This window comes from Oryctolagus cuniculus, chromosome 7 (genome assembly GCF_964237555.1).
Source record: "Oryctolagus cuniculus chromosome 7, mOryCun1.1, whole genome shotgun sequence".
NCBI lineage: Eukaryota > Metazoa > Chordata > Mammalia > Lagomorpha > Leporidae > Oryctolagus > Oryctolagus cuniculus.
The window spans coordinates 96,771,111-97,034,147 of NC_091438.1; the positions used below are offsets into that span (position 1 = coordinate 96,771,111).

At 39.0% G+C, this 263,037-nt stretch overlaps 1 protein-coding gene, 2 long non-coding RNA genes, 1 other non-coding gene and 1 pseudogene across 9 annotated transcripts; 4 read left to right on the forward strand and 1 right to left on the reverse strand.

Annotated features, from left to right (window-relative positions):
- Positions 1-23,003: 23,003 nt before the first annotated feature.
- Positions 23,004-49,964, reverse strand: LHX8 (LIM homeobox 8). Of its 4 annotated transcripts, none has more exons than XM_051857586.2 (9): positions 49,068-49,964; positions 47,295-47,381; positions 46,758-46,919; positions 43,056-43,177; positions 40,874-41,094; positions 40,267-40,370; positions 34,754-34,849; positions 28,094-28,277; positions 23,004-23,702 (listed from the first exon to the last, which is right to left on the reverse strand). In XM_051857586.2, exons 2-9 carry the CDS (start codon positions 47,367-47,369, stop codon positions 23,626-23,628), a joined length of 1,041 nt encoding a protein of 346 aa, XP_051713546.1. In that variant the 5' UTR covers positions 47,370-47,381; positions 49,068-49,964; the 3' UTR covers positions 23,004-23,625. The 4 variants fall into 4 exon arrangements, with proteins under 4 accessions (XP_051713546.1, XP_051713548.1, XP_008263278.2 ...); XM_051857588.2 differs by having other exon boundaries at positions 48,286-49,964; XM_008265056.4 differs by having other exon boundaries at positions 49,311-49,963.
- On the forward strand, positions 38,529-38,671 carry LOC127493900 (U2 spliceosomal RNA; annotated as a pseudogene).
- A 1,268-nt stretch (positions 49,965-51,232) lies between the features above and the next one.
- On the forward strand, positions 51,233-56,656 carry LOC138850629 (uncharacterized). Its single transcript, XR_011390659.1, has 2 exons — positions 51,233-51,606; positions 55,652-56,656. It is a non-coding gene; the product is annotated as an uncharacterized lncRNA (long non-coding RNA).
- A 1,016-nt stretch (positions 56,657-57,672) lies between these two features.
- Positions 57,673-241,188, forward strand: LOC127493600 (uncharacterized). 3 transcript variants are annotated; one of them, XR_011390656.1, is made up of 6 exons: positions 62,373-65,590; positions 66,336-66,425; positions 74,779-74,864; positions 168,289-168,467; positions 225,601-225,976; positions 231,926-241,188. It is a non-coding gene; the product is annotated as an uncharacterized lncRNA (long non-coding RNA). The 3 variants fall into 3 exon arrangements; XR_011390657.1 differs by lacking the exon at positions 225,601-225,976; XR_011390658.1 differs by lacking the exons at positions 62,373-65,590; positions 66,336-66,425; positions 74,779-74,864 and adding an exon at positions 57,673-58,651.
- LOC127493875 (small nucleolar RNA U13) lies at positions 168,074-168,180 on the forward strand. Its single transcript, XR_007924412.2, has one exon. It is a non-coding gene; the product is annotated as a small nucleolar RNA U13 (small nucleolar RNA).
- Positions 241,189-263,037: the final 21,849 nt, after the last annotated feature.

Here is a 263,037-nt window from a genome sequence, read left to right on the forward strand (position 1 = left end):
TGCCAAAAAAAAAAAAAAAAAAAAAGCTGCTTACCCTCTAAGCCATTTTGACTTATGATTTATTCACCGTCCTGGCTACTCCAAGCAAAACACAATTGATCCTGAGTTCAGAACTAATAATGCAATTAAGCCGAAGAGTTGCCCATTTCAATCAAAAATGGCTCTGTTTTTGGGGCCTGTGTGGTGGCATAGCGGATAAAGCCACCGCCTGCAGTGTCGGCATCCCATATGGGTGCCGTTTCAAGACCCGGCTGCTCCACTTCCAATCCAGCTCTCTGCTGTGGCCTGGGAAAGCAGTAGAAGATGGCCACCCACGTGGGAGACCCAGAAGAAGCTCCTGGCTCCTAGCTTCGGATCAGTGCAGCTCCAGCCGCTGCAGCTAACTGGTGAGTGAATCAGTGGATGGAAAACCTCTCTCTCTCTCTCTCCCCCCACCCCCGATCTCTCCTTCTCTCTGTGTAACTCTGACTTTCAAGTAAATAATTAAATCTTTTTTAAAATGTCTGTTTCCTCACTGAGGGAGGCTAGGAGAGTTAGCGAAATTCTCTATTAGTGTTTTCTCCTCTTTTAAATACCTTCCTGGTAGTATTGTTTTGAATTATGTAGGTCAAGTGTCTACCATGGTATTGTAATCATTGAGGCACTCAGGAAATCACAGTATGTGGCCTCCCCAAGCTGCCTCAGAAGATAATGAGTGAAGTTACCAGAAACCATCCTCTACCGTGTCCCATTAGTCAATGGATGTTGTCCTGGTGACACCAGTGAGAAGGCAACATCACATCCTCTCAAACACGGAATCAGAAGAAAGCTAGATAAAGACAAAAGCAGTGAACTCGTACAGAGTCTGCTTAGAAATTGCAGTCATATTAATTCTCCAACTTCCAATATCTCTTAGTGCCTGCAGAGAGTAATTTCCAATGTTCTAATTACCAGGTAAAGGATATAGTCAATGATGGTTAGTTTTATGTGTTAACAAGGCTAGGCTGCAGTACCCAGTTGTTTGGTCAAATACTGGTTTAGATGCTTACCTGTAATTAACATTTAATCTGAACCCTTCATAATGTGAGTGGGTCTGTTGCAGAGCTGAAGGCTAATAAAGCAAAAAACTGGGGTTTCATAGAGAAGAAGGACTTGGACCTCAGGATTGTGGGGTACAAACCGTGTCTGGGTTTCCAGCCTTTCTGGTCTGGTCTGCTCTGCAGATTTAGGACTGAAGACTGTAACATCAACCCTTACTTGATCTGTTAGCCCTACAGACTTACAGATTTCAAACTTGTCAGTCTCCATAACTATGTGAGCCAATTCCTTAAAATAAGGCTCTCTGTCTATTTTGATCTATATCTATTGGTCAATCAATCAATTGATAATGAGATATCCAGATGGATAGATGCCCTGTTAGTTCTATTTCTCTGGGGAATACAAACTGATAAAGATCTCATCTTGGAGGGTGAACATTGTGGCACAGCAGGTTAAGCTGTTGCTTGGGACACTTGCATCCTATATTGAAGTTATCTAAGATTGAGTTCTACCTCCATGTTTCTGACCCACCTTCCCACTAATGCACCTGGGAGGCAGAAGGAAATAGTCTAAGTACTTGGGTCCCTCTTCTGCATCTGGGAGATCCGGATACTGTTCCTGGTTCCTAGTTTCAGCCTAGTCCAGGCTAGGCTGTTGTAGACATTTGGGGAGTGAACCAGCAGAAGGAAGATTTCTCTCACTCTTTTTCTCTCTCTCTCCCTCTCTCTCTCTATCTCCATCTCTCCTTCTGTCTCTCTCCTTCTGTGTGTGTATGTGTGTGTGTGTGTGTGTGTGTCCCTCTTTCTGTGTCACTTTGCTTTTCAAATAAATAAATGAAATTTTAAAACACTTGTTTCTTGCTCATTAGAAAAAGTACTCTTTAAAAAAATCCCATCTTGGTACTCCACAGAGTACACAGTACACAGCACAGGGATAAACCACATTTGCTTGGGTAAGGTGGATTATTCGTTGGATATGAAATACAGCTTAAGTGGTGAAAAATTTGGTTCTATCTGTCCTGGTTCTGCTCTGCCACTTGCTCCTCTTTTGTGATACCCCAGATCTGTCCAGTTCTGTCTGATCTCTCAGCCATTTGCCCACTTCTTGGCCTGAGCATTTCCGCAGCATAATGTCCAGGTCAGACCCTCTGACACCACCTGTGATCTCTGCCCCTATTGAGTTTTCTGTGGCAGAAATCACAATGACTCCAGCACCAAGGCTTGAATCAAATGATAGGATCCATGGAGACACCATCTTCAGAAAATGGATAGGTGACATAAACTAAAAGTGTAGAAATTTGAACACCACCACATGCACAGACATTGATAAAACAGGAAGACAGGAGGCGGGGCCAGTTCAAATCCCAGCTGCTTCACTTTCCTTCTAGCTTCTAGCTAATGCACCAGTGCCCTGCTAATGTGCACCCTGTGGGGCAGCAGGTGATGGCTCAAATACTTGGGCCCCTGGTATCCATGAAGGAGACCTGGATGGAGTTCTTGGCTCCTGACTTCGACCTGGCACAGAACTGTATGTTGTAGCCATTTGGGGAGTAAGCCAGCAGATGGAAGACTTTTCCTCTGTGTCTCTCCCTCTGTCTAAAGCTCTACTTTCAAATAAATCAGTAAAAGCATTCTTTTTCTTTAAAAATATAAAGGTGAAAGGAAGGAGCTGGCAGACCTGTTGCTTGGTATCCCTTCCTGGGAAGGGCTGTGCTGATGCAGTGGTTCTACGTGGATGCCCAGACTCTTCAGAGACAGCCAATGTGATCAAGGAGATGGCTGTGTCTTCTGCAGAACCGCTCACCAGCTCAGTAATGCCCAACTTTAAGTTTGCTTTCTTTCCCTTGCCTCATTTCTCCTTTTCTTTCGTTTTTGTTCCCATGAGATTATACTCACCAATAAAGTGTTGGCATGTAGTTTTGTCTAAGTTTTATTTTTTTTATTTTTAAAAAATTTTTTTTAACTTTTATTTAATGAATATAAATTTCCAAAGTACGGCTTATGGATTACAATGGCTTCCCCCCCATAATGTCCCTCCCACCCGCAACCCTCCCCTTTCCCACTCCCTCTCCCCTTCCATTCACATCAAGATTCATTTTCGATTCTCTTTATATACAGAAGATCAGTTTAGCATACATTAAGTAAAGATTTCAACAGTTTGCTCCCACACAGAAACATAAAGTGAAAAATAATAGATGATTTTTTAAATGATGATGAAATCAGATCAGACCTATTGTCATGTTTAATCCCAGCGAGAGTCAAGTTGGGAATTGCTAATTTCTTCTTTTTTTTTTTTCAACAGAAGATCAGTTTAGTATACATTAAGTAAAGATTTCAACTGTTTGCACCCCCATAGAAACACAAAGTGAAATACACTGTTTGAGTACTCGTTATAGCATTAAGCCTCAATGTACAGCACATGTATTTTTTTTTTCTTTTTTAAAAAATTATTTATTTATTTATTTATTTGAAAGGCAGAGAGACTGGGATCGACAGAGATCTTCTCATTGGCTGGTTCACTCCCTAAATGCCCACAATAGCCAGGGCTGGGTTAGGCTGAAGCCCAGATCCTGGAACTCAGTCCAGCTCTCCCACAAGGTTTGCAGGAATCCAAGTATTTGAGCCATCACCTGCTGCTTCTCAGGATGCACAGTAGCAGGACACTGGATCCAGGAGCAGAGCTGGGACTCAAAGCCAGATACTCTGATGTAGGATGCAGGCATCATAAGAAGTGCCTTAACCACTGCACCAAAGTCCATTCCCCAAGTTTTATTTTCTAAAGACCTGAGCTTCAACACAAGCTGTGCAAGCGTGGTAATTTAATCAGTCTCAGTTCCAGTCTCCTCACTGGTGACATGGAAAATGTAACTGCACCTTGTTCAGAGGGACATTTTGAAGACTGAATGAGAGAATGCACAGAAAATCTTAGGGTAGCTTTTGATCAATGGCAGCCAGCACCGCTGCTCTTCTATGAAGTAAGTGTGACAGGCAGCCTCCACTTTATGGAGAGACTCCAGCTTTCCAGTACCGTCGGTGACTAAGTGGCTCGGTCTGTCTTGTTCTAGGGCTGGGTCTTAGGAGGACTGTTGCTGCTGAATTTGAAAGCCAAGTTCTCTAATAGCAGCAAGGCAGGTCTGTTCCTCAAAGGCAGCTGGATCCCAAGAGAAAGAGGAATGAGCAGCTAACCATTCCAGTTCTCTTCCTAACCTACTTCATCCAACATTTCTGTTTCTGTAGGGAGGAGTAAAAAGTGAGATAATCAGGCAGGCACGGTTAGTGAAAATTTCGGCTCGTGAAAACAAAGAGTGGCAAAGACTGGGTCCATCTACACCATGCACTGTAGGATTATATCATGTTCTTCCTACAATAGTACATTGCTGGGGTGGGTGTGGGGGTTTTACACTGGAGTCATTTATCCTGAAATAGGAAATATGATAGCTTCTGAGTCATATTGCAGGGCCAGATGGCAGTGGTAGGGGAAGAATGCTCTAGGCTCCAGTGCCCTTGCACATGTCTTGGGGAAAATGACTGGTGTGAGTGTGTATGAGAGAGAGAGAGAAAGAGAGATGAGAGATGAGAGAGAGACTATAGAACCAAGCATGTAATCAGGGAAATGCAAATTAAAACCACAATGAGGTTTCACCTCACCCCAGGTAGAATGGCTCACATTCAGAAATCTACCAACAATAGATGCTGGAGAGGATGTGGGGAAAAAGGGACACTAACCCACTGTTGGTGGGAATGCAAACTGGTCAAGCCACTATGGAAGTCAGTCTGGAGATGCCTTAGAAACCTGAATATAACCCTACCATACAACCCAGCCATCCCACTCCTTGGAATTTATCCAAAGGAAATGAAATTGGCAAACAAACAAGCTGTCTGCACATTAATGTTTATTGCAGCTCAATTCACAATAGCTAAGACCTGGAACCAACCCAAATGCCCATCAACAGTAGACTGGAGAAAGAAATTATGGGACATGTACTCTATAGAATACTATACAGCAGTCAAAAACACTGAAACCCGGTCATTTGCAACAAGATGGAGGAATCTGGAAAACATTATGCTGAGTGAATTAGGCCAGTTCCAAAGGGACAAATATCATATGTTCTCCCTGATCGGTGACAACTAACTGAGCACCAAAGGGGAAACCTGTTGAAGTGAAATGGACACTGTGAGAAACAATGACTTGATCAGCCCTTGTCCTGACTGCTGATGAACAATGTAATACTTTATCCCTTTTAGTATTTTTTTTGTTCTAGTACTATTGGTTGAACTCTGTAATTAACACACAATTATTCTTAGGTGCTTAAATTTAACTGAAAAGTGATCCCCGTTAATGTAAGAGTGGGAATAAGAGAGGGAGGAGATGTACAATTTGGGACATGCTCAATCAGACTTGCCCCAAACGATAGAGTTAAAAACGTGCCAGGGGATTCCAATTCAATCCCATCAAGGAGGCATGTACCAATGCCATCTCACTAGTCAAAGTGATCAGTTTCAGTTCACAACTGATCATAATGATAGGATTAAGAGTCAAAGGGGGCCAGCGCCGCTGCTCAATAGGCTAATCCTCTGCCTGCGGCGCTGCACCCTGGGTTCTAGTCCCAGTTGGGGCGCTGGATTCTGTCCTGGTCGCTCCTCTTCCTGTCCAGCTCTCTGCTGTGGCCCTGGAGTGCAGTGGAGGATGGCCCAAGTGCTTGGGCCCTGCACCCGCATGGGAGACCAGGAGAAGCACCTGGCTCCTGGCTTCGGATCAGCACATTGCGCCGGCCACAGCGCCCCGGCCGCAGCGGCCAATAAGGGGTGAACCAATGGAAAAGGAAGACGTTCCTCTCTGACTCTCTCTCTCACTGTCCACTCTGCCTGTCAAAAAAAAAAAAAAAAAAAAAAAGTCAAAGGGATCACATGAAAAAGACTGGTGTCTGCTAATACTAACTGATAGAATTAAAAAGGAGAGAAGGATCCAACATGGGAAGCAGGATACACAGCAGACTCATAGAATGGCAGATGTCCTAAACAGTACTCTGGCTTCAGAATCAGCCCTTAAGGCACACGGATCCGGCTAAAAAGCCCATGAGAGCATTTCAGGCATGGAAAGTCAAGACACTCTGGCAAAAGGAAAAAAAGACCTAAATGAAAGATCTCTGTGAGATCCCAGTGGAAAGAATAGGTCATCAAAGAAGGAGGTACCTTTCTCTGAAGGGAGGAGAGAACCTCCACTTTGACTATGACCTTTTCTAAATAAGATAAGAGTTGGCGAAATCAAAAGGCTTCCATAGCCTGGGCAACTCATGACAAGAGCCTAGGGTGATTACTGACGTCATAAACAAGAGTGTCAATTGTTAAATCAACAACAGGAGTCACTGTGCACTTACTCCCCATGTAGGATCTCTGTCTTTAATGTGTTGTACAATGTGGATTAATGCTATAACTAGTACTCAAGCAGTACTTTACACTTTGTGTTTCTATGTGGGTGCAAACTGTACAAACTGATGAAATCTTTACTTAATATATACTAAATTGATCTTCTGTATATAAAGATAATTGAAAATGAATCTTGATGTGAATGGAATGGAAGAGGGAGTGGAAGATGAGATGGTTGTGGGTGGGAGGGAAGTTATGGGGGTGGGGGAAGCCACTGTAATCCCAAAGCTGTACTTTGAAAATCTATATTTATTAAATAAAAGTTTAAAAAAAGAACCAAGCATGTGAAATTATTGAGAAACTGGGTTTACAGGGCCAGGGAGGGACTATAGCCAAGTATACTCAAGATAGGGGGGATCAAAAGAGAGATGTCCTCTTTTCCTTTATGCCCAGAAAGTCTCCAGTTGGCACAGCGGCAGGAACAGGGTCCTAACATTACTGGGACCCTTCTTCAGTAGAAAGGCATTGTAGCTGCATCCAGGACTGCCAGGTAGGGGGTGAGGGTGCACAATCAAGTTGTAGGCTGCCAACACGTCAATAAAATCACAGGGCACGGAAGCCAAAAAAAAAAAAAAAAAAAAACTGATGAGAGTCTTCAGCAACACAGAAAATACTCTCTCTTTGGGGTCTGAGTGATAAAGACCAACTCCTTAGATTAAGAAAGTACAGAAAACTGGGCTCCCAGAAGTGACTATGATATGAAGAAAGAAAGATTTAATCTAGTTAGGATGAGACCTCAGAGTTATTTTATTGGAATATTTTAAAAATCATGTCTTTTTTTTTATTCCAAGTTGGCAAATTAAGGTGGTTTCTTGCTTACATCTTAGATATTTAGAGATAGGATAGCATAATGACTAAGAATTCATATTCTGCTCATATAAGTGCTGGATTTAAATCCTGGCTCCCCTACTTAAAAGCTTTGTAATCTATGCTTTATCTCCTAAAATGTGAAATGGAGTTGACAGTAACTGACTCATGGGAGGCAGGGAGGATTAAAGGGCGTGAACCTGTGACAGCACTTGGCACAGAGCTGGCCATACTGGATGTCCACTAGAAGCGAGGTACTGTACTGATACTGCCAGGGATCTCTTTCCTAGAGATCGTGCCTCCCCCAGGGGAAATGGAGGTTCCCAAAAAGCTTCCAGAACAGGCTGAGCAGGTTCACAATCAGCGCTTCATGACAGAGCCATTACTTCAAAAGGAAAAGTCTGAGCTGAAAAGGATCCAGAGCTGAGCTTCAGGGTTTCCAGCTGAGTTATTTTAGGGCACAAGCAGGTAGTGTCCTGAAGATTTGGGAGCGGCTCAGGAATCCCCCAGAGACACCACTGGCAAGAACTTCCTGTAGCAGAGCCCAGAGTGTTCCTCAGAGATTCAGGCAGGGGGCCCAGACTCAGTCACTTTGGTTTCCATTTCTAAGGAGAAGCTGGAAGGGAGGAGATTGGATGAGATGATCTCTTAGCGACTGCTTCAGCATTCTGCAAGGCACTAAGTCTGTGAGCATGACTGAAAGAAGGGAGATTAAAAAATTCAAGGCAGGAGATTACAGGCAGATGCTCGGGAAAATATGTCCCATCCAAATTCCTGCTGAACCTCAGAATAAGGAAATGATGTGAATTTCATACTTGATTTTGTGGAAAATAAAATAAAAGCACATAAAGTTGGGGGGAAAATCTTATACTGGCCGAGGTATTAAACTTCTTTATGCAGTCAATCACTCCTCACTGCACCACGGTTAAAGGTTATGTGTTATAAAAAGAAGCTTTAAAAGATTTGGATGGGCTAGTTCAACAGTGGCTACCATCTATTATCCCTATTCTGTTTTGAAATCCTTTAAATGAGCAATTTTGACAAGTCTCAGACCTATAAGGGCAAAATAATTCATAAATTATACTTAAGAGTGATTTTCTGAAGATCTCATGACTAGTATAATGGACCCCCATGACTCTAAGCATCAGTCCAAACAAGTTGTGATATGCAGTAGTGTTCGTTTGTTATAAGCTCGTGAAACTAGACTATAGAGATTCATTCGATGAATAAGAATCTTAAGATGGACTTTAAGCATTGTAAGAGAGGCATTCTTGTGCTTCAAGGAATGAAAGATGGAGGAAATTCTGGCAAGAGCTGGGGGTGAGACAAGCAGCTGCTGTATCACTCTTCCAGAACATCTCAGGAGTTTCCAAATCAGAATCTCTTGCCCTACACAAACACCAATCATTCTGCCAAGAAGTTGGCTCAGAATTCAGTGTAGGAGTAGAAGCCACTCTACTCTGTCCATTAGCAAAACCTGAGACTCACTGTGTTCCTTCTCTCTCTGCTGCTTAGTCTCTAGGATGGTGTTTGTCATCCTGCTTATCATATCTCCTTTGGTAGAAAGAAAAAGGGAAGAGAAGAGAAACCTTAGAAGGCATTATTTGAAATCAAAGACAGCACTCTTTGCCAGGTACCCCCCTCCTGCTCACAATAGTCTTCACCATCTTAACAGCATAGGACAATGCAATCAATGCATGTTATGGCTAAAGCTTGGGCAATCTTCTCTTGGGGCAGAAGGACATATCTGTCAGCACTGATTCCCTGCATCTCCACCTGTCAGCTTCTTCAGGGAAGGGATTCTCCTATGAGAAGGACCTTAAACCACCAATTAAATTGGATTCTTTCTATTTTGAAAAAAGTGGATACAATGGTGCAGGTTAGTACAACTAATAGAGAAAATATATCAGGAAAAAAAAAAAATGTTGGTTCCTTCTCTTGGTCACGCAGTGACTCAGATTTCCTACCTGAAAATTAGAAAGCTAGGGTCAGGCTAGTGTCTCTATGACTAGCCAGAATGTCTGAATATTTGAAAATGTGTGGATATTGGGTACTAAGTGTGCTCATCCAAATGACTGACTCACATTTTGGCAACTGTGTAAGACCAAATAGCATTTCGGTCAAATATTTCATGAAATAATAAAAAAAATCCAGCCAAAGGAATTTTGGTGTAAACAAAATAGATCCAATTGTTTGTTTCAATGTTTTTGAAACTCTGGGGCTGGTCAAGTTCTGAATGTGCCTTAGTTCATTTGTTCCCAGGTCACCTGCCCTCATTCTCATTCCTCACTGTAACATATGCAATGAAAAAGAAAAATTAAGAACTTGGATTCAAATTTCAAATTCCAGTCTACAGTGAGGCTCAGTTGTAGTATCTATAAGATGCAGAATATAATTTACTCTGTGGCATTGGTGTGTGGAGTAAATGTAGTGTACAGACTGTCCCCAACTTACCATGGTTTGGCTTATGTTTATCTACTTTATGAAGGCAGGAAAGGAACAGGCATTTTGTAGAAACCATTCTTTGAATTCTGAAGTTTTCCTGTGCTAGTTGCAGTAGGATATCACTGAGCTGCAACTCCAAGTCAGCCATGAGTGGACACCACCAGCACCCTACAGCTTGCTGCGTACACAAGTATGATGTTCTTTAGAGTAGGTGGATTCAATGAATTTGTGATTTAGGATGTTTTCAATACAAAATGGGCTAATTGAGACATTACTCCATCAAAAATTAAGTAGCATCTGCACTTTGAGCTCCCAACTCACAGCAGAACCTTGATAAATAAACAGATTAATAAGGTGAACCTAGTGTGAATTAGCACCTGAAGAGGCGGAAGAGCTCAGAATATTCATCACCAAGTTGCTGTTTAAACTGCCTCCTCCTATCCCAGGGTTTCTCAAAGTGTCATCTCGGTCATCTGCCTCAGAATCCTTCTAGGAGGCCTATCGGAGTTAAAGTTCCAGTCATGGACCCAGAGATAGCAAATCAGAATCTCTGGAAATCACTATTTCCAATACTTCCCCAGGCTCCAGATGGATGTCTCTTGAGTATCTTAAAATTTGAGAATCACTGAAATAGAGCTCTATTTGAAACACACTACCCTTTCTTAGGCATTCATTTGTAAATAAGTGAATGACTCATTTGTTTAAATACATTTTAAGCACACTGTGAAGTTCCCAAGGTCCACAGATTCTCTGAATGATTTGATAATGCACTCAGTTGAGAAAATTTTGTACAGTTAGTCAAGGTAGTTTAAAAGGAGTCTGTGTTTCGTTGTTTACTCAGTTTTTTGCTTGACTTGGTGGCCAACTGAGTAATTTTGTGCTATTACTTAAGCCCAAAGGGCAGTACTTACCCAATTCCCTGAGCTATTAATTTTATATTATTTACTCATTTAGCTTTAATAAAACATCAATTACCATAGAAGGTGTCTGGTCCAAAATCCATCCATTCTTGTGCTTGATAGTCCAAAAGAAATTCAACCCAGGAACACTGAGGTCTTGAGGTTTCTGTCGAGCAGAGAAAAATTATTCAGCAGGCCTGACACTGCACTGGTGTAGATGTATGTGAACATAGAGGTGAGAATCCAAACAGGAAACACTGGCCAGTTCTTTGACAATGAAGCCCTGGGGTACCTACTGAAAGGCAAAAAGGCCTTTCAGCCATCAAGCTGAAAGAGTGTTCATCTAGCAATGAGATCAGGGAAGCACCATGAATTCTGAAAAGTAAGTGAGCCAATTTCCCTGGCAAAGCCTGGGAGCTCCCCCTCAGTGATATGGAGAACTTGGAGAGGGGCCACAGAGGGCAATCAAGATCAATCAGGCATCAGAGGGCTAAATCCTGCCAGCAATTTGCCTCCATGAGCCTAGAGCAATAGAGTTGTGGGCTGGGAGGGTGGGAGTGCAGGAGAAATTAACAGTGCATTTGGTAAGCGATAGTTAGGAGTTTAAAAATTTCTGCTAAGAACACCAAAATAAAAGGCTTGGGCTGAACTTCAGTAGAAATTAGGCTTGAGATTGAAGACTTCATTGTGAAGGAGAGGGTTGTTCTGTTTTAGGGAAATCTACAATGTTGCTTTCCCACTTTAGAGCACCCAAAATCCCCTTCTACCCCTTACCCTCTACCCCTACTTCCAGCCTTCACCCTGGAAGCCATATTCCTTGGAGTTGGCCTGACTGCTGTGTATTTAACATCTCATGTAATTTTCAGGAAAGCCTTTGCAAGGTGGGTAGTGGTATGCTCATCTACAGAAAAGAAAACAGGCTCTGTAAGATTCAGCAAGGTCACCCAGCAAGAAAAGGCCTGATCTGTTTGGTTTCAAATTTCCTAAGCACTTTTTCTTGATCATTCCCCTGTAGCCTAGACGGCCAGTGTGCCTGGAAGCAAGTTAGCAAGGAAGTGAGTGAGTAGGGAAAAGGCTCTGAGATGAGATCAGAGAGCAATGGGTAGAGGTGAAGTGGCCACCCAATGATAAGCACCTTTCAAAGCCATGTAGGATATTGTGTTTTTATCTGAATATGAAGGGAAGCTATGGGGGAATTTATTCTGTTTTAATTTAAAATATTTTTAAGTTATTTGAAAGGTAGAGAGACAGAGAGAGAGAGAGATCTTCCACCTACTGGTTCATTCCCCAAATGCCCACAATGGCCAAGGCTGGGCCTGGCCAAAGCCAGGAGTCAGGAATTCAATCTGGGTCTCCCATTTGGGTGGCAGAGACTCAACAAATTGAGCCATCGCCTACTGCCTCCCAGGGTGCACATTAGCAGGAAGCTGGGACCAGGAGCAGAGCAGGGTGTCAAACCCAGGCACCCTGACAGAGGATCTGGGCATCCAAGCAACATCTTACCCACTGGACCAAGTACCCACCTCCACTGAGGGCGCTGGGCAGAGAAGCTCTAATGCAGGTGTTCAACAGATCTGTGTGAGTGTATTTCAGAGAAAAGGGAATGGAAGCCGGGAAAATGGCTGCGTAACCATTTTAGTAGTCCATGGCGTGTGGCTTGCACTAGGTAAGATGTAGTGGAGTGGGTAGAGTTCAGAGCTGGTTCAAGGTTAAAGCAAAGAGAATGTGATGAATAGGTCAACGATATGTCTAACACCTCACAGGTAGCAAGAGGCAAACTGGAATTGGAACAAAATCCTAACTACCTAAAACCAAACTCTGGCCTTTCCACTAACAGCTGGGAGCCATGGTCACACATGACTGAGAAGGGATTTCCAACATTCTGTACCCAAGTCCCAAATATAAAACAGTTCCCATCAGGTGAAAGTATGACTGAGGGGTGTGTGTGTGTTTGTGTGTGTGTGTGTGTGTCTATGTGTTCTGTATGACCACGACCCCTTCTTTCACACCCCAAAGAAAAGTTGGCAGAGAAGTATCCAGAACACAGATTGAAAACAATTAGCTACTCTCTGACCTCACATTTCAGCCCACTTTGCAGACCAGTGGAGCAAGGTGAGCTGATGGCCTAGAATAACTACTAAGGGAATGCTGAAAGGTAGGTTTTATGTTTTAAGCTGCATTCAACAGAGGAAGGGAGGAGCTACTCAACAGAAATGAAGACTCTGTGGCCACATTTACACAGCAAAAGCCAAGTGGAAGATTGAGCAATTACCCAGTAACTGCAGGCTGGGGAGTCAGCCAATTTGGGTAACTCCGATAAAAACATGTGCTTTGGCTGCTTCTCTTGCTTGAATTACTCGATAATAGCCCAACTGTCTGTATTGCTTAGTCGAAGAGAATAAGAAACAGGTCCACTCGGGGCAGAGACCTTCCATAGGCCATACTACAGCCCAGGCTGAGAAACCTACCTTTACGTTGGCATTGAGTAGTTAGCCATGGTAGACTGCTCCATCGGTGCCCCATGCCAGGTTCTAGAGACCCTAAGATGAATAGTTTCTATTCTATTTCTCAAAATCATGTCTGGAAACAAATTTTAGAGAAGAGAATTATAATAAAATGCATCCAGTGTAAAGATATCATTAAGGAAATTAGGGGAACACTAAGGCTGTAACTAACCCACACCAGGATTGGAACAATCAGGGAAGGCTTCCTGGAAGAGATGATATCTAAGACGGGCCCGGGATGATGAGTAATTGTTAGCCAGGAAAAGAGAAACCGGGAGAAAGAGACTAGGGAGGAATGGTGGCACACAGTTCACCCCAACCGCACTCCTGGTGGTAAGAATTAGTTTGCTAAAGAATTATAGATAATATCCGGGGTTACTTAAGCACCAGACACATTTCTAAGCACTTTATATGTACTATTTATCGCATAGTCACAACAATCATCTGGGAAAGATGCTCTTATTATTCCCTTTTGTGTATGAGGAAACTGAGGCAGAGAAGAGTTCAGTCGCTGCTCAGAGTCACATCAGGAGATGCGGCAAAACCAGGGCTCTCAACTGTGCGACTTCACGGTCTCTGGGATACTTCTTCCTGTCTTGGGTTTTGTCCGTAATGCAGCTTCAGCCCTGGGTGCTGCCATGTGGTTTCTGTAGACGTTCATGACACATCAGAATAAACTCACGCTTCACACAGACCGGAAGTCTGCTCTCAGAGGAGAACCCTCGAAGGCAAAAGAAGCCACAGCTTTGATGAGCGGCTCCTGTGCCAGCTCGACACCATCTTGCCCCTGAACTACCTGATCTCCATGTGCTCCTCAGAGCCCTCGAGTCCCAGGCGGATTCCATTGCCCTCTGCTTAGTTTCACCAGGCCCTCTCTTCTTCATCCTAAAAGGAGTGGAAACCCGCCACACGTTTGGATCCATGTCCTTGTTAGAACTTTCCTGAAATCTATCCTACCTTTGCTACCGTCACTGGCCTGCTAGTGCCAGACTATGCTGGGAGCCAGAGAAGCTGGATTTGCCACCAAATCTCCTGAGAAACGGTTTTTCACCATTGTCATAAATGCACTAGGCTGTGTTCTGGAAGATAAATGATGAACTAGGAAAACTGCACATGGTCTCGCTTGGAGGAGTTTCAACCAAAGATGAAATTTGTGGTTCAGAACCATGCTGGCAAAGTAGCAGGCTCATTCCAGTACATCTGAAAGAAATGAGCTAATACCTAGTAGTGGTGCTCTGGAGACTTCACCCTGGTTCCGGGAAGTAAATATTTTGAAATTCAATTTGTAACAATGGTTTCCATCTTCAAATATGGCATCATAATTCCTTTGGGTTTAAAAAAATTTCTGCAAACATTCACATCATGTCTGCAAGTTAAATTATATACTTTCTACATCCAAATCACAAAACGTGACTCCTCCATTTGACTGGGTAGCTCTTTAGGATCCAGAAGAGAGTACATGTACAGGGTGAATAGATGTTTGCCATTTGTATTGAGGCTAGAATAAGAGAATTTCAATTGAGAACATGGAACTCATTATTGGCATGGATGCCCCACCTCTGACTTCATTTAACGAAACGGATAAAGAGCTGTGCTCCTTGAGTTTGCTGGGGTGCGGCAGTGCCTGCCAGACTTCGGGTGCTGCAACAGTTCTGCCTTGGTTTGCCTGACCGCCTGACTCCAGCCCCACCCTTCAAAATTAATATATCATGTTTTTACCATGTCTTTTCCATTCATCATGTCATGATAGCCTCATAAAAATTTTTTTTTTCTACTATTGAGGAAACTGCCATGGAGGGAGGCTGTGTCATTATTATGCAATTAATTGGTGTCAGAGAAATGTACTAAAATAAACTAAAATCAAGGCATCTCACATCTCATGTTAAACAGTATAAAAAGAACACAAATTGGAAAGCAAGAGAGACATTCTTTCTACCCTCCCAGGACTGCTTTCTTATTTCTTTCTTAACAGCTTGCTTTCTTCTTCCAATAGCCCCACCCCTCACACACTCCCTAACCTCTTATCTCCCCACTGAATGCAGATCCTTGGTAAACACTGTTCTTGACACAATTGAGAATGGGAGAAAGGGGTCCCCTGCAGTGGATTTCATAAGCTGAGGCCATGGAAGTCTCTCTTCTTTGGAATATCTTACAACTCAAGCAAGATGGAAGCATTCATTCTCCTAATATTTTTATACATTTATAAAAATAACCCGGTACACTAGAGAACTCTTGCCTATTAAAGCTAAAAGCATAATTCTGTTAATCAAAGTTCCCTAAATTTCAATTCTCCCATATGTTGAATGGGGATGTGATAACATAAAGTAAAGCATTTGAAAGTGTGAAGTAGGGGTCAGGCATTTGGTGCAACAGTTAAGATGCTGCTTGGGACTAACATATTACATAGTGGAGTGCTTGGGTTTGAGTCCCGGCTCTGCTTCATGCCCTTGGAGGCAGCCAGTGACAGCTGAAGTGGGTGGCTTTCTGCCACCCACAGGGGAGACCCGGATTGAGTTCTAGGTCCCTGGTTTCACCCTGGTCCAGCTCTTGCTTTTGCAGGTGTTTAGGGAGTGAACCAGCAGATGGAAGATCTATCCCTGTCTCTCAGAAAAAAATAAATAAAGTGTGAAGGGCCATAAGACAAAACTACAGCTATAATCATCAGCAAAGCCAATATGATAGCATAAAGCGTTCTGGGGCTAGGCCTTGTGTTGTGGCGCAGCAGGTTAAGCCTCTGCATGCAATGCCAGCATCCCACATGGGTTCTGGTTCAAGTCCTGGGCCTTGACTGCTCCACTTCTGATCCAGTTCCCTGACAATTTGCCTGGGAAAGCAGCAGAAGACAGCCCAAGTGTTTCGGCCCTTGCCACATATGTGAGGACCCTGCTGCAGTTCCAGGCTCCTGGCTTCTGCCTGGCCCAGCCTGGGCTGTCGCAGCCATTTGGGGAATGAACCCGCAAATGGAAGATTCTCTCTCTCTCTCTCCCTACCCCTTCTCTCCCTATAACTCTTTCAAATACATAAATAAATCTTAAAAAAAATCCTGGTTAACAAACAAAAGTGCCAGATACTATAGTTAAATATTTGGCATCCAGCACTGTAGAGTAGTGGGTAAAGCTGCTGCCTGAAGTGCCAGCATCCCATATGGGTGCCAGTTCAATTCCTGGCTGCTCCACTCCAATCCAACTCCCTGCTAATGCATCTGGAAAAGCAGAGGGGAAGAGGCTCCAGGTCCTTGGGCCCCTGTACCCATGTAAGAGACTGGGGAGAAGCCCCTGGATCCTGGCCTTGGATCAGCCCAGCTCTGGCCATTGTGGGCATTTGGGGCGTAAAACAGCAGATGGAAGATATTCTCTCTCTCTCTCTCTCTCTCTCTCTCTGTAACTCTTGCTTTTCAAATAAATAAATCTTTTAAAAAATATTTGGCAAGAATTGAATGAGTATTTTAGGCATGGAAAGCCAAGACACTCTGGCAAAAAAAAAAAAAAAACAAAACACCTAAATGAAAGATCTCTGCGAGTGAGATCCCAGTAAAAAGAACGGGCCATCAAAGAAGGAGGTACCTTTCTCTGAAGGGAGGAGAGAACTTCCACTTTGACTATGACCTTGTCTAAATAAGATTGAAGTTGGCGAACTCAAAAGGCTTCCATAGCCTGGGCAACTCATGACTAGAGCCTAGGGAGATTACTGACGCCATAAACAAGAGTGCCAAATTGTTAAGTCAACAACAGGGGTCACTGTGTACTTACTCCTCATGTGGGATCTCTGCCTTTAATGTGTTGCCCAATGTGAATTGATGCTATAACTAGTACTGAAACAGTATTTTACACTTTGTGTTTCTGTGTGGGTGCAAACTGTTGAAATCTTTACTTAATGTATACTAAATCGATCTTCTGTATATAAAGAAAATTGAAAATGAATCTTGATGTGAATGGAATGGGAGACGGAGTGGGAGATGGGAGGGGTTGCGGGTGGAAGGGAAGTTATTGGGGGCGGGAGGGAGGAAGCCATTGTAATCCATAAACTGTACTTTGGAAATTTATATTTTCTAAATAAAAGTTTTTTTAAAAAAAGAATTGAATGAAACCTCAGTTAAACAAATCCTGAAGAATGTCCACTAGCCATATAGGCAGAATAACTGAAAGGAAGGAAGCAACACAAGTGGCAAGTTGTGTTTAGCTTTATCCTTTGCAAACAAAAAAGCTAGTTATCTGAAACTAAAATTAAAATTTCAGAATAAAATTTTTTAAAATTATTCTGGCTCTATAATTAGAAAAAATAAGCCATAATTCCATTGGCAAGCAGGATAGGCAAGAGTCTTGGAAACATCTCAAACATTGCTGGTTGATGGAATTCAGTACAGCATTCTGATGGCAATTAGTGCACCTCAAGAATCTTAAAGCTGGAGCCAGAGTTGTGGTAGAGGGGGACAATCTGTGGCCTTTGATGTCAGTATTCCATCAAGTTCTGACTGTTCCACTTCAATCCAGCTCCCTGCTAATGCCCCTGAGAAGGCAGTGGAAGACGGGCCAATTGTCTGGGCCCCTGGTATCTATGTGGAAGAGCCGGATGGAATTCCACGCTCTTGGCTTAAGGCTGTCCCAGCCCTGCCCATTGCATCCATTTGGGGCAGTGAACCAGAGATGGAAGATCTCTCTTTGTCTCACCCTTGCTTTCTGTAAACTCTAGGAAAATCATGTTAAAACTATTCACATACATCAATTCCACTTCTAAGAATTCACACTAGAAAAATAAGGATGTGAATGAAAAGGTAGCTATGAAGCTACTCCTCAGAGGGTTATTTAAAATAGAAAGTAAAACACGCTCTCTATTTAAGAATGTTGTATCTGGAGTCACTGAGCCACTAGATTCAAATCTTGGCTGTTACTCGTCAATGAGACATTGGGCATATTAACTCTTTAACATCCATAATTATAATAAGGGTAATAATACTAGAATGTTTCATGAAGTTGTGAATATCTAGCAAAACATATCAGAGCTACTCAGGCAAGGCACAGATAAAGCACACATGATATCCATCATAATGGAAAATCAGAAACAACCTACACAGCCGAAGAAGTTTTGCCAAAGTAGTATAACACTATATGCCTTAGTTAATTTGGGTTGCTATAATAAAATACCTTAGATTGGGTAGGTTACAGGCCACAGAAATTTATTGTTTACAGTCTTAGAGGCTATGAAGTTCAAAATCAAAGCACAGGCAGATTCAGTGTTTGGTGAGGGCCCACCCCTCACAGATGATAGCTGCTCTGTGTTCTCACTGGCAGAAGGGCTAGGGACAAACAAGCATTTTTTATAAAGGGGCACAAATCTCACTCCTAAGGGCTCTGCCCTCTGACTTAATCACTTCCCCAAAGCTCTACCTCTTAACACTATGGCATTTCAGATTATGTTTGACATGAGCTTTACGGGAACATAGATCATAGCACTACATTTTAATTAAAATTTTATTACAGATGAATATTTGACTTGAAAATGTTTATTGTATTAAAATGGGAAAGTAGGTTATAAAATAGTATTTGCATGATTGAATCCAAATAGTTTATTAGATGCTGTCCAGTGTACCTGAACTTATTCTAGTTTCAGGTCCATTTCTCTAAAAATTTAGTTGCATTTGGCCGGCGCCGTGGCTCAATAGGCTAATCCTCCACCTTGCGGCGCCGGCACACCGGGTTCTAGTCCCGGTTGGGGCGCCGGATTCTGTCCCGGTTGCCCCTCTTCCAGGCCAGCTCTCTGCTATGGCCAGGGAGTGCAGTGGAGGATGGCCCAGGTGCTTGGGCCCTGCACCCCATGGGAGACCAGGAAAAGCACCTGGATCCTGGCTCCTGCCATCGGATCAGCACGGTGCGCCGGCTGCAGCGGCGGCCATTGGAGGGTGAACCAACGGCAAAGGAAGACCTTTCTCTCTCTGTCTCTCTCTCTCACTGTCCACTCTGCCTGTCAAAAAAAAAAAATAAATAAAAATAAAAAAAATAAAAAAAAAAAATTTAGTTGCATTTCAAAACAGTAAAAATCAAATAGTGCTGATTTCATTTCCTTTACCTCCTGGAGCAGGCACCATTGAGAATTTTTCTGTGGGAAAATAGAATTAAAAAGTGTTCATTAGGATGCAAAAAACTTTGAAACTCAGTTGTTTTTTTCATATTAAATATTTTCCATGAATTTTCTGAGGCCCTTTCAGATTGTTAAACACTCAGTATATGGTAACCTAAACATTGTTATAAATAAGTAAAACAGGAGCATTTCTTTCATGAACTGGTAAATTCTTCCAGGCCATAACAAAAGTCCCCAAATCCCACCTAGTCTCAAAAACGCTACTGCAGTAAGTATACACATAATATGCCAGTCCAGAATAACTACAGCTATCAGCTTTCAAATGCCGGCAACAATTTTTAAAACAAATTTTAGAACTATGAGTCTAAGAATATTCACTATGGGATATTGAAAACAGATGTACTTAAAATTTACAGTATGAATTTTTTAAAGATTTTATTTATTTGAGAGGTAGAGTTACAGACAGTGAGAGGGAGAGATGGAGAGAAAGGTCTTCTGTCCGTTGGTTCACTCCCCAAATGGCCGCGACGGCCGGAGCAGTGCCGATAAGCCACCAGGAGCCAGGAGCTTCTTCAGGGTCTCCCATGCGGCTGCAGTGGCCCAAGGACTTGGCCCATGTTCTACTGCTTTCCCAGGCCATAGCAGAGAACTGGATTGTAAGAGGAGCAGCGAGAACTAGAACTGGTACCCATATGGGATGCCGGCACTGCAGGTGGAGGATTAACATACTGCGCCACAGCGCTGGCCCATATAGTATGAAATTTTAAGAATGACATTTTTTTTTTAACTTTTATTTAATGTATATAAATTTCAAAAGTACAGCTTATGGATTACAATGGCTTCCCCCCTATAACTTCCCTCCCACCCACAACCCTCCCCTTTCCTGCTCCCTCTCCCCTTCCATTCACATCAAGATTCAATTTCAATTATCTTTATATACAGAAGATCTATTTAGTATATATTAAGTAAAGATTTCAACAGTTTGCACCCACATAGAAACATAAAGTGGAAAATACTGTGAGTACTAGTTATAGCATTAAATCACAATGTACAGCACATTAAGGACAGAGATCCTACATGAGGAGTAAGTACACAGTGACTCCTGTTGTTGACTTAACAAATTGACACTCTTGTTTATGGCATCAGTAATCACCCTAGGCTCTTGTCATGAATTGCCAAGGCTCTGGAAGCCTCTGGAGTTCGCCAACTCTGATCATATTTAGACAAGGTCATAGTCAAAGTGGAAGTTCTCTCCTCCCTTCAGAGAAAGGTACCTCCTTCTTTGATGACCTGTTCTTTCCACTGGGATCTCACTCATGGAGATCTTTCATTTAGGTCATTTTTTTTCTTTTTTGCCAGAGTGTCTTGGCTTTCCATGCCTGAAATACTCTCATGGGCTTTTCAGCCGGATCCAAATGCCTTAAGGGCTGATTCTGAAGCCAGAGTGCTGTTTAGGACATCTGCCAAAGAATGACATTTATAAATGAAAGTTATTGCTAAATGTTAATGCTACCTTGTCCTACTAAGAGTCACCTAAAGAGTATTGACTTCGATTAGTTTCAATGTTTGAATGGGATTTTAAAAAATTGTTAATTATTTGAGGTGCATAGATCACGACTGAGTGAGACACAATGTGCTGGTTTACTCCCCAGATGGCAGCAACAACCAGGACTGGGCCAGGCCTAAGTTGGGAGCTCAGTTCAGGGCTTTTACATGGCTAACAGGAACTCAATTACTCGGACCATCACTACTGCCTCCCAGGGTCTGCATAAACCAGAAGCTAGAGGTCAGGAGCAAGAGCTGGGTGTCACACGCAGGTATGCTGACACTTTAACTCAGGCTAAATTCCCACCTTGAACAGTATTTGTGATTTGCATTGCAAAAAAGTTATCCTATGCTTTCATAGCTCATGAACTTCTTAAAGTCTAGGAGCTAATTACTTGTTGCTCAGGTCTCTTCACTCCAATGATAAAAAAAGTTTTCTTCCAATTCTCCCAAAAGCTGTTTGATCCCCTGAGAGTCAAGCAAGTAAGTACTGTGCCTGCATATTCATCCTGAACATGGTTAGCATGGACATACTTTCCAAATTTTAACTTTTAAAATTAGGATCTGATTTCCAAAAGAAATGAGAACATAGCCATATGCTTAAATCACATATCACTTTTAGTACTTCCATATTTATACCTTTATATCTTCCCATTTTTAATATTAACAATTTTATGTGCAGGATATATAAATCTCACCCATTTTGATAGCTTTGAACGTCTCTGTTATGAAAGATTCCCTTCAACTTTCAGGTTCATTTTTGGAATTAGAATGGGCAAGATGTGGTTTGTAAAAACTTTCTGTGCAGAGTCGGAGAGTGTTCAGCATAGGAAAAACACAGCAGAGAGAAAGAATACTCACAATCAGGCACCTCCCAAGTTAAAGGATGCCAATTATATCCAGCTGGGAAAAGCTGGAAGCTGCTAACAGCACAGAGCTTGGCTAGACTACAACAGCTTTCCTTGACATCTGGTAAAGGCAAAGCTGACCTCATCACTTCAAGCCTGGGACAGGTAGACAAAAACCCAAGATTAGCATCAACTTCATAAGATCAGATACAGTGCCTTTGGACTACATCCTTTGTTTTTGGTTGAGAGTATTCTAACTGGAGTAGCAGGTTAAAAAAAAAAAAAACATTTTCTTCTTTTCTCTTGTAGTGAAACTTATGTTTGTTGCTTCTGGTTTGAGTCATATAGTCAGCTGCTTATGTCCATGTGATCTGTTTTCTGGTTGCTTTCAGAATAGAATTAAAAACACTTTACTCTTACATCCAGTCCCCAGCCAGATGTAAATCTGCGAAATTAAAGACTTAAACTGGTTCAAGATTCTTAAAAATTTCTTATTACCTTTCTTTCCGTTGACCAGTATAGGAAAGGTAAGAAGTAAATTCAGATTAACTCCCTTAAATTCAAAATTTAGTGATGATGTTACAACCTGCTTTTGTAATTGAGAAAAATGTCCACTGCCATGGAGGATAAACTCTGAGGCTTAGATTTCAGCACTCAGAATCACAATCAGACATTGGTGTGAAAGAAAAGGCAGAACATTTTTCAAAAACGACCTTTGGGGTGTCCCAAACCAGCAATGAAATAAGGGCCTTAAGAATATATTTTCCAGGTATAAAGAAGAGCTCCAAGTACTTGGGGTTTGAGAGAGATTTCTTTTCTTCTTTTTTTTTTTTTTTTTTAAATTTATTTATTTATTTGAAAGGCAGAGAAAGAGAGAAAGTCTTTCTGCTGGTTCACTCCCCAAATGGTTGCAATGGCAGGAGCTTTGCCAATCTGAAGCCAGAGCCAAGAGCTTCTACCAGGTCTCCCAGGTGAGTGCAGGGGCCCAAGTACTTGGTCCATCTTCCATTGCTTTCCCAAGTCATAAGCAGGGAGCTGGATCAGAAGTGGAGCAGCTGGGACTCAAACCAGTGCCCATCTGGGATTTCAGCACCACAGGCAGAGGCTGAACCTATATGCCACAGCGCCAGCCCTGCTGCCTCCACTTCTGATCCAGCTTTCTGCTAATGTACCTCCTGGGAGGTGGCAGACTATGGCTGAAAGTGCTTAGACCCCTGCAACCCATGTGGAAGACCAGGATGGAGTTTATGGCTCTTGGCTTCAGCATGGCCCAAACACGATTGTTGCAGGTATTTGGGAAGGCTGTCACTCTACCCTTCAAATAAATTAAACTTTAAGAGTTATCAGAACTTAAAGAGACTAAAGTCAAATTACTGCTAAAACACACACACACACACACACACACACACACACAGGACAAAATAGATGGAACCTTCATGAGAATGGAAATGTTTAATAAACTTAGAATGGTGGGTTTATTAAACTATAGTGTTATTTACAGCCATAATTCATCAACTACAAACACAATAATGTGTTTGCATGGCATGCTACAACAGAAGCTTTATTCAGTTCATTCAGAAAACACTGGCAAAATAAATTTCAGTTGCAAATTCACAGATACAAGCTTCAAAGTATAAAGTTGTATATAACAAAAAATACAGGTAATATTTATAACAATAACTTACAGATACAAACTAATGATAAACTACAATTTCACAAAAGATTGTAAACATTTTGCACACTTGTCAGTCCTTTCTCTTAGGCAAAGTGCTCTTTTGATGACAAATAAATTAACAGATACATACTAGAGTGAACTATTTCCAGACAATACAAAAAAAAAAGGTTTTGATTTTCTTGTAAACATGTTTTACAAAAAAATGAAGAATTGATAAAAGTGTCTTGCAGGCCAACTATAGATACATACCTGGGCAGCAAAGTGATGTTGGAAATGCTTTGGGTGTTAAATAAAAAATTAACATTAATATCTTTTTAATGATATTTTATACATAATAAATGACAAGTTTATATCCTTAATCATTTCTATCCCTGAAAAAAGGAATTAGGTATGACTTATTGGCAGTTGTGTCATTGAATGGGGTAACAAAGGCTGGAGTCCAAGAGTTGTTGGTGAATGAGCTACAAAATAGAAAAACATTTGTGGATCAGTTGTTTTTAGGGTGAATAAAACTGATTTAAAAACAAACAAACAATTCAAGGAAATATGCCTTCATCATTCATTAGTGCTAAGGGCACTAAGCTACACTCATTCCACTGACCTCAGCAGGAGCCTTCATTTATTCAGCATAGTAAGCATGGTATTAAATAATATTCTAGGAACAGTTTTACTCCCAAATCCTTATTTGAGGACACATGCTTTTACCACTTCAATGTCCTCCATCCATACCCCATTCACTGCACTTTATCCTGCGGCTAGAAAGACAAGTCTTTGTCTGCAGAGAAACTGTTAGCGTTATCCTGAAAGTGTCTGCAGAGGATGACCCCTCGAGTTTTCTTTTTTAATGTTAACTACCTGCTCCTTAAACACACATCAAAACACATTTGATTCAAGCAACAACCACAGTCTTTCAAGAGAACACACACAAATTTTAATACTACTGTAAGCAAATGGCAATAATGGTATAGGCTCTGACTTTTTATTTAACCAAAACCTAAAATGAAGTTCTTGCTTTCACCAAAGGCTATGTTGCTTCAAACTAAACACCCCTCTCAGAGCAACTAGGAAAGCTGGATAAAATTTTTAGAAATCTGAGGCCGGCACTGTGGCGTAGCAAGCTAAGCCTGTACCTACAGTGCCAGCATCCCATATGGGCACAGGTTTGTGTCCCAGTTGCTCCTCTTCTGATCTAGCTCTCCACTTAAGGCCTGGGAAAGCAGAATAAGATGGCCCAAGTGCTCGGACTCCTGTATCCACGTAGGAGACCCAGAAGAAGTTCCTGGCTCCCAGCTTCGTATAAGCCCATCTCTGGCCATTGCAGCCATTTGGGAAGTGGACCAGTGGATGAAAGACCTTTCTCTCTGGTCTCTCCCTCTGTCTGTAATTGCCTCTCAAATAAATAAAATCTTTAAAAAGAGAAAAAAAAAAAAAAGAAAAAAATCTTCTGGAAGGCATCTGAAAGACACCACATTAATGGGTACTTGCAAAACCCAGCAAGGATGGAAAGCAAATGATGCTGCACTCCCCCCACCCCCTGCTCCCAAGAATAATGACAATTTTATTTTTATTTTTATTTTTATTTTTTATTTTATTTTATTTTTTATTTTTTTGACAGGCAGAGTGGACAGTGAGAGAGAGAGACAGAGAGAAAGGTCTTCCTTTTGCTGTTGGTTCACCCTCCAATGGCCGCTGCGGCCGGCGCACCACGCTGATCCGATGGCAGGAGCCAGGTACTTATCCTGGTCTCCCATGAGGTGCAGGGCCCAAAGCACTTGGGCCATCCTCCACTGCACTCCCTGGCCACAGCAGAGAGCTGGCCCGGAAGAGGGGCAACCGGGACAGAATCCGGCGCCCCAACCGGGACTGGAACCTGGTGTGCCGGCACCGCAAGGCGGAGGATTAGCCTAGTGAGCCGCGGCGCCGGCCAACAATGACAATTTTAAAACAAAAGGAATGTCTGATAGGCTGGGAAGTGTAGTGGAGCATTCAGAAGTTAGATTTTAGCTGGGTGGTGGGGAACAAAAAATTAAAAGATCAAATCCTAGTGAGGAGAAAATTCAGCTAACAGAAAACAAAAAACCTCAGGCTTTCGCTTGGGATAACCAAAGGATGAAATCTAAGGAGTAGTGAAAAAAATGTAATAACAGCCCCTCCAGGACTGGTGCCCGATTGGATTAAGCTGATCTCCCTCTGGTCCAGCTCTCCACCAGAGTAGGACTAACCCTTTGTGGTGAAAGGAATCATTTAGAGCCTCAAATTATTTTCAAGTTTCCTATAACCAACATCAGAAATGCAATAGAAAATAACAAGGAAATAAGAAGACAACTGAAAACAAAGAGGAAATAACAGAAAAGACCCAAGTAAGATCCAGATACAGTGTTATCAGAAATGAACTTCAGTGTAACTTTTATCAATCAAACCATAGTTTAAGGGAAAAAGCAAAAAATAGATGTTTTCAGCACAGAAATAAAAATTTTAAATCCAAAAAACATAGTAACTGACATTAAGAACTCAATGAATGAGTGTTACAGTTGATGAGATGATTAGTGAGCCAAGAGATAGGTCAGAAGAAAATATGTAGATGAAGTATGGAAAGTCACAAGTCTGGAAAATGTGGAATTTCTTCATAAGGGCAGAAAAAATATTTGAAGGGATGAAAACTGTGAATTTTCCATAATGAAAGATATTAAACTACATATTCAAGAAGCATAACTAGGCATGTATAATAAAACTTTCAAAAATCAAACACAAAGAAAATCTGATGGGCAAAAATATAATTCACGTTCAAAGAAGCAAGAAAATCAAGTTTATATGAACAATATATGGCAGCAAGTCAGTTAGCTAACTATATCCAAACAACAGAAATAATGGAAGTCAGAAGACAATGTAATCATATCTTCAAAATGCTATGACAAAAATAAATAACTGCCAAATTTCTACAAAAGAAATGCCATCTATAACTGCACCAAAATAAATAATAAACTTAACAAAAGATGTATAAATTCACTAAATAGAAAATTCTAAAATATAAGAAGTAGCTCAAGGATGACCTAAATCAATGTAAAGGCATACTAAAGTCTATGGTATAAAAATAGCATTATTAAAATTGCAATGATCTATATATTTACCATGATAGAAGGCATGAAAATCTTAAATTGTTCTCCCTTTCTTGAGTGGAAAGATGAGCTGGCAAAATTTGTGGAAAATACAAAGGGTCAAGAATGGGCAATATAATTAGAATAAAAAATAAGAAGACTTGTAGGATAGGACATCAGCTAGCATAATTAAAATGGCTAATATAGAGAAAACAAGACAGAACACAAGGTATAAAAATTGGCATATATGATATTTAGATACTTGATATATGACAAATGTGGCGCTGCAAAGGAGCTGGGAAATTTGTATTTTCATCAACATAACAAAAAAGCATCACTTCCAAATGTCACAGCACACACAAAATTTAGTTCCAAATGGATTGCTAGTCTTCAAGCAAGAACACTTTCTTGAATAAGTCAACAGAAAAAGCACTGCCATGAGGGAAAAAGCTGATGAACTACATAAATAGAAACTAATGCTCAACAAAACATCCCATTAAGAGTGGGAAAAGGCAAGCGCTGAATAAGAGATATTTCAACACATATAATTATCAAAGAGCTATATATGCAGATTATACCAAGAATTAAAGTCAATAAAAAAATCAACAGATAAAAAAACATGTACAGGCTCTTCATAAAAGAGAATGTAAAAATGCCCAGTTTAAAAAAAATGCTCCATCTCATCACTCATGAAGGAAAATCAAATTATAATAATGAGACAGCACCCAACAATCATCAAATTTACTAAAATAAAGAAATTCACTATATGAAGTGCTAATGAGGATATGAGCTCCTTGAACTCTCATATACTGCATTCAAAATATAAACTTGTTCAATCACTAAGGAAAACAGTTTAGCAGAATTGACTAAAGTTGAGCACATGTGTAGACTATGATCCTATATTCCACTCCTATGTACATACTAAATACAAGTGTGAACCAATATGTATCAAAAAACTTGTACAATACAATCTATAGCAGCATGTTCATAAAAAGCCCAAACTGGAAGAAATGCAAATGTCAATAAACAATAAAATATGGTATACTCCTACAGAATTCTACAAAATAAAAAACAAATCACTGATTCTTACAACAATACGGATGAATCCCACAAATAGTGCAATGGAAAGAAGTGAGACACACAAGAATACATTCTGTATGGTACAATTCATACATAGCTCTAGGAAAAGGCAAAACTAAACCAGAGTTTTAGAAATCCTGGTATGTTAATTTGGGAGAAAAAGATAATGACTGGGAGGAGGCAGAAGAGAGGCTGCTGGGGTACTGATGATGTTCTACTTCTGGGTGAAGTTAATATGGGTATGTTTGTTAATTCATCAAACTGTATAATTATTTGGACTTTTCTATATGTATATGGTTCAATAAAAAAAACTTTCACAAAACTTAATAAAATTCAAGCTAAAGTTCTGAGTGTGAATACTTTGATCATGAGAAAATGAATCATTTAAATATGTAAGGAATTTTTAAAAAAATCTTTAAGTAAAAAGCACTAAGGATAATCACTATTAATATTTATTTTCTGGTTGTGCAGTGGGTGCTAAACTTGTTTCTTGAAATATAATCATGGGAATAAAGAAGTTTGGATAATTTTGCTCCCTCCTGCACCTGCAATGGTATTTTTCAGCTACTACTGAGGTAATATTTCAAAATGTGAATTGTGTCAGTAACCTAATATCAGAAGCTAGTAAGTACTGATTGCTTGCTTGGGAGATGACTATTAAATGTTGGCATACCTACCATCCATATAACTATGCAGTGCAGTCAGCATCGTTCCATCTTGGGGAACATAGGCAGAATAAGCCATTTCTTCTAGCATGGGTGGAGACAGCCTTGAGGGTGGGACTGCTGTAACTGGGGCAGAGGAGGAGTGATTGGGACTGACATGTTTCTTATGGCGTGCTCTACAATTCTGGAACCACACCTGCAGGGAAGAAAAGATAGGAAACTGGGTCATAAATCAGTTTCTAGTACATCACCAGCTCAATTTTTTTTTTTTTTTTTTTTTTTTTGACAGGCAGAGTGGACAGTGAGAGAGAGAGACAGGGAGAAAGGTCTTCCTTTGCCGTTGGTTCACCCCCCAATGGCCGCCGCGGCCGACGCGCTGCGGCCTGCACACCGCGCTGATCCGATGGCAGGAGCCAGGAGCCAGGTGCTTTTCCTGGTCTCCCATGGGGTGCAGGGCCCAAGCACCTGGGCCATCCTCCACTGCACTCCCTGGCCACAGCAGAGGGCTGGCCTGGAAGAGGGGCAACCGGGACAGAATCCGGCGCCCCCACAGGGACTAGAACCCGGTGTGCCGGCGCCGCTAGGCAGAGGATTAGCCTAGTGAGCCGCGGCGCCGGCCCTCACCAGCTCAATTTAAAAATAAATACAACCTCAATAATTATTGCATAAGCAAAGTATACATGTAAAAATGCTTTAAAAAGTTCTATAGTGAGAAGAGAAATACTTTAGCCCAAAGAACAAAGGTCATTTTCCTCCAAGGTGATAGTTCTTTGGAGATTTACTTTAAAGCCAATTCTAGGGGCCAATGTTGTTGCACAGCAGGTTAATGCGACATTAATGACACTGGCATCCCATATCAGAGTGCTGGTTTGAATTGTTCCACTTCCAATCTAGTTCTCCACTAATGTGCCTGGAAAGGCAGTAAATGATGATGGACCAACTACTTGGGCCCTTTCCACCAATGTAGGAGACCTGGATGGAACTCCTGGCTTCTGGCTTTAGCCTGGCCTAGATCTGGCTGTTAGGGCTTTTTGGGGAGTGAACAAGCAAATGGAAGATCCCTCTGTCTCTGTCACTTTGCCTTTCAAATAAATATTTTTAAAGATAATAAAGCCAATTCTATACTAAACCAACATCTTAATGCCTCCAGCATTCCAGAGAGGACTCCTTAGTTCTTTTACTACTAACATTAGGCTTTCTTTTTTAAATCCAGAAAAAGCTCTTTTAATCAGAATTAAAAAAAAAAAAACTACTAAAAAATGTATTCTTAGACACCTGCTGGACTTATTTTAAATCTTTGTTGAAATGACTAAAATCCCTACCGAGAATTTAAAGCTTTCTACAAACCTCTTGATTCAGTTATTCTAGATACATTTAACCTGCTGAGTTCAATTTCTCTTAGTGAATACATAGGGTATGCCTTAAGGTCAGAGGTATAATAAGGAGAAAAAAAACTGGCAATATTTAAGTAGAATTAAATACAAACACATCTACTTGTGAAAGAGTTCACAATCTGCAAAGCATTAACCACCCTGCTGCCTGTGCCACTGCAGAAATAAAGACAGCAATTTCAGGGCAAGTAAAGTTTTACATCCAGGTCAGGGTAAGTAGTGGTGACTGCCCAGAATGCTTCCAGTATTCAGTCTGCCTGTGTTTGAATTCCCTGCTAGAAGACAAAACTGGGCCATAGTGTTAGTCCATTTAAACATTCTAGCATTTCCTTCCATCCCTCCAAACAATTCATCCTGAGAAGATAGAGAAGCAAAGGGAGGGGCTGATGCAGTATAAGCAGTTAAGCCATTGTCTGCAGTGCCAATATCCCATAATAGGCACTGGTTCGAGTCCCAGCTATTCCACTTCCAATCTAGCTATCTGCTGATGAGCCTGGGAGAGCAGCAGAGGATGGCTCAAGCCCTTGGGCCCCTGACCCATGTGGGAGACCTGGATGAAGCTCCTGCCTCCTGGCTTCAGCCTGGCCCAGCCCTGACCATTGCAGCCATCTTTGGGAGTGAACCAGTAGATGGAAGACTTTTCTCTCTCTGCCTCTGCGTAACTATAATTTTCAAATAAATTAATAAATCTTAAAAAAAATTAAGGGAGTTAGGACATAAACATGTGAGATCAGAATAGAAGGCCAGAGAAAGGTTAGGGGTTCATAAGTCTTTGTTCAGAGCCTGCGAGTAGTATCTTAATGGCATAAGGAAGCCATAACAGATTAATGTGGAACACAGGTTAAGATGCAAGAATGTATAGGAAAATATTGGCCCAATTTCAAATATACATCCACCCCCTGAGCCTCAAAAATAGAGGGCTAGCAAAGTAGAAACTCAAGGGATTAAAATAGGAAGAATGGGCCAGTGTCATGGTACAGCAGGTTCAGCTGCAACCTGCTACACAAGCATCCCAGTTGAGCAGTGGCTAGAGTTCTGGCTGCTCCACTTATACTCCAGCTCTCTGCTAATGCATCTGGGAAAGCAGCAGAAGCTGGCCCAAGTACTTGGGCTTCTGCCACCCACGTCGGAGACCAGGATGCAGTTCCAGGCTCTGGGTTTCAATCTGGTCCAGCTCCGGTCACTGAGGTCATTTGGGGAATGAACCTGCAGATGGAGGATCTGTTTCTCCCCCTCTCTAATGCTGTCTTTCACATAATTACATATTTTTTTAAAAAATCAATAGAATAAAAATTAACACTTTACTACATTATAGCCTTGAGCAGGAAGATGAAAGGTAGCACCTGAAGAGTGTTTTCAGGACAAGACTTAGGCATTTATCAAGGAAAAGGAGAGTAAAGTCACAACCTCTCCACCCTCCTCAATTCTTTGGAGTGTTAGACTAAGATAGATGCCCGTACTGAAACAACACACAAAGTCTCTGATCATAGTTCTGTCCACAAGGTCTGTAAAAATAGGCACCACTCCTATGAAGGAAGGCAATTAAAAAAACTAATCTTTTAATTCCATTACCAATGAATTTTTTAAAAATATATATTTATTTTAAAGGCAGAGTGATGGAAAGAAAGGGAGAGATACAGTGAGCTTCCATACTGTTTCACTTCTCATGTGGCTGCAATAGCCAGATCCAGGCCAGGCCAAAGCCAGGAGCCAGGAGCTCTATCCTAGTCTACGACATAAGTGGCAGGGGCCCAAGCACTTGGGCCATCTACTGCTGCCTTCCCAGGCACATTAGCAAGAAGCAAGATGGGAAGCAGAGTAGCCAGGACTTGTACTGGCATTGCAATATGGGAAGCCAGCCATCACAAATGTCGGCTTAACTTGCTGTACCACAACACCAGCCCCTGGAACACAACTTTTAAATAAAGGCATGAAAAATGTTCTATTTTTAACAATCTCACTTCCAGAAGTGTACCTTGAGGAAACTATGGAATAAGCATGCAAGCTATACACAATATTGTTCTGGATCTCCCGCGTGGGAGCTTCTGGCTCCTAGCTTTAGCCTGGCTGTCACAGCCATTACAGCAGATGGGAGACCTCTCTGTCTCTCCCTCTCTCTGTCTTTCAAATAAATAAAATAAATCTTAAAAAAATATATATATCGGAGATTTATATATTTAAATTATATATAGATATGCACCAGGGTACTTCAAACATTTGTAAAAAATGGAATTAAAAGTTCATTTTAATGGACAAAACATTTTAAATCATAGATACAAGGGTCTTTAAAAATATCATGGAAAATGGTTTTATGAAAGAACTATGCATGGGTTTAAAGTGATTTTTTTGCATCAAACTAAACTTAATTCAATTGTTTCTGTTAGCTTTAAAAAAAAAAATAGATTCACTTATTTGAAAGGCAGAGAGAGTTACAGAGAGAAAATGAGAGGCAGAGAGAATAAGATCTTCCATCTGCTGATCCCCAAATGGCCACAATAGCCAGGGCTGGGCCAGGCTGAGGCCAGCAGCTTCATCCAGGTCTCCCACATGGGTACAGGGGCCCAAGTACTTGGGCCATCCTCTGCTGTTTTCCCAGACACATTAACAGGTGCTACATCAGAAGTGGAGCATCTGGGATTTAAACCAGCACCCCCATATGGGATGCTGGCATTGCAGGAGATAGCTTAACCCACTGTGCCACAACAACAGCTCCTTTATGAGCTTTTTGAAGTACTTTTTGTCAGTACAATTTTGTATGTTAATATTTTATGATTTGACATCTTATTGAAAATATTGAATATTCAGTCTTTATATATTAAATGGAAACATCCAAAATTATATTTTTCAAGTTTTAGCACTTGGCATGAAGTTAACTTACTCCTAATTCTGGTGACTTAAACACCTAAAAACTACATGACTGATGTCTACTTCCGACTTTGAGACAATCATGAATCTGACCTAAGGTAGCTGTCTTTGATATAAAAGCACAGAATCTTAAATTAGAAGGATTCCTTAGCTCATTGAGTTTGAACTAACTTACAAAGGAAACTTAGCTTCCAGGCACAGGAACTCACTACTGCCAATGGCAGTTATCCCATTTTTACAGCCTTTCATACTGAGAAAGTTCACTACGAGTGAACACCAGCGCCCTTCCCTATATTCCCTTGCCAGAGAGTCTTTCGCACATATTTAAAGATGCTGCTCTGTATATACTATTCCTTCCCTTTCCATCTCCTGAACTCCTTATCCCCAGATAAACATCATCCCTGTGGCCTTTAATAAAAGGGTATGATTCCTACATCTGTCATAGCCTGGGTAGGCTTGTTTTAAAGGCAGCACTATTTTATGTTGCTTTCCTGTTGGTCTATTTTTAAAATCTGGCACTCCAGAATAAAAACAATACTCTGTGCATCTGAAAATACAGAAGTGGTGAAATTTGTCTAAGGGGCCCTCATCAGATGGCAGCCAACCCAAACAACCAGGAATCTAAGTATTCAGAGAAGTTACAATGCCATCAGGTCTTTCTTGTCTACTTCTTTGTATAGGTGATGATTTATTAATTATGAAACACTTCAGGTTTACTGAAGAACAAACACCCATATATCAACCATGCAACATAAAATATATATAAAGCGAGGCTGGCGCCGTGGCTCAGTAGGCTAATCCTCCACTTTGCGGCGCCGGCACACGGGGTTCTAGTCCCAGTTGGGGCACTGGATTCTGTCCCAGTTGCCCCTCTTCCAGGCCAGCTCTCTGCTGTGGCCAGGGAGTGCAGTGGAGGATGGCCCAGGTGCTTGGGCCCTGCACCCCATGGGAGACCAGGAGAAGTACCTGGCTCCTGCCATTGGATCAGCGTGGTGCACCGGCCACAGCGCGCCAGCCGCGGCGGCCACTGGAGGGTGAACCAACGGCAAAGGAAGACCTTTCTCTCTGTCTCTCTCACTGTCCACTCTGTCCAAAAAAAAAAAAAAATATATATATATATATATATATATATATATAAAGCAAAGGAATTTGCCTCCCCATTACCACCAAATTTCATCTTGCCAACTATAGTTATTTGTCTTAATTCCTCAAACTTTTTGAAACTTCAGTATCATTTAAAACTCGTGTTCATTTCCCTGGTCACTCTAACAACCCAACACAGCTGGACAACTCCTTCCAGAGTCCACTCCATTTCTTCATAGTGCACGTGGCTTCTTTACCAGGTCCTCTCCTTGGTTCTGCCTGTTTTCAAGTCCCATTCAAACAGCACTTCTCACCCTGCTCGCTCGCTCGCTCTCTCTCTCTCTCTCGCTGTATTCCATTCTTCACTTTTTAAACACTCTATTTCTAAAGCATCTCATCCAGTTTCATGACACTAGATCTCCTTGTTTGAATCCCATTCATCCTTGAGAATTCCTGCTTACTTACCCAACTGCCATCATTACAGCATGACTGGCACAATTAAAATGAGCTTTATTTCCCTCTCACGGACTAATCCAGCTTTCTTTTGACATTAATATCCCTGCCAGCACCATTCCTGTACATACTCTGACTTCAATTTTAAGAGCCATCTTTGACTCCTCTCTGCTTCTCCATTATAGCCTGTAATTCCTTTTCTTGTCTCTCTAGCATCCAGCATCTGCTGTCAGTGTGTAGCCTATAAAATGTTTCTTGAATTCTAGGGCTGCTACCCTAGTTAAGTCACTTAAAAACAAAACAAAACAAAACAAAACATGACTTTGCTGGGCATCTCAACTAAATGATCCACCTCTACTCACTCCAACTCCAACTCTTTCCAGATACTTTCATGAGCCTTTTTTCCTAAAATTATGTATCATGGTTTTCTTCTACTCAGCAGAGAACTTTGCACGATAGACCTCTCCACGTTCAACTTCAACAATTTCATTTTCCATAATTTCCAAATATGAATCCCACATTACAATAAACTTGCTCTAACTTATGCCTTTTAGTTTTATACTCCCACAAACTCATGCTAAACTCATGTTTAGCAAAGGCCATCAACATCCCCTACACACAAAGACATAATCATAGAAAAAGTAGAAAATAACATGGACCTCAGAACCAGAGTTAGCTTGGAATTTCAGTTGTCTATTTTAGTTTAAGGATCTTAGTGTTGCTGTGAGCATTGAACAAAGTAAAATGCTCAGAGTCATTTGACAAATGGAAGCCTAAAATGGGAGCCAATGTTTTGACATTTCTTCACACACACAAAAAAAGGCACACTCAAAGACCTAGAGTTAGAATGTTTAGTGTTTTTTGACTTTTGAATAATCACCTGTATCACACGTCTGCTCAAGCCTGTCCTCTCTGCCAGTTTCTGGAGGGTCTGTGCATCTGGGTTGTTGTCCTGAGCAAACTGTGCTTGCATAACCTGTTTTTTAAAAAAAATGCAGATAGTAAATATTAAAAAAAATAAGCAATTTAGTCTTTTGCATTTTGATGATGGGAGAGATAAAACATGCATAAAAATGAAAATGTATTTTATTACTTGAAAATCAATATGGGGAAGTATGTAAATTTGAAAAAGAACATGTATTTTGTAAGTTTACACATAAATTGTTATAATGAGGTTTTTTTAAATAAATTTTCTCCTTGCTAATCAGTCGGGTCCTTTACAAGTTCATTGTCCACAAAGTACAGGTTCCCATCTGCTGGTTTACCCACAAATGCCTCCAATTGTCATGGCTCAGTCAGGGCAACCCAGGAGTCAGGAACTCAGACTAGGTCTCCCCAGAACACAGGCCCAACTACTTGAGCCATTAATTGCAGTCTCCCAAGGTCACCATTAAAAGTAAGCTGGAATCTGGAGCAGAGCCAGGAATTGAACCCAAACACTCTTACATGGTATACGGGTATCCCAACTGGTAGCCTAACAGCTAGGCCAAACGCCCTCCCAGATGTTCAGATCTTAAAAAAAATCCATTTCAACATAAAATACTGTCTTTCAACTCTGCTGCTAGAAATAAATGCATCTTTTCTTTTTTACATTGTTTGAATGCATATAAATAGTTTAAGTCTATTTTTCTCACTTGTAAAACTTCCAGCATTATAAAACTTAACAAAATGGAAAAAATATTATCACATTTTCTACCAACCTCTATTGAGCAAAACAAGTTTAGTGCCCCTAATAAAATTTTCACTGGTTTGTAAGCAGTACACTGCTCAACACATACATTCCAGCTAATTATAGAAAAGCTCATCATTGGTTTGGGCACATGCTGTATGCAAACAGTACCTGGGATATTGAAGAGAGAAATCAGTCTATTGAATAAGAATTTACCAGAGTCTAAACATCTATTGAAAACACTCAGATAATTCTGACATGAAACTTTGGAACGAAACCACTCTGCCAAGTTGCTATGAGATAGCAATACATGAAAAAACAAAAAACAATACAACAAAAACTGTTCCTTGTCTTAATTTCCTGGAAGAAGAACACAGACATGTCAATGACTAACACAATGAAGTTTAAAGGGAGAGCAGTAGAGATAAAGAGGGAGTAGCAGAATAAAAATTCAAGCCAAGGGCTTTGGATTCTTTCAGAAAAGAGAATTATTGTGAGAATCAAGTGAGATACCTGCCTTTTATAACTAAAAGCCAATCAACTGTAGGAAGATTATAAAACAAAAGAATGTGTTCTGACAAATGTGGTAGGAGACTCTGGCCTCTAACAGGATTGTGTTTGTCTGCAAACATGAGAGGGAGATGACCAACCTATCTAAAGACCTAAAGCATCACTGGTCCCTGCATCCTTTCCAACAGACAAAATTAACTGCATTCTCCACCATACTCCTCATAGACTGCACTTGTCAGAGGATAGTGAAATTATTTGTTTGCACGTCTCCTCCTTATAACAGAACATGAGTTCCTTCAGTATAAGAGGAATGTCTTATTCCACATAACCCCAGGAGTTAAACTCCCTTCCTGTTGCATAATATACACATAGGAATTTATGACAGAATGTAACATGACAATGTGCAGAAAATCTAAAGACAATATGGAGGAAGTAGGGGGAAGGCCAATGTTGTTCCAGGAAAATGTAAGAGGTTTACTAATTATATTTTCAGTTAAGATCTCTCTTAACTGAAATGCGACTCTTCAAGAATGTAGCTCTCCTGGCTTCCCCATCAACTATATCATATCTACAAATGCTATAAATAATACAGGGATTTTTGCTTTTTTAGAAAGGCATAATTGGCCTATAAGTTTATAATCTGCCTTAGTTCGCTTTATTCTTCCTTTCCTACTCTAAATGCATTACTCCAGTCTTCATATGCGAAGATAGTTGTGTTCATACATAGTTCAGCATATAACATCTCAAAGAGAAAAAAGAATTATTATTGATGTAGTAGGTAAAGTTGCTGCCTGCAGTGCCAGCAGCATCCCATATGGGCGCCGGTTCAAGATCCAGCTGCTCCACTTCTGATCCAGCACTCTGCTATGGCCTGGGAAAACAGAAGATGGCCAAGACGTTGGGCCCTTGCACCTGCATGGGAGGCCGGAAGAACCTCTTGGCTCCTGGCTTCAGATCCACACAGCTTTGGCCATTGCAGCCAACTGGGGAGTGAACCAGCGGATGGAAGGCCTCTTTCTCTCTCTGCTTCTCCTTCTCTCTGTGTAATTCTGACTTTCAAATAAATAAATAAATCTTTAAAAAATAATTATATCTTTCTTATAGCAAGCAGAAAAATCTGAACAGATATTTAGAATTTGCTTGTAAGGTTATTACTGATCATTTTCATAAAACAAAAACAATGCTTTTAAAAATATATTTCAAACTCAGAAGTTTAATAATGGAACCACATTACATTTAATAATGCAATTTCTCGTCAAGCAGTAAAGTACAACTAAAGTCAGCATTGCTTAGAATTGAAATACTGTAAAGAATATGTAGGAAAAGTACTCACTGTTCTTCCATCTTCCTTTTAATAGTATCAGCGATTATTCTCACATGCACACAAAAAAGACCCTTTTAATTTGTAGTTTCACCATTCTCCACTCATAAATGCTGCAGAAACTCATGCTACTATTATTCCTTGCTCTTCTACAGAGGTCAAGGAGTGAGCTTCTGTAGATACTCATCATTTCAATGTCAGTAGTTAGTAGAGCAGCAGCTGATCAACTTTATTTGAAAACAGTTTAAAGTAGGAGCTAACTTTGGCATTTTTTATGTTACTCATCACTGAAGAGGGTTTGCTTTTATAATAAGCAAACCAGAATATTGGCAGGAATTCTTTATTATTTCTATAAATGAGACAGTTTTTGAAATACATAGGCGGCCACATTCTTTGAAACAACTATTTTTTTCTTCCCATATTGTCTAAGAAAAATTTGGGGAAATTATTTATTCCTCCCACCTTAACTCTCCTCTGTCCAAAGGTAATACTGTGTGGATAGTTTTGACTTACTCACTGGTCATCCACAGTATGAGCATTTAATTATTTTGCTACAAAAACTACTTGAATATACTCAGCTTTCTGAAAAATAGGGCAATTTCACTATGAGGTTACATAGCCTGATTGATCAGAGGATCTGTCAAATGATTCAAGTTTAGAAGGAAAAATCGACAGTTATCCCATCTCATTTGTTTTACCCACCCCTGGCATAAGATAAACACTAATAAATATTAAATATATTAAATAAATGAACATATTCCTTGAAAGCATATCACCTATGCTTTCGTTTTTTAAAAAATACGTGGTTCTGAAAGACATCTTTTAAAATATGACTCAAATCGCATTTTCCTTCAATAATGCATGATTTAAGTACTCTCTGCACATTTGTTATGTAAAACTTTCAGGCTGTCTACAAGATTCAGAATCTCACTTTTTTGCTTTAGCAATTATATTGCCGTCACTGAGTAGAGTTTCATTAAGCAAAATTCCATGATGGACTCCTGAGAGGCCAAGAAAATGAAAAGACCAGTGGTTTGGGGAGCAGGGTCCAAACAACTTCTCTTGCATTCCGTTAGTGGTCTGCCTTTAGGGGAGTTCCTGAACCTTTCAGATGAGGCTATGCAAGTCAGGGAATTACTATAAAATCTGAAGGAGATCACTTCTTGGTCTTTTGGTTAAGATCAAGTGTAGTATCTGTTCTTATCAGTTTAATAAAAGCTGAAGGAGATAATGTAGATAAAATGCCAAGGACCTGGCATATAAAAACCTCTACAAATATTATTCTTTTCCTATCTATAATTATCTTCCTATAGAAAATGGTATATCTACCTACAACAGTTTTAAATTTGCACAATCAAGATTTTAATGTAAATTTTTACATCAAATTAAAGTTTACATTATTACTACTAAAATTATAGCCAGCCCTTCATGGGCACAGACCATTTTAAACACAGAATATTTTTATGAACATGTGACATTTTTATATTACAGATTCCATTTTAACCAAGATGCCTTTCAGGAACTCAGTGTTTTTCCAGAGCTCTCACAAATACTTCTAGCTTCTAACTTGGGATGTTATGGAATCTTCATTCCAACCCAGCAAAGCATTCAGATAAGTTCAAACAAAATATTTCTTCAATTACCTTATCTTTAATTTCCTGCTTATTGATCAGACACTTTATACCTAAGTTAAGAAATTCAAAACAATGAACTATTTGCAAGTCTTTCCCAAATAGATCTAGATTTTAATGCTGGGGTATTTTCCAATATCAGTTTATTGTGGAATATTTTTGTCATATCAAGGTTTCTTTCCTAATAAATCTAAGAAAAAAACATTCTCTCTGGAAACAGTTTTATTGTATCCATCTTAAATACACACAGGCCTTAGAATACTATAAGTGAATTTTCAAAATATTACTTTCACTCATTTGTTAACATTACCTAACAGTCTTTAAAGTCTTAGCTAAAATGGATACTGTATGTAACACATCCAGCAGTATATGGTAGGTACTCAATGAATATTACTTTACCTTAATAGAAAACAAATACCTCAGCCACATTAATCTTTTAGAAAATAAGATTTCCTCATCTGAAAAAGTGCCAGAAAGAATGATACTCCTATGTGTAGATTTAAACATAAAGCAAGGAGTAATTATTAAATTATTTTCTTGACAATTTGTATAAATCAAACTTACAACAATGATATTCAGGGAAACTTAGCAGAAAATAACCACCCCTTTTCAGGGGACAAAACTAATTCTTTGATCAAATTACAGAATTACTCCCTCTGTTCCTCTTAAAAACAAAGGGGGCCTATACTTCAGTCAGCCAGCAGATTCCTATTTATGGTAAGGCATATTCAATTATTTCCTATTCAAAAAAACATACAATCTTATCCATTAAAAAGGCTTATTACAGTTTATTAAAAAGATCCCATAGGTCCACATACTGTATATCTCTTTCTTGCTGAGTCTCAAAATATTTTGTCTTTTACTGCAATTATGTATCACAATACAAATGACTAGGTTAGGCCAATGTTATCAGGAAGTCAGGACAGATTAACATTCTGTATCCACTTTGATATTGCTATCAGTATACCCAAAGGAACAAAGCTGGAATGACTAGATCATATGATATCACAGTACCAGAAATATGATAAACATTTTAGAGTAATATTATGCTTTCATTTATTCATACATGTTTTCATATGTGCCTGCATATATATATACACACACACACACACACACACACACACACAGAGTTGGTTTTTACAAAGTATCAAATAACCTTTTTAAAAACATAAAAATGTCTTTAGGTGCCAAGGAGGTTATTTTTTGTTTTATTTTTTGGTGGGGAGGGACTTCAAAAATCGTAATTTTATTGCCAGGTCTACCTGGAGCTGATCTGCCGTAAAGCTGGTCCGAGCTCTTTTTGCTGGTTTTGGATGATTAACATCTTGCTCTGTGAGGAGGGCGCCTTCCACACTAATCCCATTACCTGCATTTTAAAAAACACACCATACATGTTGATAATTCAAATGGGTATACACATCATGAAATAACAAATTTCTTGTATCCTTTGGTTTGTTGTAAAAGTGTACGTTTCATCTAGATTTCAAAACTAACTTTCAAAACATGCTTCAAAAAACTGTAGAAACAATATTCCATTTATAGGCTTGTATATTTAGTCAAAAGTGCAATAAGTTAGAAGACCATATTCAAGGCCCATCCTAAAGGCAAACAACTGTTTACAAAAAGAAAAGTTAAAGTTTAACTCAAGCTGCTGCATGAGAATATGGCACAAAGCTAATACATACACCATGGCTTTCCCTGTAAATAAACAGATGGAGACCATCACTAACCGTACAGCGCTTAATGAGTTTTACCACAATTATACTTTGCAAAAATAATGCATTAAGATGACCTTAGAAACAAAATCATATTTTTATCCCTGTATTCACTGTCCCCAAAGACTCGAAAGTATTTTAAGTACATATTTACCATTTTCCACTTCTCTCTTTAAATTATCCAGCATGCAGTCATAATGCACTCTGCAGAGGACTTTCTCTTCTACCAAAGCAAACTCCTCTCCCGTGGAAAGTTGCCTTTTGCAGGAAAAACAGGCAAAGCACGCCAAGTGATAGACATTCCCCTTGGCCCTCCGGACCCAGTCAGTAGAATGGATGTGCCTCCCACATCGAGAGCAGCGAGTTCCATACCTTCTACAGGAAAGAGCGAGGTAGAGGTGAAGACTTTAATGCTTGGTGGGATATTTATCAGTCTAACACTAAGCTAATACATTTTGTTACTCTGCTCCATTGGAATAACTTAAGTACTGAAATACGCTGAAAATGAAACAAGAATTATTTTTCTAAAAATTGATATGGTAAGCAATGAAGATTTGAGATAAGTTCACGATTTGAACATATTTACAAAAATAAAAATCTTCTCATTGCTTTAAAGGCAAGACTTTTAAACAAACTAAACACGAGTTTCAATATTCCTTTTACTTTGTTAAATACCAGGGCATTCATAAATTTACCTATACGCTTAAGAAACAAAGATACACTCTCTAGATTGAAAACATAAGAAGTACAAAAATATACCAGCTGAACAAATAGTGACTCCTTAACACCCAGCTAAGATAATTAGAAAATGCTTTAAATATCTTCTAAAATGTTAACACATTTAAAGTAGAAATTATCACAGAATGCAAAGAGAAATTCTTCTTTCTGGAGTGTGAAAAAGGAAAATTCCAAAATATTTCCTTTAGTGAAAAAGCTATTGAATTGCTATTCACAGGAGGAAAGAAATATTATCTAAAACTCTGAGAGACATATGGGGACACTGCAGGTCATTCTTAACAAAATGTCAAAGCTAGGGGCAAGTACTTATTTTTATCTTCAAATATGAGTGAGTGAACAGTTTGTCATCTCTCCTGTCACAGCTGTAATCACGGCAGGGCATGCCAAGTCAGACTAGACTAGAGTATGTGTTTTTGTCTATTGACTAATACATCTTTATAGCTAGTGTCAGTTTGTTTTTTAAAATTTACTTGGAAACACTGAATTCTAGAAATACATTTCAGAATATAACATGAAATATTAAAAGCACTAAATAGACTTTCAATAAGACATTAAAACCAAATCTTCCACAGGGTTTTAAATTAGTAAAAATTAAGATTAGTATATCGTAAGTAAAGGAAGAAATAAGTTGTTATAATTGTTGAAAAAATGGAGAGGAAACCTGAAAAATATGTTCTGGTAATTATAAGATTTATGACTATATAAAATAAGATTCTAGATTTCAATTACTTGTGTTTTAAATTCCCTAGCAATTTTTAAACTCTCTGAAATCACTTTTTGAAATGGAGTATAAACAAGAAAATTAATATTACAAACTTCATTATGTGGCGTTAGTCTCTCAATAAACATTGTTCCTTCATTTGAAAATGTAGATAAAGAAATTGGCACAGTAATTTTGAAAGCAGTGATTAAAAACGATTTCGGTTTCTAGACAGCTGTCCAAAAGAACTGAAGTAGAACATGGGGAAAACTTTATGTTAGATGATTACAAAGAGTCACACAGAATGTTACAAACAAATATAAACTCACAAACTAAAAATCAAAGGACAAACAAAACAGGATTTTTAAGCAGAATTAGATTTGTATATTAGGATACTGGAATAATCTGTTCTGAATAATGTAGTTTACCATAGTCTTCAAAGTCCTAGCACATTATAGGTGTAAAACCAGAGGTCATTCCACAGCAAACTGGTAAAAGTTTAAATGAACCTTAATTTTTTTCTCCCATAATGATTTCATTTCATCTTATTATTCTCCCCAACAAGGAGCTTTGTTACAGTAAGTCATCCCATATTTCATACTTTTATAGCTATGTACAGCAAAGACGATTCTGCTTTCAATACCTAAAACTTTCATTCCCCCAAATGGAAGCATTATTTAAAATTAACTTTTGTATACTGAAGTTCTAAGGGAGGTTAACAGACTCGTTTAACACAAAATGCACCTCAAAAGTATAAAAGCATTCTCATTTTGAAATCTATTGTGTAAGAAAAAGGAGACTTCAAGAAATGAAATTGGACAAGAAAAAGCCTATTACAAAATTATTTTCGCATAATAATTTCTGGAAGTGTCTATTAAGAAAAAGCTTCACAGCCTACCTGAAATAATCAAGTTTGCAGAAAATGTCTTTGTCTTTAATATAACAGCTGGTGTGTCTTCCTAAGGAGGTTCTGCAGACACTGCAGGAAAGACAGCGGACATGCCAGCACAGGTCATTCACCTGTGAACGGAAGAGGGTAGGGTGTGAAGCCCTTCTAATTCCACACTTTAGGCATTCACTGGTTTTGTGTATGAGGCAACTGAAAAACTGGCCCCTTAATATTTTAATACATTCCCTGAATGTTTTCACCTAAGCAATGTCCTATATATAAACATGTATCTTTCATACCCCAACCAGAAAATCACATCCGTAAATGCCACATTTTTGTAGTCACATATTTTTTTTTTTCTTTGAAGAATTCTGGTGGTGTGCGTTTTTTTCTTTCTTAAATCAAACCTGTATGAGTACAGGGAAAATGTTGGTCACTTTTAAAATCTTAACATAGATTTTTGTTTTTTTCCTTAACCAAATTCTTCCCACCACAAAACCTGATAGTTAAGGAAGTAAGACACATCTTCCCAACCTACTTTTTTGGCCAATTATAAACTGTACACCCATTAAAGAGGGCAAAAAATACAGTGAAAAAACAGCTGTGTAAGATCCTTACCCTTATAAAGAAGGTAGGCAATCCATATGCCTTACAAAACAGAAATTGCTAAGGTAGATTAAAATGTTGATATGGTAGAAGCCCTGGCTCCCTCCTAACGTTAAACAGCTGTACAGAAACAATACAATGGAAGAGTAAAGTATTGGTAAACATACTTAATGATTTGGCTACAGTTGAAAAAACAATCTGAATATAAACGGTTCTCAACAGGCACACATGTATTGCTTCCCATTTATGCTTTATAAGACAATGTAGCACAAGACTATACTCTCTGAATAGGAACATGAAAAAATGTCAATTCAAGGAAGAAGCCATAACTGCTCTCACTTTAAACTGTTGCCATCTTGCAATAAGCACAACTTTAGCCTTCATGAATGAAGATGCATATTGGATTAAACTGGCCTGCGATGCAGGCTCCTAAAGTTTGCTCTTGTGAAATGAGCACAGGAACTACGTTTACACTTAGCTAAATTTCAAGTAAAAGAAGAGCTATCATGCAAAGGCACCAGTTGCACCTTACAAATGATCTAATGACTAAAATAGGAAATAAATGTTTGAGAGAGATGGCTTTTGCTGTACTATTTCCTATCAAAGACTATCAGCCCACAATACTACCAAATTAGAACTTCTGTTAACGTGTTTTTCTGTGATAGAAAACCTGAAACGTGCTTTACAGCCGAAAGGAAAAAGTTTTACTGACTTCTAATTACAGTTATGAGCCTTTCCCCAAAGCATTATAATCTCATTTTGATAAAGCTTTAAAAGTTTTAAGTTTGGATATAAAAGACCTACATACTCACTACGGGAAACATTGAAAATAACAAATAAATAAAAAGAAATAATGAAGATTACCCTGGAAATGAAAATATATATTTTTTATGTCATTCAGTAAAGTGGTCCCTATTGGCATGAAGTTTAGAAGTACAGACTTCCTTGAAGATTTCACTGTTTAGAGCCTTCCGTATTTCAGCCTTACCCACGTTTTTGTTTTTAAAGCAAGGGTTTTAGAGGAGAGAGCCATGGCCTAACTTTCTACTGAAGCCAAACCTGACGCCTTCTTTTCCACATTTCCTCCAAATTTACCTTCCAAAAGAAAAAAAAGAATGCTTAATCTTCCATTTCTTTGCCAGGGAGTAAAGTAAGGTGAAGACAAAAGATTTTGCCGGCTATAAACCTTCCCTGACTACCGGTAGAGATCCAATGAGTGCACACCTTAACATAAGACAAGGACCAAGCCAGAAAAACTACCTAGATGGCAGGATACTGAAGAAGATAAGGCAACAGACACATCTAATGCCTCTTGTACTTTTCTGTTCAAACTCCATTATATTTGCCTCATACGATGGTGTTTTCTTTATTACACTCTCAAATACTGTATCTGTATGAAGTCTGTTTTTCTTTTTTTTTTTTTTTTAATCTGTGACAAGTGGAACTCAAAGTTACCTGGAAGAATGCATATTCAAACTATGGGAGAACAAGTTAAGAGCTCAGAATTTTTAAATAATCAGATAATATCCAACTTTTCTTAGAATATGTTAATATATACATGAAGCAGAATAAGACTGTATACACAAGATTTCATTGGGAAAACTCTTGTTCTAATACAAAAGAAGCTTTATATAAGTCACTTAGGTAACAGATTTTTAGACAATAGAGATACACTACACATACACACACGATAAACCACAGAAACTATTTCTAATTATTGTCTGCTAAATGTAACTTCAGACTTTTTCTGTATCTTTTTTGCAATGAAGTGTTCAAGCTTTCATTGACTAATTTCCCAAACATTCCTACGGATTAGGCTAGTTACTTTTGCTTCAAAAGATGATGTTGAGATATCCAAAAGGCTCAGTTTAGCAACACTGAAAATGGAATCTTAAGAATGCCGATTTAAAGAGAAAGCTATGTTAATTTGCCAACTTTAGGAATAAACCACCATGTAGTATTTGCTTAGTCATTTTTTTTTTTTATATTTTCACCAAATCACCTTTTGGTGTTTCATCTAGGTTGTATCCATAGCACATCATTTCCATTTTACAGATGAAGCAGTTTTGTGTGTGAAGGTAAAAAATTTAAAAAGAAAAAACACTTATTTCGTTCCTGAACTCATACTATCCAGAATTAAGCCTTCTGGAAACCTAGCCAAGGTGAGGAGGAGGAGTAGAAAGTGAACCAGTTTGCTACAAATTCGGTGGAAGAGAGATCATTATTTCACAAAGAGGTTTAAAAAGCTATGGGAACTAAAAAGCCATGGTATTAGAATTAAGTCGCAGGGGACCAAGATCCTGCCTGCCATGTCACGGATAACTGTGGCCTGCCAGAATTTCTACTCCAAAGTTCCTGCACAACATTTCAAGAGAAAAGTAAAACAAATTAAGGCAGACAGTCAACTCTCTAACCACCACTTGAAGCACTTGATCTCAGGCTTGGGTGTGTGTGTTTAATTTTACATCAATTTCCATCTTTTTTCCCAAGCACAGTAGAGGACATCAGGAGCAGCATCGAGTAGCCATGAAGTACTCAACTTTTCTAAGAGCTGGAAGCTGTGGAAATGTTTTTATTTAAATGCTCCCGTGAACTTACGTTGGTAAAGCCTCAGGTGACTGTAATCACAAACTTATTTTTTTAAAAGATAGTCCAGCAAAGATCTTTAGAGTCATTTACAGTGGCTCTCCCCAACGGACTCAGTTCACAAAATACCGACCTGGAAACTTCTGAGCAGGCAGGAGCGTGGTCTCACTGGAGTGGAAGGACTACAGTGAGTGTGAAGGGAACAAGGCTTTTAAAGACAAAATCCGGGGCAGGTTCCCGTTCGAGAATAGGTAAGGGTTTTCCCCACTTCCCTTTCTCCACAAGTCAGCAGGGAGCTCCAGTCCTTGGAGCGACTTTTCTAGACCACGATGTGATGTGTCAAATACAAACTTTTGCAACAACACGGGAGAGTCTAAGATTTCTTCCCATCCTTTCCCCCCCACAGCCCGAGTTGTGTACACAGAGCTAATCTGAGAAACCTACAGCCTGATGGAGAACTTGGGTGGAAAACTTTCCCCCAGACTCAGAGCCTCCTGGCTCGCTACGGCCCAGTCCTACCTTGAGCAGGTATTTGTCCACGATCTCCAGGCCGCAGCTGTTGCACACACACTTGCCTGGGGGGCAGCCAGAGCCCGAGGCCATGGACCGGGGCGACGATGACGGGGACAGCGGGGCCGAGGAGGAGCACGAGTCCTCGTCCCCAGCTCCCTCGGGGCTCACCTGCAAGAAAAGCCGAGAGCGCACGGGGTTCTAGACCCCTCCTCCTCGTTGTACCCCACCTACCCACGGGGCGCCCCCACCGCCTCCCCTCCCTTCCCCAGGCCAACCATCTCCCTCCCCCCCTCCCCGTTTCCTGAGGTCGCGTTTCTTGCCCTCTCCCGCAGCTCTAAACTCGGGCCACGCACCCGCCGGGGCCACCACCTATGCCCTCGAGGACCCAGGAACCTCGTGGCCCTGCCCGCCGTGTGGGCCCGCAAAGCTGCCCACCCCGTCCAGCCCGCTGCCCGCTCCCAGAGGGCTAGTTGAGCCCCGCCAGGAGCACGGGGCACCTCCCCACGGCCAGCCCCGCCAGCGCTCGGGTCCCTGCCCACTCACCAGTCCTTCTTCCCCGGCGCCTTTCCGAGTCCTTCCGGCCGCCAGGGCTGCTGTCCGCCCGCAGTCCTCCGACATGAGCCCTCGGCACTGCGCGGCGGGAGGGGGGATGTTCGAGAAACAAGAGATCAGAAGTTCGCAGCTGGCACGCGCCGCCCGGAGCCTCGGCACACCGGGCGAGCTAATGAAGGCCCTCGGGGCGCGGCAGCTCGTGCAGCCCTCTCCGCGCCAGGGTCCGCGTGCCACGGGCGGGAGGGCGCGCAGCCTCCCTCGCCCGCCGCCCGCGACCACCACCCGAGCGCCGAGGGCTTGCCCGGCGGCGCGTTGCGGCGCTCGCCGGGCTCCGGGTCCCCGGCGCTCAGCAGAGCGCGTCGGCTCCGTGCCCCCCCGCCGGGGATAACAAGTTAATAACAATCATCTCCGCACAAAGCATTTTCTTTCTAGACGTCAATCACCGCGGAGCGGGGAACACCGGGCGAAAGGGGGTGCGGGGCGAGGGGGGAGGTGGAGTGGGAGAGAAGAAAAGAGGATGGAGGAGGGGGTGGGGGCCAGAAACTTGATTTCTTTAATAACCTCAATTAAAAGTGAGACACATATATATTTTTAAAGGGGGGGAGGCTTTCTGAATAGGACAGCCCGAAAGGTGAAGAGGTTTAATAGGATACTTGAAAGCTAATTACAGCGGGATTTAAGAAGCCTGGTGTTTGTTCCGATGACAATTTGAATGAAAATGCTTCAGATTAAACCGAGCCAGCAGCTCTTTCGTAAACTTGCAGCAATTAGAGCCGTGAGTGATTTACACTCGTTTCTTTAAGGTGTAAATTGCCACTTATTTCTCAGTAAGTCAACATTTGAGCTACTAAAGGATTATTTTTAACCAGCGCAAAAAGCGGGTCGAATAATGGAAAATATCCAGCTGAATTTAATTTGTGCCATTATAGAAAACCCTCACCCAACCTCGGTCAAAATGTTTTAAAGCAACAATGCGCGTTACCCAAGTGTTTCCAAGCCCTTGCTGGAGTTTTGTTCTTGAAAACGCAGCCTCTTCGGGGCTTTTTCCTCCTCCGCTTAGGAAACTCCAGCCGGAGAGCGGCTGAGTGCGCCGCGCTGCAGCAGCCCACTCCTCGCTCTGACTCTTCGTCTCCCGTTTCCCGTCCCTCCGGACGCACCAAGCGAGACACCCTCCGTACCTGGAGGTCTCCCGGGCCCTCCGGCGCACCCTCGCGTGCGCTCCCCGAGTGGGAGCAGGAGCGGCTGCCCGACGCCGCGTCCTCGCACGCACGGAGTTTAAGCGGAAAAAGCCCCACGTCCGCCAGTGGTCCGCGGTCGGCGTGGAGCGAAGTCAGCGGTGCCCGGTTCCGCCGAGGCCCTCACACCGGCCGCGGTTGACTTCCAAACTTAACAACGCAAGACCCTGGCGTGGCCGGCCTCCAGAGGGAGGTGAGGGCTTGTCAGGTTCCCCCATCCGCTCAGACAACCGTGTGACTCGCGTTGTGCCCTGGGGTTGGTTTCTTTCGGTATTTTGAGCTAAATGGCTCTTCAGGCCCGCCCTGGAATGCCCAGAGCCTTCCCAGAGTCACGTCGCCCTCGGTCTGGTTCCGGGCCCGCGCGGCAGCGCGCATCACCCTGCGGCCGGGGCGGGCCTGAGTGCGGGCCAGCGTCCGCCCGCAGCAAACAGCCGGATTTCTCGTCCCACCCGACGGCAGCCCGGTTCCCCGCCCTTCTCCCCCGACCCGCCACGGTCACCAAGGCAAACAGAGAAAACGCACGACTCACTTGGACCCAAGAGCGCCTTAGGCTCGAGGCTTCGTCTCCCAAATTACAGTCTCCATGCCTCAGGTTAAGTGAACTTGTGGGGAGGGGGGGCCGTGATTACTGACTAGCGCTACTACGTAACAACAACAAAACGGCCAGGTCTGAAGAAGCGGCCGTTCTGCGTCTCGTTTGGGGGGGCCCCAACACCTCGCGTTTCCAGGGAACAGCGACTCAGCTGGTCTGGACTGGCGTGGGCCCGCTCACCTTCTCGGGGGGAACAGCCAGCTCCGGCACGTCCTTTTCTTCTAGTTTGCACACAAACATCTGATCGCTCTTCCAATACATGGCACCGCTAGAGCTGTTTGTCACATACCAGCTCCTGAGGGCCACGGGCTGTCCGCGTCTGCCGCTCCGCCCGCCCCCGCCCCACTGCACTCCCCAAAGCTGACGCCGGAGGGGGGGAGAGCACGGCTACCGGCGAGTTTTCGTCCAAAGAGGCCGCTGTGGCCGTGGCCACTCTGATGGACTGTTCTTAAGATGCCCTTCCCAACTTCACTGAGGTCTGTCCCTCCAGGAAAAGAAAAAAAAAGTTTTGTTTTCCAGAGGGAGGAACCTTGCATAAAGGGAGGGGGCGTGGGGGAAAGTCTTCCTGGAGGAATAGCCTCACCTCTTTTAGGAAAACCCGCCTTCTCTACAGGGTTAGATCTTTATCTGGACTCGCCAACTTATTCCAGGTTTAGTATTAAAGGGGGGAAAAAAACCCAGCCCACCATTGGGGATGGCCTATTAAGTTGACTTTTTAAAAACTTGCTCTCTGCATTTGCCCTGGCTTTTAAATTCTCGCTCCCCGACCAAAACCTAAACAAAGATTCAGGTTACAGCCCCGTCTGCCGCACGCAGCCGGGGAACTGGAGGTCTGAGTGACTTGAACTTCGCAGCCATTCTCTGGAAAGGCGCATCTTGCCCGTGTGGCTTGCGACCGCGACCCTCTCCCCCGCAGCCTGAGAGCTTACAGAGCGGCTTGCGTTTCCTGGGCGAAAAGTTTCCTCTTTAACATAAAGAAGGGACATCTGAGCCGCACAAAAGCTAAGAGTTGCGACTAGATCTGAAACCAAGGCTTCAAGAGAGACAAAAGTATGTTGTTGTTAATGAGTATTGCTTTCATCTGATCCTGGACAAAATTTAAGCCCTAGAAGCGGCCGTCTGCTGCCTCAAGCTCTACCTGCGGTTTGGGTCTGGGTGGCAGGTACTCAGCGTACTGTAAATTTTATTAGATTGGGGGTGTATTTGTTTAAGTAACTTCTGTATGGTATCCATTTTACTTCGTTGTTTAGTAGAAGATGAACAATTTGGTAAGACATTTTAAGATGATTTTTTTTTTTTGTATTTGCAAGTCTCCCTTTTTAAGGAGCAAAGCAAAACTTCTCAAACTTAAGTAAGGCAAGAATAACTGGGAGGTTTTTTTAAAGGCCGTTAACAAAGTGATGCGTTGATGCTTCAATTATACACACACACACACACACACAATCGTATCTCCTTGCCTTATTTGTCTGGAAAAGGAAGATTGAGATGATGTTGTCCAGACCGATCAGTAGCAGGCTAGTGGAAGGGACAGACTTTCCTGTGACAAAGTGAGCCCGTGTGTGACAAGGGCTGCGTAACGACTGCTGATTTAGTTTTCCCTCCATTGCGTTATCCTTATAAACACGAGAATGTTAAAGCATTTTTCCTATCGCCATCGTTTCTTTTTTTTTTTTTTTCCGTGCAACCGCGTACACATGAATATTAGCCATTCCGCTGCGAATCCTCTCTGGGACCTCTCTCCTCCATGCGTGCAGGGGAAGGTGGGGGACGCTATGATTAATCTGTATCCTTGAAGGGAATGGAGGATTTGGGGTAGACCGACTTCCTGAAAAGCTAATTTGTGCGTGGGGTGCAAAAAGCCTTGTGTTTTTCATCAAGTGCAGAAATCAGTATGGGGGGGTGTCCACATAATGCGTTTTCCATGAATAGCGTCGTCCTCGAGATGACTCTTACGAATGGAAAGACAAGAGTGCAGAATGTTGGCGCTGTCAGGCCACGTATTAGAGAAGGATCCCATTGGAAGTGGAATTTAAAATAGAAGTCCAGTTTGAGATTTAATTACGGTCTCTTTGTGTTAGGGTTTGCAAAGTGAATCTGGACTACTGTTTGGCCACTATCGAGGAGAATTAATCGCGCGGGGTCATTTAGAAAACCCGACAGCACGAGGGCTGTTTTGGGGGAGCAGGGCGGGGGCGCTGGCGTGGATGCGGTCTTCCCACCCACCCTCGCCTAATCAGGCGGCTCTCAATCAGGTTTTCAAAACACTAATCTTGATCTAAGAGCTCCTATCTCTGCATAAGTGGAGGAAATGATTCATTTTTCAAGGCTTCTGGGCTTGGGTAAGAAGAATGGTCGTCAGACCTAAGCTGAAGACCTAAAAGACGGGTCTGGTGGCGGCTCTCCTCCCGGCGCGGCGGGTTGCGGACGTTTCCCGCGGTGTAATTGCGCGCACCCAGCCCCTGTAGGCCTCCGCGCGGTGAGTCCATTTCTGCCTTTGGCTAGGGGTCGCGTGTGGAGGTGGGAGGAGGAGGATGTACAGGTCTTTGGGGGGAGCCCCTCCCGTCTCGGGCCCACTGACCTCTCGACCCCTTGAGAGGCGCAAGGGAGCAGAGGTTAGCTTACTCTTAGTGGTCCCACTGCTAGCAGCTCCCCTAGCTAGCCCCTCCGCTACAGCAAAAAGAGCGTTAGCTGCTTTGCAGTGCCTCTGCCCAGTTTAGGTTCGGGGCTAAAACTCACAAGAGCGTTTTTTCTTTGAAATCTTCCTAATGAGAGTTTTTAGCCCAACTTTCAATTAAGACCAGTTTTGAATGAACGAGGACCGACCTTAAAATATCTTGAGGGTCTGCAGGTGGGAAAGACATCTCCCGCTTCCCTACTCAATTGACATTTCTAGATGGCCACCTTCCATAAGTGAAAATCAGTCCGCAGGCCCACCTGGGGGGAGACTGCGGACAGTCCCCAGTCCACAGGGCTCTGTGCATACCCGGGACTTGACGGGAAATGAGCCAGGGAGATATCCGTGTGTCCTGTCCCAGGGCTGTGCTCCAGGCTCCCCTGCGAGTTGAGACGCGCTGAGAATGTCTCCCTAAAAGCCGCGGGGGGCAGCGAAGGAATCTGGATCCAGTGGAGCCAGGCCTTGATTGGAGGTCCTGGGCTGGAGAACTGGAGCACCAACCCGCCCCGACTCCCACAGCTTCCACTCACCTCCAAGAGCTGCCTAATTGGGCTGCGAGAGCTGTGAAATTTGTAATCGTCTAATAAGACTTCCACCTCGGTAATTCTTATCAAAAGGCATAAAACTGATATTTTCACACTCGGCTCGCACCACGGGCACCGTTTATAAACATCCTTCATCAGTGGGATGAAATTAAGCCTGCATTGACAGAGGTCTCTGGAACTCGATATTTAAAAGCAATAGATCCGAATTAGCAAATTATTACTTTAAGTGAAAGTCCTCACCAACTTGACTATTGAGCCGTTTGCCTCTGAGCTCCTAACAGGGAATAACCACACGTTAGAGGGAACTTGACCTGGAGGTTGCGCGGTGCTCAGGCAGTCTCTGCGCCCTGGATGGCCGCCTACTCCCGCTCCCAGCGCCTTCCCCACCCCGCCCGCCTGCGGTGACTCAAGTGCGTTAGACTTGTGGCGACCTGGGCAAGGCGCAGCAGGGACCCAGGAGAAAACAGGGCCCGGTGAGACGCAGATGGGAGTCCCTGGCCTGCAGTCTCAGGACCAGCGCCAATCCTCGAGGCCATGCGGCCATGCGCTTGCCCCCCGCCCGAGGCCCTCGCTGTCCAGGTCCCGGTTTTCGGTGGCACCCGCACAGCCCTGCTAGGATGCTCGGAGGTCCTACGGTGGAGAGACCTCCGCGCCAGTAAGAATTCAGCCAAGACCAATTTCAAAGTGCGGATGTCACACTGGTTCGGGGCGCGGAGAGGGCGTCTCAGGGATTTTATCCACCCCGTCTAACCCCTTTCCCAGACTTTGGGATAGGAATGAAGGAGAAAGCTTCAGAAAGCTTCCAGAGGCTCTGTGCACAAATGAGCTGTTAGCAATCGCGTCACCCTTCGGAGCTGGCGGAGCTGGAAACGCGCTCACCTTGGGACTTACCGGCCCCAGGCTCCTTAGACCTCGTCACCCACAGTTTCCGAGGGACAGGGAGGGACGTGTTTATTCACAGCAGTGGAGGTCACCGAAAGGTGGAGAGGGCCTCCATCCAAGACCTCCCGCTCTCTGCCCCACTTCGCGCCAAGGCAGAGGCTTGGTGGGCTTTGCCTCCTGGGGAGTGCACTAAGCTGAGGGCACCGAGAACCCCCCTGGGTGCATACCAGGCCGCCGCCTCCTGGCCCCGCGGGGCATCTGGGACGCTAGCTGCAGTGGGATGCGCCAGCTGAGGCCCGTTGTCTGGTGCGTTTCTAGAGACCACACGGAACCTGGGTGCTGTTCCTGGGAGGGTGTGGACGTGTGGACTCCGCGGGAACTCTCCAGGTCCACCGCGGAAGGAGAGAAGGAGAGGAGAGCTTTTGCCGGCTGATGGCAGAGATGAGGGGAGAGATAAAATTAGGAGCCACGTGAAGCCTGAAATTAGGCAGGGGCAGTCTAGGACCTCCCGGGCTAAACGTTACCGCGCGAAACGCAGAAGTTCATTGCACCGTTTACTCAAGGTGACATTTCCAAGCCGACAATCTCGCCTTAAGCACGCCTGCGGTTTGGGGCTGCCGGTTTTATAGGCGTGCTATAGTTCAAAAGGAGCAACAAAGCAGGACCAGCGGAAACTTGACTCTGACCTGTTTCTACAGAACTTTGCTCGCACAACTGCAAAAGTCAGAGTCCCAGGCGGAGACAGAAAACAAAACGCTAACGGTCTCCCGGCCAAGCATTTCCCTGCTTGTCCTGGGCACACAGGGCGGATCTCTCCTGAAGTCCAGTCATCTGGAGAGGATGGAAACCCGGTCCCTTGTAGGTTTTCCTCTCCCGCCCCACGCCTTCTGCCGGAGTCCCCAAGAGACGCCCGAAAGCTCAAATAAACCCAGCCAGAGTGGTGGGAATGACAAACGGTCTAAGTGCAAAAAACGCGACCGCCAGACGGTGTTGCTGGGGCTGGGGTGGGGGCAGGGGACTGCGTGAGCCTCCCAATCGCAGGCTTCGCTGAGGTTTTGATAAGGGAGCCAGTGTGAGTGCGTCCCACACAAGCCTGTGCTGTCCCGCCCACAATTTTGGTGTCTACCATTCTCCATGTCCTGTCCTTGCTGATCCCACAAAACTTGTAAAAAATGATGCTATAACCCCACAAGCCTGCATAAAAAATCCTAAGCCATCATTTTATAAAGTTCAATAACTTTTTGTTTGGATTTCTGCTATAAGGAAACTGATTCATGTAACCGTGACAGTTAACTTCCTTTCTCTCCTTCTTTCTATCCTCCCTCTTTTTCTAGTTCCCTCCCTTCCTTGCTTTTTTCCCTTTTTTCATGGGATTCAGGGTTTATGAGGTAGGCAATGAATTATTTATTATTTTTGCAGTACAGGGTTTGAAGTTAGCAAGCCTGTAGTGATTTCGAGCAATTTAACTTGTTAACACCTTGGTTTTCTCACTTGCTGAATGGAGGTGACACCACTTACAGACTCCCAGAAGTCAAAACGGTGTTGAAATAAATTCCCCCACCCCCAGAAGGTTGTCAGTGACTACAACTATCTTCCACTTCCTACATGGAGGTGTCACCAAATTTGGTAACGCGAAGTGGCTCTTTCCCCAGGTGAAAGGGGCAGGCCAATGCTCTTCATGCATTCCAGTTGACCATATCTAGGGGCTAGCGGGACCCAGTTGCCAAGACCAGACTCACCTTCCTGAGGGGCAGAGGCTCCGGAGTATCATATACAGACTGGAGCGCTGCCACTGTTCACAAAATGAACAACGCTTCCCCCTTCACTTCCTCACTTTACAGGACGCCTTTAAATACTTGGCATCCTGACTTGCATTAGTCCATGTAACCTTCTGAAGGTTGTGAATGGCAATAATCAGAGAGGTTGCTTATTACTTGTCAAATGCCCCATTGATACCATGGCACATAATTCTACATCTTTAACTTAACTTACCCAAGGCCATTTTTAAACACACCAGGTCAGAATTCAAACCCATGTACCAAATTAAGAGGCTCTGCTTTTGATAATTCCACTATGATACCCTCTTTTCAGAAAGTTCAGGAATTGACACTTTGAGTTGACGGATTCACGAGATGGTTCTACATGGAGTTCAGTTGACCTGGGTTGTGGCTCTAGAACAGGTAGTCCAGCTCCAGCCTTTTGCCTCAACCACCTTCTGGCCCAGCTGCAGGCTGCTAGAAGCTGCTGGGTGTCTACAATCTGGTGGCAAAGAGCACCCCTTCCCACCTCTACTCTTACATGGCCAAGGTTAAATAGCATAAAGTAGTTTGGATAAAAACATAAAATAAAACAGCTGCAAAGAAGGAGAAATAAGTCAAATGTTTAAATTGGTAATAAAATATTTCTCTTTTTCTTTGCAGATTATGGAATCCAGTGTCTAATCATCAGCAAGTGGATCAAAATCCAGACTCAAACTAGCAACATCTTGATCTCCGTACCAGCTGAAGTCCAAAGGCCTGAGTTCATAGAACTTTCCTTTTGACCATGCTCCATGGGAAGTTACTGTGTGGAGTCTGCAGAGGCTGTGGTGCCTGACGCAGACTGTGGTACACAAACGTTCTGTCATTGCTCAGGACAAATCTTAAGAAATAGTTTTCTGGACCCAACAGATCTTCTTGCAGCTCCAGGCTGCAAACACGTTAGAGGCAGGAACCAAGAGTTCTTCTGATTCTGAAATCTAATTCAGGCCTGGCACTGGACAATAAAGTTTTTTTTTTTTTTTTTTTGATAGAGAAGGAAAATATGTACTGGCAGGTAGAGAGGGTTTCTAGCCTTTCTCTGCCTGCTTATTTATCATGCTTCCTACTTCTTTGCACAGGCACCTTCTTGCCCAGGACCTGCATTTTTTTTAACCCTTTGAAGAGCCTAAGCAAGGAAAAGTACAGAAATTCTAACATAATAATTTAAAAGAATTTGCAGACTCCACTTTTCATCTAGGATAAGGGTTTTATAACCTTCAGTGGATCTTCCGGTGTCATGGTTCATTTGAATCTCCCCTGCGGGTCCTTCAGACTTCATTGTTTGCAATAAATAGGAAACCTACTCTGGGTGCCCAAGAGACCATCCTGATCTATGTCTCTGTCTGTAAAGGAGTTCATAGAGGTTACCAGTAGGAAGGTGTTGGATTGGGAGATGCCTGAGAAGTCTCTATGGACTCACTGTGACTGTACATAAGGAAATACTGCACATGTTGGCCAGACTTTGAAGTTGGTTTTAGCTTGCTGCAGGGTAGGAAGGGGACCCAAGGTGGACAATCAGAATGAGATGACAGGTCATTCCAAATCAAGCTGTGGCATGCTATGCTCCCTGGCTTGGGAAGGAGATGTACTGTCCTCTACAGTAAACAGAACTGAGCAAGAACACCCAGCAGATGTGGAGACAGGAGATGGAATCTTTACTCTTGAGCTGACAGGTCCCCTGCCCTGCTAGGGCACAACTGAATGTCCTTGGTGCCTTGGAGGTTCTACCCAGTCTCTTCCCAAACCCAGTCCATCCTAAGTGGGAACGGATCCTTGTTCCAGACTCAGCACAAGACTTGATGGCTAGGGTCAAAAATGGCTTGAAGAGATCATGAGACCTGGAAGGGTTGTACCAGACCCTGCACCGTTTAATTTGTTCAACCAACACTAAAGGGAAAGTAATAGGCTTTATCCTAAAGACTTGGGCAACTTACCAAAATTTGCAGATTCATTCACAGCCGCTTGCAGACATGCAAACATGGCCAAGATTGTTTTAGATTATTCCTGCTCATTTATTTCAGATAGTGACCCCTCTTTCAGGAGGGATTAGGTCAGACTTTTTTTTTTTTTTTTTTTTTTTTAAGGCATCTTCACATTATACCACCTTTTGGGGAATAATACCTTGACCCTGCTCTGCACTTTATGTTCATTATTGGTTTTGAGTCTCAAAGTAATGAGAAACAATAGGCAGCAGTTTTTTTTCTCAAGTTTTTAATACATACAATGACTTTCAAAGTTTCTTCCTTCTCCCTGTTTCAAAATATTTCTGCTCTGCTTTAGTAATTTTAGGGGTATTGTGGGGGAAGACAATCTTTCACGTTAAACAAAAAGCTGGATCAATTCACTTAAATCTCTTTTAAAGGTCAGGATAGGAAAAAATTGGCAGTCATAATTCTGGTTTCTTTAAAAAGCCTCTATTCTTAGGCTGAGATAATTTTCTTCCTAAAAAAGACTTTCTGTTTTTAGAGATAAAGGTGCACCCATTCGTAAGAAACTCCATCTCATGTTTAGCGTTACCCCGTTTTCACATTTGCTGTCACGAATACTCCTCACACCATCTATGAGGTAGATATTATTTACAGATGACAGAATCCAAATTCTAAGGATGAATGAACAACAGAGGCAGGACACATACCCATTCTAAGGTCTAAGACTCACCCGTTGTGCTAAGTATACGGAAAATGCTGTGAGCCCTGCGAGGTTTGAAAGCAAGTCTCCCCTCTAGGCTGGCTGGCCTTTTGACTCCTCCTTTTCTCCCGGAATCACAGAAGTGGGAGTTCTCTCAGGAGACCCTGGGGCGGCGGGAGGGGGCGGGCGAGACCGTGAGCTGTCAGCCTCGTGGGAGCCCAGACGTCCGTGCGGAGCCCCGGCCCGGGCGCTGGGAAGGTCGGCTCCGGGGAGGGCGCACTGCCAGGGGAGGAGTAGATCGCGTGCAGGGCGAACACTTTCTCATCTCCCACTGGCCATAAACACTGATGCATTTCCTTGGTAACTCCCACGCCCGAGGCCTGCAGGCCACCCCCCGCCGCGGGACAGGCCTTCCCTCGCCCTGGGCGGCCTAGGCTGCCTAGGCCCTGGCCTGCCTTCGGAGATTCCCTCGCGAGAGCTGCCCTGGGGTCGTTTAGGCCCCAGTTCTGGGACCCTCCCTCCCCCGAAGCCGGGCCTCAGCCCCGAGGCAGGCCGGGAACGTGCCCCCTGCGCGGCGCACCCCGGGCGCTGCCGAGGCGTGAGGGCGCGGGGCTGGGCAACTAGGGCGAGCGCCCCGGAAACGTACTGTGATCCGAAAATTGGCAGCGTGAACCGCTGCCCCCCTCCCTCCCAACCTCATCACTAAGCCAGCCTCGAAGAGGCTTGCGGCGGCTGCGAGCGCTCGGACGCCCACCTCAGGCCAGGCTCTGAGTCAGGCTTGTCGCGGCGCCCCGATGGGCTTGACCGCGCGTCCTCCTCGCGCCCTTTTCCGTGGGCGACCCCAGGATGGAGGCTTGGGTTTCAAATGCAAAACATTCGTCTCCTGCAATCAGATCTGGCTTCCAGAGAATCTTAATACTTTGCGGAGAAAGCGCGTGGAGAAGACCCACGGCCCAAGCCCTTCTTCCCCTCAGCCGTACCTGCCCATAATAGGTAGGTGATTCTTGACCAACAATTCGAAAGACCCAGAGTGCGCATCCTAGCACCCCGCAAAAGGCTGTCCGAGGGCCAGGAAGACCCAAAAACCCAAGCCGACCACAGCAAGGCCAAGGGGCAAGGCCTGACTAGGCCGGAGCAACCTGTGTCCGAGCTGCCCTTAAAGTGAGCAGGCTCAGGGCGCCTGAGGCCGGGTGGAGGCTGGAGCGGGAGAGGGGCCCACTGCGGATTCCCAGTGGCTTTCCTCCGGGGCGGCGGGCACTAGGGGGTGAGGCACCAGGGGCGTCGGCCCCGAGGGGCGCGGCTAGAGCCTCAGGGAGGGCCTCCCCAGGGATTCTAGTTTTTCTCACTCGTCCCTGCTGGTTCTTGGGCCTCTTGGTACAGATAATAACGTGCAAGGCTTGGACTATTGTAACTGATGAAGCACGTGTGGCCAGCTCTTCGTGGGTATGTGTGTGTGTGTGTGTGTGTGTATGTATGTATGTATTCTGGGCTAATGAAAATATTTTCCGTTACAAATGATGGATAAAAAAACCCTTAGATCCCTTGAATTTCTTAGGTTAAATCAAAGACTTATTTTCCTTTTATATTTTTTCACACACATTAGAAAATTATATTTTTAATTTTGGCCACCCTGATGGAAGTATAATACCAACGTACAAGAGGAAGTCAAAAGGAAAATATTTGTATGTCAACTTTAGTCTGGAAAAATATCAGTAGCATTTCTTACTTGACAAGGGCGTGCATTTTTTTCAGAATTTTTTTTTCTTGGTTGGCAATGGCATCGTTTTTAATGTATATCCTATGTTTATTATTTCTGTTTGGTACTTTGGTCATTTGGAGCACATCTGGTTCTGATATTGTTCCTGTGTTAAGCACACACTATTGTGTTAGTAAGATTTTACACCATCTGTTTAAGAAAATTCTTGCCAGTGGTATTTGATGGCCAGTTGAACTTTAGCCAAACTTCTTCATTTTATAATGTTCTCTTAGTGCTGAGCATATATGATACACTATAATGAAATTATACTTTTGTACTTGATGACAGACATCAAAAACACATTTGATCAGGTCTACAGCAGTTGAGCTAAGTGTTGGATGGGAGGAACAGTATTAAAATAGTAAAGATGTTATAAAAGAAAAATATTTGGCAACAAAACTTAAATAATCACACTAATAAACATGTAATACACAGGAAGAATTTGGATGTGATTATTGGGTGTTAATATATAGTTTTGTTGATTTATGTATTTCTTCATAGTATGTATTAAACTTAAGAATTCATATTTTTTACATTATTCCAAGGGTATAATAACTGGTTTAAAAATAATAAAATAGAATTATATTGTAATGGGTTGTATTAAATATGTATTAAATGTAATACATACAGATAATTATTGAGCCTATTTAATGTGGTGTATTTTTTAATCTTGTGGGAATTCATAAAGGTTTTCCTCTGTGTTATAAAAGCTAACACAGTGTTGCCCACTTCTGAGCCCATTAAAAGTAGAGCTAATTTTGACAATTCAAAAAATATTCAGCTATTATTTGATGACTAAGCATCTAATAGAATAACTAGGGAGCTGGATCGACTTGAAAAAGTGAATATTGGCTATTTGTTTTCAAATGCCTTCTCTAGAATGTAACACTCTGGGTGATACGTTGACCTATTTTGTTTACACCCAATGTGTGTTCACCAGTGTACCTATTTAAAAATGCTAATTTCCTATGATATTTTAAGTCCAGAAGTATTAATCCTGACACTTGGATTAATAAGCTTCTGACATTCACTCTTGGAAATTAGTGTTCTTCAATTGACAAAGAAGTTTCCTTTGAAATGTACTAAAAACAGGCTGTCCTATTCTTTCAGTTGTTACCTGCTTTTGCTGCCCTTTAATCAGATGCTATGATTAGAGGTGTATCCAGTGAACTACTTAGCAGTGTTTAGTCATTCTTTGTATTTGTTTAGGAAAACAAATCTTTGTTTTGGTGCATTTAATTTCTAAATAAAATATATACATGGCAATGTGGGTAATTGACATTATTTATGCAAAACATTTGGAATCAACTACCTTGGTACCATGAGATAAGTTTGGTTGTAGAAAGAGTATGAGTCCTAACATTTCTGCCTACAAATACTCAAAAAATTATTTATCAAGATCTACATTTTCCTTAAACTGTTAATTTGGTTGTCTCAAAATGTAAACTATAAATTTTTTAAATAACTGATGTTACTAAAGTACAAACCTCATGATTATTCACATGTCTGGTTCCAATTAATCTGCTTAGACTGTTTAATGGATAAAATAACAAACCTGATTTAGTCAATGTGGAGTTTTAAACCAATTTTCTATGTTCTTCTTTAAGGTCTAATACCTTTTCCTGTACATATTTAGGTCATGGTTATACTCCTAAAATAAAGGATTGGGAAAACAGTTAACTGGATACATTTTTTCTTAAAAAATCTTTTACAATTATATGAAAATGGGTGTCAATGATTGTTTAGAGAAAATGATAATACCGCCTGTGAGTTCAATTTACCAAGCAAGTTTTGAGCACCTGCAATGTATGAGGTGCTGGTGATACAAACAAGAGTAAGATATGGGTGATCCTTGCTCTCAGAAAATTCCCAGTTCATTGGCGAGACTGACAAATATGTACTTCGCTTATTCTTGGAATTCTGTAGTGATTTCTATCTTTTCCTTGGGCTTTGAATTGGTGAAATATCTGTTGAGTTCAACACAGTATTTGTGTTTTTAAAATTTAAAAGTCCTTCTTGTATGGATAGGATCAAACTATCCCTCAAAGGTTTTCAGGTATTAACTTATGACTTTTAAGACAACATACTTTCTGTACATTTTCAAGTGGGATAACATTAATTTGCTGTTCCTGAAACATCTACTCTTTTATTTTGTGTGTCATATCACAACTATTCCTTTGTGGAACCTGTACAAAGGGAAGTGGTTGGGTATGGTACTGGGGCTAGCTATTTTTTTCCTTTGTTAAATTAAAAAATCTGAAACAACTCTTTTCTTCTCACCTTCTCATGCTCACTCTTCTGCAAAAATGATTTTAAACTTCTATTACTGAAAACTTTTATAGACAATTAGGGGAGGAGAGGAGGATTCTACAGAAATTGTCATTCAAGGCCATTGGTGACTGAAATCATATTTGCTATTTTTTTCTACCATATATTTGCTAGCTTTGGAAATTAATTATCCCAGACCTAAAAAGCTGAGCTTATTTTTCATTTAAACAAATTGTGGATGCACTATTTAGCAGACTAATAAAAATGTCAAAATTTTTATTTATAGAAATTCTGGGTATTTTAGAACAAAAATCCAGATGCAAAGCTTTTTATTTATTTATTTATTTTTTTTAACTTTTATTTAATGAATATAAATTTCCAAAGTACGATTTATGGATTACAATGGCTTCCCCCACATACTGTCCCTCCCACCCACTACCCTCCCCTTTCCCACTCCCTCTCCCCTTCCATTCACATCAAGATTCATTTTCGATTATCTTAATATACAGAAGATCAGCTTAGTATACATTAAGTAAGGATTTCAACAGTTTGCTCTCACACAGAAACATAAAGTGAAAGATAATAGATGATTTTTTTAAATGATGATGAAATCAGATCAGACCTATTGTCATGTTGAATCCCAGTGAGAGTCAAGTTGGGAGTTGATAATTTCTTTTTTTTTTTTTTTTTTTTTTTTTTTTTACAGAGGATCAGTTTAGTATACATTAAGTAAAGATTTCAACAGTTTGCACCCCCATAAAAACACAAAGTGAAATATATTGTTTGAGTACTCGTCATAGCATTAAATCTCAATACACAGCACATTAAGGACAGAGATCCTACATGAGGAGTAAGTGCACAGTGACTCCTGTTGTTGACTTTACCAATTGACACTCCTGTCTATGGCATCAGTAATCTCCCTATGCTCCGGTCATGAGTTTCCAAGGCTATGGAAGCCCTCTGAGTTCTCTGATTCTTATCTTGTTTAGACAAGGTCATAGTCAAAGTGGAGGTTCTCTCCTCCCTTCAGAGAAAGTTTTTATTTTGGCACTTAGAAGAATTATATCAAGATTGAAATTACTTACTATGTCTAATCATTTTAGTGATCAAAATATAATTTTTTTTTGACAGGCAGAGTGGACAGTGAGAGAGACAGAGAGAAAGGTCTTCCTTTTTGCCATTGGTTCACCCTCCAATGGCCGCTGCGGCCGGCGCATCGCGCTGATCCGAAGCCAGGAGCCAGGTGCTTCTCCTGCTTTCCCATGCGGGTGCAGGGCCCAAGCACTTGGGCCATCCTCCATTGCACTCCCGGGCCATAGCAGAGAGCTGGCCTGGAAGAAGGGCAACCGGGACAGAATCTGGCGCCCCGACCGGGACTAGAACCCTGTGTGCCGGTGCTGCAAGGTGGAGGATTAGCCTATTGAGCCATGGCGCCGGCCATAATTTTCTTCTTTTAAGCATAGATGGAAAATATCAGAAGAGAAAGGTGCCATCATCTGATTGAATTAATTGAATGCCTTCAGCCCTTGAGGAAACATTGCATTTTAATTTTTTCTGTTTAATCATGGTTTTTGGAGTAAGTCTGAATTATACTTTCTTTCTAGAGGATATTGCATCTCATTTTGCCTCACCATAATCACAGATCTGTGTATATGATCAATTGATTTCTACTAGCTATCGTCACACATTTCATTTCTTTCTTTTTTTTTTTTAAGATTTATTTTATTTATTTGAAAGACAGAGTTACAGAAAGAGGTAGAGACAGAGAGAGAGGTCCTCCATCCGCTGGTTCATTCTCCAGATGGCTGCAATGGCTGGAGCTGTGCCGATCCGAAGGCAAGAGCCAGGAGCTTATTCTGGGTCTTCCACGCAGGTACATGGGCCCAAGGACTTGGGCCATCCTCTACTGCTAACCCAGGCCATAGTAGAGAGCTGGATTGGAAGAGGAGCAGCTGGGATTAGAACCAGTGCCTGTATAGGATGCTGGCGCTTCAGGCTAGGGCATTAACCCGTTGCGCCACAGCGCCGGCCCTGACACATTTCATTTCTGATTCTCTCCATTTTCTTCAAGCCCCTTGTTTCTTAGGACAGAATGCTGAAATGAAAGCTCTTAGGGCTGGAGTCTGCTGATCAGTCCCTTCTGTTTTTACCTGTGTGAAGACCTTGAAAAAATAACTTTTTTCTTTTTGAAAAAGATTTGTTTATTTGAAAGGCAGCATCACACACACACACACACACACACACAGAGTCAGAGAGTCAGAGAGTCAGAGAGTCAGAGAGACAATGATCTTCCATCTGCTGGTTTACTCCCAAAATGACTACAACAGCCAGAGCTTGACCAGGCTGAAGCCAGAAGCCTAGAACTCCATTAGGGTCACCCAAAGTGGTAGGAGCACAAATAACTTGGGCCATTCTCATCTTCTGTCTTCTCAGGCACATTAGCAGGGAGCTGAATCAGAACTGGTTCTCTGATATGAAGTGCTATTATCATAGGTGGTAGTTTAACCTGCTGCACCACAATGGGCCCCCATCACTTAATTTTCTCACCCTCAGCTTTCCTGCTTTCTGGGGAGATAAGAGTCATCAGAGTAAGTCATCATTCTCTTTGAAAGTCTTTTAAACTAGTGGTAAATCACATGTTCACAGATTTTCTAGAGCTTTTCTTAACCCAGTTTTGAAATCAATTTTTTAAAGATTTATTTATTTTATTTGAAAGGTAGAGTTATGAGAGAGGGAGGGAGAGACAGAGAAATCTTCCATCCCCTGGCTCACCCCTCAAATGTGTGCAAGGACTAGAGCTGGGCCAGACCGAAGCAAGGAGCCAGGAGTGTCTTCCTGGTCTCCCATGTGGGTGCAAAGTACCTGAGTACTTTGGCCCCTTCTGCCACTATCCCAAGTGCATTAGCAGGGAACTAGATTGGAAGTGGAGCAGTCAGGACTGAAACAGGTGCCTATATGGGATGGTGGCTTAACCCACTATGCCATAGCACCGGTCTCCAGTTTTGAAATTTTAATTATGGAAGTCCTCCAGAAGATTTTTTTTCTTTATATCCCTGTTGTTAGTGGACCAACTTCCATCCCAGACTAGTAAGAGTTCCTTCTTCAAAGCTAATCAAAATTGTCTTAAGAGAAGAAGTTAACTCTGACTCCAGCTCAGTGTATGAATCCAGGTCTAACAAAATGAGAAATATATTTAAAGTTATTCTTCAAAGTTTTGAAAGCAAAAGCAAAGCATGACATCCCCTGAAGCAAAAACTACTCTACAAAATTATTGAATTCACAAAGATTAAGTGTACAGATTTTTAAATCATGCAATTCTGAGTTTTTCAAACATTTGTTACAGTTGGCTAATTGCTGCTGTTGATAATCTGCTTACTCTAGCCAATCAAAGTATTTGCAAATTCCCAAACAATCCTCTTTCATTGTTTCACTTCTTTTCCTTCAACCTTTAAAGCCTAACTTAAATGTTGCCTTGTGCATGAGCATTTTCACTCAAGCTAGAGGTTATTTCTCTTTTCTTTGAGCACTCATATTTATTGAATTGGACAGTTGCTTGATTATTTAGTTCGTGCCTGCTGCAGACTCAATGAATTTAATTCTCTTAAAAATTATAACTTTGGGATCTTATTTTTGGTTATTCAGCTTTAGTGTTAAATAAACTCCGATAATAATGCTGATGAGACAGAGCAGAAAACTGGTAGTGTGATCCAAATGCCGTTTGTTAATAAGCTTAATATATTTCTATTTCCTGTCCTTTATTTTAAGGAGACTTGTCATCCAGCATGATGAGTATGACATACATTTTGTTTTGTTGTGTTTTCTGGTAGTCATAATGAATTTGGACTGAACATCTTCTATTCAGTTCTTCATGGAATATACTGTGGGGAGCTGAGACACCTGTGAGAAAGGTCAGGAATAGTAGGAAGATATTTTACTTTCCAGAAATGTATAGTTTTTTTTTTAAAGATTTAACAGTATATTTCCTGATACTAATTATTGTGGTATGAACACTGTCATGACTAATGCTTTTGTAAGCTTTAATGTCCATTTGTTTCCTACTCCTGGATCTAGGATTAGGGTCAATTCCAATCAGATCATAGAACTATTACTTGGTTGGAATTTGTGACCATACTGCAGGGGATTACTTCCATACTCCACAAAGTAAAGGTTATCTTCATGTAAAACATTTCTATTTATATATCTTTTCCAATTCATACAGAATTGTATGTAAACTGATCTAATTTGTTTTTACTACCCATCACTAAAATATTGATAGGTGAGATTAACAAATACAGCTGGCTTTACCAGCATTCATTCTATTCCATGCACCATCTTGTAATAGTTATATGATCTGATTGGAATCGACCCTAATCCTAGATCCAGGAGTAGGAAACAAATGGAGGTAAATCATCCTCTATTTCACTATGATTAAGTCAGCCATTGCTTTAAGAACTTAGAGTCCATTAGGATAAGGAACTCTGTTTTGTTTATGGCTGGCTGTATTTCCAATGCCAAAGAATAGTATCTGACATAGTATAGTAGTTGATCAATAAATATTTTTCAAAGAATTAATGAAATAAGATTGTCTGGCCAAAATGATCCTCCAGAGTTTTATATTATCCTTAGGATCATATACATTCCTATTTTCCCTAGATGTAAACTAGAGAGAATGTAGCAAATACAACCCTATTGTGGTCACGAAGGAAATGCCCAAGGATGAAAAAGACATGGAGGAGGACAAAGGTGAGAAAATGGGTAAGAAACAGAGCCTCTGTTTTTTTTTTTTTAAGATTTATTTTATTTATTTGAGAGAATTATAGAGAGAGGTAGATACAGAGAAAGAGGTCTTCCATCCGCTGGTTCACTCCCCAGATGGCCGCAACAGCCAGAGCTGCACCGATCCGAAGCCAGGAGTCAGGAGTTTCCTCTGGGTCTCCCATGTAAGTGCAGGGGCCCAAGGACTTGGGCCATCTTCTACTGCTTTCCCAGGCCATAGCAGAGAGCTAGATAGGAAGTGGAGCAGCCGGGACTAGAACCGGCGCCCATATGGGGTGCAGACGCTTCAGGCAGAGGATTAACCTGCGCCACGGCGCTGGTCCCAAGAACCTCTGTTTTAACCTCCACCTCTGTATTACCCCTATGATTTAAACCTTCAGTTAGGCTTTTTTTGTTTGTTTAGCCAAAGTTAGCACTTTCATTATCTCCTTTTCTATACTTAACTGATTTTTGGGATTCAGTTTAAAAATTTGATAGTTTTGTATTGAATTAGGGTTTTTGCGGAGAACTCTAAGATGTGAAATCCAAACAATTTTCATGTTATGGTTGTGCCAAAACCTCTTTAACAAATCAACAAGTAGTTTAAAAATATAGCTCAGTTTTTCTGTATCCAGAGGCTTAGTGAGTATTAGGTAACACACAGAAAATGTGATATGTTCCTATTAGATATTCTGATAATATGGCTTCTCATCTTCCTTGATATCTTAAGAGCATGTGTTTTTAGAGCACAACTGTACATTTGATGTGGCTTTAATGTATTATTTATTTATTTATTTATTTTTTATTTTATTTTTTGACAGGCAGAGTGGACAGTGAGAGAGACAGAGAGAAAGGTCTTCCTTTGCCATTGGTTCACCCTCCAGTGGCCGCAGCGGCCAGCGTGCTGCGGCCAGCACACCGCGCTGATCCGATGGCAGGAGCCAGGTACTTCTCCTGGTCTCCCATGGGGTGCAGGGCCCAAGTACTTTGGCCATCCTCCACTGCACTCCCTGGCCACAGCAGAGAGCTGGCCTGGAAGAGGGGCAACCGGGACAGAATCTGGCACCCGACCGGGACTAGAACCCGGTGTGCCAGCGCCGCAAGGCAGAGGATTAGCCTAGTGAGCCGCGGCGCTGGCTTTGATATGGCTTTAATATAACGAAGAATATAGCTTTTCTTTGTTGGTCAGAAATAAGGCATTTCTGTTATCTACCTTTTTGAAGATCTGTCTTTAAGATCCTAAAATCTGTTAGAGCCTTAGGCTATCCTCCAAAACATAGTCACTAATTTTTTATTTTATTTTATTTTATTTTATTTTATTTTATTTTATTTTATTTTATTTTTTGACAGGCAGAGTTTAAATGCATAAATCTTTAATTAATTGAGCTTAACCTGAAGCTAAGTTTGTAGTTGTCATTCCATATAACAGAATGTTAATGAGGACCTAGAATTTAAACTTTGAAAGCTGCATTCTGGAATACCATTTGCAAACCATATAGATTTCCTTACACAATCTGATTGGCACAGTTTGACTTAAATACTTGATTTTTGTGCTTGCTTGGCACTTTGTATATTCTTTATCTGCTACCCTGTTGTCCAGATAGGCTTACCTGACTCTCTTACCTGAGACGAGAGCATCCCATTGTGTGTGCCCTGGCTGCTGCAGTTCTGGTCCAGATCTTTGCTAATGGCCTGAGAAAAGCAACAGAAGATGACCTAAGTGTTTGGGCCCCTGCACCCATGTGGGAGACCTGGATGAAGCTCCTGGCTCCTGGCTTCAGCCTGACACAGTCCTGGCTCTTTTGGCCATCTGGGAAGTGAACCAGCAGGTGGAAGATTTCTCTGTCTCTATGTCTCTCTGTCTCTCTCTCTCTAACTCTGAATTTCACATAAATAAATAGGTACAGAAATCTTAAAAAAACTTTAATGACCAGATAGTAATATCAATGTGGAAAGAGATAAAATACAACAGGAAGGAGTGGGTGTTGTGGCACAGCAGGTTAAGCCACTGCTTGGGAGACCTGTATCCCATATTTGAGTGCCCAGGATCCAATGTCGCCTCTGCTTATGATCCAGCCTTCCACTAATTCAGGAAGCAAATGAAGGCACTTGTAGTAGGATTTCCTTCACATGGGAGACTTGGATTCAATTCTGGTTTCCACTTGGCCCAGCCCTGGCTATTGTGGGCATTTGGGCTAGTGAACGAGCATAGGGAAGAGCTCTCTTTATCTTTCTACCTTTAAAATAAATGACAATAAGTAAATAAAAATTTTAAAAATGTAAAGCAATAATAAACAAATATTAGACAAATTATGAGTCTATAGAGCATGAATTGTGAGATGTGCTCTAAATGTAAACAAACAAAACTCACAATGATAAGAGCTCATTAGCGCTTAGGTATCATGATGAGGGTTGTTAATGGTTTATGTCATATTTTGGTAGGTAGTATAGAACTCAAGGATTAGAATGGTTTCAGCCTTTCTGAAGACTTTACAAAATAAGGTCCTAAAAGGACTTCTTACATGGAGAAAACACATCTGGACATCCTGGTAGAATGTCAGGTAGGACAGAAATGCTTGAACCAGAAGGTTGCTTACCTAGCACAGTTTAACTATGTGTCTTCCAACGGATGTGTGCTGATTGTTGAAGCCTTTGGGAAAATGAAGTCAAAACTCTCTGGGGACAGGGAGAGGAAAAAGCTATAGCCTCAAGGTTCTTCTCTAAAGAAGAGGAGTAGTTAGAGCTGCCTTTTTTTTTTTTTTTTAAATATAGAGTATTAGTAACCTGAGTGACAAGCAGAGTAGAAGTAGACCCTTTATTTGGACAGTCATAGAATAGAAAAGATGGCCTGTGGATATTCATTCAACACACGTTTACCAAGTACCTGCTATTTGCCAAGCACTGTGACAGGCACTATGGAATTACTTAAGAATAGAATAGTCTTTCCTCATCCCTTGTTGAGCATAGGCATGTGGCTGAGATAGACGATAAGCAAGTTACTCTATAACTGTTTTTTTCTCATGGGTGGGAATAGCTGATAATACAAAAACATGTATGAACCATGTATTCCACTGTACAATGATACTGTTAAAAATAATTTCTTTCAAAACCAGTTTCTTATATTCTTCTGAATAAAGTTGTGAATCCTTCTTTGTTTCTACTCTTTGTTTACTACGAAGTCTTATTGATGTAATATTTAATTCAACTCTGAAAGTAGACATAGATAAATCCTCTAAAATTTCAAAGCAAATAAAACAAATAATTAAAAAGCAAAACAAATCAGAATAAAACCAATATATGGCACATATTTTATCAATACATCCTCTTCCAGACTTTCTAATTTAAATAGATCTTTGTGATTTTTTATAGGTAAAATCCTATTAAAATATTTCTTTGTATTTATTTCTTATACTTAGTTCATTGTATTGCAGGTGCTCAATAAATATTTGTTGTATAATTGAATAAATTAATGTTAGATTCTGAACAATGTAAAAATACAGTGAAAGAAAAAGAGATTTTTACTTCCTTCTTCTAGGCTATCATCGCTGATGGTAGTGATGGAGCTGATAATTTTTAACTTAAAAGGCAACATCAAAACTTTATAGTCATAAGGGTAGGAAAAATTAAAAACAGGCAAAATTCTCAAAGGTAGATAAACCTTATTTAGAAATTACTAGTTTCAGAATCAGTTGTAAATTTCAGAATGCTTAAACTTAAGTTTTTTTTTTTTTAAACCTATCTTGCTTTCAGCAAACCTACTGTAGTAGTCCCTCCTTATCCATTGAAGATAGAATCCAAAACTGCCAGTTGATGCCTGAAACCAAGAATAGTACAAAACTCCGCATTTACCATGTTTTAAAATTTTTTTTCTATAAACATCAGGATACTTCAAAAAATTCTTAGAAAATGGATTTAAAAGTTTATTGTGGTGCAGAATTTTTGATGTCTGCATAGTGTTTTCCCAATATGCATTTTCATGAACTTTTTGAAGACCCCTCTTATACATGGATTTCAAATTTTTTGTGCACCAAAATAAACTTTCTTGTAATTCAGTCTTCCATGAATTTCTTGAAGCTCCATTGTACACACCTATGATGAAGTTCAATTTATAAGTTAGGCACATTAAGAGATTAACAGTAAGATATAATAAAAAATAATTCTTATAATACTCCAAAATAAATATTCTTATTTATTTATTTTTTAAGATTTATTTTAATTACTTGAAAGTCAGAATTACACAGAGAGAGAAAGAAAGGCAGAGAGAGAGGTCTTCCATCCGCTGGTCCACTCTCCAATTGGCAGCAATGGCTGGAGCTGTGCCGAGCCAAAGCCAGGAGCCAGGAGCTTTGTCTGGGTCTTCCCATGCTGGTGCAGGGGCCCCAGGGCTTGGGCCAGCTTCTACTGCTTTTCCAGGCATTAGCAGAGAGCTGGATCAGAAGTGGAGCTGCCAGGATTCGAACCGGTGCCCATATGGAATGCCAGCACTGCAGGCGACGGCCTTACCTGCTATGCCACAGTGCCAGTCCCAAGATAAATATTCTTTAAAATTATGAATTTTTTTTATTTCTGGAATTTTCTTTCTTTTTTTTTTTTTTGACAGGCAGAGTGGACAGTGAGAGAAAGAGACAGAGAAAAAGGTCTTCCTTTGCCGTTGGTTCACCCTCCAATGGCCGCCGTGGCTGCTGCGCTGCGGCCAGCACATCGCGCTGATCCGATGGCAGGAGCCAGGTACTTCTCCTGGTCTCCCATGGGGTGCAGGGCCCAAGTACTTTGGCCATCCTCCACTGCACTCCCTGGCCACAGCAGAGAGCTGGACTGGAAGAGGAGCAACCGGGACAGAATAAAGCGCCCTGACCTGAACTAGAACCTGGTGTGCCGGCGTCGCAGGTGGAGGACTAGCCTATTGAGCCACGGCGCCGGCCTGGAGGCCTGGAATTTTCTATTTAATGGTTTTAGACCATGGTTTACTTCACCCAATTGAAACCTTTGAAAGCAAAACTTTGGATGGGCAAGATTACTATATAAAACTGCTTTACAAAGAAGTTTTCCATATCCATCAATTATTTATAACCGTTAGCTAATGTGGTAGTTTAGATCAGAGAAAATAATAAAATTGATTTGCTTATCATGTTGTAGCTAAAGCTTCCATTTTTAGGAAATTATTTTGTACTTTCAAGTAATTATCAAATCTTCAATTCCTCCAGCTTTTTGCTTTTCAGAATATTTTTGGTCTGTTGAGTATGTAATTGAATCATTAATTCAATGTCTGATGAGGAATTAGAGTTTTTGGAGGATACAATCCTGTATCCTAAATATTTTTGAAAATTTGCTTTGAGGTATAGCTTTTTCTTTTCTTCTGTATTGACTTGCTGTTCACCTGTTTTGTTTACAGTATTTTTGATTTTGTGGATTTACATGGGACAGATGTTCCTCATAGATTATGTTTCTCCTGGTTTCTTAGAAATGAAATTTTTAAATAAATTTTGATGTGTTAACAAAATTTGATGTTGTGAGGAAAAAAATTAGGGGAATTTGTGTTTTAAAGTGTAACATAGTTATTTATTTTTGTGAATTCTCAAAATATTGTGCACCATAAATAGAATCAAGAGGAAAGTTAAAGACTCAAACTTGAGATCTTTTGAAAAGCATGAAAGCAGAGGGTAACTGTGTATCACTGATATTTGCCAGCCAGAAATTCAGAACTAGTTATGCTTCAACTCTGCTAATTGAGACTTCCATATTTCACTTACCTACACTTTTCTTAACATTTAATTGTCGATGGGGGGAATGCATGTAAAAAAATACTTCAGAGTAAACTTCTGGGATGTTTACTTCTCTTTGGCTTAGACTTTGGTTTTGAAAAGTCTTTATTAGGGAGATTAACTGGAAAGTCTATAATTCTCTTGTAGTATAGGGAATGAGTCCTAGGGCATATGATTAGAGTGAGGAACTTTTCTTGACTTATGTGTCACCTCTCCCTCCTTTTTTTTTTTTTAAGCTTCAATTCTTTTCATAATTTGCTCTAATTAGGCAGTGTAGCTGGCAATCTTTCCTAACTAGACTTCGATGTTCAGCAGTTGGTGCAATAGATAAATGACCAAAGTTATATGTATTAGTAATTCTAAAGTATTTCCAGAATACTAGGGACTTTTAAAATAAGCTATTATTGGCTATTCCATGCTGTTTTAAACAGGTTCTTTAGAAAGGATACAGGTTTAGTGTCTTTTTTTTTTTTTTACTTTTATTTAATGAATATAAATTTCCAAAGTACAGCTCATGGATTACAATGGCTTCTCCCCCTCTCCCCCCATAACTTCCCTCCCACCCACAACCCTACCCTCTCCCACTCCCTCTCCCCTTCCATTCATATCAAGGTTCATTTTCAATTCTCTTTACATACAAAAGATCAGTTTAGCATATATTAAGTAAAGATTTCAACAGTTTGCACCCACACAGAAACACAAAGTGAAAAATACTGTTTGAGTGCTAGTTATAGCATTAAATCACAATGTACAGCACATTAAGGACAGAGATCCTACATGAGGAGTAAGTGCACAGTGACTCCTGTTGTTGACTTAACAAATTGTAGTGTCTTTTTTTTTTTTTAATTCCCCCCTTCTGTAAAATCTTAAGTATAGGAAAATGCTTTATTTCAACCAAAGAATGTGCAAGTATTATATATATTGTATATGATAAAACAGTCACAGGTAACTACTTTGTACCTTTTAAGTTCAGTGAAAATGTATTTGTTCAAGTGTTTTTGTCTTTATTTATTTATTTATTTATTTGTCTTTCAGCCAAATAGTTACATCTACTCTTAGCTCTGTGTAGGATATTACGGTTTAATCAGCATTTAGCTTTTGGAAAGGATTTTTATGTATCTGAGGGAAAGGTGAAATGAAGTTAAAAATATTCTTAATATTCAAGTATATCTTATATTGACTGCCATGCTATTGTATCTGTTGTTAAATTTGTTTTTGAAGTTAACATGAAGTCCAAATCTCAGCAAGATTTAAAATACAAGTAAAATGTTTCTAATTTTAGAGCATTCCTTTCCTAATCTTCTCCTTGGAAAATGAGAAATTGTTTAAAATAGTACTGATGATAACATACTTTATCTTATTATCAAAGAGCAATACTAAGTAGAGATTTATGAATGATGAAAATTATAGTGAGAATAACCAAAATTCCATTTAAATTACACAAATGTAGGGTTGATATTTGTTTTGCTTAGAATTTCTTAAAAGTATGTTCTGAAAAATATTTTATTACATTACTTTTAGAAGATTTGTTAGTAATGTATCTGGTATTTATTATCAATTAATGTATAAAAGTAATGGATCAAAATTAGAGCATAAATAAGGTGTATTTTAATTGACTCTTGGCAAGTGCATTTTTATTCTTTATTTTTGATCAAAGGTTCTTACAGTGGATTCTTATTCAAAGTAAATTAGCAAGGAATTTCAGTGGCTTTTGTTTTGTCAACATCTCAAAATTCTCCATGTTAAGCAGCTATAGAGACTGAAGGAAATACAGTGATAAGACAGTGAAGATTAATTTTTTATTATTAAGATGACAAAATAAAATATTTTCTGGGGAAAATAATAAAACAATCACTTTTTGAAAACTGTGATATATTTCTTTGGATCTTTTCATTGCCAATAGAGTTGTGACTGATAAACAGAGATTGGGGAAATTATGAGTTTATTTCCTGCCTAATAAGCTACATATTAAACTGTCTTTGTATGAAGGAAATTATGCTTTTAAATTTAAGCTTTTAAAAATATAATAAAAATTAAAATACTAGTTTGTTTTTTAAAGAATGTAATAGTTTTAGTCCTTATAGCCAAATGTACTTAAAATCATAATTATGTTTATAATATTGGATAATATTTAACATATTGGGAATTACAATGTTGCTCACATTTGTAATAGTCTATTAATTATGCCCATATATGGCTAACAGAATATTACAATACATATTTATTAATTAAGATTGCCATATCTAGGTAGAAATAATTTAGGTTTAAAATGTAGTCATTAGTTTTATATGCATTATTCTGTGTAAACACAGATAGGAAAATGAATATGTTCTAAAATGTTTAAAGGCAATTTGAAAACAAAAAATAAGATTTGAGAAAGGCACTTTGAAATAATTGATGTGTTCAATCAAACTACAAAGACACATTGTAACGAAGAGTCTAGGTTATTTTGTTTTCTTTTACATTTAAGGTATGCCAGCACTAGATATATTTTTACATTTTAAGATTTGAAATAATGAGTTATGTTTAAACAAAGTAACAGTGCATTCAGAGTTGAAGTTTTACTTTTATTTTCTTAGCTGTGTTCCATCTGCTGCATCAAAGGCATGGTGCCAGCAGTTTCGTGATGTCCATATCATTAGACAAAAAACTCATGTGAATCAAGGTAGATTTGTTTTATGTTTGACTTAGAATGGAGAAAAGAATGGGAAAGATCATACAATACTTAGATGGTTCAGAGAAGCTTGAAAATAATGCCATCCAGGGATCCCTAGGTATGGCAATTGTTTAAAATGATTCAATTTGAGTCAGAAATATTTGTTACATATGAACTGTTTATCTCATAAATTATAATAGCAGATATAATGACTTCATGGCTACATTTTGTAATAGATGTAAATATGCTGCTGTGTTAAGCAAACTTTTTTCATGAAGGTAAATCAGAAAAATATTTTGAGGTCCATTAAAAGTTATTTAATTTTTAACTATAAATATGATATATCATACTCATTACAAATCTGTAAGTATACAAATAAACACCACTCAAAATCTCACAGGCAGAATTAATTTGCATTTTGAATTATAAAATTTATTTCTTCATTTGTTGAATACTATGAAAAAAAAGTATAGGTTCTTAAAATGAACAAAGTTGATTTCATTGTGAATGAGAAAAATGGTCCTGCTTTTAGCCAATAAAATGCTAACACAGGACATATTTGACTGTACAACATGGAAGATTTCTATTTTTGTATGAAAAAATTAGGAAGAGTCTCATCTTGAAGTTAGTAATATGTAGGCTGACATTTTGCTGTTCTGTCACCTCCAATTTATTACTGTTAGAGAGTGTTTGGATCAGTTTTAACTTGCATCACATATTTTTCAGTCAAAAAAGATTTTAATTTGGAATTGTTTTCTTTTGAAAGTAATCTGATTATTTTTTCAGGGTTTTACTTAATGCATTCTATTATATATGCTTACCTAAACTTCTACCAGAGTAAAGCATTTATTGATGGTGGTGCTTCTTATGTAGAAATTTTTATTCATTGGTTGCTAGTAAGTTGATATATTTTACTTATGAAAATGAACAATCCAAATTTCTCCTCCAAGTTGATTTTTTAAAAACATTTTTCATTACAAATTTTCTAACCCCAAAAGCATCAAAATAAAAGGGTATTCATAATACTCTCATTAGCTATTTATAGTTTGAAAAATAAGTTTCAAAATATATAGTTAAATTAAAGTGAATATTCAAAAAGCTTTGTGCATGTAGAAAGACAGTCTGTCATTTGAGTGTTTTTTCATCCTGATTAGTACCTATAAGTATATTGACATGATAGCCATATCTATGATTACAGTAACTTCCTTTTATAATCTTGAGTGAAATAAAATATTGTTTTTGTAAAATATATCCCACATTATTAATGAAATGAAGAATTTGGCCAAATTTATTTAAATTTTTCTACTCAAAAAACAGATTCATTGTGTGAAAATTTGTTCGCTTATTGCATTCTTTCATAACTAAGGATTTAAGGATGTTGTAGAGAACTCTATACAGTAGTGTCTATATCTGGTGATTTCTTTGTATAAGTACATGCTTTCCATTTTGGAAGCAAACATGAAATTACATTATCACTTACAGTGATACCTCTTTATAGTGATAAAAGTACACTTAATCCATTTTCAAAAACAGCATATTAATTTAAACTGCTTATTTAGGGTTGTGATTATATAAATAGAATTATGCTTTCTATAGAGAGAATATTCATGAGTAAATTTATGCATTTACGTAGTAGCATCTAAAATATTTCAGGGAATGTTTTTGACATACCAGTTATATAAACTATGGTATGTTAAATAAAGTTGGTTATGGTATGTTAAATAAAATTCACTTAAATAGTGAATTTTCTAACATAGTAAATTTGTAGTAAAGGAGACAAAGGATTGTTAAGTTTGTTCTATAAAGGGGTCATATGACTCATTAAGTAAAATCTCACAAATGAGCAAAATGTGTGATCATTTTATTAAAAGAGGAATTACAAATGGCTAATAAACAGAAGAAAAAATTGTAACCTCAGTAATATCTGAGAAAATACAAATAGTAGTGCAATAAGATTATCTTTTTTACAACTTAGATTAGTAAGGCTTAAAAGACATGTAAAGCTACCGAGAGTGAAGGTAATTTACATTCTTGACAAGAATAAGAATTAGTACAGCTTTTAACAATATATAGCAGTGAAGCTTTATGATGTTTATAACAAAATATTTTTTATCACCTATACAAAGGAAATAATACAGGATTTTTACTAAAGCCTACACTCCAAGATGTTTGAGATAGCTTTATTTATAATATGGAAATAGAGTAAACCACCTAAATGCCTAGGGATGTGGTTAGGTAAATTATACTTCACTCAAATGATAGAACCTAATGTAGTCATTAATAATTATGCAATTAATAAATAGCATAAATAATTTTGATGCCATATGAAAATGCTTCTGATATACTAATTGATAAAAGCTATTTACAAACTTGTATGCACAATCAATTTTAAATATGTTAAAATAAGGGAGAGTTACTAGAAGGAAATGTGTCATAGTGAGGTTCCACAAGGAGGACCATTATGGGTATTTTTTCCCTGATGGCTTTTTGTTTATCAGTACTAATCAAAGTCTGTTACCCTACTTTAAGGAAGGAAACAGAAGAAGGACCTTAAAAAAGTTTGTCAATTGCCTCAAATTATGTGCAAAAAGAGTACGACTTTTTTTTTTTTTTTTTTTTTTTTTTTTTTTTTTTTTTTTTTTATAGTAAAGTATTTGGAGCAAGCAAGATAGCCAAAATAACTGAATCACTGAGATATAGTATAGGGGCAGGCATTTGAGCCTAATGTTTAAGGTGTTGCTTGAGATGCCCACAACCCATATAGGAGTGCTTGGGTTTAAACTCTGGCTGTGCTCTCTATTCCAGCTGCTGTTAATGTACACCCTGAGAGGCAGTGGTGCTAGCTCAAGTAGTCGGATCCCTACTACCTTTGTGAGAGACTTGGATTGAGTTCCCAGCTCCTGGCTTTGATTTGCCCCAGCTGCAACTGTTGCAGGCATTTGGGGAGTGACCCAGCAGATGGACAGTCTCTCTCTCTCTTTGTTTCTCCCTCTCTTTTCCTTTCAAATAAATAAAATCTTATAAAAGAGTATATTTCTAGGATGGAGTAATGTGCAGTTATTAAAATTATTTTTCTGAAGAGATTTCAAATGAGAATTGTGCAATTAAAATATGTAAAGTATCATATATAAAGTATTATTACAACTATATCCAATGTGATATATGGAGAGAAAACAAGAGTAGAATGAAATTGTCACAAGGTCAAAGGTGATTTTTTTAAAATGTTTTTACATTTCTCATATTTTTTCACAATATATCCCTAATTACTTTTGTAATCAGAAAAACATAAATGTTGAAATTTTAAAAATGTTTTAAATTTATTTAATTTGTTTGAAAGTCCGAGAGACAAGGAGACACAGAGACAGGCAGAGATCTTCCATTTGAAGGGTCACTCCCTAAATGCTCACAATAGCCATGGTGGGGCCAGGCTGAAGCCAGGAGCCTGAAACTCCTTCAGGATCTCCCAGTTGAATAGCAGGGACACAGATATTGGACCATTACCTGCTGCCTCCTGGGTTGTGTGTTTACAAGAAACTGGCAACTGGAACAGAGCTGGGGCTTGAACCCATGCACTCTGATATGGAATGAGGGTGTCTTAATGGCTACAACAATGCCTCCCCAACAGAATTTTTAATAGGTTTTCTTAAAGTTTCTCTTGGGCAAAATTTGTTGTAACTCATCAGGCATACAATCTTGGAGTGTCAAGCAGACTTGTTAATATACATATGTACTTCAAAATAAAGCAGCCCACTGAATCAGTGGTCATTATGAAGAAATAAAACACTCATGCTCTTTTTTTTTTTTTTTAAGTAAACTTATTTGAGAAGGGGAGAGAGAGAGAGAGAGAGAACACGTGAGAGCGAGAGCAAGCTCTGTTTTACTGATTCACTCCCTAAATGCCCACAACAGCCGTTTGTTGGGCTGAAGCCAGGAACTGGCAGTTCAGTACAGGTCTCCCATGTGGATGGCAGGGACCTAGACCTAAGTACTTGAGCCATCATCTGCTGCTTACTACATTAAAGGAAAACTGGAATTGTGAGAGGAGCTGCACTCCAATGTGGGATGCAGGTATCCTAATTGATGTCTTAAACATTAGAACAAATGCCTGCCCAACTTTGACTTTTTAAAAGGCAATTTAGGGGCATTTGCTGTAGCACACTGCTTGGAACGCTGCCTTCCTTTATCAGAGTGCCTTGGTTCAAGTTCTGACTTTATTTCTCATTCTAATTTCCTGATAATGTGCACCCTGAGAAGCAGCAAGCGATGAATCAAGTACTTGGATTTCTGCTACCCACATAGGAGACCTGGACTGATTTTTCCAGCTCCTAGCTTCAGTATAGACCAGTCCTGGGTGTTGTAGGCAGTTGAAGACTGAACAAGGGGATGATTTCTCTGTCTCTGTGTCTGCTTGTGTGTCTCTCTCTGTCTTTCAAGTAAATAAAAATAAATAAAAGGGCATTTAAAAGGGATATTTAAGCAAAAGGAGAAAAAATAGTTTAAAACATGCAGTTTTGGTCTTAATTTTAGAAAGTTCATTTCAAATAAAAAATAAATATAGCACCATAATAAGCCCATCTGCTTTTAACCTGAAATTATTAGAATTAATTCCCTACTTATTGTTCTTTCATTGTGCTGTTTATAGATGAATGTATACTATAAACATGTGTCTTCATATTGAATATATGATCATCTAAAATCGGTTCAGCTAATCACAAGCCATGTCTTCCTATCTCATCTCAGACACATACAATATGATACAAACTACTCAAATTACCAAAGTCAACATTTTTTTCTGTGTGTTTTTTTTTTTTTTAATCAGTGTTCTTTTGAAAAGGCATAAGCTTTCAGATTGTAAGGAACCAAAGATTAAAAGTTCATAAATATCTATTAGGAGAAACTTGTAAAACATATTTGTGTTGTTATATTTCACAAGAACTTTTTTCTCAAATTTAGTTGTTTTCTTTTCCTCTGCAAAAAAAGAGCCAACTCTTTTTTAAAAAGTCCTGTCTACAACCTCATCTTCCTCACAACCCCCCCAAAAGTAAAAAACAAAAAACAATTTTGTTCATACGATATTTCCCTTGAGGGCTTAATCGGTTTAGTCTGTAGGATTTCCTTTTTGGGTGACATTATCAGGAGAAATTACCCTGTATGGTTACCTATGGTCAATGAGATTTGACAGGCTTTCCTTCTCGCTCGTCTGTGTGTGAGTGAAGGTTGCGGGCAGTTCCCTGAGACAGGAAGGTGTTGTCTAGACGTGACTCTTTGAAGTTGCTTTTACTTCTATCTTCAGCTCACTGAAATTTCGTTTTTCGGGGTTATTAAGCACTCAGAGCTTGTGTATACTGCAGCATTAGTTATTATACTATTTACTGTACTACTTTGGGGGAAAAGCAGGCTGGCTATGGAATTTGCCTGGAATTCATTCTTTGTCATCCTTGGGTGGCCCTTACCCAGGCAGTAGCTTCAGGCCAAGGAGAAAGACAAGGAGAAATTGAGAAGAGGATTTTGTAAACTGAGAAGGTCCTCATTAAGATAGTTTATATCAGTCATGTAACAGAAATTTTTTATTTGTTTTGTTTTTCTTAGGACTAGAGGATTCATTATAAAATTTTGGTTTAAAAAGAGTAATAATCGTGACAGAAAAGAATGATGTTCCAGTCATTTTCTTAACCCATTTTTAAAAATGATTTACTTGCATTATTTGAAAGAGTTACAGAGAGAGAAAGAGAGGGACTGATACAGAGAGAGATATCTCCCATCTACTGGTTCACTCTCCAGATGGTTGCAATGGCTAGAGCTGGGGCAGGCAGAAGCCAGGAGGCAAGAGTTTCTTTCTGGTCTCCCATGGAGGTGTCTGGGGCTTAAACACTTGGACCACCTTTGGGCTTTTTCCCAGACCATTAGCAGTGTCACAAGTGGTGGCTTTATCCACTATGCCACAACTCTGGCCCCTTCTTAACACATTTTTAAAACTTGCATTGTTTTTATTTTTTATATTACCCTATAAAGCAATGTATTTGAATTCTCCTGGTAGTATTACATTGGTCCAAGTTTAAAAGACATGTTTTTCTCTTTAGGAAAAATGCTTATCCCCCACACTGTACCCCACTCCCTCCAATGGCTATAGCAGATTATGGATAAGGGGTTATTTCTGTCTTTAGCACAGTCTTTACTTGTTTATCATGAGTACATTAAAGAAATGAAAATGTTAACAAATCTTGACACTCCCTCAGACTTTTATATAGGAAAAATCCAAAAATTTCCATAAGTGAACTAGTACTCTCATTTTTGAGAAGTAGAAGTGGGGTGTGTGTGTGTGTGTGTGTGGGGTTTGTGTAATAACCCTAGATTTTTTTCTTTTACTAATAAAAGTATAAACTTTAATGTTTCAATTTACCTTTTTCCCTGTTCTATTTCTTTTTTTTTTTAGAAAAGTTTATTTAATAAATAAAAATCATAGGTAAAGCTTTTGGAACATAGTAGTTCTTTACCCCGTATCTGTCCTCCTACCCCCAAACCGTCCCACCTCCTATTCCCTCTCACATCCCACCCTTCATTAAGATTCATTTTTAATTATCTTTATATACAGAAGATTAACTCTATACTAAGTAACGATTTTAACAGTTTGTACCCACATAGATACACAAAATATAAGGTACTGTCTGAAGACAAGTTTTACTGTTAATTCTCATAGTACAGCTCATTAAGGACAGAGGTCCTACGTGGGGAGCAAGTGCACAGTGACTCCTTTTTTTTTTTTTTTTTTTTTTTTTTTTTTTTTGACAGAGTGGACAGTGAGAGAGAGAGACAGAGAGAAAGATCTTCCTTTTTGCTGTTGGTTCACCCTCCAATGGCTGCATCGCGCTGATCCGAAGCCAGGAGCCAGGTGCTTTTTCCTGGTCTCCCATGGGGTGAAGGGCCCAAGCACCTGGGCCATCCTCCACTGCACTCCCGGGCCATAGCAGAGAGCTGGCCTGGAAGAGGGGCAACCGGAACAGAATCTGGCGCCCTGACTGGGACTAGAACCTGGTGTGCTGGCGCCGCAAGGCAGAGGATTAGCCTATTGAGCCACGGCGCCGGCCATCCTGTTGTTGATTTAACATCAATTTACTTTTTAATGTCAGTAACTCCTCTGTGCTTTTTCTTTCTGCTATAGGAAAAAGGTTTATTTATTTCAAATTCATATCTACCTTGTCTGGATTGGAGTTTCAGGGGAAATGTAGAAGTGGTCAGTTTACTGAAACTTTTTATAAGCAATCCTTTACCAAGGCCTTAATTCCTATGGGAACACTTACTAAGACGTTAGACAACATGTTATGAATAGAACACTTTGAAAGCCCAAAGAAATACTTTCATATTTCTCAGGTGAGTGGTCTAGGTCTCTTATTAGCACATGAATAAATTGAGCACTAAGTTTAGTAGGCTAGTATTTTGGATTGATTTATATCAAAGAGGAGTAAAAATGGAAGAGAGTATGCAGCATAAATATTGTGAGGCCGAGAGAGAGAGCTGTTTTAGAATCACATATCCTGCCCTTTAGAGTGCCTCACAGTTTAAAAAGGCATTTTACCTATATATAATCTTACTTGGATTTTTATTCAAAAAGCAATTCTTAAATAGTCATCATGAAAGAGCCATGACCAATTTTCATCTTTTAAGGTATGGGAATTGAGGATTATGGTTAGCAACACACTTAAATTTGCATAGTTAGTAAGGTGCAAAGAATTAAAGTCTAGCTTCTCTGATCACAAGATATTGTGACTTTTTTTTTTTTTTTTTTTTTTTTTTTTTTTTTTTTACAAAAAGGAAATAGGAATACATTGACAGGAAGAGAATCATGGAGAAATTTGGCTCTTGAGATTTCTTGAAGGCTAACCCTATATAAGCATCGTTAAGCCTGAGGGTAATTCAAATCTGCAAAGTACAGGCATTGCTTTGAACATCCACAAATTGATTTATAACTTTTTAGCATTTTTTTACAAAGCATTTTACAGATGTTCAGTTTTCATTTGATAAATCTTGTACCTATTCTACTTGTGTACATAACCAGTCAATACATCTTAAGCATTACCCTCAAATTATGCCACATACATTTAAGAGGTGATTTTACAGTTATTTTTTCAGAATAAATTACATAGCATGGGGATTTAAAAATTTGATATTTACAGTTGAGCCCTGAGAAAGACAGATTCTTAGGACTTCTAGGAGATGAAAAATTATGCATAAAAGTATCAGGAAGAGTTATACTGAGATAATTTTCTTTGTAATTCTAATGGACAGGCTTGTTTTTACTGTGGACTTAGTTACAGAACTGAATTTTCCATCAGGAAGAGTTACTGAGATAATTTTCTTTGTGATTCAAATGTACAGGCTTGTTTTTATTGTGGACTTAGTTACAGAACTGAATTTTCTATTACTATGTTATAAATTATAAAATCCTAGAAAAATTATTGTACATGTTCTCTTAGAAAGTTGTCCATAAACCCAGCAATGAAGTTTTAAAAAGTAGAGCTTTGTTATTTGTTAATATTTCATACTTATATGCTAGTACTGAATAGTCATAAATATTTAGAACTAAGACTAACAATATAAAAATTAAAAGCAAACTATTGGGAAAATAATTTAAAAGCAAATAATTTGTCATGACATCTTTTGTTTAATAACTTTTTTTTCAATCACCATATGTAGCTTTTCCTGGCCTTTTGCAACTTGTTTTCTATTTTTTTGATTTTTGAAAATGAGACTCTTGATTACTGTTTTACCATGTAGCAGAACATGAGGATTTTCATAAAAAGTCTCTTTGTGATTTTTGAATACTCCAGGAATATTGTTACATTTCAAAATGTCCTGAGCCTGGAGGAAATACTCTATGTAAAACTTTCAACTTCATCTGGTAGTGATTTGTCATTTACCATGTTTTGGGCTTGCAGCCAGGTCAGCTGTTGCTAAGAGAAGGCAGACAGGGGAATAAAATTATTATCAAGAAAAGACTTGGAAATTTACTGAATGAATCAAACTGAGACAAACTTAAAATCTAAAGAACTTCCAGAAATGACTAAAAGGGGCTAGGAAAAGAAGAAGACTCAATCCCTCTAGGCTATTTTTTCCCCTTGACATATCAAGTGTTAGCCTTTAAATTTATTTAATTAATTGGACAACTAGGAATATATTTCCTCTAACATTTTACTCAAAATGATTGTATGACCTGGAAATTTGCCTAAGTATTTACTGCTTTACCACTGTTTTACTAGATTTGAGTGTAATTTCTAGCATGTTTATCCCTTGAATTCACTACTCCTCAGACTCAATAAAGTATGTACATCTGTAGGTTAATGCATTTTAAGAAAAATACACCATTTATGTTCAAGAGGAAATTATTATGGACTAAACATTTCAGGTGTCTTTGACTGTCAGATATACTGATTCTCAGAATTTTAAGATTATGGATAAAGATAAAATATATATAATATATTATATATAATATGTATATTGCATATATTATATAATATATATTATATGTGCACATATATTGCATATATATATTATATATATATGCAATATGCAACTCAGTAGTATTGAAATTAATGTTCAAAGTCTCTAGATCTGAGAAAGTATGGTTCGAGTGTGTTCTTGTGCTAGAAGTTTGATCACCAATGTGGCAATGTTGAGGTGGTGGAACTTATTTATTTTTTAATTTGTTTCTTAAAATATTTATTTATTTATTTGAAAGGCAGAGTTACAGAGAGAGAGAGAGATTTCTGCCTTAATATATGATGTTGTCATCACAGGCAATGGCTTAGCCTGTTGTGCCACAATGTCAGCCCCTAAACATTTATTTCTATTTATTTATTTATTTTAAAGATTTATTTATTTATTTGAAAGAGTTACACAGAGAGGAGAGGCAGAGAGGTCTTCCATCTGATGGTTCACTCCCCAATTGGAGAGTGAATTAGATAGGTGCAATGGCCAGAACTGCGCCTATCTAAAGCCAGGAGCCAGGAGCTTCCTCCAGGTCTCCCATGTAGGTGCAGTGGCCCAAGGGCTTGGGCCATCTTCTGCTTTCCCAGGCCACAGCAGAGAGCTGGATCAGAAGTGGAGCAGCCGGGTCTTGAACTGGTGCCCATATGGGATCCCAGAGCCTCAGGCCAGGGCATTAACCTGCTGTGCTACAGCCCCCCCCTCTATTTATTTATTTTCTTTGAGAGGCAGAGTGAGAGGGGAAGAGAAAGTGGAGGGAGGAAATGGGGAGTGAGAGGTGGAGAAAGAGAAAGAAGGGAAGGGAGAAAGGGGGAGAAAGAGGAAAAGAGGGAGAAAAGGGGAGGGAGAAAGAGAGAGGAGGGAGAAAAAGAGGGAAAGGGAGAGATCTTTCATCTGCTGGCTCATTCCTCAAATGGTGATGATAGTGGTCTGGGCCACGCTGAAGCCAGGAGCCAATAACTCCATCCTGTCCTCTCACAATGGTGGCAAGGGCCCAAGTACTTAGGCCATCTTCCTCTGCCTTCCCAAAAGCATTGGCAAGAAGCTGGAGTAGAAATAGCCAGGGCTCTAAACTGCATTTTGATATGGGATGCTGGTGTCACAAGTGGTGGCTTAACTTGCTGTGCCACAACACTGGCCTTAAGATGGTATACCTATTAAGTGGGGCCTCATAGAAGGTTAGTCATCAGAGATGCTGCTCCATTTCCAATCCAGCTTCTGCTAATGTGCCTAGGAAGACAAGCAGATGATGGGCCAATTGCTTGGGCCTCTGCCACCTATGTGGGAGACCAGGATAGGGGTTCCTGGCTCGTGGGTCTGGAGCTACTGTTGCAGCCATTTGAAGATGTACCAATGCCTTCTCCCTAGTCCAAGTGATCAATTTCTGTTCACAATTGATCATAATGATAGGACTAAGAGTCAAAGGGATCACATAAACAAGACTAGTGTCTGCAAATACTAACCAATAGAATGATAAAGGGAGAGAACGATCCAACATGGGAAGCAAGATACACAGCAGACTCATAGAATGGTAGATGTCCTAAACAGCACTCTGGCCTCAGAATCAGCCCTTAAGGCATTTGGATCTGGATGAAGAGCCCATGAGAGTATTTCAGGCATGGAAACCCAAGACACTCTGGAAAAAAAAAAATGACCTAAATGGAAGATCTCTGTGAGTGAGATCCCAGTGGAAAGAACAGGTCATCAAAGAAGGAGGTACCTTTCTCTGAAGGGAAGAGAGAACTTCCACTTTGACGATGACCTTGTCTAAATATGATCAGAGTCGGTGAACTCAAAAGGCTTCCATAGCCTGGGCAACTAATGACTAGAGCCTAGGGAGATTACTGACGCCATAAACAAGAGTGCCAAATTGCTAAGTCAACAACAGGAGTCACTGCGCACTTACTCGTCATGTAGGATCTCTGTCCTTAATGTGCTGTACATTGTGATTTAATGCTATAACTAGTACTCAAACAGTATTTTTCACTTTGTGTTTCTATGTGGGTGCAAACTGTTGAAACCCTTACTTAATATATGCTAAACTGATCTTCTGTATATAAAAAGAGAATTGAAAATGAATCTTGATGTGAATGGAAGGGGAGAGGGAGCGGGAAAGGGTAGGGTTGCGGGTGGGAGGGAAGTTATGGGGATGGGGAAGCCATTGTAATCCATAAGCTGTACTTTGGAAATTTATATTCATTAAATAAAAGTTAAAAAAAAAGATTGAACCAGCAAATGGTGGATCTCTCCTTCTCTTTCTCTCTTTCTTCCTCCCTGCCCTCCATCTCTCCCTTTCTCTTGCTCTGCCTTTCAAATAAATAAATAAACCTTAAAAAATGCTGAAGATAGAATTTGTGCATTCATTCAGTGAACTTATTTTTTAAAAAAACATTTATTTATTTAAAAGGCAGGATTACAGAGAAAGAGGGGGAGAGAGAGAATGTGTTCATCTGCTAGTTGACTCCCTAAATGCCTACAACAACTAAGACTGGGCCAGGCAGAAGCCAGAAGCCTGGAACTCCATCTGGGTCTCCCACATGTGTTATAGGGTTCCAAGTACTTGGTCCATTCCCCTCTACTTTCCCAGGAAAATTAGCAGAGATCTGGGTAGGAGGTGGAATAACAGGGAGTCAAACCAGTGCCCATATAGGTTACCGGCATCACAGGCAACAGCTTAATCCACTGTGCCACAACACTTGCTTCAATTCAGTACATTTCTGGATGCTTTTTTCTTATGAGACCTATCATAAAACAGACAATGTTGATGATGACCAAGAAAGCAGAAAGTACACATTTTAATAACTTGTTTACATTGTAAAATATCTGAAATGTAGAGAACTTCTAAGAATGGTGAGCTAATAGGCCCCGGGAATGAATAAAATTATTTAGAATATTCAATTGATTCATATATCTAAAACAGATGGTAATTTGTATCAAATTGATTACTTTTTGAGGCAGTCATTTATTTAAAATAAGTAAGAGGGTATTGTATAATATAAGCAGAAAGAGCACTTGCTTGAAGTCAGAGAAACCTGGAATGCAATCCCATATCTACAATTTACAGCCAGAATGATCTTGGGAGAGTCATTTAAACAATTCCTTCATATGTAGAGGGGGAAGGGTTTATTATATCTTTCTTATAGAACTCTTATGATAATGAAATTATAGTGTCTGGAAGGATAGATAAAACATATAGGAGTTCAGTAAATGGTAGTCCCTTTGTTTTTATAACATCACCTCTAATGATCATTTTAAGTCTTTTGATTCTCAATATTTTATAAATGAAAATGTGTAAAAATCCATATGCTTAATTTCTTTGAATTTATTTATTTATTTATTTTATTCAGAGACAGAAAGACACAGAGAAACAGAGAGGTAAAGAGAAGCTGGTACTCAATCCAGGTTCCCCATGTGAGGGGCAGGGACACAACTACTTGAGCCATCACCTGTTGCCTCCCAAGGTGTACATTAGCAGGAAGCTGGAGTGGATTCTAGGGCTGGGACTCAGGCCCAGTCTGTCTGTCATGTCATGAAGGCATCCCCAAAACTGTCTTAATTGCTAGACTAAACCTTAGTCACCTTGTGTTACATTTCTGATATACAGATTTTTTTCTTTACTATATTATGTTGACTTCAGTCATCTTGATTTAGGCTGGTACATGGTTTGGGGTAAATGAACAGATGTGAAGCAGCATACTGGTATAATTCAGTGTACTGTGCTTGCTTTCTGGGCTACTATTCTACTGAAGCCAAATTTTTAGATAAGGCAAAAGTGATAATGGCCTACTGGTAGGAAAGAAAACAAACAAAAAAATTAACAGCTCATGCCTGAATCCTTTTGTTATTCCAAGGGTTGTGTACCATCACTGCAACCACGTCAAACTGTGGGGTAAGCATGTTTTGTCTTGCCAAAGCCATCTGTCATAGGGCATTAGTCCCATGCCTTTAAAAAGGGGAAGTAGCTCCTTAATTTGGTTGTTTGGCTTATAATTTTTATATCAGCACAATGTTTTGCAAAGTTATTTTGTGGTACTCTTTTAAGAATCTCAGACCCTTCTGGTTATTGACTTTTTTTGAATTCAGTAAAGTCAATGATTTGTCTTTAATTGCTTTGCATTCCTCATGGTACCTATAATAATAGGATCTTGAATGAAGTACATTTTTAAATAAAAGTTCATTGATTTTTAAAGTCCTAGTTATCCTTGAAAACTTTTCATGGGTTTTCTTTGTGAGAAAAAATATGATAATATGAATCATCCTAAGTTTTCCAACCCTAACTACTGTGTTTGTAACCACCTATAAATATTTGGGACAAAACAAAACCTGCAGAATTGTGATTGGATTTGAGCTTTCTATTTTTAGAAATTGTTAAAGAGGTTCCAGAAACACTCGTTAAACATAAAGTAGTTAGAAGAATGATAATTAAGCAGTGGGCATCAGTCCAAAGAATTCTTTGTTTTCAGATAGAGTCCAGAAACATTTCCTTCAAAACCAAATACAGCAGTAACTGCCTTCCAGGATACTGACTTATGACCATCAATTTTTTTTTTTTTTTTTTGACAGGCAGAGTGGACAGTGAGAGAGAGAGAGACAGAGAGAAAGGTCTTCCTTTGCCGTTGGTTCACCCTCCAACGGCTGCTGCGGCCGGCGCACCGCACTGCCGATGGTAGGAGCCAGGTACTTCTCCTGGTCTCCCATGGGGTGCAGGGCCCAAAGACTTGGGCCATCCTCCACTGCACTCCCTGGCCACAGCAGAGAGCTGGCCTGGAAGAGAGACAACCGGGTCAGAATCCGGCGCCCTGACCGGGACTAGAACCCGGTGTGCCGGCGCCGCAAGGTGGAGGATTGGCCTAGTGAGCCGAGGCGCCGGCTGACCATCAATTTTTTAAAATTACCATATTAAAATAAAAAGTGCATTTTAAATGTAGAATATTTGGAAAATACAGGTGTTATGTATTGTAATTTGTTACAAAATGATTGTCAGTGATCCAGAATTAAAGCCCTAATAAAGACCTTTCTCTTAATGAATCTGGACTAGCCTTATGTTTATCTGACTGAATAAAATATGGTAAAAGTGAGATTGTACAGTTTTACATATAGGTTTTAAGAAATCTGAAGCTTTTTCTTTGCCCCAAACACCATATAAAGAGGCCTGCGGTGGTTTATTTGAAGGTGAGAGATCTTGGGAAAAGATAGACCCTACTCCTGAAAGACTACAAGGAGACAGATTCAGGCTGATCTCAGCCATTCTAACCATACAAGCCTATGAACCTGACCTGAGGGTGGAACATTTAGGATTCCTCAGTTCCAATCAAGCCACAAGCTGGCTTCAAATGCGTGAGTAAGCCCAGTTAATACCACATGGGGTAGAGATAAACTGCCCAACTGAACCCAGTCTTCCTTGCAGAATTATTACCAAATAGTTGTGCTGTTTTATGTACTAAATTTGGGGATAGTTTGTTATGTAACAATAATTAACTGTTGATTTATGTATAAGAACATTGTACAGTGAGCATTTCAGTGCAGTGGTAAAGTTGCTGCTGCAGATGTTCACATCTCATATCAGTGCCTGGTTTAAGTCCCTGCCCCTCCACTTCCAATACAGCTTCCTACTGATGCTTATTTACCCTGGGAGGCAGCAGGTGATGGCTCAAGTACATGAGTCCCTGCCATCCACATGCGAGAACTGGATTGAATTCCAGGATCCTGACTTTGGCCTGGCCCAGTCTTGGCTGTTGTAGGCATTTAGTAATAAATAAGCAGATGGACGATCTCTCTCTCTCTCACTCTGCAGCTTTCAAATAATATGAAAATGAATAAAGAAAAATTTTTCAGAAGGTGAGTTCTGTGTAATCCTACCACTTAGACATAAATTAACATTTTAGAATAATTCATGGTGCATAGAGAGTTGTAATTTTTTTAAATTAAACATTGCATAATGAATATTTTCTCATGTAATCTTTGAAAATTCTTAGATCATTTGAGAAAAAAAGACCAAAAAAATCAACAACGAAAACAAAAATCTCATAAATAGACTTTAAAAAGTAAGCAATATGTGTAGGTAATAATGATATCATAAATAAATATAGGATCTGGGCTAGGCTGTATATTAGTAATGTATTACTGTGAAACACATTATACCCAAGCTTTGCAGCCTATAGCAACAATAAAAGTTTATTATGTCTTAATTTTCTCTTGGGCAAGAATTCATGAATGACATAACTTTGTGATTTTGGCTCAGACTCTTTCACAAGGTTGCTGTTGAGAGGTTGGTTGGGCAGCATCTGAAGGCTTTACTGGGGCTGATGTAATCATTTTTCACGTGACTTACTCAACAGACTGGAAAGTTGATCGTTGCTAGTCACGTTGTTGGTGAGAAGCTTCAAGTCCTCCAGTCCTGGGCCTCTCAACAGCAGTTCTTATGACATAGTGACTCCCTTCCCCCAGAGCAAGTGATCTAAGAACCCTAGGTGGAAGCTGCAATGCCTTTTCTGATCTGGTCTCAGAAGTTACATACTATCACTTCTGCAGTATCATGTTGATCACCCAAATCAGCCCTGTTAAGTGATATAAATCACTTTGCTAAAATTTAGAACAAAAGTAACCATTAGAGATATATTGACTTTAATGTAATCTGACAGGATACCAAACCAAAACTGCCATGGAGTGAAAATAGTTTCATTGAAATACAGCTTTAGGACTTGACATGAGTGGTCTAACTGTGGAAAGCAAAGTTTATACATTCTTTTGGGAAAAAAATTTGTTTGTGACTAAAAGTCATAAATGATGAATAGGTGAATGATAAGTGAAGAAATTAAATTAAGTTGGACTTCAGTACATTAATGAAATATATTATGAAAGTTTTTTATCCTTGAATTTTTAAAAATTGTGTTGAAGATTGATTTAAGAGAAAATAGAGCCTAAACTGTATCTTTAAAAATTTTAATGATGTTAATGCAGATAGTATGAACATATACAAAATAATTATTTTTAAATGGCTGTGATAGGTCTATAACCTAGTTAGTCTGGAACATGAAGGTATTACCAAAAAGTCATTTTTTGCACTATTTTTTCTTTTGATGATTTACCCATAAAATATAATAATCCTATCATATTAAAATTTAGGGATATATTGGCAGTCAGTGAGATAGTCTTCTGTCCAGTGTTATAATTCTTTCTGTAGTCTTCATCATATGTATTATCTGTATTTTTTCTTGGATATCTGTGTTATATGCTTCAAATTTTTAAGTTTCTTTTTTTAAAAGATTTTTTAGTTATTTATTTGAGAGGTAGAGTTAAAGACAGTGAGAGGGAGAGACAGGGAGAAAGGTCTTCTTTCCATTGGTTCACTCCCCAAATGGCCACAATGGCTGGAGCTGCGCTGATCCGAAGCCAGGAGCCAGGTGCCTCCTCCTGGTCTCCCACAAGGGTGCAGGAGCCCGAGTACCTGGGCCACTCTCAACTGCTTTCCCAGGCCACAGCAGAGAGCCAGACCAGAAGAGGAGTAGCCAGGACTGGAACCCGGTGCCCATATGGGATGCCAGTGCTGCAGGCAGAGGATTAACCTACTGTGCCATGGCACTGACCCCTAAGTTTCTTTTTTAATATTGGGTCAAAGTGTAAAATTTTATAACCTAGTTCTGCCTTTAGAACAGCAAGTAATTAATATACTCCTGTTTCTACATAACAATCCTTCAAATATCTATCCTCATTTTGCCTTCTCTATGTTATATTTCCCCAAGTCTAATCTATTCACAGATAGGATTTATTGTTACTGCTTACTTTTAAATGACTTCATTTTGTCACACCATTCTGATATAAAAGCATTCTTGAAATATGACTAGGATATATATATCTCCCTTGATATGAGGAATTTGAATTTAATACTTCTCTAGGCTGTAAATTCTATGAAGGCAGGGGTTATGTGTTTTTTTAATTCAGCATCATATTAGTGAAATACTTAGCACCCAAGATGTACTTGTTGAGTTAAAGAAAGAATGGATATGATTCAACTCAATATTTGTGTTTGTTTCTAGAGTTTGGGTTGATTCCTTTCTTCAGATTTTAACATTATATTTCAAATGGAACATAATACTTTATATTTTTTAAATTTTACCTCAACACTCTAAAATATTTTGGAAAATAATTGATTTAACTCTTTACATATCATTGAATATCTGCCTTTTAATCAGTAACACTTACCTAATGCCCTAAAGAAATTTTTATAACACCATGAAAAGGAGAAGCATATTACATTCAGTGAAAAAGAAGGAGGAACAACTCTGTGAACTGAAAAACACAACATGACGAGGACAGCCTCTTTATTATAAAAATTGACCATAGATTTTATGATCTCTTTTAAAAAAACATAGCAAGCAAACACACACATACACACGCACATACACACACAAATCACCTATTTCTTCCTTTTGGGGAAGATTGGATTGAGATCTGGTTCAGAATGAAATTCTTTATTGTATCATTTACACACTTTCTGAGATTTTCTAAAGCTTCTTGTTTTAAGTATAGGGTTAGCCTTGTTTTATTAAGCCTATAGTAACTGACAGAATCAATGTCAAAGGGAAGAGATTTTCTTTATATTGGAGCTATTTATTGGAATTATCTGGAGTAATACTAGCTATTATGTTGACTTTAAATTAAATCTATATACTTGCTCTAGTCATTTAAAAATTACTATTAAAATAGAAAATCCCCAATTCAATTATTTGATTGAAACGCAATTATTCAAGATATAGTCAATGCATTGGACCCCTTAAAACTGTAAATGGCTGCATTCTAAATATAAAGTAAGAATCATCAAGTAGTAGATTAGGTTAGTCGTCTGTTGAAACTTAATATAGAGGTTGTTTACTACTCATATAAAATACCTTTCCAAGCTCAGTTCACTCAGATTCCTTGCTTACAGAGCTACTCTCTGATTAGTAAGTCGCCCTTCCAGATACTTTGTTCTGGAGATGAAGATTCCCCAAGTAATAGGTAGAAAAATGTCCATGGTCTATATTCTTTCATATTTTTCACTGTAAAAAATAGGTGTTACCTCTGGCCTCAGAATCAGCCCTTAAGGCATTTGGATCTGGCTGAAGAGCCCATGAGAGTATTTTAGGTATGGAAAGCCAAGACACTCTGGCAAAAAACAAAAACAAAAACAAACAAACAAACAAACAAAAAACAAAACCTAAATGAAAGATCTCTGCGAGTGAGATCCCAGTGGAAAGAACGGGGCCATCAAAGAAGGAGGTACCTTTCTCTGAAGGGAGGAGAGAACTTCCACTTTGGCTATGACCCCGTCTGAATAAGATCGAAGTTGGTGAACTCAAAAGGCTTCCATAGCCTTCGCAACTCATGACTAGAGCCTAGGGAGATTACTGATGCCATAAACAAGAGTGTCAAATTGTTAAGTCAACAACAGGAGTCACTGTGTACTTACTCCTCATGTGGGATCTGTCCTTAGTGTGTTGTCCAATGTGAATTAATGCTATAACTAGTACTGAAACAGTATTTTACACTTTGTGTTTCTGTGTGGGTGCAAACTGATGAAACCTTTACTTAATATATACTAAATCGATCTTCTGTATATAAAGATAATTGAAAATGAATCTTGATGTGAATGGAATGGGAGAGAGAGCGGGAGATGGGAGGGGTGTGAGTGGGAGGGAAGTTATGGGGGAGAAAGCCATTGTAATGCATAAACTGTACTTTGGAAATTTATATTTACTAAATTAAAGTTAAAAAAAGTAGGTGTTGCCTCTGATAAGTTTACCTGGTTTAAATCAGCCTTCAGGAGCCTAGTCAGTTCCAACTTATTTATATAGCTGTTATTGTTCCGAATACAACTACTCTCTTATTTTTTTTCTTTCTGCTTTTTTTAAAAGTTTTATTTAATAAATATGAATTTCCAAATTACAACTTTTGAATTATAGCAGCTTTTCCCCCTATGATGTCCCTCCCACCTGAAACCATCTCATCACCCACTCCCTCTCCCATCCCATTCTTCATCACGATTCATTTTCTTTCTTTTTTTTTTTTTTTTAGATTTCTTAAACTTTTTTTTTAACTTTTATTTAATGAATATAAATTTCCAAAGTACAGCTTATGGATTATGGATTACAATGGCTTCCCCACCCCCATAACTTCCCTCCCACCCGCAACCCTACCCTTTCCCGCTCCCTCTCCCCTTCCATTCACATCAAGATTCATTTTCGATTATCTTTATATACAGAAGATCGGTTTAGCATATATTAAGTAAAGGTTTCAACAGTTTGCACCCACATAGAAACACAACGTGTAAAATACTGTTTGAGTACTAGTTATAACATTAAATCACAATGTACAGCACATTAAGGACAGAGATCCTACATGAGGAGTAAGTGCACAGTGACTCCTGTTGTTGACTTAACAAATTGACACTCTTGTTTATGGCATCAGTAATCACTCTAGGCTCTAGGCATGAGTTGCCAAGGCTATGGAAGCCTTTTGAGTTCACCGACTCTGATCATATTTAGACAAGGTCATTGTCAAAGTGGAAGTTCTCTCTTCCCTTCAGAGAAAGGTACCTCCTTCTTTGATGACCTGTTCTTTCCACTGGGATCTCACTCGTGGAGATTTTCATTTAGGTCTTTTTTTTTATTTTTTTCCAGAGTGTCTTGGGTTTCCATGCCTGAAATACTCTCATGGGCTCTTCATCCAGATCCAAATGCCTTAAGGGCTGATTCTGAGGCCAGAGTGCTGTTTAGGACATCTACCATTCTATGAGTCTGCTGTGTATCTCGCTTCCCATGTTGGATCGTTCTCTCCCTTTATCATTCTATTGGTTAGTATTTGCAGACACTAGTCTTGTTTATGTGATCCCTTTGACTCTTAGTCCTATCATTATGATCAATTGTGAACTGAAATTGATCACTTGGAATAGTGAGATGGCATTGGTACATGCCACCTTGATGGGATTGAATTGGAATCCCCTGGTATGTTTCTAATTCTACCGTTTGGGGCATGTCAGCTTGAGCATGTCCCAAATTGTACATCTCTTCCCTCTCTTATTCCCACTCTTATATTTAACAGCGATCACTTTTCAGTTAAGTTTCAGCACTTAAGAATAACTGTGTATTGATTACAGGATTCAACCAAAAGTATTAAGTAGAACAAACAAAAAAAAATACTAAGAGGGATAACGTATTGTTTTTCATCAACAGTCAGGGCAAAGGCTGATCAAGTCATTGTTTCTAATAGTGTTCATTTCACTTTAACAGGTTTGCTTTTTGGTGCTCAGTTAGTTGTCACTGATCAGGGAGAACATATGGTATTTGTCCCTTTGGGACTGGCTTATTTTACTCAACATAATGTTTTCCAGATTCCTAACATGGATCACTTTTCAGTTAAAATTTAAACACCTAAGAATCATTGTGTGTTAATTGCAGAGTTCATCCAATGGTACTAGAAGAAAAAAAATACTAAAATGGATAAAGTATTACATTGTACATCAACAGTCAGGACAAGAGCTGATCAAGGCCGGCGCTGTGGCTGATCAGGCTAATCCTCCACCTAGCGGCACCGGCATACCGGGTTATGGGGAGACCAGGAGAAGCATCTGGCTCCTGCCTTCGGATCAACGTGGTGTGCCGCCTGCAGTGCGTCAGCCGTGGCGGCCATTGGATGGTGAACCAACGGCAAAGGAAGACCTTTCTGTCTCTCTCTCTCTCTCTCACTGTCCACTCTGTCTGTAAAAAAAAAAAAAAAAAAAAAAAAAAAAGCTGATCAAGTCACTGTTTCTCATAGTGTCCATTTCACTTCAACATGTATCTGCCTTGGTGCTCAGGTAGTTGTCGCCGATCAGGGAGAACATATGATATTTGTCCCTTTGGGACTGGCTTAATTCACTCAGCATAATGTTTTCCAGATTCCTCCATCTTATTGCAAATGACTGGGTTTCATTGTTTTTGACTGCTGTATAGTATTGTATAGAGTACATGTCCCATAATTTCTTTATCCAGTCTACTGTTGATGGGCATTTGGTTGGTTCCAGGCTTAGCTATTGTGAATTGAGCTGCAATAAACAGTAATGTGCAGACAGCTTGTTTGTTTGCCAATTTATTTTCCTTTGGATAAATTCCAAGGAGTGGGATGGCTGGGTTGAATGGTAGGGTTATATTCAGGTTTCTGAGGCATCTCCAGACTGACTTCCATAGTGGCTTCACCAGTTTGCATTCCCACCAACAGTGGGTTAGTGTCCCTTTTTCCCCACATCCTTACCAACATCTATTGTTGGTGGATTTCTGAATGTGAGCCATTCTAACCTGGGTGAAGTGAAACCTCATTGTGGTTTTGATTTGCATTTCCCTGATTGCTAGTGATCTTGAACATTTTTTCATGTGCCTGTTGGCCATTTGGATTTCCTCCTTTGAAAAATGCCTATTGAGGTCCTTGGCCCATCTCTCAAGTGGGTTGTTTGTTTTGTTGTTGTGGAGTTTCTTGATTTCTTTGTAGATTCTGGTTATTAACCCTTTATCTGTTTCATAGTTTACAAATATTTTTTCCCATTCTGTCCGTTGCCTCTTCACTTTCCTGACTGTATCTTTTGAAGTACAGAAACTTCTCAATTTGATGCAATCCCAAATGTTAATTTTGGCTTTGACTGCCTGTGCTTCTGAAGTCTTTTCCAAGAAGTCTTTGCCAGTATCTATATCTTGCAGGGTTTCTCCAATGCTCTCTAATAATTTGATGGTGTCATGTTGTTAAGTCTTTAATCCATGTTGAGTGAAAGGTAGGGGCCTTGCTTCATGATTCTGCATGTGGAAATCCAATTTTCCCAGCACCATTTATTGAATAGACTGTACTTACTCCAGGGATTTTTTTTGGATCCTTGATCAAATATAAGTTGGCTGTAGATGTTTGGATTGATTTCTGGTGTTTCAATTCTGTTCCATTGGTCTATCCATCTGTACCAGTACCATGCTGTTTTGATTACAACTGCCCTGTAGTATGTCCTGAAATCTGGTATTGTAATGCCTCTGGCTTTGTTTTTGTTGTACAAGATTGCTTTAGCTATTTGAGGTCTCCTGTGTCTCCATATGAATTTCAGCATCATTTTTTCTATATCTGAGAAGAATGTCTTTGGTGTCTTGATTGGTATTACATTGAATCTGTAAATTGCTTTTGGGAGAATGGACATTTTGATGATATTGATTCTTCCAATCCATGAGCATGGAAGATTTTTCCATATCTTGGTATCTTCTTCTATTTCTTTCTTTAAGATTTTGTAATTCTCATCATAGAGATCTTTAATGTCCTTGGTTAAGTTTATTCCAAGGTATTTGATTGTTTTTGTGGCTATTGTGAATGGGATTGATCTTAGAAGTTCTTCCTCAGCCATGGCATTGTCTGTGTATACAAAGGCTGTTGATTTTTGTGCATTGATTTTATAGCCTGCTACTTTGCCAAACTCTTCTATGAGTTCCAATAATCTCTTAGTAGAGTTCTTTGGAGACCCTATCATCTGCAAAGAGGGATAGTTTGAGTTCTTCCTTCCCAATTTGTATCCCTTTAATTTCTTTTTCTTGCTTATTAGCTCTGGCTAAAACTTCCAGAACTATGTTGAATAGTAGCGGTGAGAGTGGGCATCCCTGTCTGGTACCAGATCTCAGTGGAAATGCTTCCAACTTTTCCCCCATTCAATAGGATGTTGGCCGTGGGTTTTTCATAAATTACTTTAATTATATTGAGGAATGTTCCTTCCATACCCAGTTTGATTAGAGTTTTCATCATGAAAGGGTGTTGTATTTTATCAAATGCTTTCTCTGCGTCTGTTGAGATAATCATACGGTTTTTCTTCTGCAGTCTGTTAATGTGGTGTATCACATTGATTGTTTTGTGAATGTTGAACCATCCCTGCATACCAGGGATAAATCACACTTGGTCTGAGTGGATGATCTTTCTGATGTGTTGTTGCATTCTATTGGCCAGAATTTTATTGAGGATTTTTGCATGAATGTTCATCAGGGATATTGGTCTGTAATTCTCTTTCAATGCTGCATCTTTTTCTGGCTTAGGAATTAAGGTGATGCTGGCTTCATAGAAAGAAGTTGGGAGGACTCCCTCTTTTTCGATTCTTCTGAATAGTTTGAGAAGAATTGGAGTTAGTTCTTCTTTAAATGTCTGGTAGAATTCATCCGTGAATCCTTCTGGTCCTGGGCTTTTCTTTGTGGGGAGGGCCTTTATTACTGTTTCAATTTCTGTCTCAGTTATGGGTCTGTTTAGGTTTTCTATGTCTTTCTGGTTCAATTTAGGTAGGTTGCATGTGTCCAAGAATCTATCCATTTTTTTTTTAACTTTTATTTAATGAATATAAATTTCCAACGTATGACATGGATTACAATGGCTTCCCCCCCATACCTTCCCTCCCACCCACAACGCTCCCCTTTCCCACTCCCTCTCCCCTTCCATTCACATCAAGATTCATTTTCGATTATCTTAATATACAGAAGATCAGCTTAGTATACATTAAGTAAGGATTTCAACAGTTTGCTCCCACACAGAAACATAAAGTGAAAAATAATAGATGATTTTTTTTAAATGATGATGAAATCAGATCAGACCTATTGTCATGTTTAATCCCAGTGAGAGTCAAGTTGGGAATTGATAATTTCTTTCTTTTTTTTTTTATTACAGAAGATCAGTTTAGTATGCATTAAGTAAAGATTTCAACAGTTTGCACCCCCATAGAAACAATAAGTGAAATATATTGTTTGAGTACTCGTTGTAGCATTAAATCTCAATGCACAGCACATTAAGGACAGAGATCCTACATGAGGAGTAAGTGCACAGTGACTCCTGTTGTTGACTTTACCAATTGACACTCCTGTCTATGGCATCAGTAATCTCCCTATGCTCCAGTCATGAGTTTCCAAGGCTATGGAAGCCCTCTGAGTTCACCGACTCTTATCTTGTTTAGACAAGGTCATAGTCAAAGTGGAGGTTCTCTCCTCCCTTCAGAGAAAGGTACCTCCTTCTTTGATGACCTGTTCTTTCCACTGGGATCTCACTCACAGAGATCTTTTGCCAGAGTGTCTTGGCTTTCCATGCCTGAAATACTCTCATGGGCTTTTCAGCCAGATCCGAATGCCTTTAGAGCTGATTCTGAGGCCAGAGTGCTATTTAGGACATCTGCCATTCTATGAGTCTGCTGAGTATCTCACTTCCCATGTTGGATCACTCTCCCCTTTATTTATTCTATCGGTTAGTGTTAGCAGGTACTAGACTTGTTTATGTGCTCCCTTTGACTGTTAGTCCTTTCATTATGATCAATTGTGAACTGAAATTGATCACTTGGAATAGTGAGATGGCATTGGCACATGCCACCTTGATGGGATTGAATTGGAATCCCCTGGTATGTTTCTAACTCTACCAATTGGGGCAAGTCAGCTTGAGCATGTCCCAAATTATACATCTCTTCCCTCTCTTATTCCCACTCTTATGTTTAACAGGGATCACATTTCAGTTAATTGTTAACACTTAAGAATAACTGTGTATTAATTACAGAATTAAACCAGTCATATTAAGTAGAACAGACAAAAAAACTACTAAGAGGGATAATGTATTAAGTTGTTCATTAACAGTCAGGGCTATGCTGATCAAGTCACCGTTTCCCATACTGTCCATTTCACTTCAACAGGTTTCCTTTTTGGTGTTCAGTCAGTTGTCACCGATTAGGGAGAACATATGGTATTTGTCTCTTTGGGACTGGCTTATTTCACTCAGCATGATGTTTTCCAGATTCCTCCATTTTGTTGCAAATGACTGGGTTTCATTGTTTCTTACTGCGGTATAGTATTCTAAAGAGTACATATCCCATAATTTCTTTATCCAGTCTACCGTTGATGGGCATTTAGGTTGGTTCCAGGTCTTAGCTATTGTGAATTGAGCTGCAATAAACATTAGGGTGCAGACCGCTTTTTTGTTTGCCAATTTAAATTCCTTTGGGTAAATTCCAAGGAGTGGGATGGCTGGGTCGAATGGTAGGGTTATCTTCAGGTTTCTGAGGAATCTCCAGACTGACTTCCATAGTGGCTTGACCAGTTTGCATTCCCACCAACAGTGGGTTAGTGTCCCTTTTTCCCCACATCCTCGCCAGCATCTGTTGTTGGTAGATTTCTGCATGTGAGCCATTCTAACCTGGGTGAGGTGAAACCTCATTGTGGTTTTGATTTGCATTTCCCTGATTGCTAATGACCTTGAACATTTTTTCATGTGCCTGTTGGCCATTTGGATTTCCTCTTTTGAAAAATGTCTATTGAGGTCCTTGGCCCATCTCTCAAGTGGGTTGTTTGTTTTGTTGTTGTGGAGTTTCTTGATTTCTTTGTAGATTCTGGTTATTAACCCTTTATCTGTTGCATAGTTTGCAAATATTTTTTCCCATTCTGTCGGTTGTCTCTTCACTCTCCTGACTGTTTCTTTTGCAGTTCATAAACTTCTCAATTGATGCAATCCCAAATGTTTATTTTGGCTTTGACTGCCTGTGCTTCTGGGGTCTTTTCCAGAAATTCTTTGCCTGTGCCAATATTTTGAAGGGTTTCTCCAATGTTCTCTAATAATTTGATGGTGTCAGATCGTAGATTTAGGTCTTTAATCCATGTTGAGTGGATTTTTGTGTAAGGTGTAAGGTAGGGGTCTTGCTTCATGATTCTGCACGTGGAAATCCAATTTTCCCAGCACCATTTATTGAATAGACTGTCCTTGCTCCAGGAATTAGTTTTAGATCCTTGATCAAATATAAGTTGGCTGTAGATGTTTGGGTTGATTTCTGGTGTTTCAATTCTGTTCCATTGGTCTATCCATCTGTTTCTGTACCAGTACCATGCTGTTTTATTACAACTGCCCTGTAGTATGTCCTGAAATCTGGTATTGTGATGCCTCCAGCTTTGTTTTTGTTTTAAAAGATTGCTTTAGCTATTCGAGGTCTCTTGTGCCTCCATATAAATTTCAGCACCATTTTTTTGCAGATCTGAGAAGAAGGCCTTCGGTATCTTGATTGGTATTGCATTGAATCTATAAATTGCTTTTGGGAGAATGGACATTTTGATGATATTGATTCTTCCAATCCATGAGCATGGAAGATTTTTCCATTTCTTGGTATCCTCTTCTATTTTTTTCTTTAAGGTTTTGTAATTTTCATCGTAGAGATCTTTAACGTCCTTGGTTATGTTTATTCCAATGTATTTGATTGTTTTTGTAGCTATTGTGCATGGGATTGATCTTAGAAGTTCTTCCTCAGCCATGGCATTGTCTGTGTATACAAAGGCTGTTGATTTTTGTGCATTGATTTTATAGCCTGCTACTTTGCCAAACTCTTCTATGAGTTCCAATAGTCTCTTAGTAGAGTTCTTTGGGTCCCCTAAATAAAGAATCATGTCATCTGCAAAGAGGGATAGTTTGAGTTCTTCCTTCCCAATTTGTATCCCTTTAATTTCTTTTTCTTGCCTAATATCTCTGGCTAGAACCTCCAGAACTATATTGAATAGCAGTGGTGAGAGTGGACATCCCTGTCTGGTACCAGATCTCAGTGGAAATGCTTCCAACTTTTCCCCATTCAATAGGATGTTGGCTGTGGGTTTTTCATAAATTGCTTTGATTGTATTGAGGAATGTTCCTTCCAAACCCAGTTTGCTTGGTCTGGGTGGATGATCTTTCTGATGTGTTGTTGCATTCTATTGGCCAGAATTTTATTGAGGATTTTTGCATGAATGTTCATCAGGGATATTGGTCTGTAATTCTCTTTCAATGCTGCATCTTTTTCTGGCTTAGGAATTAAGGTGATGCTGGCTTCATAGAAAGAATTTGGGAGGACTCCCTCTTTTTCGATTCTTCTGAATAGTTTGAGAAGAATTGGAGTTAGTTCTTCTTTAAATGTCTGGTAGAATTCATCCGTGAATCCTTCTGGTCCTGGGCTTTTCTTTGTGGGGAGGGCCTTTATTACTGTTTCAATTTCTGTCTCAGTTATGGGTCTGTTTAGGTTTTCTATGTCTTTCTGGTTCAATTTAGGTAGGTTGCATGTGTCCAGGAATCTATCCATTTCTGATAGGTTTCCCTGTTTGCTGGCATACAGGTCCTTGTAGTAATTTCTGATGATTCTTTTTATTTCTGTGGTGTCTGTTGTTAACGTTTCCTTTTTCATCTCTGATTTTATTGATTTGTGTCTTTTCTCTTCTTTTTTTAGTTAGTTGGGCCAATGGGGTGTTAATTTTGTTTATTTTTTCAAAAACCAGCTCCTGGTATGGCTGATTTTTTTTTTGTAATTGTTTTTGGATTCAATCATGTTGATTTCTTCTCTGATTTTAATTATTTCTCTTCTCCTACTTGATTTGGGTCTGGTTTGCTGCAGATTTTCTAGATCCTTGAGATGAATTGAAAGCTCATCTATTTGATGCGTGTCCAATTTCTTGATGTAGGCACCTATTAATATAAACTTTCCTCTTAACAGTGCTTTTGCTGTATCCCATAAGTTTTGGTATGTTGTGCTGTTATCCTCATTTGCTTCCAGAAAATTTTTGATTTCTCTTTTAATTTCTTCTATGACCCATTGTTCATTCAGGAGCATGTTGTTCAATCTCCATTTGTTTGCATATGCTCTAGGGATTCCTGAGTTGCTAATTTCCAACTTCATTCCTTTATGGTCTGAGAAGCTGCATGGTATGATTCTAATTCTTTTGAATTTGCTGAGACTTGCTTTATGGCCTAGTATTTAGTGGTCAATCCTAGAGAATGTTCCATGTACTGCTAAGGAGATTGTAAATGCTTTCTGTGTCGGATTGAAAGTTCTGTAGCTATCTGTTAGATCCATTTGGGCTATAGTGTCATTTAAATATACTGTCTCCTTGTTGAACTTCTGTCCTGTTGATCTGTCTATTTCTGAGAGTGGAGTATTGAAGTCCCCCAGTACTATTGTATTGGGGTCTAAGTCTCCCTTTACATCTCTTTACAAATCTTTTAAATAAACTGGTGCCCTGTAATTAGGTGCATATACATTGATAATTGTTATATCTTCCTGCTGAATTGATTCCTTAGTCATTATATAGTGCCCCTCTTTAGTCTCCTAACAGTTTTTGTGGTAAAGTTTATATTGTCTGATATTAAGATGGCTACGCCCACTCTTTTTTCATTTCTGTTGGCATGGTATATCTTTTTCCAGCCTTTCACTTTCAGTCTGTATGGATCTTTGTTGGAAAGATGTGTTTCTTGGAAGCAGCAAATAGATGGGTTTTGTTCCTTAACCCAATCAACCAATCGGTGTCTTTTAACTGGACAGTTCAGGCCATTAACGTTCAATGTGACTATAGATAAGTAGTAACTTTGCCCTGCCATTTGCCAACGATATTTTCTGATATATGTTTTGAACTTCCTTTGATCTTTTGCTGTGAGGTTTCCTTCCTTTACCTTCTTTCATATTGATGACCGTGTTTCTGTGTTTCTGTGTGTAACACCTCTTTAAGCATTTTTTGTAGGGCTGGATGAGTGGCGACAAATTCTTTTAATTTCTGTTTGCTATGAAAGGTCTTTATTTCACCTTCATTCACAAATGAGAGCTTTGCAGGATATAATATTCTGGGCTGGCAGTTTTTCTCTCTTAGTACCTGGGCTATATCTCGCCATTCCCTCCTAGCCTGTAGGGTTTCTGATGAGAAGTCAGCTGTGAGTCTAATTGGAGATCCTCTGAAAGTAATCTGATGTTTCTCTCTTGCACATTTTAGGATCTTTTCTTTATGTTTCACTGTGGAGAGTTTAATTACAACGTGTCGTGGTGAGGATCTCTTTTGGTCATGTTTATTGGGGGTTCTATGAGCTTGCTGTACTAGGATGTCTCTGTCCTTCTCCAAACCTGGGAAATTTTCTGCTAGTATCTCACTAAAAAGGCCTTCTAATCCTTTCTCCCTCTCCATGCCTTCAGGAACTCCTAGAACCCGAATGTCGGGTTTTTTAATCATATCCTGTAGATTCCCAACAATATTTTTTAGATTTCTAATTTCCTCTTCTTTTCTTTGGTTTGACCGTATCCTTTCCTGTTCTCTGTCTTCTAAGTCCAATATTCTCTTTTCTGCTTCACCCATTCTGTTTTTAAGGCTCTCTAATGTGTTTGTCATTTGATCTATTGACTTCTTCATTTCATTATGATTTCTTGTCACTATCACAGTTGCATCTTCTACTAGTTGTTTAATTTCATTTTGATTCCTCCTTAATATTTCATTTTTGCAAGAGAGATTTTCTATCTTGTACATTGAGGATTTCTGTAGTTCAAGAATTTGTTTTTGAGAACTTCTTAATGTTCTTATCAATTTTTTGAGATCTGCTTCTTGCATTTCTTCTATCTCATCATCTTCATAATCTTGAATTGGGGTGTCTTTTTCATTTGGGGGCATCATAGTGTCTTCCGTGTTCTTTTTACCTCTGTTTCTGCATTTGTTTGGCATTGTGGAGACATTCTTTGATTTCTTCGCTGTTGTGCTTTCTCTCATTATTCTGTGACTCTAGATTAAGTGGACTGTCTGCTTCTGATGGATCCATAGAGGCTGTGATGGGTGTGGCCAGAGAGCTCTGTTTGGTTCTTCAGGGTTAAGGGTGTGCCAAATGTGACTCACCCAGATTGTTCTCTTGCTCTCTCTCTCTCTCTCTCTTTTTGTGACTCAGTTGGGCAGTAATTCCACACAGCTGAATGGAATTGAGGATAGTTGATGTATGAAATCTGTTCCCTGTGTGTATTAGTCTGCTCTACCCCTGGGACTACACAAAGAGTTTATGCAGCCCTTAGTGTGGTCTCAAATTTCTCCGCAGTCTCTCACCGGATTGCCAAGGTTACCAAGTTTGTGTACTGGGTGAATGCTCTCGCCCCCCCCCCCCCCCCCATTTTCACAGTCTCAGTTCGTTAGCTCCACACTTTCACTAGGTCTAACCTCCTGTTATTTCTCCCCACCAGAGTCAGGTTTTTTTGCTTGGCTAATGGTGGGTGCTGCTTTACATACGTAAAATGGCACCTGCTCTTTGTCTTGCTCGGCTTTGTAAGGTGAGTGGAGAGAGAGGCTAGTGTCCATGCCGGTTCCCCTTATTTATTCATTTTTTTCTCTTCTCCAGTCAGCCTGGTGAACTTTCCCCAGTGGGACTTCAGGCCTGGTTCCCTCTAGGCTCTTTCTGCCTTTCCCCGCCAATGTCTCGGGTTACCGAGGTTTTTGTCTCACCTCCCCTTCCAGCGCTGGCGCGCAGACTCTGTGGCTTGGCTCCTGCGGCTTGGCTCTTGTGGCTCGGCTTCCACACGGTGGGCTACCTTGCTTTCCCTGTAGGTCCTCCGTGTCACATCCACTAGATCCAGAAGAGTTTCCTCTGCAATTTTTTCCTTAGCTTTTTCCTGAGGCTACAGCAACTCCACTTTTATTTAACTATCTTTTCCTGGACTATCGGTGTGCGCCCTCACTATTCCGCCATCTTGGCTCCACCCCATGATTCATTTTCAATTATCTCTATATACAGAAGATCAACTTAGTATATACTAAGTAAAGATTTCAGACTACACCCACACAGACACACAAAGTATAGAGTACTGTTTGAGTAGTAGTTTTACCGTTAATTCGCATAGTACAACACATTAAGGACAGAGGTCCTATATGGGGAGCAGGTACACAGTGACTCCTGTTGTTGATTTAACAATTGACACCCTTGTTTATGGTGTCAGTAATCACCTGAGGCTCTTGTCATGAGCTGCTTACGTTTACATACGTAAAATGGCACCTGCTCTTTGTCTTGCTCGGCTTTGTAAGGTGAGTGGAGAGAGAGGCTAGTGTCCATGCCGGTTCCCCTTATTTATTAATTAAGCTGCTCAAGAGCCTCTTGAGTTCACCAACTCGAATCTTCTTTAGACAAGGTCATATTCAAAGTGGAAGTTCTCTCTTCAGAGACACCTCTCTTCAGAGAAAGGTGTCTCCTTCTTTGATGGCCCTTTCTTTCCACTGGGATCTCAGTCACAGAGATCTTTCATTTAGGTATTGTTGTTTTTTTTTTTTGTTTTTTTTTTTTTTGCCAGAGTGTCTTGGCTTTTCATGCCTGTGAATCTCTCCTGTGCTTTTTAGCTGGATCCAAATGCCTTAAGGGCTGATTCTGAGGCTAGCGTGCTGTTTAGGACACCTGCCATTCTATGAGTATGTATCCTGTGTATCCTGGTTCACCCCCAGGATCATTCTCTCCTTTTTAATTCTTTCAGTTAGTATTAGCAGACACTAGGCTTATTTATGTAATCCCTTTGACTCTTAATCCTATCTTTTTGATCAATTTGAACTTAAACTGATCACTTTAACAAGTATGATGGCATTGTTACAAGCCACCTTGATAGGATTCTGTTGGAATACCCTGGCACGTTTCTAGCTCTACCATTAGGGGTAAGTCCAAGTGAGCATGTGCCAAACTATACATCTCTTCTCTCTCTTATTCCCACTCATATTTAATAAGGATCACTTTTTAGTTAAATTTAAATGACTAAGAATAGTTGTGTGTTTATTAAAGAGTTCAACCAATGGTATTAGGTACAACAAAAAATACTAAAAGGAATGAAATAGTAAGTTGTTCCTTGACAGAAAGGACAAGGGCTGATCAAGACATTGTTTCTCATAGTGTCCATTTCACTTCAACAGGTTTCCTTTTTGGTGCTCAATTAGTTGTCACCGATCAGGGAGAACATATGATATTTGTCTCTTTGGGACTGGCTTATTTCACTCAGCATGATGTTTTCCAGATTCCTCCATTTTCTTGCAAATGACTGGATTTAATTTTTTTTTACTGCTGTATAGTATTCTATGGAGTACATGTCCCATAATTTCTTTATCCAGTCTTCTGTTGTTGGCATTTAGGTTGATTCCAGGTCTTAGCTATTGTGAGTTGAGCAGAAATAAACATTGAGGTGCAGATAGCTGTTTTATTTGCCAATTTCATTTCCTTTGGGTAAATTCCAAGGAGTGGGATGGCTGGGTTGTATGGTAGGGTTATATTCATGTTTCTGAGGAATCTCCAGACTGACTTCCATAGTGGCTTAACCAGTTTGCATTCCCACCAACAGTGGATTAGAGTCCCTTTTTTCCTACATCCTCACCAACATCTCTTGTTAGTTGATTTCTCTATGTGAGCCATTCTAACCTGGGTGAGGTGAAACCTCATTGTGGTTTTGATTTGCATTTCCCTGATGGCTAGTGATCTTGAGCATTTTTTCATGTGTCTGTTGGCCATTTGGACTTCCTCTTTTGAAAAATGTCTATTGAGGTCCTTGGCCCATTTCTTAAGTGTGTTGTTTGTTTTGTTGTTGTGGAGTTTCTTGATTTCTTTGTAGATTCTATTTATTTATCCTTTATCAGGCCGGTGCCATGACTCACTTGGCTAATCCTCCGCCTGTGGTGCCGGCACCCTGGGTTCTAGTCTCGGCTGGGGCACCGGTCCTGTCCTGGTTGCTCCTCTTCCAGTCCAGTTCTCTGCTGTGGCCTGGGAAGGCAGTGGAGGATGGCCGAAGTCCTTGGGCCCTGCACCCACATGGGAGACTAGGAGGAAGCACCTGGCTCCAGGCTTCGGATTGGCACAGTTTGCCGGCCACAGCAGCCATTTGGGGGGGGGAACCAATGGAAAGGAAGACCTTTCTCTCTGTCTCTCTCTCTCTCACTGTCTAACTCTGCCTGTCAAAAAAAAATCCTTTATCAGTTGCATAATTTGCAAATATTTTTTTCCATTCTGTTGGATGCCTCTTCACTTTCCTAACTGTTTCTTTTGCAGTACAGAAACTTCTCAATTTGATGTAATCCGAATTGTTAATTTTGGCTTTGACTGCCTATGTGTCTGGGGGGGACACATTTTTGGCCATATACAAAGTACCAGGTGGCTCAGCTCATTAAACTTTTCTGAAATATGAGCTGATTTTGGCAAAAGAGCAAAAGCTGGCTTTTTAAAAAATTTTATTTATTTAAGAGGTAGAGTTACAGACTGGGTGAGACAGAGAGAAAGGTCTTTTAGCTGCTGATTTACTCTCCAAATAACCAGAAGGGCCGCAGCTGGGCCAGTCTGAAGGCAGGAGCTAGGAGCTTCTTCCAGGTCCACACGTGGGTGCAGGGGCCCAAACACTTGGGCCATCTACCACTGCTTTCCGAGACCAATGCAGAGAGCTGGATTGGAAGAGTAGCAGCCAGGACTTGAACTGGTGCCTATGTGGGATGCCAGTGCTATAGCCAGAAGCTTAGCTTATTACACCACAGCACCGGCCTCAGCTGGCTTGTCAAATGTTGTATTTTCTTAGTATCTTGGCATCATCATTTCAACAGTAACTGTGTGATGAATCAGTTTATCATGTTATCTGTACAGAAAATATTTTAGAATTGAACAAAATTGTTTCATTCAAAATGTGTATGGGAGATTCAGTACATATATATAGTTGAAATATATTCTTTAATTGTTGTAATCAAATTTAGACTTATAGTTTGAATGAAATGTTCTGTTATCTTAAGGAATATTTACTTTTCCTTGAGTCCCTAAAATTCTAGTAATCTGTTCACAGAACCATGAAAACAGAATAAAATTGTTTCTTCAGATAATATATTACCAGTAAAATATTGTATGTGAGTTTAATGGTCAGAAAAATGACACCTTCAAAGAAATATTCACTTCCTAATCCTAAGAGCCTGTGAATATGATATTACATGACACAAGTGTGATTAGGTTAATGATCTTCAGAGAAGAAGCTTATTCTGAATGATCTGGTGGTCCCTAAATGCAATCACATGTTCTGGTAAGGGTGTGAAAGAAGGACATTAAACATAAAAAAGAAAAGCAGAAGAAACACTGAATACAAACTGGGAAGTCAGAGCAGATAGAGGTTTGCTCACATACCAAGGAATGTAGTCACCAGAAGTTGGAAGTCATGGAATAGTTTCTCCCAGGAGCCTCTGGCAACTCTGATCCTCTGACACCTTGGAATTGGCCTTCTAGCCTCCAAAACTGTAGGAGAATACATTTAAATTGTTGCAAGCCACCATGTTTGTGGTAATTCGTTACAGTAGTCACAGGAAACTAATACCATTGAGTATAGGTTTTCAGAAATTTTGTTTTCCTTCCCAACTTAAAAATCACGCTACTCCTTTCAGTATTGAGTTACTTGTAGAAAGTCCACAGTTGTACCTTGATGTGGTGTTTTCTTATATCGCATTTTGCTACATCTAAACGTTCATTTTTATTAAGGTCCTCATATATTCTTGGTATCAAGAACATTTGGCTAGACTGGTAAAGTGTCGGGATGGTAAAAATTAGGTGGTAGTTTAATTTATGTTTGCTGTGATTTTAAAAATATGTGAGTAAAACTGCAATGAGAAGATATGCTCATTTTTCTTTTCTCTCTGACTTCTCAGGTTTAACAGTGCACATTCAATAGCCAGCTATATGTGGGTTCATATTTCTATGCTTGGATTTTGCACTTATGGTAGTTCATGTAGAGAATTATTTGTTTTGTTTCTCTCTGTTCATTTTATAAATGTTTATTAAGTGACTGTTATGTACAATGGACTAGTAAAAATACTGGGAATATGGCAGTGTGTGAGGTAGATGTGGTCCTTGTCTTCAGGTCACCATTAGGTTATTAATGTCTTTGCACAAATTAGTAAAAGATACCTCCTTAAAGCAAATATGGCTTGAGGGCATAGGATTTGACTTGGATTTTAGCCCCACGTTCTCCTTTAACTTGGTACTTTTGTGCAGATGACAACTTGTATTACTATAGACAGAAGCCCTGCTTTGTCTCAAGAAAGTCATAGCAGCATTTTTTATTTCAGTTAGTACATCCAGCATTTTGTTCTTTGAAAAAAAGAGAAAATTCTTTTCCTGAGTTACTGAACAGAGCAGGTTCATTTCCAAAAAAAGGTTTTGTCCACTAGAGAATGGAGAAGCTGAGATGGCGAATATTGCTGCTTTCCACTATTTCAAACTTTCCACATAGAAACTTGTGAGTTTTATTTCAACAGGTTTTTATGAACCAATTTTTTACCCTACAATTCAGAGCATGTACTCTGTATTTCAGACGGTGGAATACTGAAGAACAGTCTTGTGTACAGTGGGTAAGAAACCAACTACTGTGATACTTGGTAATATTTTGTGGGCTTTGGGCTGTTAAAATTTGTGGAGAGGTGCTAATAGGCTGTGAGAAATTATTGTGAAGGATGATATATTGGGTGAGACAAATATTACAAGAACACATGTATCCAGAACTACAACACAGGTGTGATTGGGGAAAATACCATTCTTCTGGGACTACTCAGAATTATCACATGACAAGGATAGAGAAAGTTATTGAATTCTCAGTATACTTCTTCTTTCCACCACCAGTAAAAATACTTGTGGATGAATTGTTCATATCTCTTACCAAAGTGAAAATATATTTGTATTATTTCAAAAAACAGATTATTATCTACTGGAAAGTTTAAAAGGTTGTGGGATTTGGGCTGCATGTCTGTGAACATGTAATAAATGGGCATGTTTTATTTTTAAAAGATATTGAAAGATTAAAGTTTCTTCACTTCCCTATTGTAGCATAGGGATTTAGGGACAGAAAAATAACTGATAAGTGATTTTTCTTGAACTCTCAGAAAAATGTCCGATTCAGTAATCTGGTTTGCCAAATGGAGTCTGATGTATAAGAAAGATATGCATTTTAGGGTTGGGGTTGAGTGGGAGTGGAGGAAAGGATGTGAAGGGGGAGACAGTAACCAACAACAGGCTGCAAATAGTTAGGAGGGAGCCAAGAAAGAAAGACAGAGCCAAGATCTGGAAGATTCATTCCATCCTAAAATAAGTATCTTCACTACTTAGTTGAGGGAATGGTTTATGTTAAAACTGCTTGTGTGTGCAATAGCTCACTATACATTTTCTCTTGAGACAATGGAACCACTCATTCAGTCATAATTAGGTTGGTCCAAACAGATAAGTCTCTCTTTTGAGTTCTAACAGACAGATTATATTATTACATTGTGTGGGCAATTGAGTGTGATGTAAAATTGCACTTGAACAGAAGAGGAAAGATCTTAAAAATTAGTCTTATTTTTAATTTCTCCTTTTTTTTTTTTGCTTATACTGAACAGAAAAATCCCTCCTGTAAAGAATTAGTTTCCTTTTCTCCAATTTTCACAACTATGTTGAATATGAAATGTAAATTTTATCTTATTACACAATATCCTCATAATTTAGATTGAAAAAGACCAGATGATTTGGACGGCACTGTGGCGTAGTAGGCTAAGCCTGCACCTGAAGCTCTGGCATCCCATATGGGTGCTGCTTCTCTTCTAATCCAACTCTCTGCTAATGGCCTGAGAAAGCAGTGGAAGGTGGTTCACGTGCTTGGGCCCATGCACCCTATTGGGAGGCTTGGAAGAAGCTCCTCGTTCCTGGCTTTGGATTGGCCCAGCTCCTGCCATTGCAGCCATTTGAGAAGTGAACCAGAAGATGGAAGATTCATTCTCTCAATCTCTTTCTCTCTCTCTCCCTCTCCCTTTTCCTCTTCTTCTCCCTTTCCCTCTCTCCCTCCCTCTCTTTTCCCCACTTCTGGCTCTCTCTTTGTCTCTCCCTTTCTCTGTCTTTAACTTCGACTCTCAAATAAATAAATAAAATCTTTATTAAAAAAAAAGAAATGACCCAGAGGCTAAATATCTCTATAGGTTATACAGCTATACTGGCTCTAGTTGTGGGCATGGGCCATGGCTATAGAACTCACATGAGCTCTAAACCAAGCAAAACTCTGGCTTTTTCTGGCTTCAAGTCCAGGACAATGAGTTTGCAAATAGATCCAGTCTCCTGACTATAACTGGTAACAGATCTGAAAAGACACAGATTGAATGAAATCCATATATAGCTGGTCAGTAGGTCTTTATTTTAGCATTTAGCTGCATATGACAGCAATGGGCACATTATTATAAATTAGAAACTGTGTCTTTATTACCATTAAAAGTTGTTACATTTCTCATTCTCTACTTCCCAGGAAGGCCTGGTTGCTACTGTTTTATGAGTCTGCCAAATTCTTGATTTCTGATTTCTGAGTCAGAGTCGTCTTTTTCCTTTGCTATCCCATTGCCACCTTTATAAATAGAAAGATGTGTTAACCCACAAAAGAGAAAGTAGTACAACTCCGCAAAAGAACTTGCTGATCCAGATTGCTCTTCTCTCTGGAAAATTATTAAATCACGTCAGACTATGGGAAAAGATTTCCAGATCGTAGCCTGGGAGGAGTTTAGTATGTACTGGAAAGCAGCATAATGTAGTCCTGAAGGCCAATTTCTTGTATTTGTGTTGTAGTTCCCATAGGACTGTAAGACTTTGGACAAGTTAGTCACCTTGTTTCAGTGTGTCAGTTTCCTCATATTATTAAAATATTAGCAACAATACTAATATCAATAGGATTATTGCCAGAATCAGATGGGTTAGAATATGTAGGTAAATTTTGGAATAGTTAATTAGCTCACAGTAATCACTAATAATTGTTAGTTATTTGTATCTTAAGACACAAGCAGCAGCTTTTACCACCAATGCCACAATGCCAACCCCCTCATTCTACTCCTAATCCTTGAGTAATTTCTAATGGGAATTAAAAGACAAATTCTAAAAGACAATGATTTGATATATGACTCTTGCACTCTTTACATTGTGTCTGCTGGTAATGCGCATTATATTTTAAAAGAATTAAAACTGAAGCTCTTGGCTTTAGTTACTTGTAGTAACCCATCTGATTCTGACAACAAATCTGTGGCTCAAAGACATAAGTAGATCTCAAAACAAAAAAAGTCCACAAACTTTAAAAACTGCTCAGCATCAGAAAAATAAATGCAAATAAAAATATATTTTTAAAAAGAGTAGAATGAAATTAAGATAGGGTATCTGTCATAGAAAACAGAACCATAAACTGGAAAAAGGCCAGCATTAGGGCTAATTTACTATCATAAATGGTGTGAACTATTCTGGCCAGCAGCTATTTTTTCTCAGAATTTGGCTCAAAACTGAGCTTTCAGATGAGGACTAAGTTGGTGGTGGCCTAATTTTTGGGTGAGGTGTCACTGAACCAGATTGGTTACCACAAGTGAAATAATGATGACAGTCTTAAAAATCTGAAAAGTTGTCACTGCAAGAAAGTTTGGACTTGTTTTGTTTCTAAAAGAGAACTAAGATGAACAAGTGAAGTTTTCCTGAAAGCAGTTTGGCATCCGTAAGAGGAAAAAGTTTTCAACCACAGTTATTTTAAAATAGAAAGGACTACCTTATGGGGTAATGATTTTTTTTTCACTTTAAAAACTTTTATTTAAGTTATACAAGTTTCATGTATTTCACATATACAGATTTAGGAGCATAGTGATACTTCCCACCCCACCCTCCATCCTGCTCATGCCCCAACCCTTATTCCTCCTCCCTCTCCCATTCCCACTCTTAATTTTTACAAATATCTATTTTCAGTTTACTTAATGATCATATAGTTAAGCCTACACTAAGTAAAAGAGTTCAACAAATAGTATGAAGAAAAAACAAATACTGTTCCTCAGCGGAGGAGACAAGAGCTATAAACAATCATTGAATCTCAAAATGTCCATTTCACTGCAATACATTACATTTTAGGTACTCTATTAGTTATCTCAGATCAGGTAGTGAGCTTTTTAATACTAGAAATGTTTCAATAGAAGCCAACTCCTGAGCAATAAGAAATGTACTGGCATATTTATATGTAGAGTAGAGATAATTAACCAACTGTATTGTTGTATGAAATGAAATAATGTATATATATGGTGATTATATGAATACATGTTGCAAACATTTATTTAATGGTAATTTTTGGTACTACCACTACTACTACCTTCACTTCTACCACTATAGTTATCTTTATTATTAATGGAATTTGTAGAATTAACTAAAAGGCCAGACTATGTGAACATTCTAAATTTTGATAAAAAATAGAATGTTACTGTGTTCTTTTAAACCTCTCTTTCCACCTAGGAAATTTAAAATACTTAGAAATGGGAGGCATATTACATTTTGGGATGTGGTGTTGCTCTTTATGTGTTTATTATGATAACTCCCTTAACTATTCTGTTATTTATTATTCTTAACTTTATTTAGAGTAGCTTAACCTGTGTATAGTTTAGCTATATTCTTTATTAGTATAGTAATTATAGATTTTCTTCTGTTTATAGAGATGAAAAGAAGGTGGGATAAAAAGAAAAAAAAAGGCATTTTAAGTTTAAATACCTTGATCTTTATTTCTCAGTACACAGGTTAGGTGAGAATTATTTTAGAAAAAAATGGCACCTTGTTTATTTTTTCCTGAAAGTTTTACTGTGTTCTAAACTTGGTACTTAGAAGTTTTAACACATTTTGGTTGCTAAGTTTTTTCTTACAAAAAGAAATTAAGTTAGAAGTAAAATAAAAATCAGTGTATTTACTTCCAAGGCTAAAGTAAAGAACTTGCAGAAGTAAGATAGGATCAAAAGAGTCAAAGGGATCACATAAACAAGACTAGTGTCTGCTAATACTAACTGATAGAATTAAAAAAGAGAGAATGATCCAACATGGGAAGTGGGATACACAGCAGACTCTTAGAATGGCAGATGCCCTAAACAGCACTCTGGCCTCAGAATTAGCACTTAAGGCATTCGGATCTGGTTGAAGAGCCCATGAGAGTATTTTAGTTATGGAAAGCCAAGACACTCTGGCAAAAAAACAAAAACAAAAACAAAAACAAAAACAAAACAAAACAAAAACAACAACAACAAGACCTAAATGAAAGATCTCTGCGAGTGAGGTCCCAGTGGAAAGAATGGGCCATCAAAGAAGGAGGTACCTTTCTCTGAAGGGAAGAGAGAACTTCCACTTTGACTATGATCTTGTCTGAATAAGATCAGAGTTGGCGAACTCCAGAGGCTTCCATAGCCTTGGCAACTCATGACAAGAGCCTAGGGTGATTACTGACGTCATAAACAAGAGTGTCAGTTGTTTAATCAACAGCAAGAGTCACTGTGCACTTACTCCCCATGTAGGATCTCTGTCCTTAATGTGTTGTACTATATGAATTAACGGTATAACTAGTACTCAAACAGTACTTTACACTTTGTATTTCTGTGCAAGTGCAAACTGTTGAAATCTTTACTTAGTATATACTAAGTTGATCTTCTGTATATAAAGATAATTGGAAATGAATCTTGATGTGAATGGGATAGGAGAGGGACAGGAGATGGGAGGTTTGTGGGTAGGAGGGAGGTTGTGGGGGGAAAAAGCCACTGTATTCCAAAAGCTGTACTTTGGACATTTATATTTATTAAATAAAAGTTAAAAAAAATCTGACTTAGTGGTCTATTTGAAGGAAAAAAGTGAACGGTATTATTTTTTCTATTGCTATAACTATATGCTCTTGGTATAAAGTATTTTACATTAATAGGAGACACCTCTAATTGTTGTCACTATATGTATTCATTGATGGTGAGGTAGAGCTCTTCAGGGGAAAATACATATTCAGATTTATCAATGTCTGTGAGAAAATATGGAACAACAAAGATGGCAGAGATAATAAAGTTTTAAGGATTCAGAATCATAGATGGTTCTTGCTGTTTAATCCCTGCTTGCTTAGCAGATGATAAATGGAAATCCTGTTAGAGTTTGGCTTCATTTTTATTTCTGGTCTGTGCAGTTTAACTTAGTCTCCCTTTTCTTTCAAGGATTTTTTTCCCTTGCATCTAGGCCTGCAGAGACAATCAAGGCTGAACAATAGGTGCCTTCTTATTTGAAGAGGACAATTTGCATTTCCAAGTATCTCCTGGTTGGATTAAATACATTTTACACAGGCGTTTGTAGCTCACAGGAATGTTTCTTCTAGAAATTTACCTCATCTTTAACAGGGACAGTTATTGCCTAGCTTTTACACTCTGAGAAACTGAAGACACCTAAATTTGTATAAAGTAATTGCTTCCATTTCTTCAATAATTTAGTTATTCATAAATTCAGAACTGTTGAGTTCATATTCTTTACTGAGTGTGTTACTTAGAATGGATTAAATGTATTACTTAAATGAATTAAGTGAATAGTAAGAACTGGAATTTCAAAAACCTGCCCTTGTTATCCTCTGTGGTTTTGATTCAACTATCTTACCTTTCTGAGCCTCGGTTTCTTCATTTGTAACATGAGGAGTTACTATGCTTTAGTGCTGTAAGACTTGAAAATTCTTTGCAAAAGTTACCAGTGACTAACCATCCTTTCTTTTCTGAACAAGAAAAGATTGTGTATCAAGTGTCTTCATATAACTGTAGACACAAAGGTGGACAACCCATGGCCTTTCCCCTTAAATTCAGATATGTGTAATATGGTGCAATAGTTGTTAACGAAGCACTTCAGGAGCAAGCTTTACTTTGGAGGTGGTAATGTGGTTGGATCTTAAGGAATGGAAAGGAGTTCACTTATGAGCAGTATGTATCTTTAGAGAGGGGAGGACCTGGAGCTCTGAGGGATATTAACATCCAAGTTATATATAGAGGAAGCAGAGCTAACAATGGAGACTCCAAGAGGTGAGAGCGGAAGAGCAAAAGCAAGAGAGACCATGTCCTGATATGCAAGGGAAAAAAGGTTTCAAAGAAGTATTTATCTCTGTCATATCATATGTCACTGAGAACTCACCAGCTTAAGGTGGGTATCACTAAAGGTCTACTTCAGGCTCATGCCTGTTAGAACATAGGAGTTAATTGAAGACTTTCTTGAAGGGTAGGTTTTCATGGAGTCAGGTGGAGCATTGGAATAGAAGAAATATTGCAATAGGTTTAGAAGTAAATGTTACTTGGAGACTGAATTTAGATGATTATTTTCAGAAGCTTGGCTACTTGGTTGGGAAGAGAAAGAAAGATACAGGTAATGAGACTGTAGGATCAAAGGAATCATTTCTTCTTAAAGGATAAAATGTGTTTATATATTGAGGGAAAAGAGGCAGTAGAGAAGGGATAATCCATGCAGGGCAAGAAGAAGATGCAGGCCATTGTCTTGTTTAAAATGCTTTAGTCTCTGATTTGACATACAACATTCTTTGAGTTTTGACTATTCTATGCTTCACTAGCTTTATCTCTAGAAACTTTTTACATGCACTTGAACTAAGCAATGCAACTGAACTAAGGGGATTCCCTTGAATGCTATTGTAGATGCTGCCCAGAAGGTCTTTCCTTCACTTTTGTTATTTGACCTGGCTGATTTCTACTAATTTTTATAGTCTTATTCAGATGATCTCTTTTCTCTGGGAAACATTCAAATATTCATTACCGTGTTTTGAATGGATTTAAATTTTTTTTGTTAGGATAAAGAGAACAGATTTCATATATTTCATAGATATAATTCTAAGCAGATAACTAATTTCCTTCCCTCCTCCTGCAGTTAATCTCCCTCCTTCCTTTCTTTTTTTCTTTAATTTTTACAAAAACATAATTTCAATCTACTGTATAATCAAAGGCTTAAAACACCACTAATCATAATATTCAATGAGTAAAAGTTATAAAGACCACAATTCCACAGGAGTGTAAACAAGGGCTAAAAATAATTTACTTAAAGGGCAGAATGACAGAGAGAGATGGTGAGAAAGAAAGAGAGAGAAAAAGAAATCTTTAATCCACTGGTTCACTCCCAAAATGGCTGCAACAGCCAGATCTGGGGCAGGTTGAAGCCAGGAGCCAGGAGCCAGGAACTCCATCCTGGTCTCCTCCATGAGTGGCAAGGGCCCAAGTATGTGGATCAATTGTTCTCTGCCTTACTAGACATATTAGCAGGAAGCTGGATCAGAAGCAGAGCAGCCTGGACATGAATTGGCACTCCAATATGGGATGCCAGTGTCACAAGTGCTGGCTTAACCTGCTGTTCCACAATGCTGGTCCCTAGGAAATATTTCCTGATACTCCTTTCACCTTTCTTTCAACCAAGGATAGTCACTTCACATTGAACTCTTTTAACATTCTTTGTAGACTTTAATGTTATTAATAACATAATAGTGAAAATTTCTGTTTATCTTCCTCTTATTAGGTGGCCAGTAATTACTTGAGACTAGAAAGTATTCTTTGGTAGGTAAGTGCTGAATAAAATGGGTATAAAAAAAGTACAGTCATAGGAAGGCAACACATAGGAATAATGATTCCTAAATGAACTTTTGCTTTACTTCCAAGTTCCTTGTTTGCTTCATTGTCTCTTTGTCCTCCAGTTCTTTCAAATAATTACAATCTTATGGGTTGTAAGAGAGCAACTGGGATGCAGATAGATATTGTTATTTCTTCCAAGGCCAACCTGAATGATGTCTCTTTATATTATGGCTATTATTAGCAGAGCAGGGTTGACACTTGGAATAAAATTATTTTCTGGTCTTAGATATTTTATAGTATTTTGCTTTTCTTCTATCTTTCCTGGAGTTACATTTGAAATCTCCCTACTTCTCTGAAATTGTATTCCCTTGGCTTTCCAGGAACTGGAACAACCTGGTCTTTTTCATGCCTGTATATTTACCAAGCAATGAAGCTCAGATGAATTTCCTCTTTCTTTAGTAATTTATAGAAGTTATATTCATATACATGTAGATAATACTAAGCCCATAATTCAGGTGAGAGGGTTGGAGGCTCATCAACTTTTTAGAAGAATTTTATCAGGAGATATAGTGAGGAGAGAAAGCCTAAGTTGTACACACACAAGACTACATAGTGATTTAAGTTTTCCAAGATGGTGGAATGGACAGGAAGAATGCTTACTGCTCTAGTCTGCAGGAAGATAGTTAAAAAAAAAAAAGTAGAGAGACTGCAATCTCAGGGAAGAGTTAGGGAGAAAGCTGCAGTGGAAACTCCACACAAGTTAGTGGTACATTGTGGATCTATTTGGAGGGTGTGGAAGTGTAGCATGAACATGGACACAACACAGGACCCTAGCAGCCAAGAGCCTGAGCACCTGCTTTGGAGAGTGAGGTGAGAGCTGACTGCAGCAGTGCAAGTCACTGGTAATAAAACTGCGGGGAGAGCCTGGTGTGAGTTTGGCTTGGAGTCCTGTCGGGGACAGTACCTGCCAACCCAGGCGAAAAACAAAAAGAGCACATTTCTCTCTTCCTGACCACTGGTCAGTGGTTTCCTCTAACTAGCAGGGAGAGGGCACCATTTGGACATATGTAATAACTGTGCCAGCTTGTGTCCATGCACCTGGCAATCAGCCAAGAGGAAATGCCTGAGTAGGGCTAGGAGAATTGACAGGAAGTTGGGCACCCATAACTGTGGGAAACGTGTAAACATTGTGGCTGTGTGGGAGGGTGCAGGGCGTGTCTGGGTCTCTGGGCAGCTGTCATGAGCAGCTCGATACGCATGGGGTTCCCTGATTACTGGAGAGGGTCATGGTTGTGGGATCTTTGTTCACACTGAGGACTACATGGATCCTTTGTGTGGTCCTTGTGGCAGTGTGGATAAATATTGCACCCACTGGGACCTGCACCCAGGCATTGATCACCTTGGAGGAGAGGAGGTAAGAGTGAAACAATGCCAACAGAGCTGATCAATTCCTCCTATCTGATAAAAAAAGAGATTGGACACACCCAGCACACACCTCTGGGTATTCATTGAAAGAGCAGACACTCCTCTAAGCTGCAGACGCATAGTCCAAAGATAAAAGCCATCACAGGAAGAAAAAAGAAAAAAAAACAACAAATATCTCCGCAAATGCCTAAAAATCAATGCAGAAATTCAAGAAGCAAGAATAAAGAAGACTACATGACACCCCAAAGGAACACAACAACATTTTAGGACTAGAATGTGAAGATAAAAGAGGTTGAAGAAATGCCAGAAACGGAATTCAAAAAATTGATCATAAGATTACTTAGAAGTAATCAGAAGCAAATCTGCAAATTAAAGAAATCCATAAGTGATGTGAATGAAAAATTTTCCCGTTGAATTGAAATTTTGAAGAGAAATCAAAATGAAATATTAGAAATGAAGAATTCAGTAGATCAAATAAAAGTACAGTGGAAAGCCTTAACAACTAACTTGGTGAGGCAGAAGAAAGAAAATCCAAGTTAGAAGACAAATCTCTGGAAATTTGAAACCGAAAAGAAGTGTTAAAAAAAGCTAAAAACAGTGTTGGAGATTTATGGGATACTATCAAACGACACAACACATGAGTCTTAGGCGTTCCTGAAGGCATAGTAAGAGAGAATGGATTAGAAGGCCTTTTTAGTGAAATAATTACAGAAAACTTCCTCAATTTGCAGAAAGAAAGGGATGTCCAGGGGTGGTGCTGTTGGTAGCAGGTAAACAGTGCCGGCTTCCCATATGGGCACCAGTTTGAGTCCAAGATGCCCCACTTGCAATCCAACTCCCTGCTTATTTGCCGAGGAAAACAGCAGAAGATGTCCCAAGTCCTTTGGCCCCTGAATCCACATGGGAGACCTGGAAGAAACTCCAGGGTCCTGGCTTCGGAATGGACCACCAGCTCCAGCTGTTGCCACCATTTGGGGAGTAAACCAGCAGATGGAAGACCTCTATCTCTCTCTGGCTCTGCCTCTCTGTAACTCTGTCTTTCAAATAAATAAATAAATCTTTTTTTTTTTTAAAGAGATGTCCAAGTACAGGAAGCACATAGAACTCCTAATAGACATGACCAGAAATGATCTTCACCGTAACACATTATAGTCAAAATTTCCACAGTAAAACAAACAAACAAAAAAAGGTTTTAAAATGTGTACAGGAAAAATGCCAGATTGGTTCCGGAGGATCACCAATTAGACTCACAGTTGACTTCTCATCACAAACCCTACAGGCTAAAAGAGAATGGCAAAATACCGTCTAAGTCTTAAGGAAAAAAAAAAGCCTATTAACTCAGAATACTGTACCCTGCAAAGTTCTCATTATGCATGAGGGTGAAATAAAGATCTTCTATAGGAAAAAGGAATTTGTCACCACTCATCCAGCCTTTAAAAAGATGCTTAAGTATGTGCTACACATAGAAACACAGATACATGCTTATCACTATGAAAAAGTGAAGGCTGAAAATCTCCCAGTAAAAGAGAAAGGGAATTTAAAGTAAACAACAAGAATATTTATGGAAAAATGGCAGGTCCAAGTCATTACTTATCAATAGTCACCTTAAATATGAATAGCCTCAACTCTCTAGTTAAAAGATCGACACTGGCTGAATGGATTAAAAAACAAGAACCGTCTATTTGCTGCCTATAAGAAACAAACACATCTCACCAGCAAAGATCATGTAGACTGAAAGTGAAAGGATGGAAAAAGATATTCTATGGTAACAGAAACAAAAAAAAAAAAAGCTGGTGTAGCCATTCTAATATCAGACAAAATAGACATTAACGCAAAAACTTTTAAAAGAGACAAAGAAGGGCACCGTGTAATGATTAAGGAATCAATTCAAACATGAAGATGTGACTATAATAAACGCATATGCAGGCCGGCGCCACGGCTCACTAGGCTAATCCTCCGCCTTGCGGCGCTGGCATACCAGGTTCTAGTCCTGGTCAGGGCGCCGGATTCTGTCCCGGTTGCCCCTCTTCCAGGCCAGCTCTCTGCTGTGGCCAGGGAAGTGCAGTGGAGGATGGCCCAAGTGCTTGGGCCCTGCACCCCATGGGAGACCAGGATAAGTACCTGGCTCCTGCCATCGGATCAGCGTGGTGCGCCGGCCTCAGCGCGCCGGCTGTGACGGCCATTGGAGGGTGAACCAACGGCAAAAAGGAAGACCTTTCTCTCTGTCTCTCTCTCTCACTGTCCACTCTGCCTGTCAAAAAATAAAAAAAAAAAAATTAAAAAAAAAGTATATGCACGTGAGTACAGGACACCTGGCTATTTAAAGAAATGTTAATGGGTCTATAGGGAGAAATAGACTCTGATACAATAGTAAAGGGGGGCTTCAATACTCTACTTTCAGCAATGGACAGATCAACCAGACAGAAAATCAGCAAGGAAACTACAGAGTTAACCAACCATAAAGATCAAACAAATAGAGCTAATAGACATCTACAGAGTGTTTCATCCTACAGTTGCAGAGTATATATTCTTCTACCTGTGCATAGAACTTCCTCTAGGATTGACTACATACCAGGACATAAAGCAAGTCTCAGAAAATTAAAAAAATCTAGATCATACCATGCATCTTCTCTGATTACAATGGAATGAAGCTGGAAAGTTGTTGATATATATGCAAATATGTGGAAACTGACCAATATACTCTTTTTTGACAGGCAGAGTTAGACAGTGAGAGAGAGAGACAGAGAGAAAGGTATTCCTTCCATTGGTTCACCCCCCAAATGGCTGCTACTGCCGGCATGCTGCGGCTGGTGCTCTGCGCCAATCCGAAGCCAGGAGCCAGGTGTTTCCTCCTGGTCTCCCATGCAGGTGCAGGGCCCAAGCACTTGGGCCATCCTCCACTGCCTTCCTGGGCCACAGCAGAGAGCTGGACTGGAAGAGGAGCGACTGGGACAGAACTGGTGCCCCAACCAGGACTAGAACCTGGGGTGTCAGCACCGTAGGCAGAGGATTAGTCTAGTGAGCTGTGGCGCTGGCCAACAATATACTCTCGAATTTACCAGTGTGTCATAGAAGAAATAAAATATTTCTGGAAATGAATGAAGATAACAATACTTGCGTATCAAAACTTATGGGAAACATCAAAAGCAATGTTAAGATGGAATTCTATAGCAACTGGTATCTACATCAAGAATTTGGTAAGGCACATAATAAATGAGTTATCAATGCATCTCAGGGATCTAAAAAAAAACATAAACCCAAAACTGGTAGGAAAAAAATAATAATAAAATCAGAGAAGAAGTAAACAAATCTGAAACAAAAAAAATACAAAAGATCAGTGAAACAAAGAACTGGTCTTTTGAAAAAAAATAAACAAAATTGATACACCATTAGCCCAAATAACTAAAAAAAAGCAGGGGAGAATACCCAAATCAATAAAATTAGAGTTGAAAAAGGAAATAAGACAACAAATACCACTGAAATAAAGAGAATCATCAGGAATTACTACAAAGAGCTCTTTGCCAACAAATCAGGAAACTTAGAAGAGATGGATAGATTCCTGAACACATACAGCCTACCAAAATTGAGCCATGGATACATAGAAAACCTTAATAAATCAATAACCAAGACAGAGATTGAATTAGTAATAAAGACCCTCCCAACAAAGAAAAGCCCAGGAACTCACAGCTTCACTGCTGAATCTATCAGATATTTAAAGAAGAACTAACTCCAATTCATCTCGACCTACTCAAAACAATTGAAAGGGAGGGAATCCTCTCAAATTCTTACTATGAAGCCAGCATTACTTTAATTCTTAAAACTGAAAAAGGTACAACAGAGAAAGAGAACTACAGAACAACTTTCCTGATGAACATAGATGCAAAAATCCTCAACAAAATACTAGCCAATCAAATCCAACAACATGTCAGAAAGAGTATTCACCTGGACCAAGTGGGATTTATCTTTGGGATGTAGGAATGGTCAACATTCACAAATCAATGAATGTGATACATCACATTAACAAACTGAAGAATAAAAGCCATGTGATTATCTCAATAGATGTGGAGAGGGCATTTTATAAAATACAATACCCTTTCATGATGAAAACCTTAAGCAATTTGGTTATAGAAGGAACATTCCTCAACACAATCAAGGGAATTTATGACAAACCCATGGCCAGCACCCTGTTGAATGGGGAAAGGTTGGAAGCAATCCCACTAAGATATGGAATCAGACAAGGATGCCTACTCACCACTATTACTCACTATAGTCCTGGAAGTTTTATCCAGAGCCATTAGGCAAGAAAAAGAAATCAAAGTGATACAAATTATGAGGGAAGAAGTTAAACTATCTCTATTTGTGGATGAGATGATTTCATATATATGGGATCCAAAAGGCTCCACTAAGAGACTATTGGAACTCATAAACAGATTTGGTGAAGTGGCAGGATATAAAATTAACACATGAAAATCCATAGCCTTTGTATACACAGACAATGCCACAGCTCAGAAAGAACTACTAACATCAATCCCATTCATAATAGCTACAAAAAAATCAAAATCAAGTACCTTGAAATAAATTTAACCAAGGGTATCAAAGTTCTCAAGTCTATGACTGATATTAATCAAATTATTAGAGAATATTGGGAAAACCCTGCAAGACATTGGTATAGACAAACTTCCTGGAAAAGACATCAGAAGCACAGGCAATCAAAACCTAAGTTGAAAAATGGAATTATATCAACATCATAAACTTGTGAAGTGCAAAAGAAACAGTCAGCAAAGTGAAGAAGCAACTGATAGAATGGGAGAGATTATTTGCAAACTATGCCACTATTAAAGGATTAATATCCAGAATATAAAAAAGCTTAAGAAACTCAACAACAAAACAAACAAGTTATGCTATAGGCAAGGGACTTTAACAGGCAATTTTCAAAAAAGAAAATCCAAATTGCCAACAGACATGTGAAAAAAATGCTTGGGATCACTAAGCATCAGGGAAATACAAATAAAAACCACAATGTTTCACCTTACCCCCTTTAGAATGGCCTTTATTCAGAGATAAACAGCAAATGCTGGTGAGGATATGGGGAAAAAGTTAGCCTACTCCAGTGTTGATGGGAATGTAAACAGGTACAGCCACTGTGGAATATGGAGCTCCCTCAGAAATCTGAATATCGACCTACCATATGATCCAGCCATCCCACTCCTGAGAATTTACCCAAAGGAAATGAAATCAGCATTTGAAAGAGTTATCTGTACCCAGTGTTTATTGCAGCTCAATTCACAATAGCTAAGAAATGGAATCAACCCAGATGTCTGTCAGCTGAAGACTGGGTAAATAAATTATGGGCTATGTACACCAAGGAATACTGCACAGTGGTACAAAAAAAGAATGAAATCCAGTCATTTGCAACAAAATGGATGCAACTGGAAAGCATTATACTTAGTGAAATAAGCCAGTCCCAAAAAGACATATACCACATGTTCTCCCTGATCTGTGGTAACTATTAGAGTACCTAAAAGATAATCTATAGAAGTGAAATTGTCACTTTGAATGTGATGATTTTGAACAGCCCTTGTCTTGACTGTGGATTTTTTTTTTTGTTCATAGTATTTGTTGAATTCTTACTGTGGGGCTAATCTTATGTGTATAAAGATAATTGAAAATAGATCTTACTGAGAAATAAGAATGGGAATAGGAGAGGGAGGAGGAAGAAGGACGGGAGTACGGTTGGAAGGGAGGGTAGGGTGAGAAGAATTATTCTGTTCCAAAATTTGTATTTAAGAAATACATGTTGTTTGTGCATCTTAAATAAAAGTTTAAAAATAAATAAATTACTAAAATAAAATTTTCCATTCTAATGAAAAAAAGACTACCTCATACCAGTACAGAAAAAGATATGGAGACTTGAAGAATTTAAATTAATCAATACCTCTTTCTGATCTCTCATTCTCCCTTCTTTTCTCCACACTATATAATTCAGTTTAATAAGGATTTATTGAATACTTACTTGTGCTAATTACTTTGCTAGGAACTGGAGATTTTAAAATGAGTAGGGGTGGGTGTTTGAACTATTTGTCAACAAACCAGTTAGGATTCCTGTGTTCCACATCAGAGTCCCTGAGTTGAATACCTGACTCTAGATTCTGATTCTGTCTGCCTACTAATGCATACCCTGGGAAGCAGCAATGATGGCCCAAGTAATTTGGTTCCTGCCACCTATGTGGGAGATCTGAGCTGGGTTCTTAGCTCCTAGCTGTGGCTGATTTTTATGAGCATTTGGGGAATAAATCAGTAGATAGGAGTTTTCTTTGTATATCTGTCTGTCTCTATCTTTCTTTATTTCTCTGTCTCTAAATAAATAAAAATTGAAAAAAATAAGAGTAAATAAGATAAGACTGCCTTTAGGGATTTTACAGCCTTTTCAGGAAAGGTGGTTGCTAAATAGAAAATGTGAACAGGTGTTAAGAGTTTAGACAGAGGGTTGCATAGAATGATAGTTGAAACATGAGATCTTTTTGTAAAGATTTATTTTATTTATTTGAAAGGTAAAATGACAGAGATAAAGGGAAATATAGAAAAGTAAAGAGATCTTCCAGACTCTGATTTACTCTCCAAATGGTTGAAACAGGCTGGTCTGGGCCAGGCTGAAACCAGAAATGCAAGTCCTTTGGCTATCTTCTGCTGCTTTCCCAGGCCCATTAGCAGGGAGGTGGATAGTAAGCAGAGCAGCTGGGACTCAAACAACTAGTGCTGTGATATGGGATGCTGGATGATATGATATGATATGGGGGACTGTATAACCTACTGTGCCATAGTGCTGACCCCTATAACTTGGTCTTTTTTTTAAAAAGCTTTATTTAATGAATGAATTTTTCATAGGTACAACTTTAGGAATATAGTGGTTCTTTCCTCCATACCCACCCTCCCACCCCGACTCGCATCCCACCTCCTACTCCCTCTCCCATTCTCTTCCTCATTATGGTTCATTTTTAGTTTAATTTAGAACTTGGTTTTAATTTTTCATTTTATCTATTGTGTCTCTAGAATTCCTGAGGTGATTGCTAGCTTTTTATGTATTTGAGAGGTAGTGAAATACACACACACACACACACACACACACACGGGGTGTGTGTGGAGGGAAGGAGAAAGAAAGAAACACCCTATACATTAGATCACTTCTTAGATATTTGCAATAGTCAGAGCTGGGCAAGGCTGTACTGAAGCCAGTAGCCAAGAATTCAATCCAAGTCTGACATGGGTGAAGGAACCTAATTATTTGGGCCATTATTATTGCCTTCTAAGAAACTGGAGTCAGGAAACTGGAGTCAAGAATCGGAATTGAACTCAGGCACTCCAATGTGGGACGTAGGTGTCTTACCTGGCATCGTGACTGCTAGGCTAAATGATTAAAGTTGTGAATAAATTTTGTTCTTAGTCTCTAATTGAGTTTGTCTATAGGATAATTCTCTAGAATAATGAGATCGTATGTGTCTAAGAACGTGTAGTCTTATAATATGTTCTTATGAATGAAAGCATTTAAAATTATTACAATATTTTATTAACAGAAAATATTCTTATTTTCTGGGTTGGAAAATCAGAAGTTAGAGTTCAGTAAGACAAAACCTAATTGATTTACAAAATATTATTACATCTTTTTAAAGACCATCCAGATTTTGTTGATTCTATAGAATTGGTTCATTTTAAGAGGCAGAAGACAAACTTTACTCAGAAAATTAAACACACACAGACTTATCCCTTACCTGTTTACTCTTGAATCAAATTGTAACACAAGCATTAAAGAAAGCCTTGCTAAATTCATGGTATCTCCAGTGAACATTAAAATTAACACCCATGTGAATATTATAAAAAATAAGGGAATGGAATATTCACAGTATACCTTAGGAAGATTCTGGTGCAGATATAACCAAATGTTTCATTTTCATTTTTTTTAATGTAATGCTGTTACAACTTACTTGCAACATTATTCCCTGCTTGGCGGCCCCCTAATTATTTCATCATGCTGCAGGAAATCCTGGTAGGTCATATATAAACAGCCTGAGGCAGGAACCTCTTCATCTGATAGAGCATGACATCTGACATCTGTGCAGCCTGCTGCTAGCCTGCCACAATTAACCAGGAAGCTGACATTAACTAATGCAAAGGCAACTGGGAGCTTGGGATAATGTGGAATAGCAAAGGTCTTTCCTAATCCAATAAATTCCTATGAAGATGAAAAAGTGACAGCAAGTGAGTGACAATTTTCTTGAGAACTCAACCTTTATGCTCTTTTTCTTGACTGTTTTCCAAGAAGCAGCAAGCCATCTTTCTTATCTTCCCTCCCCTTCTATGTTCTTCTCATGTATGCATAATTTCTCTTGACTTTGAATGAGACTTAAGTGCACTTAAAGGTTGCTGGATTTAGCTCTTGGTATTGTTAATGCTTACTGCTGGGCTGGGGAGGGAGTACCCTTTTTGGGCTTCAAAAACTAAATGAAACCCAGAACATTCATAATGTGCTGAGGGATTGAGGCAGCACCTGCTTTATAAGCTAATGTTTTCTATCAGACTTATTATTTATATGGTTTGGAAGCCAATGCTAAGAACAGTGGAATGATTTTCCTTGCTAGGAATTTCATTGTGTTATCTACTAAGAAAATGTAAGTGTTTTAAAGATATAGTCCTCATATATTAATTGAAAAACATATATTCATTAAAAAGACATAGCTAACTACTGTGTGTCAGATACTATGTCTGACACAGCACTGAAGATCCTTCCTAATCAGGGCTGAAAAAATAGCTGTGTCAATGATTACGGTCTACTGAAGGAGACTGGGTAGTAGCTTATTAGGAGGAAATAACTATCTTAAGGAGAGAGTCAGGAAAGACAGCATGGAGATGATATTTGATCTGGATATTGAGTTATGAGCATTTTCTAAATATATCAAGTGAGGTATAGAGTGTTATGGAGTGTGTAACAAAAGCAAAGGCACTGAGGTATAGAAGAGTCAGGGATGTTGATGGGAACCCAGGGAGGGTGTTTGAGGGAATTCAGGAAAGATTAATGTTATAGGCACTTAGAATGTATGGTAGAGAAGCAGAAGACGATTGGGCAAAAAAGCCAGGCAGAGCTGGATTCCAGAAACTTTGGAAGGTGTGTTAAAAAGTTATTATAAAGGCAATAGACAGCTTTTTTTTTTACCTTTTAACTAAAATAAATTGTTTCTAAGCCATACTTCTGAAAGATTGCTATGGCATAAGTGTATAGGATAGATTGAAAGGGGAAGCATGATTTTCTGGGAATTTAGTTAGAAAGTTGTTTCTGTAGGGACTTGTTTTTTTATTGTTGTTGTTGATTCCTTCAGAAAGTAAACATAGCCCTGAATTTTGATTCCTGGATTCTAAATGATACTGGTGTAGCTTCATGGTTAATTTCTCTATCCCCACTTTTTTTTTTTTTTTTAACTATCTTACCCAATCTTCATTTTCTTTTTTCCATTTCCGAGCCATCTGAAAGCCGAAATCACAGAAATCACACCCCTTTGAGGTTAAAGCTCTTGGCCAACATTCCAATCATTTCAACACTATCCAAGTTGAATCCTTTGAAGTCCATGCCTTACTGGTAATGATATAGCATATATTTATCCAAAATAATCACTAGTGGGTTTGTAGGAGAGAAGATGCCTAACAGGCAAGAGTTGGGAAATACATATGGTCAATTATAAATTAACTTAAAAAAAGTAGACTGGAAAATATGATAAGAAGTCTGTGGGAAACAGAACAAACATACTGTATTAATTATTATTCATTCTGCATTGCCATAAGTGTATACAATACTGTATAAATGGTTGACAGTGCTTGAGAAAGAATAATATCCCAGCCCTGGAGTGCTTATAATGTATGTAAACACATTCTTTTATTTTGTTTTTCTAGGCCATATCTCTGAATTGAGATTCTGCTTATTTTGCTCATATTCATATTTCATCTCTGCTTCTCATATAAACGAAAAAATGAGTTGTTTTAGGAGGCACACATGTTTTTCCAAAATGATAGATCTCTTCCATAGTACTAGAACTGTCTCATTGGGAATTCTGAGTAAAGAGCCACTTCTTGGTTGGAGTCCCTTTGTATATATGAAGTGAGAAAAGGGGAGTATATTTAAGGCCCTCTGAAGATAAATGGAAGCAGGAGAGAATAGTGTTATTAAGAACTTTCTTTTCCCTTTAAAAGTGTTTCTTGAACTCTGAAAACACACAGAGGCAGCCAAATCAAAGAGAGTCAGCATTTATTTTTATCCTAAATTCTTTGTTAGGTGTGCTTTCTGATTATATTATTATTTTATTAGTTCCCTCAAGTATACATTCATGCTGTATTAGTTGCTTTATTTTACTTTGTTCATAAAGATCTTCGAGCTGGGTTACTTTTTTTTAAAGATTTATTTGTTTATTTGAAAGGCAGAGGCAGAATCAGAGAGAGAGAGAGACAGACAGACAGAGAGAGAGACCTTCCATCCACTAGTGTTCACTCCCTAAATGGCTGCAATGGCCAGAGCTGGGCCTATTAGAAGGCAGGAGCCAGGAGCTTCTTCTGGGTCTCTCACATGGGTGCAGGGGACCAAGCACTTGGGCCATTCTCTACTGATTTCCTAGGCCATGGGAGAGAGCTGGATTGGAAGTAGAGCAGCTGGGTCTTGAACCAGCACCCATGTGGGATGCCAGCACTGCAGGCCGTGGCTTTACCAGCTATGCCACAGTGCTGACCCCCAGAGCTGACTTACTTTTGAAGGAGATCCTTTATATGACCTCTCAGTTTTTTTTGTTTTACATAATAATAGGCATCCCGTAGAAAAGCATATTCTGGCCAGCGCCGCGGCTCACTAGGCTAATCCTCCGCCTAGCGGCGCCGGCACACCGGGTTCTAGTCCCGGTCGGGGCGCCGGATTCTGTCCCTGTTGCCCCTCTTCCAGGCCAGCTCTCTGCTGTGGCCAGGGAGTGCAGTGGAGGATGGCCCAGGTGCTTGGGCCCTGCACCCCATGGGAGACCAGGAAAAGCACCTGGCTCCTGGCTCCTGCCATCGGATCAGCGCGGTGCGCCGGCCGCAGTGCGCCGGCCGCGGCGGCCATTGGAGGGTGAACCAACGGCAAAAAGGAAGACCTTTCTGTCTCTCTCTCTCACTGTCCACTCTGCCTGTCAAAAAAAAAAAAAAAAAAAAAAAAAAAGCATATTCTGTTTTAATGTAAATGTGACAATGGAGAAACTTCTGTTATTGCAACAGCACCTGTTGCTTGGTTTATTATGCTTTTTTTTTAAAAACAATTTATTTATTTATTTGAGAGGCAGAGTTACTGTGAGAGGGAGAGACAGAAAGGTCTTCCATCTGCTAGTTCACTCCCCAAATGGCTGCAATGGCTGTGGCTGCGCCGATCCAAAGCAAGAAGCCAGGAGCTTCCTCTGGGTCTCCCACACAGGTGCAGGGGCCCAAGGATTTGGGCCATCTTTTACTGCTTTCCTAGGCCATAGCAGAGAGCTGGATCGGAAGAGGAGCAGCCAGGACTAGAACCGGTGCCCATATGGGATGCCAGCACCACAGGCCATGGCTTTAACCTGCTGTACCACAGCACTGGTCCCTATTATGTTTTATTTTACTATTTCAAAATATTTGAAAGATGTCTTGACAAACATACTGGTCTCAGAAAATCTTTACTTTGAAGTCAGAAGCAACATTTTCTACTAATTTGGAAACTCCAGTTTGAAAGTCCTGTAAAGTATGATTGATATTCTTATCTGTATTTTTTAGAAAATAACCACTATTTATAGAAAGCCAAGAAAATGAGTTTGTTAATTACCCAGTATTGATTTTGCCATTATTCAAATGAGGCATTATACTAGGCAGTATTGAAACTATGATGAATAAAACAGACATACTCCTTGAACCTACAGGGTGAATATTTTAAACTCACAACAAGAATTTGTTGTGCAAGCGGCTTGTTTTTTTTTTTTTTTAAAGTAAGTATTTTATTTACATATTTGATTGGCAGAGGGACAGAAAGATTGAGAGAGAGAGACAGGTAGCACTGTCTATAGATATACCAGGCAAATGGAAACCAAAAGCAAGCAGGCATAACTTCTTGATATCAGATAAAGCTGACTTTAAATCAGAAACAAAAGGGAGATCAAGAAGGACATTATATTTTGATAAAAGGTTAAGTTCAGCAAGAAGATATAACAATCATAAATATATATGCATCTGATAGAAGACTACCCAGATATATACAGAAAATTCTATTAGCTCTAAAGGGAGAAATTGACTGCAACACAATAATAGTAGGTGACTTCAGTACCTCACTCTCCACAAAGGACAGACCATCCAGATAAAAAATCAACAAAGATATATAGGATTTGAAAAATACTGTCAAGCCAGTGGATCTAACAGATGTTTATAGGACATTTCACCCAACAGCGACAGAATACACATTATTCTCATCAGCACATGAAACATTTTCTAGGATAGAACACATATGAGTCCACAAACCAAGTCTCAGCAAATTTAAAAAGATTGAAATTATACCATGTATCTTCTTAAAACATATAGGAATAAAACTAGAAATAAACAAGAAGAACAATAGAACACTCATAAATACTTGGAGATTAAACAACATGCTACTGAATTATCAATGGGTCATTGAAGAAATTGAAAAGGAAATAAAAAACTGTCATGCAATAAATGAAAATGAAAACATAACATAACAAAACCTGTGGAATATAGCAAAAGCAGTATTAAGAGGGATGTTTTAGATTAAGTGCTTACATTAAAAAAAGAGAGAAATGCCTCAAATTAACAAATTAATGATGCATCTTGAAGACTTAGATAAACAAGAACAAACCAAATCCCAAATCAGCAGGAGGTGAGAAATAATAAAGATAAGAACAAAGTAAGTGAAATTGAAACTTAAAAAAATAGAATCAATAAAACAAAAAAAAATGGTTTTTTTGAGAAGATAAAAGAGATAAACATGTAGCCAGACTAACAAAGAAAAAAGAGAACAAATTAAAATAAATAAAATTAGAGATGAAAAAGGAAACATTACAACTGACAATTCTGAAATACAAAGGATCATAAAGTACTATGAAGAACTACATGCTAATAAACTGGAAAACCTTGAAGAAATGGATAAATTTCTAGATTCATATTACTTACCAAGATTAAATCCAGAAGATATAGACAATCTAAACAGACCCACAACGAGCAATGAGATTAAAGTTGTAATCAAAAGTCTTCCATCAAGGAAAAGTCCAGGACCTGATGACTTTACTACTGAATTCTACAAAACACTCAGAGAGGAAGTAACTTTAATACTCTTCAGACTATTCCAAAATATTGAACAGGATAGAATTCTACCAAACTCTTTTTATGAGACCAGTATTACTTTGATATGAAAACCGAACAATGACACAACATAAAAAGAAAACTGCAGGCCTTAGTGAATATAGATGCAAAAATTCTCAATAAAATACTAGCCAGTCGAATCCAAAATCACATCAAAAAGATATATCAAGATCAAATGGGATTTGTTCCAGAAATGCAAGGGTGGTTCAACATTCACAAATCAATAAATGTCAAATCACTTCAATGGAATGAGGAACAGAAAGACAAAATACTGCACGTTCTCCCTTGTGTGTGGCAGATAAAATTTAAAAAACAAAAAAAGAGAAAAAAGAAAAAGATGTTTGTGTGTATCATTTTACTGCAAATGTAGTTTCATAAAATTTGTTTTACACCTTTGTCAAACCAATGGTTAAGAATGTTATACTACTGGGGCCGGTGCTGTGGCGCAGTGGGTTAATGCCCTGGCCTGAAGTGCCCGCATCTCATATGGGCACCTGTTTGAGATCTTGCTGCTCCACTTCTGATCCAGTTCTCTGCTATGCCCTGGGAAAGCAGTGGACAGTGCCCCAAGTCCTTGGGCTCCTGTACCCGTGTGGGAAACCCTGAAGAAGCTCCTGGCTCCTGGCTTTGGGTAGGCACAGCTCCGGCTGTTGCGGCCAATTGGGGAGTGAACCAGCGCATCAAAGACCTCTCTCTCTGCCTCTTCTCTTTCTGTGTAACTCTCAAATAAATAAATAAATCTTTTTTGACAAAGGATGTTATACTACTATCGTTTTAATGATCTGTGATTACTTTAAAATTTGCTGTGTATGGATGAAATGGTCATTTTTCCATTTTCCATTCAATTATTGTTTGTAGCCATTGTCTATATTCCCACTAAGCCAGGTTCTTTTTGTTTTAAATACTTGTTAAACTTCATATTTGGTGAAGTATTAAGCATTTTTACTATAGTTTAAAAATATGTTATCTCAAAAAATTTATGTGTTTATTTGAAAGGCAGAGTTACAGAGAGAGGGAGGGAAGAAGAGACAGAGAAAGAGAGATAAAGAGAAAGAGAAATCTTCCATCTGCTGGTTCACTTCCCAAATGACTACAACAGCTCTGGCTGGACTGTGCTGAAACCAAGAGCCAGGAGCTTCATCCAGCTCTCTCACATGGGTGGCAGAGGCCCAAGCATTTGGGCCACCTTCTTCTGCTTTCCCAAATATATTAACAGGGAGCTGAATCAGAAGTGGAGTAGCCAACACTTGAACCACTGCCCATATGAGATGCCAGTGTTGCAGGTGGTGGCTTAACACTGTGACACAGTGGCAAAATAAACCTCAAACTTATATGCTAATTTCAATTTCCAGGCCCCAATGCAGACATCTTAGCTGCTAGGAGAAAGGCCTACTCCTATGGCTGTGTTTTGACAGAAGTACAGAACAAACTGTGCGACCTTTTGCAGGATTCCAAACTCATTCTTAATTATTGAGGAAGTCTTCCAAGAGGAAATGTGATCAAAGCAGTAGTCTGAAAGATAAGGAGAATTGGATGAAAATTAAGAATAAGGGAATAGGAGTGAAATCCAGATAAGGGGAAAAGAAAACTCTTAAAGCAAGTGAATTCCACCAAGAGTCTAGAATTAAAAACCGTCCAGCTTAGTTTAGGTTTATATTGTAAAGATATGGAAAGAGGAACGAGAACTAACAAAAATCAGAGTACCGTATTCAGCATCACATTAACTAAGATAATGTTTTTGGAATGTGTATTAAAAACAGGGCTTCGGGGCTGGCGCCGTGGCTCACTTGGTTAATCCTCTGCCTGCGATGCTGGCATCCCATATAGGCACCAGATTCTGTCCCGGTTGCTCCTCTTCCAGTCCAGCTCTCTGCTGTGGCGCGGGAGTGCAGTGGAGGATGGCCCAAGTGTTTGGGTCCTGCACCCGCATGGGAGACCAGGAGAAGCACTTGGCTCCTGGCTTCGGATCAGCGCGGTGCGCCTGCCGCAGCGTGCTGGCCGCAAAGGCCATTGGAGGGTGAACCAATGGTAAAGAAAGACCTTTCTTTCTGTTTCTTTCTCACTGTCCATTCTGCCTGTCAAAAAAAAAAAAATAATAATAAGGCTTTAGAGATCTGACAAAATGAAGGTAGGATATGTGAGTTCAAAACTCAATCTTGGGGCTGGCACTGTGGCGCAGTAGGTTAATCCTCCGCCTGCAGTGTCTGCATCCCATATGGGTGCCGGTTCTAGTCCCTGCTGCCTCTTTTCCAATCGAGCTCTCTGCTATGGCCTGGGAAAGCCGTAGAAGATGGCCCAAGTGCTTGGGCCCCTGCACCCACATGGGAGACCAGGAGGAATCACCTGACTCCTGTCTTCGGATCAGCGGAGCTCTGGCCGTTGTGGCCATCTGGGGAGTGAACCAACAGAAGGAAAAATTTCTCTCTCTGTCTCTCCCTCTCACTGTCTGTAATTCTACCTCTCAAATAAATAAATAAAATCTTAAAAAAAAACTCCATCCTGTTATTTGTGACCTTTGATTAACCAGTATTTACCCTTTCTGGGTCAATTTTCTCATCTAAAATGTAAAGTGATGAAATGTGAAAGCACTTGATACTCTTGGTATCAAGTAAATTTTGCTGTTAAATTTTCTGTTAAAACAATTAACAACTTCAACAGCAACCAAATCATCATGGAGAATGGATAGCTGAAAAGGAAGATAAGAGAATATGGAAGGGGAAAAAGCCATTTATTTTAACCAAAAGTGAAATTGGTACCTTCATTATTATGTCTGCTCCTACTTGAAAATTGCTTTCAGGACCCCATTAAGCATGATCTTAACCATTCCTTTGTTTCTGTATTCAGAGCTGCACATATATAAGCTTGGCGGTGAGATTTTTCAATGCTGTGTAAACAATGTAGCCTGGCTTCTGAAAATTCATTCTGCATATATTACATGCATTGATATTCAAATATTCACATGAACTTCACAGCAAGCTCACAGTGATTATGACCTCCACAATCACCTTAATTGGCCCAGCCCCTTTCCAAGAGTGTGCCCAGGAGTCACTGAGGATGAGCTTAGTCCTTTGTGATTGTGTGTTTACAAATCTTTCTTTTTCTCTTCTGTTTGCTTTGAAAGCTCTGCAGTTAAAAGAAATTCTATGAAACAGCTTTGGGGTGAGTATGTGGAATAGAGTTTCAGAAAGCTTTAATTAGATATATACTTTGTAAAAGCAAGGGACTTGCATTGTTTTCAGATTTCTTTAAAATATTATTTGAGGTGATGTGTGTTTGACTCAGTGGTTAAAACACCTCTTGGGATACCTGCATTCATTACTGGAGTGCTTAAGTTTCACTACCAAATCCACGTCAGATTCTAGCTTTATGCAAATATGCACTCTGGGAGGCAGAGGTGATGGCTAAAGTATTTGGGTTCCTGTCCCCAAGTGAGACATCTAGATTGAATTCCTAGCTCCTGGATTCAGCTTGGCTCCACTCTGGCTACGGTGGTCATTTGGGGAGTGAACTAGCAGATGGAAAACTCTTTTTTTCTTTCTCTCTGATTTTTTTTTTAGGTAGATAAAAATAAAATAATATTTAAAAAAATATTTGTTAGGCAGAGTTACAGAGACAGAGGGGGAGAGATAAACAGAGAGATCTTCCATCTGCTGGTTCACTCCCCAAATGGCCAAATTGGCCAGGGCTGAGCCAAGCCAACATCAGGAGCAAGGAGCCGGGAGCCTCATCCTGGTCTTCCACGTGGGTGGCAGGGGCCCTAGGGCTTGGCTCATCCTCTGCTGTTTTCTCAGGCGTGCGTCAGCAGGGAGCTAGATTAGAAGTGAAACAGCTTGGAGTAGACCTGGTGCCTATGAGATGCCTGCAGCTTACCCCTTTACACCACAGTTCTGGTCTCAATAAAATAATTTTCAAAATAATTTGAAATATATTTTACTCTCTTACTTTAAACAGCTAGATCAGTGTGGAGTAAAATTATGGCTCAGTTAATGTTGTTTATGGAAATTGGAGTTCTTTATCATACTGGTATAAAACCAAAGAAACATTGTTTGTCTTTGTTATTACCTTGGTCTAAAAACAAAGCTCTTTTTTTTTTTTTAAGATTTATTTTTGGGGGCCGGTGCCGTGGCTCACTTGGTTAATCCTCCGCCTGTGGCTCTGGTATCCCATATGGGTGCTGGGTTCTAGTCCTGGTTGCTCCTCTTCCAGTCCAGCTCTCTGCTGTGGCCGGGGAGGGCAGTGGAGGATGGCCCAAGTGCTTGGGCTCCTGCACCTGCATGGGAGATCAGGAGGAGGCACCTGGCTCCTGGCTTCAGATCAGTGCAGCACCAGCTGTAGTGGCCATTTGGGGAGTGAACCAAAGGAAGGAACACCTTCCTCTCTGTCTCTCTCTCACACTGTCTATGACTCTACATAAAAAATATATATTTTTTTCATTTGAAAGGCAAAGTTACAGAGGCAGAGGCTGAGGCAGAGAAAGAGAGGTCTTCTCTCTGTTGGTTCACTCCCCAGATGGCCACAACTGTCGGAACTGTGCTGATCGAAGCCAGGAGCCAGGAGCTTCTTCCAGGTCTCCCACGGGTGTAGGGGCCCAAGGACCTAGGCCATCTTCTGCTGCTTTCCCAGGCCATAGCAGAGAGCTGGATAGGAAGTGAAGCAGCTGGGACTAGAACTGGCACTCATGGGATACCGGCACTGCAGATGGCAGTTTTCCCACTGCATCACAGTTCTGGTCTCAACAAGGCTCTTGAATTGATGGGGATGACTATGGAGGGGAGTGGGGAGATGTATAGGTATTTGATGGCATACATTAACTTTACCCAGTTGAAAAGCCAGAGTTCTCAGCTGTCTCCAGAATTCTGTGAATGGACTTCACAAAGCTGCATAGCCAAGAATGATCTGGAAGTACAGTGCTTTTACCAGGTTTCCCCAATCGTAAAAACTCTTGTTATGCCACCCCATTATTTTTCCTGAAAATTTCCCATCTTATGCTTTAGCAATGAGTCCAATCATATTTTAAGTCCCTGCTTTTTAGAACCTGGCTGAGAATATCTAGAGGAAACCCAACCTGGAGATTACATGACATGCAACAGAGGCAGATGGAAAAGAAGGAAAATCTGTCAGAAACAGAAGCCAGAGCAACAGTGGAACTCGGGTACATTGGAACTCTTTCAGAAGTAAGAGGTCCCTTAAACATGGAAATCTGGAATTAAAAGTTCATCTTACCATACTGACTTAATGCCACTCCTCTCCCATCAAAATTTGCCTTGATAGAATTTCTAAATACCAGCTTTCTCCTACTTAAGTCATAAACTTTCCCCTACTCCCTTATTGAGGAAGCAGATTTGAGTCATAGTCTTCCGCTTTTTCGCTTGGGTCAGTAATAAGGCCTTTCTCTCCTCAATGGACCAGTTCCATGGAGTATGACTGGGATAGCAGTCAGTGACCTTATAACAAAAGGAACTTGTAGAAATAAACTAACTTTTCAGAAATCTGAAAAGAAATACTTTGGAAGAAGTCACTTTCAGATTGTGTCTGTGATTATTATGTGACTAATGTTTGGATAAATTGGACAAGAGCAAAGTAAAGATTTTGCATTTCATTTTGATCATTATCCAGATGGCTGCTTAGATACCTCTTTTTTTTCCCCATGTTGATAAGTTTTAAGAAAAAAAGTCCTGGGGTGGGTGCTGTCATACTGAGTGTTAAGCCACTGCTTAGGATGCCCACATCCCATATCAGAGTGCAGGTGTTCCAGCTACTCTGCTTTCCATTTTGTTTCCTATTAATGAATTCTCAGAGACAGCAGATGGAGGTCTAAGTGCTTGGGCCCCTGCAACTCACATGGGAGACCTGGAGACCAAGAAGTTTGGAGCTCCTGGCTTTAGTCTGGCTCAGCTCTGGCTGTTGCAGACATTTGGGGAGTGAACCAGGGGATGGGAGATCTCTGTTTCCCTGTCTCTGTCTCTTGCTCTGCCTTTCAAGGTGATGAAAACAAGACATTAAAAAAAAATGCTGAATCGGTTCACTTGAGTTTCTACAATACTATAATGTTTTTTTGAATTGTAGAGCAGGCAATCTTCCTATAAAGTAGTATGGTAATTAAAATTTTCGCTAAAGGAGGTGTCTCTATTGCCTTTTGAAATATCTTTTTTTTTCTCTTTTACTCTACAACATACTAAGAGATAATTTAAAATATTAAAATAATGAATCTACTACAAATACAAAAATGAGCATGTATGAATGATTTTATTTATTTTTTTATTTTTTATTTTTGACAGGCAGAGTGGACAGTGAGAGAGAGAGACAGAGAGAAAGGTCTTCCTTTGCCGTTAGTTCACCCTGCAATGGCCGCTGCGGCCGGCGCGCTGCGGCCGGTGCACTGCGCTGATCCGATGGCAGGAGTCAGGTACTTCTCCTGGTCTCCCATGGGGTGCAGGGCCCAAGCACTTGGGCCATCCTCCACTGCACTCCCTGGCCACAGCAGAGAGCTGTCCTGGAAGAGGGACAACTGGGACCGAATCCGGTGCCCTGACCGGGACTAGAACCCGGTGCCCTGACCGGGACTAGAACCCGGTGTGCCAGCGCCGCAAGGCGGAGGATTAGCCTAGTGAGCCACGGCACCGGCGAGAATGATTTTATTTAACTCATTCAAATGAGGGAATCAGGTAGATATTATAAAAGTAAAAATATGCAAAACAGACAGCTTTATAGAACTGTAATATTGAAACAAATATGTAAATCATGGCAAAACTGGTTTTTCATAGCATGGGAAACAAGTCAATTAAATATTTACCTGAAAGGGCTGAGCTTTCATCTTCATCAGTTGCCTACATTTTACAGAGCTGTAAAATACCTCAAAGATGATGAAAGACTAAAATCAGGTAACCTGTAGAGATGTCTTTCAGATAATGCAAAATTTTCTACTACAGATCAAATTTCTTTCACATATCTTCTTTGATTTTTTTTCCTTGCATATTTACTCATAGGATAGAGCAGAGTGGCAAGTAAGTGTCATCTGGAGTGCCATTCCTGATCAATCAACACTGGCTGCCTAGCTAGTTTGTTAAGGAGTTTTCAGATACAACAGAGAAGAGTGTCACATAGATTAGCTATGTCTGTCATGGGCAATTGAATAGTGACATTTGTGGCAGGTATTTGCCATTCTGATAGTCTATGGCAATGCCATTTATAAACTAATTTATCTTAAAATACATGGACTCATTGTGTTACTTCTTCTAGGAACATTTTTATGTGAAAATAAGATACTTTGAGGAAAATACGTATTTTCATTTTTTTCTTTTCTACACATGACGTTGCTTACTTAGGAAAAATTCAAATGGTATAAAATTCAAGCATAAAAATGAACATAGAAACAAGTTAAATCTCCTGGCATGTTTCTAACTCTACCATTAGGGGTAAGTCTGACTGAGCATGTGCTGAGCTGTACATCTCCTCCCTCTCTTATTCCCACTCTTATATTTAACAGGGATCACTTTTCAGTTAAATTTAAACACCTAAGAATAATTGTGTGTGAATTACAGAGTTCAACCAATGGTATTAAGTAGAACAAAAAATACTAAAAGGAATAAAATAGTCAGTTGTTCCTCGACAGTCAGGACAAGGGATGATCAAGACATTGTTTCTCATAGTGTTCAATTCATTTCAACAGGTTTCTTTTTAGGTGCTCAGTGAGTTAGAAACGTGCCAGGGGATTCCAGTTCAGTCCTATCAAGGTGGCATGTACCAATGCCAGCTCACTAGTCCAAGTGATCAGTTTCAGTTCATAATTGATCATAATGATAGGACTAAGTGTCAAAGGGATCACATAAACAAGACTAGTGTCTGCTAATACTAACTGATAGAATTAAAAAGGAGAGAACAGTCGAACATGGGAAGCGGGATACACAGCAGACTCATAGAATGGCAGATGTCCTAAACTCTGGCCTCAGAATCAGCCCTTAAGGCATTCAGATCTGGCTAAAAAGCCCATGAGAGTATTTCAAGCCCATGAGAGTATTTCAGGCATGGAAAGCCGAGACACTCTGGCAAAAAAAAAAAAAAAAAAAAAAAAAAAAAAAAAATCCTAAATGAAAGATCTCTGTGAATGAGATCCCAGTGGAAAGAACGAGGCCATCAAAGAAGGAGGTACCTTTCTCTGAAGGGAGGAGAGAACTTCCACTTTGACTATGGTCTTTTCTAAATAAGATCGGAGTTTGCGAACTCCCGAGGCTTCCATAGCCTGGGGCAGCTCATGACAAGAGCCTAGGGTGATTACTGACGTCATAAATAAGAGTGTCAATTTTTTTTTGACAGGCAGAGTGGACAGTGAGAGAGAGACAGAGAGAAAGGTCTTACTGTTCCATTGGTTCACCCCCCAATGGCCGCTGTGGCCGGCGCACTGCGGCAGGCGCACCGTGCTGATCTGCTGATCCGAAGCCAGTAGCCAGGTGCTTCTCTTGGTCTCCCATGCAGGTGTAGGGCCCAAGGATTTGGACCATCTTCCACTGTACTCCCAGGCACAGCAGAGAGCTGGACTGGAAGAGGAGTAACCGGGACAGAATTCAGTGCCCTGACCGGGAATAGAACTTGATGTGCCGGCGCCGCAGGCAGAGGATTAGCCTATTGAGCCACAGCGCCAGTCCAGTGTCAGTTTGTTAAATCAACAACAGGATTCACTGTGCACTTACTCCCCATGTTGATCTCTGTCCTTAATGTGTTGTACTATGTGAATTAATGGTATAACTAGTACTCAAACAGTACTTTACACTTTGTGTTTCTGTGTGGGTGCAAACTGTTGAAATCTTTACTTACTATATACTAAGTTGATCTTCTGTATATAAAGAAAATTGAAAATGAGAAAAAAAAGAGAAAAGTTAAATCTAACACTCCTGCTTATTGTCTCCTCTGTTTTCTTAATGAGGCAATAACCGGTAACCAGTTTCTTTTGTATCCTTAAAGAGACATTACAGGAGCCAGCGCTGTGGCTTACCGGGTAAAGCCACTGCCTGCAGTTGTGGTATCTCATATAGGCACCGTTCAAGTCCCAGCTGCTCCACTTCTGATCCGGCTCTCTGCTATGGCTTTGGAAAGTAGTAGAAGATGACCCAAGTCCTTGGGCCTCTGCACCCTTGTGGGAGACCTGGAAGAAGCTCCTGATTCCTGGCTTTGGATCAGTGCAGCTCCAGCCATTGCGGCCATCTGGGAAGTGAACCAGTAGACAGAAGACTGACTCTCTCTATCTCTCTCTCTCTGTCTCTGCCTCTCTGTAACTCTGCCTTTCAAATAAATAAGTAAAACTCTCTCTCTTAAAAAAAGAACTTCTGATAAATAAAATAAAAAGTACATTAAAAAAGAGACATTTCATACAAAGGTGTGAAACAAAATCCATTGCATATTATTAGTAATCTATTCTTTCCAGTCTTCATACAGATTTTTTATTTTTTAACTTTTATTTAATGAATATAAATTTCCAAAGTACAGCTTATAGATTACAATGGCTTCCCCCCATAACGTCCCTCCCAACCGCAACCCTCCCCTTATCCACTCCCTCTCCCCTTCCGTTCACATCAAGATTCATTTTCAATTCTCTTTATATACAGAAGATCAGTTTAGCAAACATTAAGTAAAGATTTCAGCAGTTTGCTCCCACACAGAAACATAAAGTGAAAAATACTGTTTGAGTACTAGTTATAGCATTAAATCTCAATGTACAGCACACTAAGGACAAAGATCCTACATGAGGAGTAAGTGCACAGTGACTCCTGTTGTTGACTTAACAAATTGACACTCTTGTTTATGGCCTCAGTAATCACCCTAGGCTCTTGTCATGAGCTGCCAAGGCTATGGAAGCCCCCTGAGTTCACTGACTCTGATCATATTTAGACAAGGCCATGGTCAAAGTGGAAGTTCTCTCCTCCCTTCAGAGAAAGGTACCTCCTTCTTTGATGACCCGTTCTTTCCACTGGGATCTCACTCGTGGAGATCTTTCATTTAGGTTTTTTTTTTCCAGAGTGTCTTGGGTTTCCATGCCTGAAATATTTCATGGGCTTTTCAGCCAGATCCGCATGCCTTAAGGGCTGATTCTGAGGCCAGAGTGCTGTTTAGGACATCTGCAATTCTGTGGGTCTGCTGTGTATCTCACTTCCCATGTTGGATCGTTCTCTCCCTTTATTATTCTATCAGCTAGTATTTGCAGACACTATTCTTGTTTATGTGCTCCCTTTGGTTCTTAGTCCTATCATTATGCTCAATTGTGAACAGAAATTTATCACTGGGACTAGTGAGATGGCATTGGTACATGCCACCTTGATGGGATTGAATTGGAATCCCCTGGTATGTTTGGAAGAGATGTGCAATTCGGGACATGCTCAAGCTGACTTACCTCAAACGGTAGAGTTAGAAACATACAGATTTTTTAAATTATTATTTTTTCAAATATTTATTTATTTATTTGAAAGAGTTACAGAAAGAATGAGAGTGGGAGAGAGAGAGATTGATCTTTCATCCACTGATTCACTCCCAAATTGAGTGAAGAGCTAGGCTGTTCTGAAGCCAGGAGGAGGAGCTTTTTCTGGGTCTCCCACATGGGCCTAGGGGCCCAAATACTTAGGCCATCTTCTGCTGCTTTCCAAGTTGTGTTAACAGGGAGCTGGATTGGAAGTGGAGCAGCCTGGACTCAAATCTGTGCCTATATGAGATGCTAGCACTACAGGTGGCAGCTTTATCTGCTATGCCACAGTGTTGGCCCCTTAAACATAAATATATATAAGTATATATTTATATATGTAAGTATGCTGGATATGAATATTTTTGTGATTATAAAGATTTCAGTTTTTTTTAACCCGTATGAGGCTCATCTTTTTACTTTGTTGTAGTACCCTTTTATATACAATTGTTTATAATTATTAAGTTGACTTATTTTTCTATTATTTGTACCCTTTTTTTGGATGGGAGGAGTCATAAGAAATGCTTTATAATGTTTCAGTTTGGATGGGATGAACTATGTTTCCCAGAATTTCCTTGAGTGTATGTTTCCAGTTAGGGTAGAGCAGAACAAAGATTATTATGTGAGATTTGGAGGGTTGAAGTGAAGCAACAGGCATTTGGTAGCTCATGTTTTTATAATATGTCTATGGCATCAACTCATTAATGTGAAGCTGGGGTGAGGCCCTAACTGCTTTTCTTTTCCCTGAATGCTCTTTTAGTGTCTCTGTACCTGGACCAGGAATGTGTGTTGTAGCTCTGTGAAGAATGACCTCAGCTTTGATAGGGCACTTACATGATCAATGTAAATGAAGACAAGAATTGATACATTGTAGTATGTCCCCATTGGCTCCAGCTTTTGCTTATGATTGTTTGCAGATTGTTCATGCTGTTCCCTACTTCACATTCATCTTCCGTTTCCAGCTTTCTGCCTTGTAGACAATAGCATATGAATAGTCATTTCTTTATCCTTTTCTTACTTATTTGTAACCTCTGTATGCTGTGAAATTTATATACACACAAACCTTTTAATTAATTATGTTCTATTCTGCTTATTTATAAATGCCATTTTTTTTCTTTTTTTTTAAAACTTTTATTTAGTGAATATAAATTTCCAAAGTACAGAATATCGATTACAATGGCTTCCCTCCGATAACGTCCCTCCCACCCACAACCCTCCCCTTATCCACTCCCTCTCCCCTTCCATTCATATCAAGATTCATTTTCGATTCTCTTTATATACAGAAGATCAGTTTAGCATACATTAAGTAAAGATTTCAACAGTTTGCTCACACACAGAAACATAAAGTGAAAATACTGTTTGAGTACTAGTTATAGCATTAGATCTCAATGTACAGCACACTAAGGACAAAGATCCTACATGAGGAGTAAGTGCACAGTGACTCCTGTTGTTGACTTAACAAATTGACACTCTTGTTTATGGCATCAGTAATCACCCTAGGCTCTTGTTACGAGTTGCCAAGGCTATGGAAGCCCCCTGAGTTCACTGACTCTGATCATTTTTAGACAAGGCCATGGTCAAAGTGGAAGTTCTCTCCTCCCTTCAGAGAAAGGTACCTCCTTCTTTGATGACCCATTCTTTCCACTGGGATCTCACTCGTGGAGATCTTTCATTTAGGTTTTTTTTTTCCCCCCCAGAGTGTCTTGGCGCGGCTCACTAGGCTAATCCTCTGCCTTGCGGCGCCAGCCCCCCGGGTTCTAGTCCCGGTCGGGGCGCTAGATTCTGTCCCGGTTGCCCCTCTTCCAGGCCAGCTCTCTGCTGTGGCCAGGGAGTGCAGTGGAGGATGGCCCAAGTGCTTGGGCCCTGCACCCCATGGGAGACCAGGATAAGTACCTGGCTCCTGCCATCGGATCAGCGTGGTGTGCCGGCCGCAGCGCGCCAGCCGTGGCGGCCATTGGAGGGTGAACCAACGGCAAAGGAAGATCTTTCTCTCTCTCTCTCTCTTACTGTCCACTCTGCCTGTCAAAAAAAAAAAAAAAAAAACCTATAAATGCCATTTTGTTAGAATTATCGTTGTCCTACAGTTAGTCATAAAAACTTTGACAAGTAGACAAATATTCATATTATTTATTTGTTTCAAAATCATCTAGGTTATTTTTGGTTCTGTATAGTTTCATAGGAGTTTTAATGTAAAATGGCAAGTACCATAAAAATTGAAACTTTGAGTGTAGTAAATTTAATGTATAGTTGAATTTAGGGGGAATTACTCTGTTTTCTCCAGGATTTCTTTTTAGAGAAGTTTTAGGTGTGCAAAAAACTTGAGCAGGAAGCATAGAGTTAGTTCCTGCATACTCATACCATACTTTATCCCATTATCACAGCATACACCAGTCTGCTTGCTCCATTCCCATTGCTATTAATTTGTTTGCATTATCATAGAAATTTGTTATTATGTATTGATATCTATTTATCTGTCTAGTATTTTTAAGTTTCCTTTAGCGTTCAATCCTTGCGTTTGATTTTCTATGGGGTTTCACAAAGGTATAGTTACATGTATTTACCATTACTTACCATGCAAAATAGTTCCGCTGCATTAACGATTTCTTGTGCTCTGCCTGTTCATTGTTCCCTCCCTCATTTGGATGCCTAGCAACCAGTAATCTTTTTACTTTCTCCATGGCTCTGCCTCTTCTAGAATGCCATCTATTTGTATTAATACAGTGTGTACTCTTTACAGATTTTTTTTCACATAGTAATATGAATTTCAGGTTCCTCCATGTCTTCAAGACTTGATAGCTCACATCTTATCATTGAAAATTCCAGTTTTTCCACTCATTATTGAACAACATCTTGGTGGCTTTTCCGTTTGGGCAACTATGAATACAGCCACTCAAGCATTGGTGTGTAGGACTTTCTGTGGACATAACTTTTCAGCTCATTTGGTAAGAGCACAAAGAGCACATTTGCTTGGTTTTATAAGAAGCTATCAAACTGTTTTCAAAGTGAGTGCATCATTTTATATTACCATCAACAATGAATGAGAGGTCCTGTTCTACATTATTGTCAGCATTTGGTGTCATTAGTATTTGGGATGCTATCAAATTTTAAAAATTTTTATTAATTTATAAATTTCAGGTATTTCATAGGTATAATTCTAAGATAACTATATTTCCCTTCCAATCTTCCCTTCTCAATTCCCCTCCTTCCTTCCTTCTTTCTTTATATTTTTTAGAAACTTCATTGCATGTATATTGATATCTTATTTTAATTTTCAGTTCTCTAATAATACATGATGTAAGTACTTGCTCATAGGCATAATTGCCATCTCTGTGTCTTATTCAGTGAGGTGTCTGTTCAGTGCTTTTGCCCATTTTGTAATGATTAGGCTGTTTAATTTCTTATTCTTGAGTTTTAAGAATTTTTTGTATATTTTAAATGCCAGATTTTATTAAATATATACTTTGCAACGATTTCTTCCCAGTCTGTGTTTTGTCTTTTCAACCTGTTTATAGTATCTTTCACAGACCAAAGTTTTTAATTTTAATGAAATCCAACTTATGATTTCTTTTAGGGACTGTGCTTTTGATATATCTAAAAGGTCATCAAGAAACCCAAGGTCATATAGATTTTTTCTTATGCGATCTCCTATAAGTTTTATAGTTTTGAATTTTACTTTTACATTTATGGTTCATTTTGAATTATTTTTTGTGAAAGGTGTAAGATCTGTAAACAATTTTTGTGCGTGTGGGTATGCAGTCAGTCCATCATTATTTGTTGTTATTCTATCTCCATTGAATTGCGTTTATTCCCTTTGTAAGGATCAGCTGACTATGTTTGTGTAGGCCTGTTTCTGGGCTATCTATTCTGTTGCATTGATCTACTTGTATGTTCTATCATCTCTATAGTAGTCCTCCTAGCCCCTTGTCTTTGTGGAATACATTCCAATACCCCAGTGGACTCCTGAAACCAAAAAATCAAACTCAATTCTTTATATGAGAGTACCTCAAAAGATTCATGGAAAAGGGAACTACAAGATAAGTCTGTTTTGGACAAAAAAGTTGAAATCCATGCATATGAGGGGATCCTCAAAAAGGTCATGGAAAATGCATGTTATAGAAAAGCTATGCATGGTTTTCAAATTTTTAAAAAAAGTTTATTTTTCATCTACTTGAAAGACAGGTATATAGAGCGATATCTTCCATCTGCTGGTTCACTCTCCAAATGTCTTCAACAGCCAGTGCTGGGCCAGGCTGAAACCAGGAACCCAGAACTCCATCTGGGTCTCCCACATGGGTGTAGGGGCCCAAGCTCTTGAATAATCACCTGCTGACTTTCAGGATGCATGCATTAGTCAGAAGTTGAATCATAAATGTAGAAGCTGGTACTTGAATTGGCTTTCAGATATGAGATGCAGATGTTCCAAGCAGTGTGTTAACCTGCTGCACCACAATGCCCACCCCAAAGATTTCACCTTTTTTGGGGGGGCATCAAAATAAAATTATCTTTATTTATTTATTTTATTTTATTTTTGGACAGGCAGAGTGGACAGTGAGAGAGAGAGAGAGAGAGAGAGGTCTTCCTTTTCCGTTGCTTTACCCTCCAATGGCTGCTGCGGCCGTTGTACCATGCTGATCCGAAGCCCGGAGCCATGTGCTTCTCCTGGTCTCCCATGCAGGTGCGGGGCCAAGCACTTGGGCCATCCTCCGCTGCACTCCTCGGCCACAGCAGAGAGCTGGACTGGAAGAGGAGCAACCGGGACAGAATCCAGTGCCCCTACTGGGACTAGAACCTGATGTGCCGGCGCCGCAGGCAGAGGATTAGCCTATTGAGCCATGGCGCTGGCCAAAATTATCTTTTTATTTAATTCTATTTCCCCATGAACTTTTTGAAATATCTTCATATACTATATTTTTTCCCATGCTGTACATGCACACATGTGATTAAATTAATTTATAAATCAGTCACAGCAAGAGATTAATAATATCTAATAATAGAATAGAAAATCATAACAGTAGACTATAATAAAATTTATGTGAAATGTAGTCTCTGTCTCTCAAAATAGTTTATTGTACTGTACTGACCCCAGTTGACTTCAGGAAATCATAGAAAGCAAAACTGTGGATAAGGGGGATTACTATATCCTACTATCTTAATTATTGAAGCATTAAAGGAAGTCTTTTTTTTTTTTTTTTTTTTTTTTTTACTTGACAGGTAGAGTTATAGACAGTGAGAGAGAGAGACAGAGAGAAAGGTCTTCCTTCCGTTGGTTTACTCCCCAAATGGCTGCCATGGCCAGTGCTGTGCGGATCCGAAGCCAGGAGCCAGGTGCCTCCTCCTGGTCTCCCATGCGGGTGCAGGAGCCCAAGCACTTGGGCCACCCTCCACTGCGTTCCTGGGCCACAGCAGAGAGCTGGACTGGAAGAGAAGCAACCGGGACTAGAACCTGGTGCCCATATGGGATGCCTGTGCCGCAGGCGGAGGATCAACCAAGTGAGCCATGGCGCTGGCCCCCTAAAGGAAATCTTGAAATCAGATAGTATTAGCCCTCTGGCTTTGTTTTTCTCTTTCAATATTGTATTGGCTATTTCAGGTCTTTTGTCTTTCTATGTAAATTTTAGAGTCAGTCAGTTTCTGTGTAAAATTTAGAGTCAGTTCACAAAATAACTTGCTAGGATTTAGATTGAGTTTTGTATTGAATCTATAGATCAAATTGGGAAGAACTGACCTCAACAATGTTGAATTTTGCTATCCATGTTCACAAAATGTCTCAACGTTTATGTAGATCTTTAACTTGATTTTTATAATGTTCCTAAGATAGATTTTGCATATACTTTGTTAAATTTACAACTACAGATTTATTTTTGGGTGCTAATATAAATATGGCTGTATTTTCAGTTTAAATTTCTTATTATTCATTGTTGGTATATAAAACAATTTAATTTTGTTTTCATTCTTTAAAATTTTATTTCCAATTTTTAACTTTTCAATTGACATTTTTAAAGATACTATACTTTAAAAAATTCTTTTCTGTTGGTTTTAAAAAACTTTCTATGCATATAATTATGTTAACCATGAACAATGACAATTTTAGTTCTTCCTTCACAATCTGTATATATATTTTTTGTGTTACTACATTTACTAGGTCTTCCAGCATGATGCAAAATAGAAGTGGTGAGAAAGGACATCTTTACCTTGTTCCTGTTTTATCTTTGCCTTGTTCTTAATCTTAATGGGGAAGTATCTCATTCTTCTTACCTTTTAATGGCCTTTTTCATGTTTATAAATAATATTTTGATTCTCCACTAAGGTTTCACACATTTCTTAAGGTATCTTAGTGGTTTTGTTGTTACTGATTTTTCTGTTTTCATTTTATGTCAAGTGCCCTTTTTGTAAATTCCTACTAGTTCTAATAATTTATTTTGTGTTCATTGGATATACATTCATATCATCTGCCATAATAACATTTTGTTCATTTCATACTAATTCTTTCACCTTTAGTGTCTTTTCCTTGCCACATTATGCTAGCTAGCTACAGTTAATAATAAAAATGTCAAATTGATATGATGATAGCAGACATCAGTTTCTAATTTCTGGTTATTTTGGTTGTTTTCGGGCACAATTTAGTAGAAATGACTTGCTGAGTTTAAGGTCAAACTATTTATTATTTACTCTCTCCTGGCTAAAAACTTGAAAGTAACAAATAGCCTATAGGGAGCTTCCAGTAAAAAATGACTTCAGGATAAAATTAGATCAAGTCAGCAGCTATAGGACTCTTTGTTGACACCTAAGTTAGATTTAGATGATCCCTCCTGGGCCTTCGGGTTACACAAAAGAGCTTTAATATTAAACATGGGCTCCTATAGGACCCTGGCACTTTGCCAAAACTGGACAGAGAATTATTCTGAAGATACTTGGGATATGTCAAATTTCTAATAGTGTGAATTATTATTTGATACACACAAGAAACCCGCCTATTTAAAAGAAATAACATCAGCTTGGACTAAACAGAAAATTAAAAAAAAAGTCCTGGGCTCCCATTTTCCTGTGGGCAGGAAGCAGACTTAGGTAGTTGCTTACCTGTTAAGTACAGGACATGAAACAGAGTGGCATCAAGAGCTCAGAGTGCCAAATGCAAAGGAGAACCCTTTCCAGAGATTAGATCTAGGACTGTATCAGTGAATATTCTCATTGTCTGAGTTGATGTCTTTTTTCTTTTTTAAAGATTTACTTATTTATTTATTTATTTGAAAGGAAGAATTAGAGAGAGAGAGAGAGAGAGAGAGGCAGAGAGAGAAGTCTTCCATTCACTGGTTCACTCCCCAAATGGCTGAAATGGCTAGAGCTGGACAAGTCTGAAGCCAGGAGCCAGGAACTTCTGGGTCTCCCACGTGGGTGCAGGGGCCCAAGAACTTGGGCCGTCTTCCACTTGCTTTCCTAGGCACATTAGCAGGGAGATGGATTGGAAGTGGAGCAACCAGATCTTGAACAGGCACGTATATGGAATGCAGGCACTGAAGACAGCCACTTAACTTGCTATGCCATGGCAATGGCCCCAATTTCTCAATTTCCATAGAGCAATTATAGATTTTCATCTCATTTAAAATCCTTTCTCTTCCTTACATCCTTCCTTTCCTCCTTCTTTCTTGAAGAGGGGTGAGAAGAGAGAGAGAGAGAGAGAGAGAGCAAGCGAGCACCCTTCAATCTGCTGGTTCATTCTTCAAGTATCCAAGTGCTGAAACATCTGGGACTGGGCAGGATCCAAGAATTCAATCTAGATCTTCCATATGAGTGGTAAAATGCTTGAACCATTACCTGTTTCCTCCTGCCTCCCTCTCCCACCCCACCTCTGCTAAGTGTGCATTAACAGGAAACTGCATCAGAAGCAGGGTCCAGACTCAAATCAGGTACTACAACATAGGATGTGGGCAAGCAGTATCTTAAACAGTACACCAAACTCCTGCCTCTGTATGTCTCTTTTTTATTTCATTTTTGAACAGAACTATCTACTATGATATTATATCTTTGTCTCTTCATTGTATGTGACTGTGGATGGGAAGATAACTTGTATCTTTGGTTCCCAGGACTTCAGATTGAAATAATAATTGTATAAGAGGATCCTTATCCATACCTAGATTTGATTTAAGTGATGATATTCTAGACTTCAAAGTGCAGCCTAATTTTGTGAAAAGATGAGATTTGAGTGAGTGTGTTTTACTTTTGGTGGAATCATGAATCATTAGGGGACATAGAGTGAATTAGTAGTCTACTACATTGTTGGTCTCTAATGGGCCCTTACTTCCCTCCCTCCTTTCCTCCCTCCCTCCCTCCTTCCTTCCTTTTTTCCTTCCTTTATTCCCTCCTTCCTTTCTTTTTTTCTTTTGTAGGCAGACAGAGAAAGAGAGAGAGAGAGAAAGAGAGAGAGAGAGAGGGAGAGATACCTTCAGCTCCCTCAAGAGCCAGGATTGGGCTATGTCAAAGCTGGGAACTTGGAACTCAATCTGAGTCTTCTACATGGAGAAGGCAGAGACCCAAATACTTGGACCATCACTTGCTGACATCCAGTATGTGTGCATTAGTAATAAGCTGAAATCAGAAGCAGAGCTAGTACTCAAACCAGGCTCTCTAGTATACTGACAATGACCTGCCCTGATGTTCGTACACATGGGTATCTCTTTCTGTTGATTATTAACTAGCTCAGTGACTGCTGTCTGAATTAATTTTGTGTTACTATAACAGAATATCTGAGACTGGATAGTTTATAAAAAGTAGAGATTTGTGTCTTACAGATATTATTGAAGGTCATGGAGTCCACATATGGTAAGTGCCTTCTTGCTGCATTATTCTGTAGTAAGAGATGTAAAGGAAAGGAGCACACAAGAGGGAAGGGAGAGGGCTGAACTAATCTTTTTGTCAGAAATCCATTCCTGCTATAACTGTGTTAATCCATTTATGAAAGCAGAGGACTCATGACTGAATCACTTATTTTTTTTTAAGATTTTTTTTTTGCTTTCAAACTTTTATTTAATGAATATAAATTTCCAAAGTACAGCTTATAGATTACAATGGCTTCCCCCCCATAACGTCCCTCCCACCCGCAACCCTCCCCTTTCCCACTCCCTCTCCCCTTCCATTCACATTAAGATTCATTTTTGATTCTCTTTATATACAGAAGATCAGTTTAGCATACATTAAGTAAAGATTTCAACAGTTTGCTCCCACACAGAAACATAAAGTGAAAAATACTGTTTGAGTACTAGTTATAGCATTAAATCTCAATGTACAGCACATTAAGGACAAAGATCCTACATGAGGAGTAAGTGCACAGTGACTCCTGTTGTTGACTTAACAAATTGACACTCTTGTTTATGGCCTCAGTAATCACCCTAGGCTCTTGTCATGAGCTGCCAAGGCTATGGAAGCCCCCTGAGTTCACTGACTCTGATTAAGATTTTTTTTTATGTATTTGGAAGGCTGAGTTACAGAGAAAGGGGTAGAGGCCTTCCATCTGCTGATTAACCCCCCAAATGGAAGGAGGGTCAGTGCTAGGCCAGGTGGAAGCCAGGAGCCAGGAACCAGGAGCTTCTTCCAGGTCTTCCATGTGGGTGCAGGAGCCCAAGCACTTGGGCTATCCTCTGCAGCCTTCCCAGGCACATTAACAAGGAGCTGGATCAGAAGTAGAGTGACTAGGACTCAAATCGGTACCAGTATGGGATTCAGGCTACACCACAGTGCTGGCTCCCTGATCACTTCTTAGAAGGCCCACTTCTCAACATAGTTCCCAATTTATGGGTTTTTGAGATTACATTCAAACCATAAGCTACTTCTTTGACCATTAGAATGTGATCAGCAGTTCTATGGCTTCTGGGTTCAGACATTAAGAAGATTGGGAAGCCTTCATTTTTGTATTTTTGGGAGCCTCAATATGCTACATAAAAAACTCTAGGTGCCCTGTTGGAGAGGTCACATGGAGAGAACGAGGCCCTGAGACTATAAAGCAGAAAACTGAGGAACCTAGATTATTGTTAAGTACCAAGATGCCAGACACGTTAGCCCAACTGGGCAATTCTGTCTACTTCCCAACTATTTGAACCACCTTTTTTTTAAGATTTATTTATTTATTTGAAAGTGAGAGTTACACAGAGAGAGAAGCAGAGGCAGAGAGAGAGAGAGAGAGAGAGAGAGAGAGATCTTCCATCTGCTGGTTCACTCCCCAAATGGCAGCAATGGCTGGAATTGTGCCAATCCAAAGTCAGGAGCCAGGAGCTTCTTCCAGGTCTCCCATGTAGGTGAAGGGGCCCAAGGACTTGGGCCATCTTCTACTGCTTTCCTAGGCCGTAGCAGAGAGCTGGAAGTGGAGCACCCAGGTCTCAAACTGGCACCCATATGGAATGCCGGCACTGCAGGTGGTGGCTTTACCCACTATGCCACAGCACTGGCCCCTATTTGAACCATCTTAACAGGGGTACTAGATAATTGAGTGAATAAGTCATCTTGGACATGTTAGCCCCAACAGAGATAAAGTAGAATAGAAATGAGTCATTTCAGTTTTACCCTATTAAAATTCATAATTTAGAATCATGAGGAGTAATGAAATTTATGTATACCTATCTTCTATAGATACTCCAAATGCTATCAGATCTGTTGAGTGAAAACTCCAAGAGTCAAGGAAGATTTACTTTGCTTGGATGTATTAAGGAAATTTCTCTTGTTTCAGAATATCACAACCAAATGTGGTACATACTACCTCCAAATCCAAGGATTCTACCCACCAAGAATTCAGGTGTGAAAGCATAAGGCTCAATTTGTCCTTCATGTTAGAAAGCATATTCCCCATTCTGAAGAAATGTCAATAATGTGGCAGGTTTCTACATTTCTTAGGACTTGCTTTCTACCTTCTGACACTCATCTATCATACTAAGACATCTATGGTACTTTTTTTTTTAAATTTATTTTTATTTAGTAAATATAAATTTCCAAAGTACAGTTTATGCATTACAATGGCTTCCTCCCCCCCATAATTTCCCTCCCACTCACACCTCTCCTATCTCCCGCTCCCTCTCCCATTCCATTCACATCAAGATTCATTTTCAATTATCTTTATATACAGAAGATCGATTTAGTATATATTAAGTAAAGGTTTCATCAGTTTGCACCCACACAGACACACAAAGTGTAAAATACTGTTTCAGTACTAGTTATAGCATTAATTCACATTGGACAACACACTAAGGACAGATCCCACATGAGAAGTAAGTACACAGTGACTCCTGTTGTTGACTTAACAATTTGACACTCTTGTTTATGGCGTCAGTAATCTCCCTAGGCTCTAGTCATGAGTTGCCAAGGCTATGAAAGCCTTTTGAGTTCGCCAACTTTGATCTTATTTAGACAAGGTCATAGTCAAAGTGGAAGTTCTCTCCTCCCTTCAGAGAAAGGTACCTCCTTCTTTGATGGCCCCGTTCTTTCCACTGGGATCTCACTCGCAGAGATCTTCCATTTAGGTCTTCCTTTTTTTTTTTTTTTTTTTTTTTTTTTTTTCCAGGGTGTCTTGGCTTTCCATGCCTAAAGTACTCTCATGGGCTCTTCAGCCAGATCTGCATGCCTTAAGGGCTGATTCTGAGGCCAGAGTGCTATTTAGGACATCTGCCATTCTATGAGTTTACTGTGTATCCCGCTTCCCATGATGGATCGTTCTCTCCCTTTTTGATTCTATCAGCTATATTAGCAGACACTAGTCTTGTTTGTGTGATCCCTTTGACTCTCAGAGCTATCAGTGTGATCAATTGTGAACTGAAATTGATCACTTAGACTAGTGAGATGGCATTGGTGCATGCCACCTTGATGAGATTGTATTGGAATCCCCTGGCACCTTTCTAACTCCACCATTTGGGGCAAGTCTGATTGAGCATGTACCAAACTGTACATCTCCTCCCTCTCTTATTCCCACTCTTATGTTTAACAGGGATCACTTTTAAGTTAAAATTTAAACACCTAAGAATAATTGTGTGTTAATTACAGAGTTCAACCAATAGTACTAGAACAAAACAAAGGGAAAATACTAAAATGGATAAAGTATTACACTGTACATCAACAGTCAGGACAAGAGCTGATCAAGTCACTGTTTCTCATAGTGTCCATTTCACTTCAACAGGTTTCCCCTTTGGTGCTCAGTTAGTTGTCGCCGATCAGGGAGAACATATGATATCTATGGTACTTTTTATTTCTTCCTAAATGGATCCAGTTGATGTATTGCCTTAAATGTGATGGACCAGCAGGATGTGGACTTTAAGTGTTTTAATTATTTATTTTTTACATGATTATAATAGGTAGCAAGAGATTTGACAGTCCTGAAGAAAACAGTAAGGGGTACTTTTTAAATGATAAATTGAAGGCAAACTGAGTTATTGTTTTTAGCTATAATAATTGAGAATATAGCATTTGTGAGATAGTAGCTTCATATTAAGGGTAAGGTTGTTTTCAGTAAGTGCAATACATTTGGAACAGCAATGACAGTTGGCTTTGGCATCTGTTTAGGTTTTCATGTTTTTTGTCTGTCATGATGTGTTCTTGACCCCAGGGACATACTGATATTAGACCTTATTCATGGATATAGTGGCAACTGGGAGTGATTGTGGTGAGTCTTAAGGAAAATGAGAGTTCTCTCTTTACCATGTGATGTTATCACAGTTTTTTGAAGCAAAGAAGGGCTGTATCTTCAGATGTCATGGGGCAAGCTGCTTTCACTGGAAAGGGAGGATCAGAATAATCAGTATTGTAGGTGAGCTTTTCAGGATCGTCACTTTTGTCTGTATCCAGCTGGATATCTCATTCCAGGTTTCTCAATCCCATTCTTCCCTAATCAGTGCTTTTATGTGAGAAACTGGCAATACTGTCAATTCAACAATTGTTATTTAATAACCTATATAATTAAATTTTGTATTCTTTTTCAACAGTATTAGTAAAGAATATGAATTCTTTTAGGGCTATTATGAAAATTTTATAGCTCTCAGGCTGTGACTTGAGCTTAAAGGACTTGAGTTTGTCATTACTTTTTTTTAAAGTTGGCACTCAAGCAGCTTATAAGACTTCACTTTATATCATAGCCCATTGTGTCATGATTATTGATGTAATTTGCAGGCAGAGACACCAGTTTGACTTCCAAGGCATTTACTTCAGTTGGTTTTTTCATTACAATCAGATACAGGTAATAGCTTGACTAACCGTGAAAGACTACATGTCAGAATTATCAGCATCCCATTTCCATTTGGCAAGGAGCTCAGTACTGTGCTGAATCCCAAGAACTGAACAGTTCAATCTTAAAATATACCAACTTTCTGGATCTATCTTCTAGGTCAATTGATATTTCAATTTTATATAAGATAGAATCAAATCAGGAGACTGAAACCACGTGGTAATTTTGAACAGGGTAATTTGAAACGGGTAATTTGAACTCTTTAATATAAAGTTATTTACTGTGAGGTATGGGGAAATGATTGTAATGAGGTAAGGAGATATCTAAGGAATACTGGAATAACAGCTATAGTGAGTAGATACTACTTTTAAGGCTGAGAAAGGGCATCCAAGAAACTCTGTGCTAGTCTAAGCAGAGATCCAGATCTTTTGGAGAGGGTGTGGTCCACTGGACAGTGGAGGAGTTCCCTGAGAACTTACTGGAAATATACTTTCTGGGTGTTTAGAGACAGCTGTCCTTAGAGAAGAAATGTACCTCAATACCTGCTGCAGATCTCCATACGGGAAGCCCCAGGAAGGCTTTCAAGGGGAGGTACCATGCAAGGGTAGATCAAAAGGCTCATGGAGGGGCCAGTGCTGTGGTGTAGTGGGTTAAGCCGCTGCCTGCAGTGCTGGAATCCCATATGGGGGCCGGTTCGAGACCCGGCTGCTCCACTTCTGATCCGGCTCTCTGCTATGGCCTAGGAAATCAGTGAAGGATAGCCCAAATCCTTGGGCCCTTGCACCTGTGTGGGAGACCCAGAGGAGGCTTTTGGCTCCTGGCTTCAGATCAGTTCAGCTCTGGCCATTGCTGTCATTGGGGAGTGATCCAGTGGATGGAAGCTGCCTCTCTCTCTCTCTCTCTCTCTCTCTCTCTCTCTCTCTCCCCGCCTCTCCTCTCTCTGTGTATCTCTGACTTTCAAGTAAATAAATAAATCTTAAAAAAAAATCCAAAAGGTGCATGGAAAAATGGAATGAAAATATTAAATTGTACATCAACAGTCAGGACAAGGGTTGATCAAGTCACTGTTTCTCATAGTGTCCATTTCACTTCAACAGGTGTCCTTTTTGGTGCTTGGTTATTTTTGTGCAAAAAATTTGGTGGTGCCAGATTCTGTTGGCCTGTGGGCACTGTTGAACCTCATGTTTTTAGGAGCTGGGTTCTGCAGGTTACTTTTAGAGGGCACCGAGGGAAGCCATTCTCAGGGAAGTGCCTTATGCTACTGGCCTCTTGGTGCTACAGAAATTCCACACACTGCAGGACCTGTCCACAAGAGTGTATTAGAACCAGATACAGAAACTTCTTCCTCCAGTATCCTTCTGGTGGCCTCTGCTAACAGGGTTTAACACTGTGCCAGCTGTCAAAAGAGAAATATTTGTAGGTTCCAGCTCCATTATTGCAGAGTAAGCAATGAAGAATGATTTTGGAGCTTACAAACAGTAAATTGATAACTTGGAGCACCAACCATTACATATTTATTTATACTACAAATGTTGCTTGAATTATGAAGGAGTTACAATTTAAAGCCATTATAAGTTGAAAACACTTAAGTTATCATTGTATTTAATATATCTAACCTACTGAACATAATAATTTTTTTTATTTCTAAACGATACTTTGTGGTAATTTAATGTGATTCATATTCTCTTACAATTATGAAATTACATGCTCTTATCTCTATTCATTTCTTTTTTTTAACTTTTATTTAATGAATATAGATTTCCAAGGTACAGCTTATGGACTACATTGGCTTCCCCCCACCCCCCGATGACTTCCCTCCCATCCGCAACCCTCCCCTTTCCCACTCTCTCTCCCCTTCCATTCATATCACGATTCATATTCAATTTTCTATATATACAGAAGATCAGTTTAGTATACATTAAGTAAAGATTTCAACAGTTTGCACCCCCATAGAAACACAAAGTGAAATATACTGTTTGAGTACTCATTATAGCATTAAATCTCAATGTACAGCACATTAAGGACAGAGATCCTACATGAGGAGTAAGTGCACAGTGACTCCTATTGTTGACTTTACAAACTGACACTCCTATTTATGGCATCAGTAATCTCCCTATGCTCCAGTCATGAGTTTCCAAGGCTATGGAAGCCTTTTGAGTTCTCCGACTCTTATCTTATTTAGACAAAGTCATAGTCAAAGTGGAGGTTCTCTCCTCCCTTCAGAGAAAGGTACCTCCTTCTTTGAAGAGCTTGAACATAATAATTTAGCAATACAATATATTATGGATTGTTTACCATCATTACCTCAAGGTTTTCTGGGAGTGGCAGCTCTGCTGTTCCATAGCATGATGGGAGAGTATTATATCACATATCACTTGCCCAGGAAAAGATAATATTCTAAATTTGAAGTCTTGTATTTGCCAATAGTGTATTATTTTCACACTATCATAAAATAAAAATAATTGCTAGTCAAGACCTGTAATTCTGTATCCCGGAAGTAGGTTAAGTTATGAAATCAGCATATTAAAGAGTTATTTGTACCTCCATGTTTATTGAAGCTCAATACACAATAGCTAAGATGTGGAATCAACCCAGTTATCCATCAGCTGATCATAGACACTGGAATATACACTATGGTATATTACTCAGAAATAATAAGAACGAAATACTGCATTTTGCAACAAAATGAAGCAACTGGAAATCATTATGTATAGTGAAATAAACCATCCCCAAAAGATAATATTGTTTGTTTTCTTTGATAAGTATTGATTAATATATAATACAAAAAAAGTATAGGAATGAAACAGACATCTTGTGAATTGATTGCTGTTTTTAGTCCTGCTTTATACTCCTGTGGAACTGTGGTGTTTCTATTTTTCACTTGTTGAATATATTATGGTTAATGACACATTAAGTCTGTGATTACAGAGTGAATTGAAATTGTGTTTTTGGGGCCAGCCCTGTGGCGCAGTGGGTTAACAACCTGGCCTGAAGTGCTGGCATCCCATATGGGTGCTGTTTTGAGACCTGGCTGCTCCACTTCCAATCCAGTTCTCTGCTATGCCCTGGAAGGCAGTAGAAGATGGCCCAAGTCCTTGGGCCCCTGCACCCATGTGGGAAACTTGGAAGAAGCACCTGGCTCCTGGCTTCAAATCAGCGCAGCTCCATCCATTGTGGCCAATTGGGGAGTGAACCATTGGATGGAAGATCTCTCTTTCTCTCTCTCCCTCTCTCTCTCCCCTCCCCTTTCTCTGTGTAACTCTTTCAAATAAAATAAATCTTAAAAAAAAAGAAATTGTGTTTTTGTAAAATTAAAACCAAGGAAGGAAGGAAGAGATGAGGGAGGGAAATAAAGAGGGTGAGAGTATGGTTATCTTCTTAGAATTGTACCCATGAAATGCATGAAATATGTTCTCTTTATATGAATAAAAATTTTAAAAAACTAAAACAAAATTGCGTGGATATCTTGTTTTTTTGTATTTATACTGATTGGAAAAGTATTTTGATTTTAATATAATTTTTTTTTTTTTTTGGACAGGCAGAGTTAGACAGTGAGAGAGAGAGAGAGAGTGAGAGGTCTTACTTTTTCCGTTGGTTCACCCCCCAAATGGCCGCTATGGCCGGTGCGCTACGCCAATCCAAAGCCAGGAGCCAGGTGCTTCCTCCTGGTCTCCCATGTGGGTGCAGGGCCCAAGGACTTGGGCCATCCTCCACTGCACTCCCGGGCCACAGCAGAGAGCTGGCCTGGAAGAGGAGCAACTGGGACAGAATCCGGTGCTGCAACTGGGACTAGAACCCAGGGTGCTGGCGCTGCAGGTGGAGGATTAGCCTAGTGAGCCACGGTGCTGGCCTGATTTTAATATAATTCTTATCAATGACCTAGAGGCATATCAATCGAATTTATTTATGATTCAAAGCTGGCTAATAGTTACAACAGTGGATAATGCCCCACAATAGATATTCCAATGAATATTTGATGAATGAATGGGTAATAGCATTATCATATAATATGATCTCAAAATACTGAAGAGAAATTTTGGCATTTTAGTAAATTTTCAAGAATTAATTCTGAGGGGCTGGCACTGTGGCATAGTAAGCTAAGCCTCCTCCTGTGGTGCCAGCATCCCATATGCCCTCAGTTCCTATCCCAGCTGTTTCTCTTCCAATCCAGCTCCCTCTAATGGCCTGAGAAAGCAGTGGAAGATGGCCCAAGCACTTGGGCCTCTGCCACCCATGTGAGAGACCAAGAAGAAGCTCCTGGCTCCTAGCTTCAGCCTGGCCCAGCCCAGGTCGTTGTGGCCATTTGGGGAGTGAATCAGCAGAAAGAAGACCTCTCTGTCACCCCCTCTCTCTGTTTGTAACTCTACCTGTCAAATAAGTAAATAACATTTTTTTAAAAAATAATTAATTCTGAGTAATAGGATGGAGGAAGTGAGTCAAAGATGTATATGACATTAAACGAAGAGTTTAGGTGACTACTAGTTCAAATTGAGCTAAATAAGTGAAAGAAAAAAAAGCTAATTCTAGATCCAGTTGTCAAGTAAGTTTTACCTTCAGATGTTGCTCTAGTAAAAGGGTAGTATCTGTTCACAGCTGTCTTTTGAGAATTGTGTCAACTTTAGCACTCAGTTTAAATTCTCCATAGTGCTTGATTTGTGATATCTTCCATGAATGTGGGAGGGAGCAGTGTCAAGAGACATAATGGCTTCTACCTTGCTAACTGGTATAACTTCTGGAATATTTGTGTTCCATGCTGAGTATAATGTTTAAATATTATATTGAAATAATTAGTTTTTAAATTTGACAACTGTCATGTACCTTGTCTTTGATGAGTGTAGTTTGTGCAAAAATATGTAAGATTTTGCATGAGTTGCAAGGGGTTCATGGAATCTAGATAGTAATTTTTGGATTGGAGGATATGGAAAAATGTGCCTTAATAATAGGAGCTATTTTTATCAGTCCTATGAGCCAGTGTTGCCCTGGGTAAATTTTGTGTATATTTCTATTTTAAGATGCCACAACAAACAAGCAGAATGGCTGGTATTACTCCCATTTTGCTGTAGGAGTAACTTATGATGAGAGGTATTTTATAATTGGGTAATTGGCTCAAAATCACATAGTAGCACAGTTGGGATTCCAAACCAGGTAGCTTCAACCAAAGCTTATTGTTTTATTTTCCATAAAGAACATATCTTTCAGGCTGGCGCCGCGGCTCAATAGGCTAATTCTCTGCCTGTGGTGCCAGCACACTGGGTTCTAGTCCCGGTCGGGGTACCGGATTCTGTCCCGGTTGCCCCTGTTCCAGGCCAGCTCTCTGCTGTGACCCGGGAGTGCAGTGGAGGATGGCCCAAGTGCTTGGGCCCTGCACCCGCGTGGGAGACCAGGAGAAGCACCTGTCTGCTGGCTTCGGATCAGCATGGTGTGCTGACCACAGCGTGCTGGCCAAAGCAGCCATTGGAGGGTGAACCAATGGTAAAGGAAGAAAGACCTTTCTTTCTGTCTCTCTCTCTCACTATCCACTCTGCCTGTCAAAAAAAAAAAAAAACATATCTTTCAGATATTCTTGAACATTAAATACATGAAAAGCTGTCATGTAGAAGGCATCTCACTTTATATTGCTCTGGGAGAATAAATAGAATGCATGAGTAGAGCTTATATGAAGAAATATTTGGATACTAATTGAAAATCTCTCATCATTGTTTGCATGTACCTAACAGTTTATCTCTTTTAAAGATGTTACTTTCACATATAATCTCACGTGGCTTTCCCATTTACCCTGTGAGGCAGATAAGGTAGATATAGTTAGCCCTGTTTTATAAATAATGAATCTTAAACAAAGTGAGGTTGAATGATTTTCCCAAGGTCAGACAGTCAGTTCTGATCAGAGCTCCAGGTCTCTTCCTAGACTTGCAGTCCAGTGCTACTTTAACCATAATATTCTGCTTCTTAGAAAATTTACTATAAACTGAGACATATGATGATAAAAGAGTCATGGTTTATTTAGGAGTGACTACAGTCAGTCCACTTTGGCTGGCCAGATAAATGACAACATCAATTTAGAAACTAAATCAAACAAGTATTAATAATTTGAGTTTATATTGTATCTACTGCTTTAAATGAGTTCAGTAATATACATTTAAACATCCTGAGTATTGGAAATGAAGAATACATCTTTTGAGGTTTTGTGGGGGAAATTTTATCCTGGGGTTACTTATAACAAAGAAATTTGTAGGCATTTCTCTGCTTCATTTTTCTCTCCCCTCTGCTACTTTTGCTTTCAGGATAGGCAAAAGCCCCTCCCATTTCTCCTTGACTTCACAAAGCAAAATGCAAGGTTTTACAGGATGCTTTATCTAAAGCCTAATTTAGTGCTCGTATTAATTCTGATGTGTCTTATATGGAATGTTACACTTTATAGGGTTCTTTCATATGCATTACATCTATTGATTTTGATAATACCCTACTTGGTAAATAAAGCAGACATTTATTCTTTTTTTCTCATACTGTAAGGATTTATAATTTCCAAATCACAGGGAAAAGAACTGGAATCATTTACTAATTTTGCTTCCTGGTGTGTGCCTTAGAGGTACCTCATTAAAAATTGGTATTGGCCACAACAAACATTTGCAGAATGTAATACTGTAATGACAGTAGTGAGAGTGAGTGTTACATGTTATTAAACTCTTTGAATATTAAATGGTTATATCTCAAATGTTTATAGAACATTGGTCCAATAACATAAAAATTATAAATGAGCTTTCAGTTCATCTTAAGGATCTAGAAAATCTGCGGCAAACCAGACCCAAATCTAGTAGGAGAAGAGAAATAATTAAAATCAGAGAAGAAATCAATAGGATTGAATCCAAAAACAATTACAAAAAATCAGCCAAATGAGGAGCTCGTTTTTGAAAAAATAAACAAAATTGACACCCCATTGGCCCAACTAACTAAAAAAAAAAAGAGAGAGAGAGAGAAAAGACCCAAATCAATAAAATCAGAGATGAAAAAGGAAATGTTAACAACAGACACTACAGAAATAAAAAGAATCATCAGAAATTACTACAAGGACTTGTATGCCAGCAAACAGGGAAATCTATCAGAAATGGATAGATTCCTGGACACATGCAACCTACCTAAATTGAACCAGGAAGACATAGAAAACCTAAACAGACCCATAACTGAGACAGACATTGAAACAGTAATAAAGGCCCTCCCCACAAAGAAAAGCCCAGGACCAGATGGATTCACTGCTGAATTCTACCAGACATTTAAAGAAGAACTAACTCCAATTCTCCTCAAACTATTCAGAGCAATCGAAAAAGAGGGAATCCTCCCAAATTCTTTCTATGAAGCCAGCATCACCTTAATTCCTAAGCCAGAAAAAGATGCAGCATTGAAAGAGAATTACAGACCAATATCCCTGATGAACATTCATGCAAAAATCCTCAATAAAATTCTGGCCAATAGAATGCAACAACACATCAGAAAGATCATCCACCCAGACCAAGTGGGATTTATCCCTGGTATGCAGGGATGGTACAATGTTCACAAAACAATCAATGTGATACACCACATTAACAGACTGCAGAAGAAAAACCATATGATTATCTCAATAGACGCAGAGAAAAATACAACACTCTTTCATGATGAAAACTCTAATCAAACTGGGTATGGAAGGAACATTCCTCAATACAATCAAAGCAATTTATGAAAAACCCACAGCGTGCATCCTATTGAATGGGGAAAAGTTGGAAGCATTTCCACTGAGATCTGGTACCTTACAGGGATGCCCACTCTTACCACTACTATTCAACATAGTTCTGGAAGTTTTAGCCAGAGCTATTAGGCAAGAAAAAGAAATTAAAGGGATACAAATTGGGAAGGAAGAACTCAAACTATCCCTCTTTGCAGATGATAGGATTCTTTACCTAGGGGACCCAAAGAACTCTACTAAGAGACTACTGGAACTCATAGAAGAGTTTGGCAAAGTAGCAGGGTATAAAATCAATGCACAAAAATCAACAGCCTTTGTATACACAGACAATGCCACGGCTGATGAAGAACTTCTAAGATCAATCCCATTCACAAAAGCTACAAAAACAATCAAATACCTTGGAATAAACTTAACCAAGGATGTTAAAGATCTCTACGATAAAAAATACAAAACCTTAAAGAAAGAAATAGAAGAGGATAACAAAAAAATGGAAAAATCTTCTATGCTCATGGATTGGAAGAATCAATATCATCAAAATGTCCATTCTCCCAAAAGCAATTTATAGATTCAATGCAATACCATCAACATACCGAAGACATTCTTCTCAGATCTGGAAAAAATGATGCTGAAATTCATATGGAGATGCAGGAGACCTCGAATAGCTAAAGCAATTTTGTACAACAAAAACAAAGCCGGAGGCATCACAATATCAGATTTCAGGACATACTACAGGGTGCAGTTGTTATTAAAAGAGCATGGTACTGGTACAGAAACAGATGGATAGACCAATGGAACAGAATTGAAACACCAGAAATCAACCCAAACATCTACAGCCAAATTATATTTGATCAAGGATCCAACCGATCCCTGGTTAAGGACAGTCTATTCAATAAATGGTGCTGAGAAAATTGGATTTCCACCTGCAGAATCATGAAGCAAGACCTCAACCCCCTACCTTTCACCTTACACAAAAATCCACTCAACATAGATTAAAGGCTTAAATCTATGACCCGACACCATCAAATTATTAGAGAGTATTGGAGAAACCCTGCAAGATATAGGTACCGGCAAAGACTTCTTGGAAAAGACCCCAGAAGCACAGGCAGTCAAAGCCAAAATAAACATTTGGGATTGCATCAATTGAGAAGTTTCAGTACTGCAAAAGAAACAGTCAGGAAAGTGAAGAGGCAACTGACAGAATGGGAAAAACTATTTGAAACTATGCAACTGATAAAGGGTTGATAACCAGAATCTACAAACAAATCAAGAAACTCCACAACAGCAAAACAAACAACCCACTTAAGACATGGGCCAAGGACCTCAATAGAAATTTTTCAAAAGAGGAAATCCAAATGGCCAACAGAAACATGAAAAAATGTTCAAGATCACTAGCAATCAGGGAAATGCAAATCAAAACCACAGTGAGGTTCCACCTCACCCCAGTTAGAATGGCTCACATTCAGAAATCTACCAACAACAGGTGCTGGAGAGGATGTGGGGAAAAAGGGACACTAACCCACTGTTGGTGGGAATGCAAACTGGTTAAGCCACTATAGAAGTCAGTCTGGAGATTCCTCAGAAACCTGAATATAACCCTACCATTCAACCCAGCCATCCCACTCCTTGGAATTTACCCAAAGCAAATGAAATTGGCAAACAAACAAGCTGTCTGCACATTAATGTTTATTGCAGCTCAATTCACAATAGCTAAGACCTGGAACCAACCCAAATGCCCATCAACAGTAGACTGGAGAAAGAAATTATGGGACATGTACTCTATAGAATACTATATAGCAGTCAAAAACCATGAAACCCGGTCATTTGCAACAAGATGGAGGAATCTGGAAAACATCATGCTGAGTGAATTAAGCCAGTCCCAAAGGGACAAATATCATATGTTCTCCCTGATTGGCGACAACTAACTGAGCACCAGAGGGGAAACCTGTTGAAGTGAAATGGACACTATGAGAAACAGTGACTTGATCAGCTCTTGTCCTGACTGTTGATGTACAGTGTAATACTTTATCCATTTTAGTATTTTCCCTTTGTTTTGTTCTAGTACTATTGGTTGAACTCTGTAATTAACACACAATTATTCTTAGGTGTTTAAATTTTAACTTAAAAGTGATCCCTGTTAAACATAAGAGTGGGAATAAGAGAGGGAGGAGATGTACAGTTTGGTACATGCTCAATCAGACTTGCCCCAAATGGTGGAGTTAGAAAGGTGCCAGGGGATTCCAATACAATCTCATCAAGGTGGCATGCACCAATGCCATCTCACTAGTCTAAGTGATCAATTTCAGTTCACAATTGATCACACTGATAGCTCTGAGAGTCAAAGGGATCACACAAACAAGACTAGTGTCTGCGATTACTAACTGACAGAATAAAAAAGAGAGAAAAAGATCCATCATGGGAAGCGGGGTACAAAGCAGACTCATAGAATGGCAGATGTCCTTAATAGCCCTCTGGCCTCAGAATCAGCCCTTAAGGCATTTGTATCTGACTGAAGAACCCATGAGAGTATTTTAGGCATGGAACGCCAAGACACCTGGAATAAAAGAAAAGACCTAAATGGAAGATCTCTGCGAGTGAGATCCCAGTGGAAAGAACGAGGCCATCAAAGAAGGAGGTACCTTTCTCTGAAGGGAGGAGAGAACTTCCACTTTGACTATGACCTTGTCTAAATAAGATCAAAGTTGGCGAACTCAAAAGGCTTTCATAGCCTTGGCAACTCATGACTAGAGCCTAGGGAGATTCCTGATGCCATAAACAAGAGTGTGAAATTGTAAAGTCAACAACAGGAGTCACTGTGTACTTGCTTCACATGTGGGATCTCTGTCCTTAATTTGTTGTCCAATGTGAATTAATGCTATAACTAGTACTGAAACAGTATTTTACACTTTGTGTGTCTGTGTGGGTGCAAACTGATGAAATCTTTACTTAATATATACTAAATCGACCTTTTGTATATAAAGATAATTAAAATGAATCTTGATGTGAATGGAATGGAAGAGGGAGCTGGAGATGGTAGGGTTTCGAGTGGGAGGGAAATTGTGGGCGGGGGGGAAGCCATTGTAATGCATAAACTGTACTTTGGAAATTTATATTTACTAAATAAAAAAAATTTAACTAAAAAAACTATCTGGAAATTTATCTCATTCAGTGTTTGGAGCTTCCATCATTACGTTTTCAGGTAAGTCTTTTTTCATACTGAAATCTGATTATAATTCAATTCTGGCCTTTCTCCAAGCTACTGTATGAAGAAGATGCTGAAGGCCATCACAACACAGCACAATACACCATAAGGATCCTTCCATCCATTAATTCCGGTGAACATCTAAAATATACCAAGCAGTTCAGTTTTATTTCTGTCCAGCAGACTGGATGCCAAGGATTGGAAATAAGCACAGGAACATATAAGCAGAAAGATTACAGATCCTTTTTGTGGTTTATAAGCTTGATGATTGGGTGTATACACCTTTGTATGTGATATATTCCTCCTTCTAAACCTTGTTACATATTGGCACATGACCTGTCCAATGTGAAAAAAAAATATTGCAGTCAACAGACTCTGAAAATTGAACATGATAGATACAGTGAGGTTGACAGTGCCCCAGCCACATCCCATATACTATTTATTCTTATTTTAGGAATGAAGAAATTGAGATTCAAGGAAACTGAAAGTCTTCCCCTTGTCACACAGCTGTCTGGAGTGGGATCAGGTTTTAAGCCCATCATCTTTTCTTCCTTTTTCCGCTAGAAGAGGAAACATGAAAATTCAACAGAGCTAAGAGAAGAGAGTGCAATAAATATAATTTGAAAATGCAAGGTAAGATGATTTTTATAGTTTCAGCAACAGTGAAATCCTTCAGGACAACTTGAATCTGTTTTTAGAACTACCTTTAACCTTGTTTTTTTGGACAGTCTGTTTACCTAGTCTAAGTAGCTATTCTGAGTTCTATTGTATAGAACAATCTGGTTTTATTTACTTGTGTTCATAATTTCTCTTAGAAAAGGTAAAGGGGATAAATTGGTCTTATGACAGCTCCAGGTTTTTTTCTCTGAATCTGTCAAGTACTCCCAGTGATTGAGATTTTTGGCTATAGATGCTTTTGGCAGTTCACTCAAGTGCAACCATCTTACTTTTTTTTCCTTTGCTTGTTTTTGACAACTTAAGGCCCAACTTAAAGAGGCCTAAATGTTTGTTTAAGAGTGCCAAGAATGAAAACAAAAAATGGCATCTCTTCACACTTCAGAAACACACCATATCTGTTTTCCCGTTTTCTCTTTTTTGCTTGCTTCATTGTATATATTTATAGAATAAAATGTTTGTGTACATATAAATTGTGAAATTATTACCAATGAACCAAATGAACATATCTTTGATCACATATAGTTATCACATTTTTGTGTATGGTGAGAAAATTTAAGATTTTTTTAAAGATTTATTTATTTATTTGAAATTCAAGCTACACAGAGAGAGACGGAGAGGCAGAGAGAAAAAGAGAGAGAGAGATAGAGAAAGGAAGAGAGAGAGGTCTTACATTCACTGGTTCACTCCACAATTGGTTGCAGTGGTAGAGCTGTGCTGATCCGAAGCCAGGAGCCAGGAGCTTCTTCCAGGTCTCCCAGGAGGGTGCAGGGACCCAAGGACTTGGACCATCTTCTGTGTTTTCCCAAGCAATACTAGAGAGCTATATTGGAAGCAGAGCAACTGGGACCCGAACCGGTGGCCATGTGGGATGCTGGCATTGCAGGCGATGGCTTTACCCACTACGTCACAGCGCTGGCCCAGATTTAAGATCTTAAGATATACTCTTTTAGCTAATATCAAGTATACAACATAGTATTATTAACTATAATCATGTTGTACATTAAATCTCTGGAAAATATTAATCCTGAATGCTAAACAGCATCTCATCATTTTTTCCTATCCCTCATCCTCTGGAGGTCACCATTCTCTACTTTGTTTCTGTGAGTCTGACATTATTAGATTAAACATATGAGATCATGAAGTATTTCCTTTCTATACTTGGATTATCTTATTTAGCATCATGTCCTCTATTATCTGTTGCAAATGACAAGATTTTCTTCTTTTTTTTTCTTTTCTTTTTTTTAACTTTTATTTAGTAAATATAAATTTCCAAAGTACAGTTTATGCATTACAATGGTTCCTCCCCATAACTTCCCTCCCACCCGCAACCTTCCCCTCTCCAGCTCCCTCTCCCATTTCATTCACATCAAATTTCATTTTCAATTATCTTTATATACAGAAGATCAATTTAGTATATATTAAGTAAAGATTTCATCAGTTTGCACCCACACAGAAACATAAAGTTAAAAATACTGTTTGAGTACTAGTTATAGCATTAAATCTCAATGTACAGCACACTAAGGACAAAGATCCTACATGAGGAGTAAGTGCACAGTGACTCCTGTTGTTGACTTAACAAATTGACACTCTTGTTTATGGCATCAGTAATCACCCTAGGCTCTTGTCATGAGCTGCCAAGGCTATGGAAGCCCCCTGAGTTCACTGACTGATCATATTTAGACAAGGCCATGGTCAAATTGAAAGTTCTCTCCTCCCTTCAGAGAAAGGTACCTCCTTCTTTGATGACCCATTCTTTCCACTGGGATCTCACTCGTGGAAATCTTTCATTTAGGTTTTTTTTTTTCCCCCAGAGTGTCTTGGGTTTCCATGCCTGAAATACTCTCATGGGCATTTCAGCAGGATCCACATGCCTTAAGGGCTGATTCTGAGGCCAGAGTGCTGTTAGGACATTTGCCATTCTTTGGGTCTGCTGTGTATCTCACTTCCCATGTTGGATCATTCTCTCCCTTTTTGATTCTATCAGCTAGTATTTGCAGACACTATTCTTGTTTATGTGATCCCTTTGGTTCTTAGTCCTATCATTACGATCAATTGTGAACAGAAATTGATCACTGGGACTAGTGGGATGACATTGGTACATGCCACCTCGATGGGATTGAATTCGAATCCCCTGGTATGTTTCTAAGTCTACCGTTTGAGGTAAGTCAGCTTGAGCATGTCCCGAATTATACATCTCTTCCCTCTCTTATTCCCACTCTTATATTTAACAGCGATCACTTTTCAGTTAAGTTTCAGCACTTAAGAAGAATTGTGTATTGATTACAGTATTCAACCAAAAGTATTAAGTAGAACAAACAAAAAAAAATACTAAGAAGGATAACATATTAAGCTGCTCATCAACAGTCAGGGTGAGGGCTGATCAAGTCACCGTTTCTCATAGTGTTCATTTCACTTTAACAGGTTTCCTTTTTGGTGCTCAGTTAGTTGTCACCTATCAAGGAGAACAAGTGGTATTTGTCCCTTTGGGATTGGCTTATTTCACTCAACATAATGTTTTCCAAATTACTAACAGGGATCACTTTTCAGTTAAAATTTAAACACCTAAGAATAATTGTGTGTTAATTACAGAGTTCAACCAATAGTACTAGAACAAAAAAAAATACTAAAATGGATAAAGTATTACACTGTACATCAACAGTCAGGACAAGAGCTGATCAAGTCACTGTTTCTCATAGTGTCCATTTCACTTCAACAGGTTTCCCCTTTGGTGCTCAGTTAGTTGTCGCCAATCAGGGAGAACATATGATATTTGTCCCTTTGGGACTGGCTTAATTCACTCAGCATGATGTTTTCCAGATTCCTCCATCTTGTTGCAAATGACCGGGTTTCATGGTTTTTGACTGCTATATAGTATTCTATAGAGTACATGTCCCATAATTTCTTTCTCCAGTCTACTGTTGATGGGCATTTGGGTTGGTTCCAGGTCTTAGCTATTGTGAATTGAGCTGCAATAAACATTAATGTGCAGACAGCTTGTTTGTTTGCCAATTTCATTTGCTTTGGGTAAATTCCAAGGAGTGGGATGGCTGGGTTGAATGGTAGGGTTATATTCAGGTTTCTGAGGAATCTCCAGACTGACTTCTATAGTGGCTTAACCAGTTTGCATTCCCACCAACAGTGGGTTAGTGTCCCTTTTTCCCCACATCCTCTCCAGCACCTGTTGTTGGTAGATTTCTGAATGTGAGCCATTCTAACTGGGGTGAGGTGGAACCTCACTGTGGTTTTGATTTGCATTTCCCTGATTGCTAGTGATCTTGAACATTTTTTCATGTTTCTGTTGGCCATTTGGATTTCCTCTTTTGAAAAATTTCTATTGAGGTCCTTGGCCCATGTCTTAAGTGGGTTGTTTGTTTTGCTGTTGTGGAGTTTCTTGATTTGTTTGTAGATTCTGGTTATCAACCCTTTATCAGTTGCATAGTTTCAAATAGTTTTTCCCATTCTGTCAGTTGCCTCTTCACTTTCCTGGCTGTTTCTTTTGCAGTACTGAAACTTCTCAATTGATGCAATCCCAAATGTTTATTTTGGCTTTGACTGCCTGTGCTTCTTGGGTTAACACATTAAAGACAGAGATCCCACATGAGGAGTAAGTATACAGTGACTCCTGTTGTTGACTTAACAATTTGACACTCTTGTTTATGGCGTCAGAAATCTCTCTAGGCTCTAGTCATGAGTTGCCAAGGCTATGGAAGCCTCTTGAGTTCGCTGACTTCGATCTTATTTAGACAAGGTCATAGTCAAAGTGGAAGTTCTCTCCTCCCTTCAGAGAAAGGTACCTCCTTCTTTGATGGCCTGTTCTTTCTACTGGGATCTCACTCCCAGGGATCTTTCATTTAGGTCTTTTCTTTTTTACAGAATGTCTTGGCTTTCCATGCCTGAAATACTCTCATGGGCTTTTTAGCCAGATCTAAATGCCTTAAGTGCTGATCCTTAAGGAAGCCAGAGTACTATTTAGAACATCCACCATTCTATGAGTCTGCTTTGTATCCTGCTTCCCATGATGGATCTTTTTCTCTCTTTTTTATTCTGTCAGTTAGTAATCGCAGACACTAGTCTTGTTTGTGTGATCCCTTTGACTCTTATAGCTATCAGTGTGATCAATTGTGAACTGAAATTGATGACTTGGACTAGTGAGATTGCATTGCTACATGCCACCTTGATGAGATTGTATTGGATTCCCCTGGCACCTTTCTAACTCCACCATTTGGGGCAAGTCCAATTGAGCATGTCCCAAACTGTACATCTCCTCCCTCTCTTATTCCCACTCTTATATTTAACCGAGATCACTTTTAAGTTAAAATTTAAACACCTAAGAATAATTGTGTGTTAATTACAGAGTTCAACCAATAGTATTAAGTAGAACACAAAAAATACTAAAAGGGATAAAGTATTAAATTGTACATCAACAGTTGGGACAAGGGCTCATCAAGTCACTGTTTCTCATAGTAGCCTTCTTTTTAAAGTGAAATTATCTTTCATCTTTCTCTCTCTCTCTTTCTCTCTCTCTCTCTTATACACACACACACACACACATTCATACTCTGCATAATTTCCTTATCCATGCATCCATTTTTGGATGCTTAGATTAATTCCATATTTTGGCTCTTGTAATAATGCTGCTGTGAACAGAAGAATTCAAATAAAATACTGATTTTATTTTCTTTGGATATTTAATCAGAAGTGAGTTTGCTGGATAATACAGCAGTTCAGTTTTAATTTCTGGTAAATCTTTATACTATTTTCCATAATGGCTCTATCCATTTCATTCCCACCAACAATGTGTAGGTTTTCCTTGCCTCTCTGTCCTTGGAAACACTTGTTATATTTTTAAACAACTATTATATCAGACAGAACTATATTTTTTAAAAATTTATGCATTTATTTGAAAGGCAGAGTTAGAGAGAGGCAGAGGCAGAGGCAGAAGAGAGAGAGAGAGAGAGGAAGAGAGAGAGAGAGAGAGAGAGGTGTTCCATCCTCTTGTTCACTCCCCAAATGGCTGCAAGGGCCTGAGCTGTGCTGATCCGAAGATAGGAGCTAAGAGCTTCTTCTGGGTCTCCCATGTCGGCGCAGGGGCTGAAGGACTTAGGCTATCTTCTACTGCTTTCCCAGGCCATAGCAGAAAGCTGGATCAAAAGTGGAGCATCTAGGATTTGAACTGGCACCCATATGGGATGCTGGCACTGCAGGTGGTAGCTTTACCTGCTGTGCCACAGCACTGGCTCCCATATATATATATTTTTTTAGTAGTAACCATTCTAACAGGTGTGAAGCGTAATATATCAGTGTTGTTTTGTCTTGCATTTCCTTGATGACTAGTGATAGTGAATAGTTTTTCACATACCTGTTGGCCATTTTATATCTTCTTTTGAGAAAGGGCTGTTCAGATGCTTTGCTCATGATTTAATTTGGTTGTTTTCTTGCTATTAGGTTGTTTGAGTTGTTCATATATTCTGGATATTAATCCCTTAACGGATGTATAGTTTGCAAATACTTTTTCCCATTATATTGGTTTCTTTTTCATTTTGCTGATTGTTTCCTCTCCTGTGCAAGCTTTTTTAGTTTCATGTAGTCTGCTGTTTATTTTTGCTTTTGTTGTCCATGCATTTGGTCGCATCCAAAAATCATTACCCAGCACAATGTCAAGATGCTTTTTCTTTATGTTTTTTTTTTCTAGTAGTCTTATACTTTCTGCTCTTATATTTAAGTCTAATCCATTTTCAGTTTATTTTTGTGTATGATGTGCAACAAATCCAATTTCATTGATCCATATATGGCTATCTGGATTTTCTATTCCTCATGTGTGTTTTTGTCGCCTTTGCCAAGAATTAATGGACCATAAATGGATGAATTTGTTTCTGAACTCTATTCTGTTCTGTTGGTCTGTATGTCTGCTTTTATGCCAGTACATGCTGTTTTGATTACTATAGCTTTATAATGTATCTGAAGATCAGATAGTGTAATGTCTCTGGTTTTGCTGTTTTTGCTCAAGGTTGATATGGCTCTTCAGGGTCTTTTTCCTTGACAGGCAGAGTGGACAGTGAGAGAGAGAGACAGAGAGAAAGGTCTTCCTTTGCTGTTGGTTCACCCTCCAAAGGCCGTTGCGGCCGGCGCACTGCACTGATCTGAAGCCCGGAGCCAGGTGCTTATCCTGGTCTCCCATGGGGTGCAGGGCCCAAGCACTTGGGCCATCCTCCACTGCACTCCCTGGCCATAGCAGAGAACTGGCCTGGAAGAGGGGCAACCGGGACAGAATCCAGCACCCTGACCGGGACTAGAACCCGGTGTGCCAGCGCCGCAAGGTGGAGGATTAGCCTATTGAGCCACGGCACCGGCCTCTTCTGGGTCATTTGTGATACCCTATGAATTTTAGAATTGTTTTTTCTTTTATGTTAAAAATGCCAAGAAAATTTTGACTAGGATTGCTTTGAATCTGTATATCACTTTGTCAATATGGGCATTTTAACAATATTCATGCTTTCAATCCATGGACACAGAATGCCTCTGCTTATTTGTGCCTACTCATTTTTAAAAGAAATCATTATGATAGTTGCATTTCTGCATTATGTTATTTTTATAGTAGCTATATTAAGATGTAATTCAAGGCCGGCGCCGCGGCTCAATAGGCTAATCCTCCGCCTAGCGGTGCCGGCACACCGGGTTCTAGTCCCGGTTGGGGCGCCGGATTCTGTCCCGGTTGCCCCTCTTCCAGGCCAGCCCTCTGCTGTGGCCAGGGAGTGCAGTGGAGGATGGCCCAGGTGCTTGGGCCCTGCACCCCATGGGAGACCAGGAAAAGCACCTGGCTCCTGGCTCCTGCCATCGGATCAGCGTGGTGCGCCGGCTGCGGTGCGCCGGCCGCAGCGCGCCGGCCGCGGCGGCCATTGGAGGGTGAACCAACGGCAAAGGAAGACCTTTCTCTCTGTCTCTCTCTCTCACTGTCCACTCTGCCTGTCAAAAAAAAAAAAAAAAAAAAAAAAAAAAAAAAAAAAAAAAAAAAAGATGTAATTCATGTGGTATATAATTCATTCTCTTAATTTACTGGTTTTTAGTGTACTCAAATTTACTATATTTAAACTAAGGAGTTTTAGAACATTTTTATCACTTGAAAAATAAACTTTTCATGCCTCTTCTGCAGCCCTTGGCTAATGAAGTCTTTATGAATGTCTTGCAGGGTTTCCCCATTGTTCTCTAATCATTTTATGGTACAGGTTGTAGATTTAGGTCTTTAATCTATTTTGAATGGATTTTTGTGTAAGGTGTAAGGTAGGGATCCTGTTTCATACTCCTGCATGGGGATATCCAGTTTTCCCAGCACCATTTATTGAAGAGACTGTCCTTGCTCCAGGGATTGGTTTCAGGTCCTTGGGCAAATATCAGTTGGTTGTACATGCGTGGATTGATTTTTGGCATTTCTATTCTGTTCCATTGATCTATCCATCTGTTTTTTGTACCACTACTAGTCTATTTTGATTATAACTGCCTTGTAGTATGTCTTGAAATCGTGTATTGTGATACCTCTGCCTTTGTTTCTATTTTATAAGATTGCTTCAGCTATTTGAGGTCTCCTGTGTTTCCATATGATTTTCAGCATCATTTTCTCTCTATCTGTGAAGAATGTCTTTGGTTTTGATTGGTATCACATTGATTCTGTAAATTGCTTTGTGAAGAATGGACATTTTGATAATATTGATTCTTCCAATTCATGAACATGGAGGATTTTTCATTTTTTTGTAACTTCTTGTTTTTCTTTCTTGAATGTTTTGTAATTCTCATTGTAGAGATCTTTGACATCCTTGGTTAAATTTATTCCAAGGTATTTGATTTTTTTGGTAGCTGTTGTGAGTGGGATCAATATTAGAAGTTCTTTATTAGCCTTGGCATTATCTGTGTATACAAAGGCTGTTGATTTTTGTGTATTGATTTTATATACTGCTACTTTACCAAACTATTATATGACTTCCAGTAGTGTCTTGGTGGAATCTTTGGATCCCATATATAGAGAATCATGTCATCTACAAACAGGTATAGTTTGACTTCCTCCTTCCCAATTTATATCCCTTTTGATTTCTTTTTCTTGCCTAATGGCTCTGGCTAAAACTTCCAGGACTATATTGAATAGCAATGGTGAGAGTGGGTATTGTTGTCTGGTACTGGATTTCAGTGGAAATGCTTCTAACTTTTTCTCATTCAATAGGATGCTGGCTATGTGTTGTCGTAAATTGCCTTGATTGTGTTGAGGAATGTTCCTTCTATGACCTATTTGCTAAGAGTTTTCATCATGAAAGGCTGTTGTATTTTATCGAATGCTTTCTCTTGGACCGGTGCTGTGGCTCACTTGGTTAATCCTCCGCCTGCTGCACCAGCATCCCATATGGGCACCTTGTTCTAGTCCCGGTTGCTCCTCTTCCAGTCCAGCTCTCTGCTGTGGCCCGGGAGTGCAGCGGAGGATGGCCCAAGTGCTTGGGCCCCTGTACCCATATGGAAGACCAGGAAGAATCACCTGGCTCCTGGCTTTGCTGGCCATAGTGGCCATTGGGGGAGTGAACCAACGGAAGGAAGACCTTTCTCTCTGCCTCTCTCTCTCACTGTCTATAACTCTACCTGTCAAATAAAAAAAAAATGCTTCCTCTGCATCTATTGAGATAATCATATGGTTTTTGTTCTTCAGTTTGTTAATGTGATATATCAGTCATTGATTTGTGAATGTTGAAACATCCTTGCATACCAGTGATAAATCCCGCATGGTCCATGTGAGTGATCTTTCTGATGTGTTGTTGGATTCCGTTGGCCAAAATTTTGTTGAGGATTTTTGTGTCTGTGTTCATCAGGGAAATTTGTATGTAGTTCTTTTTCTCTCTTGTATCTTTTTCAGGTTTAGAAATTAATTTGATGCTGGCTTCATAGAAAGAATTTGGGAGGATTATCTCCCTTTCAATTGTTTTGAATAACTTGACAAGAAGTGGAGTTATTTCTTTAAATGTCTTGTAGAATTCAGCCGTGAAACCATCAGGTCCTGGGCTTTTCTTTGCTGGGAGGGTCTTTATTACTGATTCAATTTCTTTCTTGGAAATGGGTCTGTTTAGGTTTTCTGTGTCTTCATGTCTCAATTTAGGTAGGTTGTATGTGTCCAGAATCTATCCATTTCTTCTAGGTTTCCCAGTTTGTTGGCATACAGATCTTTGTAGTAATTTCTGATGATTCTTTTTACTTCTGTGGCATCTGTTGTTACATTTCCTTTTTAATCTCTATTGATTTATGTCTTCTCTCTCCTTTTTTGATTATTTGGGCCAATGTGTATCAATTTTGTATATTTTAAAAAAAATAAACCAGTTCTTCATTGTGCTGATATTTTGTATTTTTTCTTTCAATTTTGTTGATTTCTTCCCTAATTTTAATTATATGCTTCTCTTAATAGTTTTGGGTTTTTTTCTGTTGCTTTTACAGATCCTTGAGATGCATTGATAGCTCATTTAATTGGTGCTTTTCCAATTTCTTTATGTAGACATCAATTACTATAAACTTTCATCTGAACATTGCTTTTGATGTATCCCATAAGTTTTGATATGTTATATTGTCATCTTCATTTGTTTCCAGAAATTTATTGATTTCTTTTTTGTTTTATTCTATGACCCACTGTTCATTCAGGAGCATGTTGTTCAGCCTCCATGTGTTTGCATATATTCTAGAGATAAATGAGTTGCTAATTTCCAACTTCCTTGCATTGTGGTCTGAGAAGATACATGGTATGATTTTGAATTTTTTTGAATTTGCTGAGACTTGTTTTATGGTATAGCATGTGGTCAATCCTAGAGAAGGTTCCATGCACAAGTGAGAAGAATGTGCATTCTGCCAAGTGTAAGATGAAAAGTTCTGTAGATAATCTGTTAGGTCAATTTGGTCTACAGTGTTGATTAACTCTGCTATTTCCTTGCTGATTTTCTGTTTGGCTGATCTGTCCATTGTTGAAAATAGGGTATTGAAATCCCCTATTTTTATTGCATTTGAGTCTATGTCTTCCTTTGGATCATTTAACATTCCTTTATATAATCAGTTTCCCCGTAATTAGGTGCACATACTTTTATAATAGTCACATGTTCCTGTTGAATTGACCCATTAATCATTACATAGTGTCCTTCTTTGTCTCTTTAACAGCTTTTGTGTGAAAGTCTGTATCATAATGTTTTCAAAGTTTATTCATGTTGAACTATTGCATGTTTCATCCCATATCATGTAACATGTGTGGCATGTACTATAGACTAAACTCATCTTAAAAATTACTGAAGAGTATTGCATTGTTCTTACAAAATATCACATTGTCTGTCCATTGATAAGTTGATGATCATTTAGGTTGTTTCCTTTTTGGGATACTGTGAACATTTGAGTACAGGTGTTTGTGTGGGCGTATGTTTCATCTCACTTGGTTTGTATATTTACAAATTAAATTGCTGGGTTGTATGATAACTCTATATTTAAGATTTTGAGGAATTGTCAAACTGTTTTACAAAGAAGATAGCTACATTTTATAATCATGCTAGCAATGCACACTAGTTCCTGTTTCTCCACATTTGTTCTAAACATTTTTTACTTTATCTTTTTTTAGTCATTCTAATTGTTGTGAAGTGCTCTTTCATGTGATTTTTTGCTTTAATTTCTCTAAAGACTGTTGATACTAACTGTCTTTTCATGTGCTTTTGGTCATTGGTTTATCTCTTTTGGAGAACTGCCTATTTAAATCCTTTGTGGATTTTAAAAATTTATTTATTTATTTGAAAGTCAGAGTTACACACAGAGAGAAGGAGAGGCAGAGAGGCAGAGAGAGAGAGAGCGAGAGAAAGAGAGAGAGAGAGAGAGAGAGGTCTTCTAACCACTGGTTCACTCTCCAATTGACTGCAATGGTCAGAGCTGCACTGATCCGACGCCAGGAGCCAGAAGCTTCTTCTAGGTCTCCCATGTGGGTGCAGGGTCCCAAATACTTGGGCCATCTTCCACTGCTTTCCCAGGCCATAGCATAAAGCGGGATCAGAAGTGGAGCAGCTGGGACTTGAACCAGCACCCATATGGAATGCTGGCACTGCAGGTGGCGGCATTACCTGCTACACCACAGTGCCGGCCCATGTCCATTTTTTAAAAAAAGTTTTATTTACTTATTTGAGAGGCAGAGTTACAGACAGAGGGGGACAAACAGAGAGAGATAGATCTTCCATCTGCTGATTCGCTCCCCAAATGACCACAAAGGCTGGAGCTGGGCAGATCTGAAGCCAGGATCTAGGAGCCAGGAGCTTCTTCTGGGTCTCCCACTCAGGTGCAGGGGCCCATGGACTTGTACCATCTTCCTCTACTTTTCTACTCCATCATCAGGGAGCTGTATCAAAAGTGGAGCAGCCAGGACTCCCACGGACACCCATATGGAATGCCGGCAATGCAGTCAGAGGCTTAACCTACTACACCACAGTGCCGGCCCCCTATGTCCATTTTTTAAAACTTAGATTGTCTTTATGTTGTTCATATATAGGACTTCCTTATTTAAACTTGATATAAGTCCTGTCTCGTATTTGCAAATATTTTCTCCCATTCTGTGGATTGTGTTTTATACTTTTAGTGGTAGTCCGGTTCTAGTCCCGGCTGCTCTTCTTCCAATCCAGCTCTCTGCTATGGCCTAGAAATAGCAGTGGAGGATGCCCAGGTCCTTGGGCTCCTGCATCCACGTGGGAGACCCGGAGGAAGCTCCTCGCTCCTGGCTTAGGATCGGCGCAGCTCTGGCCGTTGTGGCCGCCTTGGGAGTGAACCAGCGAATGGAAGACCTCTCTCTGTCTGTACCTCTCTCTGTAACTCTTTGAAACAAATAAAATAAATCTTTTTAAAAAATCAAGAATAGATAAGAATTTTCACCAACTTTACAGAATTAAAAAATATTAAGGTACCGGCACTGTGGCACGCCTGGCTAAGCTTCCACCTGTGGCATCAGCATCCCATATGAGCACCAGATTGAGTTCTGGCTGCTCCTCTTCAAATCCAGCTCTCTGCTCTGGCTTGGGAAAGCAGGGGAAGATGATTGCACCTATATGGGAAACCTAGAAGAAGCTCCTGGCTCCTGGTTTTGGATCAGCCCAGCTCCAGTCGTTACAGCCATCTGAGGAGTGAACCAACGATGGAAGATCTCTCTCTCTGTCCCTCCCACTCTCTGTCTGTAACTCTACCTCTCAAATAAATAAATAAAATATTTAAAATATATGCATTAAAGGAGTTTCCTTCCTGATCTTGTGTTCAGTTCTATTTATTATTAAAAGCAGGATCTCAAAAATCTCCAATTATTATTATTGATATGTCTATTTCTCTCATCAACTATATGAATATTTATGCATTTGAGGTTCTTTTTTTAAGTACATATTTATTTATTTATTTATTTTATTATTATTTTTTTACCTGACAGGCAGAGTTAGACAGTGAGAGAGAGAGAGAGAGAGAGACAGAGAGAAAGGTCTTCCTTCCACTGGCTCACCCCCCAAATGGCAGCCAAGGCTGGCGCACTGTGCTGATCCGAAGCCAGGAGCCAGGTTCTTCTTCCTGGTCTCCCATGCGGGTGCAGGGGCCCAAGCACTTGGGCCATCCTCCACTGCCTTCCCAGGCCACAGCAGAGAGCTGAACTAGACTAGAATCCGGTGCCCATATGGGATGGATGCCAGCACCGCAGGTGGAGGATTAATTAAGTGAGCCACTGTGCTGGCCCCAGTACATATGTATTTATAATTGTTATGCATTGCAGGTAGACTGATTCTTTTATCATTATAAGAAATCCTAGGGACTGGCACTGTGGCACACCAGATTAAAGCCCTTGCCTGAAGCGCTCGCATCCCATATGGGGCGCTGGTTCTAGTCTCAGCTGCTCCTCTTCCAATCCAGCTCTCTGCTATGGCCTGGGATAGCAGTAGAGGATGGTCCAACTCCTTGGGCCCCTGCACCCGTGTGGGAGACCCGGAAGAAGCACCTGGCTCCTGGCTTCAGATTGGCGCCGCTCTGGCTCTTGCAGCCATCTGGGGAGTGAACCAGCAGATGGAAGACCTCTCTCTCTGTCTCTACCTCTCTTTGTAACTCTGTTTCAAATTCAAATAAATAAAATAAATCTTTTAAAAAAAAGAAAAAAAAGAAATCCTTCTTTGTATCCAAAAATCATTTTTATCTTAGTCTACTTCGATGTTAGTGTACTCAATCTAACTCTTTTTTGGCTACTGTTTGCATGTATTAACATTCTCAGTCATTTTGCATGCAATTGATTTATGTCAGCAGAATCAGCAAATGTAGAGTATTTCTTCCAGGCAGCATTTATTTAAATCATTTTTTAAACCATTATGCTGGTTTCTGCCTTTTGATTGGAATGTTCAACACGTGTTTATTTCAGATAGTTATGAAATGGTAGGATATATGCTAGCAATGTTGCTGTTTGCATTGTATATGTATTATGTTCTTTTTATTCTGTTTTCCTATTTGTGCCTTCCTTTGTGTTAAATAAATTTTTTTGTATACTGATTTCGTTTACACATAGATTCTTTTTTTTCTTTTCATTTTTTTTGAATTGTATTAGTTATTGCCCTGGGGATTACAATTCTTATTTTACCTTCAGATCAGTTTATTTCAGATTAATACCAACTTAATTTAAATATAAAAGTTGCACTTCAGTATTGCTTGATTTCCTTCTTTTTTGTGCTATTAGTGTTTTTGCTCTTTATTTCTTTTTGTGCACATGAATTACTGTGTATTGTTTACTTTAGCACAAAGAAATCCTTTTAGTATTTCTTGTAGGCAAGCTTGCTATTGCGGAATTACCATTTTTCTTTTAAATCTGGGGTATTTTGATTTCTTATTTTTTTTAAAAAGTTATTTTTATTTTATTTGAAAGTGAGGACAAGAGAGATAGAAGGAAAGGGAAAGGCTTGGGGAGGGAGAGAGAGAGAACTTTCATCCCCATGTTAACTCCTAAATGTCTGCAACAGTTAGGGCTGAGCCAGGCCAAAGCTAGGAGCCAGTAACTCTATCTAGTTCTCCCATATGAATGGCAAGGGCTCAAGTCTTTGAGAGGGCATCTGCTTCCTCCCAGGTTGTCTGTTAACAAGACACTGGATCATAAACAGGCAGGACTTGATCCTAGGTAATCTAAGATGCAGACATCTCAAGAGGTGACCTAATCTGCTTTGTCACAATGCCCACTCTTTTTCATTTTTGAAAGATAGTCTTGGTATTTATGGAATTCTTGACTGATATTCCTTTTATTTAGTACCTTGAATATGTGTTCCTACTGCCTGGCCTCCATGGGTACTGATGAGAAATCACTTACTAATTTTGTTGAGGATCGTTTATAAATGATGTGTTTTTTTTTCTTTATTTTCTTTGAATAGTCTGTTTTTGTCTTTGGTTTTTGATTTTTTGACTATGTGATGGATTTCTTTGAGTTTATCTTACTTGGAGTTTATTGAGGTTCTTGGTTGTATAGGTTAATTTTTTTAATCACATTGGGAAGTTGGGGCCATTGTTTTCAAATATTGTTTTTGTCCCATTTCCTCTTTTCCTGCACCTACTCTGCATATCTTTGTTTGCCTGATGGAATCCTGTAAGTCTCCAAGGTTCTGTTCATTTTTCTTCACTTTTTTTTTTCTCTTTTTTCCTTAGACTAGATAATCTTGATTGACCTGGCTTCAAATTTGCTGATTATTTCTTTTGATAATATGGCCATTCTTCTGTTATTCTATTTTATTATAATTTTAAACTGTAAAATTTCCATTAGCTTGTTTTTTTTTTTTTTTTTGACAGGCAGAGTGGACAGTGAGAGAGAGAGAGAGACAGAGAGAAAGGTGTTCCTTTTCCATTGGTTCACCCCCAATGGCAGCTGCAGCTGGCGTGCTGCGACCGGCGCACCATGCTGATCCGAAGCCTGGAGCCAGGTGCCTCCTCCTGGTCTCCCATGCAGGTGCAGGGCCCAAGGACCTGGGCCATCCTCCACTGCCCTCCCAGGCCACAGCAGAGAGCTGGACTGGAAGAGGAGCAACCGGGACAGAGTCCGGTGCTCCAACAGCGACTAGAACCCAGTGTGCTGGTGCCGCAGGCAGAGGATTAGCCTATTGAGCCGCAGCACTGGCCAATAGCTTGGTTTTTTTAAACAACTTTTTCTGCTGATATTATCTATTTGCATTCATATTTTTCTTTAATTCTTTAAACACTATTCTTTTAGTTATTTGTCATCATATCTGAGGTCTTATTTAAAGTCTTTCTTCAGCAAGTTCAGCATCTGAATTTCCTCAGTCATAGTTTCTGCAGATTCCCTTTTCCACCTGTGTATCAGCCATACTTTCCTACTTCTTTGCATGTCTCATAAGATTTGGTTTAAATTAGACACTTAAAAATATATTACAATATATATTACAATCTTGAAATCAGAGACTATCCTCTACTAGGCTTGTTTTTGTTGTTTGTTTGTTAAATGATTTTTTATAATTAATTTTGTAAAATCTGTTTTCATATTATATGTGTCCTCTCAAGTCTCTTTTCATCTGGTTTAGTAGTCAGTGGGATTTAGTCTTTTTTTCTCCAGAAAATACCCCTTGGATTGCTACAAGCCTTGCGTTAATTTCCAGAGTTCTGGAAATGTTGATTTTGACAGTTATGTCCAGTGTTCACATTGCTTTTTAAAATAATATTAATAAAGTAACTAATAATATTAATATTTTAAAAGTATTTATTTATTTGAAAGACATAGTTATGGAGGGGGGGAATGGAGTGAAAGAGAGAGAGAGAGGGAGGGAGAGAGAATCTTCCATCCATTTGTTCACTCCCCAAATGGCCATAATAGCTGGACTGGGACTATCCAAAGCCAGGAGCCAGAAGCTTCATCTGGATCTTCCACTTGGGTGCAAGGGTTCAAAGATTTGATCCATCTTCTGCTGCTTTCCCTGATTCATTAGCAGGGAGCTGGATTGCCAGTGGAGCAGCTGGGACTCAAATCTGCACCCATATGGGATGCCAGCACTGCAGATGGTAGGTTTATCTACTGTCCCACAGTTCCGGCCCCAACATAGCTTTTATGTACAAGAGGATTTTATGAGGTCTTTATCTTATCATGACAGAAGTACTTCTTACATTATTCCCTATTCACTTTTACTTAAACTAATGAAAAACCTACTCTCTATTAGGTGCCTAGCCCTAACTGCTATTGAAGTCTGTGAAGATGTCATGTAGTGGTATTTAATATTTCAAATGATGGCATTCTGAATTGATTTTTTCTCCATTTTGTAGAAATTAAAGATCACTTAGGTAACCATGGATGAAGATGTTAATTATATTTTCTTTAGCACATCTGTTGAGGCTTAACTTTGAGACTCTTAAATAACTAATGGAAAAGACCACAGTGTAAGGTAAATGTTCTGAAATATTTTTTTCAGATTACAGTTTCTAGACATTCCACCTGAGGTAGCTAGTTTGTTGTTGGCAGCCATTCTCTTCTGCCTGACCACATAGAACAGAGGAAAGCAATCTGGATAGTCTTGCTGTGTGTTTGCACATCTGTTTTGGAAGTTTGGTGGATGTGCATTTTTGTATCCAACAAACTTGCACTCTTAAGCCAGGGCTCAAGTTGCTTAGCAAGTAAGAAAAAGTAGAGCATTTTTAGGGTACAGTTTAATGAGATTGTATGTGAAAGCTGGGAAACAGCTAGCTCTTATTTTTATAAAAATAGCAGAGCCAGTCGAGATGTTTAAATAAAGGGATATCTAACAGCAAATGTCTGCCTAAACCAGGCACCAAGTTTGGCATATTGCCTATGAATTTATATTTCAATCCCCATAACCTATACGTCCACAGCACTACAACATGTTGTAAACATACCACATAGTTAGAATTAAAATTTATATGTATATATTTTACTTTCTTGCTCCCTTAGTCCTATGTTCCCCATTCAATTGACATGGAAGTAACAAGAAAAGCCTATGAAAATGTACTGTTGACCTTAGATCATGGAGTGGTTCATGGTGTCCCTCTACAAAGGATACATAATGGCAATCACTTTAAATAGCACTCTGACCTCAGAATCAGCCCTTAAGGCATTCTTAACTGGCTTGAAAAGCCCAGGAGAACATTTCAGGTATGGAAAGCCAAGACACTGTAGCAAAAAATGACCTACATAAAGGAGCTCAGTGGGTGGGACCCCAGTGGAAAGAAGTGGTCATCAAAGGAGGTAATTTTCTCTGAAGGGAGCAGGGATTTTCCACTTTGCTTACTGCCTTGTCTAAATACTGACAGTTTGTGGATTCAAAAGGCTTCCATAGCCTAGGCAATTCATGTCAAGAGCCTCGTGTGATTATTGATGTCATACATGAGTGGTAATTGTCAAATTAACAAGAGTCACTGTGAACTAACTTTCCATTCAGGACCTCTGTCCTCAAAGGGTTATATTATAATTATGTCTAAGTGCTTGCAAAAGATGTATCATTCTTGGGTTTGCTTTTATTTTTTTTTAAAGATTTACTTTATGTGCTTGAAAGTCAGAGTTACAGAGAGAGGTCTTCCATCCGATGGTTCACTCCCCAGATGGCCGCAACAGCCAGAGCTGCGCCAATCCAAAGCTAGGAGCCAGGAGCTTCCTCCTGGTCTCCCACGTAGATGCAGGGGCCCAAGGAGTTGGGTCATCTTCCACTGCTATCCCAGGCCATAGCAGAAAGCTGGATTGGAAGAGGAACAGCCGAGACTAGAACCAGCGCCCCATATGGGATGCCAGTGCTTCAGGCCAGGGCTTTAACCCACTGCACCACAGTGTCGGTCTCCTTGGGTGCTTCTTTAAAGTTTATTAAGTTTCAAAAAAAATATTGAAATTAACTTCAAGATGCAATGACTTTGAACAGCCTTTGTCTCGACCGTTGAACAGGTTTTTTTTGTTGTTGTTGTTTTGCTTTTTGTTTTTTGTTTTTCCATGCAAATTGTTGAACTCTTTACTTAGTATAGAGTTTGTCTTCTGTGTATAAAGTTAATCAAAAATGGATCTTATTTGGAGAATGAGACTGGGAATGGGAGAGGGAGGAGGGATTGAGGTGGGAGAGTGGTTGGGAGGGCGAGTATGGTGGGGAGAATCACTATATTACTAAAGCTGTACTTATTAAACGCATGAAGTCTGTATTCCTTAAATAAAAGATTTCTTTGGAGAGAAAAAAAAGAAATGTAATGGAAATGACTACCTGAAGCAACCTTGAAGTTGCAGTCAATTATTCCTACTTGAGTAGTAGTTGGTATAGATAGGCAAGTAATTGGATCAATATTTTCTGACTTGCAGCCCTGCCGTGTACCTCAGGCTTTACCTCATTTAACCAGTTTTCCTTTACGTCTCCCATTAGCCTTTGAATTCTGTGTGCTTGGGCTTTGAGAGCATTCTGTCATTTGCAGGAATTTTTCTGCTGTGAATTTTAAGCTGCCGTCATTGGCATATGGAGCTGTGAGGCTACAAAAGGGGGCAAAGTGGTAAAGAGTTTATGAGTACCAGCTTTGGAAGTAGGAAGCCAGGGTTTGAATTCTGATTTCATCATCTCTAAAATGTGACTAGTTTTCTCATATGACAAAAGAGGGTTTAATGTCTTATTTATATATTGTAAAAATTGTTTAAGATAATTAATACCTATAAAGAGTATCTGACAAACAATAAATATTTCCCTGACTTTTAAGGCTCCATGGTATTTAGTGTACATACCAAAACTTTCAAAAAAATCAAATTTAATTCTGTAAAGTTCTAATATGTTCTAATGATTTGATAAATGATATTAATTGTATGAGATAAGCACCACTATTTATCCAGGTTATTGATTTATCAGAACAGTCCTTTCCAAATGACATTTATTTTATGTTTCAATTTCTGAAATCTTGCTTATGATTCCTTTACTGAAACAACAACCATTTAGTAAATTCTTACTATATTTTAAGATTAGGTGTTAGGGAGCACACAAAGAATAAGAAACTTTGTTCCTATCCTAGAAATTTGTGGTCTGTTTTCAGCTTTGTATGAAAAGCCAGTTAGCTTACTTCTAGCATTCTTTTGGTGTTGGAATTTGGAACAATACTACTATAATATACAGTCTTATTTCATCATACTTCTGAAATTTTAATCATGCTTAGAGTTGATATTGAAGCTGTATCAATAATTTTATATACATATATAATTATATGGGGATGCCACTGTGGTTTATTCTGCAAGGAAATACACTGGAATATGTTCTAGCATATAAAAATATTTCCTACTTCTAAAAATACAGTCTAGGTAATAACATTCTTTGAATTTTCCTTCGTGTTGTGTTCTTTTTTATGTATATATTTATTTACTTCAAAGTCAGAGCTACACAAAGGGAGAGACAGATAGGGGATGGGGGATGGGGGAGACAGAGTGAGAGAGAGAAAAAGAGAGAGAAGAAAAGAAAGAAAGAAAAAGAGAAAGAGGGAGAGATTGTGTATCTGCTGGTTCACTCCCCAGATGGCCACAATGATGGAGGCTGAGCGAGGCTGAAGTCAGGAGCCAAATTTTTTTTCTTTTAAAGATTAATTTAGTTGAAAGGCAGAGTGACGGGAGAGAGAGAGAGAGAGAGAGAGAGAGAGATCTTCTATTTGCTGGTTCATTTCTCCAAATGACTGCAAAAGAGCCAGGACTGGGTCAGGCAAAAGCTAGGAGCCAGGGATTCCATCCCACATGGGTGGCAGGGTCCCAAGTGCTTGGTCTGTCTTCTGCTGCTTTCCCAGGTGCATTATCAGTGAGCTTGATCAGAAGCAGAGCAGCCAAGTCTCAAACCAGCACTCCAATATGGGATGCCTGCATTGCAAGTGGCAGCTTAACGAGCTCCTCCACAATTCCAGCCCCCAGATAGTTTTTAGAAAGTTAGCTCATGCATAGTGTTCAGAACAGAAGATGAGTAGAGAGTATATTCAGACATTTTTCTTGTTCTGAAAAATTACCCAGTCTTTTTTAAAATTCTGATTTCAAGGTTTTTTATTTTGGTTGTGACTGCAGTTTAGATCAAAGAGATTACCAAGAGTTTCAAGAATGAACTATATCAGGGTGAGAATTAACAGGCCACTGAGAAGATAAAATAATGATCAAGAAACTTAAAAATTTAATTTAAATTTATTTTACTTGTTTGAGAGTCCAAGAAAATTAGAGATGGAAACAGCAGACAGAGGGAGATCTTCCATATGCTGGTTCACTCTCCAAATGCTTGTAACAGTTGGGGCAGGAGCAGACCAGAGTTGGGAGCTGGAATCCCAGTCTGGAACCCAGTTACTTGAGCCATCACTGCTGCCTTCCAGGGGGCACATTATCAGGAAGCTGTAATTGAGAGCAGAGCAGAGCAGGGATTCAAACCCAGGCACTCTGAAATGGAATGTGGGCATTGCAAACCACTGTACCAAATATCCTTAGCCCAAAACTTAAGATTTTAGAGAGGTTGTTAATTGACAGTGATATTTGCTAGCCTGAGCTTGGCAGCTAGATATTTTTCTTTACAAATGCTTCATACTGCTTTTTTCTGAGTAGACTGATTTTGGAAGAGGCTAGGTGTGTAATTTCTGTATGATTCTAGCTCCAACCTAAACTAAGAAAATCATTGAGTAGTTTGTAAATATGCACACAACCAATAGCTAGCTATGACATAGTCAAGCATCTTTATCTTGAAATACCTGGTAAATAACTAGAATAATTATCTTTGTTTATGTGGAGGTTTCAAATTTCTCAAATGTTTTCCACCTACCTTAACTTATTTGTAAATTAGTTTCATTTAATAATGAATAAAACAGATGAGAAACAGGGACACAGAGAGGTTAAGTGACTTGCTTTAGGCCACACAGCACTTTAATGGCTAAGGACTTAAACCTAATTATTTTAGCTGCAGGTTCATAAATTATATGTCATGTCACATTCTGTGAATTAAGCTCCATTCAAAATGTAACTGACAAACAGATTTGTTTGTAATAGATTTTTATTGAGACTTTTTCATTTAAGTCTTCAGTATTTTTTGAAGATTTATTTATTTATTTGAAAATCAGAGTTACACAGAGAGAGAAGGAGAAGCAGAGAGAGAGAGAGAGAGAGAGAGAGAGGTCTTCCATCCGATGGTTCACTCCCCAGATGGCCGCAACTGCTGGAGCTCCGCTGATCTGAAGCCAGGAGCCAGGAGCTTCTTCCAGGTCTCCCACGAGGGTGCAGGAGCCCAAGGACTTAACCCATTTTCCACTGCTGCTTTCCCAGGCCATAGCAGAGAACTGCATCAGAAGTGAGGCAGCCGTGACTAGAATTGGCGGCCATATGGGATGCTGGCACTGCTGGCAGTGGCTTTACCCACTATGCAGTGCTGGCCCCTGAAATAGATTTTTAAAAATCAAAGTATTCTTTCAATTTGCCTTCTGCTTGGCTGATTCAAAATTCACAATGGAGACGTGAATTTTACCATGTAGATTGTGATTGTGACAAATCACATTTTACATTGATAGACTTTGTACAGTATACTTAAACTTCATCTGCTGTCATCTGAGAAGTAGGAATGTGAAAAATATGCTGGTAGAGCACAAAACATGTTAGTTTTTTTTGTCCCTAAACAAGTACTGTTGAGCAAGAATTTTAAGATAAGTGATAGCATTCCAGTAACAAGTTATGGAAGTTGCAAAAGAAATAATTACAGGAGCTAGCTTCTGAGGGATTGTTGTTTTTACAAACTTAAGTTTCTAGATGACCCTTGCATAGAGTATATCCCAATTTGATCTAACTTGACTGTGGCTTTTAATGCCATATATAAAGGAAAAGTTTAGGCTAAAAATGGGTGATTGTAAGTTACAAATGGTATAATGGGAAAACACACAGAGCCAACATACTGAAATGTTTTCTATTATTTATACTAAACAGTTATAGAAATTATATAGATGTAGTATATAATGACTGTAAATTATATACCTTCTATAATAGCCTTATTCAGTAACCTTTATCCTCCACTATGAATAAATCCTTTTCCAGAAGTGGGTTGGATGTATGAAAAAGAATCAAATAGCCCCAAATTAGATAGTTTTGTATATAGATGACTCTTCTTTTATTTTAAGGAAATATGAATTCTTTCCCCTTTGTAAAAATGGAGGATATTTGTGCATTTCACCTTCTTTTAGTTGTCTTTCATTATTCTTAATAATGTAGTTTATTTAATTGCCATTTTTAATAATTAGATATCAGATCTTTCCCCTTCACCATCAGTTAATTTATTTTCATGAATAGCAAGCTTATGGGATACTTAGTGACAATTGAGATATAAAATAAATCACAGGCATTTTATTATTATAACTTTTCAGTACTCTTTGGCCTTTAAAATGTAAAAGAACATTTACAAGTATGCAAGAGGGGGACAAATATATTTTCTGATTCTTTGCATCCCTTGTGGAAATATACATATTTGTATATTCCTTGTACAATGAAATTTATAATTTATTATTATAAAATAACTTCTGAGGCAAGTTACAGGTAAATGTTCAAGTTTTCAGGCCTTCATTACAGAAAGATGGAAGGAGAGCTGTTGAGCAATTTGAACACAAATAATTTTTCTAGTCATGAGTCTACATGGTCCATAAATAAATTTATCATGGAAAAAGGAAGAATTATGTCCGTGCTTTTAGCTAAGTATTTCTGACATAGTGAATTGTAGGGTTGACAAGTATCTAGTAAATATGGGCTATACAGACAACCAAAATCAGTGTAGGTCAAGATAAAAAACATAAACGAAAACAAAGAGCACAAACTTGATTTAGTTTTTACTAGCTTAAAATTCTAGAGACTTTTGCCTGGTTTTCACAGTTCTCTTTCCAGAATGAAAATAAGCCTTTCCTGGTCTCATTACAGTCTGCTTAAAGAAGATGATAAAATTAGGAAGATTTTTAAGAAAAATGCTTTGCATATTCACAAAGGAAAGTTTAATGACAAAATGAAAACCATTCTTGTCTCATAATTATTTCCTAAGAGTACCATGGGTATGTTTTCACTCAGCCAGCATGATCATCAAAGAAGCCTAGATTTTAATGAGATAGGTATCTCAGACGGAATGATTGACAGAAATAGTCTCCTTTCTTTATGTGTCAGGCTTCAAAATTCAAGTAACTCTTGTACTTTTTTATACTTTGAGGATGTCTGGATATTACATATAAAACGCTTTGTATACCCATTGTATGTATCAGTTGTGCCATCTGCTAAACTGTAAGGAATATGCCTGTAGCATATAAAAATGTAAATTTGAAGATAATAGTTATCAGTATTAACAAAGATGGATAATTTATCATTTTCTATCAGCATTATTTAACCTAGTATTTCAGGTAATTGGAGGACAAGAGAAACAAAGAATTTAAAATATGCCAATAGGAGTGGACTATAACAAGATCATAGATAAGCCCTGACCTACCTTCAGGAGGGAGAGGTGTAATGTATCTTCAAAGAAAATAATCATTTTGTACTGAAAGCATTTCTAGAGGCCTTGTTTCCCTCTTGGTTCTGGATTTATGAAATGGGAAAAAGGGAGATCTTAGTTGTGGTCCAGTTCTGCCAGCTGTGTGATCATATATCACTGATGTTCACCTATAAAAGAAGAGATATAATTTGGGATCTCTCTAGACCTTTCCAGCTTTAAAAGTCTAGGAATCAGGAAGAGAGTAAAGAGAGGCAAAGCAATTTTTGAGCAACTCTTCCCCTTCTGCCGCTGATATAACTGTTTGGCGAAGGCAAACTATCCTAAATATGTGTGTGAGAGAAGAGGAAACATATATTAAGCATTTATAAATACTAGATATAACTTTCTCCAGGAAGTTCCAGAACATTTACCTCCTGTACACCTTTTCAAATAGTTATTCATTTCCCCCTTTATGTTCCATCTGCATGGTCTGCATACTTCCATTGTTCTGGTATGGTACTTATTTATGTGCCTGCTATCTTTACTGAATGATAGGTCCTTGAGTATAGAACTATATTTTAGTGTCTTATTCATCCTATTAATCCCACACCCTAATATATTTACGGCAAATAGTAAACATTGTTGGACCAAATATATATCTCTTTACATATGCTATTTTACTGAACCTACTTGATTACCATATCTTTAAGAGAACAAACTTGTGATTGAGACACAATTTCTTCATGCCACATTGAATGGTAAGGCAAAGATCCTACTTTGTATCATTCTATTCCTAAACTTGAATTTTTTCTACATGGTCAATTTGCCGTTTCCATAGAATAAAGAGAAGACCAGTAAGAATTCAATAAAGTCAGAATTTGGTTCATAGGTTGGTAATCATGGAGGGAAATTTTGCCAATTTAATATTAAACAGAAAGCAGGCTGATTACCTGCTTTCCCTGGAAACAGCTTGGGTGCTTATTTTGAATGTTTGAGTGTTATTGATCTTTGCTTTTTAAAAATAAATCATTTCAGCCACAGTTAAGACTATCAGAGACAGTGGGAAAAGCAAAATTCTTTGCCTTGCTTCTCTGTTTAGGACCCTTGATGGTTTTTTTAATTCTCTATTCTACTTGCCCTTTGACTTAGTATTTTACTACCTATAGGCTATCAGTGTTCCTAGAGAAAGTCCTAGTATCTCTCATTCCACCATAAATTCTTGCTTTAATGTTAGCTGGACCTTATTGCTGCTTTGGACATCAGTTTCATTCCATTCAAATTGAATCACTTGAATTTCTCACAAAAATTTTTCAAAATATTTTGCAATTTTCTCAACCTTCTTACACCAATCTCATCTCCCTTCATTTCTTTCATCTTCATCTCCAACTTTTGCTGGTAGGTTTGAGATTATTATATAATAGAAACATGAACTTTACTAGTCTCCACCTTAATATTTCTTTTATTCTTCCATTTTTTTCTAAAATTTTATTTATTTACTTGTTTGAGAGGTAGAATTACAGAGAAAGGGAGAGAGAGGGAGAAAGATCTTCCATCTGCTGGTTAACTCCCCAAATAACCGCAACAGCCAGCTGAAGCTGGGCCAATCTGAAGCGGAGCCAGGAGCTTCTTCCAGGTTTCCCATGCAGGTATAGTGGCACAAGTACTTAGGCCGTAATCTATGTCCTGAGGCTATAGCAGACAGCTGGATTGGAAGAGGAGCACCTGAGACAGGAACCGGCACCCATATGGGATGACAGAGCTGCAGGCAGAAGCTTAGCCTACTATGCCACAGTCCCAGCCCCCATTCTTCCATTTTTCTACTCTTTATTGGCATGTGTTTTTCTCCAAAATGGTGGTATTTCCCAAGATTAAATCTTCAACTGTCTTCTGTTAATTTGGTCTGCAATATCATGTTACCTATGACTTAAACTATCACCTTTGTAGGTATGGCTTTCAAATTTACATCTAGTTATGCTCCATTTTGCCAGTTCCATCCTCACCTTTAAAACTGCTATTTTGAAAACTCTATTTAGCCTTGTTTCACTCCTTTCAAACTTAGGATGTCATTATCTTGATCCCCCAAAAATCTTTTACTCATTTTCTTGTTTCTGATGACGAAAGTTCTTCTAGTGTGGTCACTAGATTCATCTGGAGCCTAATTCTGATCATATAAAGCCTTTAATGACTCTGTATTTAACCTTACTGAACCTCATTTTTTATATTACAGTGTTGTGAGTATATATATTAAGGAGTTAAAATAGCTACTAATATTGTTGTGAGAAGCTAGGTACCTAGGGTGAGGAGCTGAGGTCTGACAGCTGCAGCTGACCTGTGCAGCAATGCAGGTCTCTTATTGACAACTCCTGGCAACCTGTGGTTGCACAGCCTTTGTGAGATGTGCCAAGGGATGGCTTCAGTAACCAACCTGTTAGGGGACAGTTGTGACCAGTCCCTGTGTAGCCTGGCCCATGTGACATCCTCTCTTTCTGTGCATCATCCAAACCCACCTTCTGTGTACCACTGAACCCCTACCTCCTTTTCCATATGATGGAAGCCACAAGTTCTACAAGTTGAAATGTAGAACAGACGCTAGCTGGAAATATCTCATATGGCCGCAGGATGATCCTGCAAGGACCTTCAGGTACATATACTGTCATTGTAATAAAATTATTATGGAGGAGCACTCCCAATACCATCATACTTCTAATACTTTTATCATGACACTTTCAATGTTTTTCAACAAGCATGGAAGTGGGTGGTACCCAAGTTCTCTCCAAACTCCACATCATTTGAATATTGAACCAAACCCCACTCCAGACACCACCCTCTGTGCCTCCTAATAGTATAAAAAAACAGCCCTGAATCTTGTTGAGACTTTTTTTGTGTTGTTTTGTTTGGGGTTGCTTTTCCTTGTCTGTGGTCTTTTTGTGTTTTGGCTTTTGGTTCCTTCTTTCTTTCCATCTTGGCTGCACTTTTCCTTTGCTTTGAATTAACACTGTTTCCCTGCACACCTTTATGCATCCACTTTAAATTCTGTCATACACGGAGGATAAAACCTGCAATAAATTCTCCTGGGGACCCTGCGGCCCACAACAAAATGTAATAGGCCAAATTTGGTACCTGGTATATGGTAGGCTGCTGTTCGATTTCCCTCCTATTTAGACACTTCTACTCTCTCCCTATTATTCACAAAATGAGAGTTGCATCCCAGCCTGGCACACAATTTCTTATCTAATTGTTCCTTGAAAATGCTTTACTTTTTCTTAATTTTGCTCATGCTTTGCTCTCTTCATCTGAAATTCTCTCCTTTATCGTGTCTATCAGTTGGAATCCTCCCAGAACGCTGACTACCTTTCAAAGTCCGGTTTACATACTTTCTCTTGCAGGAAAGGCTTCCTAATGTTCATAATTGATCTGAATTTCACCTCTTACTCCTCTACTCTTTCTCTACAGCTTACCAAATTCTGATATAGATAGATGTAGCCATATATGAAATTTTTGTAGTTACAGTTTTACATTCATTTTGAGGGCTAGCCTTTTTATTTAGTATATTTTTGTAAGTAAAATGCAAACACAATGCTTTCTCTGTAATAGACCCTCAAAAATATGTATTGAAATACTTAATAGAAGTCAATGTTTTTCTATACATTCAAATTCCTGAATTTGTCAGAGAAAAAAACTGATTGTGAAATATTGTGTAGAGTTATGGGTCATGACATTGTAAAAAAATGTTAAAACTACATTTAATTAGATAATATAATTGTCTCTAGAAAGTGTATATATTGTTTGTTTACTTTAATGCAGAAGTAGGAGAATGGAACCAGGCATAGACTAAACATTTTCATAATCTTTCATTGACCTTCCTAGGGATAGACTGTTCAATCCTTGCCATCTCTAATTATTGTAATTTTGTACTTAGGACACATGTGTTATGTGAAAATCTCCCTTTACTGCTCCATGCTGTTTTGGCAAAAAGCATAGGTAGCTGTTGAGGCTCCATTTTGCAAAGGTTGCAGTTAAACTCAAAGTCAACTGGAGAAAAATTCATAGGTTTATGGGTTATGGATAGGTCTATCAGTCAAAATAAAGGGGGAATTAAAGCAATTAAAATATCCTGTCCATGAAAATGAATTTAGAAAACCAATAAAGTCCTTAAGATACCACTATCATTAACGAGCACAAGAACAGGACTGGGGTTTAGGATGTGAAGCATATGAGGAGGTGAAAAGCTGAGCCTTTCAGAAGACCTCCCTACCCTGATTATAATTTTTCAATTCTTAATTTTCTTTTCCCTGTGTACATAATGGCCATAAAATTCCTTATGAGTAAGATTTAACCTAACGATGGAGATATTCTTTATAATGATTCCTTATGGTATAAGATAAAATGTCACGATATTTCTAGAGGTCTTTATAGAAAGACCTTTTCCCTTAGGAAAGTTTAGTATAATGGAAAGAATGTTGGCGTTGGCATCAGAACAACTAGATGCAAGTTTGGCTTTTGTGTTACTATATGAACTCAGACTATTCACTTAACCTCTCTGGAGCCTCAGTTTCCATCAGTCAAATGAAGCTATTAATATCCTCCCCATGAAATTGTTACAATGATTAATTTGAAATTAATCTGAAGGGGCTAACATTAATCCTGAAATCAGAAAAATGATTGAAGCCTTTAATTGTGACCTCAAAAACTCCGCTTTTGCTTCTTCTTCCTGTCTAGAACCCCCTTCTCTTCTTATTCTCCAAGTCCCGATTTTCAGTGTCTTCATTTCATAAAGAGATCTTGACCATTGTATCAATTTCCAAGGGATGCTATAACAGAGACTCACAGAATGGGTAGCTTAAACAATATAAATTTATTTTCTCACTGTTCTAGAGGCCAGAAATAGATCAAAGCATCAGCTTCAGGAGGGTTGCTTTCTTTGGAGGTCCTTTCTCTTTGGCCTAGAGACAGTCTTCTTCTTCAGGTTTCATCACCTGGTCTTCCAGTACATCTGTAATATGGGAACAGAGCCCAATTCGTATGATCTCAATTTATTGTACTTCCTGCTTTTAAAAGCACTATCTTGGCCGGCGCCGCAGCTCACTAGCCTAATCCTCTGCCTTGCGGCACCGGCACACTGGGTTCTAGTCCCAGTCGGGGCGCCGGATTCTGTCCCGGTTGCCCCTCTTCCAGGCCAGCTCTCTGCTGTGGCCAGGGAGTGCAGTGGAGGATGGCCCAAGCGCTTGGGCCCTGCACCCCATGGGAGACCAGGAGAAGTACCTGGCTCCTGCCATCGGATCAGCGCAGTGCGCCGGCCACAGCACTCTGGCCGCAGCGGCCATTGGAGGGTGAACCAACAGCAAAAAGGAAGACCTTTCTCTCTGTCTCTCTCTCTCTCACTGTCCACTCTGCCTGTCCAAAAAAAAAAAAAAAAAAAGCACTATCTTTAAATATAGTCACATTCTTTTTTTTTTTTAATCTTTTATTTAATGAATATAAATTTCCAAAGTACGACTTATGGATTACAATGGCTTCCCCCCCATACCGTCCCTCCCACCCACAACCCTCCTCTTTCCCACTCCCTCTCCCCTTCCATTCACATCAAGATTCATTTTCAATTCTCTTTATATACAGAATATCAGCTTAGTATACATTAAGTAAGGATTTCAACAGTTTGCTCCCACACAGAAACATAAAGTGAAAAATAATAGATGATTTTTTTTAAATGATTATGAAATCAGATCAGACCTATTGTCATGTTTAATCCCAGTGAGAGTCAAGTTGGGAATTGATAATTTCTTTTTTTTTTTTTTTTACAGAGGATCAGTTTAGTATACATTAAGTAAAGATTTCAACTGTTTGCACCCCCATAGAAACACAAAGTGAAATATACTGTTTGAGTACTCGTTATAGCATTAAGCCTCAATGTACAGCACATTAAGGACAGAGATCCTACATGAGGAGTAAGTGCACCGTGACTCCTGTTGTTGACTTTACAAATTGACACTCCTGTTTATGGCATCAGTAATCTCCCTATGCACCAGTCATGAGTTTCCAAGGCTATGGAAGCCCCTTGAGTTCTCTGACTCTTATCTTGTTTAGACAAGGTCATAGTCAAAGTGGAGGTTCTCTCCTCCCTTCAGAGAAAGGTACCTCCTTCTTTGAAGACCTGTTCTTTCCACTGGGATCTCACTCACAGAGATCTTTTGCCAGAGTGTCTTGGCTTTCCATGCCTGAAATACTCTCATGGGCTTTTCAGCCAGATCCGAGTGCCTTTAGGGCTGATTCTGAGGCCAGAGTGCTATTTCGGACATCCGCCATTCTATGAGTCTGCTGAGTATCTCACTTCCCATGTTGGATCACTCTCCCCTTTATTTATTCCATCGGTTAGTGTTAGCAGGTACTAGACTTGTTTATGTGCTCCCTTTGACTCTTAGTCCTTTCATTATGATCAATTGTGAACTGAAATTGATCACTTGGAATAGTGAGATGGCATTGGTACATGCCACCTTGATGGGATTGAATTGGAATCCCCTGGTATGTTTCTAACTCTACCAATTGGGGCAAGTCAGCTTGAGCATGTCCCAAATTATACATCTCTTCCCTCTCTTATTCCCACTCTTATGTTTAACAGGGATCACATTTCAGTTAAATTTCAACACTTAAGAATAACTGTGTATTAATTACAGAAATAAACCAGTCATATTAAGTAGAACAGACAAAAAAACTACTAAGAGGGATAATGTATTAAGTTGTTCATTAACAGTCAGGGCAAGGGCTGATCAAGTCACCGTTTCTCATAGTGTCCATTTCACTTCAGGAGGTTTCCTTTTTGGTGTTCAGTCAGTTGTCACCGATCAGGGAGAACATATGGTATTTGTCCCTTTGGGACTGGCTTACTTCACTCAGCATGATGTGTTCCAGATTCCTCCATTTTGTTGCAAATGACTGGATTTCGTTGTTTCTTACTGCAGTATAGTATTCTAAAGAATACATATCCCATAATTTCTTTATCCAGTCTACCGTTGATGGGCATTTAGGTTGATTCCAGGTCTTGGCTATTGTGAATTGTGCTGCAATAAACATTAGGGTGCAGACCGCTTTTTTGTTTGTCAATTTAAACTCCTTTGGGTAAATTCCAAGGAGTGGGATGGCTGGGTCGAACGGTAGGGTTATCTTCAGGTTTCTGAGGAATCTCCAGACTGACTTCCATAGTGGCTTGACCAGTTTGCATTCCCACCAACAGTGGGAATATAGTCACATTCTTTTAAAATGTGTTCATTTAATTGATAAAGAATATTTGCACACATTTTTGTGGCACAATATAATTCAATATATGTATGCAGTGTAAGGATAAAATCAGGGTAATAGCCTTTCCAGTTTGTCATTTCTAGTAGTTGAGAAACTTCAGATTCTTATTCTCTGGTTATTTTGAAATGTAAAGTGTAATAAATTATAGTTACCCAACTGTGCTGCAGAATACTAGAAATAATTCCTCCTATCTAACTATATTTTGGTTTCCATTATCTAACTTTTATCTCCTCCTTCCATCCTGCTCTCTAGTAACCACCATTTTATTCTGTTTTTCTATGAGATCACAAATAAATGGGAACATGTGATATTTGTGTACCGGGCTTCTTTGGCTTAATGTAACATCTTCCAGTTCTGTCCATGCTGTTGCAGATGACAAGATGACATTTGTGTGGTTGTGTGTGTGTGTGTGTGAGAGACTGAATAATAGTCCATTGTATATAAATGTCTCATTTCAGAATTCATTCTTACATTGATAAACATTTTGCTTCATTTCATATATTGTGATATATTTTATATCTTATGAATAGTACAACAATCAACATGAGAATGCAGATTTTTTTTGTCATACAATGATTTCCTTTGGCTATAAATTCAGTATTGAAATACTGGATCATATGGTAGTTTATTTTTAGTCTTCTGAGCAATCTCCATGCTGTGTTCCATGGTGGCTTAATTAATTTACATTCCCACCAACAATGTATAATTTTGCTCTTTTCCATATCCTTGACAAAATTAATGATTTTTTAAAAATTTTTTGACAGGAAGAGTTAAACAGTGAGAGAGGGAGAGAGACAGAGAGAAAGGTCTTCCTTCCATTGGTTCACCACCCAAATGGCTGCCATGGCTGGAGCTACGTCTATCCAAAGCCAGGAGCCAAGTGCTTCCTCCTGGTCTCCCATGCGAGTGCAGGACCCAAGCACTTGGGCCATCCTCCACTGCCTTCCCGGGCCACAGCAGAGAGCTGGACTGGAAGAGGAGCAACCGGGACAGAATCTGGTGCCCCAACCAGGACTAGAACCTGGGGTGCCAGCGCCGCAGGCGGAGGATTAGCCAAGTGAGCCATGGTGCCGGCCATGATTTTTGTTCTTGATAATGGTGATTTTAACAAGAGTGAGGTGATATCTTACTGTGAATTTGATTTGCATTTGCTTATGATTACTGATATTGAGCATTTTTTCTCATACACTTTATGACTATATTCTCTTTTGAAAAAAGCCTATTCAGATCATTTGGCCATTTAAAAACTGGATTATTTGAGTTTTTTTTATTGAGTTCCTTGTGTATGGGTGTTCTGGAAATAACTTATCTCTCTCTCTCTCTCTCAAATATTTATTTATTTATTTATTTGAAAGGGAGAGTTATAGAGAGGCAGAGAGAAAGAGTGAGAGGTTTTCCATCTGCTAGCTCACACCCAAGTGGCTGCAATGGCCAGAGCTGGGCCCATCCAAAGCCAGGAGTCTGCGAGCTTCTTCTGGGTCTCCCACATGGCTAAAGGGGCCCCCAAGGCATGGGTTATCCTCTGCTGTTTCCCAGGTGAATTAGCAGGGAGCTGGATCAGAAGTGGAACAGCTGGGACTTGAACTGGTACCCTATGGGATGCCAGCAGTGCAGATGGGAGCTTTACCCACTATGCCACAGCACCAGCCCTGGAAATCATTCTCTTGTCCGGTGAACACTTCACAGATATTTTCTCCCATTTTGTAGGTTGGCTCTTCATGCTACTGATGTCTTCCTTTGCGTTGCAGAAGTTTCCTAGTTTGATACAATCACATTTGTCCATTTTTCTTTTTGTTGCCTGTGTTTTGATTGTCTAATAAAAAAATCTTTGCCTATACTATTATCTTTTTTAAATTTATTTTTATTTTTTAATGTTTTTTTTTGATAGGCAGAGTTAGAAAATGAGAGAATGAGACAGAGAGAAAGGTCTTCCTTTTCCGTTGGTTCACCCCCGAAATGGCCACTATGGCTGGTGCACTTGGCCAATCCGAAGCCAGGAACCACATGCTTCCTCCTGGTCTCCCATGCAGTTGCAGGACCCAAGGACTTGGGCCATCCTTCACTGCCTTCCCGGGCCACAGCAGAGACCTAGACTGAAAGAGGAGGAACAGGGACAGAATCCGGTGCCCCAACCAGGACTAGAATCCCGAGTGCCTGTGCCGCAGGCGGAGGATTAGCCTAGTGAGCCACGGTGCTGGCCCCTAGTATCTTTTTTAATATTTACTTAGTTATTTGAAAGCGTTACAGAGAGGCAGAGGCAGAGAGGGAGAGAGAATCTTCCATCCACTCATTCACTCCCCAAATGGTCGTAATGGCCTGAGCTAAGCCAATCTGAAGCCAGGAGCCAGGAGCTTCTTCTGGGTCTCCCACACTGGTGCAGGGGCCCAAGGACTTGGGCCATCTTCCACTGCTTTCCCAGGCCATAGCTGAGAGCTGGATTGAAAGTGTAGCAGCTGGGACTTGAACTGGCACCCATATGGGATGTGCACTGCAGCCAGTGGCTTTACCTGCTACACCACAGCACCAGCCCCCTATACCAGTATCTTGAAGCGTTTCTTTTTATGTTTTCTTACGGTGATTTCATAATTGCAGAAATTACCTTTTGGACTTTGATCCATTTTGAGATGATTTTTGTATATGATGAGAGGTAAGAATCTAGTTTTCATCTTCTGCAAGTGTATATCCAGTTTTCCTGTCACTATTTTTTGAAGAGACTCTCTTTTCTCCATTGTATATTCTTGGCACCTTTGAAAAAAATCAGTTGGCTGTATATACATGAATTACTTTTTAAATTCTGTATTCTGTTCCATTGGCCTGTCAATTTTTAAGCTAGTACTATTTTTTGTTTACTATATGCTAAATTAAAATATCTTCTTAAATCAGATATTCTGAGGCTTCTAGCTTTGTTATTTTTGCTAAGGATTGTTTTGGTTATTGAGGGTCATTTGTAGTTTCATATGATTTTTGTGATATTTGTTTTCCAGTTCTGTGATGAATGTCAATACTGTTTTGCAGGGGCTTTCATTGAATTTATGGATCACTTTATGTAGTATGGACATTTCAATGATATTGATTCTTGCGCTCCATGAACATGGCAGGTCTTTTTGTTTCTTTGTGTCTTCAATTTCTTTTTTTTTAACTTTTATTTATTGAATATAAATTTCCAAAGTACAGCTTATGGATTACAATGGCTTCCCCTCCCATAATTTCCCTCCCACCCGCAACCCTCCCCTTTCCCACTCCCTCTCCCCTTACATTCACATCAAGATTCATTTTCAATTCTCTTTATATACAGAAGATCAGTTTAGCATATACTAAGTAAAGATTTCAACAGGTTTTTTTTCCACATAGAAACACAAAGTGAAAAATACTGTTTGATTACTAGTTATAGCATTAAATCACAATGTACAGCACATTAAGGACAGAGACCCTACATGAGGAGAAATTGCACAGTGACTCTTGTTGTTGACTTAACAATTTGACACTCTTGTTTATGGCATCAGTAATCACCCTAGGCTCTTGTCATGAGCTACCAAGGCTATGGAAGCCTTTTGAGTTCACCGACTCTGATCATATTTAGACAAGGTCATGGTCAAAGTGGAAGTTTTCTCCTCCCTTCAGAGAAAGGTACCACCTTCTTTGATGACGTGTTCTTTCTACTGGGATCTCACTCGTGGAGATCTTTCATTTAGGATTTTTTTTTTTTGCCAGAGTGTCTTGGCTTTCCATGCCTGAAATACTCTCATGGGCTTTTCAGCCGGATGGATCCGCATGCCTTAAGGGCTGATTCTGAGGCCAGAGTGCCGTTAGGATATCTGCCATTCTATGAGTCTCCTGTGTATCCCACTTCCCATGTTGGATTGTTCTCTCCCTTTTTTATTCTATCAGTTAGTATTAGCAGACACTAATCTTGTTTATGTGATCCCTTTGACTCTTAGTCCTATCATTATGATCAATTGTGAACAGAAATCAATCACTGGGATCGTGAGATGGCATTGGTACATGCCACCTTGATGGGATTGAATTGGAATCCCCTAATATGGTTCTAACTCTACTGTTTGGGGCAAGTCAGCTTGAGCATGTCCAAATTGTACATCTCTTCCCTCTCTTATTCCCACTCTTATATTTAACAGGAATCACTTTTCAGTTAAGTTTCAGCACTTAAGAATAGCTGTGTATTAATTACAGAATTCAACCAATAGTATAAAGTAGAACAAACAAAAAAATACTAGGAGGGATAAAGTATTAAGTTGTTCATCAACAGTCAGGGTGAGGGCTGATCAAGTCACTGTTTCTCATAATGTTCATTTCACTTCAACAGGTTTCCTTTTTGGTGCTCGGAGAGTTGTCACCGATCAGGGAGAACATATGATATTTGTCCCTTTGGGACTGGTTTATTTCACTCAGCATGATGTTTTCCAGATTCCTCCATTTTGTTGCAAATGACTGGATTTCGTTGTTTCTTACTGCTGTATAGTATTCTATAGAGTACATATCCCATAATTTCTTTATCCAGTCTACTGTTGATGGGCATTTAGGTTGATTCCAGGTCTTAGCTATTGTGAATTGAACTGAAATAAACATTAGGGTGCAGACCGCTTTTTTGTTTGCCAATTTAAATTCCTTTGGGTAAATTCCAAGGAGTGAGATGGCTGGGTTGAATGATAGGGCTATATTCAGGTTTCTGAGGAATCTCCCGACTGACTTCCATAGTGGCTTGACCATTTTGCATTCCCACCAACAGTGGGTTAGTGTCCCTTTTTCCCCACACCCTCGCCAGCATCTGTTGTTGGTAGATTTCTGCATGTGAGCCATTCTCACCGGGGTGAGGTAAAACCTCATTGTGGTTTTGATTTGCATTTCCCTGATTGCTAGTGATCTTGAACATTTTTTCATGTGTCTGTTGGCCATTTATTTCCTCTTTTGAAAAATATCTATTGAGGTCCTTGGCCCATCTCTTAAGTAGGTTGTTTGTTTTGTTGTTGTGGAGTTTCTTGATCTCTTTGTAGATTCTGGTTATTAATCCTTTATCTGTAGCATAGTTTGCAAATATTTTTTCCCATTCTCTTGGTTGCCTCTTCACTCGCCTGACTATTATTATGCAATACAGAAACTTCTCAATTTGATGCAATCCAAAAAATTAATTTTGGCTTTGACTGCCTGTGCCTCTAGGGTCTTTTCCAGGAAGTCTTTGCCGGTGCCAATATCTTGCAGGGTTTCTCAAATACTCTCTAATAATTTGATGGTGTCGGGTCACAGATTTAGTTCTTTAATCCATGCTGAGTGGATTTTAGTGTAAGGTGTAAGGTAGGGGTCTTGCTTCATGCCTCTGCACGTGGAAATCCAGTTTTCCCAGCACCATTTATTGAATAGACTGTCCTTACTCCAGGGATTGGTTTCAGATCCTTGATCAAATATAAGTTGGCTGTAGATGTTTGGGTTGATTTCTGGTGTTTCTATTCTGTTCCATTGGTCTATCCATCTGTTTCTGTACCAGTACCACGCTGTTTTGATTACCTCTGCCCTGTAGTATGTCCTGAAATCTGGTATTGTGGTACTCCGGTTTTGTTTTTGTTGTACAAAATTGCTTTAGCTATTCGAGGTCTCCTGCATCTCCATATGAATTTCAGCATCATTTTTTCTAGATCTGAGAAGAATGTCTTCTGTATTTTGATTGGTATTGCATTGAATCTATAAATTCCTTTTGGGAGAATGGACATTTTGATGATATTGATTCTTCCAATCCATGAGCATGGAAGATTTTTCCATTTTTTGGTATCCTCTTCTATTTCTTTCTTTAAGGTTTTGTATTTTTTATCGTAGAGGTCTTTAACATCCTTGGTTAAGTTTATTCCAAGGTATTTGATTGTTTTTGTAGCTATTGTGAATGGGATTGATCTTAGAAGTTCTTCCTCAGCCATGGCATTGCCTGTGTATACAAAGGCTGTTGATTTTTGTGCATTGATTTTATACCCTGCTACTTTGCCAAACTCTTCTATGAGTTCCAATAGTCTCTTAGTAGAGTTCTTTGGGTCCCCTAAATAAAGAATCATGTCATCTGAAAAGAGGGATAGTTTTAGTTCTTCCTTCCCAATTTGTATCCCTTTAATTTCTTTTTCTTGCCTAATAGCTCTGGCTAAAACTTCCAGAACTATGTTGAATAGTAGTGGTGAGAGTGGGCATCCCTGTCTGGTACCAGATCTCAGAGGAAACGCTTCCAGCTTTTCCCCATTCAATAGGATGCACGCTGTGGGTTTTTCATAGATTGCTTTGATTGTATTGAGGAATGTTCCTCCATGCCCAATTTACTTAGAGATTTCATCATGAAAGGCTGTTGTATTTTATCAAATGCTTTTTCTGTGTCTATTGAGATAATCATATGGTTTTTCTTCTGCAGCTTGTTAATGTGGTGTATCACATTGATTGCTTTGCACACATTGAACCATCCCTGCATACCAGGGATAAATCCCACTTGGTCTGGGTAGATGATTTTTCTGATGTGTTGTTGCATTCTATTGGCGAGAATTTTATTGAGGATTTTTGCATCTATGTTCATCAGGGATATTGGTCTGTAATTCTCTTTCATTGCTGCATCTTTCTCTGGCTTGGGGTTTAAGGTGATGCTGGCTTCATAAAAAGAATTTGGGAGGATTCATCTTTTTTGATTGTTATGAATAGTTAGAGAAAAATGGAGTTAGTTCTTCTTTAAATGTCTGGTAGAATTCAGCAGTGAATGCATCTGGTCCTAGACTTTACTTTGTTCGGAGGGCCTTTATTACTGTTTCAGTTTCTTTCTCAGTTATGGGTCTATTTAGGTTTTCTATATCTTCATGATTCAATTTAGGTGGAATTGCATGTGTCCAGGAATCTATCCATTTCTGATAGGTTTCCCTGTTTGCTGGCATACAAGTCCTTGTAATAATTTCTGATGATTGTTTTTATTTCTGTGGTGTCTGTTGTTACATTTCCTTTTTCATCTCTGATTTTATTGATTTGGGTCTTTTCTCTTCTTTTTTTAGTTAGTTGGGCCAATGGGGTGTTAATATTATTCATTTTTTCAAAAACCAGCCCTTCACTTGGCTGATGTTTTGTAATGTTTTTTGGATTCAGTCATGTTGATTTCTTCTCTGATTTTATTTATTGCTCTTCCCCTACTAGATTTGGGTCTGGTTTTCTGCAGTTGTTCTAGATCTTTGAGATGCGTTGAAAGCTCATTTATTTGGTGCCTTTCCAATGTCTTGATGTAGGCACCTATTGCTATAAACTTTCCTCTCAACACTGCTTTTGCTGTATCCTGTAAGTTTTGATATGTTGTGTTATTATCCTCATTTACTTCCAGAAAGTTTTTGATTTCTCTTTTGATTTTTTCTATGACCCATTGTTCATTCAGGAGCATGTTGTTCAATCTCCATGTGTTTGCATATGCTCTAGGGATTCCTGAGTTGCTCATTTCCACCTTCATTCCACTGTGGTCTGAGAAGCTGCTTGGTATGATTCTAATTCTTTTAAATTTGCTGAGACTTGTTTTATGGCCTAGTATGTGGTCAATCCTAGAGAAGGTTCCATGCACTGCTGGGAAGAATGTACAATCTTTAAATGTAGGATTGAAAGTTCTGTAGATATCTGTTAGATCCATTTGGCAATAGTGTCAGTTAAATTTGCTGTTTCCTTGTTGATCTTCTGTCCTGTTGATCTGTCTATTTCTGAGAGTGGAGTATTGAAGTCCCCCAGTACTATTGTATTGGGGTCTAAGTCTCCCTTTAAGTCCCTTAACATACCTTTTAAATAAACTGGTACCCTGTAATTAGGTGCATATGCATTTATAATAGTTACATCTTCCTGTTGAATTGAACCCTTAATCATTATATAGTGTCCCTTTTTGTGTCTCCTAACAGTTTTTGTGTTAAAGTTTATTTTGTCTGATATTAATATGGCTACACCTGCTTTTTTTCATTTCTGTTGGCTTGGAATATCTTTTTCCAACCTTTCACATTCAGTCTGCATGCATCTTTGTTGGAAAGATGTGTTTCTTGTAGGCAGCAAATAGATGGGTTTTGTTCCTTAATCCATTCTGCCACTCTGTGCCTTTTAACTGGAGAGTTGAGTCCATTAACATTCAATGTGACTATTGATAAGTAGTGATTTTGCCCTGCCATTTTTACCAAAGATATATTCTAGTATATGCTTTGAGCTTCCTAGGATCTTTTACTGGTAGGTTTCCTTCCTTTACCTTCTTTTATATTGATGGCCGTGTTTCTGTGTTTCTGTGTTTAGCACATCTTTAAGCATTTTTTGTAGGGCTGGATGAGTGGCGACAAATTCAATTTCTGTTTCCTATGAAAGGTCTTTATTTCACCTTCATTCATAAATGAGAGCTTTGTAGGATATAATATTCTGGGCTGGCAGTTTTTCTCTCTTAGTACCTGGGCTATATCTCGCCATTCCCTCCTAGCCTGTAGGGTTTCTGATGAGAAGTCAGCTGTGAGTCTAATTGGAGATCCTCTGAGAGTAATCTGATGTTTCTCTCTTGCACATTTTAGGATCTTTTCTTTATGTTTCACTGTGGTGAGTTTAATTACAACGTGTCGTGGTGAGGATCTCTTTTGGTCATGTTTATTAGGGGTTCTATGAGCTTCCTGTACTAGGATGTCTCTGTCCTTCTCCAAACCTGGGAAATTTTCTGCTAATATCTCACTAAAAAGACCTTCTAATCCTTTCTCCCTCTCCATGCCTTCAGGAACTCCTAGAACCCGAATGTCGGGTTTTTTAGTAGTATCCTGTAGATTCCCGACAATATTTTTTAAATTTCTAATTTCCTCTTCTTTTCTTTGGTTTGACTGTATCCTTTCCTGTTCTCTGTCTTCTAAGTCCGATATTCTCTTTTCTGCTTCACCCATTCTGTTTTTAAGGCTCTCTAATGTGTTTGTCATTTGATCTATTGAATTCTTCATTTCATTATGATTTCTCCTCACTATCACAGTTTCATTTTCTACTAGTTGTCTAATTTCATTTTGATTCCTCCTTAATATTTCATTTTCACGAGAGAGATTTTCTATCCTGTCCATTAAGGATTTCTGTAGTTCAAGAATTTGTTTTTGAGAACTTCTTATTGTTCTTATTAATTTTTTTGATCCACTTCTTGCATTTCTTCTGTCTCACCATCTTCATAATCTTGAATTGGATTGGGGTGTCTCATTCATTTGGAGGCATCATAGTGTCTTCCTTGTTCCTCAGTTTCTGTGTTTGTTGCTTGGCATTGTGGCAATCTTCTTTGGTTTCTTCACTGTGGTGTTTTTTCGTGTTATACTATGACTCTAGATTAAGTGGACTGTCTGCCATTGATGGATCCATAGAGGCTGTGATGGGTGTGGCCAGAGAGCTCTGTTTGGTTCTTCATTGTTAAGGGTGTGCCAAAGGTGATTCACCCAGGTTGTTCTCTCTCGTGCTTTCTCTCTCTCTCTCACTTTTTTTTTTTTTTTTGATTCAGAAGGGAAGTAATTCCACACAGCTGAGTGGAATTGAGGGTAGTTGATGTATGAAATCTGGCTCCTGTGGATATTAGTCTGCTCTACCCCAAGGACCACACAAAGAGTTTATGCAGCCCTCAGTGTGGTCTCAAATTTCTCTGCAGTCTCTCACTGGGTTGCCAAGGTTATCGAGTTTGTGTACTCGGTGATTTCTCTTGCCCACCCTTAGATTTTCACAGTCTCAGTTTGTTAGCTCCACACTTTCACACTATGTCCTAACCTCCAGTTATTTCTCCCCACCAGAGTCAGGTTTTTCTGCTTGGTTGATGGCAGGCGCCACTTTACGTATGTCCAAAATGGTGCCTGCTCTTTGTCTTGCTCGGCTTTGTAAGGTGAGTGGAGAGGCTAGTGTCCATGCCGGTTCCCCTTATTTATTCGTTTTTTTTTTTATGTCTCCTCCAGTTAACCTGGTGAACTTTCCCCAGTGGGGCTTCAAGATTTGTTCCCTCTAGGCCCTTGCTGCCTTTCTCCTCCAATGACTCGGGTTACCGAGGTTTTTGTCTCACCTCCCCTTCCAGTGCTGGCGCGCAGACTCTGTGGCTCAGCTTCTGCGCCGTGTGTGTCCTTGCTCTCCCCTTATGTCCTCCGTGTCACATCCACTAGATCTGGAAGAGTTTCCTCTGAAATTTTTTCCCGAGCCTTTCCCTGAGACTACAGTAACTCCACTTTTATTAAACTATCTTTTCCTGGACTATCAGTGCGCACCTTCACTATTCCGCCATCTTCTGTGTCTTCAATTTCTATCATGGAATGTTTTGTAATTTTCACTATGTGTGTCTTTCACTTCTTTAGCTAAGTTGATGCTAAGTTATTTTATTCTTTTTGTAGCTATTGTGAAAGGGATTGTTTTAAATATGATTTCTTCTCAGAAGTCGGTTAGCAGTGTATCAAAATGCTACTGAAGTTTTTTAAAAATTTACTGTTTTGTTTAAAAGACAGAGATGGTGAGAGAGAGAGAAAGGGAAGGAGAGAGAGAGAAAGGGAGGGAGAGAGAGAGGGAGAGGGAGAGAGGGAGAGAATACTTCCATCCACTGGTCTGCTTCCAGATGGCTGCAGCAGCTAGGGCTGGGTCAGGAGAATATCAGGAGCCAGCAGCTTCATCGACTTTTCTACATGGGTGATATCTCAAACACTTGGGCCATATTCTACTGCTTTATCCAGGACATTAGCAGGGAGCTGCATGACATGAACTGGTGCCCATAATGAGATACTGGTATCACAGATGGTGGATTTACCTGCTGCAACTCAATAGTGGCCCCATTGCTACTGATTTTTCAACACTGATTTCATATCCTGAAATTTACTGAATTTGTTTTTCATTCTAATAGTTTTCGATGAAATCTTTACCATTTCTGTATGTAGAATCATATAATCTGCAAATAGGGATAATTTGACACACTTCCTACTTATAAACCTCTTATATCTTTTACTCATGTAATTGCTCTGGCTAAAACTTCCAGTGCTATATTGAATAAGAGCAATGAGAGTAGACATCTTTATCATATCATTTCAGATCTTAGAGAAAACACATTACTGATTCAGTATGATGCTGGCTGTGAGTTTGTCACATATAGCCTTTGTTACACTGAGGCGCAAACCTTCTATCCCTAAGTATTTTCAGAAATTTTGTTTTTTTCTTTATCATGAATAGATGTTTAATTCATTGACTGCTTTTTCTGCATCCGTTGATATCATAATATTATTTTATCCTTCATTTTGTTGATGTAATGTGTTATGTTTATTGATTTGATTATGTTGAAACATTCTTGCATCTCCAGCATATATCTTGCTTGAACAAGATGAATAATCTTTTTGATGTGCAGTTGGATTTAATTTGCTAGCATTTTGTTGAGAATTTTTATATCTGTGTTTCATCAAGGACATTGATCTATAATTTTGTTGTTGTTGCTGCTGTTGTGTTCTTGTTTGACTTTGGAATCAAGGTAATGCTTGCCTCATAGAATGCATTTGTGAATGTTCTTTCCCTTTTGAGTTTTTGGAATAATTTGAGAATAATTGGTATTAGTCCTTCCTAAGAGTTTGATGGAACTCTGCTGTGAAGCCATTTAGTTCTGGGCTGTTGTTTGTTAGGAGACTTCTTATTACTGATTCAGTTCCCTCACTTATTATCAGTCTATAAATATATAAAGAGTTTTTATGTCTTTATGATTCAATTTTTGTAGTTTATATGTTTCCAGAAATTTATCTACTTCTTAAAAGTTTTCCTATTTGTTGGCATGTTGCTATTCATAGTAGTTTCTAATGACCCTTTGTATTTCTGTGTCTGTTGTAAAAACTTTTTTTCATCACTGATTTTATTTTAATTTTCTCTGGTTAGTCTAGCTAAAGTCTTTTCGATTTTGTTTTCTGGTTTTAAAAACTATTTATTTTCATTTATTTAAAAAAGAGAGAGAGAGAGAGAGAGAGAGAGATATCTTACGTCTGCTGGTTCCCAAATACCTGCAAAAGTTGCCACTGGGCCAGGCTGAAGCCAGGAACCTGGAACTCAATCCAGGTCTCTCATGTCAGTGGCTGCCATAACCTGTTGCTGGATATTAGCTGGATTTGAAGCGAAGCCACTACTTGAACCTAGGCTCTCCTATTTGGGGTGTGAGCAACCCAAGTGGTATCCTAATTATTGCATTAACACCTGCCCCTTGGTTTTTGTCTGTCTTTTCAAAAAAACAATACTTCACTTAATTAATCTTTTATATTTTTTACAGTCTCTATTTTGTTTGTTTCTGCTCTGATCTTTGCTATTTCTTTATTTCTACTAATATTGGGTTTGGTTTGTTCTTGTTTTCTATGTCCTAAAGATACATCATTAAGTTGCTTATCTGATGTCTTTCTATTTTTTGATGTAGGCAGTTATTACTATAAACTCTCTCTTAGTATTGCTTTTGCTATATCCCTTATGTTTTGGTATGTTGTGTTTTCATTTTCATTTGTTTCAAAATTTGAAATTTCCATTATGATTTCTTCAGTGACCCATTGTTCCAGAGCATGTTGTGCAGTCTCCATGTAGATGCATAATTTCTGAAGTTTCTTTTGTTGACTTCTAGTTTTATTCTGTTGTGGTCAGAAAAGAAACATCATATGATTTTCATTTTCCTGAATTTGCTGAGACTTGTTTTGTGGCCTAATGTATGATCTTTCCTGGAGAATATTCCATGTAGTGGTGAAAAGAATGCATATTCGGCAGCTGTTGGATGAAATGTTCCATAAATATTGGTTAGCTCCATTTAGTTTGTAATATAGTTTAACTGATTTTTTTTTTCTGGATGGTCCATCCGTTGATGAAAGTGAAGTGTTGAAGTCCCATACTAATATTGTATTGGATCCTATCTCTCACTCTAGATCTAGTAATGTCTGTTGCAAAATTGGTTTCTCTAGCTTTAGGTGAATATAGATCTGCAGTTGATATACTTTGTTGAATCGATCCCTTGATCATTATGTAATGACCTTATTTGTCTCTTTTTACAGTTTCCATATTAACTGTCATTTTATCTGTTATAAATAGCTATCCTTACTTGCTTTTCTATTTTATATTTTCATGGGAAATGTTTTTCCATATTTTTGTGTTCCTACTGGTGAAGTGTGTTTTTTGTAGGCAGTGTATTGGTGGGTCTTGTTTGTTTATCCATTCAGCCAGTCTATATCTTTTAATTGGAGAATTTAATCTGTATATATGCATTATTATTGATAATTAGAGACTTTGACCCATTATTTGAAAAAGTTCTTCAGTTTGAGTGTTGTTTGTTTTCTTCTTCCTGTTTTGTTGTATATCTTTGTAGTTCAGTCATTTACTACATTAATAAACTTTGCTTCTTTTCTGTTTCTCTTTTTGTATTTCCTTTTATAATGGATTTCATAATTTCATGTATTTCCATGATAATAGTTACCTTTATTTTGTTTCTGGATGTAGCGATTCCTCAAGCATCTTTTGGTAGTCTAGTCCTTGGAACAGTGGATTAGGGTACCTTATCCTCTATATCCTCGCAAGTATTATTGCTTTTTGGATTTTGGATGACAGCCATTCTAACTGGAGTGACATAAAACTTCATTGTGGTTTTGATTTGCATTATTGTTTTTTGGATTTTGGATGACAGCCATTCTAATTGGAGTGAGGTGAAACTTCATTGTGATTTTGATTTGTGTTTCCCTGATGGCTAGTAATCCTGAGAACTTTTTCATGTGATTGTTGGCCTTTTGTATTTTATCACTTATCATGCCTTTTCATGTCATTTGCCTGTTTCTTACCTGGATTGTTTGTTTGGTTGTTGTTGAGTTTCTTGAGCTCAAAAAAAAAAAAAAAAGACATTTTCTATGTCTTTTTTCTTTTCTTCACTTTCCAGAGCTTCTAAGTTTGAATATTTGTTTGATGTTGAACCAAAGATCTCAAAATTTGTATTCTCAAAACAATCTTTTTATTTTTATTACTTTTAAAGATTTATTTATTTATTTATTTATTTATTTAAAAGACAGAGTTAGAGAGAGAGAGAGAGAATCTCTTCCATCCACTGATTCACCCCCCAAATAGCCACAATGGCCAGAGCTGGACCAATCTGAAACCACCTCACGTGAGTACAGGGGTCCAAGGCCTTGGACCATCCTCTGTTGTTTCCCAGGTGCAATAGCAGGGAGCTGGATCAGAAGTGGAGCAGCTGAGACTTGAACCAGCATCCATATAGGATGCCAGCACTGAAGGTGGCAGCTTAACCTGCTATGCCATGGCGCCAGCCCAGCTCTCTTTTTATTTTTTGGTCTGACCACAGTATTTCAGAAGACCTGCTTTCAAGTTCAGATTTCTTTGTTCTGCTTATATAGTCTGTTGTTGAGGCCTTCAACTATATTTTTAAATTTGACTTACTGAATCCTACAATTTCAAGATTTTTGTTTGGTACTGTTGTCAAGATCTATACCTCAGCTGACTATCCTGACTATCTCATTAATTTCATGCTTTGTTTCCTTTTTTTTTAAATTGTGCCCATTCTATGCTTTTTTTAAACTTTTATTTAGTAAATATTATTTTCCAAAGTACAGTTTATGCATTACAATGGCTTCTCCCCCTATAACTTCACTCCCACCCGCACCCCTCTCATCTCCCACTCCCTCTCCCATTCCATTCACATCAAGATTCATTTTTAATTATCTTTATATACAGAAGATCGATTTAGTATATATTAAGTAAAGATTTCATCAGTTTGCACCCACAAAGAACATAAAGTGTAAAATACTGTTTGAGTACTAGTTATAGCATTACTTCACATTGGACAACACATTAAGGACAGAGATCCCACATGAGGAGTAAGTACACAGTGACTCCTGTTGTTGACTTAACAATTTGACACTCTTGTTTATGGCGTCAGAAATCTCCCTAGGCTCTAGTCAAGAGTTGCGAAGGCTATGGAAGCCTCTTGAGTTCGCTGACTTCGATCTTATTCAGAAAGGGTCATAGTCAAAATGGAAGTTCTCTCCTCCCTTCAGAGAAAGGTACCTCCTTCTTTGATGGCCCGTTTTTTTACTGGGATCTCACTCATAGAGATCTTTCATTTAGGGTTTTTTTTTTTTTTTTTTTTTTTTTTTTTGCCAGAGTGTCTTGGCTTTCCATGCCTGAAATACTCTCAGGGGCTCTTCAGCCAGATTCGAATGCTTTAAGGGCTGATTCTGATGCCAGAGTGCTGTTTAAGACATCTGCCATTCTATGAGTCTGCTGTGTATCTCACTTCCCATGTTGGATCGTTCTCTCCCTTTTTTATTCTATCAGTTAGTATTAGCAGACACTAATCTTGTTTGTGTGATCCCTTTGACTCTTAGACCTATCAGTATGATCAACTGTGAACTGAAATTGATCACTTGGACTAGTGAGATGGCATTGGTACATGCCACCTTGATGGGATTGTATTGGAATCCCCTGGCACATTTCTAACTCCACCATTTGGGGCAAGTCTGATTGAGCATGTCCAAAATTGTGCTTTGTTTCCTTAATTTTGTTAAATTACCTTCATTTTCTCATATATCATTGAATTTTCTAATAATTTTTATTTTGAATTCTATATCAGGCATTTCATCAATCTCTTTTTCTTTGGAGTCTGTTCCTAGAGACTCAGTAACTTCATTTGACGATGCTGTTACCATGTTTTTTCCTACTTTTGATGTCCCTATGTTGAGATTTTTTTTGTCAGGTGAATCAGTTGTTTGTACATCTTTTATGAGATGGCTTTTATAGTAATGACTTTCTCTTCAAGATGTGTCTTTTTTTTTTAAAGATTTATTTATTTATTTATTTGAAAGTCAGAGTTACACAGAGAGAAGGAGAGGCAAAGAGAGAGGTTTTCCATCCACTGGTTCACTCCCCAGTTGGCCGCAACGGCCAGAGCTGTGGTGAACTGAAACCTGGATCCAGGAGCTTTGTTCAGATATTCCCACACAGGTTCAGGGGCCTAAGGACTTGGTCCATCTTCTACTGCTTTCCCAGGCCATAGCAGAGAGCTGGATCGGAAGTGGGGCATCTGGAACCTGAACCGATGTCCATATGGGATGGTGGCACTGCAGCCAGTGACTTTACCTGCTACACCACAGCACCAGCCCCGAAGATGTGTCTTGATGTGTTATTTTTGGTAGGCTATGTTAGCTTTGGTTCTGGGATGACACCTTAGTATATTCTCCCCAGAGCTTCATTTCTTCAAATTTTATTTTTAAAATTTTCATTTTTTTGTAAGATAGAGACATAGAGACAGATCTTTCATCCACAGATTCATTCCCCAAATGTCTATAACAGCTGGAGTGGGGTCAGGCTAAAGGCAGGATCATGAAACTCAGTTTGGTTCTCCCACATGGATGACAGAGACTCAAGTACTTGATCTATCACCTGCTGTCTCCCAGGGTGTGTGTTAACAGGGAGCTGGATTGTGAACAGCTGGGATTCAAACCAAGTCATCCTTATATGGGTGTGAATGTCCCCACTGACATCTTAATAACTATGTAAAATGCTTATCCCACTACTTTGGACTTAATTGAGCCTTTCTTGCCTCCAAGAGCCGTGCAGGAGAGTGGTTATTCTAGTGGCCCAGGTTCACATAGCAGTGGTGGTGCAGTGCCCATTATGCAACCACCTTGGTAATGGGTGTGGTGACATCAGAAATGTGCATTGGTTTTTTTCCTCAGTGGTGACTGTTGGGATGTCTGGCTGGGTGAGGCATAAGCTGTGGATCGACTGGTAGTGATAGCAGGTGTTGCATAGCACAGAATTCCAGCCCTAGGGGCATGATGGCTGTGGGGAACATTTAGCATAAAACATACACACTTGGGTCCAAAAACAGCTAGGTGGGACTGACTCTGGGCTGAAGGTGTAGGGAGCATGGAATGGACAGAATGCAACCCTTAGGATAGTAGCAGCTATGATGGTAGAAAACACACTTTTGGTTGGTGGTGTGTTAGTATCATGGTTCAATCCCCAATATGTCATTGTGCTGTAGCAACCTATCCTCTGGGGTTTTGGGTGGAGGAATACAATGCAAGTATCTTTTCTGACAACAAAACTGCACTGTAGACTTCAGGTCACTTTCTTAACTGGCTTCCAGGCTGTGGCAGCTGTGGAACTTTCCTGTTGCTAAGGTTGCTGGCTTCCATAATAATGAGTGTCATGAGGAGTCTTCTGTTTACCCAGTATCCATAATTATAATAGATAATTTTCTATTATAATATAATATAAGGAATTCTGGTTCTTCCTTGTAAAAGAGGAGGCTAGCATTGGCCGCTTCTATTCAACCACCTTGCTAGTCCTTTTCCAGGAACTAAAATATCTTATGTATCAATGTATCAATGTATCTTCATCAGACGTGGATTAGAAAGACCAGGCATAACTTCAAGAGACTGAGGAGTGTATTGTCATGTCTATAGCAGGCAGATTTCTAGAACCTCATTCTAAGGTCTGAGCCAGTATGTGGATTCCAATATTGAGAATGAGCCAGGGAGATCCTGGCCTTCCAATTTTTAACAAGTGGGTTTTTTTTTTTTTTCTCAGAATGCCCTATCATTCAATGCCCACAAGAACAGCCATAAACTCTTCTGGTGTGGAAAGATTTGTGATTCTAATTGCATCTTCATCGTGACATTTCTCCAATTGTTTTGACTACATGTGTCATATTTCTTTGGTGGATGTCTTATATGTAGTTGCATTAATGATGGTTCTTGTGTGTGTATATAATTTTTCATTTAGAGTTTACTGGAAATAGGAAAACAAGCAAAGTCTGTAATATAGAATGACTGAATTCCAGAAGAATTGGAGGTCAAAGGTCTAGTTAATTACAGCAAAAAAGATATGACTTCATGAAAGTTGATATCTAGAGAACTGGTGAGCAAGGAACTGGCACAGATAGGGCAGAGTCTAAATAGGGTAGATAAGAGCCATTTCTTTGCATTTCTAGCCTGTTTCATGGGCAAATGTAACTAGAACTGCAGTTGTGGTCTTATCGATAGGACCTGAATTGAAAATGCCTGTATACATCAATGTCAGGATTTCTGTATCCAGACTGGGAGTTTTCTTAAATGATCTAATTAGTTCAGGGATGTAGTCTATCATGTTTAGGACTCTGTAAATCCCTACGTCATACGTCATACATCAATCTGGATTTTTGTGAGGAAAATAGACGTATTCCACAGGAATAGGATTTTTTGAGATATTCTTAAATACTTTTATTTTTACAAGCATTCAAGACATAATGAGGTAGAAACAAAGGTCAAATGTATAGGGCATTTACAGTGTGTCACACAATGATAAACACTTCAGTTATTCACATTTTATTATTAGCCACCTAAGAGATAGGTGGTATTCATTGTAATTTAAAGAAAAGAAACTGAGAAATTATGTTGTCCAAAGTAACATAGTTTATAAGTGGAAGAGTAAAGTAGAAATTAGGTATGATCTTTATAGATCCCTGTACTCTGCTTCCTTTCCAGCAAGCCTTTACTGTTTATATTCCCGGTGTTGTATGTATTAAATGATATTTAAATCTTGAAAACACTCTTTTATGGTAGAGCTTATAATTTTTCATTTTTCATTGTGGATGCTGAGGCTTAGAGAGATTTACTCAGGGGCTTCACTTATGGAGATAGAAGTATGAGCAAGAGTTACAGGCCTTTAAGAGAAAGCAGTAAAGGCAAGGATTTTATATTACTATCACAATCCTACTCACAGCTGATGTATTTTTCATATTGCAGTCCAGATATAGTTAAAAAACACATTGCAGTTACCATAAATAGAAGGAGGAGAACTCTATGGATTAAGTGGTGGTAAATATCATACAGTTTTATTCAGTGTGAACTTCAGAGCTTCCAAAGAGGAATGTTTCCAATACTAATGTAGCATCTGTGCCTCTGAAAACAGTTCTTTCTAACAGTGAACAGCTTCTTATTTGGACAGTGCTGGCACTAAAAAGCATGACAGAAATGACTCTTGGCAACACCTTTTTGGGAAGGATAATATGGCAAAAAGAGTACATATGTAAAGCAGAGATTTGGCAGTTCTTGACATCCCTGCAAATTTACCCTCATTAAAAATAAAAGTTGAAGGGCTGGCACTGTTGCACAGCGGGTTAACCCCCTGGCCTGAAGTGCTGGCATAACATATGGGTGCCGGTTTGAGACCCAGCTGCTCCACTTCTGATCCATTTCTCTGCTATGCCTTGGGTAAGCAGTGGAAGATGGCCCAGGTTCTTAGGTCTCTGCACCCACTTGGGAGACCTGGAGGAAGCTCCTGGATCCTGGCTTCGGAGCAGCACAGTTCCGGCTATTGAGGCTAATTGGGGAGTGAACCACGGTGGAGGACCTCTCTCTCTCTCTCTCTCTCTCTCTCTCTCTCTACCTCTCCTCTCTGTGTGTAACTCTCACTTGCAAATAAATAAATAAATCTTTTTTGAAAAATAAAATTTGAGACATATAGCTTTCCCCTTAATTTCTCCTAGGATAATCTCTGAATTCCCATGTTGAATAGAAAATGCTAAAATATCAACATCCCTATGAATCACTCCCTTACCCCAATAAACCCAGAAATTCAACCTCAAAATTCTGTAGTTACAAGCCCACCACAAGTGTGTTTCTTTTAACACGTGACAATATCCATGTACACTAATGCTGCATGTTAGTTTTCTCCAGAGGTTGTAAATAATCTTACCCAATATATGTGGCTTTTTGAAAAAATGCAGAAGTAGACAAAAAGCTTTGAAAAGAAAGTATCTACTTCTTCCCGCTTCATGAACTCTTTAGTCTGATTATTGAACCCAAGATAAGTAAACCCAAGCGTGTTTGCTCTTAATTAAAGCTCTTTTCATGGTGTACCCAGAGGCACCACTTAGGAGTGTGCAAACCAGATGAGTTCAATAGTAAGTACTCTGGTTACTTCCCCAAAGATTATCTATGCATTTTTGTCTTGAGAAATTGAAGTTAGAAACTTAAGCAAGAATGTTTAACACTTAGGAGGGAAGTTAGTATATGTCAGTTAATCTTACGTATTTGTGTTTCCACGACAGGGGTTTTACAAAGAAACTGTCATACGGGGTGGGAGTCTTGGAAGGCAGCACACGGTGGTATGTTCCCATGTAGGCTGTAAAGTTTTAGTCATATGTTCATTGTGGGAATAAACAAAAATGGAAAAATTATAGTAGTACTCCAAAAAAAAAAAAAAGGATACCTCAATAAACTGTCATAAAACTAGAAAGCAAAGACTTCAGTTGGCTCTTCAGTTGAAGGAACAAATGGTGAAAAAAAGCTGTTTGTTTAGATTGTTTCAATAACAGTCAGAGACGAATAAATAAGACTTCCAGCCCTATCCCAATTCCCTATATTTATAACTTATCTGTGAGACTTTGGGTTCTTCATGTTTCTGATTTTTTTAGTTTTTTTTTTGTTTGTATTAATAATAAGCAACTTTTAGATTCTATACAAATCTCCTCATGCCTTGTACCTTTTAATCTTTACAATATCATGAAGCTTATATTATTTCCTATTATACAGATCAGGAAACTGAAGATCAGAAAGGTTAAGTACTTGCCATACTTGATACAACTAATAAAAAATTTATCATCCAACTCATGTCATTCTGAAACCAGTTCTCAAGCATTTAACCTGAGTGGTTTTAAGGACTAAGATAATGGCTGAATTCATATAGTAGGGACTTAAGATGTGCTTTATTAATTAAACAGATATTTATGAATGTTTCTACTATGTGCCAAGTACTATTCTTTACTTTTAGGCTATAACAGCAAGTTACATAGACAAAACCCACACACTTGTGAAACATTAACATGTCATCTGATGACACTGAGCTGACAACTTGAATAAAGTGAGGGAGCAAGCTACATAGAAATAAGTAAAAAGAATATTTCAAGCAGAGGGGAAAAATAAGTACAAAGCATTGGTTGGAGTATTCAAGGAACACTAAGGGGCTCTCTCTGGCTAGAATAGATTTAACTATGGAAACAGTACTAGGATTTTATTCTGAATGAGATTGGAAACTATTATTGAACTTCTAAGCTGAGGCATGATACAATCTTAATTTTTAAATAAATTGTACTCTGATGCTTACTAGGTTGTAGGGTAAATTATTAGATTGATGCCAAGTTAAAATAGGACTTGTTTATGGATTGCAGAATGTCAAAGTTTTTGATCTGAGTAACTGAAAAAAAAAATGGATGTGACCTTTATAGTGGTGAGTAAGGATAGAGGTGGGATAGAAGTATAAATAAGAAAAGAGGGGTTCACTTTGAAAATGTTGTATTTGAGATGCTTATTAGGTATCTAAATGAAAATTCCAGTAGTCAATTGACTATACAAATCTAGAATTCAAGGGAAAGGTTGGGTTAGAGATATGCTATTAGTCTGAATATAGTATTTAAAGAATGGAAGTGGATGATATTACCTGGAGAGTAAATTTAGCTAAAGGACAAGGAGATATGAGGCCTTGGGCACTGTAGTAAGAGTTCTGGAAGTTGAATAGGAACCAATAGACAAGATTAAAATGATCTAGAGAACTGAGAGCGTGCTGTCCATTTATAGTGAATTGTTTTTCTTCACGGCCTTTCTGACACAAAGTAAATGAGTGATTTTTCTCACACCAACCAATTCTTCAACTCTGTATACCAACTGGGAGTCTAACAATTCAGTTCAGTCCTGACAGTAACTACCTGTTGTTAATGCAGACTCTCACATGCTAACTACTCAGTCCCACAAAAGCATCCTCCACTCTAATTTAGATGCCAATGACAAGTCCTGGGCCTCTTATACTTTTGACTAACTGGCTGTAAACCAGGAATTCAAAAGACCCTATCCTTAGGTTCATTAATTTTATAGAGAATCTCACAGAACTCAGAAATATTCTTTTCTTACATTTACTGGTTTATTATAAAGGATGTAGCTAAAGTACAGCCAAATGGAAGAAATGCACGGGGCAATTTACAGTGGATTGGTGCCAGGCTTCCCAACCTGTCATGCTGCATCACCTTCCCAATATCTCAGTGTGTTCATGAACCTAGGAACTCTTTGAACCTCTGTTTTGCAAATGACAGGATTTCATTCTTTTTACCACTATGTCATAGTCTATAGTGTATATATACCATAATTTCATTATACAGTTTTCAGTTGATGGACATCTGGATTGATTCCATATTTTAGTTATTGTGAATTGAGCTGCAATAAATATGGGGGTGCAGGTCACTTTTTCATATGCTGATTTCCTTTCATGTCAGTAAATTCCCAGGAGTGGGATGCCTGGGTGATATGATAAGTCTATTCAGATTTCTGAGGTATCTCCATATTGTCTTCCACAGTGGCTGCACTAGTTTACGTTCTCATCAACAGTGAGTTAGGGTACCTTTTTCTCCACATCTTCACCAGCATTTATTGTTTGTTGATTTCTGTATGAGAGCCATTCTAACTGAGATAAGATGAAACCTCATCGTGATTTTGCATTTTCCAGATGGCTAGTGATCCTGAGCATTTTTCCGTGTGTCTGTTGGGCATTTGGAGTTCTCTTGTATTCTTCAAGTATGGGTTGAAAGGTTCTGTAGATGTCAGTTAGGTCCCTTTGTCCACAGTGGCTATTAACTATAGTTTCTTTTTTGATTTTCTATCTGGTTGATTGGTCCATGACTGAAAGTGGGATATTGAAATCCCCTGTTACTATTGTATTGGAGTCTATTTCTCCTTTTAGATCCATTAACATTTCTTTAAAATAGCCATGTGCCCTATAATTGGGTGCATATATGTTTATTATAGTCACAGCTTCCTGGTGAATTGATCCCTTAATCATTACATAGTGCCCTTCTTCATTTCTTTTAAGACTTTTTATGCTAAAGTCTATTTTGTCTGCTATTAGGATGGCTACACCTACCCTTTTTTGCTTTCTGTTATCATGGAGTATCTTTTCCCATTGTTTCACTGTCAGTCTCTGGATATCTTTGTTGATGAGGTGTGTTTCGTGTAGGCAGCAAATAGGTGGGTCTTATTTTTTAATTCATTCTGTCAGTCTATATCTTTTAACTGAAGAGTTGAGTCCATTTACATTTAAATATACTATTTATAAGTAACAAGTTGGCCCTGCCATTTTCCCCTAATTTGGAGAGTGAGCCAACAAATAGGTCTCTCTGTGTCTCTTTCTGCCTTGCAAAATCAATAAAATTTTAAAAACTCAATCCTTTTACATCAAATAACATTTTAAAGAAAGTGAAACACAACTTACAGAATGGGAAAAAGTATTTGGGATCACATCTCTGATAGAAGTTTATATCCAGACTGTGTAAAAAACTAGCTCCAAGAACAAAAGAGAGGCAAGGACTTCAATAGATGTTTCTTCAAAGAAGAGTTTCAAATAGCCAATAAATATATGAAAAGATGGTGAACATCATTTGTTGTTAGGGAAATGATGCCACTTCATATCCACTAGTTTGTCTATAGAGATATATATATTTTCATATATATTATAAGTATATAATAGTTATATATTTATATAGTTATAATAAATATAGTACATATACATTTCAATTTTAGTGCATGTTCTTCTGAAGAGAGAACAGTATATACAATTTCCATTAAAGCAAGTGTTGGTAAGGATGTGGTAAAATTAGAATCTTCATAAACTGCTGATGGGTCTGTAAATACTATAACTGCTGTGGGCACCAGATTCTTAGTTGCTCAAAAAGCTCAAAATAGGTGAGCTAGCAATTTCACTCATAGGTATATAACCAAAAAGAAAGAAGAAAGAAAAAAAAGCAATGACTCAGATATTTGTATGCCAATGTTCATTACAGTACTATTCACAGTGATTAAAGGTAACCAAAATGTCCATCAGCAGATGAATGGATAAGCATATGTTGTATATACTTTCTTTTTTTAAAGAGACTAGCAGTTTTTTTAAAAAGATTTATTTATTTTTTAATTATTTGAAAGGCAGAATTACAGAGAGATGGAGGCAGAGAGAGAGAGAAAGGACTTCCATCCGAGAGAGAGAGAGAGGACTTCCATCTGCTGGTTCTTTCCCCAAATGGCCACAGTGGGCAGAGCTAGGCCAATCTGAGGCCAATGAGCCAAGAGCTTTTTCCAGGTCTCCCATGGGGGTACAGGGGTCCAAGGGTTGGGGCCATCTTCTCCTGCTTTTTCAGTCCATAGCCGAGAGCTGGATCAGAAGTGGAGCAGCCGGGACTCGAACCAGTGCCCATATGGGATGCCAGCACTGCAGGTGGTGGTTTAACCTACTACGTCCCAGTGCCAGGCCCTGTATATGTTTTCAGTGAAGTGTTATTTGGTCTTAAAATGAACTATGTATTGATAAATGCTTCATCATGGATAAACCTTGAAAACATGCTAAATGCAAGTAAATATACCAGACAGAAAAAGATAAATATTATGTGACTCAACTTATGTAAAATACTTGAGTAGGCAAATTCATACAGACAGTGGATTAGAGGTTACTGAGGGCCAGGAAGAAGGGGAAATGGGGGATATTGCTTAATGGTTGCAAAGTTTCTGTTTAGGGCAATTAAAAAATTCAAGTAGCAGGGACCTGAATTATGGCACTGCAGGTTAAACTACTGCTTTTGACTGAAGCATCCCCTTTGTCCCAGCTTCTGACCAGGTACTGCATTTCTGATCAAGCTTTCTGCTAATGTGCCTGAGAAGGCAGCAGAAGATGGTCCAAGTACTTGGGTCTCTGCCACTAATTTTGGAGACTAGGATGGAGTTCCTGGCTCCTGGCTTCAGCATGATTTAGACCTTGCTGTTGGATTGTGAACCAGCAAGCAGATGGAAGATTTTTCCCTCTGTGTTGCTCTGCCTTTCAAATAAATAAATAAATCTTAAAAAATTAAAATAGTTATGATGGTTGCATAACATTGTGACTAATTAATGCTACTGAATTGTATATGTATAAAGTTGTTAAAATGACTAATTAAACATTTATATATTTTCCCACAATAAAAAAATTAAGAATTCAGGTTTTTTGTTTCTCTCCAATATTCATACATTAGCTTTTTCCTATGGCTAGTTATTTATTCCTTATCCTGCTACCCTAAAGTAACAGTACCTGAAGTTTCTCTGACCTATAGCACTATTTTGAGCTATATTTTCATTCAGTTGCTTTCTTTTTTTAAAATGTGTATTTATTTTTCATCTATTTGGAAAGCATAGAGAGAAGGAGAGATATATTTTATCTGCTGGCTCACTCCCCAAATATCACAAAACTCAGGACTGTGCCAGACTGAAGCCAAGATCCTGGAACTCTATTTGGATCTCCAACCTGAGTGACAGGGGGGTCCAAATAATTGAGCCATTATCTGGTAACTCCCAGGATGAATTAGCAAAAAGCTGGATTAGAAGCAGAGTAGCTTGGTACTCCAGTTGGCACTCAGATGTGGGATGTGGGTGTCCCAAGCAGCAATGTAACCTGCTGTACCACAATGACCACCCCCAACTTGTTACCTTCTTTTCCAGGCTAATAGCTCCAATAGTGATTTTTCTCCTCTCATGGTGACTCAACAACCCTGCAGCCTTTTGGAGACTGGCCTGAGTGATAACATTGTGGAAATGTAATGTGCGTTCAGAATTCTATGTTGCTGGCTTTAACTTTGCTCTTGACAGATGAACTAATATCCAATATGAGCAGAGCTGTAGGAAAGACATAATGTCCCAATATTTCCTTTCCTCTCTCTCCTAGAGAAAGAATTGGTGAAGGTCAGACCTTTATAAAGTACCGGTCACTTTCAGCTTCTTAAATTGCGATTTGAAGCTAGTTCCTGGTCCTATAAACTTAAAACAAAAAAGAAACCCAACCAAAGATGAACATAATGATAATTAGATGGCTCTTAAACCATTAGGTTGCCTCTTAAAATTCTTACCTGGGGCGAGTACACACATTCAACACCTTCACTCCACGTGCAGCCTCTCACTATGCATTTATAACCAATTATGTTATGTACAGAGTTGTCAGAGTGCTTTAGTTAATGTGGCTCATTAAAACCTCATGGAGATAAATAACTCACAGATCCCTGCTGGCCAAAACACTTCTTCTGGTCAGATTTTCACTGTTGACAGACAATGGGAAGTTGATTAATCAGCAAATTTTACAGGGTTAGAAATAACTCAAAAATTTACAAACTACACAGGAACTTTATGAAAGTCATAGATTGCCATGCAGCGGAATATGACTTTGCACCACTACCCCCGTAAAAGGGGAGGTGTTTGGGGCAGAGAGGCAGTCAAGGAAAAATGTCCTGTTAAACTTTTCCTGTTTGTAATTGTGTGATATTGGGAAGTCTTTTTTTGTTTGTTTGTTTTTGACAGGCAGACTGGACAGTGAGAGAGAGACAGACAGAAAGGTCTTCCTTTTCGTTGGTTCACCCCCCAATGGCCACTGCGGCCAGCGCACCGTGCTGATCCAAAGCCAGGAGCCAGGTGCTTCTCTTGGTCTCCCATGCGGGTGCAGGGCCCAAGGACCTGGGCCATCCTCCACTGCACTCCCGGGCCACAGCAGAGAGTTGGACAGGAAGAGGAGTGACCAGGACAGAATCTGGTGCACCTGGAGTGCTGGTGCCGCAGGCGGAGGATTAGCCTAGTGAGCTGTGGCACCGGCTGGGAAGTCTTCTTAACCTCCCTATTTCCATCTCCTTCCTTGAAGCAAAAGTTGGAGGCCATAGGAAGGTGATGGCATAGCTCTCAGGTAAGTGAGCATTAGTTGTTGGTACAGAAGGCACTGTTAATGTTTCTTTCCTCCTTTTTTTTTCAGAGGTAATGGTTCTAAGTATACGAACTATATTAAATATTCCTGTTCATAGGACATATGCTAGCTCCTCCAGCTATGACATTGTGGATGAGCAGAGTGAAGAAGCTGAGTGTATCTAGAAAGAGATGTGAACTACCTAAACTACCCAGCTAGCTGGGTTTTGATATTTAAAGAGGGAGACTCCTGTAACAGTTGTACTTTACCTCAGTTATCTGGAGATGGTGTTAGTCAACAGGCAAGTCCTATTTGTTGGCACAGGTAACATCTGACTTGACAAGTACTGAAATAACCTGTCTTCAAGCAGCCAGCCTCGCTTCCTATAGGGCACGCACAACAAGGTGGACAGTTATAACATGTGATAGACTTGGTTCTAAGCAACCTGATCAGGATGTGTGGAGACCATTCATTATCTACTTTGTGTGTGCTTGGTGAAGATTCATCATACAGTCTGGAGAGAGGTGACACAGGCTCATATTCAGGAGTAACACAGTCTGGCTCTAAGTCATTGTTAGGAAAAACAAACATTCACATATACATTTTTAATTTTATTTAATTTATTCAGCATTTATTTTCAGGCATGTTATATACAATTTCTCATTTTACTCATAATTACTTTATAAGATATTAGTATCTCAATTATACAGAGGAGATACAAAAATCTGCAAAAAGACTAAACAAGTTGGTATCCCAAAAGTATTCTTAACTACTGTTTATGCTGTCTCCCAGTTCCACACAGTTCTATGAGTAGCTAAGAACTTTAATTCTAAATATAATCAATTTAATTTGCTGTGGAAAATGTAATAATTCATTGACCTATTCAGTCCTTTATTATAAATAGGCTGATAGTTCAAGTTGAAGAAAATACAATTGAGTACAATACAAATGCATGTCTCATGTATAAAGAGGATCTAAGGCTTTTTTAAAAAGCGAGATTTAATGAAGAAATAATGAATTTGAAAGTGCGAAGTATAGTGCGTGGAACAAAGTAGGGACTAAAAAAATCTTAAGTTATTCTTCATCTGTATTTATGTAAATCCAACCTTTAGAGACTCAAAAGAAATTTGTTTGGAGTCTAAAGAATATATGTATTTCAGAAAATGGAAAATATTTTAATAATAGTTTAAAAGATTTTTTAAATTTTTCTCTAAATTTAGGTCTAGACATTTTACCTTTAAGCTATTTGTGTACTTTCACCCTTGACTATATTAAGACCAGAAGCAAAGGATAGGGATGAATTAGCAATGGGTGAATCCAGCTGTACTTTTGAGTTTACTGACTATCTCAGATGATTTTTCAAATGTTTTGGGCTCACTGAAATCCAAAACAGGTTTCAGCCATGCTTTTACTCTTAAGTTTGGAGCATGTGCAATTTAAGGGAAATTTAATCCATATGTTTCTGATTCGTTTACACTTAAATAGTCAAAATATTGTTTTTAATAGTTATTTGATGCCCAAGTAGCCTTTTGAACCTTTTAAATAAGCTTTTAGATGCCTGTATTTCTCCTGAAAACAGGAAATCTTGTCTTTCCAAGGAGGTAAACTAATTTATACATCTGAAAATTCAGGTTCAGTTGAAAACACCCAAAACCACAGGTTTTTACTGGCCTGTCTGCTTGGCAAATGAATACTCAGCTGTAGTCTACATGTTATTTGAATGCATCTAATTTTTTTTTTTTTTTTTTTGGCTAGGCAGAGTTAAGACAGTGAGAGAGAGAGAGAGAGAGTTATGTCTTCCTTCCGTTGGTTCACTCCCCTAATGGCCGCTACAGCCAGCGCTGTGCCCATCTAAAGCCAGGAGCTGGATACTTCCTTCCGGTCTCCCATGCGGGTGCAGGGACCCAAGTACTTGAGCCATCCTCTGCTGCCCTCCCATGCCAAAGCAGAGAGCTGGACTGGAAGAGGAGCAACCGGGACTAGTACCTGGCACCCCAACTGGGACTAGCACACGGGGTGCTGGCGCCACAGGCAGAGGATTAGCCATGGGAGCTATGGTGCCGGCACATCTACTTTTTTCTATATGTTTGGACTGGACGTCCATTTCAGCTGATATTTGGCTAGTTTGAGTGATAGATTTTGAGTCTTTAAGCATGAAATTTACTTCTATTTTAATTTTAGTATAATTATTTTAATATTTAATTCATTCCAGCTTTACTAATTGGTAGACTCACATGGCTATTTATTTTTCCATGTATTTCACACATGGTGAGCTTTTTGTGGCTGTCTTTTAAAAGATTTCTTTATTTATTTGAAAGTCAGAGATATACAGAGAGGAGAGGAGAGAGAAAGAGAGAGAGGTCTTTCATCCACTGGTTCACTCCCCAGTTGGCCACAACGGACAGAGCTGCACCAATCCAAAGCCAGGAGCCAGGAGCTTATTTCAGGTCTCCCATGTGAGTGCAGGGGCCCAAGGACTTAGACCATCTTCTTATGCTTTCCCAGGCCATAGCCAAGAGCTGTATCAGAAGTGGAGCAGCCAGGACTTGAACTGGCACCCATATGGGATGCCAGCACTGCAGGCAGTGACTTTACCTGCTATGCCACAGCGCTGGCCCCTGTGTCTGTCTTTTTTCCCTTCCTTTTTTTTTCAGCAATTATTTACATTTTCTTTAAATGTATGAAAATATCTGACCTCCAATAGAACTATGCAGACCTTCATTTAAAAGTGAAAATTATATCTCATCTGGATACCCAGAAATTGAAAATCACAATAGACTTACAGGAAATTAAACAATACAACTTGAAAAAAATCAAAATGGCTACAGGAAAAATGTGTTTAATTGTTTTTACTTATTTTGTGATTTTTTTTTTAAAGGGCAAAGATACTTCTGGTTTCTCTAAGCAAGTGTCTTTGCTACACTGCCTCCTCTGCTGTTCCCCAAATACAGTCACCATGCTCTCTGTTCAGAACCTCTATTGCTTGTTCTTTACCCCTGGGAAATCAGTCTCCTGGTATCCAGAAGCTCTTTTGCTTCATTTAGCAACCCAAAGAACTCAACAACTGAAACCAACCAATCCAGTTATGTATTGGGCAAAGTATATGAATAGATAATTCTCAAAAGTAGAAATATAAATGGCCAATAAATATATGAAAAAATGCTCACTATCACTATCCGTAAGGGAGATACAAATCAAAACCATGATGAGATATCAGCTTATCCATGTCAGAATGACTACTATCCAAATGACTGCACCAAATGCTGGCAAGGATGTGGAAAAATGGAACTCTTACACACTGTGGGTTAGAATGTAAATTGTACATCCATTGTGGAAAGCAGTATGGATAGTTCTTTAAAAACTACAAATAGACTTACTGTATTACCCAGCAATGCCACTACTGGGTATATGCCCAAAAAGACATCAACTCACTGTATCAAAGTGGTACCTGCTCCACTGTGTCTATAGCAGTACTGTTCACAATAGCCAAGACATGGAATCCACTAAGGTGTCCATCATCAGATGAGTGGATAAAGAAATGTGATACACACACACTGGGATATTATTTATCTATAAAAAGGAATGAAATTCTGTCATTTGCAGCAAAATGGTAGTAACTGGAGGACATCATGTTGAGTGAAGTAAGCCAGACAAGAAAGACAAATACCATGTGTTTTCCTTTATATGCGGGAGCTGAAAGAAGAAAAAAAGAAAAGAAAGAAGAAATGCTTGTGTGTATCAGTTTTGTTGCAAATACAGTGTTTTGTTAATCTTTAAATCTTTGTCAAATAAACTGATATGAATTATATCCCTGTATAGTAGTTTTTTAAAAGAATTTTTGTAGATATTACATGGATTAAGCCTTATCTCAGTTCTCTTTTGGGTATTCATTTCCTAGTCTGCATTTTATCCTTTGAAATGATTTCCTATTTGTTTCTTGCTGGTACATAGTAATCCTCTTGATTATATATGTTGATTTTATACCCAGTAATCTTGCTTAATTCTCTTATTAGTTTATATTTATTTTGGATTATATTGGATTATCTCTGTATACAATAGTGTCTTCCACATATATTACCAGTTTATTGCTTAAAAACTGGACCTTACTTAAAAAATAAAAAGACCTTGGACTCAGAAACTGGATTCCCTGGGCTCAAATCTTGGCTCTTGCTTAACCTTTACTAACTATATAACCCTGGACAAATGATTTAATCTTAGCCTAATTTCCTCATCTGTGAGACAGAGATAATACATCAAGGGAGTTTAATGAGTTAATAAAAGGTATATGAAAAGGACATAACATAAAGGGAAAGACCTTTCCATGACCACTTCATAGAAAATAGACTTCCTTCACTCACCCTCTCATATTTTTGTATTCTTTACCCTGCTTTATTTTTCTTCATAGCACTTAATGAATCTTTCTATCTCTCCTTACCCCTATATATCCATTTCTTGTCTTTCTCCACAAAGTAGAGTATAATCTTCATGAGAGTGGATACCTGTTGACTGTATTTTATTCAGCACCTAAAAAGGTATCTAATATTTAGTATATGCTCAGAAAAGTTTTGAATGAATAAGTGTAATTTTTTTAGCTTACCTGCTTCTATTCTCCTATAACCATTTCTACTTCAAAGCATTTATAAATGCTTATTATTAGGAAGCTGGATGTCAATTAATGAGATTATGACATATACTTAGTCACTGTTGTATAAACTTAGATACACCACTAAAACTCTATGTGTCTCATTTTTCTTGTTTATAAAATAGAGATCAATAATAGTAGGATACATAAGATTTTTGTGAAGATTGAAAAAAATACAAGCAAAACCATTTGCTCAGAGTCTGGTATTTAGTAAGTCCTTCATAAATGCTGGCCAAAAATTCATTAAATGAACTTTGGAGAGGGGATATAAACGTATGTGAGGTAGAGAGCTGTTTGGGGAATAGAGTCATACTTTCTCTCCTAAGGAGTTTATAGCTATTACTATATAGTTTCACAATACATAGTTTTGACAGAAGTTCACCTAGAGAAATATCACACTGTAGCTGAAGGACATTTAGAATTGATAGGTCAGGAAAGCCTTAAACTGCGCTGTCTAGGGCAAATAGAACTTACCAGTAAAGGAGTTGAAATAGAATAGAGTGGTGCACTAGCATGCAAAAAGGCACTGGAAGCATGAAATAGTGTGATCTGGGTAATGTAGTTGTCTTAGTATGTTTGAGCTGCTAAACAAAAAAATCAATGATTGAGTGGCTTATAAGCAATGGAAGTTTATTCACAGCTCTGGAAACTAGAAAGTCTTCCCAATTAATTGCTAGCATGTACTCTGTGTTCTTATATGGTTGACAGGAAAGGCATTTCTCTGAGGTCTATTTTCTAAGGACACTAATCTCATTCATGAGGGCAGAGCCCTCATGACGTAATCACAGCCCAAAGGCCCCCACCATCTAATGCTGTAGCCTTAGGTGTAAGGATTTTCACATGAATTTTGTAGGGACACAAAAATTTAGATTATAACAATATTGTAGCAAACTATTGGTATCGTAGAGACTATAGCTGGATCATAGGTTTAGGCTGATTTTCAACATTTTTCTTGATGGTAGTACACAATCATTGAAAAATTCTAAGGGGAATGATAGCAGATTTGAGTTGTAACTAATCAATCAGAGAGATGCAAGGGCATCTAAAGTCAAGAGAAGTTTGTTCGAAATTCAAACCACAGATGGAGGAAGTTCTGTGTCCTTTTGAATTTCACTGAACTTTTTGGTGAATGAATAAAGAAGAGAAGGGGGTTGTTGGATTTTCTGATTGTTTTTTTGCTTAAAGTGTCTACTTCAGGTGTATTATTTTAGTTTATGGATCCTTTTTCTTGCTTATATCTTTACTCTTTATCTTGATACATAGTACAAGATACAGAATTTAGCTCCTTTTTTCCTTTGTTTCTCTTTCAGGAAAAAATATGTCAAATTTTACAATAAAAACTTCTTTTGGGAAGAGAGAAGAATGCTTTTTGTCTACTACCAAACTACATTTCTCTGGTGGAAGTTGGCATAAAAAATGAATTGGAGAGGATCATTATCAGAGGCAGGTAGACCAGTTGTGAAGCTGTTACCACAGATAAAAACTGCCAAGGGCCTTATGTAAGTCACTATAGTGGAATGGTGAGGGAAGGATATATTTCAGATATATTTCTGAGATTTAATCCATGAGACTGAATCTAGTGACTACATAAACATAGGTCAGTTGTACACGGAAATGTGACATGAAAAGGTTTGGAAAGGGTGGCAAAGGGACACAGGATTGTGATTGTAATTCAAAATTTTGTTTGAGATAAATGAACACTTAAGGGTGATATTCTTTAATATTCAAGATAAATAAAGAAGTACATATTTTGGGGTAAAATTTGTGAATTCAATTTTGGGAATGATGTATTTGAAATACTAAGATAGATATGTTGCTAAAGTACTTAGATTTATGTATTTAGAAGAGTGAAATATATAGATGAAGTATTTAGAAGAAGAAATACTTAAAATTTAAAGGGATCTGGACTAGGGAAGCTAAGTTTGGGAGTCAGGGACTATGCTTAAGTGCAAGTCCATGAAACCCAGCTACAGGGTTTTAACCTAATAGGAAGTTGTTTTTATTATATAACAGGAACTCCAGAGTTAGGCTAGGCTCTCCAGTGTGGGGGTTCCCAGATATCACCAGTGCCTCAAGTTTTCTTGTTTGGTTGGTTTTTGTCTATTTACTTGATTTTCTTCAGTGTCTTTGGTCAGGTTTCCAACAAGCTGAGTCTAAGATAGGGATTCACATAATGAGAATCACTAAGGGAATATTCTATAGGAAAAGCCTCTGAGGAAAAATCTGAGTCAGGGCAGAAAAGGGGAAAGAGCATATAGTCTCTGAATAACTAACTTAAGTATTAAGAGTGAACCATGCATGAACCAATGGTGTACATATCATGAACCAAGAGTTATAATTAATCCAATTCTATAAAAAGAAGGAGCTTAAGGAATATGAGGCTCTTCTTTCAAGTAGATTGACTTTGAAAGGAAAAAGGGGTCAGATGGTAGAGGAAGTGGGTTAAAGGAAAGTTTTAAATGGAAGAGCTGTTAAGGTGAATATGTGAATAGGAAGCTATGAGAATAGAGGGAAGATCAGAAATTTAGAATGAGAGGAATTAGTTGTTGGAGTGATATGATAGACTTAAGAGGGAATCCAGAGTGCAGATTAAAGATTAGTGTTAAACATAGGATCGGGCAGCTTTTTACTGATCTAGAAGTGAAAGACATAAAAATAAGTGGTGATTCATGAGGGTGGCAAGTGAGGAGCTGAGGATTTTCTATGTGACTACACTTAAAATTATTTTCTCAGTGAAACACAGAAAAAGATCATCTGTTGAGCATGTGTGTATGTGGAGTAGGAGGGTTCAGTGATGGGAGGATGGGGAAGATATGTAGAAGGCTTAAGGGTGGTGAAAGTTTGGAATAGCCACTGAGGGAAATAGGAGATATCTGACTTGTGCTGCCAGAAACATTACTTGGCAGCTTTTCAGGACCATCTGAGGTTGAAGATCATCAATTTTAGTAGTAGCAGCAACAGTTAGATGGTCTTCTCTAGCAATGCTTTAGTTGGGGATAGCATCTGTGGGTGAGGAAGGCTATTAAATCAAGAGGATTTATACACCCGGTTGATATTCTGGTTCAGGTTTTTAATACTCTCAGCTGTCAATCACATAGAGACTATGGACATACAAAGATGTCTTTACCTCACTTAAGTGGTAGAATGTTACATTATTTTTTGGTTTGGATGGATTTAGGAATCAGCTAGTAAAAGGCTCAACTTTTCCTTTGGTTATTTGGTGTTGAAGTTATTATTAATTACTGTTTATAGAGTAAACCAGATGGGGTTGCAGAGATGGATGAATCTTTAAGGGTAAGTTCAAAGGACAAAAAAAAATGGCCTACTTTCTGCAAGTTCATTTGGGATATATTTGTGTGCACTTGATACTCCTACAGCCCAGAGCTTCTAATCTATTCTAACTTCTGTGACCAGATAAATGTCTTTCAGACACATCACTATCTAGAAATCTTTAGTGCTTCATCATTTCCTATAGAATATGATCTAATTATCTTAGCTTGATGATGTGAAAGCCCTCCCTAATTTGGCCTCAACCTATGTTCTTTTATTTTCCCACTGCTTCCTATTCTTCAAGTATGGTTTAGTAGTTAAGAACACAGGATTTATATTTGTATTTTAACTTTGTTTTTCAAATTAACAGCTATGTGATCTTAAGAAATTTAACTCTCTTAGTTTCTAATTTTCTCATGAATAGCATTGGGGTAGTGATACATATCTAATAGGATGATGAAGATTAAATGAAATAATAAAATATGCTTAGTTTGGAGTATAGCATATTTATAGTATTTTCTGACATTATTTAATTAACTCAATTTAGTGTATGGACATTGTTCTAAATACTTTGTAAGCCCACTTAATCCTTATGACAATCCTTTGAAATAAGTAATATTATCCAAGCTCCACAAATGAGAATAGTGAGGTATAAGGAGGTTAATTAACTTATATTAAAATCTATTAAAGGTCAGAATTATGTTTCAAAGCCAGGAGTCTGTCTTCAAAGGCATATTTTAATAATATAAATCCTCTCAATAAATGGCAACTATTGGTAGTAGTACTCTACTGTCCCTTAAACATGTCATTTATATTTATTTCTACCTCCTTGTTACTGTTCATGTCATCTACCATGGTACTAAAGCCCTCCTTTTTGTGTAAATCCTCTGTCTTTTAAGGCCATATCAATGTCTATGACTTCTATAAAACTTTCCATGAGACCTCAGTTACTAGTGATCCTTCTGTATGAATCTCTGGCAGTTGTTACTTACATAATTAAACTGACATTCTTGTTTTGATATTTGCCTATATTGCATCTGTCAAATGGTGTTAATAACTTATCTGTCTTGGAGAGTTATTGTGAGGATTAAATGAAAAGTATATGTAAAAGAGTTTTGAGGGTCTGTGCAGAAGTTAGAAGTGCATAGCATGCTGTCTCTAAATACTTTTTAAGGAAATGAATAAATGAATTAATGGAAGTATGAAAGAAGAGATCAAAATACTTAGAAATGACCTATGCTACTTTTAATTTGTTTTATCTTGAGCTATTTCCTTAAACACTCTGAGTGTCGTTTTACATCTGTAAAGCAGAGATAAGTTAGGTATATTGGACACTTATAAGGAATGCAGACTTATGGATGTCAGCTTTGGATAAGTACAAAGGTCTCTAAGATAGAGAAGCAAGGCAAAGGGAGACAGAGTAGAGACATAAAAGTATGTTGGAGGTTATAAAATACAAACTGTTCAGCTTACCTTTTTGTTCAGTCTAGGACCTGATTGTTCCTTTAGCCAATTAAAATATGCTAAAATTTCTTAGATTCATATTTTTGACAAATATATCAGTGACTAGCATATCTGAAGTTCCTCTGTTGGCTCCAGGGATAAGAATTCCAGCCAATTTCTCATCATGAAAGTTCAGCTTGAACTTAAATTCCCTACCCACAAGAAAAGTCCATCCAAGATTTCACATGACTGACATGTAGCATTTTAAGATTTGTGTAACCACATAACCATGGATTTCTAAGTATGTGAAAGTTCTTGATTTTTAGGCTTACTAGTCTAAGTCCAGCCAACTTTCACATTTTTTTCCTTTCCTGATTTTTTGTTTCTAAAATAAACCACCAGTTGCTAAGTTCTTAAGAGCTTATGACATGCTCTTCTGTCTCAGGTAACTGTCACCTTTCTGTTTCATGACCTGATCACCCTAAGTCACTTGCTGTTTCTCTTTCTATTGTATCCTGAAGATTAATCATTATGTTTCACTCTGGGATCTGTATTTGTTTGCTTAGAGTCTTCCTAGATGTCCTTTCCACTTTTCTTAGCCTTAACACAAATCCTATAGAATACATGTAGTAGGAATAAGGTAAAGAGAAAAATACTACCAGTAGAAGAGTTGAGGATGATGTGGTTAAGAAAAACTTGAAAATAAGAGACATGAAACCACCTTTGAAGAAAATAATTTTAAATTGTAGGGAAAGAGTATTCCATACACTTAGCTCACAAGAAATAATTTTATGCCTGTCCTATATCCATCCATGATCTGTAATTAGGTATGGCATTCACAGGCTTATCAAAATCCAGTGATAATTAGAATCTCTCTTTCTCTATCTCTTTCTCTAAGGATTTATTTATATATTTGACGGAGTTACAAAGAGAGAGGAAGAGACAGAGCCAGAAATCATCCATCTGCTGGCTCATACCCCAAATGCCCACAATGGCTAGGGCTAGGCCAGGCCAAAGACAGGAGTCAGGATCTTCTTCCAGATATCCCACATGGGTACAGGGGCCCAAGCCCTTAGGCCATCTTCTGCTGGGAGATGGAGTGGAAGTGAAGCAGCTGGGATATGAACTGGTGCCCATATGGGATACCAATGTCACAGGCAGCAGCTTTACTGTCGTAACACAATGCCAATCTCTATTTCTCTTTTTCCTTTTACACACAGGACCTGAGAAGAGACTATCCCAGCCTTTCCATAGTTGTCCGAAGTCCTAGAAGGTTACTAGAGGTACCTATTTGCTTCAGTTCCCTACTTAACTTCCACCACATATGACTAATTTGCTTAATTGTCCCTTGCTTGGGCTCTGGTACAAGGATATTATTTTCCCCTTGCTTCTTCCATGATGAAATATGAAGTCTAATCTTGAATCCTAGCCAGGAGGCTAGGGATCCTCATTTCATTGGGTTTTAGCTATTTACTTTGTTTTAAATTGAGTCTGATTTTTCCTTGAATATTTAATCTTCAAATTTAAATATTTTTAAGGGATTATTTATTTGAGAGGCAGAGTTACAGAAAGAGAGAAGGAGAGACAGATAGAGAGGTCTTCTGTCCACTGGTTCACTCCCTAAATGGCTGCAACTGCTGGAGTTGGGCTGATCTGAAGCCAGGATCCAAGAGCTTCTTCTAGGTCTCCCACGTGGGTTCAGGGGTGCAAATACTTGGGGTGTCTTCTACTGCTTTCCGAGGCCATAGCAGAGAGCTGGATCAGAAGTAGAGCAGCCGGGACTCAAACTGGTGCCCAGATGGGATGCTGGCATCATTGGTAGAGGCTTAACCTATTACACCACAGTGCTAGCCCCTCAAATTTAAATCTTAAAAGCTTACTTGATATGAAAACCACTACTGCTTAGAAGTCTTGAGATTAGTGGGATTTGTGTAAAAGTAATATATACTACTTCTAGGCTTGGCCCATTAACTGTGTAGGTCAGTGTTTTCTCATACCAGGTAATATCAAAATTCATAGAAAAATGAAATTAAAGGGTACGTTTATTTTTGTGTAAAAAGTTTTAAGTCCATGCATAGATTTTTTAGATTTTTGAGCTTTTTAAAAATTTTTTTTTAAGTTATACACGTTTCATCTATTTCATATATACAGATTTGGAACATAGTGACACTTCCCCCCTCTTCTCCCTCCTGCCCATGCTCCAAACCTTCCTACTACTCTCACTCACAGTCCCACTCTTAACTTTTACAAAGATGTATTTTCAGTTTATTTAATGATCATATAGTTAACTCTACACTAAATAAAACAGTTCAACAAATGGTATGAAGAGAAAAAAAAAAAAACAAACCTGTTCTTCTATAGAAGGGATAAGGGCTGTAAACAATCATCAAATATCAAAATGTCTATTTCACTCCAATAAATTACATTTCAGGTACTGTATTAGTTACCTCGGGTCAGGGAAAACATATGATATCCATCTTTTTGGAACTGGCTTATTTCACTGAGTATAGTGGTTTCCAGTTTTGTCCATCTTGTTGCTAAAGAGGAGATTTTTTTCAGCTGAATATTACTCCATAGTGTATATATACCATAGTTTTATCCAGTCAACAGTTAATGGACATCTGTGCTGATTCATATCTTAACTATTGTGAATTGTGCTGCCATGCACATGGGAATACAGACAACTCTTTCACATACTGATTTCTTTTGGTTTGGGTAAATCTCTAGGAGTGAGATGGCTGGATCATAATGTAGGTCTATATTCAGATTTCTGAGATATCTCCATACTGTCTTCCACAGTGGCTGTACCAGTATACGTTCTGACCAATAGTGGACTGGGGTACGTTTTCCCCCACATCCTTGCTAGCGTTTGTCATTTGTTGATTTCTGTATGTGAGCCATTATAACTGGAGTGAGGTGAAACCTCATTGTGGTTTTGATTTGCATTTCCCTGATGGCTAGTGATCTTGAGCATTTTCTCAAGTGTCTGTGAGCCATTTGAATTTCCTGTCTTGAAAAATGCCTGTTCCAAGTCCTTTGCCTATTTCTTAACTGGATTGTTTTGTTGATATTGAATTTCTTGATCTCTTTATAGAGTCTGGATATTAACCCTTTATCAGTTGCATACTTTGCAAAAATTTTTTCCCATTCTGTCAGTTGCCTCTTCACTTTTCTGAGTGTTTCTTTTGCAGTGTGAAAGCTTCTCAGCTTGATATAATTGAATTTGTCACTTTTGTTTTAGATTGCCTGTAATTCTAGGGTCTTTTCCAAGAATGCTTTGCCAGTGACAATATCTTGAAGAGTTTCCCAAATGGTCTTTAGTAATTTGATTGTATCAGATCATAGATTTAGGTCTTTGATCCATTTTGAATGGATTTTTGTGTAAGATGTAAGGTAGGGGTCTAGTTTCATATTCTACACATGGAGATTTAGTTTCCCCAGGACCAGTTGTTAAAGAGACTGTCCTTGCTCCAGAGATTGATTTTAGTTTCTTTGTCAAAGACAAGTTGGAGGCAGATGCATGAATTGATATCTGGAATTTCTATTCTGTTCCATGAATCTACAATTCTGCTTTTGTACCAGTATCAGGCTGTTTTAATTATAACTGCCCTGTAGTATGTCTTGAAATCAGGTTGCTTCTGGAATTGTTTTGTTGTACACGATTGCCCTAGCTATTTGGGGCCTCTTGTGTTTCCATATGAATTTTAGCAAAAATTTAGAATGAATTTAAGAAAAAAATCTATTATTTTTCTAGATCTGTGAGAATGTCCTTTGTATTTTGATTGGGATCACATTGAATCTATAAATTGCTTTTATTAGTATAGACATTTTGATGATGTTGATTCTTCCTAACCATGAACATCGAATATGTTTCTCTTTTTTAATGTCTTCTACTTCTTTCTTAAGTGTTTGTAATTTTCATCATAGAAATCTTTGGCATCCTTATTTAATTTTTTTGCAAGATATTTAATTCTTTTTGTAGTTATTGTGAATGGGACTGATCTTAAAAGTTCTTTCCCACTCATGACATGGTCTGTGTATACAGAGGCTATTGATTTTTCCATGTTCATTTTAAATCCTGCCACTTTACCAAACTCTCAGTGGAGTTTTTTGGATCCCTTATATAAGAATCATTTCATCTGCAAATAGGGCTAGTTTGATTTCCTCCTTTTCAATTTATATCTCTTTGGTTTCTTTATCTTGTCTAATGGCTCTGACTAAAACTTGTAGGACTATATTAAATAGAAAAGTGAGATTGGGCATCCTTGTCTGATTCTGGATCTTTGAGGAAATGCTTCCAGTTTTCAGCCATTCAATAGGATGCTGGCCATAGGCTTGTTATAACTGCCTTGATTGTGTTGGAGAATGTTCCTTCTATACCTAATTTGCTTAAGGCTTCCATAATGAAAGATGTTGTATTTTATCAAGTGCTTTTATTGTATCTATTGAGATAACCATATGGATTTTGTTCTTTAGTTTGTTATTGTGATGTATCACATTGTTTGATTTGTGAGTGTTGAGCCATCCCTGCATACCAGGGATAAATCTCATTTGGTCTGTGGGGATGATTTTTCTGATGTGTTGTTGGATTTGATTGGCTAATATTTTGTTGAGGATTTTTGCATCTATGTTCATCAGAATTTGGTTTATAGTTCTCTTTTTCTGTTGTATCTTTTTCTGGTCTTGAAATAAGGCGATGCAGGCTTCATAGAAGGAAATTGGGAGGAATATCCTTCATTTTTTTTTTTTTGGTTAGTTGGGCCAATGGTGTATCAATTTTGTTTATTTTTTCAAAAAACCAGCTCTTCATTTCATTGATTTTTTGCTTTCATTTTTGTTTATTTCTTCTCTAATTTTATTATTTATTTTCTCCTACTAATTTTGAGGGTTTTTGTTTTTCATTTTCTTTTTTTATAGAATGTTTTTATTTAATAAATATAAATTTTGTAAGTACAACTTTTGGATTTTAGTGGTTCTTCCCCCTATACCCGCCTTCCCACCCCCAAATCTCCTACTCCCTCTCCCATCCCATTCTTCATCATGATTCATTTTCAATTATCTTTATATACAGAAGATCAACTCTATACTAAGTAAAGATTTCAACAGTTTGCACCCACACAGATACACAAAGTATAGAGTACTGTTTGAGTAGTAGTTTTACCGTTAATTCTCATAGTACAACACATTAAGATCAGAGATCCTACATGGGGAGTAAGTGCACAGTGACTCCTGTTGTTGATTTAATAATTCACACACTTATTTATGATGTCAGTGATCACCTGAGGCTCTTGTCATGAGCTGCCAAGGCTATGGAAGCCTCTTGAATTCACCAACTCTGATCTTATTTAGACAGGGCCATAATCAAAATGGAAGTTCTCTCCTCCCTTCAGAGAAAGTTACCCCCTTCTTTGATGGCCCCTTCTTTCCACTGGGATCTCACTCACAGAGATATTTCATTTAGGTCATTTTTTTGCCAGAGTGTCTTGGCTTTCCATGCCTGAAATACTCTCATGGGCTTTTTAGCCAGGTCTGAATGCCTTAAGGGCTGATTCTGAGGCCAGAGTGCTATTTAGGGCATTTTTCAATCTATGAGTCTGCTGTGTGTCCTGCTTCCCATGTTGGATCGTTCTCTCCTTTTTAATTCTGTCACTTATTATTAGCAGACACTTGGTCTTATTTATGTGATCTCTTTGACACTTAATCCTATCTTTATGATCAGTTATGAACTTAAACTGATCATTTTAACTAGTAAGATGCATTAGTGCATGCCAACTTAATGGGACCCTGAGATACATTGAGAGCTGTTTTATTTGATACCTTTCCGGTTTCTGCTTATAGGCAGTGATTGTTGCTATAAACATCTCTCTTTTTTTAAATTTATTTACTTATTTATTTTTGATGGGCAGAGTGGACAGTGAGAGAGAGAGACAAAGAGAAAGGTCTTCCTTTTCCGTTGATTCACCCCTCAATGGCCACTGTGGCTGGCGCACTGTGGCCCACGCACCACGCTGAATCGAAGCCAGGAGCCAGGTGCTTCTCCTGGTCTCCCATGCAGGTATAGGGCCCAAGGATTTGGGCCATCCTCCACTGCACTCCCGGACCATAGCAGAGAGCTGGCCTGGAAGAGGAGCAACCACGACAGAATCTGGCACCCCGATTGGGACTAGAACCCGGTATGCCAGTGCCGCAGGTGGAGGATTAGCCTATTGAGCCGCAGTGCCAGCTAACTTCTCTCTTAACACTGCTTTTGCTGTATCCCATAAGTTTTGATACGATGTATTGTCATCTTCATTTGTTTTCAGAAAATTTTTATTCTCTTTTTTTCTTCTATGATACTTGTTCCGTCAATATCATCTTGTTCAGTGTCCATATGTCTGCAGATAATCTTGAGATTCTTGAGTTGTGCACATATTTTTATTGTAGTCACATCTTCCTGGTGAATTGATTCCTTAATTATTAAAAACTTCCTTTCCTCATTTCTTTGGACAGTTTTTATGTTAAAGTCTATGTTATCTGACATTAGGAAGGTTATATCTACCATTTGTTGCTTTCTGTTAGCATGGAATATCTTTTTCCATTGTTTCACTTTCAATCTGCAGATATTTTGTTGGTAACTGTGTTTCTTTTAGGCAGCAAATAGGTGTGTCTTACTTTTCAGTCCATTCAGTCAGTCTATATCTTTTTAAAAATATTTATTAATTTATTTGAAAGTCAGAGTTACACAGAGAGAGAGGAGAGGCAAAGAGAGAGAGAGAGAGAGAGAGAGAGAGAGAGAGAGAAAGAGGTCTTCCATCTGATGGTTCACTCCCCTATTGGCTGCAACAGCCAGAACTGTGCCGATCTGAAGCCAGGAGCCAGGAGCTTCCTCGAGGTCTCCCACGCGGGTACAGGAGCCCAAGGACTTGGGACATCTTCCACTGCCTTCCTAGGCCATAGCAGAGAGCTGGATCGGAAATGGAGCAGCCAGATCTCAAACCGGTGCCCATATGGGATGCCGGAACTTCAGGTCAGGGCGTTAACGCGCTGCACCATAGCGCCGGCCCCAAGTCTGTCTTTTATCTGGAGAGTTGAGGCCATTTACATTCAAAATGACTGTTGATAAGTAACAAGTTTCTCTGCCATTTTTCCATAAATGTTTTCTTTGGATTTGTTTTGTACTTTCACTGGGGAATTTCTTGTCTTCATTTACTTTCATAATGATGGCTAGGTTTCTGTTTGTAGCACATTGTTAAGCATCTTTTGTAAGGCTGGATGAGTGGTGACAAATTCAATTTCTTTTTGTTATGGAAGGTCTTTATTTCACCTTCATTCATAAATGAGAACTTTGAAGGGTACATTATTCTGATTTGACCATTTTATTCTTTTAAGACTTTGAATATATCCCACCATTCCCTTCTAGACTGTAGAGTTTCTAATGAGAGATCAACTGTGAGTCTAACTGGAGATCTCCTGCAAGTAATATGGCCTTTCTTTTGCATAGATTTAAGAATCTCTTCTTTGTTTTGCTGTGGAGAGTTCATTTATAATGTGTCATAGTGCAGATCTTTTCTGGTCATGTCTGTTAGGAGTTCTATGTGCTTCCTCTACTTGAACATCCCTTTCTTCAAATTGGGAAAGTTTTCTGTAATCATGTCTGCAAATAGGTCTTCTAGTCCATTCTTTTATTCACATCTTCAGGAATCCATATATTGGGTTGTTTGATAGTATTGCATAAATCTCTAACACTGTTTTGAAGTTTTCTGTTTAGTTCTGTTTTTTTTTTTTTCTCACGAAGATGTCTAAAGATTTGTCTTCTAGTTTGAATATTCTTTATTCTTCCTTGTCAAGTCTGCTGTTAAGGCTTTTCACTGTCTTTTTTATTTGCTCTATAGAAGTCTTCATTTCTAATATTGCAGTTTGATTTCTGTTTAAAAATTTCATTTTCATGGGAAAAATTTTCATTCCTGTCATGTATGGTTTTCTTTAGTTTATGGATTTGCTTCTGATTATTTTTGAGTAATCCTATGATTAATTTTTTGAATTCCATTTCTGGCATTTCCTCAATCTTTTTATTTTTACATTCTAATATTTAAATATTGTTGTGTTCCTTTGGGGCCAGGTGGGTCATGGTATCTTCTTTATTCTTGTTTCTTGAATTTCTGTGTTTGTTTTTAAGCATTTGTGGAGTTAATTTTTTTTCATTCCTCTGATTCCTCTGTGACTTAGTGAAGTATCAACACTTTCAGTGAATACCAAATTGTGTGTGGTGGGTGTGGCCAGGGAGCTCTGATGAGTGCTCCAGGATGGGGGTGGTTTCCAGGGTAACACCCAAGTTGGGGATGGTAGATCTCAATGTCCAGGTGTTAGTCGCAAGTATATTCCATACTTATCTGCCACAGTATGAACTGCACAAGTGATCTGCACAGTGCTCACTGTCAGCATGGTTCCTGCTGCAGTCATCTGCTTTAGTCACCTAAGATGCTCCGGGCTTCTGGAACTGCACCAGTGATTTCCTTGACCCCAGCTACACCCTGCACTCACATGTAACCATTGAGTCCTCATGATTTAAGCACACAAAGCTCCCAGAGTCTTTGAGTGCAGAGATTTCATTCTGCCCTGCCAGCCTGTCCGGTAAACAGAGAGTCAGCTTCTAGGTATCTTGATCCTGGGAGACTGTGGGCACCTGACTATCCTGTGTGGTTGCTTAGCCACCTCTCAGCCAGGCTCAAAGTCAGTGGAAACTAAAGATTTTCCCCTCCACTAGAATCTCTGGATCACATGCATACAGAAGACTACTGGCTAAATGTTGCTCTCATCCCCACCACTGCTGCCAGTACTGCCAGAAGATGGTGTCCTGTCTCAGCTAGTTACTGTGCACATGCACAAAGCCTTCCACAGCTCCTGCCCAAACCCAAAATGATGCTCACGCTTTCTGTGCCGAGCAGCAGGGACTATTGTGGGGAAGCTGGGGTGAGATGAGTATGTCCTCTCTGCTTCCATTGGATCTGCAGGCAGCCGCTAGCAACTACTAGCACCCAGGTTTCCTGTCAGGACTCATGCTGCATCCTCTCTCTGGTTATATCACCATGGGTTGCTGCAGTGCCATCTCACCTTCTTCAAGCTGCTCCCTGCCCCCCTCTCGGCTGCTGCAGTTGTGCTTGTGTTCCTGTTCATGCTGCGCATCTGCACCTTCCACACAGGTCCACAGGATTCCTCTTCCTCTTGTAGGATTTCCAGGGTGGTTTTCTCTCCAATTCTTCCCAGAGAGGGCACTTCCTACACTTTTTAAAAAAATGTTTATCCCTAGCCTAGCACAGTAGGGCTTCCCTATCTGCCATTTTGATCACTCCTCTAGATTTTTCATAATACACATTTTTGCATAAACTTCTTAAAGATCCCCCATATATGTATTGGTCTATTTCTATATATTTCTTATGCCCATTTTGCTACATGAATACATTTTGAGATTATATTATTTTGTGGGTGTAAATTTATAAGTTATATATGCTAAAGGGGTTAATTTTCCCTTTTATCATTGTGAAGCATCTTTTTTCATAATTTTTTTCTTTCCATAGAATCTAATTTTTCTAGTAGTACTGTAGATATATTAGCTTTATTTTGGTTAGTGTTTATATGTTTCTCCCATTTTTACTGTTAATATATTAAATAATTATATTTACATTGTATTTCTTCCAAGCAGAACTGTGTCTCTTGTAAGCAAGTAGTTGTCAAATTCTGTTTCAGCTCTGACAGTCTTTGTCCAATAATTTGTATATTAATTTACATTTAATGTAATTACTGATATATGCACATTGAAAAAATCTTTTATTTTATATTGTTTCTTTTTATTTCACCCATCCTATGTTCATTTTTTTAAAACTTTTATTTAATGAATACAAATTTCCAAAGTACAGCTTATAGATTACAATGGCTTCCCCCCCATAACGTCCCTTCCACCCGCAACCCTACCCTTTCCCACTCCCTCTCCCCTTCCATTCACATCAAGATACATTTTCGTTTCTCTTTATATACAGAAGATCAGTTTAAAATACATTAAGTAAAGATTTCAACAGTTTGCTCCCACACAGAAACATAAAGTGAAAAATACTGTTTGAGTACTAGTTATAGCATTAAATCTCAATGTACAGCACATTAAGGACAGAGATCCTACATGACGAGTAAGTGCACAGTGACTCCTGTTGTTGACTTAACAAATTGACACTCTTGTTTATGGCATCAGTAATCACCCTAGGCTCTTGTCATGAGCTGCCAAGGCTATGGAAGCCCCCTGAGTTCACTGACTCTGATAATTTTTAGACAAGGCCATGGTCAAAGTGGAAGTACTCTCCTCCCTCCCTTCAGAGAAAGGTACCTCCTTCTTTGATGACCAGTTCTTTCCACTGGGATCTCACTTGCGGAGATCTTTCATTTTGGTTTTTTGAATTTTTTTTTTTCCCCCCAGAGTGTCTTGGGTTTCCATGCCTGAAATACTCTCATGGGCTTTTCAGCCAGATCCGCATGCCTTAAGGGCTGATTCTGAGGCCAGAGTGCTGTTTGGACATCTGCCATTCTATGGTTTCTGCTGTGTATCTCACTTCCCATGTTGGATCATTCTCTCCCTTTTTGATTCTATCAGCTAGTATTTGCAAACACTATTCTTGTTTATGTGCTCCCTTTGGCTCTTAGTCCTATCATTATGATCAATTGTGAACAGAAATTGATCACTGGGACTAGTGAGATGGCATTGGTACATGCCACCTTGATGGGATTGAATTGGAATCCCCTGGTATGTTTCTAACTCTACCGTTTGAGGTAAGTCAGCTTGAGCATGTCCTGAATTGCACATCTCTTCCCTCTCTTATTCCCACTCTTATATTTAACAGCGATAACTTTTCAGCTAAGTTTCAACACTTGAGAAGAACTGTGTATTGATTACAGTATTCAACCAAAAGTATTAAGTAGAACAAACAAACAAAAATACTAAGAGGGATAACTTATCAAGTTGCTCATCAACAGTCAGGGTGAGGGCTGATCAAGTCACCGTTTCTCCTAGTGTTCATCTCACTTTAATAGGTTTCCTTTTTGGTGCTCAGTTAGTTGTCACCTATCAAGGAGAACAAGTGGTATTTGTCCCTTTGGGATTGGCTTATTTCACTCAGCATAATGTTTTCCAAATTCCTAACAGGGATCACTTTTCAGTTAAAATTTAAACACCTAAGAATAATTGTGTGTTAATTACAGAGTTCAACCAATGGTCCAATGGTACTAGAATAAAAAAAATACTAAAATGGATAAAGTATTACATTGTACATCAACTGTCAGGACAAGAGCTGATCAAGTAACTGTTTCTCATAGTGTCCATTTCATTTCAACAAGTTTCCCCTTTGGTGCTCAGTTAGTTGTCGCCGATCAGGGAGAACATATGATATTTGTCCCTTTGGGACTGGCTTAATTCACTCAGCATGATGTTTTCCAAATTCCTCCATCTTGTTGCAAATGACCGGGTTTCATTGTTTTTGAGTGCTGTATAGTATTCTATAGAGTACATGTCCCATAATTTCTTTCCCCAGTCTACTGTTGATGGGCATTTGGGTTGGTTCCAGGTCTTAGCTATTGTGAATTGAGCTGAAATAAACATTAAGGTGCAGACAGCTTTTTTGTTTGCCAATTTAATTTCCTTTGGGTAAATTCCAAGGAGTGGGCTTTTCTTTGTTGGGAGGGCCTTTATTACTGTTTCAATTTCTGTCTCAGTTATGGGTCTGTTTTTTTTTTCTATGTCTTCCTGGTTCAATTTAGGTAGGTTGCATGTGTCCAGGAATCTATACATTTCTGATAGGTTTCCCTGTTTGCTGACATACAGGTTCTTGTAGTAATTTCTGATGATTCTTTTTATTTCTGTGGTGTCTCTTGTTAGTTTCCTTTTTCATCTCTGATTTTATTGATTTGGGTCTTTTCTCTTCTTTTTTTAGTTAGTTGGGCCAATGGGGTGTCAATTTTGTTTATTTTTTCAAAAAACCAGCTCCTTGTTTGGCTGATTTTTTGTAATTTTTTTTTTTGGATTCAATCCTGTTGATTTCTTCTCTGATTTTAATTATTTCTCTTCTCCTACTAGATTTGAGTCTGGTTTGCTGTAGGTTTTCTAAATCCTTGAGGTGAATTGAAAACTCATCTATTTGGTGCCTTTCCAATTTCTTGATGTAGACACCTATTGATATAAACTTTCCTCTTAACACTGCTTTTGCTGCATCCCATAAGTTTTGATATGTTGTGCTGTTATCCTCATTTACTTCCAGAACATTTTTGATTTCTCTTTTAATTTCTTCTATGACCCATTGTTCATTCAGGAGCATGTTGTTCAATCTCCATGTGTTTGCGTATGCTCTAGGGATTCCTGAGTTGCTAATTTCCAACTTCATTCCTTTATGGTCTGAGAAGCTGCATGGAATGATTCTAATTCTTTTGAATTTGCTGAGACTTGCTTTATGGCCTAGTATGTGGTCAATCCTAGAGAAGGTTCCATGTACTGCTGAGAAGAATGTAAAACCTTTAGCTGTAGGATTGAAAGTTCTATATATCTGTTAGATCCATTTGGGCTATAGTGTCATTTAAATCTATTGTATCCTTGTTGATCTTCTGTCCTGTTGATCTGTCTATTTCTGAGAGTGGGGTATTGAAGTCCCCCAGTACTATTGTATTGGGGTCTAAGTCTCCCTTTAAGTCCCTTAACAAATCTTTTAGATAAACTGGTGCCCTGTAGTTAGGTGCATATACATTGATAATCGTTATATCTTCCTGTTGAATTGATCCCTTAATCATTATATAGTGTCCCTCTTTGTCTTTCTTAACAGTTTTTGTGGTAAAGTTTATGTTGTCCGATATTAAGATGGCTACGCCCGCACTTTTTTCATTTCTGTTGGCATGGTGTATCTTTTTCCAGCCTTTCACTTTCAGTCTGTATGGATCTTTGTTGGAAAGATATGTTTCTTGTAAGCAGCAAATAGATGGGTTTTGTTCCTTAACCCAATCAGCCAATCGGTGTCTTTTAACTGGCAGTTCAGGCCATTAACGTTCAATGTGACTATTGATAAGTGGTAACTTTGCCCTGCCATTTGCCAAAGATAAGTTCTAATATATGCTTTGAATTCCCTGTGATCTTTTGGTGTGAGGTTTCCTTCGTTTACCTTCTTTCATATTGATGATCGTTTTCTGTATGTTCATTTTCTTATTTTTCTTATTTTGAGTTAATTTTTATTTTTTCATTTGGCTATATTGTTACTATATTATCCTCCTTCTTTTAGTAGTCGTTTTCCTTTTTTTTTAAAGATTTATTCATTTATTTGAAAGTGAGAGTTACACAGAGAGTGGAGAGGCAGAGAGAGAAAGAGAGAGACAGAGGTTGTCCATCTGCTGGTCTACTCCCCAGTTGGCCACAATAGCCAGAGCTGCACCATCTGAAGCCAGGAGCCAAATGCTTCTTCCGGGTCTCCCACACAGGTGCAGGGGCCCAAGGAGTTGGGCCATCCTCCACTGCCCTTCCAGGCCATAGCAGAGAGCTGGTTTTGAAGTGGAGCAGCTGGGCCTTGAACCGGTGCCCACATGCGATGCCAGCACTTCAAGCCAGGGCATTAACCTGTTGTGCCACAGCACCAGCCCCTCCCCCATCACTTTGAAGACGTAGTCCTAGCTTCCATTATTTCTGTCAAAAAGTCATCCTACTATATATCTTATTGCTACTTTGTTTAACTAATAAAATTTTCTCCTGTCTGCTTTAAGATTTTCCTTTATGTTTTCATTATGTTTAATTTTTAGCAGTTTTATTGATAGACTTTTGAATGTGGTTTACTTTTTCTGAATGGAGTTTGTATTGCTTCTTGAATCTATTATATATATATATATATAATTTGATATATTTTATCAATTTTGATAAATTCTTGAATATTACATCTGGAAATATTGATTTTACTTATCTTTTATTTCTTACTTCCATTGACTCTTATTCTGAACCTTAAGTTACATGGAATCTGTTCTCTTTTTATTAATATCAATTAATATGAGAATTGATGAGAATTGAGTTGTAATTATCATGCAATTGTGACTCTGTATATCTAATGCATTAATAAATTCCTCAATAAAATAAAATAAATAAAACTTGTTTCTTTTTTTTCTAGTTGTTCCCAGTGTTAAGGTTGGTCTCTCCTTTTCTACCGTTTTGAATAGCTTGAGAAGAATTTAAGTTAGTTCTTTTTAAATGTCTGGTAGAATTCAGCAGTGAAACCATCTGGTCCTGAGCTTTTCTTTGTTGGGAGGGTCTTCAGTACTGATTCAGTATCTGTCTTGGTTATTGGTCTCTTTAGGCTTTCTATGTTTTCATGACTCGATTTTGGTAGATTCTATGTGTCTAGGAATCTATTCATTTCTTCTAGGTTTCCCAATTTTTGGCATATAGCTCTTTGTAGTAATTTCTGATGATTCTTTTTATATCTGTGGTATCTGTTGTTACATTTCCTTTTTTATCTTGATTTTATTGATTAGGGTTTTTTTTCCTATTTTTTATTTTATTTTGGTTAGTTGGGCCAGTGGTGTATCAGTTTTGTTTATTTTTCAAAAACCAGCTCTTTACTACACTGATCTTTTTTGTTTGTTTGTATCTGTTTTGCTTACTTCTTCTCTAATTTTAATTATTTCCTTTCTCCTATTAATTTTGGGTTTGGCTTTTGTTTTTTCCTTGAAATGCATCAATAGCTCATTTATTTGGTACCTTTCCAATCTCTTCGTGTAGGCACCAAATGTTATAAAATTCCCTCTTAACACTGCTTTTACTATATCCCATAAATTTTGATATGATATATTGTCATCTTCATTCATTTCCAGAAATTTTTTGATTTCTTCTATGACTGTTCATTCAGAACCATGTGGTTCAGTCTCCATGTGTTTGCATATGATCTAAAAATTCTTGAGTTGTTGATTTTCAGCTTCATTCCATTGGGATCTGAGAAGATGCATGACATGATTTCAACTTTTTTGAATTTGCTAAGATTTGCTTTATGACCTAACATATGGTCTATCCTAGAGAAAGTTCCATGCACTGATGAGAAAAATGTGTATTCTGCAAGTGTGGGGTGAAAAGTTCTGTAGATATCAGTTAGGTTCATTTGGAACATAGTGTCAATTAACTCTGTTTTTCTTTATTGATTTTCTGTGTAGTTGATCTGTCCTTTTATGGTAGTGTGGTGTTGAAGTTCTATTACTGTTGTATTGGAATCTATATCTCCCTTTAGATCCATTAACATTCCCTTTAAGTAGCCAGGTGCCCTGCAATTGAGCACATATATATTTATTATAGTCACATTTTCTTGTTAAATCAATCCCATAATCATTACAAAGTGCCATTATTTGTCTCTTTTTTTAAAATTTTTTAAAAGTTTTCAATTTTTTTTGACAGGCAAAGTTAGACCATGAGAAAAAGAGACAGAGAGAAAGGTCTTCCTTCTGATGGTTCACTCCCAAAATGGCCGCTATGGCTGGCATGCTGCAGCCAGTGCACTGCACCAATCCGAAGCCAGAAGCCAGGTGCTTCCTCCTTGTCTCCCATGTGGGTGCAGGGCCCAAGCACTTGGGCCATCCTCCACTGCCTTCCTGGGCCATGTATTTCGTCTGATATTAGGATGACTACAACTGCCCTTGTTTTGCTTTCCATTAGCATGAAATATCTTTTTCCATTCTTTCACTTTCAATCTGCATTTATCTTTGTTTATGAGGTGTATTTCTTGTAGGCAACAAATAGTTTTTTAACCCATTCAGCCAATCTGTTTCTTTTCATTGGAGAATTTAGGCCATTTACATTCAGTGTTATCATTGACAAGTAACAAATTGGCCCTGCCATTTTCCTGTATATATTCCTATTGTTTTCTTTGGATTTCTTTTCTACTTTTATTTGGGGATTTTCTGCCTTCATATTCTTTCTTTTTTTTATTTTATTTTATTTAATGAGCATAAATTTCCAAAGTACAGCTTATGGACCACAATAGCCTCCTCCCCCCCGTGTCTTCCCTCCCATCCACAACGCTCCCCTCTCCTAGTCCCTCTCCCCTTCCCATTCACATCACGATTAATTTTCAATTATCTTTATATACAGAAGATCAATTTAGCGTATGTTAAGTAAAGATTTCCACATTTTGCTCCCACACAGAAACACAAAGTGTAAAATTCTATTTGAGTACTAGTTATAGCATTGATTAAACACCTAAGTAATTGTGTATTAATTACAGAGTTCAACCAATAGTTTTAAGTAGAATATAAAATGCATCTTTTGTATTGTTGTGGCTTCCCCCCGACCTCCCTCCCTCCCGTGGCCTTCCCCTCACCCACTTCCTCTCCCATCCCGCCCTTCATCATGTTTCATTTTCAATTACCTTCATATACTGAAAATCAACTTAGTATATACTAAGCAGGGATTTCAACAGTTTGCACTCACACAACCGAACCAGGTATAGGGTATTGTTCGACTAGTAGTGTTATTTTTGAGTTTCATAGATAAACATATTAAGGACAGAGATCCTGCGTGGGGAGCATGAACCCAGTGACTCCCGTTGTTGATTTAACAATTGGCACTCTTACTTAGGATGTCAGCAATCACCCGAGACTCTTGCTATGAGCTGTCTAGGCTATGGAAGCCCCTTGAGTTCACCAACTCTGAATTTGTTTAGTCAAGGCCATATCACAGTGGAGGTTCCTTCCTCCCTTCAAAGAAAGGCGCCTCTCTCCTTGATGGCCTGATCCTTCTGCTGGGGTGTTGTTCACCAGGATCCTTCATTTAGATTGTTTTTTGCCATCGTGTCATGGCTTTCCATGCCTGCGAGACTCTCATGGACCTTTTAGTCAGATCCGAATGTCCCAAGGGTTGATTCTGAGGCAGGAGTGCTGTTTTGGGCATTTGCCATTCTATGAGTCTGCTGTGTGTCCTGCTTCCCCCGCAGGATCATTCTCTCCCTTTTGATTCTATCTTTCATTATTTGCTTACACTGCTCTTATTTGTGTAATCTCTTCTACACTTACCCTATCTTTTTGATCAGTTGTATATTTATACTTATCACTTTACCAAGTGTGCTGGCATTGGTACCTGCCTCCTTGGTAAGATTGAGTTGAAATCCCCTGGCACATTTCCAGTTCCACCATTGGAGGTAGGTCTGAGTGAGTATGTGCCGTCCTATGTATCTCCTCCCTCTCTTATTCCCACTCCCATGTTCCACAGAGATCAATTTCCTGTTAATTTTTAAACGCTTAAGAATGGTTGTGCATTGATTGCAGAGTTCAACCAGTGGTCTTGTGTAGAGCAAACCGAGCAACAACAACAACAACAAAAATACTAAAGGAACAAAATAGTAAGTTTTTCCTCAACAGTCTAGACAAGGGCTGCTCATGTCATTGTCTCTCATAGTGTCCATTTCACTTCAATGGGTATCATTTTAGGTGCTCGTTTAGTTGCCATCGATCAGGGAGAACATGTGATATTTATCCCTTTTGGACTGGCTTATTTCACTCAGCATGATGTTTTCCAGCTTCCTCCATTTTGTTGTAAATGCCCGGATTTCATTGTTTTTTTACTGCTGTATAGTGTTCCATAGAATACATATCCCATAGTTTCTTTATCCAGTCATCCGTTGATGGACATTTAGGTTGATTCCATGTCTTAGCTATTGTGAATTGAGCTGCAACAAATATTGAGGTGCAAATGGCTTTTTTCACCCCTTTAATTCCATTTGGGTATATTCCAAGGAGTGGGATGGCTGGGTCCTGTGGTAGTGCTATATTCAGGTTTCTGAGGACTCTCCAGACTGTCTTCCATAGTGGCTTTACCAGCTTGCATTCCCACCAACAGTGGATTAGTGTCCCCTTTTCTCCACATCCTCACCAGCATCTGTTGTTGGTTGATTTCTGTATGTAAGCCAATCTAACCGGAGTGAGGTTGTATCTCATTGTGGTTTTGATCTGCATTTCCCTGATGACTAGGGATCCTAAGCATTTTTTCACGTGCCTGTTGGCCATTTGGATTTCCTCTTTTGAAAAATGTCTGTTAAGGTCCTTGGCCCATTTTTTTATTGGGTTGTTTGTTTTGATTCTATGGTGTTTTTTGATTATTGTGTAGATTCTAGTTGTTAATCCTTTATCTGTTGTGTGGTTTGCGAATAACGTCTCCCATTCTGTTGGTTGCCTCTTTGCTTTCCTGACTGTTTCCTTTGCTGTTAAGAAACTCTTCAATTTTAGGTAATCCCATTTGTTTATTTTATCTTTGATTACCCGTGCCTGTGGGGTCTTCTCCAGGAATCCTTCGCCTATTCCGATATCTTGAAGGGTTTCCCCTGTGCTCTCAATTAGTTTCATGGTGTCGTGGTGCATCTCTAGTTCTTTGATCCATGTTGAGTGGATTTTTGTATAAGGTGTAAGGTAGGGGTCTTGCTTCATACTGCAGCATGTGGACATCCAGTTTTCCCAGCACCATTTGTTGAAGAGGCTGTCCTTGTTCCAGTGGTTGGTTTTAGGTCCTTTGTCAAATATGAGTTGGTTATAGATGTTTGGATTGATCTCCGGTGTTTCTATTCTGTTCCATTGGTCTATCCATCTGTTTTTGTACCAGTACCAGGCTGTTTTGATTATAACTGCCCTGTAGTATGCCTTGAAGTCTGGAATTGTGATGCCTCCGGCCTTGTTTTTATTGTAAAGGATTGCTTTAGCTATTCTGGGTCTCCTGTTTCTCCATATGAATTTCAGCATAGTTTTTTCTAGGTCTTTGAAGAATGACTTTGGTATTTTGATTGGTATTGCATTGAACTTGTAAATTGCTTTTGGGAGAATGGACATTTTGATGATATTGATTCTTCCAATCCATGAGCATGGCAGGTTTTTCCATTTTTTTGTGTCGTCTTCTATTTCTTTCTTTAGTGTTTTGTAATTTTCATCATAGAGGTCTTTGACCTCCTTGGTTAAATTTATTCCAAGGTACTTTATTGTTTTTGTGGCTATCGTGAATGGGATTGATCTTAGTAGTTCTTCCCCGGCCCTGGCATTGTCTGTGTATACAAAGGCTGTTGATTTCTGAGCGTTGATTTTGTATCCTGCTACTTTACCAAACTCTTCTATGAGTTCCAGTAGTCTCTTATAGGAGTTTATTGGGTCCCCTATATATAGTATCATGTCATCTGCAAACAGGGATAGTTTAACTTCCTCCTTTCCCATTTGTATCCCTTTAGTTTCTTTTTCTTGCCTGATGGCTCTGGCTAACACTTCTAGGACTATATTGAATAGCAATGGTGAGAGTGGGCATCCCTGTCTGGTGCCAGTTTTCAATGGAAATGCCTCCAACTTTTCCCCATTCAATATGATGCTGGCCTTTGGTTTAACATAGACTGCCTTAATTGTGTTGAGGAATGTTCCTTCTAACCCCAATTTGCTTAGGGTTTTCATCATGAAAGGGTGTTGTATTTTGTCAAATGCTTTCTCTGCATCTATTGAGGTAACCATATGATTTTTGTTTCTCAATTTATTAATGTGATGTATTACGTTGATTGACTTTTGAATATTGAACCATCCCTGCATACCAGGGATGAATCCCACTTGGTCCGGGTGAATGATCTTTCTGATGTGTAGTTGGATTTGGTTTGCCAGAATTTTATTGAGTATTTTTGCATCTATGTTCATCAGGGAGATAGGTCTGTAGTTTTCTTTCTCTGCTGTGTCTTTTCTGGGCTTAGGAATTAAGGTGATATTGGCTTCGTAGAAGGAATTTGGAAGGATTCTCTCTCTTTCAATCGTTTGGAATAATTTGAGAAGAACTGGGGTTAGTTGTTCTCTAAATGTCTGGTAAAATTCGGCAGTGAAGCCATCCGGTCCTGGGCTCTTCTTTTTCGGTAGTGCGTTTATTACTGATTCATTTCTTCCATGGTTATGGGTCTGTTTAGATTTTCTATATCTTCACGGCTCAGTTTAGGAATGTTGTATTTGTCCAGGAATCTATCCATTTCTTCCAGGTTCCCCAATTTGTTAGCATACATCTCTTTGTAGTAGTTTCTGATGATTCTTTTTATTTCTATTGTGTCTGTTGTTACATTTCCATTACTATCTTTGATTTTACAGATTTGGGTCTTCTCTCTCCTTTTTTTGGTTAGTTGGGCCTTCTAGTCCATTCTCTCTTTCCACACCTTCAGGAACTCCTAAGAACTGTATGTTGGGTCGTTTGATAATATCTGATAAATTTCAACCACTGTTTTTAATGTTTCTAATTTCTTCTTCCTCCTCCTCCTCTTCTTCTTCTTCTTCTTCATTATTCTTTCTTCTTTCTTCTTCATTTTTGGTGTGACTAAAAATTTCTAAAGATTTGTCTTCTAACTCAGGTATTCTTTCTTCTGCCTCACCACATCTTGTTGTTAAGGCTTTCACTGCATTTTTTAATTTGGTCTACTGAATTCTTCATTTCTAATATTTCATTTCAATTTCTCTTTAAAAATCTCAATTTCAAGGGAAAAATTTTCATTCATATTATGTATGAATTCTTTAATTCATGGATTTGCTTCTGAGTAATTCTATGATTAATTTTTTGAATTTCATTTCAGGCATTTCATCAATCTCTTCATTTTTAGATTCTAATATTGAAATGTTGCTGTGTTCCTTTGAGGGGGAGTCATGATGTCTTCATTATTATTTTTTCTTGAATTTTGTGTTTATTTTAGGCATTTGTGGAGATACTTATTCATTTTTTTAATCTGATGGCTTTATCTTTGAACTATTACTCTGTGGCTTAGTGAAATGCCTGCACTTTCAGTGCATACCCAGAGGTATGTACTGGGTATGGCTAGGGAGCTCTGTTCAGTGCCAAGATGTGGGACGAGTATCCTGGGTAACACCCAAGGTGGGTGTGGTGGATCTCCTCTTGTTAACAGAAGGTGGGGAATGGTCACCTCTGTTGTTGTAATCGCACCCTCACCTCCTCTCCTCCAGGGTGATCAATGCCCTGGTTTTAGCCCTAAGTGGTTGTAACACTCATCTGTACCACTGTATGAACCACCCAAATGATCTGCAAAGTCTTCACTCAGAGCAAGGTTCCTGCTGCAGAGACCCACCCCAGGCAACCAGGGAGCTCTGAGTGTGTGGCTCCACCCACAGCGACTACCTACAGAGCCAACTATACCTTGCATTCTCATGCAGCCACCTAGCCCCTCACAATCTCAGAACACTATGCTCACATAGTCACCTAGTGCAGAGGTTCCACTGTGCCCCACCAGCCTGTCGGGTACATATAGAGGCAGATATTCCTCAATCCAGCTATCCTCAGGTGCTCTGCCTAGGCAGCTTGAGCCCCAGAGCCTGTGGTATGTTGGGAGGCTGGAAGCATCTCACAGTGCTACAGCGTGCCCAGATCCTGTCTATTCTCCCATCCAGGCTACAAGTCAGTGGGAAACATAGATTTCTCCCTTCACTAGAATCCCTAGATTATACCCCTACACAAGAGCCACTGGGTGAATGTTGCCCTCTCCCCACCACTGCTGCCAGTACTGCTGAGAAGGTGGCATCCTGTCTCAGCCAGTTGCTGTGTTCAGACCCATGGGCTTCCACAGCTGCAGCCCGACTAAAATGGTGCCCACCCTCTCAGCTGAGTGCCGGGAACAGTTGTAGGGAATATGAGATTAGAAAAACATGCCCCTTTTGGAGAGGTCCGGCAAGATGGCGGAATAGGAAGGGAGCACACTGATAGTCCGGGGAGAGATAGTTTAATAAAAGTGGAGATACTGCAGGTTCAAGGAAGAGTAGGGGAGGAAACAGCAGAAGAAACTCTTCCGGAACGCGTGACTCACAGCGGACCTGCGTGGAGAGCGTGGGAGCCCACAGTTCGGGACACCAGCGGCAGACTCAACACACCAGCGCTGGAACGCGAGGTGAGCCGAACCTCAATAGCCCGAGACACCGGCAGGCAAGCGGAGAGAGGAGACTAGAGGGAACAACCCCCGGTGGGGGAAGTTCACAAGGCTAACTGGAAGAGAGAGAGAGAGAGAAAAAAGGGTGACTAGTACGGACACGGGTTTCTCTCTCTCCGCTCACCTCTCAAGGGCGAGCAAGACAAAGAGCAGGCGCCATCTTGGACATACGTCATAAGCAGAGCGACCTCAGGTCTGCACCGGCCCTGAGCCTAGCAGAAAAACTTGACTCTGGGCGGGGCGAATTAACAGGAGATTAGGAGCTAGTAAATTTGTGGTGCTACTGAACTGAGACTGTGAAAAAAGAGACGGTGGGGGAGAGAACTCACGGAATTCACGTGAGCACTCTCCAGAGACGCTACAATTCCGTAACTTTGGCAACCCAGTGGGAGGCTGAAGGAGAATTTGAGCCCACTCTGAGGGCCGAACAGATTCCCTGTGGGGATCTTGGGAAAGAGCTTCTGATCTCTGGCTCCTGTGGGTATATCATTTGCCTGCTAACTACCTCCAACTTCGTTCAGCTGTGCGGAATTACTTCCCTTTTGAATCAAAAAAAAAAAAAAGAGAGAGAGAGAGAGAGATTTACCACGCCTAACCTGGGAGTGTCACCTTTGGCACACCAAACAGAGCTCTCAGGCCACACCCATCTCAAGCCCTAAGGCTCCATCAAAAACAGATAGTCCACTTAATCTAGAGTCATAGTATAACAAGAAAAAGCACCACAGTGAAGAAACCAAATATCTCCAATATGCCAAATAACAAACGCAAAAACCGAGGTAATAAAAACAAGGAAGTCACCATGACGGCCTCAAATGAAAAAGACACCCCAATTCAAGATTATGAAGATGATGACATAGAAGAAATGCAAGAAGCAGATCTCAAAAAATTGATAAGAACATTAAGAAGTTCTCAAAAACAAATTCTGGAACTACACAAATCCTTACTGGACAAGATAGAAAATCTCTCTCGTGAAAATGAAATATTAAGGAGGAATCAAAATGAAACGAAACAACTAGTACAACAGGAAACTGTGATAGTGACTGAAGTGAAGAATTCAATAGATCAAATGAAAAACACAATAGAGAGCCTTACAAACAGAATGGGTGAAGCAGAAGAGAGAATATCGGACTTAGAAGACAGAGAACAGGAAAGGATACAGTCAGACCAAAGAAAAGAAGAGGAAATTAGAAATCTGAAACATATTGTCGGGAATCTTCAGGATACTATTAAAAAACCCAACATTCGGGTTCTAGGAGTTCCTGAAGGCATGGAGAGGGAGAAAGGATTAGAAGGCCTTTTTAGTGAGATATTAGCAGAAAATTTCCCAGGTTTGGAGAAGGACAGAGAAATCCTAGTACAGGAAGCCCACAGAACCCCTAATAAACATAACCAAAAGAGATCCTCACCACGACACATTGTAATTAAACTCTCCACAGTGAAACATAAAGAAAAGATCCTAAAATGTGCAAGAGAGAAACGTCAGATTACTCTCAGAGGATCTCCAATCAGACTCACAGCTGACTTCTCATCAGAAACTCTAAAAGCTAGGAGGGAATGGTGAGATATAGCCCAGGTACTAAGAGAGAACAACTGCCAGCCCAGAATATTATATCCTGCAAAGCTATCATTTGTGAATGAAGGTGAAATAAAGACTTTTCATTGCAAACAGAAATTGAAAGAATTTGTTGCCACTCGTCCAGTCCTGCAAAAGATGCTTAAAGATGTGTTACACACAGAAACACAGAAACACGGTCATCAATATGAAAGAAGGTAAAGGAAGGAAACCAAGGAAGGAAACCTCACAGCAAAAGATCACAGGGAATTCAAAGCATATATTAGAACTTATCTTTGGCAAATGGCAGGGCAAAGTTACCACTTATCATTAGTCACTTTGAACGTGAATGGCCTGAACTGTCCAGTTAAAAGACACCGTTTGGCTGATTGGGTTAAGGAACAAAACCCATCTATTTGCTGCTTACAAGAAACACATCTTTCCAACAAAGATCCATACAGACTAAAAGTGAAAGGCTGGAAAAAGATATACCATGCCAACAGAAATGAAAAAAGAGCGGGCGTAGCCATCTTAATATCAGACAACATAAACTTTACCACAAAAACTGTTAAGAGAGACAAAGAGGGACACTATATCATGATTAAGGGATCAATTCAACAGGAAGATATAACAATTATCAATGTATATGCACCTAACTACAGGGCACCAGTTTATCTAAAAGATTTATTAACGGACTTAAAGGGAGACTTAGACCCCAATACAGTAGTACTGGGGGACTTCAATACTCCACTCTCAGAAATAGACAGATCATCTGGTCAGAAGATCAACAAGGATACAGTAGATTTAAATGACACTATAGCCCAAATGGATCTAACAGATATATACAGAACTTTCAATCCTACAGCTAAAGATTTTACATTCTTCTCAGCAGTACATGGAAGCTTCTCTAGGATTGACCACATACTAGGCCATAAAGCAAGCCTCAGCAAATTCAAAAGAATTAGAATCATACCATGCAGCTTCTCAGACCATAAAGGAATGAAGTTGGAAATTACCAACTCAGGAATCCCTAGAGCATACGCAAACACATGGAGATTGAACAACATGCTCCTGAATGAACAATGGGTCAAAGAAGAAATCAAAAGAGAAATCAAAAACTTTCTGGAAGTAAATGAGGATAACAGCACAACATACCAAAACTTATGGGACACAGCAAAAGCAGTGTTAAGAGGAAAGTTTATATCAATAGGTGCCTACATCAAGAAATTGGAAAGACACCAAATAGATGAGCTTTCAATTCACCTCAAGGATCTAGAAAACCTACAGCAAATCAGACCCAAATCTAGTAGGAGAAGAGAAATAATTAAAATCAGAGAAGAAATTAACAGGATTGAATCAAGAAAAACATTGCAAAAAATCAGCCAAACGAAGAGCTGGTTTTTTGAAAAAATAAACAAAATTGACACCCCATTGGCCCAACTAACTAAAAAAAGAAGAGAAAAGACCCAAATCAATAAAATCAGAGATGAAAAAGGAAACTAACAAGAGACACCACAGAAATAAAAAGAATCATCAGAAATTACTACAAAGACTTGTATGCCAGCAAACAGGGAAACCTATCAGAAATGGATAGATTCCTGGACACATGCAACCTGCCTAAATTGAACCAGGAAGACATCGAAAACCTAAACAGACCCATAACTGAGACAGAAATTGAAACAGTAATAAAGGCCCTCCCAACAAAGAAAAGCCCAGGACCAGATGGATTCACTGCTGAATTCTACCAGACATTTAAAGAAGAACTAACTCCAATTCTTCTCAAACTATTCAGAACAATCGAAGAAGAGGGAGTCCTCCCAAATTCTTTCTATGAAGCCAGCATCACCTTAATTCCTAAGCCGGAAAAAGATGCAGCACTGAAAGAGAATTACAGACCAATATCCCTGATGAACATAGATGCAAAAATCCTCAATAAAATTCTCGCCAATAGAATGCAACAACACATCAGAAAGATCATCCACCCAGACCAAGTGGGATTTATCCCTGGTATGCAGGGATGGTTTAATGTGCGCAAGACAATCAATGTGATACACCACATTAACAGACTGCAGAAGAAAAACCATATGATTATCTCAATAGATGCCGAGAAAGCATTTGATAAAATACAACACCCGTTCATGATGAAAACTCTAAGCAAACTGGGCTTGGAAGGAACATTCCTCAATACAATCAAAGCAATCTATGAAAAACCCACAGCCAACATCCTATTGAATGGGGAAAAGTTGGAAGCATTTCCACTGAGATCTGGGACCAGACAGGGATGCCCACTCTCACCACTGCTATTCAATATAGTTCTGGAGGTTCTAGCCAGAGCTATTAGGCAAGAAAAAGAAATTAAAGGGATACAAATTGGGAAGGAAGAACTCAAACTATCCCTCTTTGCAGATGACATGATTCTGTATTTAGGGGACCCAAAGAACTCTACTAAGAGACTATTGGAACTCATAGAAGAGTTTGGCAAAGTAGCAGGGTATAAAATCAATGCACAAAAATCAACAGCCTTTGTATACACAGACAATGCCATGGCTGAGGAAGAACTTCTAAGATCAATCCCATTCACAATAGCTACAAAAACAATCAAATACCTTGGAATAAACTTAACCAAAGACGTTAAAGATCTCTACGATGAAAATTACAAAACCTTAAAGAAAGAAATAGAAGAGGATACCAAAAAATGGAAAAATCTTCCATGCTCATGGATTGGAAGAATCAATATAATCAAAATGTCCATTCTCCCAAAAGCAATTTACAGATTCAATGCAATACCAATCAAGATACCGAAGACCTTCTTCTCAGATCTGGAAAAAATGGTGCTGAAATTTATATGGAGGCACAAGAGACCTCGAATAGCTAAAGCAATCTTGTACAACAAAAACAAAGCCGGAGGCATCACAATACCAGATTTCAGGACATACTACAGGGCAGTTGTAATTAAAACAACATGGTACTGGTACAGAAACAGATGGATAGACCAATGGAACAGAATTGAAACACCAGAAATCAACCCAAACATCTACAGCCAACTTATATTTGATCAAGGATCTAAAACTAATTCCTGGAGCAAGGACAGTCTATTCAATAAATGGTGCTGGGAAAATTGGATTTCCACGTGCAGAATCATGAAGCAAGACCCCTACCTTACACCTTACACAAAAATCCACTCCACATGGATTAAAGACCTAAATCTACGACCTGACACCATCAAGTTACTAGAGAACATTGGAGAAACCCTTCAAGATATTGGCACAGTCAAAAAATTTCTGGAAAAGACCCGGGAGGCACAGGCAGTCAAAGCCAAAATCAACTATTGGGATTGCATCAAATTGAGAAGTTTCTGTACTGCAAAAGAAACAGTCAGGAGAGTGAAAAGACAACCGACAGAATGGGAAAAAATATTTGCAAACTATGCAACAGACAAAGGGTTAATAACCAGAATCTACAAAGAGATCAAGAAACTCCACAAAAACAAAACCAACAACCCACTTAAGAGATGGGCCAAGGACCTCAATAGACATTTTTCAAAAGAGGAAATCCAAATGGCCAACAGGCACATGAAAAAATGTTCAAGGTCATTGGCAATCAGGGAAATGCAAATCAAAACCACAATGAGGTTTCACCTCACCCCGGTTAGAATGGCTCACATGCAGAAATCTACCAACAACAGATGCTGGCGAGGATGTGGGGAAAAAGGGACACTAACCCACTGTTGGTGGGAATGCAAACTGGTCAAGCCACTATGGAAGTCAGTCTGGAGATTCCTCAGAAACCTGAAGATAACCCTACCGTTCGACCCAGCCATCCCACTCCTTGGAATTTACCCAAAGGAATTTAAATTGGCAAATAAAAAAGCGGTCTGCACCCTAATGTTTATTGCAGCTCAATTCACAATAGCTAAGACCTGGAACCAACCTAAATGCCCATCAACGATAGACTGGATAAAGAAATTATGGGATATGTACTCTTTAGAATACTATACCGCAGTAAGAAACAACGAAATCCAGTCATTTGCAACAAAATGGAGGAATCTGGAACACATCATGCTGAGTGAAATAAGCCAGTCCCAAAGGGACAAATACCATATGTTCTCCCTGATCGGTGACGACTGACTGAACACCAAGAGGGAAACCTGTTGGAGTGAGGTGGACACTATGGGAAATGGTGGCTTGATCAGCATAGCCCTGACTGTTAATGA

Excerpts from the sequence above, each read along its gene's own strand:
- LHX8 (XM_008265056.4), bottom strand. The coding sequence starts at position 49,391 with ATGTATTGGAAGAGCGATCAGATGTTTGTGTGCAAACTAGAAGAAAAG. Across the intron at positions 40,371-40,873 it reads AAAGAGAGAAGTGGAAAATG|GTAATGGGATTAGTGTGGAA; the intron begins GTAAATATGTAC and ends TTTAAAATGCAG. Across the intron at positions 23,703-28,093 it reads ACTGCATAGTTATATGGATG|CTCATTCACCAACAACTCTT; the intron begins GTAGGTATGCCA and ends TCTATTTTGTAG.